This window comes from Thunnus maccoyii, chromosome 17, assembly GCF_910596095.1.
Source record: "Thunnus maccoyii chromosome 17, fThuMac1.1, whole genome shotgun sequence".
NCBI lineage: Eukaryota > Metazoa > Chordata > Actinopteri > Scombriformes > Scombridae > Thunnus > Thunnus maccoyii.
Genome location: NC_056549.1, coordinates 5970518 through 6187200, shown reverse-complemented (window position 1 = coordinate 6187200; position 216683 = coordinate 5970518). Strand labels below are relative to the sequence as shown.

The window sequence follows — 216683 nt, the reverse complement described above, 5'->3', positions numbered from 1 at the left end:
GTTGATTTACACATTTCATCATTGGATTTTATTAAAAGTTCTTGTGGATGTAAAAACCCAAACCTCCGTGCCACCTCTTGCATGCTACAGCACCTGCGTGTGGCCTGTTGTCCACAGCTGCACTTTGAAGTGCTCCTCTGCATTCAACAGCCTTTCATCCTCTCATAAGTCATCAAAATGTCTGTTGATGCACGTTTTCTGTGGAAATGAAGGCATAATACCTCATGACTGGGCAAGACTTCGGGGTGGTTTCTGTGAAACTCGTCTCTGAGTGAAGCAAAGATCTCAGATATTTGCTCGCCTGCAAAATATTGATGTTCTGTTTTTGGGAGACTTTGTGAAACAGTGTTGACTGTTTCCAGAATTTTACCCTGCATCACTGCTTGGAGGTCAAATTCTAATTGTCTTATCATGATAGTTGTTGACAGGCGGGGGGCCCATTTGGACTGCACGGCCCCCCTTCCTCGCTTGGGCGGTGTGGGTATACTTCACAGCCCAGAGCTTTATCAACACATCAGTCCTGAGCAGACTACTTTACAGACGTTCCTGCATTAACCACATTGTTTAATGCAGATTTTAGCACATTTGCTGAATGGAGAGTGTTTAATTAAAGTAGTTTATTTACATTTTTAAGCATTATTCTGTTATTGCTCCAAGTAAGATGCCAGCAAAGTCATGTTACACCATAAACACACATGGCCCTAAGACGTCTATTTCACCAGAATACCAACAACTTTCTTTGCACTACATCGTCTGATTGACCCTCCCACCTGTTTGCATCTCCCTTACACCTGTGCACTATGCTCTCTGCACACAGCACTGAAAACACCAGCAGATCAGGAAAATACCAAACTGTCATAACGCTGCTTCCGCTGGTTGTTGCTCTGCTCCATAAACGGCAGAAACTTGTGTGTAAAAACTTGTGTGTGTCTGGTTGGATTTGAAAGTTCAGTTCAGCCAGATCCTCCGGTCCCTCCCTCACTGTGCCGTGATAGCCAAAACTCTGAAGTCTGTTTCCTACGTCGGCCCTCCAACTGTGTGAGCAGCTGCCATACAACGTACCGTATTGGCCCGAATATAAGAAATCTTGAATTCTTGTAGTAGAGCTTCCAGCCGAGCTACAACACAGACACCCACACAGAAACTCCCTCATAGAGACATAAATGTTCTTGTGGAGGCTGTCAAAGCTCCTGCAGAGAGTCTGACAGTAGCAGATTGATTTTCGATACAAAATTTCCAAGTTTTACTTGGACAACTTTGTCAAATTCGTGTCCACACACGGCCGGCCTGTGATTTAGACCTCATTCGGACAGGTTTATGGTCTGTAATAGACACGGACGTTTAGCAGAACAAAGCCAAAAGCCTCCCCAGGGTGGCGCTGGAGAATTTTGGTGAGGCAAAGATACTGTATGAGGTGAAGAGTCAGTTCGATTTCTCTGAGTCAGTCATATCTGAACACACAGACATAAAACAAATACTGATATAATTCAATGTGACTTACATTTCCTGAGGATATCATTATCACCAAGAAACCCCCATAAATCCGCTTAAAAATCAGAAGAAAAAAAGAGGCTGCAGAACTTGCCAGAGAATCATCACATTTTACAGTTTTCTTCAGTATCACAGGGATCCAGTGATAGTTGTCTGTACATCCAAGGCTACACTGCAAACAGGAGCAGCTAATAGATAATTCAGAGGACTTTTAATGGAGCCAATGTGCAAAAATGTAAACAAATATAGGAACCTATATACCTGCAGCTGACATGACAACAATCCACTTGATGAGCTTTTATTGGGGTCTTGCTCTCCTGATGGTTTTATTTTTTTCTGTCATCATATTGGTTCCCAAATAGACCAATATGCTGGTGTTTGCATGTTTCTATCTATCAATCTAATTATCAATGTAATTATGGGATGGGACTGGATTAAAAACCACTGAGCAGCAGGCATCTCCCCTACAGACACAGTCCACATTGGGCTTTATCTACAATCTTTCCACCTCTGGCATTAACTTCACATTCAGTCTGAAAACACCTGTAAGATTATTTATATGTTAATAGAAAACTTGTGCATTTATCATCACAAAGCCTCAAAGACACCACGATAATCTTTGTGCACATGAAGATATTCTATCCTCCTTTTGACCTCCAGGATGGAGCCAGTTGTCGTTTCCCCACCTTTCTCTCTACCCCAGCGCCATCCTCTCTTCACTTCAGCGGCCAATCACAACACTGGGATTTATCCTTAAATACCAAAACACAGCGCGTGAGAAGTCTGTCACTGCAGCTGCCAGGAGCCAAAAGAGAGAAAACCCAAGATCATCTATCACACACTGTACAGAGATGATGTGGTTAAACACACACACACGCACACACACACACACACAACCAAAGATTCCTCTGGTTTCGCTGGTTTCACTCTTGACTCCTGAAATTGATTTTAATCTCACATTATCTGGTTAAAGTCTGTGGTTTGGAAGTGGTGGACGTGTTCCTGAGGTCACAGGATTTGCAGGAGGCTCTGAGCTGGAATGAAGCCCTCATAGGAGACGAGGCCAGATTGAACTACAACTCTTCAGCGTGGGTCCCCTAATCAAATTACATTTTGGTGACCTTTCCCTAACTGTGAAACCCAATCTGTTGAGAAACCATGAAAATTTGAGACTGTGTGTTCTTATCAATCTTGTACGTTGTATGTTTTAATTTTACGACTACTAAATCTGCAACTTTTAGTGCATGAAACCCCCAGTCAGTTTGTCCAGTGACAGTTCCAATAAAGTTTATTCAAACAAGACGTCAGAGTCCTCAACAATGTTGACAGAAAGAGAGAAAGGAAGTATTACCGTTTGCGATTCTACTATGAACATAAAATAAGAAGAAAAAGATGCCTGGAAACTGCAGATAATCTGATGTGAAGCTTGGTTTTTTGTCACAGCGGCTCAGTCAGACGACAGTTTAACCACAAATATACTGAAACCACATTAAAACAAGCTCGCTGCAGTTGATAAGAGCAGCCATAATGTAAATCTGATCTCAGAGCTGCTCAAACTGCAGGAAGATGACGGAAATTTCGTCAGATCAGCCAGACTGTTGATCGATCAGGTGCTGTGACCTCAAACAACAAACGATCTGAAAGAAATTCAGTCTAAGATCAGTGAATGGCGACCAAATTTGGGTTAAAATCTGGTTCATTTCCTACAGTGAGAATAACTTAGTTGAGGTACAGTTGATAAAGTTGGTGTTTTTCCGGTTGACGCTGAGAATCAGGGACATCTGGACATCCAGACACCAGACAAGCTGATGAGTCAACGTTCACTGGGCTTACACAAGAAAATAAAGGGTGTAGGTGTTTTGACTCATACAGGAAGGAGTTGCATCAATCACGTTCCTCTCAGATTTAACCTATGAGTTTACACTGTTAGGCAATATCAAAGTATTATTCATCATGAAAAATGCAAATTCCAGATCCATCACACACTGTCCCAAAGAAGCATTTTTCCCACATTCATTAACATTGTAAAACAGAGTCAGAGTCAAAAACTGAAATGACTCTTTTTGTTGTCAGAATTTGATCCATTCAGTCCGATAACATTTAGAAAGTTCAGATCAGAAGAGCTTTATGATTAAATTATTTGATCTTATTTGACTGTGCGGGGAGCCATCAGGATGTGCATGTTCTCCACTGGTTTGTCTGGAGAAGGACTCTACTGAGCTCCACAGGCCCGAGAAGACTGAGGAAACATGGTGGAGATTTTTTATGGTAAATGCACTCTGTGAGCATATGAACTGGGTGCCATCTTTGAATGTTGTATCCAGTAAGCCGTAATACATCCATGGACGTCCAAAAACCTGCAAGCACATATCATATGTTTCTATTTACAGTAAATATTCTTCTCCAATGTGCTTTAATTGATCACAAATCAAAGAATAAAGTACTAAAGATGGAAATACAACATTATTTATTATAATGCATAAAAGTCAAGAACACTAAACATGATCTCATGTTACTCCATTACTAAACCATTTAGTTTATTATTATACTAATATGGAAAGCACAATAATAGTTAAATTTCATCATGATATCATATAATTTGCTGTACTTATATAAATGCAAGACATTGCATACATAAAGCTACATAAATATACATACAATTAATATTCTATCACATTTTTTTTACTGTAAAAATGAGACAATTGTTAAATAAAATAAAAGTGTACTAAGTCTTGAAAAAAAGCGAGTTGTTTTCCAAGCAGCACATCCATCATGATTTAATGGTTTGGTTCAGACAGCCGAGCTGTTACACTCATCACATCACATTACTGAGGTTTGGCAAAAATAAACTGAAATTCCTTCACCTATCATCTCAAGAAACCAATTTCAAATACTCCATCCGAACATCCAAACCAATTAACATGACTGACTGACAGATAATATGTCTCGTTCCACTGAACTGTTACTGAACCGGACTTAGCGTCTGTGTCCATGTTTGCGTTTTGCACATTTTTCCTTCCTGATCTGCTCGTCACTAACTCACCTGTCATTTCAGATCCTCCGGCAGTTGTCCTCAGTCACCTGACGTCAACGCTCACCTGCTTCTCATTCTCCTGTCAGTCTCTTACGGGTCAGTTAGACCGGATTTCACTTCCCATTCATTTCTATGTCTTTGCTTCGTGCAGCCGTTGGTTTAAATTTGTTTGATGGTTGATATTCTTGTTTCTTATCTGCACGGTGAATTAAAACAAGCAGCAGAAGAAGAAGAACATGCTGTTTGACTGCAGCGAATGACGAACTGCATCAGAGGTTAATGACAGTAAAATGTTTGATTAGTCATGCTAGCTCCTACAATTCATGTTTGCAACCCTGCACATGACACTTCCTGTCCCCTCCTGCTTTTCACCATAACATGCCAGTTAATTTCACCAAGTGGATTTAAAGGATGGATTCACTAAATTTCAAGTCTGTCTTAAAACAACAGTCAGGAGCCCAAATGAACATTGAAACCTGTTTTTCTTGCTGTAATCATTCCTCCTGTTTATACTGACCATTAGAAGATCCCTATATCTTTGTAAGCTTGATGTGAAGTTCTTGTTCAATGGCAACAAATTTGAATCTAATCTAATTATTATTATAAAGACAGGTGGAGCAGACGCCATACTGATATGAAAACAGCTGATTAAAGCTACGGTCAGACAAAAATGGCCCAAATCTGATTTTTTTGCCCATATGTGACTCAGATCTGTTTGTGTAATGACAGTGTGAACAGCACAAATCGCATGGAATTTGATCTTTTCAATTCAGATTTTGGCCACTTTCATATGTCACATACAGGTCTAATTTTTTACAGTGTGACCTCAGTCTGAACAGTCATATCGGAATTCATGCGACTTTTAGTCACTCTAGATCGACATTCGTCATAATTCTGCACCGGCAGGAGTCACTCGGTGAATACAAACATGAAATACAGCTGCGATGGAGGTATTCAGAGGAGGAACAGTGAGGTGTTAGACCTCATAAGTATTTAAGGTGACACTTCTGTACAAGGAAAACTTTAGGGGTCGTATCGTAACCGCATCCACACACACACCTCCATACAGAAGCAGCAGCCATTGCTCCACAAAAAGCCACAATTAAAAATGTGGCTCTCTCTCTCCTCATCCTCGTTATCATCTACTCATGAACTCATAAATGAAACCATAAACGCTGACTTCATTGGCCTCCATGTTTACTTCTGTATGACAGCGTGCTGCACGTGTCATCGTTGTTATTGTTCTTTTACACACGCGAGTCAGTTCAGATCAGGACCGCGACCAGCTCACACTGGAATCTCATACTGGCCACATTTAAAATACAACCTGAACCGCCAAACAAAAAAAAGAAATTAGATCTGAGCAATAAATTCAAATTGAGCACTGAGGCTTGCAGTGTGAACGCAGCCTAAGCCGAGTTCCACTGTGACTCAGATTTATAAAAGAAAAGAATGCACCCTCATATTTCTGGCTTTGTGTGTACACACAGTTTCAGTCATGAATCTACAGAATTTATGCATCTGGCTCCTGGTTTGATCTCACAGCTCAACTCGTCTTCTCCTCTGCTCGTGCCCACTCACGTTTTATCACTTTGTATGCAATTGTACACGATTAAAATTCACTTTGAGGTTTAAACACTCCTTTAGTAAGAAAACATGTTTTTCCAGATGCCCAGCTCTCAGAGATAGTGACTATATGCTGATACATCTCAACCCTCCATCTAAAACCCCAAAAGGAACTAAAATCTAAATTCTTACTGCACAGTGAAACATTACTTGGCTCACAGCTTCACGGACAGAAGAATCTCACTTCTGTGGTTCCAAATGTCAACAACTGAAAGTGGTTTGTGAAAGGAAATATTCTAAATATTTGAAAAAGCTTTCGGGCGCTGCAGCGTACATACGTACATGATGTACTTCAGTCTCAGTCATGCAGGGACACGGCTATAATTTTGGTTCAGCTGCTCCACGATTATATCTGTATTTTGGAGCAGAACTCATGAAATACTGGTACTTTTTTGATGTGTTTTGAGTAATAAACGTTGGGGGGGGGGGACGCTCTCTCTCTCCTCTCAGCCTTACTCTCTCATTCTCTCTTGACCTTTCCCCTCCTCTCCCTCTGTCCCTCCTCTGTTTCCTAATCAAACCCCCGCTGCATTGAGGATAATGAATGCTTATGAAATACTTTCTCTTCATATGGGAGAAGGAGAATTCCCCTTCACAGACTGAGAAACTGCAGAAAAAGGAAAGTCAAAGATCAGTGTGAGCTGTAGAGCAGAGATCTGATCTGGTTTATAACAAAATAGGCCTTAATGTAATCAGTTGTCCTGTTATTTTGATCTTATGGTGTATCATGTTGCAATCTTGCATCGACTGGGGGGAAACGAGTCCTGTGTTTCTTTTTATCTGGTCTTATCTTTTTTTTTTGATTTTGATTAGTCAAATATATTGGAAAACTTAGAAAAATCTGAATTTCACAGTCAGAATTGTGACTTGAACGTTAAATGCTATATTTATAACTCCGATATGACATGAATGCAGCATGAACCGACTGAACTCTTGCTGTTAATCTCTACACAGATGAGAGGAGGAGGTGATTTATTGGAATAAATCTGAAGACAGAAACATAATCAGCAGCTTTTTTGATAAACTATTAATTGTTTCAGTCAATTTTAAAGCTAAAATGTCCCCAGTTGCTGAAAGCCATTTATGAGGATTTGCAGCTTTTCTTTGCTGCTTATCTTTAGTCTGTGCGACAACAATCTTGTAAGTTTATTACATATCACAGTGTGACAGCTCTAATAAAATCTGGTTTACAATCTGTGTCAGACTGTATATAATAATATCAGTTTGAGGCTGTCAGATTGTGAGATTAACATGTGGTGAATCGTAACATTACGATGGAAATAGAAAAAAAGTGAACGAAAGCAGAGACGTGTCATCAGATGTTGTGAAAATGCAGCAAAGTCACACAAACTTCTTTTTTGCTTCACCTCTATTATTTCGATTTGTGTGTTTCAACTGATGCTCTAACTGATGTTTTGTCCACTGGTTTTCATCAGAAACCAGTTGTTGAACACAGTGCTGACAAATCATCAACTTTTGGTCAATATGTTGATAGCAAACTGTTGCTTATTTCCACATCCAGCGGATTTCCACAGAACAACATTATCATTCATTTGGAGTCGTGTTTCTGTCCACATGGTGAATTTAAGTCCAATATTCACTCTCTTTTAGCTCTGTTTTTGCTCTCTGCCAACTCCTGAGGGAAATATCTGGCTCTGTAGCTGCTAAATGCTCCACTATGTTCACCAGCTAGTCTACAGCTAACTGTGTCTGTTTGCTGTTTGGTGCTGAGCAGGTAGTGCACAGTGGCTTTTTAAGGCTTTTTCTCTGAAAACAGCTGCCTGCTGCAGCCAAAAAACTACACTATGAGAGCGCTGAGAGTGAACCAAAACAGTAAAGTTGCAGCCGGATGGATAAACAAGGAGCTGAAACTCACTATAAAGCTCCGTAAAGCCGATGGGAGCTGCTTCTCTGTAGATTCATCACTACGAACCACAACCAACACATTACACACTGACCACTAGGACAGTAGAGTTAGAAAAAAATAGATTATAGCCACTTTAAGGAGAACTTGTGAGTGTTTTTCCCCCCAAACTTTATATAAAGACTGCACTTAAACACCCTTTTGGAGTGACAAAGGTTTCACCATGTTTCTCTCGTGACTGTGAACTTTCTCAGACAGCACAAAATCACACAGTGATGTGATAGTAAGCACTGTAAAGATGTCACTTTGGATTTTAAGGAAACTGTCAAGTTTTTTTTTATTTATATAACTCAATATCACAAATCACAAATTTGCCTCAGAGGGCTTCACAATCTGTACATCCTGTAACATCCTCTATCCGTAGACCCTCAGTTCGAATCAGGAATGCGTACTGTGACGGACAATTTTCACAGTTTTCAGATGTTTTATAGAACAAATGATTATCCAGTTAATTGAGAAAATAATCAGCAGATGAATAAATAATGAAAATAACCGTTAGTTGCAGCTTTAATTGGAATATAGCCCAACTTTTCATCTGTTCCAGCAGGTGGACATATGTATGTGTGTTTTTACTGGATATCAGGCCAGAACATATAATAAACCGCAGGGCTCCTCTGAATCTGGAACAACAACAAGGTAGATCGGACTTTCCCCTCAGATCACCTCCTCCTCCTCCTCTCTGCGCTGCCATCATCACACATCCTCTACTCTCATCTCCTCTTCTTCGCTTGTTTTGTTTTGTTTGCAGCTGATGGAAAACAGGCACGGTCGGCCGTCGGCGGCTGAGCACAGTACATTACATTTTCTGTTTTGGATTCGGATTTCAAAACGGCAAACCGAGCTGCTTTCTCACTTCCCATAAAACGGGGAAGGAGGGAAGAAGGGAGGGAGGAAGTTGACCAAACATCAGACCTCATTAATGTATATATACCGTTGATATAAAGTGTGGTTGGAAGGAAGGAGACGGAGGGAGGGGAGGGTTACACAACCAGGCCGCTTGAGTAACCTGAGCTTCATTGAAAGTGCTAATGTATGGATTCTTTATTTTCCTTACTGCAGCTTACAGGAGAAGAGGAAGGAAAGAAAGGTAATGAAATGGTTCCTGAAACGTGAGATGGATGATATCAGAAGACACATTAATGTGTTGAATGTTTAGCAGTTTTTTAGATCCTGAATACTGACAATATCTCTGCTTTAGGTGACATCTTTATCTTATCAGGTCAAAGGCCAAATGTGGGCTGATTGTTTTCTCTAATAACTGATTAATGATTTAGTCCAGAAAATGGTTAAATATGTTCAGTTTACAATGATAAAAATGTAAACTGAGTGAGTATTTGCTACTTTTTCTTCACTATTTTTAAAATTTTTATAGACAAAACAGTTAATTGATTAATAAAGAAAATAATTGGCTGTAGTATACCTTTAGAGAAAATCTATTTAACTTCATAAAACCAGATTGTGCACTGAGAATGAACCACTGTACATCTTTACAGAGCCGACTGAAGGTGATATGATGAGATGGAGATGAAAAGTAGGTTAAGAGATGGAATCTAAATAATAGAATATTGTTTTTTACATGGAGATCTGCAAAAAGCCTTGACTATGGAGCACTTTCTTTCCCTGATGTTTAACGATGTTAAAAGATGTACTAACGTAATGAAGGCTGCTCAGCCTTTGTTGGCGAATGCCATAATGCAAACTTTTCATTGACTGTAGAGCTGCAACGATTAGTCAATTAACAAACATATGCTTCTTAAATGTGATGATTTGAGGCTTTTGTGTGTCATACACACAAAAGTAGTAATTGGTATGGCGGCGCACACAGATGCAGCGGCTCACTGATCCCTGAAACATCACTGTGTTTTGTTGCCGTTTTTACTCTTTTTTTCCTGAAATTCAATCCGGGTGCGTCAAACTTCTTTTACAGTCAGGAAGAACTTCTACATATCGGAACAACGCACCAGTTTTCCACCACAAGTGTCTTCCAGCACTCCTATCAGATACCAGCGAAGATAAGAAGAGCATCAGGGTCTCCATTGATTGCCATACTGAGTGACAGGCATCGAAGACGGTGGAAAGAATGAAAACAGAAGCAAGGATGCCGGTCTGGTATCTTAGTAAGGCTACGGAGGGCCCCTCATAGACCACCGCTACCCAGCCTCTCCATCACCAACATCAGGTCACTTTCTAACAAAATGGATGAGCTGAGACCTGATTTATCATCATGGACACCAACTTGGGACAACTACATGATGTTTATTACCGAAACTTGGCTAAACTCAGGAGGCCCAGATGCAGCTATCGAGCTAGCAGGCTGCTCAACCCACTGCAGTGACAGAAACAAGGACTCCAGTAAGAGCCGTGGAGGTGGCCTGTGTATTTATGTAACTAACAGCTGGAGCACAAACACTGCCATCATCGACACGCACTGCTCACCTGATCTGGAGTTTCTGGCATTAAAGTGCAGATGCTTCTATCTGCTGCAGAGGTTCTCTGTTGTTATTTGTTACAGCCATATGTATCCCACCAGATGCTAACGCTAACCTAGCACTCGGCTACGTGCTAACGGCAATAAATAAACAACAGAATGAGAACCTGAAGGGATCTTCATTGTTGATGGAGATTTTAATCACGCCAATCTGAAGACTGTACTTCTGAAATTCAACCAACATGTTAAGTGTGCAGCTAAAGGGGAAAACACGCTGGACTGTGTCTGTGTCTAATATCACTAAGGGATACAGAGCCTCATCCCTCTCACATCTTGGACAATCTGATCACCTATAACTATTCCTAACCCTAGTTTACAGTCCCATTATTAAACAGAAACCCACCACCAGAACTGTTAGAACCTGGCCTGAAGGAGCGTCTCTACAACTTCAGGACTGTTTCCAACGCACCAACTGGGACCTGTTCTCTGATCAAGATGTAGATGAATACACCTCAACAATACTCTTCTACATCAGGACCTGTGTTGAAAACATCACCATCAACAAACACATCCGTATTTTCCCAAACAGGAAACCACAGATCCTTTTGAAGGACCGCAACACAGCCTTCAGATCTGGTGACAGAAAACAGTTCAGCACTGCCAGACACAACCTGAAGAAAGGCATCAAGTGTGCTAAAGCCGCAAACAAGAAAAAGATTGAGGACCCTTTCAACAACAGGGATCCAACACGTATGTGGGAGGAAATCCAGCACGTCACCAACTACAGGGGCAACAAAGACCCACCTACAGGCAACAATGCCTTGCTGGCAGAGGAACTTAACTGCTTCTCTGCCCATTTTGAGGGTTAGACAATGTAGCTACATCTGCACCAGCTACCACCAATCACATACTTACCATACAGACATAGGAGGTAAGGTGAATTCTCAGCACTGTGAATATTAAGAAGGCTGCAGGGCTTCCTTAACAATCAACAATCAACTCCACTGCTCTGGTCAAAAAGGCTCAACAGCGGCTCTACTTTCTAGGGACACTTAGGAAAACCAACCTGTCTGTGAAGCTGCTCATATCCTTCTACCACTGCTCTATAGAGAGTGTACAGTATGGTATGCCAACTGTTCAGCAGGAGACAGGAGAGCTTTCCAGAGAGTCATAAACACAGCCCAGAAACACTGCTGTCACTGGAAGACACCTTCATATCACACTGCCTCCTCAGAGCCAGCAGCATTGCTCAGAATCATAATCTGGTTGTATTAACAGTCTGAAGGATGCATCTCACCCAAATCATTATTTCTTCTCTCTGCTGCCATCTGGAAGGCACTACAGGGCCTTAGAGCCTCACATTCAGGCTCAAAAACAGCTTTTACCTCAGAGACATCACTGAACTGAACTCTACACACTAAGGGACTAACAACTGGAATAGTATTTCCATAGAAATGAGGAAATGTGCAATAACATCTGTAAATATCTGTATATAACATGCAATAATATTTTTATAAGGTGCAATAGCATTTGGTACAATGTACAATGGTATGATTTTATTTTTATTACTTTTTTTGATTTTATCATTTTATTATTATTATTGTTCTTTATGGGCAGGTGTGTGTGTGTGTGTGCATGTGTGGAATGTTAATTGAACCTTTTTATGGTGCAATGATAATAAAGGCATTTAATTCTATTTTAAACTGAATTATTTGGATTCTTGACTGTTGATCAGACATCAAAACATTTGAAGACGTCACCAAGGGCTCTTAGAAATTCCAACCTCCATTTTTCACAATTTTCTGACATTTTATAGACAGAACAATTAATCAATAATGAAAATAATCCTTAGTTGCAGACTAGTGGACCAGAAAGAGATATTGTTCGGGAAACAGATTGAAACTTAGGTCTAAACAGGAGTATTGGTTTAAGGCCAGACAGCGTTTGCTCATATGGGTCTTATCTACATATTCGGTCATGTAAATGTGCTACTGTTCAAAAATTTTGGATTGATGTATTCCAACTGTGACAAAAGTTTGTATTAAACCTTATTGTGCACTTTGTATAATATGTTTAGTCTTGATTGCCTAATCAACAATATAAGTGGCTGTCTGCAGCTTTTGCTGTAGCCATTTTTTTTTTTTTTGTCACTGGAAAGAGAGCCTCGCTCCGTCCATTCAAGACTGGTTGATGCACTGTTGGAAATGGCTAAACTTGAAAAAGTCATTTACATAATATACTGAGGGCTCTCTGGATAAGCATAAGTCAATATGGTCACATTTCTCATCAGCCATGTATACATGCAGACTAGAGAAAGAACATGTCATCAAATTAAGACATGTAGTTAGATTAACTGACATTTATCCACTTGTTGCTACCGTAACATAATAAGTTTATGAATTGCAGAGACAAACCCCTCCCTATTTATTTTCTTTAGATATGTTGTTTTGTTGATGTTTGTTTGCTAGTTTGCTTTCTAATCTTATATGATAAGATATGATTTACTGTTGTGTTATTGTCAAATTCTTGTTTATGTGTGTGAGTAAAAATTTTATATCTGAAAAAAATAACAAGCAAACAGGTGATTAAAGGTTTATTATGTTGAACTGTGGAAATCAGGCTGGATTCCACGAAGCAACACATAACACGCTGTTATTAATCTGATCAACAAGTCTGTATGCGTATTTCTCTCTTCGTGTGTACACAGTTAGTCCTTAAGTTTTCGTCATTAAGTTTCATACATCCGGCACCTGTTGTTACCAACAAATGACTTCACCAGCAAACACACCTGCGAGAGATTAGGCTCATGTGAGTCAAGTTTCCATCAGCCTTCCAAGAATATACAGGAAGTCACAGAAATATTTACATCCTCTTAAATCTAATCCAGATTTAATAGAATAATAGCTCAATATATTCATGCTTATAGTGACTCAATCACTAATACTTGTTTTAATGATGCTCTGTATGATCAGGTACTATTTGAATGGCCTGATTATCATGAAAGCGTCATTCTGAAATCTCCTCATACTATTAAATTATTTTTCATATAAATTTAACTGCTGTAGCTGGCGGACTACAACCTGCTGAAGCTGCCAGCCTCAAACTCATTCACATCACATCAAGTTTACTAGTTGTTGTATATATGATACTTTTTATGTAATCAACTCAGTATTAGTGCTTCCTGTTCAGCTCCAGATTGGCAGGATCAAGTTTTTCCAAAAGCCTCAGAGTTTGATGTCTGATTTAATCTATTTAACAACCTGTAACAATTTTCTTTTGTGCTGTCATAAAAGAAACAAATTGGCAGCAAATTACATCATATTTCCTCGTACTGGCCACTTCTTATTTTTTTGAACAAATCCCTCATGTGAGCCTCATGTTTACAGCTTTTTCCTAATCATTAAAAAACAAAACTGAAATACTGGCAACAAGCATAACGAATCAAATCTGTAAAGTTTATGTTCTGCTTTTCATGCGCTTTTTATAATTAAATCTGTTTAGTTGAAAATGTGCATATTTACAGGATAGGTAATGATTTCCAAGAATACAATAATAATACAATAATAAGTTAGATCGACTGATCTGTTTCCTACCAATTAATCTTCCCAACACTCATCCTGAGCTTTTAACAATTTCCCTCAAAACGGATTTGAAACGCTGCATCAAACAAAACCAAACAAATATGAACAAGTGAAATAAGATACAGCTCTCAGTGATTTCTTGGCTGCAGCACTAATACGACCTCAAATCATCCACTGGACGGCGGTCTGCTGTTGTTGGAGTGTGTGTGTGTGTGTATGTGTGATCAAGTCTGAGGCTCAAACATGTCGTGACTCCAAAACAGCGCTTAACCTGAAGAGAACCGCAGTCGTAGTGGGAGTTGTTCCTCAACGGCCACAAGGGGCAAAAATGAGCCAATTTCACACTTGAAAACAAACTTGGACAAGTGAGACGAAGTGAGATTTATGCTTTATTATAAGTGTTTTCAAACAGTGCTTTTTGGTTCTCCGAGAGAAAAGACTTTAAGGATGTGGACTAACCGGTTGGTTTGGCAAATACACGTCTGGTTAACCGCTCCGCAACCGTTTAAGACCAGCACACAGCTGTGTTTTGTACGTCTGTTATTGACACTACGACTTCATTGTGGTTCAGCTTCATTCATAAAAAAAAAACTGTCGCCTGTGAACATAATCCAGGCAGCGATTATGCTTGTCGATACTACATGATTAGAGAAATTTAGTTATATATAAATATCATTTCTAGGAGGCAGGGTTGGTGACTTGCACTGGTGTCCCCAAATATTATTTCACATTGCGCCGCAGGCTGTACCAAACCTGTAGAGTAAATAAAGGATCAGACTTTGATCAACCGATACCGAGGAACAACCCGATACTGAGCTCTGATGGAGCCTTGATAAACCTCCTGATGAGAGCGACCGGTTGGGGGGAGTGTGTGGAGGTTAGGGGTTGTGGGTTTTAGGGTTTAGGTGGGTGGGAGGAGGTATTCAGAGGGCAGGAGATGTGTAGGTGGGGAGGCTTCAGACCAAAACGTCTGCTCCCAGCCTCAGACCGTGTGATGTGGTGTCCTCTCCAGCACAATCCCACCGCCTAGAGACCGAAACGCTGCGACAACAAAGCTAGAAAAAGAGGCAAGAACACTTCCTAGATCGGACCAACCTCACTTAAAACACCAAGGGGTAATTATACGAGCCCAGACGGAGCCGTCAACCTGGCCAGACGACCGCAGATCTGTTTTTGAACACGGTGGCGCGAGTTTTGTGTGCATGCCTGTGTGAAATCTGTGTTTCCAATTATTCAAATGAAAAGATCTTCATTCTGTTCAGTAGCTCAGAAAAAAGTCCTTTTTTTTTTCCAGCGAAGGCCATCTGTGTGAGCCTAGGAGAGTTCGCTCCAGTCCATCATTCAGACAGCACATTCATCAGCGAGGAAGAATTAGCAGTATTTCATCCTCCTAATACTTCTCCCTGACACGGACCATATGTTTAAGTTTTTACTGCTGAGAGAAAGGCAGAGAACGAGAGAAAGAGACATCACGCTTTGAAGAGAGAAAACGAGGCAGTGAGAGATGAAGAAGAGATGAAGTGACATCAAACTGGACAGATAATTCAAAGAAAAATAAGAAAAACATTATATCTGGGCTTCGGTCAAACACATCTGTCATGAAGGGAGAACGAGTATTTATAAGTTTAAGCCTTTGTTTGAAAAGTTAATTCTGATATTTATCTTTTTTTTATTAATTTATGAAAAGTGTACGGAGCCCAGGAGGTGTCACGGAGAAAAACATCATCATTTATGCGCACAAACGACTATTTGACACAAATGAACTTTAAAAAACGATTCATTAATTTTTTGGGAGCAAATTAGTACTTTTTGTCTCCATGACACCTGCCAGACTCCTTAAAGTACAACATCTTGAGGCTAATCTGGCTCCTCATCAGTGTTTATTGGTGCTTAACAGCTCAACTTTATTATTATCCCAAAGGAAATATGATTTACAGGCAGATCACAGATCAAAGAATACACTGACTTTGTCAATCAATGAGCAGCAACAATCAATAGTCAAGGACTTAAAGAGCAGAATGAAGTAAAATATACTTAATTAATATTTACATTTTGCTGATAATACTTATCATTACTTAAGTAGGATTTTTTTATGAAGGACTTTTACTTGTAATGGAGTAGTTTTACATCACTATACTAGTACTTTTACTCAAGTAAAGTATCTGAATACTTCTTCCACCGCTGAAGGCAGTAAAGAGATCAAAGGTCGTGTTTCTGAGCCACTAAGCGGCTGTCAGAGTGAGGAGCTGCAAAATGATGAAGAAAATAAATATTTTTTGTGGTTTTGTTTCTCCCCCTCTTCTCTCTCAGGAATGTTGATCCAGCCTTTGACTGCTGGACAGTAAATATGAGGTGGATTTGTGGGCAGAATTACTCAGACCAATCAGAACATTCTGTTCATGGGAGCTCACAACATCTGTCTTTGTCTCTTGTTTTTGTGTGCTTGACTTGAAACAAACTAGCATGCAGTTGTTGCACCCGTCTGCCTGTCAGTCTGTCTGTCAGTCTGTCTGTCTGTTTGTTTGTTTGTTTGTTTGTTTGTTTGTTCCCTGAGGTGAACATGATTATGTGCATTTTGTTGTGCCAGAGCTGCCTGTCTGTTTGATTTACATACACCTCCTAATCAGGTTTTATTACAATAAACAAAACAGAGAAATAAAAGGACATTTGTTGTATTTAATAAAGAAAAATCTCATTAAAATGTACTAAATTCCCACAATTTCATCTTTTTTGACAAATGCTGTTTATGTAGCAGGTTGAGCTGTATGTGTAGACTCAACTTTGAGTCTGAAATGTCTCAACAACTATTGGATGGATTGCTATGAAATTGTGTTCAGACATTCACGTTCCCCTGACAATGAATCATAGTGACTTTTCCTGTTTTAAGAAATAATTATAATTATATAATAATAATTTTGTGTCTGATAACTTCAATTATTTAATAAAAATTCTTAAAACAACATCTCCCACGTGTAAAAATCCTCAGTGTAAAACTCCACTCTCAGTGTTTGTGCACTGGAGGCTTCGAGTGTCCACATCACACTTGTGTAAGTTGTATACTGGGCCTCTATTGGCTCCAAACTAGTTGTGATGTCACAAATCACGCTGGTAGGTAAACGCGGTGAGCGCAGAGAAACTTTTTCCACTTTCGGCAGATGAATGTGAAAACAAACTCTGCACATACATCATTCTGCACAGAGAAGAGAACAAACATCCAACTGAAGGAACAAGTAGAAACACATGTGTCTGAGTGGTGGAAGACGTTAAAGATCCCTTAAATAAAAAATACGCGTAGTTCTAATATGGTTTTTCCACAGAAAAAAAAACTTCACACTGTCAGGGTGCTTCAAGGTTCAGTATAGAGTTTAGAATTCAAGATAAAATTTTGTTTTTTTACTCATCAGGCTGTACATTTCTGAATTGCTGCATCCTTATTGTAGCTGAAAGTCTCTTAGATCGTCTAATCAAAGTCTGCTGGATGTTTCCAGAGCTCAACTTCAGATGAAGGGAGCATTTACTGTCTTTGCCCCCAAACTTTAAAACAGTTTACCACTTATTATTACATTCCAACTCAACCAAAATCTTTAAAAAAATTCTCAAAACTTACTTATACCCCATTCAGACTGACACAGTAACGCGTGTCGATTTTCATATGAAGGGAGTTGTTGATGTGTGACTCCAGTCTTCTTGATCGTATCTTTGATTGAAGCTGATTGTAGAGCAGAACTTGTTGCTTCTAAACTTTATTTCTATAATGCCTTCCAAAACCAGTTATAAGATGCTTCACAATATACAATACCATAAAATACAGGTGCAATTTCAGCGTACATATTTCAACATAGAGAAATAAAACAAAAATTCAAAGATAACATACACAGAAAATGCAAGAAAATCAGGGATTTCAATGAGTGGTCAAACAAAATATAAAGAGAACGACATAAAAACAACCAAGCAATCAAGTAAATCTTTTCTTACTTATAAGGTTGAGCCAGGAACAGCTTTACAGCTCTAATTTGTTTATAATCTGCTGTTTGCTCCGTACTTAATGGGAACTTGCAGGTGGCAGGAGTACACAGGCAGAGATGTGGAGGGTCAAGAGGGGAACAATGGCAAACTTTTGCCCCGGGGGGCCCCGTCGCAGTTTAATCCAGCCAGTCACTTCTTTAGTGTCAGGGTGTAACTCCCTTTCATGTATTCACAGCTAAATTGACTGCGTCGTTACAGCTATTATTCTGTAATTGTGCAGGAAAGGTTTGATCTCTTCCCTCCCTCCTCATGTGACGGCGGGTGGCAGAAAATGACCCGTGGTGATGAGATCCAGGAGTCTGTTTAATCGCAGGGTTTCACTGAACTGTTTAGCCTTCCTAACAGAAGGAGATAATGATAAGGAGATAATTATCGGTTGAAGGTTTCTCACCCTGACACCCCTCTGTCCTCCACCCTCTTCTAAAACCTCCTCACCCCCTCCAGGGAACAATAACATAGCTGATCAATCAGACATTCCTCCACAGTCCTCGTCATCATACCATCATACTGGCGACAGATGGGAATGCTGAATTAAAACCAGCAGGAGGACTTTATCTTACTACATCTGGTTTGATTGCAGCTTTAAATTAAAAAAAAAAAAAAAAAAATTTTTATTGATCCTCAGGAATTCTTTCCTCTCGCGTCCCTCCACCCCCCTCCTCTCCACGTGGAGCTCAGAGGTCGAACCCGTCTGCCTCCCTCGGGGTGATTTTCTGCAGGATTCTGGCCGTCAGTGTGTGCCTGAACTCTTGCTCTCTTGAGGAAAAATACCGCATGACTATACATCAGGTCTGCTATGTGGAGAAAATACCATAAGATGTAGGTTATTAATAACGCTACAACGTCTAGGCGGGGGTTGCTGCTCCCACTGGTGCTATCCATACTGTCTTTTATATAAACTCATGCTGCAGAGGGATCGTACACCATCACACACCTGAACACATCTTATTCCTGTGTGCGAGCAGAATGAGTCACAGCCACGATGATGTGACCTGAGTAAGTTGAGTTTAACATGAGAGCGAATACGTTCCCCGTCTTCCGAGGTTTACCAGAAAATAATTTCAGGAAATTATTTAAACAACCTGGTGCACTGGCCTTCACGGAGAGCAGAAGATTAATGTCTGAGTGTGCTCTTTGTGACTTTCTCCCTCCTCAACTGCTGCAAGCTATTTTACACGGAAGACGAGAGGAAAGAATTGTCTTATTAAAAGGCTCTGTTAACTTTTAAGGTGGTTTCAAACCTGTTTATGTGACTTGACGTAAAACTTTTACCCACTCATCCGCAAAAGTGACTGTGTATTTATAGGGAACAGAGTAGAAGAGAGCAGCGGTGAGTTAAAAATAGGTTTTTTGTTCTCTCTCAGGCCGCATCACCGCTTGATTTTTAAACATATCTTGCTGTTGAAGTCTTTATGTACAAAGGTCGCTCTCCAACTCCTCCATTGACATCATTTAATGTTATCAGAGAGCGAATTATAAAGTCTCACACGCACCGACGCTGAATAACAGGAGGTTCAGTTTCATCCCTGTTATGATATTCATGTATTCATCCATGCAGCTGTTATGAATGAAAATGTAAAATATAGATTGTGGTTGTACGAGAGGTTTTTAGGGGGGAAAATATAGACTGATGTGATTCCAGAAGAATCTCCTAAACTGCTTCAAATTGTCTCTTTTAGCATTTTCACAGTTTATTTAACAGATTTTCATTTTACAGTGAAATACGTTGAATCTCTCAGCATGTTTTACTTTTATGTTAATCTAACAGCATTTAGTTCAGACTAGAGCTGCAATGATGAGTCATTTTTTAAGAAATAATGTCCAAATTCTCTGATTCCGGCTTCTTAAATGTGAATATTTCCTGGTTTCTTTCGTCCTCTAAACTGAATCTTTGGTTCGGGACAAAACAAGACATTTGAGGACGTTATCTTGGGTTTTGGGAAACATTGATCATTTTTATGGACCAAACAACTAATCTATTCATCAAGAAGATAATCAACAGGTTAATCGATGATGAAAATAATCATTCAGACTCGTATCTGGCTGACTGCGAGAGAAATGGAAACCGCTCTTTCCGTTTCAACAACATGGTTTGAAGACAGGAACAAAACGCTGTCGTTGCTGCTTTTCATCAACTAATACTTGAACTTTACGGTACACTGTCATGCAACCACACATACCTTTGACTGTTTTTGATATATTTTTATGAGGTTTTTTAATATAGTATGCGCCCTACTGAGATGTTGACTTTTCCTTTATACATTCTAGACTTAATTTGTGAGCTGTGTCATATTTAATGTCCCCTTGTTCGCTATTTTTCCTCCTCTCTTTTCACTGATGTTATGACTTTGATTTTGATACTACCTCTCCCTATTCCCCTCCCTTTCTCCTCCTCCTCCCACTCCTCCTCCCTCTCCTCCTCCTCCTCCTCCACCTCTCCCCATTATCTCACCTCCTCCTCTATAATTGCGCTGTATCTCGGGGCAATGGGAGCAACAGGCTGTTGTTTCCAGTTTCCCTCTGCTCTCTAATTATCCCGCCTGAAAACCTGATGAGAAGTCAGACAGCCGGCTAAATGACAAGCAGACACTCGCAGGAGCGCACACACACAAGCACACATTTTTAAATTGTTTATTTGCACCCAGTGACTGAGATGAGTACGTACAGAAGATGATTCAGATGACACAAATAAATAAAAACTATCCAGACGTGTGTGTCGACAGCAAAGAGCTGGAGATGATATTCTCAGTTTGCTGGAGCAAATTCTCACAGTGGGTTGTTTGTTTTCCTCTTTATTAGATTTAAATTCAAGAAAAAAATGTAGGTTTGTAAAGTTTTTGTGGACACAAACTACCATGAAAGGATTATGTGACATTAGGGGCTGCATATTAATTGTGAACCTGCAACCACAAGCGCAAGGTGGTAGGTCAGATTGTGTAGGCGTCTCCGTGCACACCTGCTATTTTGATTAATGTGCAGCAGCGACGTGTAAAAGGTCTGAGTGAAAGTGAATATAGATCAGCAGGTGTGGTGGTTATTAAATACTCTCTCAGCCAATCACATCACTGCTCTCACAGCTCTGGAACAAGTTGTGCCAATCACAAGCCGTGTTTCCATTCATCTATTTTCATGTGCATTTTGAAGTTTCGCATGAAAAAAGCTTAATGGAAACGCCAAAATTCAAAAGGACACTTCCTCAATTTTGCAAAAAAGTTTTTATGCTCACTTGAGGTGGATTTTGGAAATGTCAAAAAAGAGTTTATGTGTAAAATGGGCGATGGAAACGCATTTGTCGGATAAATAATCACGTCGCGAGCGTTTAACTCACATGACTGATTGGCTGTTTCCGCTTTCGGCGTCATCCTGCGTCTCCAGATAGCATGAAGCATGGCCAATACTAGCTGACGTGAAAAAACAATTACAAGTTGTCCAATTGAAACAAAGACCTCTCTCCATTTTTCTCTCGTCAAGTCAATATAACTGTTTGTTTTGTTTCCAGTTGGCAACCTCTTCTTCTTCTACTCTGCTTACTGACGGATTATTTAAGCCTATAATGCCATCTGCATAGCCTAGCTTATTTGCTTTAAACCAGTTGATGGAAACGCACCTAATTCACATTTGCTTAAACTTGTCTTGCAAATCTAATGGAAACACGACTACAGTTAAATGCGATAACGACAACTCAACAAACAGAAAGCTTTTCTTCAGGAAATGTCTGGATGGTTCAGAGCATCATGACATCAACACACATCACCACAAATCTGCAGCCAAAGACAGATGGAGTAGTTGTTTTCATCAGTTAGTTACTATAATGATAATGGAAATATAAAAGAAATTGATTTCGTGAAGCCACATATATGATTACATCAAACCAACACTATTCCAGCAATAATTCTAATGTATCTCACCTCATACATGGTCACATAGTTTAGTAATTAAAGCTGGAGTGCGGGACTTTTGTCTCCCCCTGATGGCAGAACTCACATAAACACTATCATAAGCTCTGACGTAGCCTACTTCAAGTTAGCAGACAGCTAACCGGAGGTTAGTCAGCTTGGCTGGCGGAAGTCTGCATTCATATGGTCAGTACAGGAATGTCAAAACCAACACCAGATTAAAAACTCTGGTAGACTGTGTATTAATCTGCACACAAATGGAAAAGTAAAAATGTCAATTTGTAGTTTTAGAGGGAGTCATGCAGTCTCAGACAGGAGACTGGAGTTGGCATCATGCAATCAATCTGCAATTAACGTTCACAATTGCATTTCTAACATAAAGTGTGTATATATTTTAGAAAGTTCTAAGAATTTAAAAGATGTTTGGCGTCATTAGTCCAATATAGCATTCTCCTATGGCTATAGGGTCAGTTTGGTTTAAAACTGGCATGATTGTGCGCAGCTTACTGTGACTATAATCTATATTTTTGTAATAACAAAGTATGAGCTGTCACTGTGTAATGTGTTGTACACTACTCACATAGATGAACCTACAGAGAATTATCAGCAACTCTGCAGTTCCCATCGGCTTTACGGAGCTTTATACTGAGTTTCAGCTCATTGTTTAGCTGTCCGACTGCTACTTTACTGTTTTGGTTCACTCTCAGCGCTCTCATAGCGTTATTTTTGGCCATAGCAGGCAGCTGTGATCAGAGAAAAAGCTCTAAAAAGCCACTGTGCACTACCTGCTCAGCACCAAACTGCAAACAGACACAGTTAGCTGTAGACTAGCTGGTGAACATAGTGGAGCATTTAGCAGCTAAAGAGCCAGATATTTCCCTCAGGAGTTGGTAGAGAGCAAAAACAGAGCTAAAACAGAGTGAATATTGGACTTTCATTCACCATGTGGACAGAAACACGACTCCAAATGAATGATAAAGTTGCTCCGTAACTGCTGGATGTGGAAATAATCAACTGTTTGCTAACAAGTTCAACATATCAACTTAAAAGGTGATGATATATCAGTGTTGTGTGTGTGAAATCAAGTGGACAAAAACATCAGTTAATACAGGTTTAAGTTATGTCGTCACTGTGAGGTTTCGAGTCCTACACAAAAACATCATGTATCTGGCAACCTGAGGCCTGGAGACGCTGCACAGAAACAGCGGGCGGATGAATAAACTGTTGTGTATCAAGAAATAGTTCCCGCACATAACTCCCCCTAAAACTACAAACTGAACGACACATAACATGTTAATTTTAGTTTTAGAGGTGTTGGTAGGTGTATTTTTTAATGTTTGACAGAGCTAAGCTAGCTGTTTCCCCCTGCTTCCAGTCTTTATGCTAAGCTAAGCTAACCACATCCTGACTCCAGCTCTGTTTTTCTCAAAATGTTGAACTTTTCCTTCAAAAGTTTCAGCCATGATTGAATCCGATAACATCTTTACAAGTTGGGAGTTGAACCCGGGTCAAGATTTTACAGTAAAGAAGGTAAAATCCCACACACATAACAACATATTAACACACTGCCTGTTCCCGCTGTGCCTCTTCCGTTCGTGGTGGTGAAACCCTCACTTCCTCTTGCTATTTCCATTTCAAGACACCACACTCATTTCAGAAGACTTCACAAGATCTGGTGGAGCAATTATCAGGGAAACCCAACCAAAAGGCTGTTTCTGGAGCACGCCATAGAATCTGCATCCCAGATGTTTGGATTGTCCTTGTTAATATCTTTATGAATTTGGTTTACCGCAACAGCCTCTCTGTGGTTAGAATGGCAGAAAGACAGCGATTGAGCTTCCCCTAAACTAGGCCCAAAAAAAAAGATAAAAAGGCAGAAACAGGGGGTCCACCTTTTCTTTTGTGGTTGTCATTTTCCTGTTCGGTGTACAGTATTTTATTTCAGATGACCTCAGAATAGTCTCTTAAAGACTGCAGGCAGCTCCTCAGCAATTCAATCCAAAACAAATATGCTGAGAGTATTGTCTGCCAAAGTAGTAGAGAGGTTGAAAACAGCACGCTTTGGGGGCTAAAACGATAAATAGTGGGGAGAAATATTATTAGATTAGATTTGGGCTGAAAGACATATTAGAAATATGTCTTGCAGCCCAAGGATGTGAATCTGACCTAACTCTTCACGTTTCTGTATTCAATTAACGGATTGTATTTTTGTTTTGTCTCTCACAGATGGGTGAAATGCTGCCGCAGCATGAGACAGGGACATGCACGTGCTTAGACACACACACACACACACACACACACACATAAAGTGTACACATAAAGAAATCTTCATACAGACAGGGTGTGAAATATGGGGGGCCTAATGAACGTATACATAATATTTAAAAAGTATTCCTATAATTTGTATATTTGGACTCGCATCTGTGTGTATGGAAATAATTCTTGTGTGTGCCTTGTAAGCCAGTATGGGCTGAGCGTCTTGTTGTAAAATAGGGCCCTCAGTTACTTTTAATGACATGTTTTGACAAACACTAATATATCCAGATCATGAGAGCCAGGGAGTTGCAAGCCTCTGGTGATTGTACCAACTGAAATGTAGTTTGGTGAGGCATTCCCAAACTTTTCCATGCTAAGGACCCTCAAATAGCTAGAACAGAAAGCTTTCGGTGTGTCAATGAAAATAAGTGAAGGTAGAGTGTTTTTGGTCTGTGACCTGGGAGATGATGAAAATTAATGGCACTTAATTTTATTGTAGGCTACTTTAAAGGATAACCTGCATGCACCTTTCTAAGAATGCAGAACAAAAAATTATTTTGGTTTGATGAAAATGAGAAGTTGGACTGATTATGGGCTAGTTTTATTTCCGAAGCTTGCAAAATTAGGCAAACTGGACTGAATAATACATGCATACAATATGAGTCAAGTATGAAAACATACAGAATATACTATTCATGTTTTCCTCTAATTTGTTTATTTGGTCTCACATCCATGTACATGGAAATTGATAGTCTGCCTTGTAAAGCCTTGTTTGTGCATCTATTGATGCAAGACACTACATTGATATCAGAATACAGACACTAATCTGAGTAGATTTTTGTTGTTGGACATAATTTAGTCCCAGTAAATGTCAATATATTTTAGGACTATTTAGTTGGACATATTTTCAAGTATAACTATATGATGGTCAATTTGAGAATTTATCAACAGTCATGTAAAAGTCATTTAAAAATCTGCAGGGAAGTCTAGTTGCAGCCATGCCAGCAATACAAGGAGCAGAAATGTATCTTTGTAAATCAATGATAACAAAAAAATATAACATCATCTCTGTTTGACATTATAATCAGGTGTGAGGTCTCCTGTAGGTTTAATCTTGGGGTTAAGGCAAAGATTAGCTTAATAAACCAATGTTTAGGTTGCGGTTTTGCTAGCTTATCCAAAAAGTGACGAGACCACCGAGTGTGAGCCAACGAGAATGCAAATCAGGCACACAACACTCTGTGTGACGCAGGACGTAAGGCAACGCCTCCGGGTGAAATATGAGAAAGTTTTGAGGAAGTCCCAGCTAACTTTGGTTAGCTAACTTTTAGCTAGCTTGCAACTTTGCTACAACACTAGCTTTGTTGAGCAGGCACAGATAAATCTTTATCACTGCCTATTAAGTCTTCATTGCTTTATTTATTTAGTCTTTATTTTTATTTATTTATTTATTTTTTGCATGTGTTGTAATTTGAGGCTCTCTGTTCTTTGTTTTGATAGCCAGTGCATGTGAGTCCTTCCGTGTCCAACATGGTGGCCGCGTCACAAACTTTCTAAGATTACAGCTAAACACTAATATATGTTTCTGAAAACATTTGAGGCGAGAAGTAGGCAATGCAGTCGCATAATCTTGATCCATATTTGATCAGCACTGCCTTGTTTGACTGTTTGATCTAAGTTTCGTGAGCTTTTCCAACCTAATTGAGTAAACAACGCACACATTTGTTTTGGCCTGACATGCTGGTGCTGAATGAGGCTGAATGTCATATATTGCACCTTTAAACACAGTATCCCGTTTGTTTCTTATCCGTGTTGTAAGAGTGATATCAGTGTTCTCAATATTGATGGCTAGCATTCTCAGTAAACTTGCTCGCCATATGCTAACTGATGCACTGATGCAAACAGGATACACAACAGGGACTTTTAGTTCCAGGTTTAGTTCCTGAGATTAGTTTCTCTGGTTCCAAAGTACCTGGAACTTTTGGTCGAAAAGGGGCTAAAGTGTCTCCTGTGGTTGTTGAACTCAACTGAGTTTATCATTTTTAACCTCACAGTTATTGGTGTGGTCAATGATTCACTTGTGCTATAGCAATATTTTCTACAGCAGCAGGATAACGCTCACTTTGTTGCTCCACATGGGCGCTCATGGACGAAAATATGTACATACAAAACAGACAGGGCTGCTCCATATGTGTGGTGGAGAGCTCCAGAGGGAAGAAGAGGAGGGAGAGACTTAAGATTACAAGGAGAATAGAAAGAACAGAAAGACTCATTGAGACAAAAAAAAGAGTGAGACCACAGAGAGAAGGCATGACATAGGTCAACCAACGGTGGAGGAGGTTTTGATTAATGACATTCAAACTGTAGAGGTGTCTCACTGCAGATCCAGCCTCCCCTGTGAATCCTCCTCCTCCTCCTCCTCCTCCTCCTCCTGCTCTCCATCTGTTATGATACAGCTCAATACAACCACTCACACTATTCTCCCTCTGTATGGGAACTGCAGCAGCCTCGGAGCCCCTCAGGATACAGCTCAACACCCTGAACCTGGGTTTAGTTTAGCGCTGCACCTGGGTGGCAACAGATTCCAACATTTACCTGACTGGATCAAGCGGACATTTTTTTGGTGCAAACTTTAGGAGCTTTTTTTCATTTGTTTTAAAAGGAAGCCTTTTTCTCTGTTTCGTGTGTGAGTGGTGTTGTAAATATCTTTGGGCTGTTCTCTGCTTTTTTTTTTTTTATGACTGGAAGAAAAGGAGCTGCTGTGAGGAATTTTACGTGAAGACTGAGGTGCTTTCGGCAGATTTCTCACCTGGACGCTGAGGAAGCAGGCAGGATGGACTTCACTTACTTTTGGTTCCTCACCACAACTCTGATGTTGATCCACCAGCATCAAGGTAAACCCATCTTCAATATCTGTTTCTACAGATCCTGTTAAATTTGAAATTGGGAAGAGAAACATTAAGAGCATGCTCCTGAATTTAGTTGCTACAGACTCAGTTTTACATTTAATTGCACTGAAATCATCTTGTTTGAATGTTGACATTGTTTTTATTACCTGTGTTGATTTTAAAGCTTGTAAAATTTTGTTCAAAAAACTTATTTCTGACAAATAATGGTACAATGTACATACTATTTAACATATAGTAAGTATTTTGGTTGAGAAAATCTTTTACAGCACACATATAGTACATTGTGTTTTGGAATATAACTTTTATTTTCTATACACTTTAGAGACATATTTACCATCAGAGATCCTGACTATGGAGCCCCGAAACCAACAAAAGGTTATAAATGAGTCAGAAAGACATAATTTGGTTAGTTGAATAATAAAAATGGAGTGCACAAAGAAATATAATAATAAATAATAATAATACATTTAATTTGTGCCACACTTTTCAGTCATATTGAAACTGAAAGTGCTACAGTATTAATAACAGAACACACAACATAAAGAAAATAGTAATTAAGATGAAAAAGCCTTCCTGAATGAATAGAAAGGTTTTTAGGCATTTTTTAAAAGAGACTGGGGTCTGTGCTGCCCTCAGATAGTTAGGAAAGCTTTTCCACAGGTGTGGTGCAGCAGAGCAGAAGGCTTGATCCCCCATGGTGCAGAGCTTAGTGCCGGAGGCCCAGAGGAGCAAGCTGCTGGCAGATCTGAGCGTGTGGGTGGAGGTTTGTGGTATGATTAGTTGGTGTAGGTAGGGAGGCGCACGTCTGTTGATGGATTTGTATGTGAGTACCAGGACTTTGTAGTCAATCATGAAGGAGACAGGGAGCCAGTGCAATGAAAACATAATTGGTGTTTTATGTTTGTGTTTTCGCACTCTCATCAGGATTCTGGCAGCACTGTTCTGAATGTGCTGGAGCTTCTGGATGCTCGTGCCAGGGATCCCTGCGAAGCGCGCATTGCACTAGTCCAGTCTTGAGGAGATAAAGGCATAAACAAGTTTCTCCCCTTCTGTCAGGGTTAGAGAGGAGCAGAGTTTAGAGATGTTTTTGAGATGGAAGAAAGAGGTTTTGCATAGATGTCTTATATGGTCATCAAAAGTCAGCTAAGGGTCAAACATAATGCCCAGATTAGTGACTGAGGAGGAAAGGGGGATGTCCTGGCCGTCAAATTTGAGATGAGGTATGAGGGATTACTGAATGTGGTGTGGAGGAACTAACTGGAGGAAATTTGTGCTCATCCAGGCCTTAATCTCCTTAAGACCGTTGCTAAGGCATGACATGGCTGTAGAATGGCTTGGGGCAGTTTTGATGTACAGCTAGGTATCATCAGCAAGGGGTAGCATGTAGAGGGTAAACAGGATGGGGCCGAGAACTGATCCTTGGGGAACACCACAGCTGACAGGGAGTGATCTTGACCTGCATCCTCCCTGTGAGACATAATCAGTCCTACTGGAAAGGTAGGTCTGAACCCCCCAAGTGCAGAGTCTGACAGTCCAATGGTGGTGTCGAGCTGCTCTAAAAGGATAGTGTCAAATGTAGTGTTCAGGTCAAGGAGAATCAGAAGAGATTCTCGTGCATCAGCTGCCATCAACGGGTCATTCATAGCCCTGAGCAGAGCTGTTTCAGTACTATGTGCTGAACGAAAACCTGACTGAAAATGTTCAAATAGGTTGTTGTGTTTAAGATGGTCCTGACGCTCAGAAGCAACCACTTTCTTCAACACCTTGGACAGGAAAGGGAAGTTGGAGATAGGTCTGTAGCTGGCAAGAACTTCTGGGTCACCCTCATATGAATGATGAGGGGGTGGATTACTGCCGAGATGGAACACTACTAGTTTGAAGGGAGAGGTTGACAGTTTGGGTGATCAGGGTCTGAGAATTGGGATGTATGATTTGAGCAGAGCTGTGGGAATTGGGGTCAAGGGCACAAGTACAGGGTCTCATCTTCCTGTGGATTTCCTCAGTGTGGTGCTGTCTGATGCCAGTAAAATGGAGTAGAGGCGGCGAGCTACCCAGACAGAGGGTCAATGACAGGAGGAGGCAGAGAGGAAGAACTGGACATCAAAGAGCAGATGTTGTTGATCTTTGCTCTGAAAAAGTCAATGAATGACTGTTAACTGAATGTTACATTGCTTTTCTATAGCCTCATTTGGGGAAGATGATTGTGGCTTCAGGAGATGGTTTATGGTGGAAAAAAGATGCTTAGAGTTGTTATTAACTAGGTTGGAGTAGAACTGTGACCGAGCATCTTTAAGGGACATTGACTCAGTCCTTTGATGTTTATGGAAAGCCAGTTTATTGACAGCAAGCCCAGACCTTTTGAAGTGTCGTTCCAGGACACGTCTAGCTGTCTTTATTTTCTGCAGGTCATGAGTGAACCAGGGAGCAGAGTGTGAGAAATTGACCTCACACATCTTGATAAGGACATGAAGATCAAAGAGATGTATTGTAGAGTGCCACTAGTTCATCCACTGATGCAGAAGCTGGACAGGTGATGTGCTGGAGGTCCATTGTCATGATGGCTGGGTCAATGCTTTTCCAGTTCTGAAAAGGTATTTGACACTTAGGTTAGCAGGGGGAGACAGGAATGTCAAATCCATTGAGACCACCTTGTGGTCGGACACACCCAGATCCTAGACCTGTAGGTTATTGATGGGGGCCGACAGGTCAAGTGTGCCCCCTGGTGTGAGCAGAGACATCAACATGCTGCTTCAAGCCAAGGCACTCAATCAGACTCAGGAACTCCATTGCAAAATGACAGGAGGGGTTGTCAACATGTATATACATATCACCAACAATGTCAATGTTGGTTGACTTGGAGCAAAGTGAGGTGAGGAGGTCATGTATCTCAGGGAGGAAAGATGTTTGGTTTTTGCGGGGGGTGGAGAAGCCTCGTCATGGAGTATGGAAGTTTACATTTTAAAATGAGGCATTCAGTAGAAGAAAGATCAAGCATTGGCAGGAGAGACAGTTTCAGTTCATCCCAGTGTATGATTGCTAAAACATCACCACAGCCAGAGCTGCAGGGTTTTTCCATGTCACTCTATCATTTATCTATTTATCAGTGAGAGATTGTGTATTAAACAGTTCCATGGTGGCAGGAGACAGAGCTGAGGATAGAAGTCACTGCAAACTCCCAGTACACTGTGATCCACTCCATATTTTGCATCTCGCCTGGTATAGGATAGTTTCTCAATGTTTCCAACGTTGATGCCCAAGTTTGTTTTGCTTCTGTATTCCACATTGAAACCGCGGCACAAGCCTCTATGGATGTAACAAGGTCTGTTTCTTAAAATCCCAAACTCTTGGCAGCGGGTTAAAAACCTCTTGTCGATTGTAATTAGGAAGCTGCATAAACTCCGTAGCTGTGTGGCGGTGTAGGACATCATAATTAAAGCTGTTGCATTGTTTGGGCCGAATGGCAGCGTTGGTAACTGCCACAGTCACGGTCACACAGTGGAGATCATTACAGCAGACATGAGGGGGGCTCCAGTTGAAGAAAAACCCCACTAGAGTCCGTTATTAACAGCGCAGCTCTCAGTGATTTCCACACCGATAGAAGGTGCAGGGAAGCCGGTTGGTGCTTTGTGGTACACCTGAGCAGGCACTAAGCTTTGTACTTTTCCTTTAACCTCCAATCAGTTGGCAAAAAAGAGGTAAGTTAGCCTATGAAATTCATTTAAAACTTAATTTATTTTACATTTCTACTTGTCTTTCACTAGCAAATTTTTATCTATTTATGGGTTTGTACTGTAGCGCATTTAATCATTTTTCGATTCCCTAGTTTCCCCACCCAACATCCCCCAGTTTCCTCACTTAATCTCCAATTTTTCTCACGTTAACATGATAAAGAGATGGGTGTGTCCATCTATCTCCAGGGCAAGCACTGGTCCAAGATGGAAGAGTGTGTATGCGTGCGTGTTTTTGAATTTTAATTAGTTAACAAACTGTTTTATTTATCAGTGTTTCTGTTTTATTTTTGATTTATCTCATAACCTTTTATTGACTTTTGTCAGTGTTGTGACTCCATACTTGAGGTGGTTACACATACAAAGTAAAACTGTGGTAATAATATACTACTGTGAGTGAAGCTTTTATGAAAAATTGACTTAGCACCTCTTAAATGTAAAAATAACAACAAAAATTCAGGAATGCATTTCTGTACATTCCAGGGATTTTAAGGTCTTATCACATATGGGAAATCTGGAATGCGTTTTTTTGATCTCACTGCCAGAGGTTTCACCTGTAGATTCCTGGCCGCACCCATATGAACCCACTGGATAACATGAAGGCATTGTTGGATTACAGGGAGCTTTTTTATGATTTCTCAGCCTTGTCAGATTAAAGTTGGAGTGAAAGGAAAAGTTTTCTTTACTTGCTGCCAAAATGTCACTTGAGTTGAAATCATCTTTCATCATTTACATCTTTGTGCGTCAGGTAAGGCAGCATGTAATCGTCCTTTTTGTGGACAGATGGTTCAGAGAGTTGAGTTGGAGTCGAGGCAAAAAGCCAACCATGAATACCTTCATGTTGCCCCGGGCCATCAAATCCACAGGTCAAAACCTGGATAATGTGGTTTAGATTCTGATTTAGATTCAGATACTGCAGCTGTATGTGTTAAGAAATGTGTGGTAAAACCCTTTTCAATTAAAATGAATCCATTTTGAGTGACAGACGAGTTACGTAACACCCTGGCTGCAATAAAACCTGCATAATCCAACATGAGTTTGGTTGCCACTCCCTTGTTTAGGTGTTCTTTAGATCATAACCGCAGAGAAACTGCAGATTGTTTCTTCAAGAACCCATAATTGCGTGTTTATGAACCTTGATAGTATACTCTCAGCAAAAGGTAGAGCAGAATTTTTTGATTAACTTCACAGTGGCAGCACAATATGTGAGTAAATTACGGTCTCTTGCTTAAAGTGGCACTCTATCATTTTAGTTTTGTAGCTCCATAAAGTTGGGAGACTTGCAAGAGATTAAAAAAGAACCATCGAAATCAGTATCAGAAGACTTAGAGCTCCTAGATTGGTTCCAAAACTCCAACAATCCTTCTTGCATTAGATCCTGCGATACAGGTAACATATTTAACATTGTACCAGGGAGTTTGAGTGTTGTGTTGCCTTTGTATTAGAGATTAGTCGCCAACTATTAAATTAAATTACTATATTGATAATCGATTAATCATTTTGTCATTTTTTTAAGAAACAAATTTCCAAATTCTCTGATTCTGGTTTCTTTAGTCCTCTGTGACAGTAAACTGAATATCTTCGGGTTGTGGACTGTTGGTCCGGACAAAACAAAACATTTGAGGACGTTATCTTGGGCTTTGGGAAACAGTGATCAACATTGTTTTACTTAATCTTATAAGATAATAATTGTGTTTATGCTACCACTGCATTATTTTTCAGTAAATAAACAAACATGTAGCAACTTGTACATTTTAAGATGACAGCAGCAGAAATAAGAAATTAATTGGAGACAATAAAATTTAAAGCAATTAGTAACACTAACTAGCATTAAAAGTTGCTTAAGTATCAATCAAACTGCAGCAGTGATTCTCAGCAGGAACAGTGTCCACAGGCTAACAAGCTGACAAGCAGACATTCAGCAAGACAGAGTAAGTAAACTTTATTTATGGGGAGGCTTTTGACAAAGACAAAAGGCTCCCCAGGGGGGCGCCGGAGAGTTGAAGGTGAGGCAAAGATGGAAGAATCAAAAATCGTCCTCCTCACGGTCATAACTCAAATCTGAACACACAGACATGAAACAAATACTGATATCTATCAGTGTGACTTACACTTCCCGAGGATATCATTATCTCCTATGTCCTGCGTAAATAAAGCTTCATAAATCCACTTAGACATCAGAGAAAAAAGAGATTGCAGAACTTGCCTGAGAATCATCACAAATTGAAAAAGTTTTTTCTTCTGAAATCAGTTCAAGTAGTGACTAATATGAAATGAAAACTTGAAATTTTACAATTTTTAGTTCTTTGCTGTAACAAAACAGCTGTTTCTTGCTAGAAAAACCTGCCTAAAGAAGAGGTTTGTTGCAAGAAAAAAAAAAAAAAAGGAGGCCAGTAGTGTTCGAGATAAAATCTTGAGGCAGACTGGCACGTCGCCTGAGGAGAGGTGTGTTGCTACTTAGGTTGACCTTGTCATTATGAAATGGTGCTTGTGGTTTGCAGAGTCCTGACCAGCCCTAAATCCACTAATTTCCTCTTGTTCAACTCTGTGTGCTCATTACTGTCACAGGGAACCGCTCATCATGGAGGTGAAACACTGACTTTTTCTCGCAACACTGAGCATTCTGAATTGCAGATCAACTCCATCAAGTTAGACAAACAGTTTTGTGGTCAAGTGTCTGTTAGTGTAAAACCCTCCGAGGAACCTCCAAGACAGGTTGTCTCTGCTGTTGATTTGCTTTCCCGGCTTTGACTTTTTTCAGTGTCCATACATTTACATTTATATCCCTTTTCCACCTACGCTCCATTTCTCTTTCTCCACCACTGTTTTGGTCTTCATCTCTGCTGCCTGTTTTGTGTTCGTCGTGTCACAGCCAGACATCTGAGATCTATTACAGTTTGTTTCAGACAACAGTTTAAATCACAAGACAACACCAGTGTCTTTCGTTGAGCACCTAGGAGACTAAATAAAAACTAATAGCCCTATAACTACAGGAGTGGCTTGACTGAGCTAGTTAAAATGGAAATATATCTTGATGCGATCACTTCTTAAAACCTTGTTTAAACTTCAGAAATATTTAAACTGTGTGTTGTTGAAATTAACCCACCAGCTGATGTCACAATTTGAAAACTTTTCTACAAATGCTTACCAGTGGTGGCAGAAAAAATGTTTTTCATCAGGGCGGCGCCAGAAGAAAAGTCAGTGTTCTTCCTTAAAACAAAATGGTTTTATTGCCTGAATGTATTATCCAAACATGGCTGACCATTCGGTCCAATGAAAACTTTCCACCCAATGTAAAGGCTCAGAAAGCTTTTTCCACTTCCTACAGTATCATGGATTCCCACATGACAGTTTTTGTCTCTTTGACTGAACCTGTTCAACTGTGACCTAAAAATGATAACATCCAAAACATCATTGGTGGCTTAAATATGTTTCAAATTATGATGGACGATCATCCAGTAATAGCTTAGTGACTGTAAAATGGTAAGGCAGGTATTTGTAGAGTTTAAAGGCTCGTGACAAAATAAAAATTTAAATTTAAATCAAACTTCGAAAAAAACCCAAAACAACACAAGAGCAAATGTGTAACATCAGCTGCTAACGTTAGCGTACCTGGCAAACTAGCTTACTAGCTAAAGCAGGAACTTAGTGTTTCTTCCAAGGCCAACATGCCTTAGCTAACTTAGACCATATCCATACTGAGCCAGCTAAATTCATAAATACGTCTTTATTCTCTCCGTTTTGGCCCTCCGTCCAGACTAAAACAGCAGGCTTTTCCAAAATGGCCTCCAGAGTGTGTAAATGTGAAAACACCAGCTTGGCGTTGTAGTGTGTACAGGGAAGATGGAGCTTTGTAGAAACACTATCATATTGCTAACAAAACAGATAGTGGCAGCTTCACCGGAAGAAGAAGAGGAAGAAGAAGAAACACAGTGACATTTACAACAATGGTGGACGGGAACTCTTTATTGTCTACTTTGACTTGTTTAGCATTAAACGTAGCTACCTACCATGTCTCTCTGCTCAAACTGTTATAATCTGCTCGTAGTAAACTATATTTTAAGAAGCAGGAAACAGGAATAGAATACCAATTCTTCTTCACTGGTTTTCTGTGGTTGACTTGCTCATCTTACCCATTTTGGTGTTTTATTGTTGAGGGTGGTATTTGCAGAAACAAGCTGAATCTTCTGCAGTGGACGCATGGCGTTTGTGCATGAAAACTGTCTTATAGATAGACTTAGGGGGTAGCCCAGCTCAGGACATGAACAGGACTGGTCCAGGATGGTACTGTGTAAGAGTTTGGGGGAACGTTAGCAAATTGGATTGGATTTGGGAAAGTTTAGACTCCAGCAACCCCCATCCAATGTTAGATAGCGTTACTGTATGTCCTCATTGATCAGTTCTCATCCTCAAAGCCTTTTCTCTTATAAAAGTGAAACATAATGTTTGAAAATCCAAACAATAAATAATAAATCTAACCTTTGTGCTCCTTAACAAAGTGTGTTTTTCTGTTGCAGACATCCAAACAGAATTATGTTAGAATAACAGTCTGACCCTACATTTTTCCTGATAATATTGCACTTTAGGGCTAACTAGCTAACATTCACTACAAGAACAATACTGCTCCTTTATTTCCATGCTCTTTTAGCTTTAGCCGCAGTCTATTAGCATAATATCATGTATGTAGCCATCGATGTATGTGGACTTTTAGGACCCTTTTGCAGAGTTCACATTTTAAAATAAGGCTACCATTTTATACTAACTTTAAGTAACTAGGTAAAGATGGAAATCATGAACACCTGGGTTTTTAACCATATCTGACTGTTTGCATTGAATCAGCAAAGTCATTCAGATTCATCCTCTGAGGAAAATGAATTTAATATCAATCCATCTAATAGTTATCAAGTTGGAGCAACCAGAATCTCTTAAACTGTGTTTAATATTAATATTATCAGTAGAAGCACTGATTAAATATTGGTTTCTTCTCGTAAACGCTCCTAAAATCATGATTGACATAAAATTAAGAACAGACAGGACGCATTTTTAGGCACAACGCCAGAAACATTATTTTTGAGCTTCGTGTTGAATACTTTTTCATTTTTTCAACATCATCTTTGCCTGTGATATATAATATCCAGGATCCAGTCTGTAAAAATGTTATCTTTATGTCAGCAGAGGAGTTGTGCTGACAACCATCCATCACTAATAGCTGTAATGAATTTATATCTCCCTCTTAAAAAGCTGGCGCCATGTTGTTTCTCGTCTAACCCCTCTGAGGGAGAGCGAGTGGTTCACACATGCATCCATGTACGGTACATCTATCCTCATGAGAACAATCATCCACTCAATGCCTTCATTATATATCCTCAAACATAAGTGGTTCCAAATCTTTTTGGCATGTGATTCCTAGAAATGAAACAGTGTCCGATTTCAACCACTTACTCAAGCTTCATATGTCTATAACCTGTAACCACTTTAGTCAGACAATGGGCCTCATGCAAGCTGCGCTGTTATGTAACTAAGTACATTTACTAAAGTACTGTGTTCAAGTACAAATTTGAGGTACTTGTACTGTAGAGTATTTTCATTTTTATGCTACTTTGTACCTCTACTCCACTACATTTATCTGCCACTTATAGTTACTTTTGAGATTAAGATTTTACATGAAATAATACAGTCACCTTTATGTAAAAGGTGCTATATGAATAAAGTGTATTGATATTATAAAAAAAACTTATGATACACTTATACATGATATATGTATTATGGTATTATTAACATTAATCTACGCAAAGTATCTAAAATTTGCTCCACATTGATGAACTACAACATTAAAATGCTCTTACAAGTATTTGTAAGTGATAAAAACAAACAATATAATAAACTATAATAATATAACACTCTAAAAGAGTGATAGTACTTCTGTACTTTTACTAAAGTAACATTTTGAATTCAGGGCTTTTACTTGTAATGGAGTATTTTTAGATTAGATTAATTTCTACTTTTACTTAAAGGATCTCAATACTTCTTCCACCACATGCATGCAAGAATGGTATGAAGAGATGTGCATGTGAGGGATTTAAGACAATTTGAGGCTAATTTTATGAGTTCAGACCTGTTACGACCTGTACGAGTCATGAACACAAGTTTAACTGAGGGTATCCTACTGATGCAGCTGTTAAGCGGTGGATAAATTGCTTTGAGCATCACACAAGCAGCACAAAATGATTTATTTCACTATCGGAATTTGATCCATTTGGTCCGATAACATTTGGAAAGTTGCATGATTAAATTATTTTATCCCCATTTAAGTTAGCAGAGAGCTAACCAGAAGTTAGGCAGCTCAGCCGGCGAAAGAAAGATGCTCTACGGGCAGAGCATGTGCAGTATGCATTCACCAGCAGACACCAGATTAAAAACTCTGTATACTGTGAAATGCAGAGAGATTTATCTGCCAGTGATAGGCTTAATCAGCGTTGTGTGAACTCGTTTGGCAAGAGCTTGAATGTAACGAACGTTCATTTATATGTAAAAGTTCAGCACTGCAGGTTTAAATATGACACTGAAATAAATTAAAATGAAATATATAATAAACTTAATGCAAAATGAATATTCTGTGGCTGCCAGTTTGCTGAGAGGTTTTTTCAATGTGCTGATGTTTATGTCAGTAGTCGTTGTCAACAGCTGCCTCAGTGTGTTTCTGCAGGTTTCTGTCCAGCTGACAATGTAACATCACCTACTGTAGGCTGTAATATTCTCTCCTCTAATATCTCTGTGACCGTCACATGACCACCTCTCATATTAGAGCTTTGCTTTAGAAAGACGTTTTCTAACATCTAAGTTCATGTCAAAGGAACTAAAAACAGCCTGTAAAGAGACTCAGATGAGCATATTAACACTTATATCTTCTTTCATCTGATTTTTTCTGGCTGGACAGTCAGAGGACACAGTCTGCAGAGATTTTAGTCAGAAAATCAACCTTAAAATGTAAAAGTGAGCGAGACAAAAATAAGATTTTGAAAAACCCCAGTGGAAATAACCCCCTTGTTCTCATACTACAGTCTCTGGTCTATGCCTGCAATTAACAATTATTTTCATCATCAATCAATCTGTCAAATTGCTTGGGTTATAAAATGTCAGAAAATTGTGAAAAATGATGATCACTCTTTCCCAAAACAGTCCCAAGATGACGTTCTCAAATGTCTTGTTCAGTTTACATCATTGAGGAATAAAGAAACCATGAAATATTTACATTTAAGAGGCTGTAACCAGAGAATTTGGGCAGTTTTTCTTGAAAATTGACTCAAAACAATTAACTAATTATCAAAATAGTTGGTGGTTCGCTGGTGGACCATTGATGGAGAGGCGAGCGTGTCTCACTTTCTTCAGCAACAATAAATCTTTTCCAGCCTGTCAAGGGAATCCAAGTGGAGATGTTTGGGCTTTAACAGATCCAAATTAGTCTGTGGGTATACATTGGCCATCGTTTCGGCCTCAGCACCTTTATTACCTCCCAAGAATCCTGAGTCCACCAAGGCTAGAACAACACAAATGGACATGAAATGTTCGCTCGCGTGTTTAAACCCTCACAACTGTGTTCTTTAACCGCTTACACGACAGCGCTGCATACCTACATTGCCCGGCCATGTGCAAGCTGTGATACATGTGAGGAAGGCCGTTGTAGAGCAATAAGCGTTACTGAATTTCCGGCTTCTACCTGCAGAGCGACTCCTGCCAATCCAAACAGCCAGCACATGTATTAGGCGGCTGATCCGCCTTTATATTGTCAAATATTGTCAAACCCTGTGGAGCCGGGCAGACTCTCTCATAACAGGGCAAGAGATTAAACTTTGGCTTGGCAGTCTTCAAACAATGTAGGAGCCTGAACAGAGAGGGGTTTTTTTTGCCTTTTTTGTTCTGGAGCCCACAGATACAAACTAACTTTTGCACGAACACTTGCACATGTATATAAAGTATGCAAAGGTATACGTGCTTATGGGCATACAAATATTTCCCCTTTCCTTTAAATTATGGGTAAAGAAAGCATGCATCGCAATGAGGTGCTGCTCGGAGGATTGAACGAGTGCCAAAAGCAAAACACGTCTCGGAAAAAGTTGTATGTTCACTTCCATAAAGTGAGCTTTGTTGCCTTTAGCAAGGAAACCATAAAAACCTTTAGCTTACAGTCTGATGTCACATTCACTCACATAGAGGGAGAGGTTGGCAAACATCCAGGTTACACTTCTTGTTTTTAGGAAAGTATAATGGCAGCCGCTGAGCCAAAACTCTGCATAAAGGTGGAGATATTTGTGTAAAATCTTTAATTTTGAGTAAAAAAAACTTGTTCCAATCTGGCCCGAGTTTCCTCCAAATCCTCGCAAGATTTTTTATTTCCTCTTGGCTCCCATTGAACATTAAATCACTTCATCATTTGTTTGAGCACAATGTGGCTTTCTAAACCAAGAGAACATTCTTTATATACATATATATGTGTATGTGTGTGTGTTTCTTTTTGGTATCTGTTAATAGACTGTAAAGGTGAAGTTAAAGCTCTGTGGCGTTAACATCTCTGTTCTCTTTATTAATGTTGTCTTTGAAATATTGGCCATGGCGGTGTGGAAACCACCGATAAATCTGATGGATTTCAATGTTTACCAGGATTGTTGTCGACGCTATTGGAGCACATACTGTGGTTTGTCGGTGGCAGATAATAATTGTGTGGTGTTAACGTCTTTTAGTTGGTGTTTTTGTTCAGGAGCAGCATGTTCTGACCACAGTGGGAGTTTAACAAGGATTCAAAAGATTATATTGCCTTGTTCTTCACACTGAGCTCGCACAAAGCGGGAAACGTAACCTTGGAACTGACTTTTCTTCCAGCACCTACATGAGATTCAATTTGTCGCTCTGAGTGGAATATCTCACCTCAACTTTACTACTTGGTGGATTTCCATGAAATTTGGTACAGATTTTCACCTCATCCCACTCCAGCAACACTTAACGTATAAACAATACCTTTAGGATGAGAACATTTTCTTTTTCTTTCTTTCATTATGAGACTGAATCATAAAATGTTCTTTGTAGCACAAATGTAGCACTTCTTTCCTTCTCCATGCACCTTGGAGGTGAAGCTATGTGAAGAAATCTCTGCTCTGCTAAACATCAATACGCCAGCATTGTCACTGTATAGATACATAACATCCAACTGAACATCGGTTTATGTACATTTATGAAAAAATCTCTGTATTTTTTAGTGAAAAATGAGTGAATATATGCACCACATGCTCCTTGAAACGGGCTCAGTCTGTTTCATGGCTGCTCTTGCATTATTCACCTGCACACGTCTGCCTCAGGCACCCACACGTGCAGGTTATAATGAGGTCATCCGTCATTGGACGGGAGTCTTTTAAGTTAAGCTACAGGCCACGGCCTCATGTTTTTAATTTCTGAAATAATTTGTTGAGTTAATCGCTGCTGCGCGTGTGATGACTGAGGTGAGATGGAGGCAGCTACCTCACCGCCTTCTTACTGGCAGTTATAACAAGTTTCAGTGAGTTAATAGTTAGCTGGTGAACATAAATTAGGTATTAATAACATATTATCAGAAAAAATACGGATGTAACTGATTGTAATGTTGTTTAAATAACAGATGTGGAGAAGTGGAAAGCCAAAAGTAAGACAGAAAAGATAACAAGCGATGATTCATGATATTAAACTACATTGGCGAGGAGTTAAAGTGTTGACAGCTGATGAATATGAAAAGTTCTTTTCACTTTTCACTGTAGACAAACCTGATGGCTGATGATGAGTTGAGTGACCTGTCCATCTGTCAGCTCATAAAACTGGGAGGACATGATGAGTGATACTTCTGTATCAGTATAACGTCATAAATTCTAGATGTCTCAAAGGGAAGAAACTCGAACCGCCACACAGCTGGATGCAGAGTTTAAAATCTGTGAGGGATTGTCAGTTTGAGTTTGGTAAACTGTATATATTGTATACTCAGTGTTGGAATGTAACTAAGTACATTTACTCAAGTACTGTACTTTTGAGGTACTTGTACTTTACTTGAGTATTTCCATGTGATGCTACTTTATACTTCCACTCCACTACATTTCAGAGGGAAATATTGTACTTTCTGCTCCACTGCGTTTATTTGACAGCTTTAGTTACTTTTCAGATGAAGATTTGACACAATGGATAATATAACAAGCTTTTAAAATATAACACATTGTAAATGTGTTATATTTTAAAAGCAGTGTGTAGTCGGGGTCACATTTCACATGTCTATGAGTTGTTAACAGCTCCACCAAATAGTGATTTTTCTCTCCAAAATTCTCACATGGTTTCATTTCAATAAATGTTCAAATGATCCAATAGTTCACCAAAAATCAAAGATTAGAGAAAAAGTCCAAAAACTGAAAACAGATTTGTGTATCAGAACTTTGTTTTTTCTTCTTTCCTCTCCCATTAATCATCTCACGACTCTTCAGATTTATCTGGTGACCCTTTGGAGGGGCCCCGACCCCTAGTTTGGGAACCACTGGACTAAACTAGCTAACTGTATATAAAGTAGTTGAAACTAGCTCCACCTCCAGCAGCTACAACAGTAACATGCTGCTCTAACACTGATGCTTCACTATTAATAATATAATGATGTCATATATAATAATATATCAGTCAGAGGGACCAAACCACTACTTTTACTGCAATACTGTAACTACATCAAGCTCATAATACTTATGTACTTTTACTGTAGTAGGATTTTTCATGCAGGACCTTTACTTGTAATGGAGTATTTGTATATTGCTGTATTGGTGCTTTTACTTAAGTAAAGGATCTGAATACTTCTTCCACCACTAGGTATACTTTTGTACTGTATATTTTTAAATGTATAGTTTATAACTGATGATATACTATATTAATTTAAATACTCTGTTCTGATTGGGTAGTTAAGTAGTTGATTTGTTGAGCAATGTGTTTCCATGCATCATTTTTCTTATTCAACCCCCGATAAAGCTTTCCTCCGTTTTATTAGATGTGTTTTTATGCAGATGGAGAAGAATTAAGAGAAAAAACTTTATGTCTAATTCAAATCTAATTTGAACTCTTCTGCCTCTGTTTCATGAGGGAATCAAGACAAGCGTGATATTTCCTGCACATCAGAGGACATTCGCATAAAGTTGAACCTTTCTCAGCTTCCCCACGTTGTGCCGTTCAGGTCTTTCAAGGTTCAGTTCACAAAAGATCCTGAGTCTGTATGTATCAATGGGATGTGAGAATGTGTGCATGTTTCTCCTACACAAGTCCTTACACTTAAATGACAAGATAATTTTCTCAATTTAAGGGCCCAAATATATTCAGTTAATCATCAAACAGGGAAAAGCAGCAGATCTCAGGAGTTTGGAAGGTCTGAAACGAAAAAATTTCTGTCATTTTGGCTTGAGAGGCGACTCAGGTGATTGATCGACTGTCAAAATGAGAGAGTGGTGATAAAATGTTCTCAGATTGAAACAAATGGAGAATAAATCCTCGATTCCTGCCAATCATGACAACAACCACGCTCTGATATTTGAACCTGATCAAATAAATTTAACATAACACAACATACTACTATTAAAAAACTCTGAATGCAAATACAGCTCAGAGGATGTTGATGATGTTTTCAATATAAATATTTCAATAATTCAAGATGCCTGGTAGAAGATATTTAGAAAGAGCTATCTCAGAGTCAGAGATCAAGGCTGCAGTCAAGATGTTGGCGTCTGGTAAAGCAGCAGGGGAGGACGGTTATACTGTTAGTTTTATAAATGCTTTCAAGATGCATCGATTCCCTTCCTCACGTTATTATATAACGATATAACGGTCAAGAAGTAAAAGCGACAGAGTTGTGTGTATACGTTATGAAATAGGGAACTCGTGATTGCAAGTTGTAAACTGTCACACGAGTAAAAACGGCCTGAGAAGTGACTGATCGATCTGTCTTCATGTAATGTTCCCGCCTCATGACTCACTTAACTAATCTACTGGTCATGAACCCTCTGTATTATCTTTGTCTTTTATTTTATTTTATCTTAGTTTTTTTTGGTATCCAAGAGTGATTCGAGTCATTTGTCAGTGTCATGATCTTTACCAAAACTATTCAGATAAGAGATTTTTTTTTGATGTTTCATTCGGTTGAGTTTAAACACAAACCTGACTTTGGTTTGGGAAATATTTCAGTTTGGGTTAAAGGAATCCAGCTGTCGGAAGGAGACAGAATGCAAACCAGAAGTCTGTGGTGTGAATTTTTACACCGAAGTCAGACTACTTACTACTTTCACTTATTCTTCTGAGAGAAAGTAGTAAATAATAATAGTAATAATTTGTACTGCACTTTTCATTCATGGTGAGTCTGAAAGTGCTACAGCAATAAAAACATAAAAGAGTTAAGATGAAAACGCCTTCCTGAATGAATAGAAAGGTTTTTAGGCCTTTTTTTAAAAGAGACTAGGGTCTGTGCTGCCCTCAGATGGTCAGGAAAGCTGCTCCACTGGCGTGATGCAGCAGAGCAGAGGGCTCAATCCCCCCATGGTGCAGAGCTTAGTACTGGGAGCCCAGAGGAGCAAGCTGCTGGCAGATCTGAGGGTTGCAGATGGAGGTTTTTTTTTTTTTGGTATGATCAGTTCCTGTTGATAGAGAGGCGCCTGTCTGTTGATGGATTTGTATGTGAGTAGCAGGACTTTGTAGTCAATCCTGAAGGAGACAAGGAGCCAGTGCAATGAAAACAGAATAGATGTTATGTGTTCTCTCATCAGGATCCTGGCAGCGCTGCTCTGAATGTACTGGAGCTTCTGGATGCTCCTGCCAGGGATCCACGTGAAGCTGCACATTGCAGTAGTCCAGTCTGGAGGATATGCATAAGAGTTACTTGTCAGGGAAAAATAAACTTTAAGTCAATTATTTGTGCACTTCATTCATCAGCAGATGTTTGCTCAGTTGTCATCTTTAGTTAGTTGTCAGTACTTGTGACCTAAGTATTTAACTTCTGTCATGTGATAAAAAGGTGGTCTTGTATAAGAGGAGTTTGAGTTCTTTTGTCAAACTACTATTTCCATCGTCAAAAATGAACTTTTTTTGGCGTTTGAACAAATTATGCTGTCATAGAACTGACAGTATTTTCCTAAAATAACATCCGAACTTTGTAATTTCCTTATCAGTTATTGTTAAATGTTGGTATATTATGAAATAGGGGACGAGATAAAAATCTGAAAGTTGAAAATTGCTCCAAAACATTTCAACATCTGAAAGGCGAGAGCATCACTAGATCTCCCCCCCCCCCCTCAGTCCGAGGATTTGAACCTGCAACCTTTTGCTGCTTGTCTAACCTCACCAGGATATTGCATGAGTGCATGTTTGTACATGTGTCTGTTTTTTCGGAGGATATGTGATGACCGTGGATGAAAAGCACAACATCTCCCTGCCAAATTGATTTGAACCCGTATCATTCTCCTCAGCAGAAGCACAAAACACTTCAGTTCTGCCCAGTTTGACTTGGCAGCGCGGAAACATGCAAACCATGAGGAGGGCTGTGTTTGCTTTCTGTGTATGCACGCTGCAAGACAAACTCCAGATAAGGAGGCGGTGTGACGCTCCGGTCTTCACCTTTTAAAAGTCTAGCCAATCTGGACAATAACATTTTTGATTTCAAATTGATCTAATACCCCTAAAATATTCATAATCCTCTATATACAAGTGCTAAGCACGGACTCAAGTTGTATAAAACGGACCAGATGTTCTGTAATTATTTTCTTATCTGCTAAAAGAGAACAATTTTATTCTTCTTTGGACCGAAGTGCAGTTTTTCTGACATTCTTGCTTCAACAAACGCCCCATTCATCAGGCCTCATTGTCAGAGTTGTAAAGTGAGTAGAAGTCAATGATGCTTCATGTCTGGATGTCTTTAAGTGGACAAAAAGTCACTATAAAGGAAACATGTAAGAGCAAGTTATTCTTAGTATCAACATCTGAACAAAAACAGCACACAGCAGTAAAAAAATACAAAAAATTATATGAATTTATCACATAAAAATGCACATCTCAACAAAAATAAATACATAAAATATACAAAAAATAAAAATAAAGTATAGAAAAAAGGATATTTTACCGCTTGATTATTGGAAAACTTGTTGGATACGTCACAAAACCTTCAAATGATGAAGTTCCGCGTGAGTGGAAGTCAATGGTGCTTCAAGTCTGGAAAGTTTGAGGCTTTAAGTGGGCAAAAGCTTTAAAAAGTAACAAGGTTACAGAACAATCTCGACAAAAACCAACACACGTTAGTAAATAAGTAAATAAATATACAAAAACTCAAGATTAAACTCTTTTAAAAAAAGAAATAAAGTAAAATTTGAAGCAGGAAAGAGAGAGGGGGGGTGAGTTTATACTGCTTGAATGATAAAGTTCTGCTTTTTCGTGGCATTATCATGATTTTAAATGTGTATTTTAATTTGGCTCATGTTTTGATGATGATAAACATGCAATTTTATAAAATGCTTAAGTGTCTGGCAATGATAAGAAAGACATAAACTCTGCTGTTTGAAGTCACAGTGAACACAGGTTGGAGCAGAACAGAAGTTACATTCTTCTCGCTCATTATCTCTTTATGAGATGATGTCTGTCTGGCAGGCAGCAGCGCTGCTGACAGATCTGGATCACGCAGGTGAACAAACTACTTCACACGACAACAGGTGTGTCTCTGCAGGGCAGCGCTGCGATGTGACGTGTGCCGATTTTATCCTCTTAACTACAGTCGGAAGTCCAGGTCACATAATGAAGCTGAGAGCAGCAGTGAAGAAAGTACACAGATCTTTAACTTAAGGGAGGAGTTCACAATTTATTATATTTATATCTTAAAACAACAGTCAGGAGCCCGAATAAACATTGAAACATGTTTTTCTTGCTGTAATCATACTGACCATTAGAAGATCCCTTCATGCACTTATAATGTAAGTGATATGATTGATATGACAAGTAAAAGTCATATATTCAAACTTTCACTTGAGCAAATGTACAAAAGTAGCATAAAAATATACTTAAAGTATAAATCATGCAGAATGGCCCATTTCAGAATGATGTACAGTATATTATTGGATTATAATTATTGATGCATTAGTGTATACATCACTTTAAAGTTGTGGTTTAGGCTGATTTTAATTTAGATTTAGCTTGTGAGACCCCCCTGAGATCAATAAAGTTTTATCTGATTCTTACCTATAATAATACGTTCCTATTTTGTATTGTTAATCTAAATCTGCAAGTTATCAAATAGATGTAGTGGAGTAACAGAAACTGAAAACACTCAAGTGCCACTACCTAAAAATTGTGCAGTTGTTAGTCACTTTCCACCTCTGACTGTAAGCAGTGTGATGTTGTTATTAGTGTTGCAACAGGGAGGAGGTCAGGATGAGTCAATAAAGTTTGTCATGTTGATTTGGGAGACTGTTTCATAACGGTGGTTTCCTTCAAACATGACCACAATCTTTTCTGTAAACTTTCCCAAGTGATTTTTTAAAATCCAAACAATCCTTTTCTGACTTTAAACCTGCATATAACTGATATTTTGACCACCAGTTTGGTGAATTTAAGTCCAATATTCACTCTCTTTTAGCTCTGTTTCTGCTCTCTACCAACTCCTGAGGGAAATATCTGGCTCTTTAGCTGCGAAATACTCCACTATGTTCACCAGCTAGTCTAAAGCTAACTGTTTCTGTTTGTCATTTGGTGCTGAGCAGGTAGTGTACAGTAGCTTTTTCTCTGAAAACAGCTTCCTGCTGCAGCCGAAAACGACGCTATGAGAGCGCTGAGAGTGAACCAAAACAAGTTGCAGCCGGACAGATAAACAATGTGCTGAAACTAAAGCTACTTAATCTCCAGAAAGAACATTGAAATTGGACAATTCTGCAAAACACTGGATTATATTTGATGAAACTAAACTAAAGTATGGTTAAAGCAGCTGAATGGATATTTTCCATAACTTTATTTACAATTTTCTATAACATTTTGCCTAGTCTGTGCCTCTGTATCTTTAGTTTAGTATCACTTAGAGTAATGTTGACTGTCTGATGGTAAATATGAAAGAGTTACCTTTCAGAAAGGATCACGATCATGACAGTAATCCATAAAATTCAACAATAGTAAACATTTTATTTCAGATATGTCGTTTATAGACTTGTGGTTAATTATCTGATTTATGTTGCAAACTTTTTGCATTCCTTTTCTTTTACTAAGTAAAAAACATGTATTAGCTTGTGATTGAGTAAGGTTCACATTGTTACACTGATGTCAGAGCAGGAAAGGCTGCAGCATGAGCGTTTTGGACTAATAGCAGCTTCTCTGGAGACTTTACATAAAAAACCAAGCTTAAATATTTGATGCACAAAATAACACTTCTTCTCACCATAAATGGTACAAGTCTGTTCTTTATATTGCTACATATAAATCATGTAAATTCCTCTTGAGACACTCAAACGTTCCTCTGTGTGCACTGAGAGCAGGATCAAAGTCTGTCTGTGGGCTTTATGGGCTCTGTGTGTGTGTGTGTGTGTGTGTGAGAGAGAGAGAGAGAGAAAGAACCAGATATACATGACAGTATAAGTTTGTACAGTTCAGAGGCAGAGCGCTGTACCATTGACTGTCAACGTCTGAGAGGCGTCTATGTACAGATAAAATTAATTGTTGCTCAATTTAACAGTTTTAAAGCCAAATGATGTTATATTAGTATACAGTTGACATTAAAGTCCAACTGAAACTGAAGTTTTTCTACTACAGCAACATATCTGGTCTGTAAATCACTTCCTGTGTTCTCCTGAATCTGAAACTTATATTTAAAATTCTTTGGTTTCCTGATGGTTCCCCCTAGTTTTACATTATTCCGATCAAATATTGTTCCACTCAAATAGCTGGAGTCCTTATTTCCATACAGCAAATCAAATCTTGCATTAAGCGATAACATGTTCTATCATAGGCAGAGCAGACGGTCACACTGAGCCTGATTGCATCCTGCTACACAACACAAGAGGCACACAGACTCTGAACAACAACCCACATTAGCTTTCCTGCTAAAGACTCCTTCTTATCTAATTTACAAACATGAACACACATCTTGTCCTGCATCTTAGCTTGTTGAACGAGCCACCAGACAAATATTCACCGGGGAAAAGTGCACCACAGATGTCAGTTAGCAGGCTAGACAGCTAATTAGCTGCTCAGCTGCAGCACATTAAACAGCATGTAGTGTGCAGATGTCACTTCAGACCCGTTAAATGCTGTTTTGGTCGTTGCTCTTCAAAATCCCTGTTAGTAAGTCTGTCCATGACTTGTAGCTACTGCAGTTTGTTTACTTTGTCTCCATTCATAAAGTGTAACACTGCTGGCCTGCCAGCTGCTGTCAATCAAACACAGACACCAACACGCCCCCCCCAGCTGCAACTCCTCCAGTCAGCTGAGATATGCCTACAAATGGCTGTACGTTCCTTTGTCACTAAGGTTTTTCCACGTCTTCTTCACATTGTCCACTCACATATTTCAAATCTGATTCAGCTCCAACATGTATAGGTGGATTTGAGAAGTTTCCATTTCAAATAAAGAAGAAGAAAAAGAAATGAAAATCCTGCTACTATAGTTTGTTTACGTAGCCTCTGGAGGCAGAGGAAGCTTCCTGAAGCTGACCAATCAGAACAGAGTGGGCTCACCTTAAAGGTGTGCAGAATCTAGCGGAACAGACTTGGCAAAAATGGAATCAGTATGTTTTAATGTATCATCAGTTTTAGTTTGTTGTGTTGTCATTACCACCGAATGAGCCCTTTATATCTATATACAGAGTGGGTTTTCTTACACAGAGCCTTCCATGTTGCACCGCCATGTTTCTACAGAGGCCCAGAATGAACAAACCAAACACTAGCTCTAAAGAGGGCCTTTCATGGGTTTGGTGGGTTTGGTGGCCACCGTAGGTTCTCCTACATGCTTGGAGGGGGGGGTGGGGATTCAGTTTGTTTCACCACTAGATGCCACTTAATCCTACACATTGCACCTTTAAAGAGACAGGAGCTAAAACGGCCTGTTTCAGACAGAGGCTGAACTGAGGGGCTGCATAAAAGGCCAGTTAAAGATGAATAAGGAGATTTTAACTGTACATCATGCAAAAATATTCCAGTAGAATATAAATATAGACCTGGTAATGTGCAGGATATGTTCAATTTAAGCCAGTGCCTCATTTAGATGTTGAAATCCTGCCTCTACAGAGACTCCATGCTGTAAATCTGATAAAACTGTTGTTTTTCTGGAGCACTGATTAGTGATTTTATTCTCCCCCCTGTGGTCAAAACTTTGGATAAATAAATAAATTTCTGTTTTAGGACTGGGAGCCACACACAATTTCCTTTGTTATACAGTAGAGTTGTAGTTGATGGTTTTGTGGATGTTTGTTTCTCATTAAAGCTTCTGAAACAATAAAGATCAGTCTAAATTAACACCTTTTCCCATCTGCTTTGCAGCCTCTACCTTTTCTGTTATGGGTCCCACGGCAGAGGAGGGCCCCACAGCGCAGCTCACCCACATGGCCCACCGGCGGGAGAAACGCTGCTCTTGCGAGAACCAGAAAGACAAGGAGTGTATTTTCTTCTGCCACATTGGCATCGTCTGGGTCAACACCCCGAGGTGAGTCTGCCGTCAGCGAGGCGAGGGAGAGGAATATTAAACATCTCAGACGTTTGTTTTCACAGAAATGGAGCACTACAATAAATCTTAGTGTTAAAACAACAAAGATAAGATGCAATCAATAATGTGCGATAGGGATAAGAAGCTCAGAGGGGCTGACTGCAGCAGTAGCTGGAGGTTTATGGGGGAGGATGGGAGGTGTTCACACAGCTGCTTCAGTCCAAAACTAAGATAAACCTCCGGTATTCTGGGAGGTCAGCACTTTTCAGAGAAGATAAAAGGATACAGGGCTACAGGCACAATTAGATTAGCCTGTTACTCATATTTTATGACCTTATAAATCACAGAGAGATTAGAAAGTTTGTCTTGGAAGATGGAAAAAAAATCAACTGATCATATTCAAAATAGAAGATAAAGCTAGTTGTTTCATTCAACAAAAACTGTTAATTAGCGTCATCAACATCAAATGACGTTTTATCAGTTTGAAACTTTTGAATTTTGGTGATGGGATGACTCTTCTTTTACATTTGGATTATGAATTGTGCCTTTAAGTAATTTTTATTGTAAATGAAAGCTTTGTAAGTATGAAATCCAACAATTCTCAAGTAAAATATCTGAGTAGAAATGTGCCAGTACAGCGTTTCTCATTACACATATTTAGTTTTCTTTAAGTTAGTGTCAGTTGGATATATACATATATACTGTACATATATATTATTCTACCCTCCATTACATATAAACTAAAAGAGTCATATACTGAATGTGTCTTCTGTTTTCAAAGAAAATCTAATTCATCTTGTTCTGTGTTTGGCTGACATGAACCTTTAGTTTCTTTATGTTTGCTCTCTGAGAAAATAAATGAAGAGGGAGGGTGTAGTTGGCTTCACGGTAAGCGTGTGCCCTCCGAAATACAGTCTGTGCATTATGTTGGAACTTCAGCTGCGCTTCATGTAACGACAGATGTGCTAACAGCTCTGTGAGGCTGAACGTAGGGACAGAGTTGCTTTGAACTAAATGCTAACATGCACGTTTGCTAATCAGTGCTAAACACAAAGTGCAACTGAGGCTGATGGGAATGTCGATAGTTTTGCAGGTATTCTGTGTCATAAATCAGTGTTGGTATGTTTTTCCATTTCATGTATTTGTGATTCCTATAAGATGTGATTTCACCTTCAGTCATTTCATGAAATCAGTACCATTTTCTGCTTTAAACATTCAAGCAACCATAGTATTCAACACTTTTATTGTAAAAGTGAGTCATGTCGGTCTGTGGCCTTCATCAGGGTCAGGGCCTCACCTAACAGCATCTGACACCCCTACCCCATACCTTTCTGACACTGATATTTAGAAATGCCAAAATTGACAATTTTTTTCCTTGGAAAGACAAACAATCCAGCAACTAACTTCATGTACTGATCATACAGGTGTGTGGAAGTGTGGAAGTAGGTTTAAACTTCTCTCTTTTTTTATTTTATCATCATTTTATCATTGTGTTGAGACTACAATATACACATAAGATACAGAATTCTTGGATAAAGATAAAGGAGGCAGCGGGATGCAGCCAGGAGTAGGCTTTAGCCAGCTTTCCATCCCAATGTTAAACGCAAATTTTAACCAAATTTCTATAAAGTCGGCAAAAGAAGATTCAAATAAATCCTTATTTCCATCCACTCCTGTTGTGTGAATATTGGGAGATAAACAGATGGTGGTGTTAGTGCTCCAGTCAGTGCCATTATACCATTGCAGAAGAAGAGGAGGCAATGAGATGATGTCGTTAAAAGCGCGGCAGCCAAAGCTCAAACAATGGAAAACCATTGAGTATCCGGCCTTCTTAGAGTCTCTGGGTGGGGCCCTGGAGAGTCCATAGTTCTGCTGGGGGACTTAAATGCTCACGTGGGCAATGAGGAGGGCAAGGAGACCCCTTGGCAGACGCAGAACATGCTGGAGGGACGACATATCTCCTCTGGCTTGGGAAGCCTTGGGATCCCCCAGGAGGAGATGGTGGGCTTTGTTAGGGTGAAGGATGTCTGGGTTTCCTTACTCAGTCTGATGTCACCGCAACTCGGTCCAGGATAACCGGTGCAAAATGGATGGATGGAAATACTTTAACACCTCAGACAACAGGAAACAATTATATTATTTCAAGATTGTTTTGTATTTTTGGCGTTTCCACTCAGGTTTTTATGCGCAACAATGCAAATAAAAACAGGTGGCTGAAAATGAACCTACAGCTTTTCACCCCGCCTTCGAGTTTAGCCATTTAGGAGTATTAGAAACAGGGATTGCCTTTGGACGTAGTTGGACAACATATTGTCAACTTGGAGACTACTGGCAGGAAGTTCAGGAACCTGTGATAACAGTGAACCCTCTGAAGTCGTGTCTTGTTTTGAACTGGCTGAAGGGTAAATCACTGGAATCCCAAATACAGAAATGACAAAATTTACAATAAAACAATGTTGTTGGTTTAAATATTAATGTTTTCTCCAGGCAGACTATTAAACTCATCTCTGTATTATTCCATCAGCGCAGAAACCTTCTTCTTCCAATTTTAAATTTCCTCTCCTCAAATAAGAACCAGACTGTCTTCACAATTGGTAGCGATTAACTTCATTTTAGTTCAGTATGCATAAGCAATGAGTGAGCAGTCAGATGTGGTGGAGCTAATAAGAAAGAGCACCTTTGCTAATGAAGAATAATTACTGCCATGTTTCCTCTTGCTGTTTCTAAATACCCTGTTTTAACCCTTTAACACAAACCCACCAAGGAGACCACAAAGAGCCTGAAATAACTGTGACCCTTCAAAACAGTTAACCCCTCACAGCCCGCTCACATTTCTGTGTCTAGAAGCACTTCATAAGTTCAGATCATACCTGCTGATGCCATCAGCGACTTTACTGAACATCTAAGGATTTTATTCCAGCTGTAAAATGGATTTTGTAGTTTTTTTTCTTTTGAGTATGTTGCAGGATACTGTGCTGTAGGTGTCTCCATGTCATTCCAATAAGTCACATTCGAAATTAATTAACTTGAGAGGTGTCACCAAAATAGCTTCCAGAGAAGAGATAAAAACAGCTCCTGCAGTGGTGGGACCCTCTCACTAAGCCTCAGACTGTTAGTTTAATCTAAACATAGCAGCGTGGTAAAAAGCAATCTTCCTGCCTTCATCATAAAGACCTTTTTAAACGGCAGTGGCTGTGACTAACTACACCACTAAACCCTGAGGGCCACACAGAGTTTTCCTCTGCAGCACCTCCTGCAGTGTAAAAATACACTTTTGTTTCAAATGTCAACTAGTGAGTTTTTTTTAAATTTTAGGATCCAAATATGACAGCTTTCAAAATGTCAGAATTTTCTTTCTCTACAAACCTGCTCTGATAGTATTTAAAATTTCACAAGGAAATAATAAGTATCTTGATTTTCACCCATTTTAACAAATAATACTGAAGCTTAATCAGGAAATGTCATTGAGATAAAGATGTGATAACAGATTACTTTTACACAAAATCACAATAAGACTGTTAGTTCATACAAAACAATCATCAAACACACTCACAGACACACTAATAAAACAAATATTTTATCATTTATATATATATAATACTGTATATACTGTATATATGTAAAACAGCAAATATTATGAAAAATATGAGCAGATCCAAAGGTCTGGACCAAGGCAACCTTTAATTGGATTATTAGATCTTTTTCAGAATAGAAATCTCTTCTATTGTGTCGGAGCTCGTCTGCATCACACAGGTTTCCACCAGAAAAGTGGCACATCAGTTTAAGTTTTCACCAAGATTTTATGTCTCCACAAATCGTAAAGTTGTTGTTTCCTGCCTCAAGAAGATGCTGAAAACAGCGTTTTACACTGAACATGGTCCTCTTGCAATGAGCACAGCGCAGAGGGCTTCTATTGCAAATTATATTTTTAATCTATTCCAAAAATCCCAAAATTTAAAACTAAAAAACTATAATAATGAGCACCCAACTATGCATATTAGCAGAGGAAACATAAGGATAAGGCTGGCGATTTTCTATATTTGAAAATGGCAAGTAGTTCTGTGGAAGATAAAGCTATTCTCTTTAGAGACTGAAAACATGATCGCTGTTATTAGTCTTTGGAGCCATTTCTAAACAAACTAATATGACCAAAACTTTATAATTTAATTTACAACTACAAGACAACCTGATGTTGTTGTAGTCTGAGTTGAAAACGTGTCACCCAACTGCACCTAAAGGTATAAGTTGTTTCTACCTGAACGAGCACACTCAAAGGCATCCCACCTCCCAAAGCTCTCTGCAAAAACTCTGTCTTTGTGTATCTTTGTAGTCTCGACACAAAGAATCCTACAAATTTAAACAACAGAGCACCCTTTCAGACACTCTCTCCTTGAGGACAATCATGGTGTTACACTCAGTTGTTCACAAAAAAAGTGACAGAAGTAGTCGTAGTGTGAAGAATGAAAGAGGAGAGCCTGAAAGAGAAGTTCAAACCTCCGAACACCTGGCAAATCATGGCATGAAGTGGGAGTGATTGTCAGATGTAGGGTGGAGGAGGTTTCTGAAACTGTTTGACAATCCGACAAGCGGTTCATCTGAGGCCTTAATGAAATGCAGGTCGGGCATGTTATGACTTTCGTTCAGGAGACCTGACAATTAATGTTCAGTCATTTTAACCATAACCGCAGTCCCCCTCTCACCTTAACCATGCTGCTTTTTCCATGTGCAGATGTTGTGAAAGAAGAGTAAATTGAATGTAATCCAGGGTTTTGCAGAATCGTCTGATATCAGTATAGTAGGGTTGCATTTAACCCATCCACAGTATGAAACACAGCTTTGAAAAGATTTAAGTGAAGCAGATGAGTCCAACAGGATTTTGGTGCAGTGGAACCATAACTCATTCAGCTACAGTTCACATAGTTCAGGTCACTTAGATTTATTCGTCATGTATGGAATCAAAGTAAAAACAATAACTAAAACAGGTTCAGCTCACTGACCCTTTGACATATGCAATTAGAAGTAAAGAAGAAAGTGGAGCCAACAGAGTTATCAAAACAATATGAATGTTAACAAAGTGTTGAGATAAAAGATAAATGATATAGCAGAAATGAGCAGCCAGGAGTAATGAAGGACAGCGGACAGCAGAGGAGGAATGGGAGATGAAAGGGTAACATTTAAATCAACGGCCACAAAAGAGGAAATGGGAGCCAGATGTGGTGCCAATTAAGGAGGAAAAAAGACACAAAGCCTTATTAAAAGATTTGTCACAACTGGACCGAAATTTAAATTCAGACTGTTTGAAATTCAATTATGTGATTATATTTGATGTGATTTACAAATAGTAAAGGAGAAACATGAGTTGTATTTTAAGGTATAGTCTTGTTGTGACATAAATGTAGTGCTGTTAAGCCACTGGCATCTGCTGGCAGTTTTCTAGTCAACCCTGCCAGTAATCCAGCAGTGGATCCACCTCCAACCTGCTGCCGGCTGCAGGCTGGCTGGGAGCCTTCACAGCGGTTACACTGGCACCAGACAGATTAGCAGCACAATGACACAGTGCAACTACACTGCAGTAAAAGAAACTTGAGAGTCTGCTGAAGCAATAAATCTTGGGAAACATGATGATATGCTAATATGGGATTAACACTGATAATTACAGAATATATCACCTATGTCGTTTTTACAGACATGCATGTTCTCTAGATGATGAATCTTAAATTAACAACAGAGGCTGCATGGATTTATATTCACAGTGGACACGACAACAAGATGTGTTGCAACAGCTAATCTCTAAGTTTGTGTGTAAAGTAACATATAACTAGTTTCAAATTAGTGATTTTAAAAAATCAGGTTGCACCATTAAAACTTCACAAATATCTTATCTAGTAAAAACTTAAGTAAATTGCTTGCCAGGAAACATCTGTAGCACCATCCAATGAGTAGGAAATGACTATAACAGCTGTAACATAACTTCCAAAAGTTACTTAGGAGCCAAGAGATAAAATAAAGTGAAATTTCAATCCTTTGTGAATGTAGGTGTGACTTTGTTTTTTTGTTTTTTTTATCTGTATACCTGAGAAATGTGTGTTTTAGAATTAGTAGTATTGATGTAGTTTACAGTGAGTGGGAAATATCTCATTATGCTAAGCTAACCAATATTATTTGGTCATTTAGTCTAATGTTATTGGTTTAGTAATTTGAGGTATATTGTATTTTTTCTGTGAAATGTAGTGTCAGGTCAGATATGTTGACCATATTCCATATTACATCAGATATTAGCAAACTAATCTTAGCTTTGTCAACTGCTATCAAGCAAACACAGACATGACACACCCCTCACACTGCTGTCAATCAAACACAGACACCGACATGCCCCTCCAGCTGCTGTCAAACACAGACACCGACATGCCCCTCCCGCTGCTGTCAATCAAACACAGACACCGACATGCCCCTCCAGCTGCTGTCAAACACAGACACCGACACGCCGCTTCAGCTGATGTCAATCAAACACAGACACGTCATGCCCCTCCAGCTGCTGTCAATCAAACAGAGACACCGACACGCCCCTCCAGCTGCTGTCAATCAAACACAGATACGACACGCCCCTCCAGCTGCTGTCAATCAAACACAGATACCGACACACCCCTCCAGCTGCTGTCAATCAAACACAGACACCTACATGCCCCTGCAGCTGCTGTCAAACACAAACACCGACACGCCGCTCCAGCTGCTGTCAATCAAACACAGACATATCATGCCCCTCCAGCTGCTGTCAATCAAACACAGACACCGACACGCCCCTCCAGCTGCTGTCAATCAAACACAGATACCGACATGCCCCTCCAGCTGCTGTCAATCAGACACAGACACTGACACACCCCTCCCACTGCTGTCAATCAAACACAGACATCAACACACCCCTCCAGCTGCTGTCAAACACAGACACCGACACGCCCCCTCCAGCTGCTGTCAATCAAACACAGACAACGACACGCCCCTCCCACTGCTGTCAATCAAACACAGACACCTACATGCCCCTCCAGCTGCTGTCAAACACAGACACCGACACGCCTCTCCCGCTGCTGTCAATCAAACACAGACACCGACACGCCCCTCCCACTGCTGTCAATCAAACACAGACACCTACACGCCCCTCCAGCTGCTGTCAAACACAGACACCAACACGCCGCTCCAGCTGCTGTCAATCAAACACAAACACGTCACACCCCTCCGGCTGCTGTCAATCAAACACAGACACCGACACGCCCCTCCAGCTGCTGTCAATCAAACACAGACACCGACATGCCCCCTCCAGCTGCTGTCAATCAAACACAGACACCGACACGCCCCTCCCGCTGCTGTCAATCAAACACAGACACCGTCACGCCCCTCCAGCTGCTGTCAATCAAACACAGACACGTCACGCCCCTCCAGCTTCTGTCAATCAAACACAGACACGTCACGCCCCTCCAGCTTCTGTCAATCAAACACAGATACTGACACGCCCCTCCAAAAAAGAGCATTTGGGAGTTTTTCCCCAAAGAAACCTTTTACTTTTCCAAATTTTTTATAGTTAAAATAATAATAAAAAATATGGTGACATTGTTTGTGACTGCAAAGAGGGATGATTGAATTTGATGATGACTGTGATTTCAGTTGGACCTAAAGCTGATGCTGATACTCTTGATCAGGTCTAACAGTGTGAGAGGATATGACAGTGAATTTTGTGTACTTTTTGCACTGACTTTAGTTTTGTTTTGGGTTTTTTTTTTTTTTTTTTTTAATGTCTTGCAGCCACGTGGTTCCTTATGGATTTGGTTCAGTGCGACTCAGGAGGGAGCTCAACCGCTGCCTCTGCACAAACAGACAGGATGCTGAGTGTATGAATTTCTGTTCCATCCGGACACAAACAGAGTGAGGACACACAATCAAAAACATAAAGTAATTCCCATACTCTCAGAGAGGGAACACAGACTAATGAAACACCTCCATATTGTTTTTTGTTCCTCAGAGGCGAAAACATTCTGGTGAAGAGGAAGACTGACAAGAAGAGATTCAAAGCTGCATTCTGGGAAAAGCGGAGCCGACATGCACTCAAACATCAGACCTGAATTTCCTTTATACATCAGAAAAAACAAAAAAGGACCTTTTTGCTAGTCTGGCTGCCCTGATGGCAGTTTGGAAATATAGTGTGTGTGTGTTTATGTGAATTGAAGTGATGGTTAAGTATTTGGATAAGGAGTGCTGACCGCTGACGAGCTCACCTTTTTAAATTTGGCTGGTGTCTTGATCCAAAGCAGGATAAGCAGGAGTTCACTGTCCTGCTCAGAGACACTTTAAATTTATATGGGAGGGGAAGAGTTGAAGCTGTGACCTTTCTGTTACCGGATGATCTCAGCTGCTTTGTAGCTCTGAGGGACGGGAAAACATTTAAATTGAGGCTGCTCACAGAACTTATACAGCCTTGGGGAGGAAGGCACAGAAATTTACAATTTTTTTTTTTTTTAAATTCAACATTTTTCCTGTGAAGTGTCAGTACAGTCTGCTTTTAATCCAAACTCAAAACACAGCTCCGGCTGAAAAAACCTCACATCTCCAAAATGACAACATGTTTTCAGGCAGTGACAGTCTTGTTTTTAGCAGGACCACCATACTTTTGAGTTTGTCCAAGTTAGTTTTAAAGGTTTTTTTAACTGTAAAAAACATACAATACTGACCAAACAGAGAAGCATTTGCAGAGTCTTGAAACTTACAGAGGTGATCACAGCAACCAATTATTGACAATAACAATGTTGTATTTGCTTGGTAACAGACAGTTTTAAATCTCTGTGATAAAGAGTTCTGGCATATAAGCTCTAAGTGATGGTTTATAAGGACTGCTTTATGTCTTCTCCAATAGAGTATTATGACCACTGACCACTGAGAGTTCAATAATAAAGCAATTTTGAATGCAAGGTCATACATTTATGAGAAAATGTCATAATATTATGGGATACAGATGTGCTATTGTGATATAAAGACCTTAATTTTACTAAGAAATGTTGTAAAATTACAATAAGCAGCAATATATCAAAAATAAAGTCATATAAATTGTAAGTCATGATATTATGAAAGTAAAGTCATCATGAGAAAAAGAAGCTATATTTCAAGAGCAATGTTGTATGTTAAGATTAGAGCGGATACATAGATTGGTTTACATGGGCATGTTTTAGTATTTCCTAAAACTATTACAGTTATTGACTGTAATAGTTTCAACTGTCGATGTGTATTACAATACAATTACTCTATTCAGAAGATATGACCCTTTTTCTAAGACTTTCCTGTAAAATTACAACTTTTTTCTAGACAAATTACAACTTTTTCTCATAAAAATGCTAACTTAAAACATTACGCCTTTTACTATGTCTTAAAATATTGATTTTCTGTGTAAAATTGCAACTTTATCTTAAAATATTGCTTTTTCTATAAAATTGCAACCTGATCTTGACTTATTACAGCTTTTTTGGGGGTTAGTTTTGTAAGTTAATCTCAACTTTTTGTGGAAAAGTACAAATTCATCTTGTAAGATTACAACTATTTCTTGTAAAATTATGACTTTATTCTTGAAAAATGTATAACTTTTTATTTTTATTTACAACTTAAACTTGTAACACTGACTTTTTTTCTATAATTCTCAAAACAGTATGACTTTCTCTTCATAATACATCGACTTTACTCTAGAAATTTCCAGATTCTTTGATTGATTTTTGTCTCGCAGTGGTCTGTCGTCATCTGTTAGGTTTTAACTTTTGACAGAGAATAAGCTAATATGAACTTGGTGAAAAGTACAGTAGTATACATACAGAATACAATAGTCCCTGCTTTCCCTGCTGTGCATAGACAAGAGAAAATTATTTTTAAAATCGACTGTAATGGATTACTCATCTCAAGTATGTTTCATGTCTCTGTAAGTGTCACAGAGTACTGAAATGAAAGGAAAACAATGAGGCTAAACATGTTCTGGTACCCACTGAAAATGGTCCTAAAATATAACATGAAGTATAAATTATGAACATCATGTCAAACCAACCATACTGGTCCTTGTTTTTCATTAATTATTCTATCACATTTGAACTGGAGTTATGAGGTTTTATAACCAGAGCGTTCTGTAGTTGACGGTCAGTCATCTTATTCTTAAAGCTTTAGAGTCTTTGTCTGAATGTGAATAATAATATATCTGTCTCAGTTTTACAGTTTGTTAATGAAATGTGTTGTTGTTGTTTTTGGAGAATCTATTTGGATTCAACAACACCGCAGTAATATGTGAGTCAGTCTACAGCAGTGTTTTATTTATACCTGTTAGCACCTTTACTTATTCCTCCAACATGTCAAAGTATCCCTGAAAAAGACGCAAAGAGATATAGGAAATACAGAAATGTTTATTTACTGTACACTGTAGTATAGTCACAGTGTCTAATCTTCCTCTATTGAACATAACCGGAATGACATTTAACAACAGCATTAAGTACTTTCACCATCATCATCTCCTCAGTATATAATCTGTCTTTAAGGGCAGGGAGTGGTGACCTGACCTTTGACCTGCTGACACCCATCACCTGGACCGTATTGGGCATAATGGGCTTCTGTATTATCTGTAGTTACTTAAGGCCACAAAAGAAAATATAAGAATTAAGTGAACGAATTAAGTTTACTTCACATTTTTTTCCTTCAACACCAGGAAGACTCCATAAATATCCCTAATATTCAATTTTCTTTGACTTTCTGCAAAGACGCTAACTTAATATAGATTTATATCTACTACCTGTATTTGACAGTAAGATTTTAACATTGATAAAACAAGGATTCATTTGTCAGTATTCAACTACAACTCCCAAGAGGCTTAGCAGTAAGAAAACACAGTTGAAGGTCTTATTTCGTAATTATAATAATAAAGATACTGTTCTTTATTTCACATACTTCACCAAGTCAACCTCATGCACATGACGACATTACATCACCAGGATGTCTGATTAAACTAATAATAATAATAATACCATCCTCGTTATTTTGTGACATAACATGCTTCTTCTTAAATAGTGGGATGAATGATAAATTACAAGATGGTTTTCTTGCAATTATGGGATACTTATTCTTTGGTGAATGCAATACTTTTCAGACTGGAAAATGTAAAATTACTGGCTTCATCTATCTGTTCAAGTGACAGCTTTTTGTTATTCAGACAGAGGAGACTTTCACATCAGTGTTACTTACAGCTTTATTCAGACATGACAGGACATTTATGGAAAGAGCTTTTTAACTCCTGATGAGAGAGAGAGCAGCAGTGAGTTAAAAATGTTCTAATAAGGAGGAGGAAGATCTAATATCTTCATCTATCTCATCTTTCAGGACTTCTGAGGCTCCGTAGAAGTCTTATCTTTCCATGAAGTCATCTTGACTGAACACTCACTGTACAGTTAATCAATCCATTCACAGATTTCCACATCAGTATTTTTTCTATCATGTAACCTCGATGGGCGCCGTAGACTCATAATTAAGTTAGATGTCATAATGCATCTCAGCTGATGTACCTTTCCATCCAAATGTGGCGCAAATTTTAACCGAATTTCAAGAAATTCTGCAAAAGAAAATTCAAGTTAATGTTTGTTTCCGTCCATTCCTGTTGTGTGAATATTAGGAGATAAACAGTTGGTGGCGCTAATTCTGCAGTCGATGCCGTTAAACCACTACAGAGGAAGAGAACACAACGAGATGATGTCATTAAAAGAGCGGCAACCAAAGCTCAAATGATGGAAAACATGATGGTAATATGACATCACTCCGCACAGATCTGATGTTTTCGTCTCTTCAGTTAAGTTTAAGTCACATGCTTCGTGTACGTCATCATTTATTCACTACGTCTGTTTACATTTGCTTTTTATCCACACAACTACTTTTACACCTCAGACAACAGGAAACTCTTTTTACACTGATTTCAACTTTTTCTTTTGTAAATTTCTGGCATTTCCACTCAATTTCTTTAATGCGCAAACTGAAAACGTGCATAAAAATGGGAGGATGGAAACACACTTAATGCTATGTGACTTTTTCTCCCTTTAAAGTTACACCTAAATGTCACTTGTACAAAACAGACATTTGTATAAACTACATAATTTTAATTCTAGAGGAACAATATAACAACAAGATGACAATATAACCAGATACTCATTAAGACAAATGAACTCATTCACTTCTTGAGTAACTGTCCTCTGTTTTCCATCAGTTTATCAGCAGCTGATGGTTGATTGATCACCACATAGACCAGCTGCTCTCCAAGAGGTCAGAGGTCACATCAAGGTTGATGAGTACCCAGTATCAGTTCAGCAGGATAAAGACGGGCATGTTGAAAGGCCTCTCTCTTAATAATACTCCTTTGTGAGGCCTCATTTCAACAACCCCAGCGAGCTCTGAGCTCAGAGTCTCGTCAATCAATCTGAGCCGATGCTTCAATTTCATTCATGCTGGTTTCTGTTTTTTGTAACACGGCACTCACACCGCGACGGGGAAAAAAAAACAAAAAAAAAACGATGAACTTTAACAAAGGCTGTTATCCAAACCTCCTCACGCTCAAATCGATGAGTGGAGTACTTAAAAATGGCGCCAAGTGAAACATTGAAAGAGTTTTGTTCCAGAATGAAACCGTAGAACATCTTCGATTACACAAACACACACACACACACAAACACACACACACACACACACGAGTTTCTCTCCAAGAATATCTCCACCTGCTGAGATAAATGACTGTTATCCTGTAATTAAAAACACATCATGCAGCATATATGGAATAAAAACATTTACTGTAAGATGAATAATATTTCATCATGTTGTTAATACATATGATGAAATCAGCGGTTGTGGAACAGAGCTCTTGGTTTCATTTTGTCCTGATATTCACCTTTAGAAACAAACAAACAAACAAACAAAAAAGCTTTTGTAGGATGTTCTGAACACAAGCCTTTTAAAATGTATAACATCATATATGTATGTTGATTATTTTATTGCAGGATATTTATTTTGTTAAATATTTTTAATAGCTTAAACACATTAAAAACAACCACTGAACGCTATCCAAGTGTTGTGATTCCATTACTTTAACACATAACTCTGATTTTATACAGGTTTGGTGATGCTGTTTTTATTGTTTCTGTTTCTGAATGACATATTGCTGATATTTACTGTATATACTAGACAGTTTTAAGGTTGATCCAGTGGGAACTGCCATATTTCTCTAATATTGATGAACATATTGGCTGACATGACTCGCTGTTTTAGCCCCTGGCTGAGTTTGGACTAACTTGTTCTTCCTCCTAAAAACATTTATGAACATGAGCAATGGGGTGCCGAAGTGAAACCAAAACTTCCAGGTTCTGTTCCAGAAGAAAAACTACTGGCACTTCCGCAGAATTCCTAAAGTCCAATTTTTTTATGTTGTGTGAACGACATTATGGCATTTTGCAGCCTGTTTAAAAGACTTTTTGAAAGAAAGCTTTACAATTGTTGTGGTAATACAAGACCGGTACACTGATGTTTCACTTATCCTACTGAACACATTCAATGTGCTATTTTGACTTTTTGTCTTGGGTGTTGTAAATAGTAAATAATTGCTGAAAGGACGGGTTCACAATTTAAGTGGGCGATGTAAACAAACTACAGTAGCAGGATTTCACTTCTTTTTCTCCTTCTTTACTCCAAATGTCAACGTCTCAAATCCACCCATACATGTTGGAGCTGAATCAAGTCTGAAATATAAAAGTGGACAATATGAACAACACATAGAAACACCTCAACAACAACCGTAGCAACCAAGGCTACAGAATGGACGGCTGTATATGGGCATGTGCGACAAGCCCACGTCAGCTTGTCAGCAAGGTAGAAAGAAACGTTGCAAAAGAAGCGTTCAGATCAGGCCTCGGTGTTTGACTTGCATGGAGCTTCTACATACGTTCACCTCAAGTTTTGGAACTTTGACCATGTTTAACATCTGACATCAGAACAGGATATAAATAACAGAAAATCTGAAAAAGCAGAATATGTCCCCTTTAAGTACATTTTAATACCTCCATACTTTAACTGTACATTTTGAATGCAGAACCTTTTTACATCTTACATTGTTATTACAGGTTCTTGTTTCATCAGTGGTAGCTACTCTAACTCTAAAATTTTTGTAATAAATCAGTAACGTCATCTCTTAAACACCAAAGTGCTCCTGAGCAGCTGCACATCTGGATAAATAAAATGTTCATCCAACGGGAGTATACACTTCACAATGATAATTAAATAAGTAAGATGAATAATCGAGTTTGATGATTTGTGAAAATTAAGTGCATGTTTGGCTCGAGTCTGTTGGCCAGCAGACAATTTAATGACTGAGTGGATTTACTCTGAGGGAAAATATTTCAATCTACAAGCCTCAGAGGTGAATCCTGATATTTAATGAAGCCAACTGAATTTATAGAAACAGACAGAAACAGCTACTGTCAGCTGGTGTTCATTTCCCATCATCTAATTCCTTTACAATACCACCACCTGGTGGGAAAGTTGCATCACTACATGAACTCTCACCTCCTAAGTACTTTACTTGAGTATTTCCATGTGATGCTACTTTATACTTCCACTCCACTACATTTCAGAGGGAAATATTGTACTTTCTACTCCACTACATTTATTTGACAGCTTTAGTTACTTTTCAGATGAAGATCTGACACAATGGATAATATAACAAGCTTTTAAAATACAACACATTGTTAAAGATGAAACCAGTGGTTTCCAACCTTTTTGGCTTTTGGCGTCTTACAAAAAGCAGTGTGTAGTCGGGGTCACATTTCAGATGTCTATGAGTTGTTAACAGCTCCACCAAATAGTGATTTTTCCCTCTAAACTTCTCACATGCTTTCATTTCAATAAATGTCCAAATGATCCAATATTTCACCAAAAATCAAAGACAGGAGAAAAAGTCCAAAAACTGAAAACAGATTTGTGTATCAGAACTTTGTTTTTTCTTCTTTCCTCTCCCATTAATCATCTCACGACCCCTCAGATTTATCTGGTGACCCTTTGGAGGGGCTTGACCCCTAGGTTGAGGACTACTGGACTAAACTAGCTAACTGTATATAAAGTAGTTGAAACTAGCTCCACCTCCAGCAGCTACAACAGTAACATGCTGCTCTAACACTGATGCTTCAGTATTAATAATCTAATGATGTCATATATAATAATATATCAGTCAGAGGGACCAAACCACTACTTTTACTGCAATACTTTAACTACATCAAGCTCATAATACTTATATACTTTTACTGTAGTAGGATTTATCATGCAGGACCTTTACTTGTAATGGAGTATTTTTACATTGCTGTACTGGTACTTTTACTTAATTAAAGGATCTGAGTACTTCTTCCAGCACTGAATATGGAGCAGGCAGCTGGCCTTAAAGACTTTCACAGGACCAATGATGAACATTGGGACATAATTAAGGATTCCCTCTCAGCCCACTGAATACCAACATCAGACTGTCCTCAGGAGATTTACCTCTCATAAATGTATGGGGGTGAGTATGGGGTCAGGATGATTACTCTCTGTTGAATGTCATTTTCCTGAGAAGGAGAGATGCATAATCTATATGCCATATGAGCCGAACCACAAACCCTAAAAACTTAAATACTGTTCAAATGAACCTTTCTGTAAATGATCCCTTGCCTTATCATTTTAATTTTGTCTTGTAAAATTAAGTAAAATTAAATTTAAGTTTAACAGCAAAAGAAAAGCAGAGTAAGGCTTGTTGCTGATAAACTGTACATTGATGACAAGCTATATAAAGATATTAATATTACACCCTGGCTTTTTCCTTGACATGGATGAACGATGCATAAGGATGATATCTAAACTATGAAACTATGCTGACTCTCTTGACTTTATAATCTTGACTTTACCTTTTCCCTTAATCCATTATAATTTTGCCATCCTGTTTGTCCATGCTTTATTTCTGTAATTCTGCTTTCTTGGTCTATTCTGTACACACATCTATCTCATGTCTCATGTCTGTCATGTCTTTGAACTTTTTCCTAAAGGCAATAAAGCACTGTTACCTGTAAATTTACATTTATGGATATGGAATTTGGCTATCATAATCATGAAATTTATCATGTGCACCTAAGTGTTGTTCTGTGTTATTTTCCAGGAGACCAAACTAAACATTCTTCCAAAAAGTAAAATAAAACTTTCATCAATGTTTTTAGTAATGGAAGCACAAAGGTTTTGCCAGATATTTACAATTGGAAAATGCTAAAATAAACTCAAAAGTTAACGTTAACTATAGATGGCGCAGATTGGCGCCCTTGCGTTCCCTCCATTGTTGTACATCCGGGTCACAGACACATCTATTTCCGGTCTGAAAGAGTACCTTTAAACAAAATATAAACAAGCTGCACTGACTGTGTACCTGCTGTTATTCTGAATCTTAACGGTCACTAACGGGGCTCAGATGTGCCGTTAGCCCGGTGAGCTGCGGTCTGAGCGGCGGAGAGATGGTGAAGTGTGTCGTCTCTGGCTGTCCGAACCGTCAGGTGGACGGTAACGTTAACGGGGAGATCTTCAACCGACCACCGAAGAGGTTCTTCAGCTTCCCCACAGACCCCGCTCGGGTCAAGGTACGGAGTAGTAGTGTCGAAACGTTAGTCTGTTTGCACAATTTAAGGCTGTGAATTAACCAGTGTCCTCCAGTCCCTTTTGTCCTATGTGTTAATGTTTATTTGGGCTCCTGACTGTTAACCCTTCCTTTAACTTCTCTACCTAATACTCTCCAATTTGTTTTGCTTCTGATCAGAGCCTTTTAATACCGATTATCTGCCAATCAAATCCAAGTCACCCAAACATTTTGTCTTTCATATTAAAGCTGCACAGCATACTGAGTACATTTTGTTAAATGCAGTTAAAATAAGTTTGGCAGCTCTGCTTTAAGAAAATAAAACCTGCATCTCAGGCTTTTCTTTGATGTTTCTCTATAATTTTTGTACAGTCTGTGCTGTCATATTTAATATAATATCTGTGCAGTGGAGAGTCAGTGTGGATCTGCTGTGACAGGAAGCTTTGGTCAGTCATCTTCTTCATGAATTAAAATACTGCGGCTCTGTAGGAAGATTGGGGGCCTTTTACATGTCTGTGCCCATAACACAGACAAACAGTATGTTGTCTCATAATCCGTCCATGAGTATAAAGTATTGTCTTATATTTTTTCTGATGGTTCCCAGTTCAGGAGTTTTGGCGGCAGACTGTAGAAAAACACGGCTGTATTGTTGGTTTAAAGACTCTGCTCGAGTCTGTCTCTGTCAGTTACTGGAACCAGAAATCAATCAAACCGGTAAAGTTTGATCCAGCAGTCACACTGATGATGACTTTGTTCAGGTATGGCTGGCAGCACTGAGGGAGATGGACAAACAGGACTCGACTAAGCAGCGTTTAATCTGTGAGGACCACTTCCTGCCGGAGGACATCTCCAGCAGCGAGGTCACCAGTGATGCCATTCCCATCATGCCCCCTTGCCTGGACGGGTCTCTGGGTCTGAGCGGCACCTGGGGAGCCGAGTCCTCTGAGGAAGAGGAGCAGTGGGCCACTGGAGGCTGCGATGATGATGAAGGTGGAGATGGAGATGCTCCTGCTGCTACAGAACCTCAAGCACAGGATCTAATACAGCAGGTCTGGAGACTCTTTTCACTATTATACCTGTCTCTGTATATTTTAAAATATTACATAAAGAAAAAAATACCCTAATCCAGATCAGTCATTTCATGTTTAATATCTGCCTATACTGAGGTCCTACATATTATACAGCAGCACAGTGGACACTAGAGCTGCAAGTGATTAGATCCAGATTAGATTAGATGAAATAATCATTTTTTAAACTAATAAAACAAATATTTGCTGGTCGCAGCCTCTCAAATGTGATGATTTGAAGCTTTTCTATGTAATACATGATAGTAAACTGAATATCTTTGGATTTTGGACTGTTGGTCTGATAAAAGAAGACATTTGAAGTCTGGCGTTTTCACTATTTTCCCACATTTTATACACGACATTATAAACTGAGTAAACAATCAATAGGTGAATTGATAATAGAGCTGCAACAATTAGTCTATTAATTGATTAGTTGCCAACTATTAAATTAATTGCAACTGTTTTGATAATCGATTAAACATGTAGTAAGAAAAAAACATCCAATGTTCTCTGATTCCAGCTTCATAAATGAGAATATTTTCTGGTTTCTTTAGTCATATATGACAGTAAACTGAATATTTTGTTTTTTTTTCTCTCTGATTTCCAGGATCCAGTTGGAGGTTTGGAGGATCCTCCACCTGAGGAGGAGGCTGAGAAGACCAGGTAGCAAATGTCTCTGCACCTGATTTTAATATTTTATGTTAAATCTGTAAAAAGGCAGCTCAGCTGTTAAAATGTAATTAATTTATTTTGTAATCAGGACATCTGAATCGCTCTCTGCACAGTTTAATGTTGACTTGCAGCAGATTTTCTGTTAGTTTGGCAGAATTCACAAACTGAACTCAAAGTTTATTTTGTCTTTTTCTCTCCAGTCCTCCCCGACGAAAGAGGAAACAATCAGAACAGTTCAAGAAAGTTGGCAAACGAGGTGACTTCTGCTTTCAGATATCACTGTGAAAACTGTATTTTAGTACTTCAGTGCTCAATCTAGTGTTTTTGGGGGTATTTGCTCACTTTTTTCTTGATTTAATTTTTTGAAGCCTTTAGAGCTGCAACAATAAGTTAATTAAATGAGTAATTAATCAACAGAAAATTAGCTTTTTTTGATAATAGTTTAATTGTTGATTCCAGCTTCACCAATGTGAGAATTTTCTGCTTTTCCCTGTTTTATATCTCTGTAAACTGAATAACTTTAGGTTTTGGACTGTTGGTCGGACAAAACAAGACATTTGAAGAAGTGGTTTTAGACTTTAATGGACCAAATGATCAACAGATGAATCAAGAGAATAAGTGACAGATTAATTGATAATAAAATAATAGTAGATTTGAGATCTGCTCGCCCATAACTGAGGAGTTTGAGTTTTGGCTTCTTGAGGCTTCTTGTACTCCTGTTTTAATAAATAATACAGGTGTAAACAAACCTTATAAATGTCCAGAAATACAGCAGGGCTGCAGCTGAAGATTCTTTTTATTATCAATTAATCTCCTGTTTATTTTGATTAACTGCTTCGTCTATAAAATGTCAGAAAATCAGTCAAAATTGTCCATCACAGTCTCCTAAAGCCCGCTGAGATGTGGTTGTTATTCTCAACCAACTGTCCAAAACCCAAAGATATTCAGTTTACTGTCATAAAAGAAGAAGAAAATCAGCAAATATTCACATTCAGGAAATTTTAAACAGAAAATTTTGGCACTTTTGCTTAAAAATTGTTACAGATTATCTTTGGTCTAATTCTTGACTGGTCGATGAATCATCTTCACTCTAAAACTTGGAGATACATATTCTTGCAGCTCTAACTGTGTATCGTTGTGTTCAGATGTGCCTCTGTGGCTGCTGACGGAGCGTTTCCTGAGGCTGCTGCATGCGGCTCCCGACACATCTATGGACCTCTGGCAGGCCGCCGTGAGCCTGCAGACCCGCAAACGGAGACTCAACGATATCACCAACATCCTGTACGGCATCGACTTCATCCAGATGGAGTCGCCCAACAATATCAAGTGGATGTGAGTAACAAAAACACGTCTCAGGCTGTTGTATTTTTCACTGTGTATGTTTCCTTTTTCTATTTTGGTGTGTAATTTTATAATTACATGACATTGTAGTCAATTTTTCCCTGTATTAATGTGTTTTTACGTGTCACTTAAATAAAATCCTGCCTTTTTTATGTTTTAGAAATTGTCCCAAATAAGTTTTTAAAAAAGGAGGTACTGCCCACTTTTTATTTAGATTATTAACAGTTCTTGGACCACTTTTTAAAACCATCATTCAACCACTACAGAAGAAACTAAATCAGACTAATTTCAAAATTATTGTTCTTATCTAAGATGCTAGAGAAAGTAGTTTCAACATAAGTAATTATTTCTATGAAAAATAGTAACACTTCAGTAGTTTTTAATTAGGTTTTAGGGTTTAATAGTGGGTTTTAATTATGGTGTTCCCCAAGGATCCATTTTCGGTCCTCAGTTGTTTTCAATTTACATTATTTAATGATGGCTTCATCTGTAATGTATTTTAAATTGCCTCTTACATATACTTAAGAATGTTTCATCCATCTACTTTTGCCATTTTATGTTTTTATATACTTTTAATTTAATTGAATTTTTATTGTCCATGTGTTTTATGATTCCGTGGCTTGTTTTTACTTGCATTTAGGACTTTAATCATCATTTAATCTGCTGATTATTTTCTTGATTAATCACCAATTACTCGTTTGGTCTATAAAATATCAGATGTCAACATAGGTCATTGTCTGCCAAAGTCCAAGGTGACGTCATCAAATGTTTTGTTTTGTCTCAGCCAATAGTCAGCAATCCAAAGATAGTCAGTTTACTATTGTAGAGGACTAAAGAAACCAGAAAATATTAATTTGTATATATTATATTTTTTTGAAATGCTGGAACCAAAGAATTTTGGGGGTTTTTTTCCTTGTCAAAGAAAAATAGCTTGAGTCTATAACTCTAAAAGAAGCACATCTCGTATACAAAACCAGCACAACCCACTCTGATGCAGGCGTGATGTAATGAAGCCTCGTTTTGGGAGATCATGTGATTTTTGACATGGCGTCGTCTCTCTGGACACGTTTGGAGTCTAACATTACTAATCCAAATAAACAAATAAATCGTCGGTTTTTACAGAGATTTTCTTCCTCACAAGCATCTGTTGTGTGTTTTGTACTAAACGAGCTCATACTTGGATAAAAGCAGGTATAGTCCTTTTTAATAAGACATGTCACCACTGCAAAGATTGTTGCTTTGTTGCATTGTAGTAAACCTGCTGTCTGACTGTCTGTGCAGAGCAACGTGTCCGATCTCCAGCTTGCTGTCGGGGAACAAGCAGGAGAATAAGCAGGAGAACAAGCAGGAGAACAAGCAGGAGAACCAGAGTGAGCTGGAGAACCTGAAGCTGGTGGAGGACACGCTGGACAGCCTCATTGAAAGCTGCACCCAGGAGCTCTTCAACATGACCGACAACGCAGAAAACGCTGCATATCCTTTCAAACTTTTCAAAATAGTCATAAAAGCACAAAAGTAAGTTACAAGGACATAAACAAGGAGGCAGAAGCAGGTTGGTGTAAATCTGGTGTCCAGTAACTCCAGGATGTCTGAAAGTATGTTAGAAAACAAGGAACTGAATGAAATACATGGTTGTAAATGCTCATGAAAAAATGAAGCAGGTTTTCTTTAACCTTCCTTTACATTTGCTTACGTGACTCACGAGGACATCAGACGGCTCGGAGTCTTCCAGGAGCAGACGGTGATCGTCATTAAAGCTCCGGAGGAAACAAAACTGGAGGTTTCTGCCCCCAAAGAGGTAAACAGACAAACAGACAGACCTCAGAAATCAGGACTTATTTCACTTGAATTTCATCTTTACTCTTCTGTCGACATAAGATAAATGATCACACAAACACCCCTCACCAGAGGATATGAAATACAGATTAAATACTTGTTATTGACACAGTTAAAGTGCGATAACACAAGGGATGGAGATACTTTTGCACACCATATTTTCACATATGTGACATTTACCAATTTTGTAAAAATAAACACAATCCAATCAATATCAGGTCGAAATGGTCAAATAATCTTTGTATGTTTAAACACAAAATAGAATAAAATAACATAAATAATCTGATTATTTTCTCGATTAATCGATTAGTTGTTTGTTGTTTTTTTCTAATGTTACTTGTTAAGTAAGTGGAATTAACAGACCGTCTATTTCTATTGATTATCTGTGTTTTGAGTAAAGGGGCAGGTTATGTCGGGTATTTGGACCCTGGTATACTTGGAGGTGTAGTTTAAAAATGAAACTACATATTTATGAGCTGCTTTTTAAGATGTATGTCTTCAGTAGGAACACACACACACACACACATATATAGACTCAAACAATATTAAAAATGTTTTCTTGTAGTTGAATAAATCACACGGTGGACAGAATAAAGGTGTATGTCCTGTGTATGTGTGTTGATGCAGGACAGCATCCAGGTGCATCTGAAGGCGACGAAGAGTCCCATCACAGTGGTGTCCTGTGAGGTGGGGTCGGACGACACAGTGACCTCTGACCTCGGAGAGATAGGCGGCGTCTTTTCAGCGCTGGAGGAGAGTCGGATCAAGACGGCCGCGCTGCTCACAGGTAGCAGGTACAAGCTGACCTCAAATGTCTTCTTCTGTCCACAAAGATATTCAGTTTGCTGTCATAGACGACTACGAGCTTGTGTCCATACAGCGTTTGGACCCTGCTCGTGGATGTTTCTATGACAACATGTTACCACTCTAACCACTGTTGTACGATAGATTAGCATCAACCCTTTGCTTTTCATTGTTTTTTCACCATGAGCACCAACCAGAGGATGCTTGCCCTCATGTATGGATGAGCCTAATAATGTCACCGCTCAATCTAACAGCCGTAGAGCTCTATCCTCATTAGTGCTCAGAAAAAAAAAAATGGACATAAGCCCTAAATAAACCAGAAAATATTCACATTTAAGAAGCTGGAATCAAAGAATTTGGACATTTATTCTTAAAAAATGACTCAAAACAATTAATCGAACTTTAATATTCTGGTTATTGAGGAACTGATTAATCAACTAATCATTGCATTTCTAGATTTACTGCCACTGGTCAAAGATATTCAGTTTATTATCATGTATGACAAAGAAAATAATTAATTCATCACATTTGAGAAGCTGAAAACTTTTAGGCATATTTGCCTAAAATAGTTCAACTAACTGTCAAAATAGTTGCTAATTAATTTTTCTGTCTATCTAATCACTGCAGTTCTGTTTTCCATGTTTCTTAAAGGTGCTTCTTGTAAAAAAGGGGATGAAGATGAAGAGCGCACCTCCAGCGGAGTGACTCAGAGCGAAGCACCAACGACGCCGGCTCCTCTAGAAACCCAGAAAGTCGATAGACGTGTCCAAAAAAGAACAATGGGTCAGACGTCTGTCGGGAAGAAACTAAAAGATGATGCTAAAATGGGTCGTCGGTGCCAATCTGTCTGTTGCGTCCTGTCAGAACAACATCAGTGCACACAGATAAGAGAGACTGACAGGGAGTCTGTTTTCAACCACTTCTGGCAGGAAATGGACTGCATGCAGAGGAAGACGTACGTGGCGTCATTGGTGGATGTTTTCCCCGCGTGGAGACGGAGCCCCAAACTACTGCGCTCCAGGATGTCCTCCTATATGCGCTACCACCTGAAAGTGAACGGATGCAGGATGAGAGTGTGCAAGTCCATGTTTCTGTCCACTCTGGGGGTCAACTGGCATTACGTCTTAGAATGCGCCGCTGGAAAGCAGCAAGAGAAGACGGAAGTCGCGTTAAAAGCCTCTCTGTGTTCAGCTCTCAGTACGTTCGTAGCTTCTACTGAATCTCACTGGTTTGGAGTTTAGATTCAGATATCATATATCTTATTTTACTGTTTCTGAGCATCATCAGCTGTTTCAGAGCTGCAAGTTCCTGCTCAACGTTTCCTGCTGCTGTTTTATATTAAAAGCTTTCCACAGACGGACGAGCTGGAGGCTCTTATTGTGAAGAAATGAAGTGCGTTTGTTACCAAGTTAGCAGAGCTTCGTATCAGACTGTCTGCTCACTTAAAGGTGCAGTGTGTAGAATTTAGTGGCATCTGGAGGAACGGACTTGGCAGAAATTAAATATAATATTTGTAAGTATATTTGAATTAGTGTATAATCACCTAAAAATAAGAATTGTGTTTTCATTACCTTAGATTGAGCCCTTTATATCTACATAGGGAGCAGATCCTCTTCCACAGAGCCCACCATGTTGCACTACCTTGTTTCTACAGTAGCCCAGAACTGACAAATCAAAGAAATCAAACACTGGCTCTATAGAGGGCCTTTGGTGTTTTTTCACGAGTTTCACAGCCACATTAGGTTCATTTGGTTGCAATCTGGAACCTCACCACTAGATGCCACTAAATTCTACACACTGGACCTTTAAAGAGGAACTCAAAAGTTGTTTTTTTTTCTGTGTATAAAAAGTCGTATAAAGCCTTTGATGATGTCACTGATGATGTCACTTGAGTCAGCTTCCGTTTGGGCTGAAGGCTACAAGTTTGAAAAGTAAAAACATCTGGGGGTGTGTAGTTAGAAAGAGGTGAGGTTACCAGACCTCTATAGCCCGCTCCTCATCTCTGCTGGAGGCTAGCAGCTCCAGGCTACATTAGCCGCTACTAGCATCACACGTCACAGTCTACCGGTACATTGTGGGTAATGTAGGAGCCAGGTTTTGACAAGGGAAAAATAAAGATGGTATCTAGTTCTGCTGTGAGTCCAACAATGTTACAGGAGTGAAGGATAAATCTGTGGACTCTCTTAAAGGCAAAACAGAAGTTTTGGCATTCAGATGTAAAAACACTATCGATCATTTAAGCACCAATAAAACTAGTTTGTAATTTAACTCCTTGTTGGTGTTGATGCTACAGAGAAGTCTTTCTGCTGAGCTCTCAGACCTTAAAATCATGTAAACAGTGAAGGTGAGGATGACGACATTTTCAGCTTTAGTTTTTATACATTACATTTACAAACAACTGTACCTCAACTAACACTGTCTCCTAGAAATTACAGTCATATACATTTCAACTGTAAGTACTTTTTGTTAGAAATATAATGCTGCTGAATTATGTTTTCTCTCAACATAATGAGAAAATGTTAACTAAACTATAATATTAAACTTCTTCTGGTTGTGTTTAGACTCTGACGGCAGGTCAAGGTTGGAGATTGTGGTTTTTGGTTTAATGTTCTTGTGAACATAATCCAGGCAGCAATTATGCTTGTTACAAACAGTTTAGTTGTATATAAACATGATTTCCAGGAGACAAGGTTTCCTCTGGAGTGTTTCTGGAGGTTTTGTGTTAAAGATCATCATCATCATGTTCTGTAAAATATTTGACTGTTCTGTTTCACTGTTTCTTGTTTTTGCCTTTTTTCTTTTTTATTATTCTTTTGGTTATAAAAATGTTTTCATCTTGGTTTGAAACATCTCAAAAAAGATGCTGTAATCAATAAAACAGTTAACTAGATGTCCTGGTCTTTGAACATCACACATTACAGAGGTGCCCTTAAGCAAGGCAGCTGTGGGACGAGGAGAGTCCCGCTGTTAACCAATGTCACTTCCTTTTCTACTACAACATAATAAAAGTTTATCCTTCTGTTTACATACGTGTTTGTAATTGATGTGATCTGTAAGAGAGTCACACAGAAAGTGAAATGTTCAGGTAATATTAAAGACGTAACTTTATCTTAAGTCTTATATGTTTTTGGCTAATGTTTAAATATTGGCGTTATGTGGAAAAACATTTGTTAACATTAAACATGCTAACGTTAAACATTGATCTAAATGTGCTGTTATAGATCAGCATGTTGTATTTGGTGATTTTGTGTTTGTCACCAAAGTTATAGTACTGTTACCTTTTCATCCTGAGCAGGAAAATATGTTTATTAATATTTGTATTTTAAAGAATCTGCCACATTTACAGTCTTTTTAGCATCAGATTCCCTCTTTGTGTTTCCCTGTTGAGCTGCAGTGGAAGTATAGTAACAAAAAGAGGGACTTTGGCACTAAAAAGACTGTAACGTTGAAAGATATCTGCTTGATTTGACTCATTTTGGGCAACGGAAGCTTCATATCAGCTTCAGATAAACTTTTAAATACATTTTTGCTCAGAAGGAGGACTGTGGATTTTGTCTCCCATCACTTCCATTGTAAGTTCATTATGAAGGGATCTTCTAATGGTCAGTATGAACAGGAGGAATGATTACAGCAAGAAAAACATGTTTCAATGTTTATTTGGGCTCCTGACTGTCGTTTTAAGACAGAAAAAGAAGAAAATTTGTGAACCCGTCCTTTAAAATAAAAATTAAGTTCTAATTATAGGAAAAAAATAGTGACAAATTTCAAGTTTTTACACATTATTATTATTATTATTATTATTATTATTATTATTATTATTATTACTACAACAACAATTGCTATTTAAAAAGAGTTTCTTAGGTGCTGAACATTCAGCAATATGAACTTTGTCTACAGGCAAGTATCACATTTAACTTACATGAATAATTTTCAATAATAAATGAATAATTAATAATGGGCATAAATGGAGCAGTCAATATTATTATTCACTTTATTAAATAAATATTATTATAAAACAATATGATACCATAGATCTCTCTGGGACCATGAATTTTTATTCACTTTTGCAAAAAAAAAAGTAATTTTTCCAACACCATGGGTAAAAAAAAACAAACAAAAAAACTAATAATAATAATAATAATAATAATAATAATAATACAAAAATAACAGCATAAAAATATTCTCAATTTGATTGTTTTTATTTGTTTTATTTCTTTATGTATTTGTTTTGTCAGCCTTCCACAATCACAGAAGTTTTTTATAATTATTATTTCTAGTAAACATCAGACAGATGTTGGCACATTTTGTCTCTATTTTAATTATATGTGTGTCAGTTTTTAATTTTTATGTTATATTTTCTTTGTTATATTCAGATAAATGTTTGTTGTAATACTCAGGAGCAGCCGGCAGGGGGCAGCAGAGGTCTGTAAGACCTGATGTTCAACTTTTTTTTTTTTAATTTAAACTTTAGCAGCAGAAGAAACTTTAAGAATAATACGAGTAACAATAATCATGGTAATTATTACGGTTTATCTGGACAGAAGGAGGCTCCGTCCACAGAGGGAAGAGGTCTGAGTCTCTCCAGCCTCTCCAGTCGGTCTGAGGTGTGGTTTGTTGAAGCTGGTCCTGGTCCAGCTGCAGGACGCCGCCCTCCTGCTGTCAGAGGACGAGGACACACGAGGCTCAAACACAGATTTAACAACAACAGAGGAAAATACAACTCCAGAGTCATTACTTAAAGAAGACAAAGAGGCTTTTTTACACCCAGGAAGTCGTCTGTAGGTGAGTCTCTGTGGCTGTTTGTGTTGAAGTTAATTCATCAGTCAAGTTGTTTTAAATGTTTGTGAGGAGGACAGAGTGTTGCCTTCAGTGTCCCAGCAGCCAAAGCTTTATTAAAACACTATTTTAATCTTCATAGATGCACTTTAAGTGTTTCTGCTCGTTCAGTAAGTTATTATATTTAATGGCAGTTGAAGCATCTGTATAATGTTCCTGCAGGAGCTGCAGTGTGTCTATTTTTGTCAACATGAGTTTAGAGTTGATTCATCTTATTTTGTGGCATTTGTTACATCAAAAAACCTGCATTTATAGAGGTATTAACAGTCTGTGGTGCTTCATAATGAGTCTATACACTGTTAAAACTCCTCGTATAAGATAAAAACTACTTATGTAATATGAGTATAGAGTGATAACATCCTCAGTGGTGGAATGTAACTTGGTACATTTACTCAAGTACAATTTTGAGGTACTTGTACTATACTTGAGTATTTCCATGTGATGCTACTTTATTCTTCCACTCCACTACATTTCAGAGGGAAATATTGTACTTTCTACTCCACTACATTTATTTGACAGCTTTAGTTACTTTTCAGATGAAGATTTGACACAATGGATAATATAACAAGCTTTTAAAATACAACACATTGTTAAAGATGAAACCAGTGGTTTCCAACCTTTTTGTCTTTTGACATCTTACAAAAAGCAGTGTGTAGTCGGGGTCACATTTCACATGTCTATGAGTTGTTAACAGCTCATTTCAATAAATGTTCAAATGAGCCAATATTTCAGCAAAAATCAATGATTAGAGAAAAAGTCCAAAACCTGAAAACAGATTTGTGTATCAGAACTTTGTTTTTTTGGCATGAAAATAGCAGGAGTTGGACCCAAATTCAGAACATTGCAGGTACTTAAGAATATTCTTTATTCCAGACGATATAGCTGGTGAAAACCAGGGCTAAAATACAAACTGAACTAATGAGTGAATGCGGAACAGGTGACTGGACACCAGGGCAGGCTGGGAGCTGATACGCTGAGGGGAAACACAAGGAGCAGGGATGACGAGACTGATACAGGGCAGGTGTGGGAAAAACAAAGAGTAGGGCAGGGCTAACGAGGGTAATGCAGGACAGGTGAGAGGAGGAGCACATGAACACAGGAGGAGTGAAGGAACACACAAGGAAAACAGAAGCAACAGAAAACACAACACCAGCATATCAACGAGCAAAACCACATGACCAAAAGGCAACCAAAGCAACATACATTAGATAGTCGTCAAAAAGGTCCAACTCAGAAATAAGCCCTCTCCCACACAGTACAATACTCACAAAACAGAGGAAGTCTGAGGGCATCTGGAGGATAATGGCAACAGCATTGCTGAAAATGCTGCAGATCCCCATCTGTACAACATGGAATATTTACATTTAAGAGATATTACAGTTAATAAGTAGTATGATGGTGTTTCACAGTTTTCTTTGGGGTCATCTAAATATGGTTTGTACCAAGTTTGGTGAAGATTAGATGAAATATTTTGCCAACAGAGGCAAAAAATGTGTTTACTAAAAAATCCAAAATGACGGAACATTTTTCCAGGCGTATACGGGCGTGGCCTTTATCAGTCAAGTTGGCATCGTTCAAGGAACACAGTGTGCAAATATTGTTTTGATACGCCTCATGATTCATGAGTTATTAGCCAAAACGTAAAACACGTTATAACTGACCACATGGTGGCGCTATTGGTCCCATGTGTTAATATGTTAAGCATTTCCACATGGGACACTGGTCCAGGAAGTATGAATACTTCAGCACTTTTATTTTTTGAGATATCAACTTTCAAACATTCCTCCCGTAGACTTTCCATTATGGATTGTAATACCTCGAAAAACTATATAAAATAACTGGATAATGCTAGAAATAAGAGTCATAGCATAAATGTCCTTTAAGAGCTGAACATTCTGATATTTGAATGGTTTCTGTTGCTGAAAGTGTGCAGAAGTAGTTAGCGATCAGTGTGAATGCTTGTCAGCTTGTGTACTTTTACTTTAGCAGGATTTTTAATGCAGGACTTTTTCTGTTTTTGTCTTGTTGGCCGCCTGAAGCCGATTACATAACATGAGCAGAGAGATGACATGTTCTCCTTCAGCTTCCAGGTACTGACTCGCTGTTCACTGTTCTTCACTGAATGAACCTGTTGGTGGAAACACCAAGTTTTACTGCTTGGATTTAAACTTTATTTGTGCTGCCATCAGTAGTAAAGAAACAGGTTCAGGAAAGGATTCTGTTGCAGGAAAACATGCATCATCCAGACCTGGAGCTCAGTGCAGCAGCACAGAACTGCCACTCTTAGTAAAAACTATGATTTTACATTAAACTCATTACTAAACTCTCTTAATCTCATTATAACATGAAAATATCCTAATTTTAACAAGGAAAACAAAAAGTTTTTCCTTATTAAGAATTGCTTTTCTTGTTATAATGATAAAGTTTTATATATTTTGTAATATCAAGTGGATATCTGCCACATTTACAGTCTTTTTAGCATCAAATTCCCTCTTTGTGTTTCCTTGTTGAGCTGCAGTGGAAGTATAGTAACAAAAAGAGGGACGTTGGCACTAAATTAGACTGTAACATTGAAAGATATTTACTTGATTTGACTCATTTGGACGACTGAAGCTTCATATTATATTCAGATAAACTTTTAAATACATTTTTGACCAGAAGGAGGACTGTGGATTTTGTCCTCCATCGCTTGAAACATGTTTTACTGTTCATTGGGGCTTCTGACTGTTGTTTTAAGGCAGAAAAAGAAGAAAAATTGTGTTGTTGTCTCTGCTGAGAAACATCTGTACCGGAACGTAGAGATGGTGGATGGCAGCAGTGATTCTGCAGGTGGAGGATGCCCTGTAGTGAGATCAGGAGGGATTTAACCGTGTTTGCTTTGTTAATAACACTGTCAGATACTGAACTTCAAACACAGATAGTCAGTAAATACCCTGATCCCACCCCTGCTCCCCAGATGATGAATCTTGACCTCTTGATCTGTCCTCTAGCGCCGCCCTCAGGACAAACTGTACTGTTTTATTTTTAGCTCCTCTGCTGGTGAACAGATAAACCATCAGGATGTTGTTTATTCAGATCGTGGCTGTAATCAACTTTACAGCCTCTTGCAGACACCAGCAGTAAGCGAAGTCATATTTTATCATTTTTAATGTGGCCACAAGCTTATTTTATTCTTTTATTTCTCGTGTAAACTCCACATGTTCCACAGAGTCGCCTCACTCGGTGTTTCCCTGAATTTCACAGCAAGAAATTGAGCATGAAATCCAGCAGCTGTGACTCTATTAGAGGAAACCCTGTTAAATAACCCTCAGCAGGACTGCAGGCCCCTGTAGTGTCTTTGTTGTTGTGTGTGTGTGGCTGAGTAAAGACTGGACACATTAGAAGCTAAGTGGAGTCCTGCAGAGACCTGAAACACACACACACACACACACACACATCTTTATAGTTTCCTTGCAGATTTTATTGATTGTAGTGTCCACATACTTTCCAAAAGTATGTGGACACTGGAACATTACAGCCATGCAGGGATGATTTGCTGCTGGCTGCTGTCAGACGGGGTTGAGGTCAAGTTCTTCCACAACAAACTGGGAAAAGCATTTCTTTATGGAGCTGCTTTCAAGCAGGAAAGAGACAAACCGTTAAAACAGATTTGAAAGAACACCGTCGCCTGAAATATTGTGTGACCGAGCATTCAGTGGAACTTGAAGCTCTTTTCCACTACAACCTGCAGCCTCCCATAACCTGAGACCTGTGAGAGTTCAAGCTTCTGTTTTGTTTTACACAGTGTGAAATTTAACCAATTTAACATTTGTAGAAATGCTCTTAAGTTTCTTCTAAGATCGGTTTATATATCGAAGTCAGAGGGAGGAGGTCGGGGTGGATGGAGAATGTACAACATAGAGACCCGGTTCACATCCTGAGTCCTGTGGGTGCTCAGGTTTAGACGACAAAAGCACTTTGGTTCTGGTTAGTGAGAGATGGTGGTGTGGCTTAAATGTTTAAGCTCTCTCTGACCTTAACCAAGTGCTACCAGTGTCTAAACACAACCGTAAAAAGTTGAACATTGCTGTAGTTTCTACTTGCAGATATTTTACCGAAAGATCAGATATTTAGGAGGAAAAAAGTACAAGTTACGTTTTCTCTGAAGATTTCACTCGTATGTTCAATATCAACATTTTTGCAACTTGCCAAATATGTTAATTAACAGCATTTTCTCATGTATGTTGAGAGAAAATGTGATTCAGCAGCATTACGTTTCCTGCAAAACAGTATTTTCCGTTGAAATCGTAATTTCTAGCAGACAGTTGCCAGTTGACAGCTCGCTGCTTCATGTACTCTGAATCTGAACACTTGAAGGCGGGCCCCACCAGGTGTTGAAGTGTTTTTTGTCAGTTTGTAGTGTGCTGAAGGAGCCTGAAGCATCAGCACCGTTGCTATGGTTACCTGCAGTTTAATACACCCCGAGCACTGATTTTAAAACTGCTGACCAATCAGAAACCAGGATTTCCTGCGGCTGTAAACAAACCGTGAAGCCGTGTTGATGTTTCTTGTCCCGCTGACCGCGTCTCACCTCTCTGCGGTGGATTTTAATGATGTGGTCTGACCCGCTGTTTGTGTTGTAAGGTGAGCAGCTCAGGTGGCGGCGAGGTCGGCGAGGAGGAGACGCCCCGGCAGGTCTCACACTGCTCGTCTGTGTCCAGAAAAAAAAAAAAACCACCGCACCGAGCTGTTTGCTTTCAGCCGGAGGCCGACAGAGTTGTTATCGTTGTGTAGAAACGAACACAGAAACACACTCGACAGCGTTTTACTCCAGAATAAATAAATATTCAGAGGAAACCTGAAGCTCTCTGCGAGTCTTTAGGTGTCACTTCAGAAAATTTAAGAGCGTCGACACTAAACACAGACCGGTGTCTCTGCTATAAAAAGCACTTCTGCAGGTTTTTATCACATTAACTGGTGTTGGATCTACTTTCCATTCCTGCTGAGCGTCAGTTTGAGCCTGAAGCTTCATTCTTTTCTATGATTATCAACCTGCAGAGACTTGAAACTGCCCGGATTGGTGCTGAATGTCTTTATGATAACTTTTACAATTTGACTACTGTGGTAGTTGACTTGTACAGGATACTTGACTCAGATGGATTGCCATGAAATCTTTCACAGATATTCATGTTCCCCAGAGGATGAATCCTACTGACTTTGGTGATCCTCTGGATTTTTCACTAGTGCCGCCGTGAGGTTGACATTTGTGTTTTTTAGTGAAATATCTCTACAGCTATTAGATGGATTGGTGTGAAATTTGGTTCACATATTTATGTTCCCCAGAGGATGAGTTGTAATGCTAATCTTCGCCTTTTCGCTCAAAGCATCGCTGTGTTTGAGTGCAGTCTCACAAAGCTGCTAGCATGGCTGTAGACTATTAGGGTTGCTTTTCCGTCATCAGAGAGCTGATAGCAGAGAAATGACAAGAAATGAGCAGAGAGAGAAGAAGAAGAGGAGCTGCAACAATAGCTGGATGCAAACTGGGGACGTCACAGTTGATGGTCGCAGTCTTAACCACCAGGATGCTCTATACAATTGTTTTGATCCAACATTATTAGACATTAGTGCAGCTGCAAGTTCTGACTTTCCGTCAAGGGTGATGCTGTTCCAATTATCACAGCGGAGGCTCAGATATCTGAGATTTGAAGGTCGACTGCTGAGCAGCAACTTTTTAAATGCAAGAAAGTCACATCAGGTCTGTGTTTTATTTTTACTGGTCAGGGTTAGAGTTAAGAGTTTACCGTAAGTTTCCAAAGTGGCAAAAATTAAAACGTATTTCTGCTATTTCTCGATCTTCGTACCGAGTTATCCAGATCAGAACGTTGATGATTTGACACGAGTCTGGATCTGAATCTGAGTCTGGAACTGTTGTCATAGCAACAAGTCATGAAGCCCAAACCTGATAAAGTGCAGCTTATTGAGAGTTAACCGCATCATGACGTCAAATATCTCGCTCTCCCAGATTTATAATGAAGGATTAAGATGAGAACATGCAGGTTATTGATAAATTATTATGATTTATTGGTGTAATTGTCACAGTTTAATTTTCATAATGAAGAGCTACCTTCACTCATACATGATAAAATACACAACTAAATAAAAGTTTGTACACTAAAAATGAATTTAAATTTAGTTTGAGAACTATTCTGACCAGTGGAAACACATTACATTTAATTTTCCATTTGAACACTAAAACATATTAAATGATTAACTGCACAACTCACTTTGCTGAAATAAAGTTACATTATTGTTTTAAGTTTTTAAAAGGTCTCATTGTGTGTGATCAAAGTGTGGAAACAGTAGAAACATTGTGAAGCTCAATGTAGGACAAAATCACAGCAAGAATAAACAGAAAATAAGACTTATGTCCATGAATCTCTTGCCCCAGTGCATGCTGGGAGGGTTCCCAACACACCTACCTTATTGAACTTCAAACACATGATCAGCACACAGACAAAAATACGAATGCTTTCAACTCTATTTCTTTTGCCTTCGTTATTCAGGACAACTTCATCCACACATCAATCCTCAAACATGTAAAAAAACACATTAATTCAGCTTTGAAAAGACAAAAACCTTAAATAAAATTTCAAGTCTCTGCTGATTTGAGCTTATTTTCATAGAAATGAAGAGAAACTAACATCTGCCTGGAATTATTTGAACATAAAACACATTGATTGTGTGTGGAGGCTTCAGTGATCACTAACAAACGCTCCAGCGATCAGTGCGACATGTGTTCGGCCCGCGGTCGCCTCTCATCTCTTTGTTCGCTCTGATCGACAATAGAAACCGGTTTTTCTCTGAGCGTCTCCGAGAGCGACGCTCCGTCAGTCGAGTGTTCAGTCTCTGCTCGCCACATGTCACCTCGCAGTCAAACAGAGAGCTAATGAACACTGAGTGAGGCTCATTAGCTTCTGCTGTGTGTTAATGAGAGTCTGCGGAGTCGGTTTACGCTCTCACATCAGCTCTGTGACTAAAAGGTCATAAAGCAGAAACAGTAGGAGAGATTGTTGTGAGACGTTTGGTCCATTTCCTGCTCAGAGTTTGTGTTTTTTATTTTGCAAAGTGGCAGTTTTCCCACAGATGTCACCTTGTTAAATGATGTCATGAATTAATTTTGTTGTTGGCGGTTTTCTTCTTATCTTGACACCAAGTACAACACAATACGGAGTACAAAAAAAAACACATTTAACTTTAAAGGGGATATATTCTGCACATTTCCAGGTCTATATTTATATTCTGGGGAATATATTTACATGATTTATAGTTCAAAGTAAAGAAGGAGGAAAAAGAAGTGAAATCCTGCTACTATAGTTTGTTTACATAGCCTCGGGAGCCACAGGAAGCTTCTTGAAGCTGACCAATCAGAACAGAGTGGGCTCATCGGGAGGCGGGCCTTAAAGAGACAGGAGCTAAAACTGCCTGTTTCAGACAGAGGCTGAACTGAGGAGCTGTATTAAAGGCCGGTTTAAGATAAATAAGGAGTTTTTAACTTTAAATCATCAAGATATTCCAGTAAAGCCCCAGAATATATATATAGACCTGAAAATGTGCAGAATATGTCCGCTTTAAGGAAGAATTTATGCACAAACTTAAAAAATGTTTATTTATGTTATGGGTCATTTAAAGAACTGATTGTGTTTTTTAAACTCTAAAATGTCAATATCCGTATCAGCCTCCAAAATCCTGTATATGAATTTCAGAGCAGATTAGTCCATTAGTTGTGTTTTAAAAACATGGATTTTAGAGGAAAACATCAGTTTGTTTTTGCAACTTGAATGAAACACCTGCCTGAACCTCAGCTGTCCAGATTCATTAAAACGCTTCAGCTGCACACACACACACACACATACAGAGGTAAATCCAGAAGTTTGTTTTTCCTCTTGTCATGGCATGCAGGGAGCTCAGCGTGGCCGCCGCTGCAGCACCGAACAGCAGCACCAGGCAGAAGAAGAAGAAGAAGTAGAAGGGCTTCTCTGTTCGGCAGGAATGTGCGGTGGATTTTCTACCTAATTAACCTCCAAGTTGTCGTGCAAGTTCGCAGCTTTCTGCACGATGAAAAGAGGTGATAGGCTCGGCCGCCCTGTTGTTCTTTCTTTAAGCCTCGCAGCCTTGAGGGAACCGAGCGTCTGATCCAACAACGAGCAGGCTTTGTGTTTGAGGCACGAGACCGAGCTGATAGGATCTGAGCTCAACTCGGTTATAGCCGCTGACTAATGAACCTAATCGGATCAGTTTTATTATCAACAGGTTAAAATAAAAGGGACAGATTCTTTTTACTCTCATAAGACTGCAATAAGTCTGATATTAGTGTTGATCAAAGGTCATTTTCAGGACTTTCTGCTTAATGGCAGTGCTGGAAGAAATATTCAGATACTTTACTAAAGTTTAAGTCCCAACACATCAATGTAAAATACCATATAATAACTAAAAGTCCTGCATGATAAATCCTACTACAGTAAAAGTACATAAGTATTATGAGCTTGATGTAGTTAAAGTATTGCAGTAAAAGTACATAAGTATTATGAGCTTGATTTAGTTAAAGTATTGCAGTAAAAGTACATAAGTATTATGAGCTTGATGTAGTTAAAGTATTGCAGTAAAAGTAGTGGTTTGGTTCCTCTGACTGATATATTATTATATATGACATCATTAGATTATTAATAGTGAAGCATCAGTGTTAGAGCAGCATGTTACTGTTGTAGCTGCTGGAGGTGGAGCTAGTTTACACTACTTTATATACAGTTAGCTAGTTTAGTCCAGTGGTTCCCAACCTAGGGGTCGGGCCCCTCCAAAGGGTCAGCAGATAAATCTGAGGGGTCGTGAGATGATTAATGGGAGAGGAAAGAAGAAAAAACAAAGTTCTGATACACAAATCTGTTTTCAGTTTTTGGACTTTTTCTCTAATCTTTGATTGATTGGTGAAATATTGGAAATATTGTAATATTGCATCACATGGAAATACTCAAGTAAAGTACAAGTACCTCAAAATTGTATTGAAGTACAATACTTGAGTAAATGTACTTTCCACCACTGCTTAATGAAAATACAAAGTTTTATCTGAATATTTGATTTTGTCAGTATTGTTGAGCCCTAATTTAGAGACAGAACACTCAAACTTCAGGGTACATTCAGTGGCAGTTATGGAGCTTTTAGTCACATCACATGATCTTCATCAGCCCTGTTGTCTTTTTTTTCTCAGCACTCTCAGGACTTGTCACATCTCGTCCATGTTGGCTTAAAAGTTCAGTTTCAGAGTTCGTTCTTCACCTCAGCAGTAGCAGAAAAAATGAGAACATGACATACCACTGAAGACCATGTGATGTGATCAAAAGCTCTAGAGCAGCAACTACTCAGACCTTGAGGTGAGATTGATTTGGAGCTGCTGTTTCCATCGTCAAAACTGAATTTCATGGACATACCTTTGATGTGATTTAGAGTTTTGGACGAGCAAACGAATATTAACGTCTTTGTGCTCTGCCACTAACGAAAGAAGAAGAGAAGAGTTGTGTTGCTGTTGTTCTGCTTTCGGTGATACTTTACTATGTAATTCAATATAATGTAAAAGGTGTGATATGAATCAGTCCTCAATCAGTATAAGTGGATTATTTTATAAACTACATTTTACTTGTACCTTAGAGAAAATTGGTGAATGCCACAGATTCTCTGAAATCAATCGTATGTGCCACTTAAAGCAGCGATCATCTGTATTTTTGTAACTCCATTGCAGCATCTCTGCAGCTCCTTTCGTCTTTACGGAGCTTTACAGCGAGTTTCAGCTCATTGTTTATCTGTCCGGCTGCAACTTTACTATTTTGGTTCACTCTCAGCGCTCTCATAGCGTTGTTTTCGGCCGCAGCAGGCAGCTGTTTTCAGAGAAAAAGCTCTAAAAAGCCACTATACACTACCTGCTCATCAGCAAACGGCAAACAGACACAGTTAGCTGTAGACTAGCTGGTGAACATAGTGGAGCATTTTGCAGCTAAAGAGCCAGATATTTCCCTCAGGAGTTGGTGGAGACCAAAAACAGAGCTAAAAGAGAGTGAATATTGGACTTACATTCACCAGGTGGACAGAAACACGACTCCAAATGAATCATAAAGTTGCTCCGTAACTGCTGGATGTGGAAATGAGCAACTGTTTGCTAACAAGTTCAACATATCAACTGATGAAAGCTGATGATACATCAGTGTTGTGTTCACTACTTGTTTCTGCTGAAAACAAAAATAGCATCTTTTGCATGAGGCCAGTTTTGTTTTAATGAGAAATACTGAATCTAACATTGTTAAAACTCCACAGATGGTCCTCAAGAAAAAAATACAATTTTCAGACTCATTAATAAACAGAATGATTGGTTTAATTTGAGATGCTTCACATTTTGGTGTAGATTAGAGCTGAAACAATTTGTCAATTAATCAATAAACCACTTCACAGATTTGCAGCTTTTCTCTTTTATATAATTCAAAACTGAATATGTTTTGGTTCTGGACTAGAGTTGAGAACCGAAAACTGGTTCCAAATTAGAACCAAATAGAAAATGCCAAGAACCGGACACCCGTTAAAAAATATTCAATCGCTGTTCTGCTTATCGGTTCCTAAACGCGATAACCCTTTATTATTGCAAACAAAGGCTACATATCTGCCAGGACCTATCTACGTCATGCATCAATGCAACAGTTTGTCAATTTGTGTAGATACAAGCATGCACGGCTAACGTCACAACAGTGTGAAAGATGGACTGCGACAAACGCTCAAACATATGGATTCACTTGGTTTAAGAAAACGACAAGGCAAAGTGCACTGCATGAGGGAAGCTAATCATCTGTAAGTCAGGCTGCTCATCAAACCTGATCAAACATTTAACACCGTGTCTGCACTGAATGTGATGTGAGCGAGAATCAGCAACAAAATCATTTTGATTGCTTTGTTGTAGCACTTTGCTAGCACTCACGCTAACGTAAACGCTTAAAAGACTAAAGATATTTTTGTTATCTAAACATATGACCTTTATCATATTGGAATTGAAGCTGGGAATGGATAATAACCAGAACTAATAAGCTGAATAAGAATTGACATAATTAAAACGATACCCAACCCTATTTTGAGTTGGACAAAACAAGACATTTGAGGTTGATACTTGGACTTGCGATGGCCATTTTATACTATTTTATGAAATAATGAATTCATAAATCAAGAAAACAATCTGCAGATCAGTCAGTAAACTGTTTCATGTGTTTGTGTGTGAGCTCGTAGGCGTCAGGCCTTTCAGACTCACATGCAGGTGAAGTTAAAGCCTCTTTGAGCGATTCAATCCTCAACGTCAGCACAGGAAGTGGACGGAGCTGTTGAGCCGCATACCTTCACTCGAGTTTAACAAGGCCAACACTGTTCTTGGCAAAAACCCACCGCTGTTTCTATTTTTTTCCACTTTGAGGTTTGGACGAGGTTGTTGTGGACTCAGCTGAGCTGCAGGCAGAACTCGCTCAGCTGAATTCAAACACCTCAGAAAGAGAAAAAATGCAGTTTGAAACGTCTGCGATGAAAGCGGGTTTGTCGCAGCGACAAAACACCACGAGGACGACAGATGCAGTTTTTATTTATCGTGTAATTCTGCAATTCCGTCCGAACGAGCAGCCTAAGCATCTGAATAATGGAGCAATCTCCGTCTAAATAAATAAAAACTGGAAACGTCCTGCCGTGTTTGCTCAGAGGGAAGGAAACTGTGCAGCTCATGATAATGAGGTTTATTTGGTGCCTGCAGCTGTAATTTCAGGAGTCATCTGTCTGCACCACCGGGCTGGATGGTTATGGTTAGCATGTTGGGGGGTGAGGAGGGGTGAGGGGGGGCATTCTGCAGACGGTGGTGGAAAAAAAAAGCTCAGCGTGACCACGATGTGTACTGGGAACCACAGCTGCCATTATGGTGCGTCTGATGGGTGATCTTGCAGGGGAGAGGAAGTTTGGTCTCATCTCTGACTGCTGTGTTCATGTTACATCCAGAAAACATCGACCATCTATAGAGTTATCAGAGCTGTGGTCTTGAGATTTTGGACTCGAGTCAACGAAACACAGGACTTGCAACATCACTGACTGACTTTAAAGGAGTCAAATCCAAAGTTAAAGCAGTTTTAGGATAGAAATCCATCTTTGTGTTGCCCTGTTGAGCTGCAGGAGATGGATAGTTACAAAAAAAAGGGCAGTTTGTACTAAAAAGACTGTAACTTTGGAAGATATCCACTTGACTCGACCGATTTAGACTCCTGTAGCTTCATATTAGCTTCAGAGAGACTTTGGATTGGCACAGAATTTTGTACAGATAAAAGTGGATAAAAGTGGCCGTCTGCACACTGAAGTTTTCTCCCAAAGTTTTTATTATTGCAACATTCAGATCTGCAAGCTCTTCATCAGGAAAACATCCATGTGAAGAAAAAGCAGGCTGAATGTATAAACAGACAAAAATTAAAGCTGTATCTCGAGTTTGATTACATGATACAAAAGATAATAATATCAATATTTGTTTCAAGCTTTTGACTGAGAACAAAAGACACTTGACACTTTGTATTGATGTTTCTTCTCATGCATATTCTCAGTGAATTTAGCAGTGAATATAGTGGTGAAAAACAATAGTCTGACTCAGTGTGAGTCCTGGAGCCGAGGAGAGCAGCAGATGAGTCAACTGTCAACCACAGCTGTCAATCAACGCCCACGCAGCAGCCAACAAAGCTACTATAAGTCTTTAAATCTTATTAACAGAGCAATAATTTCCTAAATGACCACCAGCACACTAATTAGAGGGCCTGAATGTAGAGATTGAGACCAGAATGACTCATTGAAAAAAACTATTTGAAGCTTTTTGAATGCGAGTCTGTTGGAGCAGCTAGCAGCCGTTGGTGGCACTTTAAGGTGCTTTTGCATTGGCTTCGGCTTCAAGACATGAAAGCTGCTGCTTGGTACAAAGTCAAGAGTTTGTGATGTGTAGCACAACAAGCTAGTGAAGCTGTAAACAGAACCGCGTTCCTGCACATGCTCAGTGGGCGTCTGCCTTACACAGAACTACTCTCCGGAGACTGAAAACGTGATCACTGTTGGTCTTTGGAGCCGTTTTTTAAACAAACTAACGTGAGAAAGCTTCATAATGAAGGAACACGTCGCCCAGTGCAGCGATGTGACTCACAGATGTGTTTTTAATCGTTTTTGGACAAAAAATTGAGGTTTACAGCACAGAGGAATAAGTTGGTTTGGATCCAAATATGAGGTTTGTTGACGAGAAGAAAAATATAGAAAATCGCCAGACGTATCCTTTAATAATACAGAAGGAAGTGCCTGAAAACTAAACAAACATGGACGCCTCATATCGACCAAAGTCCGTCAAATGTAATTAAACCCATATTTAATGTATATAGTATCATTTTGCACAGTATTTTAAATCCTCACACAACCTTCCTGAACCGTCAGATGAATCTTTCTGATCTATTCGACGCTGCATGAATGCGACACGAACGTCAGCGTGTGAACCTCACAGAGCCGATAACACGGCTATGAAGCTATGAAGAAGTTTCATATCTGATCCTTCGTACAGTTTGCTCTGATTCGGCGTGTTTGTTTGTGAGCTCAGCACTGCTGTCGCTGTGTTACGTCACTCCGCTGTTCTCAGAGCAGCTTCCAACCCGCCCGACCAGGATCAGTGTTTCCCTCCACAGCTGCTTCCAATTACTCACATAATACTCTCTCTCTCTCTCTCTCTCTCTCTCTGTTTTCCCACATCATAATAAACTCCCTCGCTCGCTCGCCTGCCTGCCTGCCTGCCTGCCCCGTCCAGACTCATACAAGTGATCTTGTAGTCGCCAGTGTGTAAAATGGACACACTCACGTTTCAGCTTCAGAACAGAAACTCCATGTTCAACGCTTCGTTTACGGCCGGTCAGTCTGTTCTGTTGTCGTCTTCACAGACGGATGAGCCTCAGGAGATTAAATGAAACCCTCCTCTTTCCATATTTCTATCAGATGAAGGTCATTTCTACTAAAACATCAGATTGACATGATTGACTGGTAGATTTTGCACTTTTTAACCTCTGTCCTTCATTGTTGTATTTCCATTTACGGAGGCAGGACTCCTCCTGGAAAAGATATTTTTGGATCAGGTTGAAAAGGTCATTTTTAATTTCTTTGTGACTTCAGGGTCATCTCTATTTCTGCGGTAAATTTCCTTCTAATATTTCATAAAAAGGCTCCCGTGAAGCCCGTGAGCTCCTCCTCTAACCCGTCCCTCATAAAGAGGATTTGTTCAAATTGGAAAACAGATCCAGTTATCCTGTTTCCCATCTCCCGGGGCACATCTTTCCATCCCTTTCCATCTGCACTTCCACCCGTCCCTGCAGCTTTGATTCCTCGGGGTGGGGGGGGGGGGATCACTCCTGATATGTAGTGGTTTTTGTTTCCATTGCATTAGTGCGGTGTGTCGTTGTCGTGCTGGCTCTGTTCGCTGAGTTTTTCCGTTGTTGCTCAGTGGGGTTTGGACCCGGTTTGGTTTGGTAACGGTACACTTGAAGCTGACTGGTGAAGCTCCCAGACGGCTCTGGCTCTGATCTGCAGTGGAAAAACCAAAAAGATGCTGATACTGAGCTGCAGACCCCAGAGCTGAAGTGTATTTATTGTTACTGTGGTATGAAAATTCACAATAAATATCAGGAGAGATTTTATAGATGTGACTCCAGTTCTTCTGTTCCTGGGAAATCTGCAACATGGGAATCTGAAAACAGGATTAAAGCTTTGTCCTGAATCCAGACTACATACTAACACTAAGCAGGTTTTTTAATATCGTGTGATCACACTGGAAAACTGATTAATTCAGTATATTCAAACCAGACAATATGCAAGCTAAAAACATTCTTCGGGTGCACACTTTTATCCCACAATGCAACATTCAGCGGAGACAGCCAAAGGAAAAACTTGATGTGTGGAAGGCAACGCTACATGCCTCGAAGCGTCCGACTGTTGGGGAAAAAAGAGGAAGAAATATCTATAGTGTGTAGTGTCTGTTTAGTTTGAGGCCTGTAGTGTGCTTCGTTTGTTGTATACTAACTGCAGAGAGGAATACTGGGATATGTAGTGCACAGGAACCTACAGCCGTACTAGCAGCATGTTTAATTAGCATGTTGACCATCAAAGTTTAGCTAGTTAGCGTACATGCTAACATTTTCTAATTAGCCCTGATATAGGGCTGCAACTAAGGATTATTTTCATTATCAATTTATCAGTTGATTGTTTTCTTGATTGATGGATTAGTTATCTAATAGTTGTTGAGACATTTCACTCAAAACCATAAATGTCTACTTCATGATGGCGCTAGAGGAAGAGTCAGATCATTAGTTATTTGGTAAACTCCCAGTTTGCTCTCATTCCTCCCTCAACTCTTCATTTGGTGTAAAATCACATTGTGTCAAATAGATAAATAAAAGATCACAGAGGACAAAACAAAACACAGAACTCGAAGTGTTGATCTCGGTGTTAACAGTCAGATTTCAGCTGATTCAAACTGTTGATAACTGCGTCTTTGTCAACTTTGGCAATTCAATTTGTCAAATGCAAAAGACAACAAGACAAACTACCGACGTCAGAACGTGTTGTGTCAAAATGTAGAAGTGAAAGTAGTGTGTTGATGTTTGTCATGACATCAGAGTTTTGTCAAATGTTCAGACACTAACTTAAGTTTTGGAACTAAATTCAAAATTCTGGTAACGTCATCTGAAATAACTAAACCTGCAGAACTCTTGTCACATATCAAACTCTTTAACTCTTGATGTCCACAGTGGTTCCACGGCTGTTTTAATGTCAACTAACCAATCAGCTTGTTTGTACATGACCACCCTTTATGCCTCTCACTTCTTCTGTGATGATTTGAAATGTCAATACAGCTGCTGTCATTAACCTGGATTATTTTTATTCTTTTTGCCAGACGATGTTGTATAAGATCATAAAATAATGATCTTATCAGCAGCAGCAGCAGCTGGGTAATGACTGCTGGTCAACAGGTAGGATTTATAAACCCAACCAGACCTCAACCACAGCATTATCACATCATAAAACTTTATATCTTTTAACAGTGATGTGTAACGGTTTTGGAAACCACAGACAAATAATGTTGTCCTGTTGATTACTGCTGATAGAGGCGCCAGATCAGGAGTCACATGGTCAAATCTGCTTGTTGAAGCTGGAGGAGAAGTTTCACACGACCTCAGATGTCAGACAATAGAAACAGAAAAATACATAAATGAGAACAACTACTGTATATGGAGAATTCAGCTGCACATAAAGAGTATGTGTCTCTATAATTACAAACATGAAACACTAGTTTTACTGTGTGCATGTGCTCAGACAAAGTGATGAAATGCATCAGTGAAAATTAAGTCAACAGTTTATATACGTTCACAAGAGAATTTCAGGCTTAAGCGATGAAGATGCAGCCAGATGCTGTGGACACTGCAGGTTGTTTTGTTTTATTACAGTTTTTAGTTTAAAGACATCTGATCGCTGGATGCTTTACTGAGCATTACTGTAACGTTTGGAGCTTTCAGACTGAGATGTTGGATATTCCCGTCAGATTATTCCATTATTATTCTCGACAGCAGCTTCTCCTCCTCTGATTTCTCCTCGTTTGTGACTTCATTGTTTCCCTCTCATATTTCTGGGTGTTGTGTAACATTCAGAGAGGGTTTGTCCTGAGCTTCCTCTGGTTTCTGGTGATTCTTGCTCTCTCTGGTTATGTAAGATGACAGAGCTGTTAGGATTTAAGATGTTTGGTATGTGTTTATGAGTCAGAGGTTCTCAAACTGGATCCCTGGCTGCATTTGATCCCAGATAAACAACACATACTTTCACCCTAATTTAACAAGCTGCAGGATGATTCTAATAAAAATGAAGTGAAACCAATAGTCAGTATAGAGTCTGGAAGATGGAGTATAGGATTTTGTAGATAAGGATCTTTGTTCCAGCTGCTTACGTCACATTTGGAAACTTTTTTTTGTGTGTTTCCTGTTGGGGAATAAAAAGCTTTGAGGTCCCTGCATTCGAACAGTGACAGCAGGACAGGAAGTGTGTGACGGGATGTTTGACCCATCAGAGGTGTTTGCATCAAATGCAGCTCAGAGGAAGTCAGCATGTCCTGTGTGTGTGTGTGTGTGTGTGTGTGTTTACGTCATGTTGTTTACTACCAGGGCGGGAAATTCCTGCTGCAGCGGCCAGATGTTGCTGCAGTTTGTCTCCAGGACGGTTTGGCTGGAAGCCGACAGTCTGATCTGAACATCCAGTCGGCTGGTTGGTATCTAGTATCTAGTCAACCAGTAACAGAACGATCGTTAATTATTTTCACAGCAGCTATAATTGATATTCAGTGACTTTGTATGAGCTGAGCAGTGTGTAATGTGTTGGTTGTGGCTCATAATGATGAACCTACAGAGGATTATCAGCCACTCTGCAGCTCCTCTCGGCTTTACGGAGCTTTATAGTGAGTTTCAGCTCATTGTTTAGCTGCAACTTTACTGTTTCAGTTCACTTTCTCACTGGTTCACTGAGGAGGAAGAGTGAAGGGAATAAGTCAAGATGGAAGGAAAGACGACAGTAGAGAAGGGAATAAATATAGTGAAGAAAAGACGGAAGAAAGGCTGAAAAGCAGGCATGAAGGAAGGAAAGAGAAAGGGGAACAAGTGAAACAAGGAAGGGTAGGAAAGAGATGGGAAGAGATGGGAAGAAAAGAAAACAATAGAGCGAGGATGGGAAAGATGGACGGAGAGAAGAAGTAAACAAATATGGAAGAAGGCTACAAGGAAGGAAGTGTGAAAATAGTCATTAAGGAAAGAAAGAGGCAGAAAGAAGACAAAAGAGGGAAAATAAAGAAATAAGGAAGAATAAAGAAGGAAACAAGTAAGAGCAGAAGAAAATAAGAGATAGAAGGAAAGATATTAGTGATACTTTGTGAACTTATCTCATATTAAATATCTTGACTCATAGTGATGAACCTACAGAGAATTATCAGCACCTCTCATACAGGAAGTGTACGTATTCACACCAAAAAAAAAACTACTGGCACGACTACGAGACACAGAGTAAGAATAAATATTTTTATTTCATGGTTATTTCATAATATATAATGAATTTATGTTACATAACATAACAGGCGGCTGTGGCTCAGAGGTAGAGCGGGTCGTCCACTAATTGGACAAGATACTGAACTCCAAACTGCTCCCGATGGCGGTGCCAGCAGTGTGTGAGTGTGTGCGAATGCGTTCGGTTCTCCGCCTGATGAGCAGGTTGACGCCTTGTGTAGTGAATGGGTGAATGCTGATATGCAGTGTAAAAGCGCTTTGAGTGGTCGGAAGACTGGAAAGGTGCTATATAAGTGCAGTCCATTAACCAGTTAACATGTTTTAATAGCCTTTCTTCTCTGGATAATTGGAACGAGGATGGCTCCCCAATGCCGAGCATCAACCAGCCGGAGTAACGCTGGTCTGTCTGGAAGAGAGCGATGCATCTCTCTTTCTCTGCAGTCTGTGTTATTGTGTCATCCAGTCTCATTACTTTGAAGCCTCCGTTGTCCAGGATACATCCCATGACATCAAGCACCTTCATGTAAAGAGCAAAGACGAGTGTGCGGTTGCCTTCTTGTCTGAGTCGTTCAAGAAGGACCAACAGAAAGACATATTTAATGACATATTTACTGGAATGCACAGACGTCCAGCTGACGGCCAGGTAACGGTTACGTCAGCACAACTTTCATTTTGGAACCAGTTTTGACGTCTTGAACGTTTGCAGCGAGGCAGCACAGGTATCTGTGGTCAAACACCTCTCAGCTTCTGGACAAACAGTCAGCTCAGCACATTTCCTGAACCTGTGTGTGTCGGTTAATCTTTGGTCTGCGTCAGTGTCGGAGGTGTTTTCTCAGCCCGGGCACGGCTGCTCAGTCAGATCAGGATCATTTCCACAACTCGCCCCCAACAAAACCCGCTGAAAACACAAACAGGCCACAAAAAACAACCGCCGCACCGTTTTCCCTCTAAACACTTTGTTCACCTCAGCGAGTCGCCTGTAAAAGCTTTCACATTCCTCTGAGGCTCAGCGGCTGCTGGCCCGCGACCTGCGAGGACCAGAGCGAGCTGGTACAAACCACTAAGAGGTGTTAGCCCGCTCTGAAACAAATGGTGCTTTCTCTTGTTTTCATGTGCACTTAAAGGGCTGTGAGCTTGTTTACAGCTCTTTAATCACAATTTCAGGACAACAAGGGAAACATTGTTCTGCCGTGCCTGCAGGAAACAGCTGAATAATTCAAACACATGGTCAAGAGGATGGAGGTGTTTGAGTTAAAATTAGTAAATCCCACTGTTTAGAGTGCGACTCGTATATTTGTAACTGTATTAATTCAGTGTAAAGGTCAGATTTTGATCTTATTGTTGTGGTTTTTTGCGAGACTCCTATCAGATATAAGAAGGATTTACGTAACAGTACAAGTCAAACAATGTCATGCCAAGCACGGGTGTGAACCGCTCTGCCCTTTTGTTCAAACTTGATTCTTTTCTACAGACGAGCTCTTTGCAGACTGTGATTGCCACTTATAAATACAGTCCAGACAGTACTGAAAAATAAAGTAATGGAGTCTCAGCTTTAATTTGAGCAGGTTTACATCAATATTGAAAGACGTGTGTGGGAGATGAAGCCCTTTTAACACATAGTGCCCAAAGTTTAGGGATTCAAACGTAATTTGGGCAGAAAACAAAATCATCCAGGTTTTATATTACAGTGTGTGGTCAGGATTAGCTCCACAATGAAATACAGTCTGTTGAAACACATCAAGACATCAAGTCTGTCTGTCCAGCATCACAACATGAGTCCATCAGCTTTATAAAGCCTGGTTTTAAAAAAGGTAAATTACCTCCACCAACGAGTGTCAGTTTTCTCTCTTCTTTGTGTGTTTTTTAGATAACAGTCTATCTGAAAAATGTGTTCAGATTTCAGTGAAGTTTGGTGGAAAGTTTCTCTGGAAAATTTTAAGAAACATTCTCACTTTTTTCTCATGAACTGTACTGAACTGAAATCTTTTCTGTATTTAATACAACAAATGTTTTGTCTGTCTGCAGTTCGGTCTGTTTTCAGTTTGTTCGAGCTCCTTCAGCCTTTGTTTACTCGGTGGTTGGACTAACCACTGAATCCTGGTCATTTCTGTGGTTACATGTGTAAATATATACTGTGTGTGTGTGTGTGTGTGTGTGTGTGTGTGTGTGTGTGTTTATGTAGCATGAAGTGTCTGCAAGTCAACTTGAGTCTGAAAAAGACATTCTGCTTCTTCAGTCAGACTCGGACGATCAAATTAAAGATTAACAGGCTCGTTACATCAGCAGATAAACACTGATTTGTTTCTTTACGTCTTCAAGCGATCGATCGATCATCTCAGCTCCTTTTACTCAATAAGGTCTTTGTGACCGTCGTCATTATTCACTGTGTTGGCTGTTTGTCTCCTCACAGTCTGCTGCCCCCTTTCAATCGGAGCTCATCAGAAGAAAACAACATATGTCGTTTTAAAGGAGGCTTTTTAGCCCAAATCACCCGAACAGGACCATCAGTGTTTAATGTTGTTGGTTTTACTCCTGGCAGCTGTTCAGAAGGTCTCAACTCATTTAGCTTCACAGAAACACAAGATCACAGAATACAGTTTAACTAAATTAAATTAATTAAATTAAAGAAAATGCGTAGCTGCAATGTCCTGGTAGCCTGTATTTTCTAAACAGTAAAATGACTGTTTGAGGTGAATTTGTCTGCGACGTTCATCCATGCGTTTCCAAAACTTTTATGATGAAAATTTTCACCACAAACCACATTTGACAAGACATCTGTCAGCACTGGCTAACTAATGTGACACATATTCCAATGAGAAAAGGCAGCTAGTAGCAGTGATAACGCTAACACAGACTACACGCAGAGTTAGCTGTAAAGGTAAATGAACTGTGAGTCCCAAATCATCAACCAGCAGCACGGGTTAAAAGCCCAGAAGCTCATTAGCATGAAAACAATAAAGTAACGTTAGCATGAAAACAATAAAGTAACATAGAAACAATAAAGTGACATAAGCGTGAAAAAAGTAAATTACATAAAAACAATAAAGTAACGTTAGCATGAAAACAATTGAGCAACATTAGCATGAGAACAATAAATTTACATAAAAACAAAATGACATAAGCATGAAAAAAGTAACTAAGCAACGTTAGAATGAAAACAAAGTAACATAAAAACAATAAAGTATATTAGCATGAAAACAGTTAAGTAACGTTAGCATGAAAACAAAGTAACGTTAGCATGAACACAATAAAGTAACATGAAAACTATAAAGTATGTTAGCATGAAAACAAAGTAACATTAAAACAAAGTGACATAAGCATAAAAAAGTAACTAACGTAGAAACAATAAAGTAACAGCATGAAAACAATAACGTAACAACAAACGCTGCTTTTCTAAAATTTGAACTACAACATAACTCTAGCGTGTGCATGCTGTAGACTGTCAGGGTGCTGCAATGCCCTCGCTACTGAGTTCCGCTTTTTTTGTTCTGTCAATGTCACGTTATTAACTAACATTTAGAGAATTGGTTTTTGACATTTTTTAATTGATGCAGAATCGTAGAAGTTAAGAATTGCGATCCTTGTGTGAATCAATTTTCTTCACCCACTCCTATCAGTGAGTATAATGTTTTATTACTGATAGAAATGATGGACAAAACCACCTAAATCAGACCCTGGTTGCAGTAAAACAGCTACACTCACATCCCTGTCTGAGTGTTAGCATGTCTCTTCTGTCTGTCAGTGAATCTTGTTGTCTGATGGATGTTCTTGAGGCCAGAGGGCCCCGCAGCAGCATCTGGAGGCTCCAAGCTCTCGTCCTGCTTTTGTCTGAACCTCTCTCTCTCTCTCTCTCTGAATGAGGACAAAAGACGAGGAAGAGAAGTGTGATCGGCACACACACACACAAGTCCCCCATTTACTTCTCACACACGCCGGCGCTGAGAAGCTCACAGTCAAAGAGTTCAAAGATGTCTGTTGCGGTGATGAAGGTTGTTGTGGTGCGGATTGTTTAGACTGGTGCTCCATCAGGGGCTCCAGGGAGTCACCAGTATATAGTTTTCAAAGCCTCGAGTCGGTTTCATGCCTCCTGAGCTCTGAAAATATGTTTAAACACAACTTTTCAGAAACACTCAAGTATACTTTTAAGTTTTTAAGTCGTTGCACGATGGGCTCCAACGGAAATTCCAGTCTGAAAATGCAGAACATTTGCATAAATTTCAGACGGGAATAAAGAATCAAGTTCAAGATAAGCTGTGTTTGAATTTATTGTGTTTGTTTTACTGTAACTAGTTTTTGCTTTACATGTACAGTATTGTGTGTTCGGCTGATCTCTGAGAGGGCAGTGAGTTTGAGCGACTGGCAGTGTGTTTGAGGTCAGATCATGTTTTAATTTATTTAGAGAGACACTAAATATTTGTTGTGTATGAGTGGAAAGATGACTCTCTGTTCCTGTCATTTCCCTTTTTATCTGGCGGTTTTTAGAAACCGCCAACCTGTGCTGATGACTCACATCATTCACTAACATGTGGACGAAGTCGGTGGAGAAACGATGACAAATTTATGCCGTTGACTCATCCTTGATTTCCTAATGCTATTAAAACAGACAGATTTCATTGATCAAACAAGAATTTCTGGCAGAAAACTACACAACTTTGTGAGTTTTTTCCATCTCGCAAAATTAATTCTGGTTTGTCAGAAGCAACAGAAACAGAAAAGCACTTAACTACCTAGTAGGATACTTTTTTTTGTTATTTAGTCTATATATCATGTTTGTTTGAAGATTTCTTGGATTTCTTCTTTTAAAGTCTCAGTTTCATGCATCTCTTCTGTCTTTCTGGTGTTTTAATCTACGTTTCATCCACACAGTTTAGCCCTAAAGAGCCAAATTTTTTGCCTTCTGAAAACAATGACACAGTATTTCAGGAACCAGATTGCAAATTTCCTTCTATTGTTATTCATTGGATAGAGCTTCCAGTATCACTTTTCATTTCCAGGGTCAGCAGCAACAAGGTCTCCCCACGCTCCTCTGACAGTCGTGCAATCATGGCGTGGGAGTCCAGGTGCAGACCGACATAGGGCATCTGCTGGCTCGGCTGCAGGGCGATCTTAGCGTGCAATAAATTTGGAATAAGTTGCATTAAATGAATTGAACCGCTGTAAACGCCCCCTGAGGACGTAATAGAAAGCTGTTATTGCCGATTCATTTTAAAAGAGCAATGGCCAATTTGAAACTCCAACGCTCAGCCAGCCAACCAATGGTGCAACTTCATCACTCAGTCAGTCAGTCAGTCAGTCACGGACATCTGTGGTTAAAGTGCTGGCCCCGCTGTTGCAGTCCAGCCAAAAAGACTGTAAATGTGTCAGATATCCACTTGATATGACTAACTCAGTCTGCTGAAGCCTCATATAACCTCACATCAACTTTAATGATTGTGTGGACACACCGTGGACTTTGGCCTCCATCACTTACATTGAAAGCACATTTGAAGGATCTTTTTAATATCCAGTATGAACAAGAGGAATGATCACAGCGAGGAAAACCTCTTTCACTGTTCATATGGACACCTGACTGCTGTTTTAAGATTCAGTTTAACAAACGTGAACCTGTCCTTTAGTGCATGTTGGATTTAATATTGAATTTGTGTACCATCATGTAACCAGAAATGTCAAACAGTATCACTACGATCCAGGAGGGGAATCACTCTGGGTGGGGGGGGGGGGTCTGACATATTGTGAACTAACACTGATTAATGGACAGTTTACTTTGGACCTGCAGATAACCTTCTGCTGCTTAAACCAAACTACATTTGACCTGAGATCAAATCTGATTAGTGTCTGTTTAGCTCTGCAGCACCGCCCGAGTCTGTCAGCCTCCTGACACCAACAAACACTTCATTCAATTAACCACCAATTAGAGCAAGACGACCATCCATCACAGCGGCTGAACGGCCTGCTGGGAGCCGGGAGGAGGAGGAGGATGATGGTGATGATGATGTGCGCTACAGTGATGTTCAGACAAAAGGAAAAGCTGCAAAAATGCTTTTTTGCTTTTGTCTTTTTGTGATCGTCATTGGTGCAAATGGCTGCAACTAATGAGTATATTTACTTTACTTAATCCGTTAATCAATAATCAATTAACCCTTTCAGTGCATCTTTGTCCTATTTCTACTTATGCGTCTCTAAAAGTCTCTTTATAGCTTCAAATATGTGTTGCACATTTTCTTCTCAGAATAACAAGAACTATATGAAAATGAAAGAAATATTTGATGTGAATAATTAAAAAATAAAGTAAAATCACACAATGCATTTTATTAGAATCCTGAAGACGTCAGCTGTGATATTTTATTTTAGAACAAAAACACAACTGATGATTGAAATCTGTGAAGTTTGTGGTTAAACTGACAACCATCAAATTAACTGACAATCAGCTTTAACAGCCTCATAATCAATAAATACCAACAACAAACATTTAGTCAAGTCAAACCTGCCACTGAGATGTCTGACTTTAGGTCAAGAGTAAACAACTAGAATGTAAATAGTTTGTTAAAACATCGACGAAGAAGAGTGAAAAACGTCTGCAGCCATTTTTCGTCTTTCCAGCAGGGCGGAAGCTTCAGGGACATTCAAGCCATATGCTTCCTGTACGTCGCCATTTATTCGCTAAATCTGTTTCCATTTTGCTTTTACGTCAACTTTTCCACCTCATCCAAGCATAAAAACCTTTTTTTTAAATTTTTGGTGATATTACTGCTTTTTTTTTTAAATTTCCAGTGTTTCCACTCAGTGCAGATTGAAAAAGCGGTTCATTTGTGAGCGGTGGATGCAGGCATTGGGTGGATGGATCAACAAAACATAAGATTTTAGCACAAGAGATCACTGTTGACTTCCTGTTTCCAACCGACAGTCAACACTGTTTTCTTAAATGATCAGAAAACACTCACTGTGTTTTTCGTTCTGGACTTGATGGACCAACCACAGAGTTTATTGTTTAATTTGGAGGCCTTGTTGACTTTAAATGTGCTGCAGTGTTCTTCTGAATGTTCGAGTCTCTCCAGAGGAGGAAGCAGCTGCAGCGGCCACACCAAACTCAACACTCGGCCCCACCTGAGTCCGGGGGGCCCCGCCTGTCCGCCCGCGGTGCCAGGACAAGGACCCTCAGTCAGCCAGGACAGGAAACAGACCCCCCCAACCCCCCCCCACCCCTGCTGCCCCCCTGTACCAGGCACGCTTCCTCTGATGGGGAGAAAGTGGCTGCCGGCTCCAGCCTCCCTCCTCCTTATCGAAGCTGCTTCTGTCTGCTTTCCCATGGGGAGGTGGAGCGCTCATTTTGCTTCTTGGCGTCTCCCTGCAAAAACACAACACAACCCCCTCCCCCAGTTTTTGTGCAAGAAGGGAAAATTGCTTCAGACGGCCGACCCAAAAACCAAGTCGCGTGTCTGGATGAAAAGAAATGTTGAGGACAAACTTCCAAATCAAACACTTTTCATTTATTTCTCAGTTGATGCACAGTGGAGTTGTGAACTGGAGTTTCTCTGGAGCCACCTGCAGAAATACAAACCTGATTCATTTTCTTTTTTAGCGAATATAACAATTAACAAATCACCTAAAGTAAAAAAAACATTGATTGTAGTCATTAAAGAATGATATAGCTCCCCCTAATTTTTTGAAATCCCATTATTCCAAAATGTTACATCCTGGGACGAGACAAAGTTTCTAGCTTTTTCCAGACTTTCAACCATGCGACATGGTTTTCATCTGCAGTAGGGCTTAATTGTCATGGAGATGGTTCTGTTGACATGCCAGCTTGCTGTTATGATTTCATCCTCAGAGCTTTTGAGACTTCTCATCTGTGTTAACTTAAAGGATAATTCTGGCAATTTTCTAAATTTTTCTTATTGTCAACAAATCTCATGTTTGGATCCAAACCAACGATGAAAAGATCTATTAACAAGTATTGTGTGTGTATCCAAAGCCTGATATATCTTATTACTGCCGTAGACCTGTGGTGTTTTCCAAAAACTATTAAAAACACATTAATGAGCCACATCGCTGCACTGGGTGACATGTTCCTTCATTATGAAGAGTTTGGTCATGTTAGTTTGTTTAGAAACGGCTCCAAAGACTAATAACAGATTGTAAGTTGTAAGTGATATTATTTTTCAGGTCTGTTCATCTTACATGAAGTTAGCATCAGTGAAGTGAAGTACTGAAGTACCTGGCTGTGGAAATTTCCGGACCACACGATTGTTTACGCAACAGAAATTCCACTTTTTCCCTTCGGATGCTGTGTTTGGCTGGATTTGGCTGTTACATCAGAGTTTATGACTGAGATCAAAGTAACGTTAGTCTCTCCCTGTCAGCTCATCTCTGTTGGATTTCCTCTTCTGAATCCTCCAGCTAATACAAGTACATCACATCCATCATTTCATCTGGTGTCAGACGTGTATTCGTACTCATCGTATTGATCAGACTCTGATATTGTACGTTTCTAAAAGAACTTCAGTACAAAGTCAAGTGGTTGTGATATGTAGCACAACAAGCTAGTGAACCTGTAACAGAATCACGTTCCTGCACATGCTCAGTGGCGCCCGCCTTACACAGAACTACTCTCCTGAGACTGAAAACGTGATCACTGTTATTACTCTTTGAAGCTGTTTCTAGACAACAAAACCAAACTCTTCATAATGACGGAACGTGTCAACGAGTGCAGCGGTGTGACTCATCGACGTGTTTTTAATAGTTTTTGGACAACAATGGAGGTCTACGACACAGAGGAATAAGATATATCAGGCTTTTGATACACACACAATACTTGTTAGTAGATCAGTTCATAATTGGTTTGGATCCAAACATGAGATTTGTTGACAAGAAAAATATCGCCAGACACACCCTTTTAAAGTTAAGCATAAAAATTACCACTTGAAATACAAGTTTGACAAAACAAGCCCAACTCAAGGTCCACTTACAAACTTTTGCTGAGCTTTCAATCATATCACACGATTTTAACCAGCAGATTGATTAACTTGTGAGCTACCAGGACAAAAGACCCTAAAAGTGCTTTGGATGAAATGAGCTTGTTTGTCAACAGATCCATCTCCATGACAACTGAGTAGATAAAGAGGATTGAGAGTAGGGTTGGATGATACAGCAAAAATATCATATATAAATATCACAATCTTTTTCTGGCAGGATCACGATCTTATCATGATTCTTTTTCATGTTGGTTTTTTAGACTATTTTGTGAGTTACTGATCAGTATTCAAGATTCAAAAAACTTTATTGCCTATCACGTAATAATAGAAATTTGTCTTAGGTTATGGGCTCACAAAGAACATAAAAACATACACCCATGATAGACATAAAGACATAAAATTACATTAAAACACAAACAATTCTATAAATAAATAAGAGCAGGAGTGCAAAGCTGCATTAAAAAGTAGTGAAAGTCTATTTGTTCTTGTTTAAAATGGATATTGCAGTGTGAAACCAAACTAACAGTACAACCAAACTAATTTCACAGCTGAAAAGCAAACAGTTGATGTTTTGAAGCGTTAGTGTTTTGTTTCGGATAACTAGCAGGATGTGCACCGTTAAAAAAAGGCACAAACACAGTACGCCAGAGCTGCATCACATTAGCTTGCGGCATGACAGAAGTTAGTGCTAGTTAGCAGGCGAGCTAAATACTAAATGGTGGCATTTACCTGTAGTCCAGCTGTGTGCAGCTTCTTAGCAGGACATTAAAACTGCTGTAGATTTCACCAGCAGATTTAAGATATGGTACAAAGTGCTCACCATGTCAGTGTTTTTAGCCATTAGCCCCTGGCTAGCAGATAGCGCTCTGTCACGTAGCTGAACTGAAACGATGTGCACTGTAGCAGGATAGTAAGGATCTGTCTGTAAAGGCAGATTATGATGATATTTTAATCGTTCAAGATATAATATCGTCATATCACACACGCCTAATTGAGAGCTGCGGAAAGGCTAATAAGTTGACCTTTAGTTGATGTTGTTCTGTCAAACTAGTTTTATCCAAAAGTTCTGAACAAACGTTTGATGTTTTACTGGTCAGATTGTCATGAAATCAAATCCAGCTCCTCAGAGGGTAAACCATTTAGATTTTAATGATCCCATCACATGTCCTGTAGCGCCACTGTCAGGACAAACATTACATTTTCAGTTGCACTGCTGGAAAGACTAAAAATATCTAAATCATCAGAAGTTGGTTGTTCTTTCCAACACTTTCATATTATGGTTGTAATGAACACCGCAGCCTCAAGGGGACGCTTGATTTGTTTCTGGTCTGATCTAATTCTTTCAGCCTTAACAAACATCATTTAATTGCGACACCATGTGACTGACCATTCTAGTTTCAATCTCTGCACCCGCTGACCCGAGGGTGTGTTAGCAGCTCCATGGAAACTGCCGTCAGGGTGGTGTTAAATTTATTAAATCGCACAGCAATTAACAACATTTTTGTCCCTGTGCGTCGTCTGGACCTGTCAGTTTAAAGTTTGGAAGCAGAGGAACGTTCTGGCAGACCACAACGGCAAAACACACATCCTGGACTGTCGGCAGTCATTTGATCAGCAAGGAATATGAAGGAGAAGTGGAGACAAAGGGAGAAACGCTGACTGAGTCTCTTTTAGAGCCGAAATGACTCATCGATTGACAGAAAAATAACGGATGACTATTTTAACAATCAGGTCATTTAAGTTTAAGTTCTTTTCAAAGCCAAAATTGCAAAATATTCTCTGCTTCCAGCTTCTCAGATGTGAAGCTTTACTGCTTTTCTCTGTTTTATATCATTTCAAACTGAAGTAGAGCAGAAACAAGCTATTGGCAATTAATCTTCAACTATTTTCACAACCATTAATGTAAGTTATTTTTTCTAGCAAAAATGCCAAAAATTAATTGTTTCCAGCTTCTTTATCATGAAGATTTGATGTTTTTCTTTGTCATACATGATAGTGAAGGGAATATCTTTAGGTTTTAGACAAAACAAGCATTTTGAAGACGTCACATTGGGCTTTAGGACATCGTGATGTGCATTGTTCACTATTTTCTCGCATTTAATAAACAATTGATTGACAAAATTAGATTAATTGATAATGAAAATAATCATTGGCGGCAGCCCTAAACTGAGTATCTTTGAGGTTTGGACAGTTTGTCAGAAAAAAATCAAAATATGGAGATGTCACTTTGGACTCTAGTATTTTCTGACATTTATAAACCAATTAATTGGTTGCTGATTAATCGGGAAGATAATCAGCAGATTAATTGATCATGATAATCTGCCTAGTTTCTTTGTTTTCCTCTTTCCAAACAGTCTCTGACCTCTGCACCATTGATTTAACATCACAGTGAATCTCGTTTTAGATCTTATCTGTATAAATCCAGAGTATAAATACATAAATATGAATATACTATAAGTATAAAACAAAATATATGGAAGAACGTCAAATAAAAGTAGTTAAATAAATCTATAAATCCAGTGGATGACGGCTTCGGTCAGAGGGTTTTTGGTGTGTTTGTGTATCTGCTCCTGCAGGAGGTGTTGCAGCTTCCTGCTATTTATGGCTGATCTGGACTTCCTGTTTCCTGTGTCCGCTCAGCCTCAAGACAAAAGCGTCATTACACTCAAAAGGGGAAAAAAACCAAGACGAGACGAGTCCAAGACGAGTTTTTCAGTGAGAGATTCCCATCATAATAAACCAGATACACAAACACAGAAGACCCAGCTGGGCAGGTCGTTCATCAAAGTCTTGTCATATTGTGTCTAAATTGAGCTCCTTAATAATGAATACTTCACACTTTTGTTGACTTTTTAAAAACGTTTTAGCTTTTTAATGCTTTTCATCTCACCATAGTTCCAGACTTCTGTTGGTTTTCATTGATATCTGTCAGGTATGACAATCTTTTAGACTCTGGAAGCTTGTTAGAGTTGTATAATCTAAATAAATTAATTGTGTGCTAATGCCTCACAGCTATACGAAATAAAAAATAATGCAGACCGTAAAGGACACTAATTATCAATATTCTGCTCATTTATGTTCATACTGTTGAGAAATTAACGGAACCAAATGGATTAATTTTAACCATTCAGCAAAATCTGGGTTTGGGTTCCGATGGCGGAGAACAATCAATACTTTTAATTACTTGTTTCCAAAAAGGAGAATCAACTGAACAATCCCACATTAAATGAAGAAGGTTTTGAAGTTTAACTGGTGTGTAAGAACACCTGTGGATGATTGTGTAGCGTGTAAATTTAACTCTAACTGACATCAGACACCTCGTTCTGATTTCTGTTTGTTTTGTTGCTGCACAGAAACGGACCAATATTCACCATTATAATGAGTAAAAAACAGCTCAAATATCAATGAACACAAGTGTTTTGCCCGTTTTACTACAGTGTGAGTACTAATACAAGCTGCTGTATTTCAGTATTTGGATCTTTTATTGTAGCGCCCCCATCAAAGTTTTACCTAACTCAGGCCGGAGATGTCAGTGGGTTTAAACATGTAAAAGTTACATTTAATATGTTCAGATTTGAAGTTATTTAATAAACTCTCATAAATAATAATAACTAACGTTATAAAATCCACATGGAGAACAGGTGTCATTCCTCCAAACAAACTGCACATTAATCAGATTCTTTTCACTCCAAATCTGATGAATTCCTTCAATATGGCAGCCTCACGCCTGCGTGGGGGGATGGGGTGAGAGGGGTGAGGGGGGTGGGGAGGGTCTTTGTTGGTGAAGAATGCGGGGGGTCACCCGTGGCGGGGCGTCCTGCGAGCCGGCAGATGGCCGATAGGACAAGCAGACAAAAGTGGAAGGCAGACTTTCTCCATTCAGATGAAGACACAAAGCAGCACCGGCCTGGGGGGGGGGTTGTTTTTTCTGCACCTCTGGTCCAAGAAAAACAGGTGTTTTCATTCATATCTGAGCATATTTGAGTCAGTCAGTGGAGATATAAAAGGTTTAAAGAAATAAATCCATGACTGAACATGTTTTCTTCCCTCTAATAATAAATTTAATGAATTGTTATATTATTTATTAGTAATAATCTTCATTTCTGACAGGAGAACAGCGGTCCAAAAGACTTTTGTGTTGTGTTAAAGAATCCTTGTTTTGTTCCAGTTATCAATGAAAACTGAGGTTGTTTGAAGGAAGCTGATTGGTTAAAAATGACTTTTAAAGGAAAAGAAGAGGTTGGTTGCTGAGTTTAAGATAACCCTGAATATAAAATACTTCGCACTTTCGCACTCGTCCTGTTGGGAAATTAGAGGAGTCCTCATCCTTCCGTTAAAGCAGAAGGTAAATCTCACATTAAGGGCTGCAACTAACGATTATTTAGATTATCGATTAATTTGCTTGTTATTTTCCCAATTGATCGATTAATCATTTTGTCTATAAAATGTCAGAAAATAGTGAAAGATGCCTGTCTTTGAGCCCAAAGTGACGTCTTCAAATGTCTTGTTTTGTCCAACCAACACTTCAAAATCCAAAGATATTCAATTTACTGTCAAAATGGATTATTCAATTGTCATAATATCATAATAATCATACTAATCATGAATTTGTTTCCTGCACGGCAGAAGAACACGTTACACGATCCCTCAGAAACTCCTGCAGGTTAAACTAAACCAACCAAACACTTTTAGTGCTGACTGACCCTAACAGACTCACTATAAACACACTGGAAGAAACTCGCTAGCCTAGCAACATTAATGCTACAAACAACCCATAATGCAACACTCTCGGTAGGAGAAGTTCTGATGTTGTAAATAATAGGTAATTGTCTGGTCCTTGAATATAATACAACCCTGCCTCTTCAAACGTAACTTCCAGAATGAAATATTGTCTTATTGTCTTATTCAGGCTAATATGCTAATGTTACAAAGTTATTATTGCACTAATGGGTATTAGTGACACCCATTATTGGCATAATGGGTGTCACTTTATACTTGGATGAAGCCTGACACCTTGAAGGTTGAAACGATGCAGCATTAAATCTTTACAAGCTTCTAAAATTCAGTGTGTGGACTTCCTCTTCTTGTCCTTCATGTGCTGGTTTTGTCCTGCACAAGTATCCAACTGAGGCTGGATGTTCACACTGTCCATCTTCTTTGCTCAGACTGATTTTTACCCAAATTTTATGTCCACATATATTCAAAACTTGTGTTTTGTGCTCAAAGATGACGCTGTTTAGTGCAGTATTTTCTTTTCTTAGAGTTAGTCACCTTGGTTTTTGTGGTTTTCTGTTATTTTTATCCTGTTCTGATGTCAGATGTTAAACACGGTCAAAGTTCCAAAACTTGAACATATGTAGAAACGCTGCCTGTAAGTCAGAATCCAGGGCGTTAACCTCCACTGAGTGCTTTGTTTGCAAAGTTACCTCTACTTCCTCATCGTGATGACATCAGATTGTTTACAATAGCCGTCCATTCCATAGCCTTTGTTGCTAAGGTCGTTGCTAAGGTGTGTTGTTCACGTTGTCCACTCACACGTTTCAGATCTGATTCAGTCCCAACATGCACAGATGGATTTGAGAAGTTGACATTTGGAGTAAAGAAGAATTTGTTTATGTAGCCTCCAGAGCCGGAGGAAGCTTCCTGAAGCTGACCAATCAGAACAGAGTGGGCTTATCGGGAGGGGGGTCTTAAAGAGACAGGAGCTAAAACCGCCTGTTTCAGACAGAGGCTGAACTGAGGGGCTGCATAAAGGACCAGTAGAAGATACATAAAGAGTTTTTAACTGTAAATCATGCAAAGATATTCCAGTATATAAATATAGAGCAGGAAATGTGCATGATACATACTCTTTAACCAACTCTTAACCATACCGTGATGCAGGGGTTTTGAAGATGAAAACTAACTGCCTGTGAAGTTGTTGAGAGATTAAGGGCTTGTTGAATCAACTCCTCACACAGTGTCAACAAAAAACTGAACATTAGTAGCTTCTCTGAGAGCTGCAAACTGCTCCCTCAGTGTAAATAATCATTTGTAAGTAAGTTGACCAACAACTTCACTGCTCTGAATCACTGTCGGGCGTTCCAAATGTCGAGGTTTCTCCTCAGTACTTCCCGTCTTGTTCCAATGAAAGAGTTCAAAGGTCACTGATGCATTTGGGGGTCAGCAGTGCATTGTGTTGCCGTCGGCTCTCCCCCCCTGCCCCCCTCCCCCCCGTCTTCCCTCCTCAGCACCGACCTCTGCGACAGGATGGGCGTCGGTCTGCCCAAGCTGGCTGTTAGAACACACTGAACCTCAAGTCCACCGTAACCTTTGACCTCTACCCGGGTCGATCAGGAAATGAGCTCTTGCGTTCAGAGCCTCTGAGCTCTTTATCATTCTGCTCTTTTAATTATTTCTGACTGTGTTTATACGATGTCCTTTGACTCAGCTGGAGGATGCTCACAGGTCCTCTCTCGGTCGTGTGGGTGGGTTTGACTTGATCTAGTCTTGGTCTTGTGCATTTTTTGGCTCAAACAAGTGTAGTGTCGTAGGGTTTTTTTGACAGATTTGTCTCTCTGGGTGTTCTGACTCAGACAAGTCACAACGCCAATGCAACCAGGACAAGTCCGAGCCAAAAATATCCACCAGAACGAGACAAAGCAGCGTCAAAACCGCCAACGGAACTGCAATGAGTCCAAAAATGATCACTGACACAAGTCCGAGTCAAAACTCCCACAAGACCAAGACAAGTCAGAGTCAAAGCCACAGCCACGTAAACGAGACATGTCCGATTGACAAACATCCACACAAACGAGTCACAAACGCCCCCACATGACCAAAAGAAGTCCTCGCCAAAGAAACATCCATCCATGTGACCGAGACAAGTCTGAGTCAAAACATCTCATAAGTCTATTTCAGGCTTGTCTTGTGTGGATGTTTCTGACTCAGACTGGTCTCGGTCTCATGGACATCTTGGCTCTCACCTGTATGAGTCAAAACGCCCACAAGACTGAGACGAGTCCAAGATATTTTTAAAAAATATAGTAATACAAGCTTGAGTGGACCATAAGTAAACATCAGTGTCTTTTTGTGCCAAAACAATTAGCACAACCATTAACCACAACCATTATGATTATTATTATTTAAGCTAACGTTCTCTGGTTGCAGCTTCTTCAGTGGATTTGCTGCTTTTTGCTGATTTATCCCATAAACTGAATATCTTTGTGTTTTTGGACTGTTGATAATAAAAACTAATCTTCACTTATAGCTCTACTATATAGTGTTGCTGTCTTTATATCCAATCAAAAGTCTGGAGAGTTTCTTAAAATAGCTGGTGTCCGATGACCTCAGCCCGCTGCTCACAGATTGACGCTTGATTAAAAAAAAAAAAAAAGACACGAGAGAAACAGAAAGAGAGAAAAAAAAACGAGGAGAAAATTGCTGCAGCATTCCAAAAAACCCAAAATAAATAGAAGACAGAGTGAGGTCTGGTTTAAGAAAAAAAACCTTCAGCAGAGACGTCATGGAAGAGCTTTACAGAGGAGGAGGAGGAGGAGGAGGAGGAGGAGGGGGGGTCATACAAAAGGAAAGTCTGTGTGCTGAAGCCCCTCCCTCCCTCTGTTCTCCCCCAACAGATGAGCCGGTGTGGGGAGGGGGCGAGCGACATACACAAACACAGAGAGAGAGAGAGAGAGAGCGAGAGAGAGAGAGCAGCTGGAGGCGACAGAGAGCTTCAGTGGTGAAGAGAGAGAGAGAGAGAGAGAGAGAGGAGGCAGCAGGACGGAGCATGAAGGAGCTGCCGAGTTTCTGTTTCTGAAGACGAAAACATAAACCGGTAAAAACTCTTCATCATATCAGTTATTGATTAGTAATACAGAGCCGATACTGGAGCTGCTTCTGTTTTTCCTTTTTTTTTTAAATCTGTTGTTCAGTTGATCAGCTAAAGATTTACTGACTTTTTTAGTTTAACTGTCTTAAATCTGTTTGGTTTTTTTTGTGCAAACTTGTTATTTTTTGCTTGAAAATCTGCATGTAAACATTTGGATGTTTGTTAGTTTTTCATAGCCAAATGGATTTGATGCAGTGTGATTGATTGTTGGCTGCAACAATTGGTTGATTAATCGATTGGTTGATCTACAGAAAATGCAACTATTGTGATAATAGATTGATTATTTTAGTTCTTTGTTGGTGTTTTTTTAAAGCAAAAATGCCAAATACGTACAAGTTCCACTTTCTCAATTGTGAGAATTTGATAGTAAACTTGATTATCTTCCGGTTTTTGATTGTTGGTCAAAAAAAACCCAAGGAAAATATAACCGATTTTCAAAGCGATTAACCGATTAATCGGTTAATTGGAAATTAGCATTGTTAGTTGAACCTCATATTGATTACCTACAGTACAGCATGTTTTGGAGAACTGACACTGGTTGATCAGATTAGACTAAAGAGTAACATTTTAAGTATTTATAATGAGTATATGGATAATTAATACACGGTTTAGATCACATTATAATGTAATTATAAGCATATATAAGTGTTTATTAATGTATTTGTGAACAATTGTTTGTATAATAATGAACGACAATATAAGAAAAAACAGTTTTGATAATATAAAATAGGAGAAGTTACAATTATTGACAAAGACTGAATATTAATAAACACTTAAAATGTCCTTTTATCTGATTATAACAACATTATAATGTGTTATTAACCCTTTATTAGCTGTTAATATGTTGATTATAAATGCTAAATTGGGGGACTTAAAGTAAAGTGTTACTAACTTAAACTGTGAATGATAGGGCTGGTTATGATACCAGTACCAATACCAGTACCCTTAAAGTGATACCAATACAACAGATACTTCATTCGATACCCATCATGTGAATGGAAGCGTTCAGTTACGCAAAACGCCACCACTCCTCCCAACCCAAATGATTTTTACACAAATACATTTTGAAAGTGTTCAAATTATTGAAATATGTATTAAATAAGTGTACAAAACTGTACAATGAAGTATTATCACCACAGACTGTTCGGGTTGTAGCTGCTGCGGTTGTCGACCAATCACACGTCACATTAAATCGAAGAACGTCGCAGTGATTGGCTGCGAGCAAAAACATACGGTCATTTTTTTCTAGATCTGGATACAAAAAGGATCGAATGCAGATATCGTTTGACTGGAGAAGTTTCGATGCAACTCGGTTATTTCAGTCTTTGCCTTAAAGGTATTGATTACCGATACTCAGCCCTAGAGAATGAACAGTTTTACTTTATCAAAATAAATGGAGAGATGTTAGACAGTAATAGTAGTTGCTGTTGTAAGCTGTTTTCAAAACCTGGTTCACAGAGTGTTTCAGTTACAGATGAAAGGATGTAAAAAGTACATATTACATATGACCTTTGATAAATAACGAGGAGATTTAAATCAATCATCAGTAGTAATGACAGTAACAGCAGCAGTAGTTGGAGTTGTATTATTGGAGGTTTACTGTCTGGTCGTCAGTACGCTGTGACATCACTGTTGGAAATGTATTCAGGGTTTGAACCGTAGAGGGCAGTGAAACGCTGCTTTAAGCCTCATGTTAAGTCACATTATTCATCCAGAGCCGAACAGGAATGATACAACCTCAACTCAAGGTCCACTTACTGCAATAGCTACTTCCATAACCATACAGCATGGTCTTCATCGGGGGGATGAAGTTTGCTTAGTTGTCATTTAGATGGATCAGGTGACTGTTGTGATTTTGGCTTTGATGTTAACTTTCAAAAAGATACATTAAGCTAACGTAAAGGACAAGTTCACAATTTTTCAAGTGTGTCTTAAAACATCAGTCAGGTGTCCATATGAACAGTGAAAGAGGTTTTCCTTGCTGTAATCATTCCTCCTGATCATACTGGCTATTAAAAGATCCCCTTCAAATGTTCATTGCGTGCCATTTGTGTGCAAAAATGCATTTAAAAGATAATGTGAAACTTATATGAGGCTTCAGCAGTCTGAGTTAGTCATATCAAGTGGATATCTGCCATATTTACAGTCTTTATAGCATCAAATTCCCTCTTTGTGTTTCCTCAGACAGTGTTTCCCTGAAGTATAGTAACAAAAAGAGGAACTTAAGCACTAAAAAGACTGTAACGTTGAAAAATATCTACTTGATTTGGCTTCACATTAGTTTCAGATAAACTTTTAAGTACATTTTTTCACAGAAGGACTGTGGATTTTGTCCCACGTCTTTTACATTGTAAGTGTATTATGAAGGGATCTTCTAATGGTCAGTATGAACAGGAGGAATGATTACAGCAAGAAAAACATATTTCAATGTTCATTTGGGCTCCTGACTGTTGTTTTAAGAGAGACTTGAAAAATTGTGAACCCGTCCTTTAAAACCTATTAGCAGCAGTTGAAAACCAGTTGAAAGCTCCAGAAAAAGCAAGTATTATATATATATATATACATATACAAGGTTTTTTTGGGTGGGGGGGGCAAAAGTAATAGTGTGTGTAGTATTAGTTGCAGCAGTAGTACTGCAGTATTAGTAGCAGTACTGTGTTTCAGTGGCTCCTGATGGCTCTGAGGATTTTTGCGGGTTTGTTTAGGCATGAAAAGGCAAAAATGTAGATACACGATTTCCAAATGTGTTCAGCAGGAATATAAATCAGTTTCAGTGTGAAGATATCGGTTTCAGAAATAGGTCAAACCGGTTGATATTTTCTCTGATGTGTGAGCATATTAACTGGCAGACAAACAGCAGAGTCGGGAGTTTTCCTGTAATTTACGTCCTCTCTGTCCTGTGTTGATGATGTCATGCTCCTTGATTCTCCTCCAGGTTGCGATGGGAAACACAGACAGCCACAGCAGCTTCGTCCTTCCAGCCAAGTCCTCCTGCTCGCTCAGGTTCCCCTCCAGGAAGGAGGAGGCGGCGTCAGCCCGCAGCTGGTGGAGGAGCAGCCAGGGGGGCTGCAGGAGCCGGGGGAGGGGCCACCTCAGTCAACACACCGCTGGCCCGCCGTACACCTCCTGGCATTATGAACACGCAGCCAGAGGAGGCTCCAAGCTGAAGGCCGGTTCTCCACAGAGGTACATCAGAGGCGAGCGAGCGCAGGCCGCCTGCAGGAACCAGTTTGGATTCTTGGAAAGCGGCGGGGGGAGGATCGGTGGCGAGCGGACATCGGTGTGCGCCTCTCTGGAGAGCGACGGCAGCCCCAAAGTGCTGCTCAGCAAAGACGGCAGCATGAGGGTGGAGTTCACCAACACCAGGGTGGTACCGGTGGAGCCGCAGGTGCTGCCCGTCCTCCCCGCCATCGCCTCCGCCACAGCCGCCACCCCAGTCGCCGAGCCCTCCCTCCGCACCAGCAAGGGCAGCTCGCTCAGCTCCGAGGGCTCCTGGTACGACTCGCCGTGGGGGAACGGCGGCGAGCTGTCCGACAACGTGTTCGCCTGCAGGCAGAGCGTGGATAACAGCAGCGGATACACCACCTACTCCTCCACCCGCACAGAGGAGACCGGCGCCAGCAGCGGCTACAACACTTTCTTCTCCGCGCAGGTGGAGGATATTTCACCTGGATTCAACTCCAGCCTCCTCTTCCCCGCCGCGGAGAGCAGCGAGTTCACGGCCGCCGCAGGTTACAACACCTGCTCCTCCGGGCGAACAGAGGACAGCGGGATCGGAGACTCGGTGATCCTCCAGACTGACCTGAGAGACTTCAACCTGGCGTCACCTTCCTCAGCGTCACTGGATAACGTTTACACGCTGCCCGCCTTCCCCACGACATCAGACGCCTCCCTGCAGCAGAGGACCGCCTCCATCTCCTCGGCGCTGCTGGATGACGTCATCCAGGAGGAGGAGGGGTCAGGAGGAGGCGTGGAGCAGCGATACTCCTCCCACACGCTGCCCTGCCGCCGGGCGGAGTCTGCCAGCGCCGCCGCCACCCCAGTGAGCCGCAAAGACTTCCTGAAGAGCCGAATCAGACGGCTGAGCGACTGGACTGGAAGTCTGAGCCGGAAGAAGAGACGGATCCAGGTGAGAAACAACAACTGCAGCATAGATATAAAAACTTTCATCATCATGTAAGAGGAAGTCAGTCGCGACTGTTCAGCAGTAAAAGTAGACGTGTTGTTGTTTAAACTTTCACATTTAAAGGTCCAGTCTGTAGAGTTTAGTGGCGTCCAGCGGGATATAATAACGATGTTTTAATTAGTTTATAATCACCTGAAAACAAGAATCGTTGTGTTTTCGTTACCTTAGAATGAGCCCTTTATATCTACATAGGGAGCGCGTCCTCTTCCACAGAGCCCGCCATGTTTCTACAGTAGCCCAGAAAGGACAAACCAAACACTGACTCTAGAGAGGACTTTTAGTGTTTTTCGCGAGTTTTGCAGCCATCGTAGGTTCTCCTCCACGCTTGGAAGGGGAGGTGAATTCAGTTTGTTGCAACCTGCAACCTCATACACTCTGCTCCTTTAAGCTTTTCTATTTTCAAACTGCCATTTCACAATATCTTTGTCCATATTTCTCAGTATTCTTTTTCCGTGTCATTTTCTTTCTTTTCTTTTTTTCCTTTTTTCACTTGAATGAAGTAGCGATTACCATGAAAACACTGCTTAAATAGACTTTAAACAATTATATAATATTTAACGTTATATGTAACATTTTAAACATTTCATATACAGTGGCTGGACAAAATAGCTCAAGCAGTTGACAGACTAGAATAGAATAAAATACAACTTTATTATCCACCAGAGCGGAAAATTGTTTTTGACTCACCAAAACATAGAAGCAACACAAGATATAGAACTGCATTTGATGATTATTTTCATTATCGATTAATCTGTGGATCATTTAATCAATAAACTGATTGGTCTATAAAATGTCAGAAAATGGTGAAAAATGTCAATCACTGTTTCCCAAAGATGCAACGTAAAGTGTTTTGTTTTGTACACAACTCAGAAATATTCAGTTTACGGTCATAGAGGACAAAAGAAACCAGACAATATTCACATTTGAGAAGCTGGAACCAGAGAAATTAACTAATTGATTAACTGACTAATTGTTGCAGAAACAGTAAATTACAGTACACAAATAAAAAAATACCTAAAGCAAAGCATAAAACATTAAAACACAACATAAACTGTGGAGATATAAAGATTTGTGGCTCCATTTTTTTAAAGTTTAAAACGCTGACTGCACTTATAATACTTCATCTGATTTTATTGCATCATCAGAGGGTGTACATATTTTTTTGTCCACCTTTTCCTTCCCCTCTCCAACAAAAACACGCTTCCAAATAACAGCTTAGCTACCATATCCATGTTTCTCATAACACACGTCAACAATCTGCTGATCTGGTTTCATTCTGTGTGAAATCTGACTCGGATAAACTTCACTTCCTGTTTACATTCAGCAGGATGAGATCACATCCTGTCTGTGAGGGAATATCAATGGGTCGTGAAGTGGACTGTAAAAGCTTGACGGCACCTTTTTTCCTTATTTACTGTACTCTGATTCCATGGTGATATTTAAAAGGCGTTTTTATCATGATATAAATCTTAAATGTCCACATTTATCCAAAATAATATGAGACCTAGAGACCTATTAGTGTGACATGAGTGTTTTTTTTTTATATGTTAGCTTCTTAGCACATTTGTCTGAGTGCTGCGTAAACGGAACAAACCATATTAACACCCGTTTATTTGTAATGAAGGGGAAAATTCTGCTTGTTAAAACTAACTCATAAACACATTTTACTACTTAAAAGTAAATTTAGCGAACAGCTGCGGCAGAGAAGTAACAGAGAAACTCGTTCTTTGTCTTAAAATATGCTTTTCTTTATATGAATGTGTTTGTTTGTCTCTCGGTACTTTCCACCTTCTCTACTCTGTCTGTGGCTCAACGTTTGCAAGCTCATCGGTTTTTTTATATGGTTTCATTTCTAAATTAGACCTGCGAGCAGGTATCTCACACCCAGGTCCATTATGAAGCTGGAAGCATTTGTAGTTTTGGGACATTTTATATAATTTGCCTCTGTTCCTGCTAGTTTTTAATAACTACTGTATATAAAGTACAAGTCTTGTCTGCCGTTAGTCCGTCTCTCACTACATTCTGACTTCTTTGCTATATCAGCGCTCATTGAAGATGTAAATCTTTAATGACAGCTCACAAATATATAGTTTAATTTGTTTAAAAGTCTCCTAAAACAATTTCCTAAAACAGCTGGTCACTGTAGTTTTTAAAAAGTATTTCTGGCAGCAGATGTGGTTCATTGACGTGTTTTTGATGAAGAAGATATATCAGGCTTTAGATACACACAATACTTCATGGGATTTGTTCCACTTTCTTCTCTGGTTTAACTCTGTTTCACTGGTGATGCTGGTTGTGGTATAATCTGGCATAATTGGATTTTTTAAAGGGGACGTATTCTGCTTTTTGTTGTTTTCTGTTATTTATATCCTGTTCTGATGTTGGATGATAAACATGGTCAAAGTTCCAAAACTTGAGGGGAACATGTGTAAAAATGCTGCCTGGAAGTAAAAAGCTTCAACCTGCTCTGAACGCTTCGTAGGTGACGTTATTTTTTACTTTCTTGAAGAGATGACGTCAGCTCGTTACATGTCCATAAAAGGTTGTCTGTTCTGTAATCTTTGTTGCTAAGGTTGTTGCTAAGGTGTTTCCATGTGTTGTTCACGTTGTCCATTGTCATGTTGCGGATCTGATTCAGCTCCAACATGTACGGATGTATTTTAAAAGTTGGCATTTGGAGTAAAGAGCGAGAAAAAGATGTGAAATCCTGCTACTATAGTTTGATTACGTAGTTTCTTGAAGCTGACCAATCAGAACAGAGTGGGTCATCAGGAAGCGGGCCTTAAAGAGACAGGAGCGTTTTTAAAGTTATTCCATTAAAGCCCCAGAATGTAAATATAGACCTGGAAATGTGAAAAAATCAAAAATCTTGTTTTGGGTCGGGCTGTAGTTTGAATTGTGCTCTCTTGCACCTGTAACCAAACCAACAGTGATGTCACAGTGTCCTGGAGTACATCTGTACATCACTGCAGTTTTGTACCTCCAGTGGCTGCAGGAGGAATTACAGCAATGTTGACTGTACAGCGAACGCTCGCTATTTCACTTTTGATAAGAAATAAATGAGAAGTTAAAGATCAAATCTGTTTTCTCTTCAGGAGCCTTATGGTAGTGAAGTCGGTGATGTCTTTATGAATGGACTGGACTCCGGCACGCTGTGGTCCTCCAACCCTCTCCACATCCTAAACCTGCACCAGAACCAGTTCCCACCGGTCCACTGCGGCTCCTCCAGGAGCCTGAACCAGAACCAGAGCAGCGACGCCCAGCGGCAGAACGTCTACGAAAACTTCATGCAGGAGCTGGAGACGGGCTGCAGCCGGACCGAACCGTCAGAGGAGGACGGAGAGGAGGAGGAGAACGATGTGGAGGAAGAGGAGGGGGATGAGGAGATGGACGGGGAAGTGGAGGTCGGAGGTGGGGAGCAGCTGGATGTCCTGTTAGAGAAGGAGCAGGGCGTGGTGCGACGGGCCGGCTGGCTCTCCTTTAAAGCTCTCATCACTGTCAGCAAGGACAGGAAGCTGGAGCTGGTGGCCCGTCGCAAGTGGAGGCACTACTGGGTCACACTGAAAGGTACGTCCCTCTGTCTGGACCACGCTGAGATCTGAGGAAAATACTCCAAAAAATACAAGCAAATAATAATCTAATATTCAGTGGAAGAAGTACTCAGATCATGTACTTCAGTAAAAGCAGCAATATGTCTGTGTAGAAACAAAGTCCTGCATTCATTTTACTAAGTAAATAAGTATCAGCATCAAAACATACTTAAAGTATTAAAAGTATTCATTATGTAGAATGCCCTAATTCAGAATAATGTACATTATATGATTAGATTATAGATTATAATTAATGATGCATTAGGTCCTCCCACCCAATAAAGCCTTATCTTAAAATACATCATAATTTATTTGTTAATTATATTTTGTATTTTTGATCTGAATCTGCAAAGTAACTTGTAACTTAAGTTATAAATAAATAAATGTAGTGGAGTATAAAGTACATTTCTCTTTGAATTGTAGTGCAGTGAAAGTATCATGTAGCAGAAAACAGAAATACTCAAGTAAAGTACAAATATCTCAAATTTGTATTTAAGTACTGTGCTTGAGTAAATGTACGTAGTTATTTTCCATCACTGAAAGCAAGAGAAGTCCATCAGAAAATGCTGCAAACTCCTTGAAAATGTCCACGATGATCTGACTGACTGTGCTGCATATCCTGCTTTATTACATTTCATTACATTTATTTGGCGTCGAAATTACACTTAAGTGCATTCAAACTCAGCAGGAACTAATTTGAAGTGCATCTCCTTCAAAAAACAACTATGTGGAAGTTCTTCATTCGTAAAACACGAGTGTGAAATTGTGAAACATGAATGAACATGAATTCTGTGCGACCTCCAGAGTCTGATGCTGCTGTGTGGAGTCGCTCATTAAACCCAGCAGGAAATCACCATCAATCATCAAATGATTTCTGTCTTTGTAATCAGAGGAAATGCATCAATTCATACAAATCTAATAAACATGATGCTGTAAAAGAAACAAGCACCAAGCTAACATTAGCAGGGTGGGGTGCAGGGTTTTAATAAAGGGAATATTCTCATGGCTCCAAAAAGATAATGTATGATTTAGAGGTGTTAATATAGAAGGAAATAACTCCCTCTGTCCCCTCAGGTTGCTCTCTGCTGTTTTACGAGACGTACGGGAAGAGCGGCGGCGCTGAGCAGGAGCTTTCGCCTCGCTACGCTCTGCTGGCCGACGACAGCATCGTCCAGGCCGTCCCCGAACACCCCAAGAAGGAACACGTCTTCTGCCTGAGCAACTCGTACGGAGACGTCTACCTTTTCCAGGTGAGACGACCATTCGCACACAGCTGGAACACACAAAAAGGGCTTTTTTTTAATTACTTTTTCTTCTATTTTAGTCTCTTTTTTTGCCATATTGTGCTGAAAATGTGAGGAATTAAAGTTATTGGTGTGTTAAAGGTGACTCTGATATCCTAAAATCCACCAGGAAGACTCTCCCTGAGAAATGAAGACACACACACAGAGACATGATTCACAAACAACCAGAATAAATGTAATCTCTTGTTTCTGTAAATAGCGCTGGTCCTGCGGCATTTTTAACATTTCTGTGTGGAGCGACAGTGATTTTACGGGAAGTGTTCGTCCCGTTCTTTGTGACTCTGAATCCTCTTGTTTTCTCATGATTATCTGTCTTTTGATTGCTGGCTGTGTTTCTTTCTCCCATCACACTCTGTCATTACTGCCCCAGAACAGTGTGAATGAATGGCTCGTAGTGTTTTTTAGGAGGCTGTGGTTTCTCTCCATCAGCTTCGCCACAAACATGCACAGAGCCGCGAGCACATTTTACGATTTTCTCTGCATGTGTTTTACTTAGTAATTACCATGTTGGTGTGGGCATTTCCTGCCTGTGCTGCCAGCTCTACACCACCATCACTGAAGGAAAGATGGCGGGGGGGAGGGGGGGGACAAGAAGAAAGTGGATTGTAGTTGCAGAGTCCTACAAATGCAACACATCCTCATAATTACAACAGTATAGGTACAAAATTTAGCCGGCAAAAAACGACCTATGGTGACGTTTACTCCATCTAGCGGCTGTAGTAACGCACTCCACAACGACCAATAGGAGCGTAATATGCCGCTTATCCAAAACCATTTAGAATAATTATGTTTTACGGTGTGACGACGCTGTAATTACAAAAACCACTTAGTTAGGGTTAGAGAGAGATCATGGTTTGGGTTTAAATGATCACTTGAAATGTGGTTTTTACTTCCTTAAATTTACACAACTTTCATCGTTATGGTAACAGTAAATACCACAATGTGACGGTTTTTAAAAAAAAAAAAAAAAAACGTCTCAACTGGCGGTTGGAAACAGGAAGCGAGCAGTGGTCTCGTGCAGAAAAGTCCACATTTTGCCACCTAACTATCTACCCGCCTCCTCGTAATAAGGCTAAATCATCTTGTCAAGTCACTTTATATTGTCGTCAGCCGATGTCAATATAAGGTGATTTATAGGCCCCAAATTTTTACTAACTACTCCTAGCAGGTTAACCAGAGCCAGCGTCCCAGGTCATAATTACTACAGCTGCTAAACGTAACTATAGTTTTTAATTTTAGACCCGTACTGTGGTTTTTCTTGTGAGGACGAGCTGACAAACGAGTTTTGACCAGAAGACAAAAGAAAAATAAGACAAAACTAAAGAACAGCTGTTTTGACTAAATTTAATCTGTTCAGTTAAAAGCAGAATACGAGGTTTAGTTTTTGTCTATTAGACTGAACAAAACACGATTGTAGCGTCTGCTGTGAAGAGATGAAGAGATGTTTTGGGTTTTTCCCATCTTTCAGTTACTGGAACCAGAAAAAAAACTTTCCTTAAAAACTTAATTGAAAAAAGCAGTGATGGAAGAAGTATTCAGATCCTTTAGTACTAATACAACAATGTAAAAACACTCCATTACAAGTAAAAGTCCTGCATGAAAAATCCTACCACAGTAAAAGTACATAAGTATTATGAGCTTGATGTAGTTAAAGTATTGCAGTAAAAGTAGTGGTTTGGTCTCTCTGACTGATATATTATTATATATGACATCATTAGATTATTAATACTGTATCAATACTTCTGTTTCAATAGATACAACATGTAAATCAGACAAACTAAATCAGGAGTTGTCTGTTTTTTTCTTTTTTGATGGAGCTAGACTAACAGTTTCCCCTTACAGTCTTTTTATTTTCGAGCTGCAACAAATAGTCCATCGACGGAAAATTAATTTGCAACTCTTTTAATAATCAAATGAATGTTTTAGTCGTTTTTTTAAGCAAAACTTTGCTGGTTTCAGTTTCTCAAATGTGAGGTTTTGATGCTTTTATGTGCAATACATGATAACAAGCTGAATATCTTTGGACTTTGAACTGTTGGTCGGACAAAACAAGACATGTAAAGATGGCTCCATGACATTATAGAAGGCATTTTTCATTATTTTCTGACATTTTATAGATTATCAGTTGTGAATAATCATTAGTCGCAGCTCCAGAGTATTCCTTGAAGTTGAATGAAAATAGTTTAGAAGACAGTTGTATGTATTTACATTTATGACATTTAGCTTCTTAATAAACTTCATCCATCCAGATTAATTCCTCGATTCTCAAAATCATGAGCCGCAAAAAGCAGGAGGGGAGAGGGTCAAAGGTCACCACTCTCGTAAAATAGATGCAACACATTTCCTGCAGCGTTGTTGACCCGTGATTCCACTTCAACAGGGGAACACTTATCTCTGTGATCTTCCTCCTCACACTTTTTTACGAGCTCAGAAAGCACTTTTTTTATTCCCTGAGTGACTCTCGCTGCTCTCGGCTGCAGAGTGTGTTTGCTGACACACAAATCACAGCGAGGTTCATCTACACCACGTCTCCATGGATCCCTGAGGAGGAGGAGGGGGAGGAGGAGGAAGGGGGGGATAGCACTGAGGCGTCGAGGAGCTTTTGTCAGGCACTGAAAGGAGCTGAAGACGGAGGGTGAAAACCCCGTAATGGGAGTCACGACACCCGGCTAATTACTGCAACAAATGTTCGTTTTTACGACAATGACCCCGACAATGAACCGGTTAATCCTCCGACATGTTTCCTTCTAAACAAAAACACCTGTTAGTGTCATGAAATGCAAGCTGTTCAGGTCTCCCTTGTGTTTTGCTCTTGAAGGAAACATTCCCTGTTTTTCAGCTCAGATCTTATTAGAGCCGCAACTAACAGTTATTTTCATTATCAATTAATCCGTTGATTATTTTCTTGATTAATCATTTAGTTGTTTGGGCCATAAAATGTCAGAAAATGATGACAAATATCGAAAAGCCTAAGTTGACGTCTTCAAATGTCTTGTTTTGTCCCGACCAACAGTCCACAACCCAAAGATATTGAGTTTACTGTCATAAAGGACTAAAGAAACCAGAAAATATTCATATTTAAGAAGCTGGAATCAGAGATTTTTTCTTAAAAAAATGACTCAAAACGATTAATCGGTTGTCAAAATAGTCTGTGATTAATTAAATACATGGCAACTAATCGATTAATTGACTAATTGTTGCAGTTCTAGATCTTATTAAAACGTTTCCCATCATTAAAGTCTGTAACACCCAATTGAAACCTGAATTTTATTGGTGGAACATATCAATATGTTCATATCAATAAGATCTCTGCAGCTCTACAGAAGCTTTTAAGCCTCTTTTAGCTTCTAGGTTTGGTTTTGCGGCAGATTTCCTGTTTGAAAGTTAGAGACGATCTGGTGAAGAAAGTGGAACATCTCGCAACTAAAGAGACAGATATCGTGGTGGAGACCAAACCAGAGCTAAAAGAAGAGACAATAATACACTTACATTCATCAGGTGGACGCAAACATGTGTCAGATATACAGCATGTTGGATGTTGTGTTCACATAAAAACATGAATCGTAAACATCTTTTTAAGTTTCAGTTAGTGATGATGCCAACAATCAACCAACCATTAAACCACCAATGATACCAACCATCAGACTTTGATTTGAACAAATACAGTGAATCTACCAGAGCTGCAGACCAGACTTAAGTCACAAAACTTGAGAAAAAACGTCTCAGTGTTGACGTGGTAACATCCAGGAACAATAAAAAGTAAACAAAGATGCCATCAGACAGGACTAGGAAGTTATATTTTTTGCACAAAAAGTTAAATTTCCTATCAAACGGGTGTTTTTATACATGTTAAAGCACGTCTGGAGGGGATCTTTAAAGACAACTTACTGAGAGAAATAATATGTGATCAGCATGCCTCATTGGTATTGTGATATGGATTAGAGCTGCAATGATTAGTTGATTAATCAATTAGTTGCCAGTTAAATTAATCGCCAACTGTTTTCATAATCTGACTCATTTTTTAAGAGGAAAATGTTCAAATTCTCTGATTCCAGCTTCTCACGTGTGAATATTTTCTGGTTTCTTTAGTTTTCTATGACAGTAAACTGAACATCTTTGGGTTGAGTGATTAACATTTTTCACCATTTTCTGACATTTTATGGACCAAACAACTAATCACTTAATCAAGAAAATAATCGCCAGGTTAATCAATAATAAAAATTCTGGTTAGTTGCAGCCCTAATAAAGATTATTGTGATTTTTTGTTTGATGTTACTTCTTGACATCACACGGTGAAGCTTCAACATGCAGAAACCTTTATGTTGTGTTTCTGTGTGGTATTTGTTTGCCTGGATGTTTCTGTAATGAACTGCAGACCAAAATAAATATAAAAAACCTTCAAAAACATCTCTGGAATCTATGTCTAGTCTAGTTTAAGAGGATGTTGACACTCGATGCGGCTTTGAAACAGAAAAGAATAAACACATTTTTGTCTCTTCCTCCCATCCAGGCCACCAGCCAGACGGATTTAGAGAACTGGGTGACGGCGATCCACTCGGCGAGCGCCTCGCTGCTGGCCAGGCGTCAGGGGAAGGAGGACACGCTGCGTCTCCTGCGCTGCCAGAGCCGCTCGCTGCTGCACAAGATCGACATGGACGGGAAGATGAAGAAGATGGCCGAGCTGCAGCTGTCCGTCATCAAGGAGCAGAAGAACAGGAAGGCGGTGGAGAGTCAGGTCAGTGTGACATCAACGACCTCAGAGGAGATGTTTCACTGACTTTTATGTCGTCTTCTGCCGAGGTCACAGGTTCAATCCCAGGTTCAATATAAAATTAATCTGCAACAATTTTCATAATGAAGCAATGATTTAAGTCATTTTCAGGAGGAAGTTGTGTTGTCCTCTGATGCACCTGTCTCATATTCAGGTGTTCTCAGCGACTTTTTCAACTCTTTTAAAGGAAAAAATATTCCTAAAATATTCTTAAATGTGAGAATTTGCAGCTTTTCTCAGTTTTCTATCATTATAAACTGAAGATCTTTGAATTTTGGATTGTTGGTCGAACAAAATAAGACAAAGTAAGACATTTTTCACCGTTATCTGACATTTTATAGACAAAACAAATAACAGATTAATCAAAAAATGTGAAAATAGAATGAAAATCATCAGTAGGCATCTGTATATTGCAATAAAATATGCACTTCTCCTGCCTAATACACTCCGAACTGTCTCTTCTGACTGTGTAAAGTGAAAAATAAAGTGTCTAAATCTCAGTGACATCCTGCAAACTAATGATCTTGTTTTGTCTGGTTGAGTTTAGTTTCAAACTTCAACTTATATTCATTATCGATTCATCATCTGCAGATTCCTGATTAATTGTTTAGTCTATGAAACGTTAACAAATAGTGAAAAATGTCTTTCAGTTTCTCAGACACAGCAGCGATGTCTTCAATTTGTTTGTTTTGTCTCACTAACAGTCCAAAACCTCAAAATATTCAATATATGACAAAGAAAATGAGACAAATTGTCACATTTGAGAAGCTGGAACCAGAGAATTTTTGGCATTTTTGCTTGAAAATAACAGCAATGGGAGAACAATGACAGCAAAGTAGCTTCTGGTTATTTTTTGTCAGTCAATTAATCCAGAAATCGTTGCAGCTCTTGACTTAAATGTCTTATTTTTCTTCAGATCAAGACATATTTCTGTCTACGCAGAGTGAGATAATTCCATGAAACACAACAGAAGAAGTCAAATATGTCAAACGTTTTTTGTGTTGTCCTGAAAACAAAAGCATCTCAAATGGAAACAAGCTCAATAAAACCACCTCACTGGAAGATTTTCAGCCCAGCAGCACCTGCCTGAGCAGGACCAGCAGCAGCAGCAGCAGTGCGGAGGGGATCTTATAAAGACGTTAGCAGCTCTGAGAGCCAGAGAGAGGAAACTCGTTCTGTAACGGCAGAAATCATTACGTAACAAACAGCCTGCAGCCTGGATGTTCTGGCAGCTGCAGAGCAGAAAAAAAAAACTTCACGTGGAGTCTTAATATCAGTTCCAGATGTGTCAGGGCTGTTACCGGCAGCCTGAAACAACAAACGCTTGTTTCCCGCTAACGACGGAGTCAGATGAGGCTGCTGAGGTGATATCACGAACCAAATGTTGAGGCGGTGACAGCAGCAGCAGCAGCACCAGAGAAACACCAGCGGCTCACCAAAAACAGCCAGAGTGAGAAATAAAACACCGTCCAGCAGCCGGGTGACGGCCGAGGGTTTGATCACCTGACTGAAGTGTTTTACGACCACATGAGATGTTACAGGCTGAATCCCACAGTGACCATTTAGTCAGGATTTCTCTTTTGGCTAAAATTCAACAGCAAAAGTGGAAAAAGTCAGTCAGTTGTTTTGCAGAGTCGGTCGTGTGAGGATTAAAATCTGACTTTAATTACCTTTTAACGACCGACTCTGGCTGATGCGAGGCGTCCGTGTTTGTGTGGTTTTTCAGACATTTGTGTATAATTATGCATCGAGTTGGGGGGTTCGAGTCAGACTGGAACCTTTGTTTTCTGTCATCTCTCTACTGGCACCGTCTATATATGACATAAAAAACAAAAAAACACACCAGGGTGCTCAGAAAATTCCCAGTTTCCTTCTTTTAAAACCTTTTTTTTGTTGTTTTGTTTTGTTTTGTAAGGGGTGAAAAAACCCTACTAACCCTCCCAGAGTAATAGAAAACAGAATATCCATACAAAAATATATAAATAAGGTCATGCAATATAATAAAAAAAACACAAAAACAAACAAAAAAATGCACAGTTGCAAAAAACAGACACACATAATAGTAATAATAATAAACAGCACCAGTTCTAGTTAGAAAAATCCCAGTTTTCCAATCGAGATTACAACGTAAATGTTGAGATAAACGTTATAAACAAGTCAGAAACTGGAAATTACGGCGACTCTGATATGACGTGAACGTGGCACGGTGCCTCAACACTTTGCTAACGGTTCAAACTGCCAGAATTGTGCACAATAAAAACATGATGTTGTGTGATTTTAGCATCAGTTGTGTAGTGATCATCATAGTCTTTGGTTTGTGGAATATTTGCTAAATTCAAGCAGCTGCATCAGAGATTTAGTTAATTAGTAAACAGCTGTTGTTCACATGATGTAAAAGCAGCGATTTAGAGTCTAATTGTTCTTAGTATCTGATAGGTTTTTCCCTGCTTGAATATTGCCAGCTGTGAGAGAAATATGTCGTTCAGCAGCTGGTTAATCTCTTTCTCTGAACTGTGAAACTGATCCCAGAGCTGCAGTTTGAAGTCAGACGTCCTCCGACTGTAGATTAGAGGCTAATCTCAGTGTGCTCGATATTCAATTACACATTAACTCTGAGAGAGAGAGAGAGAGAGGAAGGGAGGGAGGAGGCAGAGGAGAAGGAGAAGGAGGGAAAATTCAGTTGTGTTTTTTTCATTATTAGATACAAACGTCCACTTCTCTTCAACCCTAGTCCATGTTTGTGTTCTTGAAGTGGCGTGGGAAAGAGTCGGAGAGGGAATTAAAAGGAGAGGGAGATGAAAGGGAGGACAGGATGGAGAGAGGAGAGAAGAAGAAGAAGAAGAGGAGGGGGAGGAGGAATTCCTTTCGTCGGTCGTCTCTGGTGATGTTAGATAAGACTGGTGATTGGTGATAATCTCACGCCGAAGGACAAAATAACTCACAGCTTCGTTACAACAAAGAGGAGAAAACAAAACAAGCAGCAGCAACAGAGTAGAAGTAGTGGCAGCTATGACGTCATGAGTTATATTAGGAGCATTTAGACCTTAATGAAGGGAGGATTTATTAGTTTTAGCTGCAGTTGAACCTAATAAACTGATAACTAAGATGACGGTATGTGTCGGTCCATGTTTGCAAAGCTGAGCAGGAAACCTGAAGCCTCGACTGAAGTGAACAACAAGGTCACATCGATGAGGTAATACTCAGAGCTTAAAAGGCTGATAGAGAGTAAATTGCTGCTCTTTGTTGTTACCTCATGATAGCAGCTGAAGACGATGATGAGGAGTTTATCTGAGCCTCTGTCATCTGCGGTAAAGTAACCCACCTGTAGCTGTAAACGGTTTAAATATAGAATCAGGACGATGCGGTCGAGCACAAGACAAACAAAAGGTGTTCTGTGTGAGTAAAGAAAGGTTTGTTGGATCAGATCCTGGTTTATCTACAGTATAACTGACCTTAACTGACTCTGTGTGCAGATCCAGCAGTGGGAGCAGAACCTGGAGAAACTGAACCTGGATCTGTTCCGGCTGCGGTGTTACCTGTCCAGCCTGCAGGGCAGCGAGCTCCCGAACCCCAAGAGCCTCCTCGCCGTGGCCAGCCGGCCCTCCAAGAGCATGCTGGGACGGCTGGGAGTCTTCTCGGTGTCCTCCTTCCACGCTCTGGTAAGAACCACGACGACCAAAGAGTCAGACGGGATTATAAATTGAGTCTCAAAGTGACTCCTGACCTCCCCTCTCTCTCTCTCTCTCTCTCTCTCTCTCTCTCTCTCTCTCTCTCTCTCTCTCTCTCTCTCAGGTGTGCAGTCGAGACGAGGCGACCCTGCGGCGGCGGCGTCTGTCAGGTGGAAACCTGAGGAGGCGGGGCCTGCTGTCCTCTCTGAAGACTCTGGACGGACTGAACAGACGCTGCAGGGATGGCAGACACTCTGCGTCTCAGGTAACACGACACACTGCAAGACTTTTGCTCGTGTCGAAGGTCATTTAAATCAGATATTTTCTCTGTGTTTTGTCAAATAAACACAATTATTAACAGAAGGATTTTATTTGATTTAAACCATAATGTTGCGTCTTGTGTGTAAAAAGTCGTATAAAGCCTTCTGATGATGTCACTGATGATGTCATTTGAGTCAGCATCGGTTGGGGCTGAAGACTACAAGTTTCAAAATAAAAGAAATCTGGGGATGTGATTGTGTGGAGTTAGAAAGTAGTTTTAGAAACAGCAGTTTTGACAAAAAGATCTTAAGTCTCTACTTACTATAGTAGCTTTTTCTGGAGCTTTTATCCATTTCACAGCTGAGTAAAGTCCACTTTGTTTAGTCAATCTACTCATCACAAAACCAAACTGTTTCTTGGTGCGTTGTCTTGTGAAAAGGTTCATTTTGTATTGACCACAGATGTCTGACATGATTGGATAAAGCCACTGATCATTGGTTGATTAGTTGCCAACTATCAAATTAATCTGCAACTATTTTGATTATTGATTAACTCTTTTATCTTTTAAGAAGTAAATTTCCAAATTCTCTGATTCCAGCTTCTTAAATGTGAATATTTTCTGGTTTCTTTAGTTTCTATGACAGTAAACTGAATATCTTTGAGTTGTGGACAACACAAGACATTTGAAGATGTCATCTTGGGCTTTGAGAAACAGTGATCGACATTTTATTGACCAAACATCTAATAGGTTAATCAGGAAAATAACCGACAGATTAATAGATAATGAAAATAATCATCAGTTGCAGCCCTTCGTTGGTCTTTGTGGCCAGTTTTCAAACAGAAAAAACATGTCAGCTGTAAAAATTCTCCAAAATCAGCACAAACATCAGCTCCTGAACAAGTCTGAGGAGACAAACATGTGCATGTGCAGAATCATGTTTCATTTTATAAAGTCTTGTTTTAATAGTAGCTGATGTCATCATCTAAACGCTCCCCGATTGGTGGATCTCACAGCTGCTGATTGTCAGTGTTTGTTTTCCACATTAAACTGATCTCACATGTTCTCATCTGTCTTTGCGAGGCTGATTTTTGGCCTCTCTTTACACAACTAACTATCATCAGCCAGCTGAAGTTCCCATCATGCTCGGCTCCTGGAGGCCCCCTCTTGATAAACAGCGAGCTATTTTAGTACTCTGAAAGTCCAGAGGAGGATAAATCTGTCGTCTCCTCTCGCTGCAGCTGCAGACGCTGTGTGCACGCCTCTGTATACGACACGAGCTCTGAGTCTCTCGCTCAGTGTAAACACAGTTTTATAGTTAATACATTTCGCTCTCCGTCATCTCTCCTGGTCCGCGCTTCACGGTCATAAGTATGTGGACACTGTGGATCGGTTTGGTCAGCTAGTGTGAGAACATTCCTGCAGCAGCAGCCAGATGTTTCTGCAGTTTGTGTCCAGAGTTTGGCTGGAAGCCGACAATCCCGCTCTGATCTGAATATGCAGCCAGCCGGTAGTTTACTTCATTCTACAGATAAGCTAAACGATCAGTAGCTGCAATTATAGAGAAAATCCCAATTTTTGTACAACCTGTCAGGAACATAACTCCCACTAGACGTGAGGTGAACATGTCCTTCACACTTTTATAGTTGCAGTTGGAGTTACTCACTAAAATCTCTCCAAACAGTTATGACTGTGAGCTCGCAGTAATAATCTTTATGGACTTTCTTTGCCCTGGGTTCAGCCTCTCAGGCTACAAACAGGCAAGCAGGTTGTACCTGCAGCCTGAGAGGACGACTACTGTCACAACTCAGGGCTGTGCACGATTTTCAGGGTGAAAAAATCATATTTTTGAAAGCGTGAATAACTTCAGAAAGCACCTCACAGTGCTGATATACTTGCTTTTTACCAACACATGCTTTTGCACAACAGAAACAGAAACCATGGTGAGATTAAGGCAGGAAAAGGAGCAGCAGTGACATCATGGTGATGTCTGTGTCCCTGTAGAGCTGCATGGTTACATCAGATAAATGCACTCTGAGTTTCTCTTCAAAACTTTCTGCTGTTGTCGTGGTGATCTGAGTCTGTTGCGGACGTTATTTTGTTATACTGACATCGGTCTTCTGCTGAATTGCATTATTTTGTGCAGCTTTAAATCCTGAAGACATGATCGACCAAGTCTCCCAAAGAACAAAGAACACCTGGTTAATAGCAAGTATATCAGCGGCTTTAGGGAAATCTTAATGCGACATCATACAATACGCTCTTACAGCTGTGTCAACAGTTTGTGTTTGTCTCTTTCCTGTTTCAACATGACACTTTCCCCCGTGCACAAAGCCAGCTCCATAAAGAAACGGTTCTCCCGGGTTTGGTGTGGAAGAACTTGATGCTCCTGTTTCTGAATGAGATTGAATCCCTGCAAAGGCTGAAAACACAAAGCTTCCTCTGAGTCCTGCTGAAATCAAACAGAACAGGCTGAACATGTAGGTTTGAGACCGGTCAGATGTAATTCTGTGAGCCGCATCCCGTTCAGAGGTTTTTTTTGAGGATCGGTTCTCAGATCGGATCCGAGGTTTCCAGTCAGTCCCGGCCCACAGAGACAGTCTGCTCTGTCGCATCGCAGAGGGACATGTGGAGTTAATCGCCGCTCGCTGCATCGTCTCTGCAGGAGAGAAATGCAGACGGCCCACACAGTTACCAGACAGTCTCCTGGCTCTCTGCTCGTTACTGCAAAACGCTTCATTCCTGCCAGAAAAACCAACTGTCAGAAAGGTTTTTGTACACAAGAATCCTTCCTGGATAAAAGTTTCAGCTGGTGTCTATTATGTGACTCACAGGGTGTCTGACAGTATAACTCATCCGTTTACATCAACTACTCTTCATGCTTGGGTTGGGTTTTTTTTTTTTTAAAGTTATTAAACAGTTTGTGTCACTTCTGAACGAAGTAATAACACATTCTTGTTCTTACAAATGAGAAGCTGTAATTATAATTAATGAAACACTTCAGAAACGTTTCAGTGACAGTAAACTGAACATCTTTGAGGACGTCATCTTGGGTCTTTGGCAAACATTGATCGACTTTTTTCACCGTTTTTCTGACATTTTATGGAGTGTTTTGTGTTTACCAGGTTAACAAATGTTGGTAACCAATTACAATGAAAAAAGTAACGTCTGCACGCTCGCTCCAAACCTTCAGCTCTGTAACCAATTACAGACAAACAGTCTAAAAACAATCCAAAAACAAAAGCAGAGGTTGTGTTTGGTTTCATCCAAATAAGGTACGAACCACGTTCGGTGAAGATTGGGTGTCATTTTTTTTTAAAAGTAGGAAGCGAAAAATGTGCAAATCCACAGAAAAAATTATCTTCAGTTATTATCCGCAGTGTTAAATGCTTTATAATGACCACATGGTGGCGCCATGAACATGCTCAACATGTTAGAAGTGGAAGTATGTGTGAGTTTATATTTCCAGTCTAGTCTGTATAAATAAAAATGTTTTGTTTGAGTGTTGGCTGGATCTTCCTGCTGCCTGTATTCAGAGGAAGTCTGTAGTGTTTTCATGATGATGATGATGATGATGATGATGATGATGATGATGTGTTCATGCCTCTCTGGTGGTCCTCAGACTCCAGGCTGACTGCAGCTCCTCCGCTCTGATTACTGCTCCAACTTCACAAACCTGTAATTTCAGCACAGCTCAAACCCCTCGTTTTTTTTTTTTTTTTTTTCTCTCATGATGCCCCGAAGCTAATTTTGGTTTTTATTCGGGGGACAGAATTAGTATCAAAGTCTTGTTTTTTTTTGTTCCTTGACAGAACAGTTTTTAATTAAGTATAAATATAGACTGTGAAGTGTGTATTTTTAGTTTTGTACTGAGTCATGACTTCACTCGCTGCGTTTTTTTCTTTTTGTTTTAGGATTTCAAGAGTCAAACCGTCACCTTGTCTGCTCACCACACCGCCGTCTGCAGCTCTGAGGTACAGTCTACAGTCTGTTTTATTTATACTGGAGCTATACCATTAGCAAGAGGAAGGAAGTCAGTTTCCAGTTGGAGGAGCTGGGTGTCATATTTATGTTTTACGCCAATTTGTACACAACTTTATTTAGATCCTATAGAGTTTTACAGTAGAGTAGCTGCTGGTTCCTGTTCTTTATTCTCAATTTAATTTTCTCTTTAAATGAAATCCAAGCACTTTATTAGGAACGCCTGTGCAATCAAATGCAATCCAACACAACAGCTCTGCCATAAATTCTACTTTTATGAAGCTTGTACATTGTCAGAAAGGTGATAATTCTACTTTATGTTTATTACTGAGGTCGTAGTGAGTTATATTGAAGTGTTCCTAATATTTTGTCCACCTCATTAACACACTGCCGTGACTCCAGCCTGGTGCGTAATAAATACTGAATATTCAGAAAAACAAAAGCTGATAATTCTTCACATCATTGCAGCAAACTACAGAAACAAGGACAGAATTAAAGAGACGATTATTGACGCGTTTCACATGATGCGACTCGCTCGCTGTTTGGTTTAAAGGCTGCAGCTTGTTGTGATGTTGTAGTCCAGAGTTTGCTGCCACCAGTTGACCTTTAACCCCCCCGAGGAGGAGAGACAGACGAGAGGAGAGAAGAGGAGGGTGTTTGGTTAGCTGGACAGCTGTCTCATTGCGAGGAGGAGGAGGATTAAAAGGTCCGAGAGCCTTTTATTCTCCCAGAATTCCTTTGTTCCTTGGTCTTAATCCTCCTATAGAGGCAGAAAATGACTCCGCCCCCCCCCCTCCACTCCACATGACCTCTCCTCCTGCTGTCACATGACCTTTTCTTTTGCTCCTCGTCTTCCTCTCGACGTGATGCCTCCTCCTCCTCCTCCTCCTCTGTGTCCTGCTGCTGACTCTCTCCTCTCCAGCTGACTCCTCTCTGATTTTAAACAGACATCTTCCAGCCAATCACAGAGCAGCATTTTTCACACCTGTGGTAGAATCGATCATCAAGTCTTTATTTTCTGTCATTTTGTGTCACATCTCATGTTTTCCTGCAGTTTGGAGCAAGAAAACACTTCGGTGTGTTCATGTGTTTTATAAAGTTCAAGAAAGAATCTGAGATTTAGATATTTTGTTTTTGTGTTTATGTTTTGATCATCTTGTAGTTTGGATTTATGAACTCTGTATATTGACTTTTGATAAAAACATAATATTGTAATAATAATAATAAACTTTATTTATAAAGCACATTTTAAAACAGTGTCACAAAGCGCTTAAAATACCCAAAATATATAAAATAATACTCAAAAAAACAGTAAAATAAACAAATAAAACACATAAAACAAACTTTGAGCTTTTTAAAAAAAAGTTTAATTAAATTTTTTTATTGTTTTTATTTTTATTTCTTTCTCATGTTGAAAACAAAACTTGCCTGTTGACTTTTTTTTTAATAAAATGTGTTTCCTCCTCCAGAGACTGGACTGTGTGTCCAAACAGAGGGAGGCGGCGCCTCCTGCAGGCCGTCCTGCAGCCCTGCAGGTGAGTTCACTGCATGACTCTGACTGCACACAAACCAGACGACCATAATATTAGTGATGATGATCAGTTGATGAAGGTTGAAGAATGAAAACATATTTTTTGTACATCAGGACTGAATCTGATCCACTGAGTCTGCAAACTTCATGTACAAAACTTAAATGAAAAAGTGTGATCGAGTAATAATAATAATAATAAAGTTTATTTATAAAACCTTTCATACATTAAATGAAGCTCAAAGTTTAATGTCTGTTATTGTCTGTTTGTGTTTTTATTGTGTTTGTTTAAAAAAGAAAAGAGCAGCAAATTTAAACAAAAGTTAAAACATTAAAACACATTTCAAAAGGAGGAAAGACGTAAAATAATACAGTTTTTTTAAGTACATCCACTAAAATGTTCATTAATCTACAGAATAAATGCTTGTTTATATATGTTTATATAGTTTTAGTATTTTTATTAATTTTATTGCAAGAGTTGTTTGTGGTTTATTGTTTTCCTCTTTTTCTTTTTTTGCTGGTTTTGACATGTTGTTGTCTTCAAAAAACAGACTGTACAGAAATCTGAAACATTGACAAACTGAAGTTAAAAATGTCTGCAGACTAAATAAAATAGACTGATAAGAGTTGTGATCAGCTGATGTTCAATCTAAACCACCTTTAATTCAACCCTCAGTGATAAAATGATGAAACGTCTCCTCTTGTTGTGTCTGTCGTTCAGGTGTGTGATGAGCAGCAGCTTTCAGCCGGTTGTATTTTCACTCTGAACGTCTGTCGGCCCGACGCCGTGAAGGACTTTGGTGAGAAAATAACTTCAGCGGTCGAGGTTTTAGGTCAAACTAAATTAGAAGTTGGACTAGTTTCAAACCTCTCAGGACGAATTTCAACTCTGTTCGTAGCAGAGTTTGTAGTTTGACATCTCAGGAGAGTCTATGTTGGGTTTTAAAATGCTTTCAAGTCCAAAAATGGTGGAATATTTTCATAAAATTTAAAGAAAAAGCACCCAGACTCACCTGTTTTCTCTTCAACTGTGGCTCTGCAGGGTTTGCGGTGACGGGTCATGTGGACGGAGCCGGGAAAAGTCACATCTACGTCAGCGAGGTCAACCCGCTGGGTCTGTCCGCCAGAGAAGGTAAAACATCTGACGTCAACAAACAACCCTACAGTGGTTCAGCTCGATGATCGCTCCATGACCTTTACGGTTGTTTCTGTTTCCCATCAGGCCTCAGGGCAGGAGACGAGATCCTGACCGTTAACGGGGCCGCCGTATCCGGACTGGACCTGGATCTGATGCAGAGTCTCTTCAGCCACCAGAAGCTCCAGCTGCTGCTCAGGAGAGAGGAGTCACATGACCACGAGGAGCCCGCTGACCCCGCTGACCCCTGCCAGCAGTCGCCTCCTCCTCCTCCTCCTCCTCCTCCTCCTCCTCCCGGCCTCCAGGTCTGGACCACAGGTACGACAAACATCATCCAGGTTTCGTTTTATTACGTTTTATTACAGTTTTTATATTTAAATCAAGGAAGAATAGTTAAAAACATCTCACAGAAGCAGATGTTGCTGTTTACCATCAACAATGAGATACAATATAAGTCTAACATGCTGTTTGCCTCTTCATATTCATATATCTGAGGATATCTTGACACATTTGAATATGATTAGATGATCATGATGTCTCTGCTCATTCTGCTGTATATGTCCCTCATTTCCCTCCTGTGGACTTGATTTAGTGAGCGAGTATTTTTGCAGCTACTCTGTTTTATGTCTTTGTTTTTTACTCTGAAGAATCATGCCAAACAGAATATATTATAACCGCTCGTCGTGTTGATCTCACAGCTTCTTCATCTCCCGATGACGGCGTCCTGCCTCCTGTTTTTGACGATGCTTCGACGTCTGAGCACACCGAACCGCCAGGACAGGTGAGGTTCAGCCTGAGTTTTTGGTCTCAAAGAAAGTTTGAGACCAAAAAGTTCTGGAGTTCTAAGTTCTAAGTTCTGGAGGCATCAGATCAGTAAAAGACAATGAGAAACTTAAGTATTTTGACTTTTAGACCCCGTTTACACTGAGTCACTTGGTTGGATTCAATCTCAAAACCTTCTGGAGGAGGTTAATAAAGCAAGTCGAGCTTTATTTATACAGCACATGTCAAACAGACCTCATGTAAGAACAAACGTATTCTTCTCTTAAAACTTTCTGCCTTTTTTCTTTGAGGTTTGTTCATATGAGTCATCCAACAAACTCTTTGAACATCACAAACTCTTTGATGCTTCAACGTGAAGTTAGAAGCTACAAACCGTCTTTCTAAAGCAAAGCGCTCCATGACTAATAAGAGAGGGTGTCATGTGACAGTCACAGAGATATTAGAGATCACACCTGACATGATGAATGTAAATGAAGCCTTAGTTTGGATGACTCGTTGGATTTGTCACTTCTGGCTGCCATCTTTGTTTGGTTGAGTCTTGAAACTGTGCATCAGGAGCCGTTTTCATACTTTTATGTCTTCATGTCACCGGTATGTGATCAATAATGGAAAAAACAATCATTTGAAAAGAGGACCCTGCCCTGAAACAGCCTCCTGCCTGCAGAAATCCTTCTCCCACAATCCTCTTGTGCTTCCTGAAGCTCAGACAGACACCTTCTGGGTCACATGACCTCTGATCAGGCTGCTAATCTGGGCTTACACCTTCAGGAGAGTGTGGAGTGTTTGTTTGTGAAGTCAGACCTGAAGGGGATTAATGGCGTCGGCTCGTAGAACCAGAGAGAACTCGTAGATGTTGTTCCTGACCGGCTCCCCCTCCTCCTCCTCCTCTGGCGGCGGCGGCTTCTCTCGAAGGCGACCGGCGTCCCCATCGTCCTGTTCCTTCACCATGGGCGCTCTGTGCTGGGTGCTGCCGCCGGAGGAGGACGAGGAGATTCTGGAGGAGGAGGAGGAGGACGAAGAGGAGGATGAGGAGGAGGAAGAAGGGAAGGTGTTCCCCGGCGTCGGCCTGGTGGAGCAGCTCTCGGGGCTGCTGGACGAGGCGGCGTGCTGCCTGGGCTGCCAGCGGCCCGCCGACGGCCTCATGCTGCTGGTAAACAAAGTGAGAGAGACGCTGGATGTTGTCGTGTTTGTTTGTTTGTTTGTTTTTTGTCAAAACGCATCTGATTGGACTCGAATTAGTGGTAAAAACTGGTCTTCTGGTCGTTTGTGGTGGTTTTTTAGGGGGTTTTTTTGGCATTTAGGCCTTATCAAGTATCCTAATGATCATGTTTTTTGAGTTTCCTCCTGGTTATATTTTCTACATGTAAACAACAGATCATAAACAGCTTTCAGAGACCAGGATGTGGATCAAGACTAGTCAGTAAAACAAGAAATATGATGGTAAATGATGATCAGCAAACTAAAATGAAGTCTGACTTCTGTAATAATAATAATAATAATAGTAATTTCTTATTCTAAGAACCAATGCTTAAAAGTGCTTTAAACAAAATTGCAAAGGAATAAAAGACGATGCAGAAAAAAAACTAAAACAGACAGAAGATAATTAAAAAGATGTCAAGCACAAGAATCAAATCAAAACAACTTTATTGTCCATCTTTGTTGCACAAAAATTTGTCTTCAGCTTGCAGCGTGACAATCAACATCAGATATCACATCATACGTCACAAAAATAAGTAAAAACACTAAAAAATTAGTTTTAAGAAGTGATTTAAAAGAAGATGATGAATTGGCAGATAACGCTGTGAAGAAACTGTACTGTCATTCTTGGTGATTGGATGTGTTCATTCTCACCTGTTCACGTAACTCAGTCTGTGCAGAATTAAGAGGCTGAGATGTTCAAGGGTTCAGAGGTCACGTGATCATTTCAATCCTGCGTGAGTCAACGTCTCCATAATTTGACGTTTTTCATGCAGATTCTTTAGTTTTCTGCCTTTTTCTTTCTTCCTCTTCCAGATTGAGAATTACATACAGGGCAGAAAAAAAATTAATAATGAGAGTTTAATGATTAATAACAGCCAATAACATGACTTCTTTTGTCTTTCCATGTGCTCATAACTATCAGTAAGTGTGTATTGGGCTGGATTGGACATATCTGTGGACATATTTGTGAAATATTAGTCTTATTTCTCCAGAGTTAACTCTGATGTTCCTGTCTGCTGTTTCATAACATCATGGTGCGTTTAATGAACAGTTTTTACAGTCGTACGTGTTCTTGAATTGTTTCCCCTGTGATTTTAAGCAGCATGTTTGAACATTTACTTCTTCGTTCTGTGCTGCACCGGTTGGAGTTTTTGCCTTAATTAGAGCGTTAAATTTTAAGTTTATTTCCAAGGTTGTGTATCTGAGGAGAAATACAGAGAGTGGATCAGATTCTGTCCTCAGAGACGAGATGAACTCAGCCTTTCTGGAAGTTAAAAGTGTTGCTGTAAACGTGATGCATCCTCACCTATTATTAAAAGCTGTGTGGCTGCGAGGCGAACGGTCTGGAGCTCTGAATTTATCAGACTGTCAGCAGTTTATTAGAATCTGGCAGCAGAGATTATGATGATGAATGAGGTTGGCTGGCTGGTTGGTTAAAACCTCGTCCTCCTTCAGGGTCGAACAGGCTGAGAGAGAAAGAGCTGCATGTTTCTGTTTGAGACAGATTTCATCGTTCATATCTGCAATGTGCTATTTTGTAGGTTCTTTCATTTTATACTAATCTTATGTCTATAACTCTAAGAATTAACAGTTACACAGCAGCTACTTTATTTATACCGTTAAAAACCTGCAAATTACATAAAACATTTCCAGAAACGGACCTGTAAAATAAAGCGTTACCTTGATATCTGCTCTATAATTCATGTTGCAGAGCCAGAGGGAACTGAGAGCTCAGCAGAGGCATAAAAGGAAAAGTCGTGTGTTTTGTTTTCTCCTTCACGCTGCTGCTGCTGCTGCTGCTGCCGCTGAGGTCTGACTGTGAGACGGAGGCTCTGTGTTTTCTCAGCGGTGTTAAACCTCTCGCTCCCAGTTAATCTCTCTCTGATCCCTCTGATCACACAGCAGCTGTCGGCCAACTTTCACCTCCCCAAAATCAACCCAACGCAGGTTTAAGGCCTGACTCAGCAGCCCGACGGCTGGTTAATGCTTGTCTGGAAAGAGAAACGATACTACAGGTCGCAACGTCAGTCGCCCGAAAATGTTACAGACGTGACAGATTCCATCTAGCAGCTTGTTCAGATGACATATATGACATAATTATTGTAGCCATGACGTCAAAGGTGGCTTAACTATAAGGAAGTACGAACTTTAACCCAACACATCTCTAATCTTGTCAAAGTGATCGTTTTAACCGAAACGATGATCTTTACCTGAATCTAACCAAGTGGTTTTTGTGCCTAAACCTGTGTCCCCCTCAGAACATGGAGCGGGTGTACTCGCTGTACCAAACCTTCCCAGAAGGCCGAGCGGCGGAGGCCGACGTTCCCAGGAACCCGTACGTCAGAGAGGGGGGGCTGCAGCCCACAAGCCCCGCCCACCTGAGTGTGTGTCAGCGTCTGCGTAAAGTCATCGAGGAGCTGGTGGACACGGAGAAGTCCTACGTCAAGGTCAGTGATACCGCAGTAATATTTTAATTTACATTTATTTTACCCACTTTATTGAATTAATTTTAATTCAGGAGGAATAAAGTTTTAACATTTAATTTAAATGTGTTGTATTTTAATGCAGTTCAGCTCATGTTCCTCTGTGTCTCTCTGTCAGGATCTGGTCTGTCTGTTTGACATCTACCTGACGCCGCTGCAGACGGAGACCTTCCTCAGTAAAGACGAGGTACGTAAAGACGAGAAAAACCTTTAACCTCGTGTAACAGATGAGACGTCAGAGCGGGTCCATGTGTCTGACAGCATCGTCTCTCCCTCAGATGGAGGCGTTGTTCGGCAGCCTGCCGGAGATGTTGGACTTCCAGAGAGTTTTCCTCCAAACGTTGGAGGAGAGAATCGCTTCCTGTCCGAACTTCAGCAGCCTGGAGACGCCCGAACAGTTCAAGGTGACTCATCAGCGCTCCACGTTGGGCCTCATATTAATCTGTTTCTGTGGGTTTAAGTTGTGTCCAGTTGTGTTGATGTCCGTCACACTTCCTGTTTTTGTTCTCAGAAACTGCTCTTCTCGTTGGGAGGATCTTTTCTCTACTACGCCGACCACTTCAAGCTCTACAGCGGCTTCTGTGCCAACCACATCAAAGTGCAGAAAGTTCTGGAGAGAGGTGAGATTGTACAGCAGCAAAACATCAATTTAAACTTGTCATTCATTGATTTATTCAGATTCAGATTAGATGGATCGTGTTGCTCCTTTGTGACTTTTTAACCTTTAAATCTTGACGTTGTTCGTGCAGCGAAGACGGACGGAGCCTTCAAACAGTTCCTGGAGGCCAGAAATCCGACCAATCAGCACTCGTCTACGCTGGAGTCGTACCTGATCAAACCTGTCCAGAGAGTCCTGAAGTACCCGCTGCTGCTCAGAGAGCTGGTGTCCCTGACCGACCCCGAGAGCCCCGAACACACACACCTGACAGGTAACACACACACACCTGACAGGTACAACACAATACACACCTGACAGGTAACACACACACCTGACAGGTAACACACACACACACCTGACAGGTAACACACACACACCTGACAGGTAACACACACACCTGACAGGTACAACACAATACACACCTGACAGGTAACACACACACACCTGACAGCTAATAAAACCACACCTGACACGTAACACACACACCTGACTGATGACACAGACCTGACAGCTAACACACACACCCGACCGATAACACACACACCTGACAGCTAACACACACACCCGACCGATAACATACACACCTGACAGCTAACACACACACCCGACCGATAACATACACACCTGACAGCTAACAGACACACCTGACAGCTAACAGACACACCTGACAGGTAAACCTTCCCCTGAATCAGTTCATACAGTGTCTGTAAGGAACCTTTCAGCCTCCAGGTGACACCAGCAGCCCTTCACACTGTTTACCTGTTGTTTGTTTGTTTATTTGTAGTTATTTATTTGTACGTCTCTCTCCTCGTGTCCACACAGAGGCTCTGAGAGCGATGGAGAAGGTGGCGAGTCACATCAACGAGATGCAGAAAATCTATGAGGATTACGGCTCCGTGTTCGACCAGCTGGCTGCAGAGCAGAGCGGACCTGACAAACAGGTGACATCATCACACCTGGACAGATGAAATATTACCTGCATGTCCAATGTCTCACTACCAATTTCCCTTTTCTTTTACGGGAAATAAGACTTATTTTATTATAATCAGACTGGTCTGATTCTGGGCAGCTCTGACCACGTACTGTATCTGCAAACAGTTCATGAATGCCTCATTATCACATAGTTTATTTGATTCTCTGTGGGCTGGATTAACTGACCAGATGTTTTAGCACTAAGTCTCAGTAATAATGATTATTTATTTATATGCCTTCAGGTGACAGAGCTCTCGATGGGGGAGTTCCTGGTCCATTCGTCGGTGGTCTGGTTGAACCCGCTGCCGTGTCTGGGCCGTCTGAGGAAAGAACCGGAGCTCACGCTGTTCGGTAAGAAGACACAGAAACACTCAGAATCACTATCAGAGTCGAAAAAAACTTTACTCACATTTGTTTGCGAAGGTTAACGGAGTAACACGACTGTTTCTGTGTCCTCAGTGTTTAAGCGAGCCGTCATCCTGGTTTATCGAGAGAACAGCAAACTGAAGAAGAGGATGGTGAGTCTCAGGTTTTAAAGGACGGGTTCACAATTTTTCATTTTGTCTGAGTTGTCTTATAAAATTCATGAGGCGTTTTCCTTCAATTTTACACATTTTTTTCATAAAAAACACAGAATAACAGCTCATTAAACCACAAAGATAAAGATTCCTGTCTTTCCAAAACAGTGTAAAACATTAATTAGCTTCTGTTTTATCTATTCTTATACTTCAAAACATAGTTAATAAAAGTTCCTGCTTCTAATTTATATCTGGTGTCAAATAAACTCTATAAAATTGTAATTATCTTCATGTTACATTGATCAGAAACAACAAACACTTTAAATTCTGCAATAAAGCTGCTATAATTGTTTGTTTTCTGTCGACAGACCGGCTCCCGCTCAGCTGATCTGGACCCCTTCAGGTTCCGCTGGTTAATCCCAGTGTCAGCGGTGCAGGTCAGACCGGCCAACATCACAGGTCAGTGACCAATCACACGCTCTGTAAGCCCGCTGTGTGCAGCAGGTGAGCGTCGCTCTGACAGCTGCAGTGTGTCATGTGTGTTTTCAGGCTCGGAGCAGCCGTGTGTGTGGGAGCTGGTTCACTGCCGGTCAGAGGTGGAGGGACGGCCGGAGACGGTGTTCCAGCTGTGCAGCAGGTAAAAACATCACAGCATAAATAATTACTGTCAGTGTAGCTGCGTTAATCTGCGGAAATGTGACTAATTATCTGTCTCCTAGAAGTTAGGTTCATATAATCGCAACAGCAAATATGTTTTCTTAATGCTGCTGAATCTTGTTTCGTCACAACATAATGAGAAAATGTTGTTGATTAATGTATTTGGCAAGTTGCAAAACTGTTGATACTGAACATATGAGTGAAATGTTCACAGACGACGTGCCTGGTTGTTTATTTTCCACCAGAATATCTGATCTTGTTGAACGATATCTACTAGAAGAAACTTTTTATGGTTGTGTTTAGACTCTAAACACAACAGCAGGCAGCAGGTTAAGTTTAGAGAAAGATCACAGTCTCTGTTTAATACAGAAAAAAACATTACCTGTCAACATAATCCAGGGATAGAGGGAGAGATTACACAGAGATTACAGTTGCCAACACAATGTAATTTGGAAAACAATTTAGTTGTATATGAATGTAATTCCTAGGAGACATTTACAGATTTATAAAGTTTATAAAGATGAAAAAAAGACTCGCTGTTCACTAAATCTTCCCTCTTTGTCTATTTGTGGTTACACAGAAACATAATTCCTCTTGACGTTAATTATTATTTACAGATGATGAAAAAATATACACACGTTCACACAAGTGTTCAAGTGGCATCGATTGATTAACTGTTTCAATCAAAAAATGCCAGAAAATAGTGAAAAATTACAGAGTTGACAAATTCAAACTGCTTGTTTTGTCCAACAAACCATCAAACATATTCAGTTTATTATCATAGAAGATGAAGAAAAACAATATTTGAAAAGCTGGAACCAGTGATTTTTTTAAATGACTTTAATGATGAATCAATTATCAACTATTATTGATTAATTGAACTTCATTTTAAACTGTATAACAGTGCTTTTACTGTAGAACATATTTTACAAATTTTATATTGTAGATTTCTGTTTTATATGATTACTTTTAATAATAACAATTAACCTGTTTCTGATTCTAAAAAAGAAGGTAAAACAATAAACTATTTTAAAAACAATGAAAGTTATTGAAGTAAAACTAATCAGATAACAGATTCTGATAATAATTGTCAGGTCTGCCTCTCTGTGACCTGAGCTGTGTGTGGTTGTGTTTCAGTGGTTTGGAGACGAAGGCCGGCGTGCTGCGAGTCCTGCGCTCCCTCCTCAGAGACCGAGCGCCCGCCGGCTCCCTGAGGAGGACCAAGCTATCCACAGCTGAGCGAGGCGGCTCCTGGAGGAGGAGGCAGCAGCGCAGTCGCTCCGACACCCAGAGGACTCCTCATCGTCAGCCGGACGAGAGCTGCAGGTTGATCCTGGGAGACACCTGCTCGGAGCCGCTGTTGCCCAGCCACGCCGCCTCCTCTGCGGGGAAGAGGAGCCGGCTCTGCTCCCTGACCAGCGACCTGGAGGCTCAGCTGCAGCGGCTGAACTTCAGCGAGGAGGACGCGGAGCACAGAGATGACGAGAAGAGACGGAGCTCCGGAAGAGAGCAGCTGGACCTCAGCAGCCTGCTGGAAAGAGACTTCAGCGTCCAGAGCATGACGTCGATCATCAACGAGGACTGTTTCTACGACGCCATGCTGGGAATCCAGAAGACTGCTGTTCCTACGCTACAGGGCTAAAGCTAACATGCTAACATGGAGAAGATTCTCTGCAGGCTTTAAAGGATCAGTGTGTAAGATTTAGAGGGATTTATTGGTAGAAATGGAATATAATATTCATAAGTATGTTTTAATTGGTGTATAATCACCTGAAAATAAGAATAGTTGTGTTTTTGTTACCTTAGAATTATACATATCTACAGAGGGAGAAGGTCCTCTTCCACCATGTTGCACCACCATGTTTCTACAGTAGCCCAGAACAGACAAACCAAACACTCTAGAGAGTTTAGCGGCCACCATAGGTTCTCCTACACCCTTGAAAGTGAGGGGAGGGGTTATCAGTCACCGCTAGATGCCACTAAATCCTACACACTGGTCCTTTAAGTGTGTCAAGACCTTCACACTGAAGGATTCCTACTGAGGAAAAATCATCTCTGGTAGACAAACTTCTGTCTTTATGGAAGAAAATCTCAGCACAATAATTTGGGACCACAAGACGTTTGGAAATCCTGAAAACATCTGCTTCTGAAAAACACCTCCAGCTGCTTCACAGTCGTTTTATTTTAATTCCCACTCGTTCTCCAGTGATTTAGTATCTCACATTCATAAAGTTAGGGGGACTCACAAGAATGGTCAAATGATGTGCTACCTTTTAGTCTCTAGTATGAGTCAAACTCCAAAAAACACTGGATCCTACATTTCCCACAATGCAACTGCCTGGTAAACAGCCACATCTCTCACACCTCCAGTTTGTAACGTAAAGTAAAACCAGTTTTAAAAGATCCTGGAGTCAAGACTCAGTCACAGATTGTTACCTATAGAGTAAAATAAAAAGTTGTAGAAGAAAAGAAAAAAAAAGGTTTAATATTTTGAAAAAAAGTTGTGATGTTATGAGAAAGAAATGATAATTTTATAAGGAAAAAGATGGTGTTATTTTAAGGAAAGGCAACTTTATTTGTACAGTACATTTCATATCCAGAGCAATTCAAAGTGCTTTCCAGAAAAGAAAAAGAAAAATCATATTAAATTAAAGGTTCATAAGCCCTTTCTTTTTTTGTCTAATATTAAATCCTAATTTACTAAAATTGTGACTTTTTTGTCCTAAAAGTACAATCCTTTTTTAATAACGTCACAACGTTTTTCTCAGAATATATTTCTACTTTATACTTGAAATCTCAGATGTTTTTCTTTTCCTCACAGTTGCATCAATAACTTGATTTTTATTCCCTAAAATTTTACACTTTTCCACCATTTTTTTTCCAGGGAGTGTCACTGTTGAAGCTACAGGATCAAACTGAAACAAATAAATATTATTTTGTGTTTGAGACAAACCACAAACGTGCAAAACACTTTCAGGAAAGATGTATCTTCATTTTTTATTTTAATTTTTATCATTTGTTCCAGGGAACTTTTTTCAAGAAGAAAACATCAGAGGATTTAATGAGGTTTAAAGAAGAAGAACGACGGAGGAATCCTTTCATTCCTGTCAGAAAACCACAGTTTGTCGTTTTGTAGTTTTTTTTAAAAATCACACAGTGGATTTAACCGTTTCAACAGGAACCAAAGACAGTGGAACTAAACAAACTTTATGTCTATTGTTTTATATTTTACTTCATTTCTACTGGAAGATCTCAGATGAATGTTGTTTTTATTATTTTTTTGCACTCAGCTGCCTGAACTCTTCGTTGTTTTTTTTATCTCCAGCTGTGATCACGCTGTAAATATTTTTCTCTGTATAGTATTTTTGATTCTGTGTAACAGATATTTTCCTGACAAAAGCAGTTTTTAGTGAATCTCTGGAGCTGCTGGATTGGACTGAAGCCTTTTGTATTATCTGTATTTATATATTTTCTCATGTGTGTTTTATGTATTTCTGTGTTGTGTCTGAGGCAGTAGGAAGAAAACAGTGTTTCATTTTAAATGAAAAACTCCTAGAGTTATTTTTATTAACTGTTAAAATATTTTGCGTTTGGTAATTTATTTTCTTAAATATTTGTGTACGTCTTTTTAATAACTTGATGATGTTAAAATCCAATAAATGACGAAATATTTAATTAAATTTGATTTATTTTACAACACTTTTCTTCTTTAAACGCTGCATTCAGTCTCTTGTGTCCAGCTCTGAAAAACCAGGATGAAAACATGAACATGCAGTTTAATATTTGCATTTAACGTCCTGTTAAACTCTTAAAGTTCAGAAAAGTAAAACAGTAAAGTAAAAAGTAAAACAAGGTTCCTTTCTCCTATCTCCAATATTTTCTGGAAAAACCCCAACGATGGCTCTCAGTGGGAGATGGAGACACTTTATTCAGTAACATTTGTGAATATCATCTACTGTATATCGTCCATTTCTGCAACACTTTGCTGTACTGAGATGAAAAGGAGCGTTGATGTCTTTGATAAGTTTCATGTTTTATTAAAAGGACATACAGCCTCCTCCTTCACAGCAGCGATAGAGACGCATTGATTTTAGAGATAAATGATATTCTATTACTGATGATCCACTAGAGCAGAGGTTCCTTAAATGGCACCTATTTTACCATTGAGTAAACCGAAAAACTGATATATTTTATGGATATTTCATATTATATTCAATGCATAACAATAACATAACAGAACAACTACAGTAACAACTGTCAAAGCCAAATAGAGAAGTTTAAAGTCAATCACAGAATCACAGATTCATGAGGAAAATTGTCTATTTACTGTAGAGGGAAAACTATTGAGCTACTCATGTATGTGTTTAGATAAACTTATTATTTTATAAGTTCAGTAAAGCATTTTTCATATTCAAGAGTCACCAAGTAAAGTCTCCTCAGCGTTTTACCTTCTAGTCTCAAATGAAATCTCAGGTTTCCAGCTGAAGATCGGCTTTCTGTTGTGATCCAGAAGAAAGACGCGAGTGAAAAAATGACCTACAGTCGGTAATAAGTAATCAGATCCACATTTATTGTATTTTCAAAATGGACTTTAGTTACTCATTTGATTTGACTCATTCTCACACTTTTTTGATCCATTTGAGCAAAGGAAGGCTGAGATAAAACACTTCTGGAGAAATAAGAAAAGATCCTGTCAGATCCCCTGTGTCCACGAGATAAATTACATTTGTATAAACATGTAGATATTTTTTCTTTGCATGTTCTCTCATTCAAACCACAAAACACACACCGGCACAGTCCAGATAATCCAGTCAGAGCCAAACAATAAACAGTAAACTGAGTGCAGAAAATGTTGCTTTCTTCTAATGAGGCAGCACATGGACACAGGCTGAGCGTTTGATGATGAGCACCATGGTTATTAGACCAATAACGTCACCTCTCTCTCTCTCTCTCTCTCTCTCTCTCTCCCCCGCGCACTGTGATTGGCTTTGCCACGTGAAAGAAGATGTCTGCACTCGCAATGCACCCCTCCGGATCCCAGAACACTTTTGTCGTCACATCAGAGGCTCTTCGACCAGATCTCTCCAGCAGAGTGGATCATGTTGGCTGATGGTATTAAGCACCCGGCCACAGAAGCATCACTGGTCAACATGTTTGTTGACATCGTTCAAGCACTGTCTGCTACGGTCCTGAGAATCGTGATGTCCATTTTTTAGGAGCACCTGTCCAAGAGTACGTCTCCTGATGAGTTGAATGAGAGACATACAACACGTGACTGGGAGACTCCCTCTCTGAGAGTTTCGCTGCTGCTCTTGACGTCCCACAGGAGAAAAATGAGAGCCCACAGGAGCTGACGACTCTGATCAAAAATGAAGTGTCAGAGAGGATCAGAGGGGATGTTTTATCCGTTGCCACCAACAGCACCTTCTGGCTATCAGAGCCCTTACTTCCCCCCGCCCCCACCATGTCAAAGAACTTTTACTTAAGCTGAAATCCCAGTGTTTTTGACTGTGTTTGTGGCCAAAATACGCAGAGGTCACCCCACGAAGAAGCTCTGGATCAATACAACGGATGCTGTAACCTGAGGAGCCACAGAGACGTGAATCCTCACAGAGCATCAAATCTGAAATCAACATGGACGACACAGACTTAGTTGTAAGTCTCAAACAGGACTCAAAGTCGTCTAAACTGAGAATTGTGGAGGAAACTGAGGAAGTAATCCTGCCAGGTGCTATACCAGAGTCTCCCAGTCCTGAACCTAACACTGCCTGCAGGACCACAAAGGCTGGTCAGAGGTATGGACGCCATGGGGGATGGCTTGAATTTCCAGCTCCATGTTGATGGCCTAACCTTGGCCTCACAGAAAGTCCCTAAACCTGAAGTGGTCTGGGAGCAAACAGAGGGCTTCTACCCAGGCAGTGCGGCACCTTCCTCCCGTCAGGCGCCACTTTCTGAAAAGTCCCAGTGAGGGTTCCAGGAAGTCCAGTAAGGATCTCTCATCATCTTCAAGAAGGACGCACACCAACAACCTCGTTGATGCTCTGATCACAAATCTGATTGTAAGAAAACCAGGAAGGCCTTGCAGATCGAAGACGTCAACGCTCTGATCAAGCGTGTATCAGACAAAGCACAGGAAGAGATCAGCATCCCGGTCTCAGGTGTCACAAAAGTCAAGGACGACATCAAGATGATCAACAAGGCTGTCATGAAAGATCTTCTCACGGACCTTTTCACGGTGTGTGACTCTCCGTAACAATTGGTGGAATCAGTGAAGGAGTCAGATCCTTTATTCAACAGCGGTGTAGTAATTCATTTGAAAATCCATCTGAACACACTCATAGACCCTCCCCCAAAGAAGTCCAAGTTCAAGGTGACCAGGTTCTTCTCAGCTGTGGGCAAAGCATTATCCAAGCCTTTTAGGATGTGCATCAGGGCACCAGTGAGCTTCAACAAGCAGCAGCAAAGTCTGGAAGCCCTCAATTTTTACTAAATTTTACTTTATTTTTGTTGTATTTTAATTATTTTTTGTCAATTGGTGATGGATATTTCCATCATCCATCAGGTGGAGGACACCACCCTATTATAGCTGAGATAAAGAGGTGTTTTCGTGGTTGCAGACACCCTCTCCACAGCCTCCTGGAATGACAGAGAAGTAACCGCAACAGTCGGCTCCTCTTATTGAGCCCCACCCCCCCAATTCTCCGGTTTCCTCCCAAATTACAAACCTAATCCCAACTAGAAAAAAAACACCTAACCATCCTAATCCCAACTAAAAACCCCCAAAACAAAAATAATAAATCAAAGCAAATGTTTATTTATGTTGTTTATTGCTGTCAACAAAGTTATAAAAACTGAACTGAAAGGTAGATTCTGTAAAAAATAAATTAAAAAAATACTACATTTGCAGTGTGTGTGTGTGTGAACAAATTTCATGTTATTCTATCATCAAAAAAAACATCTAACTAAGCATTTATTAATTTCTGTAAAGAAAAAAACTTAATGTAATTTTTTTTTTTTTAAGTTTATATCATTATTTAAGTTATAAAACTTCACAGGATGAGGGCTCAGTGTGGACGTGTTCACAGAGACTCTGCTACACTAAAAACTCTCTAAACTGAGTTACAAGCGATTGTTTTGACCCAGTTTTAGTGTTATCTTTTATTTTACTTTTGGGTTAGTTTACCAACCAAGACTACATAACGGACGGCCATTTATTAGGCATGTGTGCACAATCTGACGTCATCAAAAGGAGAAAGTAGAACTAACTGCAAATGAAGCATTCAGAGCAGGTTAAAGCCCTATGTGAACTTACGTTAGCTTAAACACGTAGCTTTTATCCTTTAGCCGTTGTAAACGTCGTATGTAAACGTAGTGGCCCTGACTTTTGACTTGCAGGGAGCATTTTTATGTACTGTACATTCATCTCAAGTTATGGAAATTTGACCATGTTTAACATCCAGAACAGTATAAAATAAATCAATACATCACAAATAGCATATGTCCCTTTTAACCTCAAAACAAATGTCCTTACAAACATGGCACATAAACTATGTGACATACACATGGTCAGTGTTTGAATAGCAGGGATGCGCTGAACTGCATTTCATCTGCACTAACAAACACCTGACACACATTTGTTTGTTTTTAACTGTGCCTTAATATACTCAAATCAATAACTCAAAATGTATTTGTGCAGGACCTTCGTACAGGTGACAGTTCAAAGTGCTTTATACAGAACATAAAGTAAATGACTAAATATATTAAATAAAGGCAGTAAGACATTAAACTACAAGCTGTCTCTTTATTTATGTACTAATGTGTCTTGATGTACATGTAAAGAGTTGTTGGTGTGTGTAATCATTCCTCCTGTCTGTCCGTACTGGACAATATGGAGACCTAAAGTGTTCAAAATTATATAAATAGGCAAAATATTCTGTGTAATATTACCATAAAACTGTGAAATAATCCTAATCCCAGTTATGTGACTGACAGCTGTTGCTTTGTAAAATAAAATCAAACTAAAAACTGCTGAGTGAAATAAAAAATTATGTTGACTTATATATTACTTATATATAGTATACTGTTATAGTATACTGTATAGTATACTTATAATTTAGTAGTCGATACCAATACCAGTGAAATTACACGATTCTCAATACCAAATTCAATACCACAGTACTGCTCCTGCCTCTCCTGGTTGACATCCTCCTCTCTGATACCGTGAAAGGAAAATCATGAGATTTCCGTTATCAGGTATAGTTATCAATGACTAAGAAAACAGTAGAGGCGACACACACAATGTACTAACACACACACACACACACACACACACACACACCTCTATATACTCAAGAGTACAAGCAGTAGTTTAAATTTACTGACATGATGACGGACAATTAGTCCAGATGTATTTATTTTAAATGCCAATGTATTACGATGACAGACAACACAGACTAAATGGTGAGGACAATAGCCTACTACTACATGCTATGGTTACATTACGTTAGCTTAAACACGTAGCTTTTAGCCTTTAGCCATTGCAAACATCTTATGTAAATGTTGTAGGCTTCACAGCAGTGCCAGCTGTCTCAAACAAGGATAACACTTTGGATATGTTGTTAATGTAACACTAACATGAACTTAAACTCACTCGCCTTGAATTCTTTGAATAAAAATGGATGTCTGTCTTTGAGGTGCTTCGCTAAGTTGGAAGTGTTTCCTCCTTTAAAGCACATTCTGCTTTAAACTTTCTCTTTAAGAACATGTGCCAGGTATACTGGTGAATTAAATTAAACACATTTAGATGAAGTAACAATACTTTGTGCAAATATATACATACAGATAAATCAATGACTTTAAAAAGAAAAAAAAAAGCAACTTAAAGAGCAATTCCCCTCCGTATCTCTCAGGAAAGGGTATTTCATGATTAGTGTCTTGGCAGCTTGAATATAGTCTGTATTGGTTTGATAATTAGCTCAAAAGCAGCAACAAACTGTCAGTCAACCTTGTGGTTTTGTCTAAAGATTATTTCACAATCTATGAAAGCCACAAGTACTAAAGTTGTAGTAGCAGAGGTGGTAATAACAGGGTGTATTCTGCTATAATTTCGCACAGCACTCTAATTATTTTCTTGTGTAGTTTTGGCACTTTGTGACATGGTTTTTTGGCATCAAGCCTCATCTATACATCTTTAGGAAAGGTTGGAATCACAACAGGTAGTCTCTTGGAGCTGGTTCACCACTGCAATGCAACATGATTATATCAGCTTTTCCCAATAACTATGGGTTATTGAACAGTGAACAGCCATAATATATGCCAGTCTGTATGCAAGAAAACACCCTGTAGTAGAAATTCTTCAGCAAGATAGCTCTTGCTCAGGCCTGATCTCCCTGCTCGCATGGAAAATTAGAGCTTGGCAATATCAACAAAATCAAATCTGTTTCTCTCTTTTTTAAATACCAAAAACTTCTAGCACTCACAAGGCTCATCAAGCTTACTTTCCTGTTCACATTAGTATAGACAACTCCAGAGACCAATTAAACTATGACAGGTGGTTCTTATTAGTTTCCGTTATTTCTCCACAATAGTCAGGGGCCTTCTTCCAGCTTCTTAGGGTTAAGATTACTCCACTGTTCATCGTTCAGGATGTTTTTACCAGGAGATGAATTATCCACAGAGGTCTCCTTCTCTCCAAAACAAACTGACCCGGTGATAAAAACAGGAAAAAACACTGAATTAAGCAGTTTCACATAAAAAAATCTGTGTTTCTCTAGTATTTCACTTTGCTACACCAGTTCTTCCTCGCCATAATTGTCAGTTAATAAATGCTGCAGCTTATCAGGACCAAGGAAAATCTTGTCTGTTGTTTCCCCAACTGCTGGAAAAGTGAAGGTTAAGTTAGAAACAACGGGTTAGTCGAACCTGAAGACGCTAAACGGAAACAGAGAACGGAGAAATGTGTGGCTGCTGAGTCTCCCAACTTTCTGACTGAGACTGAGTCTGCCCCCGCCCACACACACACACACACACACACACACACACACACACACACACACACACAGCAGTCAACCTGGGGGAAACACTGCGCACTGACAGTTATTTGATTAAATGAACAAAAACACTCTGAAATAAAAAGGTATCCTGTCATAAAGATTAAGAGTTACTTGATTAAAAGACCCAAATCAGTCTGAAATAGCTAATAAGCAAGTAGCCTATCAAGCAACAAGCCTATACTGTGCTCGATGTAGCTAACGTTACCTATATTAGCCTGAGACAGGCTTGTTAAAGTTAGCTAGTTAGCTAACGGTAGCATGAACAGAGACGTCAGGTCCGGTTGCTTACCCCTGAATTTCCTCTCCTCTTCTTTGATAACCTGTATTTCAGCTTAAATTATTTTTTTAATTAGTTTGTCCGTGGACAAGCTCAACAAAGCAGGAAAACTGACATTTTCTCAATTCAGTTCAATTCAATTCAATGAGGCTTTATTGGCATGACCATACTGAAGTACAATATTGCCAAAGCACATTTTACAAAGTAGTAGAAACAGGGAGACGTACAGGTTTTAACATACAAACAGTCAAACATTACGTTAACCTTATAGTTTGAAAACAACAACCACTTTTTCACTGTCTCAGGTCTCAAGTGCCATTTCGTGCCCAGGAAACGTAATGGGGGATTAAACAAGAACACTGACCCCGTTATGCTTATGAAGTGATGACATGAGGGCAATAGCCTCTCGGTATTAGGACAGAACAACCATATTATGATCCTACAACATTATTTTTTTAAAATTATTCAATTATCATTTGCATAAAAACAACGCAATGTTAAGACTTAACTGAAATTACTAAAATGCACACCCAGCAGAGTTATTAATGAAGCTCATAAATTATCCCCAAGTCACACAGACCAAGAATTAGATGGAAATTTACTAGTAGCTTATTTTATTGCAATAAACTGGATAGATGAAAGCTACAAAACATTCAAGAACCTCACTTCATCTGAGCCAACTAGCTGGTAAAGGATGGGCAGGAGAGATGAGAAAACATGCTCAAAAAAATAGTAAGAAGTAACTTAACAGTAATTAAAAAAAATCATAAAACAAAAGCAAATGTGAACAAATAACTAAATTGATCGATACATTTTCAGCAAACAAACTAAATTATAACTCCCTACTGGCATGTTGAATGTATGTGATTCTTTTCCTTTGAACTTTAATGTCCACCTTGATTTTATTCTCTCTTTAAGTCACAGTCAAATGGCTGCCATGCCGCCAGATTTCTCCACTTTCCAGGAGAATTTCAAGGATTCTGCTGCTGCTGCTGCTGCTTCTGGTCATCTCCATCACCACCACTACGACTACGCTGCCACTTGTGTCTTTTGGCCTCTGTTGAGAGAACATAAACATACCTTGTCACTTAATCAGTGATGGACAAAGTACTCAGATCCTTTACTTAAATAAAAGTACCAATACAACAATGTAAAAAAATACTCAATACAAGTCCTGCATGTAAAATCCTACTTAAGTAAAAGTACCTAAGTATTATCAGCTTGATGTAGCAGCCTGTGGCCACAAAAAAGTTTTAGCCACCAAGTTTTATTCCTAGACTGCGGGCCTTCACCAACACAACTCAGAATCCATAACGGAGGCGAGAGGTGAGTGAGGGCAGTAACCATTCAGTCCATACTGACTCCACACCTGCGTTCAGTGTCTCTGTCCACAGAACCGGCTGTCTGTCAGCAGCATTGACTCTAAATAAATATGGACGATGTGTCTCCACTTCCTACCCATGGATGTATACAGAGAACTGGATACAGGAAGAGCACCAGGCTTTGGAGCCAATTTGACATAGCGGCCAAACCGTGTAATTACAACGTCATGTGATGCACACTGGCCCACAAAGACTTTTTCCCATAGACTTTCATTGTGATAGAGACGTCTGTAAATCAGCGGATAAATTTTTCTGAGCGTCACAACCCCCGTGAAATGACACAGTTCACTATCAGAATTAAATCAGTTCGGTCTGATCACATTTCAAAAGCCTCGAAGAGTCGCATGATTGAATTATTTTATCCCCATTCAAGTTAGCCGGAGGGCTAAACCAGAAGTAGCTGACTCGGCCAGTTAAAGTCACTGGTGCACATGTTCTATGGGCCGCACAATGCGGAAGATCCGGGTACTTTCATACCGGGAATTTGATTTTTCTTTTGCTTCATGCGCCACTGAGCAACTTTCATAGGAATGAATGGGGCCCCGCCTCTGACGCTGTATCCAGTTCTCTTTATACATCCATGCTCCTACGGTTATGCAAAAGTGAAGCCAATACTTCTCCTTCCTGGAAGCTGCCATCTTGCTTGAGTCGGGCCCGCGGAACACAGCCGCTCAGCCGTCCCGCCACCTGATGGAGGTTTGAGAGCAGCTGTCACAGCTGTCAATCATAACGTTAGACGCCCTTTTTATATATCGTATTTAAGTTATCAGAAAAAATAGTACTTGGACAAACATCAGCATGATAAGAGCTACCTAAAATGACAGAAACCATATTTGGGAAAAATTTATTTGACTTGTACTATGATTTTTTAGTTTGGCTCATGTCCCATCCGCTAACATAGGGGGGGCAGGACTTATGGTCTGGTTCACGTTCCTTCTTACTCAATGATTCAGTCCTGTTTAGAGGACTTTAAATCTGAAACAACAGGACAGGAAGTGGGGAAAAAAGGAGGTAAGTTAGGGATTGACATTAAACACACATGATATTAAAAACTTAAATAGAAACCACTAATATAGGCTGCTTACCAGAAGTGAAGACTGGACAGGTGTAATGTAAACAGACTTAAGAAGAATGAGCAGGGAGATGTAAACACAACTGACCATTTCAGGTTTCTTCATACTCAATGATTCAGTCCTGTTTAGCGGACTGTAAATCTAAAACAAAAAGTAGATAAGTTATGTATTAACATTAAACAGGATATTAAAAGGTTAGATAGAAACCACTGACATAAAGTCCTTACAAAAACTGAAGACTTGACAGCTGTAATGTAAATCTATTCGACAAGGGTAAGGCTAGTCCAGGTTGGACTGGACTTCGGTGTGTGTCGTCATCCCAGCGACCCAGAAACATGCAGCAGATTCTAAAATCCTTCTCGTCTGCCATCCGTCTGGAAGAGGTCCATATCCCTAATAGTAATTGAAAACAAACAGCAGGAGATCCTTTGTTGTGATGTCATGTCACTATCATCGGATAGTGCGGACCTTTCCAGGACCTCCTGCTGTTCCATTCTCTGATTTGATAGCATACTCGTCTCAGCCACCTTCCCCCTGAGCAACCCTGCATTGATATGTAGCCAGGTAACTGCAGCCATCATGTCGTCTAGAGGCCCCTGTTTAATGGAAAATGAAATATCAACAAGTTGGAATCATTCTATATTCATTCATATTCTTTTCTATTCTTTAGTTGCTTTCAGTTAAATATGACATGTTTAACAGCATCCATTGTCTAGAACAGTCTTTGCAGTGAAATTCACACACACAGACACACAGTATACAAAATCACTCATGTTAGCCTCCAAACATTGGCTCCAACCTAGGCCCCAGAAGTCCTTGCGAGGCAGGTTTTGCCATCTTTGATGATCAACTCGTTAGCTGGACGATTTAGATAGATAGATAGATAGATAGATAGATAGATATAGATAGATATTAATTTATTGATCCCCAAAGGGAAATTCAATTTGTCAAGAGCTCATCAAAATATAAAAACAAAAAAAACTATCCAGTCAATTCAGGAGGAATTTAATAGTCTTATTGCTGTGGAGATGAAGGATCTCCTGCTCTTGAGTAAACTCTTCTCCCCACAGAAATATCCATCAGCAATTGACAAAAAATAATAAAAATACAACAAAAATAAAGTAAAATTTAGTAAAAATTGAGAGCTACCAGACTTTGCTGCTGCTGTTGAAGCTCGCTGGTGTCCCCGATGCACATCCTAAAGGGTTTGGATAATGCTTTGCCCACAGCTGAGAAGAACCTGGTCACCTTGGACTTGGACTTCTTTGGGGGAGGGTCTATGAGTGTGTTCAGATGGATTTTCAAATGAATCACTACAATGCTGTTGAATATCGCATCTGACTCCTTCACTGATTCCACCAACTGTTGCGGAGAGTCACACACCGTGAGAAGATCCTTAATGACAGCCTTGTTGACCACCTTGATGTCCTTGACTTTTGTGACACCTGAGACCAGGATGCTGATCTCTTCCTGTGCTTTGTCTGACACACGCTTGATCAGGGCGTTGGCGTCTTCGATCTGCAAGGCCTTCCTGGCTTTCTTACAACCAGATTTGTGATCAGAGCATCAACAAGGTTGGTCTGCGTCCTTCTTGAAGATGATGAGGTCGCTGCTGAGAGATCCTGACTGGATTTCCTGGAACCCTTACTGGGACTTTTCAGAAAGTGGCGCCTGGCGGGAGGAAGGTGCTGCACTACCAGGGTAAAAGCCTTCTGTTTGCTCCCAGACTGCTTCAGGTTTAGGGACTTTCCGCTACCAGATTTTGCTGTTGCAGTGCATTTCTGTCTAGGACGTACTTAAGCTAAAAAGAAAAAGCAGTTTTTGTGATGAAGTTATGCACAGAAGACATTTAATTTCAATCTTACAATGCTTACAAGCTCATCTTGAAGAAGGCCCAAGTTCTTCTCCCACTTCGGACCGGAAAGAGCACATGGACACATACATATGGACCATTACTAACATAATGAATCCTAAAAATGTTTTGGATTCTGCTATTCAATTGTGAAGTTATACAGGCACTAAGCACTGTGTATTTATAATCAATGTATTAATATTGTTGTCACACATAATAGACATCTTATGTCAACACAATGGCTACACTAACAGTGTAGCAGCTATGCTGGAATAAACACTATTAACTAACCACTAATAAAATACTGAAGCAACACTTACGTTTCTGTCTGTAGTTTGGCTTCAGGCGACAATATTAACTTTCTGCAAGGTCCCACTGTCCTTCTGTATGGTGGCCACTCCTTCTCAGACATGTGTAGGACTTTGATGCATGGATTTCAGGCCATGTCCCAGCTTCTGCCTCTTCAGATTGGAGAACAGGAGAATATCATCTCCTGTGTTAATGTGTGCTGTTTTGCTGATTGAGTGCTGCCACTGGAGTACAGCATCCATAAGTCCATATCACTGCCAGATGGCAGCAGTCACCCAACCCGCCTTCACCCTTTTCCCTGTTGGGGGATCCCTAAGTTCCTAAAAAATAACATATTAATGAATGAACGAATGAATTTATAGTCCCAAAATGTTTCCACAGCTTGAATGGCCTCACAAATGTTGTTGAATATGTGTTTATTGCAACGCTATCCTGCCTAAATTCATTTCATGTCATGTTATTATACAACAGTTATTTTAAAATGTCTTAAACTGAAATACTGATGCCAAAAATAATGTGTAATACCAATATTTGTTTCCAGCTTGACTTTTTTTGAGCTGATGAATTCCGCACATATGAAATAACAAAAATGTAGTTTAGTTTACAATTTTAGTTAATAGTAAAAGTAATACAGTGCAGCTTCCAGGTTTTTCAGCAGTGCAGTGCAATGCATTTGAACTTTCAGCTTTTTTAAATAAAATTCATTTCAGATTTCTGCATTTTCAGCAACGCTTTACGATTCATCTCAGCTGTCAGCATTCACACGCATTTTCCGCAGGAAATGCATTTTCTAGTTTGTGTTACAGTCCTAATTCCTAATTATTCCATTTAGCAAGGACTTAATAAAGTCCTTAATAAAGCATTTTATAAATAAATAAATAAAATGCTTAAGTGACTTTTTAAATGCAAAATGTAACTTTTTATCTGACAGATACAATAGCTGCTTTCTGGTGAGTCAGGTGATTTAGGTCTCTTCAGTCCTGGATGTGCACCAAACTAATGAAGATGAACTTTTGATTAGTTTACAGCCAAGTAAAAATGTCAAAAATGTAATACGGACAGAGTTTGAAGTAGAACTACAATGTTTCGTTAATAAAGTTGATCTGAAGACAATTAATCAGCAATTGTATTTTAATTTTATATAGTTGTTTCACTATATTTTTTAAAGAAAAAAATGCCAAAAATGTGTTGGAAAAATTAATTGAAGACTTGCTGTGCAGGACAAAGGCACGCGTCCCGCTCAGTTATATAACTATTGAAGGAAATCTACTTGATCTGACTCATCTGGACACTGAAGTTCATATTAGCTTCAGATAAACTTTGAAATATATTTTTGCACAGGAGGAGGACTGTGGATTTTGTCCCCCATCACTTACATTGTAAGTTCATTATAAAGAGATCCTGTAATGGTCGGTACGAACAGGAGGAATAATTACAGCAAGAAAAATATGTTTAAGTGTTCAAACAGTCCTGTTGAAGTATGAGGACCAAAATGTTCTCACAAAGATAGCAATAAAAACACAAACACACGTATGTGGTCGGTGTTTGAACAGCAGGAATGTGCTGAACTGCACTTCACCTGCAAACACACTAACACACACCTGACACGCTTTGTTTCCAAAAACATCCCAAACAGCTCTGAAACTCTGTGTGTGTGTGTGTGTGTGTGTATGTGTGTGTGTGTGTGTGTGTGTGTGTGTGTGTGTGTGTGTGTGTGTGTCCTCAGTAAACAGTAAGAGGATGAACATGTCACATCGCTGTCAGCTGGTGAGTTTCTACAGTTTCTTCTTTTAATTGTGTATTGAAGGACCAGTCGTTTTATAAATATCTTAATTATATAAATAAGTAAAATATTCTGTATAATTAAGCCATAAAATTGTGAAAATTGTCGTGATTGAAGGACAAAGATTTTGTGAGGCCAAGTGGCTAGGTGAAAACTTAAAGATAAACTATTGACTGAAATAAAAATTACTTTAAATAAACTCAATTTTTTTTCTATTTATTTAATTTAGCCTTCATTTAATCAGAAAAACCTCACTTTTTTTTTTAAGAGCGTCCTGGCCGAGAGAGGCAACAACAATAAGTACGGACAAACAACGGAAAATCCTAACACAAAATATATGTCTCATGATGTATCACCATTTATAATACAATCATATAAAATATTACATAGAGAAAACTTAACTGACTCCTTTAAACAAACCTAGGAGGAGACTGTCCTCCCAAGAAAAACGACACAACAGTTTGTAATGTCAGTTGTCCAAAAACAACATACAGTTTGAAGTTGCGTTTGAGTGACAGATGCCATCTAGTAATTATTATGACCCAGAGCAGTGATGCAGTTCAGATGACGTATATATACGTTCATTCAGAGGAGGAGGCTGGACGGAGGCATTAACCCAACAGCAGACTTTGTTACAGGAGACCACAGTTCGTTTCATGTTTCCAACCGCAAGTCGGGACACTTTTTAAAAAGCGAAACTACGATCGATTCTAATCTTAATTATTGTTGCCATGATGACAAAGTTGGCCTAACTTTAAGGAAGTAGTAACCTTAACACACACCACATGTTTCTCCAACCTTAACAAAGTGAACATTTTAACCCAAACCATGATCTTTACCTAAACCTAACCAGACCTCAACCACAGTGTTGTCACATCATAAAACATCATTATTGTTGAACAGTGATGTGTAACAGTTTCAGGAAGCACAGACAGATGATGTCGTCCTGACGATGCCGATAGAGGCGCCAGATTAGAAAACAATGCCATGTGTCATTCTGGAGTCACATGGTCAAACCACGTAAGAATACAATCATATAATAATATTACATCTTAACCAAAACGACTCCTTGCACCATCCCATTATCTGAAATAACTTTTCAGAACAAGGAGCTTCATGTTTATATTTTTTTTACCTTTTAACCTTAAACAAAATGTTAAAAATGTTTCACATTACAATCTGTGAATGTGTGTGAACAAATGATTAATTCAATCAAAATAAAAAAAAATGCAAATAAATACAAAATTAGATTAATTTATGAATTCAAGAGCACAAATTTAGATTTTATTTATCATTATTTATCTAAAGTATTATCTGTTTTCTCCCCCAGAGACGCACAGGTTCCATAATGTTGTGATAGACTTTATTCATACTGCACACTCCTAATTTAAATATCAATGTGTGTGTGTGTGTGTGTGTGTTCGGCTGAGATAAAGCAGTTCATTTATATTCCCGTCTGCCTGCTGATTGATGGTTGATGGAGCCTCGGGGGGATTTTGTTTCTGCCAGATGGTTTGATTCAGCTCCAAACTATTATCACTGTGACTGTGGGGTCAAAGGTCAAACTGCCTGCTTTAATGTGAAGCTAATTTCAGCCAGATTGGATGAAAGGTTGGAGAGTCAAAGGCTCTTTATGGAGAACGAGTGAATCCATGTAAAGGAATGAGTTCTTCTTATACAACATCTGATCAAATGTGGCCAGAAATCAATTCAAATTAACACTTACGCGCTGTTGCCGCCTCCTTAATGTGTTGTTTTATATTAAATTAATAAGAATATGAAGAAACATCCACTCACATCAAGGCTGGATTACATCATTTGGGTCTACATATTCTGATTAATTGAAAATTAGTTATAAATTAGCAGCAGTTGAGTCCAGTCTGAACACAAACAAGCAACAAAACTCTACAAATGTTAAAATCTTTCACTTCAAAAATGTTTGTTGAAAAACGAACATGTATTCATGCAGACAGTAATCTGCCGAAAAACCAGACAAAGTGTCATAAATATTCCTGCTGCAATTAACAATTAAAAAACAACATAAACACAATAAAAAAAAGCTTTTGTTGTTTGCTCTAAAAATATTTTCACCTCAGACAAACAGGATTTTCCTCTTTCGTATAATAAAATTTAATTTTGATTGATTTGAAAGGTACGGTGGCCCTGAGGTGCAAAACACAACAACACTGGATAAAATATAACAACAAATTAGAAGAAAACACAACAATTAAACATCAATGTTATCTTATGAAATGCTGTGACAACTATGTTAGAAAATATTTGGTTCTCTGATAAAAACATAAAAACTTGGTGGCAGAAGTTTAACTACAACTCCCAAGGTGCATTTCAGCATGAAACAGCCAATCACAGAAATTAGACTTGCAGAAGCTAAAATTTACAATGTTGAGAAAAACAGTTTTACAATCTGCAGATTAAATCAGTTCACTTTTAATTTCTGGGTCACTTTTGAGTGAATTCAGTAACTATGGCGACACGTTTTGTTTACGTGTTCATTACATTCTGATTCATGCCCACGGCTTCTTCTCAATAGCAACGGCAGCAGAGGATCATGGGTGTTGTAGTATTTTCAGCCACCGAAATCAGGGACAAAATGTGATTTCTCAGAAACGACGTGTAAATAATGTGAACTGGTGGTCAGAATATAAACCTGTGGGATCGTTACATTAACAAGAGGAGTCAGTAACATTGAGGAGATAAATAAACATTTAAAATGGGAACACATAATGAGGAAAACTCTATAAAGAACCAACTGTGTAAAAAGCAAAAAATAATACCAGTTTGAAAGAAAAACTAAACATCTCAAGGATCAGAGATTTCATAATTTATCTAATTTAATGTATTTTACTGTATTATTAATTTAATTTTAGTTGCGGTAGTTGTTTTAAAGCAGTTTGAATATTCTCGTGTATGAAACAGACTCTATTAGTAAACTTGCCTAAAAATAAAGTCAAACATAAAATCTCCAAAACAAATTGAAAAACAATAAAAAGTTAAATCAAAAACGAATCTCCTGTTTCATCTCCAAACTTCCATCTAAATGTTGTTTAAAATCAGTTCAGTAGTTCATGAAATAACCAAACAAACACAAACTGGAGCAAAATCTCTTCATATAAATGAAGCAGAACAACGAGGCAGAGCAGAGAGAACATAAATCTTTCAGCTTCATGCTGATCGGAGGCCAAACACATTATAAAAAAAAGAGAAAATATTTGATGAAATACTCCCCGGTTTGTCCTCTGCTTGCTCTGCAGCAGCAGGACGACGGAGGCCCGCAGGCGTCGAGTCAAACCTCCAGAGTCTGCTTGTAATCGACCGCCACCTCGTTTCACATCAGCGAGCGACCCGACGGAGCAGCTGGATATTAACACGAGCTGTTCAGTATGTGGGACAAACTGTGTGACCATGATCACAGGAGGCCTGTACGCTGCAGCAGCAGGATGTGAGTTATGAGACACTCGAGTTAAAGGAGCATACCGCTGCTTTTATATGTCGGAGCCCATTAATGAAACATCACTAATATACTCTCCATCCTCTGTCTAAAGTCTACATATCACTGTTTGTATGATTTATGAATAATAATTGTTTTTTGTGTGTGTGTGTGTATTTTTTAATTTTATTGAACAAATGGGCACAAATTATGTACCTAAAATAAAATACATAGCCTACAACTACAAAATAAAATAAAAATAAACAAAACAAAACAAATACCACCAGCTAAATACATTAAAAACTTAACAGGACAAAACAAACAGACAAAAAAGGTAAAGTAAATCACTCTGCTTCACATTTTGAGCCTCAGTCAGCAGCTTAAAAATTTAATTCTCAAAAAAAAAAGCTTCCCATTGTAGTTTAAAAATTATGATTCAAGGGTACAAACTAAGAACAAACAAAAACATATATATATAATATATATACATATAAATCTTCTTGTCCTGTTTATAATTCACCATGTTCTGATATTTTAACTTCAACCAGGACTCAAAATATCCCGCCCACCTTCAAAAATTAGATTTTGTTCTATATTCTTACAAATATCCTGTTGAAGAGTCCACTGATACACTGAACATTTCAAACATTGTGTTAAGTTTTTGTCTTTTAGTGCCTTTAAATATAAAAGCTTCTTCATCTTAATGATGTTATTCAGGTTTTTTCCTTCTTCATTTGTGACCTGTAAGTCACAGAGTGAAAGGACGGCTACGGGAACAGAGAACCAGATTTTATTTTATTTTATTTTATTTTGGAGTCTCTGTTGCATCATGTTTTTATGTCTGATGTGTTTATTGTTTATGTTTGTGTATTCTCTTTCTGTGTGTGTCAGTATATACTGACAACCTGTCAAACAGCTTCTCAAAACAAGACATTTTTCTCTATTTTGTAACATTTTATAGACTTTATATGCTTCATTCTCTATTATTTTATTTATATTTTTAAACCTTCATTTTAATTATTCTAAAGTTAAAATACCTTTTTGCATTTACGCTACTTTATCACCAGGGATACCTTATCCTGGGAAACACAATTTCATGTCATCATATGTAATATTTGAACTGAAAAGTATAAATGTAACTGTGGTGAGATGATAATAAAGATCTTTGTATTTGTATCTTGTTCAAAATGTTTGTTTAATAATCTGCAGATTAATCGATAATGTAAATAAAATAATCAATGACCTTTTCTGTGGAAAAAACACATCAGACCCATTATCTTTCAAAGCAGAGTATTTCTACATGTTTTAAAACGTGTGAAAGAGATCTTTAACAAGTACATATAAGTTCTATAAATGCTTCCGTTTAAAAGACTGAACAGAGTTTCATTAGGTTCAAAAATGTGTTGAGCTGCCAGTTAAAGAAAAAAAAGATTTAAAGCTCCTTTCTGCTATGAAAGTGATCAATTTTTGTTTTCATTTTCATTTTATTGATATATTTTAGCAGGAAAAACTATGAAAAACAGTCAGTTTAGAAGCAGTTTTATAAAATAGCTGATACTAGTGTTTATAAATGTCTCTGTGTTTATATTGTTATTATGACATTTTAATCAGAATCTGAATAACTCTGATGTTCTTTTAGTCTGGAGTTCAGAATAATTACACTGTTTTTTTAACAAGGAACAAATTATAAAACTCATATACTTAAAAAAATAAGAATTCAATAATAAAATGTCTTTTAAATTGTGCTTTTAAAACAACTTAAAATAACAGCTGTGTATGCTGTATGTTGGATAATGCATCATTTAAATGTAAATTTAGTTAATTTAACTATTTACAGTTGCTTTAATGTATCAGTGTATTAACTGATTATTATCAAACACTGAATCTGTCTATAATTACTCTAGTGGCAAATTACAGACTTTTTTGTGTGTTTTTAAGTGTGTGTGTGTGTGTGTGTGAGAAAACCAGTTTAAGTTCAAATTATTTATTTCTCTCGAGAGGCTGATTATTATTTTAGTGTTTCTAACCTGAAGGTACGTCTGGTCTAATTCTGAGGAGTCACATGATTATTAAACGGACAACTAAGAAAATTCATTAACTTTAGTGAGCGTAACATCTGTCTACATTAATGCTGTAACCTGTAATGTGGCGTCACAAGTAGATTTTGCTTCATCTTAAGAGGCTAAAACCCAAAAACTGCTGTTTTTTCTGATGACTACAGAAGCTCCATCAGAAATCTGCCCACTTTAAAGCTGCAGTAACCGCTGGTTTGGCGAACACGATGACATCATCGCTCTGTATGTCCTGTGGGAAACTGAATCCTTCTTATTTGTTAACAGTTATTATATCAACAAAAAAACTTTAATTATCCAGTGATGATGGGTGAAATGACGCCCACGGAGTCTTTAATCTTGTATTTTCCCACAGAGGATCTGTTTGGTGAGGTAGGCGGATAAAAATGGTGTTTATTGTTTTCTGTTTGGTGAAAAGCAGCTCGTGTCTGTGCAGGTTTGAAGCTGATAAGACCCAGACTGCGGGATTATGGTAATAACAGGCTGCCACTGGCTGACTGACTGCTGGGTCCCATCACTACAGAGCGGGTGGGTGGGCTTCGGACGCTTATCACCGTGTTGCAGAGGGCGATTCTTCATACAGTCACATGACGGGCGACACCTTGATTCACACTGCAGCCGCACAAAGAACAGCTCAGCGGTTTTTATCACCAAAAACGAGGACGAAATAACCACCCGATGGTGCGTGTTGATTGTTTTAAAAGCACAAATTATCCTGTCAGTCACCTGAAATGTGACTGTTTTTGTAAGTGAAGGACTCGGTCTAGTAGATATTATCAGTAATAGTCAATAATGAGCTTTTAAGAGGCGTTGTCGCATTTTTCAGAGGGTTGTAAAACTCAAGCGAGGTGAAAAAAAACAGAATTTAACTAGTCTTATCTAAAGAAAACAATACAAACAATCATTTTCAGGTGAACGGCTGCTTTCGTGTGGTCAAAGGCGTGAAAGAGAAGCGTTTCTGCGCATCGTACAACGCCATCAACTCATCTGATAAGAACGCTGCTCTGCGGCTCCTTCAGCAGAGCCGGTGACCTTCAGGTTAGAAAACCTGTTTCCTGAAACACACTTCAGTCAGTTTGCACGAAGAGGTTTTTATTCTATTCAGAACGAGCTCGCAGGAAAAACACAAAAGGACTCCTGGTGCATCTTTTTCCAGAACGCAGAATGGGATGAAACTGTATGTACAGTTGCCAAGGAGACAGCAGGCAGAGAGGTAGTTAGAGGCTGTTAACCCACACACCCTGTGTTTTCATTCACACTCTCTGCTCCGTCCTCAGGAATCACTTCAGAAGACGCAGCCAGACACTCAACACAGGTAAGACTCCAGATTCATATGATTTAACTTTAAAAATAAGAATTTTTCCTCTTTTGTTGCAGATGTTTAACTCCATGAAGAGGTTAGGATTGAATAAATTAGAAGAAATAACTTAGTTTTTCCTCTTGCAGTGGAAAAGCAGCTCAGAAACAGTAGAGCCAAGGGATGCTGCAGCTTTAAATGGACATAATTGAGTGTCAATGATCACCACATCAGCTGCAGAGTAACTAATGCAGGCAATCAGCGAGCTCACACATGCTTGCCCTCCTAACACACAAATCACAAAAACAGGGAAAGAAAAGCTCAGCAGCCTCAGCTGTGTGTCCGTCACGCTCTCACGCTCACTTCAATTCTCATTTCTCCTCTGGTTGCAGCCCGCTGGAGCCGGCGCTGAGGAATTATCTGCTGTCAGGACTTGTCCGGGACGCCGCCGCCGCCGCACCAACAGGGACGGAAGCTGGGACGAGGAGGGAGAGGGGGGGGGGGAGCTGAGCCATGCTGTCCACCGCCATTCAGATCCTGGCGTTCGCCTTGGCGCTCCTGGGCGTCCTCGGCGCCACGGTGGCCACTCTGCTACCCAACTGGAAGGTGAGCGTCAACGTCTGGTCAAGCATCATGACCCCCATCTCGCAGATGCAGGGTCTGTGGATGGACTGCGTCTGGTACAGCTCCGGCGTCTTCAGCTGCACCATGAAAAACTCTGTGCTGTCGCTGCCGGCGTATCTGCAGACCATGAGGGCCGCCATGGTCCTGTCCTGCATGGTGGCGTTGTTTGGACTCTGCCTCGCCTCCCTAGGGCTCAAATGCACCCGCTGGGGGGGCAGCCACCGAGCGAAGGGGCACACCGCCATCGCTGCGGGGGGCTGCTTCATCCTTGCCAGCTTCCTCTGCCTGGTCCCCGCGTCCTGGTTCACCAATGAAGTCATCACCACCTTCCTGACCACCGACCTGCCAGACAGCAGCAAATATCAGCCTGGTGGAGCTCTGTGCGTCACTTTCATCTCCGCCGGCTTCCTCCTGGCTGGAGGGGTCATTTTTTGTTTGTCGTGTCCAGGAAGAAGAACAACACGAACGGAGTACGCTGACCCTGACAGACTGTACCGAGAGGGGGAACGGAGGCGAGAGCCGCAAGCGGAGCGCAAACATCCGAAAAACAGGCAAAACAAAACAGTCCAACTGCAGATGGACGAGATGAAGCAGGAGAAACCTCCTCAGGAGAAACCAGAACAGGATCAGGAGAAGAAGAGCTACTCATCTCCCTCCAAACTCCCTCAAAAAGACATCAAGGACAGCTACAGCCTCCAGGAGTACGTTTAATCCTCACGGCTGGCTGAGTGGGGAAATGTGGAGTTTTCAGCCGAGGCTTTCTGGCTCATGGGGAAGGGGGAGGTGAGCTGGGGGGGGGGAGGTGGAATAATTACCAAATGTTGGGAATGACAGATTGAGGATTCAGCCGAATGTATCTGAAATGAAAAGCAGAGAAAACAGCAGAAAGAGGAGAAAAAATAAACTGCACCAAATCCTTTAAAAACTGGCGCAGCTTTCTCATACCAAAGAGCTGAACCTGCTGATCATTTAAAAAAAACAAAAAAAAAAACACACACAGCTCTGACTGAGACTGAAAAGCCATCGTTTTCCAGCTGTGGATGCTGTCTGCTTTCTGAGATTAACTCGTGTTCAAACAGAGCCGACCCAAAGCTTTCTGTGGCCCAGAGCAGGATCGGACTTCCCAACACCAACAACCTGGAAAAGACATTGTTGCCATCACAATTAGGATAATATATATACTTAACTTAATCTGTATTTTAAATAATACAGATTCTATATTGTTACTGTTTATGTACACATACAATATAAAAACTACAAAAGAAACAGCTACTGTCACTTTAAGATACACGCACTGATTTTGTTGTAACACTCTTGAAACCCAAGGTCACAGTATTTTCTCTGATTTTATTTTCCTTCAGGTACCTCAGCTTAACGTGACCAAAAATATAATTTACGACAGACTAGAATGAATAACAGTTAATATATATATTACCTCAAATAATTACAAATTCTAGATCACAGAAATACAGAAAAGAGTTTGTTTGTTATCTCAACATTTTGAAATCCACATTAAGCTTAAAAACACAGAAATATTTGTCTGTTTTTCATCTATTAATATTGAATCATTAAATGTTTATTTATTATTAAATATTGTTTTAAATTCATAGAAATGGCCTGATAAAGATGTCTTTTCAACTTAACTAAACTAGTAAGTGTAATGTTTACCATGTTCACCATCTTGGTTTAGCGTGTTAGCATGCTAACATGCTCATGTTTAGTAGGTGTAATGTTTGCCATGTTCACCATCTGAGTTTAGCATGTTAGCATGCTAACACTTGCTAATTAGCAGTAAACACAAAGTAACACCTGCACTATTCGGTCATAAACTTAAGTATTAAGTATTTCTGGTAGCACTCGATGAAAAGTCAGAGAATCACCAAAGTCAGTAGGATTCATCCTCTGAAGACTATGAATGTTTGTACCAAATATCACAAAAATATATCAAATAATTGTCGAGACATTTCACTCTGGAGCAGAGTGGTGGACGGACTTGTATGATTATAAGCCGTGCTGCCAGCAGTGCTAATAATCATACATGAGAATAACAGTTAATACAATTCATACAGCATGCAAGTCCACTGGCTTATTCCTGTTACCTTTACATTAATCAGTAGAAAACACTATATAGTAAAAAAAGAAAATATTAAATTAAAAAATAGGTAAAAATAATCTGGAAGATTTTTGTTACAGTGCTGTTGAGTCTTACAACAAAATCTTGGAGTGTATCTTAAATTGTGACAAAAAATTTATACTCACTTGTCCATGTCCACACTAAGCCAGCTAAATTCGTGAACGCATCTTCTTCTCTCCGTTTTGTTCCTCCCTCTTGACTAAAACAAAGCTTTTCCAAAGCGTCCTCCAGAGGAAGTAAACGTGAAAACGCCGGCTTGGTGTCGTAGTGTGTACGGGGAAAACGGAGCTTTGTAGAAACGCTGTTAAATCGCCGACAAAACAGATGGCGGCAGTAGCGCAGTGTTTCAAGAAGAAGAAACACAGTGACAACAATAACAACAACGATGGCAGACGACTTCATGCAAATGTTGTTCTCTTTATTGTCTACTTTGATAGCTTGTTTAGAGTTAAACGTAGTTATCTACCACCCTTCTCTTGTTGAAACTGTTATCAGCTCGCAATAAACTAAATGTCAGGAAGCCGTTGCAGAAACGGGAACAGTATGCCGTTTCTTTTTCGCTGGTTTTCTGTGGCTGACTTGCTCAGTTCCAGTAGGAGGAGAATTACTGAAATCCCTACTGTGGACGCATGTTGTTTTTTCTTCTGCGTTTTAGAATTTAGCCGACTTAATGTAGACGTTGTCTTATTCGCAGCCCCCTGGTGGTGGAAGTCACTTCTTCCATTTCAGGCCGACTCTGAACTAAAATCTTTGGGAAACAGAGCGTCAGTGCATGCTGTCAGTGTTTAGAAGCTTATAGTTAGTGAACGCTGCTGTACTCGAGACTGTGCCTGAAGCAATAAACACATTGTTGAGCTTTTTAAAATTATCGTGTAGACAAAGATTAAAACGAGTCCAGATCCAAAGCATCTGAACGACAGCGTCCACCCCGTCTTTTCCTGTCGGTTGAGGGGGAGGCGAGAGGTGCAGCGCAGCATGGAGAGAGGTAATGATGCTCTTTGCTTTCCCATTATCCTCTCACCACGGTTGGATGCACACTGCACATACACACACTGCACGCACACTCTGTTTCAGCTGTATGAAAAGGACATCCAGTCATTTTCAGAATGTAATTTACAGCCTAATGGAGACTGGAGAGTCCACAGTGCTGTGCACATTTGGTGGGTGGGTGTCCTTTAACCTGAGGTGTGCTGTCAATCACACCTGCCAAAGCTTCTTGGAAATAAAAAAAGAGAAGAAATCATCGAGCTGAACGCCCACACTGCCTCTCAGGAAAACCTGCAACAACAAAAAAAAACATTCAGAGGAGAAAATGGAGTCGATTCATCAGCACTGCGCTGAGATTTCACTGTCAAACCTGACAGAGACACATCCAGGCACGATCAGATAGAAAACAAATAAGCATGAAACAAGAAAAAAAGACAGGCATCATCAGATTCATTTATGTGCTTCTGTAGGTCGATGTTGATGTTTTTGCTGCTTTTGGACTCAAACTTCACCCCTCCGGAAATTAAAAACCATTGTTTTGTTTTGTAGATGGACGACTGGGCAGTTTTGAAATGATGAGCAAAGGTTTTTTAAGCTTAATGTGACCAATCATATAATTTACTGCAGGCTAAAATAAATTACAATAATAGAAAAAAATATATTCTGGTCATACATTACCTCAAATAATTACAAATTTCCTGAAATACAGGACAGAATTTATTTGTTATTTGAAAATTTGGAAATCCACATTAAGCTTAAAAACACACACATGTATTTGTCTGTTTTGCACCTATTAATATATAATAATTTAATGTTTATTCATTATCAAATATTGTTTATAATGCATAGAAGTGGCCTGAAAAAGATGTCTTTTCAACTTCATTTAGACGTCAGGTAAAGACGTCTCCTCAGTGATGTCATTTTTCTTTGCCGTTACCTTTTAGCAGGTTTACAGCTCCTGAAAAAGAAACAGAAAGAAGTTACAAGGGCTAAAAAAGTGAGAAATATAAGGTCTCTTTAATACTGTATTCATTCAGAAAAAAAACTAATGAGGAGTAAATTTTGACAGAGTCATATTTTTAGTGGCTAGCCAACTAAATAACAGACAAGCTAATTACTAACACTAACTAACAAGCTAGCAAAGGTAGTTTATCTTCATCAGAGAGGTTTCATAAATGTTGACAACCGACTGTGGAAGTAATTTTAACTCATAATTTTGGTGTTGCCAGTTTGAGCTGAAATGGTCACTTCATTAATTAATTTGTCAATCAACAGCAAATTAATCAGCAACTATTCTGATCATCAATCATTTGAGTTACTTTTCAAGCTAAAATGACAAACATTTGCTGTTACCGGCCTCTTAAATGTGAATATTTTCTGCTGTTCTCTGTTTTATATCATTGTAAATTGAATTTCTTTGAGTTTTGGGTTGTTGGTCGGACAATTTCACATTTCTTTGTATTTCTTTATTACGTCAAATTTACCCCCATACACATTTCATTACCTTGCTGATAAATCTATTAAAAGAAAATAGGAGTTTACAGAAGTCAGGATCATATTTATTTTCAGTTGCTGATTTATGATCTTGGAATAAAACTCAAACTGAACTTCGGTGTGTTTTCAAAATTAAAAACATCTGAATGTCACTGATCCAGACCAGCTGAGGAGCCTCTGGATAATAAAATTATCACAGTTTTTCTTTGTTAACAAATAAAACATGTCTGCATTGAAAACGTCACTGGTCTTCTGATATTATTCTTGAAATCAAACATACTATGTTTTCTTTCAGACTTACACCATATCTACACAGGATACATTCAGGGACTGCATTTGAGTGTTGGTCACCCATGTTTTGGCAGTTGTCAGAGCCCAATACACAATCATTGTAGTTAAAAGAACAGAGGAAAAAAACTTGAAGTGTATAAACGTGCTTTGGGTCGTGGTTACTCTTGTATAACCTTTACATGGCCTTTTTATATAGCTGTATTGATCAAAAGGATAGGTTCACAGATTTTCTTAACATAACAGCCAGGTTCCCAAAAAAAAATTGAAACATGTTTTTTTGGCAGTAATCATTCCTCCTGTTCATACCGGCTATTAAAAGATCCCCTTCAAATGTGCTTTCAGTGTAAGTGATGGAGGCCAAAATCCACAGTGTGTCTACACAATCATTTAAAAGTTGATGTGAAACTTATATGAGGCTTCAGCGGTCTGAGTTAGTCATATCAAGTGGATATCTGACACATTTACAGTCTTTTTAGCCTCAAATTCCCTCTTTGTGTTTCCCTGTTGAGCTGCGGTGGGAGTATAGAAACAAAAAGAGGAACTTTGGCACTAAAAAGACTGTAACGTTGAAAGATATCTACTTGATCCTTTTCATCCGGATGGCTGAAGGTTCATATTAGCATCAGATAAACTTTTATTATTATTTTTTAAATACATTAAATACTTTGACTGTGGATTTTGTCCCCATCACTTACATTGTTTAGTGCATTATGAAGGGATCTTCTAATGGTCAGTATGAACAGGAGGAATGATTACAACGAGGAAAACATGTTTCAATGTTCGTATGGGTACCTGACTGTTGTTTTAAGACAGACTTGAAAAATTTTTTCATCTGTCCTTTAGAACACTCAATTCTTTTATACAGACTTCACAGATTGATTCGCCTCTTTGGTACTGTTTTTAACTCTTTTAAACTTAACATGCTGCTGGAAATGTCATCAGGAGGCACAGCATCATTTTCCATACCTATGCTGATGATACACAGCTTTACATTATTGTCTCCCCCCAGATGACCCAGGGCCAAGTGATGCCCTTTTTAACTGCACTTTAGATATCAAATTATGGATGGCAGAGATTTTTTTTTACAGCTCAACCAGGACAAAACTGAAGTTTACTCAATGTGAAACTCAAGAGTTTCACAACTCTTAAGTTTCACATTTCACTCAATGTGAAACTGCAAGCACGGGCACTAAACCTCTGTCAACACGTGAACAAGAGTAGGTCAAAACCTAGTATAAGGCTGGACCGTGTATGGTCAATGTGTGAAAATGTGGCCAGTTCATTACAGAGATAGTCAGTGGTAGTGTCTATAATGTGAATTCCTGGATGTTGGTCATCTGCAATTTCCTGTAGTGATCCCAGTAATATGTTGTTGTTAAAGTTTACTGAAGTAGCATCACATGACATGGTTAAGCTACATTTCAGTAAAAAAAGGTTATAAATGCGGTTGCAAGAACAATACTTTCCACTCATATCTTGAGATGTTTGATTTGAAAGAGAACTTATTTTAAATCTAATTGTAACTATTCTAATTATCTGTTAACTCCCCCTGCTCTTTCATCTGTTTCTCTTGTTTTTCACTCTGTACTGAGTGTTTTGTCAGAGTAATGGTTATTTGAGGAACTTTAACTGTCACATGTCATTTAAAATCACATTAAATGGCCATTACCAGTTGAATAATTATGTTTTATGTTGTGAAAATGCTGTGTTTAGGTTTAGGGCAGCAGAGAATGTTGATATTTTATTTGTTTATCTGTCTTTTATTTACACATTTTAGCCTGTTTTACTACTCGGTATATCCTTTTCTTCTCTTTTTATTGATTTTTTTTTTTTTTTGCTCACTTCAATACATCTCCTCTTTTGTAGTATTTTATCTTTTTTCACACTTCACTTTTGTCAGGGCTTTTCCATTGGGACTGTCACAAAATCAAAGGCAAGGAACAAACTGAAAGTAACTTTGAATGCCACTCTGTGTGTCAGCCACTCATCCATCTCACCATGACGTCAGCTCATCATTTCCCACAAGCAAGTGTCTCACTGAGGGTAAGCAGAATATTTATTTTCTCTCATTTTAGCTTCATTGGGACATTCGGTTCCCTAAATTCAAGGGAACTGAACTTGTCAAGTTACGTAGTTTCACATGCAAATGTCATTAAGCAAGCATTAACTTTTGACCAAGATGGTCACACTTTTTGACTGACTGTGCTTTACTTTTCTGTATAATGTGTAAATCACACCTTCAAATAGAAAGTTCACAGTAGAGTGTTTGTGGTCTGAAGAGACGTGTACTTCAGTCACATCTCACATTTTTACTTAAAGTGAAATCTGTTTTATTGTGGACATTTCTCCGACAAGTCAGAAGACTCAAGATTCTTTCACTTTGTTCCAGAGCACCACAGGTATGAAGTTTCTATCATCTATGTTGTCAGATTAATGGTAAATTGTGATCTTTGTGCTTGTAAAACAATCGATGAACACAACAGCAAAAGAAAGTATGATCACTGTAAAAACTGACATTCATTCAAGATGAAGTGCTTTTAAGAAGTCTTTTGTTGTTTTGTTATAAGTTTAAGCTTTAGCTCAGTTCAGTTAAACCCTGATTGAATTTAGTTTCATTCAGTATGACAAAAATTTCAGTTTATACAACACGGTTCATTTACTGAATCAGTGAATTCATACTTTGGTATCATATATTAAGACTGGATACACAAATAAGTAACTTTTTTGCTGTTGCAGCGTAATTGCATACGTTTTACAAAAAGTGACTGTATTAATTGTACCCTATATAACACTATATATTTTTAATTTATGACTTTTCTACTTAAGTGTTTAGTCGTTTTGGTTTAAGGCAAAAGCTAAATTGCTTATTTTAACATAAATTCAAAGTAAATGTTTTTCTTTCCAGCAATGGGAGCAAAACAGTCTAAACAGTCTGCTTCACCTTCAAGTAAGAATACTTACAAATTGATAGTTACCATTCAATGAAAATCACATGTTGTAACATGGTGTCAACATTATTTCTATTATATGTCTTGTACTTGTCAGTTCTTGACAAACCATGGAGATCGATAAACTGGGGGTGAGTGTCTGCTTCCTGAAAGTAAACTTTTTAAAACATTTGTCACACAAAGCTGAACAGTACAAAATGACTTATTGTTGTAGATTTATTTATCTGTTTCTTATTTCCTCTTTCAGTAACACTTTGATTAACTACCCTGTTATTTGTGTTATTTTAGTCTTAAATTTGATGTAATCCTTCTTTCTCTGAGCAGAGGCAAACACAACTTTCTGCAGCATGCGAACAACTACAACCCTCAGACTGATGGTCAGCAGCTCAGGATTCTTCTTCATGGGCCGGTCGGAGCTGGAAAGTCCAGCTTCATCAACTCTGTTCAAAGTGTCTTAGAAGGCAGAATATGCAAAAAGGCCTTTGCAGACAACATGGCACAAGGCTGTTTCACCAAAAAGGTATGGATAAAGTTTGATTGTGTTGATATAGTGAGTGAGAAATCATCCTGAATTTATCTAATGTAAAACTTTTAAAACTTACAAAGCTTGTATGGAACATGACAAAGTTCCAAATTAATAGTTTATGGTCACCAATTCTTTTTAAAGCACTACTGACTTCCTAAAACCTCTCTAACTTACTTACTTTATTAGCGTCAGTCTTGGCACAGGTAATGATCAGATGTTGTTTGATGGTTTGCTAGAGGTTTTGAGCTGCGACTGCATAATTCAAAAGGGGATATTCACTCTAAAACTGAACAGTTTTGTTTGGGGAACTGAAATCTTTTATTTATGCTGCGTTCCATCTTCATTTACCCTGACCCACTAACATCTATACTGATGCTTACACCGCTGCAGAAATCTCACAAGTGTTACCTTTATTATAATACCAAGATTATTCATATAGACCTTGTAGTTGCAGAAATTTACCAAATGTATATTCATTTTGGGTATGTCATGTTCGAGCAGGTCAAGTCAAATCAGTCAAGTTCATTTATAAAGCAGATTTTAAAACAACCAGAGTTGACCAACGTGCTGTACAATAAAATAACAACAGTAAATTAAATCAACATTACAAGGTAACAGAAAAAAAGAAAAAAGGAGAGATGATATAACAATACTATCTCATATGCAAACAAACAAAGAACAAATAATAGTAAAACATAAAGCTTTAAAGACACTCAAAGGGCTGAGAGAACATGTGGGTCTTAAGTTTAGCCTTGAAAGTGTTTACAGAAGGGGAACCCTTAATTTCAAAAGGTAGCAGGGGCCTGAGACGAGGCCTGGGGATTTAGGATGCTCGCTGGCAGTAAAGATACTTTTACAGTGAACTGAGTGGTTTCTGCTGCAGCACAGAGATTGGTCACATACATCACACACAACAGTCTATGGTCCATAATAAAACATTGCAGAATGCCACAACTTGCCTGTCTTTAGTTAGCAGAGCACAAAGAATTCTCCAAAATCACAAATCATTTTTTGTGTATTTTGCCTCTTTTACCTCTCTGTAGTATTAAAGTGCCAAAAATGAAGTAACGCCTGCAAGCTAGTTCATGCAGCTCAACTTGAGCTGTCACTCCACCCACATGCCATACTCCCCTCTCTGAAAGATATATTCAACACACCTTTATAATCATGGCAGCGTATTTAAGCCGTCGATGCTCTGCCCACACTTCGAGGCATGTCTGCTGCAACACTGCTCACACAGGCTATGCTGTAGCTTGCTGCACTCCTGTTGCTTCTGTTGCTGCCATTCATATAACATTTCAAAGTCCCCACCTCCACCCAGCATCCACCTATAGGCTCTGAGTCTCTCTTCCCCTTGAGGGGGAAGTTAGTGTCATCACTTCCCACTCCTCGCTATGTGAGATCAATGTTTCTTTGTGGGGAACAATGAGGTCAGAGCCTAGAGACCAAACACTAATGCTGTACATATTCTACATTTAAATAATAATGTACTCCAGGTGAGTGAGCTGACTGAACTATGACTACAGAGAGGCCGGAGGAGCCAATGTGTTCACAGTTCAGGATGGTCAGTTGAATAGTGAGGAAAGTGGAATAGGACAGTAAATAATAAATAAAGCTCTGAACAGAAGCACCTGCAGAAGCATAAGACGGTACAGGCAACAGAATAACTACATTCTTCTCCACATTTTCACAGTACACAACCTACAAGATCCAAAAAGGAACCCGAAACATATTTTACCCATTTGTCTTCAATGACATGGTGGGCCTGAAATGCAGGAACAGGAGAGACAGAAGAATCCATGTGAAAGATGTCAAACGGATTCTTAAGGGACATGTACAAGACGGCTACACGGTACAGTTACTGCATTTTTAAACTGACAATATTTAGTAAGTTGTTTACAGTAATTAAGTTTGTCTTATTATATATATATATATATATATATATATATATATATATATATATATATATATATATATATATATATATATATGTGTGTGTGTGTGTATATATATATATATATATGTGTGTATATATATATGTGTATATATATGTATATATATGTGTATATATATATATATATATATATATATATATATATATATATATATATATGTATATGTATATATACATATACATATATATATATATATATATATATATACACATATACATATATATATGTGTGTGTGTGTGTGTGTGTATATATATATATATATATATATATATATATATATATATATATATATATATACACACATATACATATATATATACACATATATATTATACATATATTATGATCCTATCAAGTGTGATCTTTTAACTAGATTTGACTTTTTTTTCTAGTTCAATCCTGAATCTAAGTTGTCAAAGGAAGATCGTTACTACAACGGATCCCCAAGTGCCAACGACAAAGTGCATGTTCTGGTCTATGTTTTTGATGCCAACACTGTATCGCTGATGAATAATGACATTAAGGAAACAATACTTGATATCAGAGACGAAGCCAATGAACTGGGTGAGAGCAGAAATCCTCATGTTTTTTTTTATTTTGCACATTGGGATTCACCAGCTAACTGCTTGGAAAAACATCAAGTAATAAAAGTGATATTACACTCAAATAAATGAATTAAACACTCACCTCCATTAGTTTTGAGTGTAGTTCCCTCAGTCATCAGCTGTGGTCAGTTTGGATAAATGTCAGTTGCGTTGGGTTCACTTTTCAGTTTTGTGTTTCCTCCTGGCAGGGATTCCTCAAGTGGCCGTTTTCACCAAAATTGATGAGGCCTGTCCTGAAATCAACCAAGACTTAAAGAATGTCTACAAGAGCACAATACTACAGGAAAAGGTATATTTTGATTAGTAATTTAATGAGTTTACACTGATATGAAAAATAATTTAATACTGTAAAAATATTTTCAGTATGAGAGCACAAAGTCCTTATTTTCTCTCAACTCTAAGCTGTAAAACGTGAACTGAGATGTGATTTTTAAAATGTAGATGGAGCAGTTCAGTGCGACTGTGGGTATTCCAATGAACTGCATCTTCCCTGTGAAGAACTACCATGATGAAATCAGCCTCAACAATGACGCCGACATTCTCATCCTGAGCTCCTTGAAAAGCATCATCGACGATGGGAATGATTTTCTGAATGAGATGCATGTTTAGACTAGGGGTGTTGTGATATACCGGTATTGATGATAACTGTGAAACAATGAAAACAATGAAATTAAACAACAATGAAATACTGATATCATGATAATAATACACATAAAATTATATCTTGTAAATAATACAGTGCCTCTTAAAACCCCTTAACGTTCCGACGCGCTGCGACACATTTTCTAAGCTAAGATTCTTGTGATTTGATTTATGCAAACCATTTCAAGATACAATCACAACAGCAGTTACAATCAATGCCTCTGTCAGGCCACCAATAAACAAACAATTACAAAATTCATGCTACCCACCCATAGACTGTATATAAATCATGGATGTATAATAAGAGCTGGATAGTGCGCCGCCACTCAGACTTGCAGCCAATTTTTACTAGTGGTCATTCGCAGTATTGCAGCAAAAAATCCCCCTGCAGCCCAAAAAGCATTTTCCCATAGACCACCACTGTAATGGAGAAGTCTGTAAAACTCTTGACAGGACACCTCAAACTGCAAACAATTTCAATTATGACTCTTTCTATTATGAACTTTTGTTCCATTGAGGTTTTATATTTGTAAAACTTTTTTGTGAGCAGAGAAAAGTGATTTTAAAATAGTAACTAAGTAAGCAAGCTTTTATTTATATAGCACTTTTTAAAACACACAGTTACAAAGCGCTTCACAGACACATACACATGCAAAATTGAAACAGATAGATTAATAAAATAGACAAACATGGTACAGAGAGAAATCAACCAAAATTAAATAAAACAGGACATGGGAACAAGAAGGGAGGTCTATAGAAAGGCTTGCTGATATAAATGGGTTTTGAGGCGTCGTTTAAAACAGTCCAAGGATTCAGCCGATCTAACAGATTGTGGAAGATGATTCCACAGAGTTGGGGCTAAGCATGCAAGTGTGCGGTCACCTTTTGAGTTGCGGTTTGTGCGGGGGATAGATAGAAGGCCAAGATTTGAGGATCGAAGAGGTCATGAAGTGGAATGGGGAACAAGTAGCTCAGAAATGTAGCTAGGAGTGCTTTATATGTAATCAGCAGGCAGGATCTTGTAGTTTATTCTGAATTTTAACAGAAGCCAATGGAGGGATGCAAAGACAGGGGTAATGTAGGACCTACGGTCAGTTCTGGTTAGAAGTCTAGTTGCTGTATTTTGGATTAACGTTTTAGAGAAGACTGACTGAGGCAGGTGTCGAGGGAGTTACAGTAGTCTAACCTGGAGAAAATGAATGTGTGGATTAATTGTTCAAGAACAGTAGGGGGCAATATAGATCTGATTTTTGCAATGTTTCTTAACTGAAGAAAACAGGACTGGACAAGCTTATTAGCATGATGGCCAAATGTCATATACTGGTCGAAGATGATACCGAGATTCTTAGCAGTGGATTTAGTGTTGGGGTGAAGTGGGCCAATAAACTGAGTAGCAGCAGTGACAAAGGTTTCAGGACCAATTAACAGAACTCCCGCTTTGTCAGGGTTTAAGATGGAGAAATTTCAGGTCATCCACTCTTTGGTAGCAGCTAAACAATCATGGAGGATGATATGCAGTGAAATGACATTTCATCAAAGCGGCTGAACAACTGACCCAGAGGGAGCATGTACAATGAAAACAGGATTGGCCTAAGGACGGAACCCTGAGGGACTCCACACTGGAGGGGAGCTAAGGAGGATACATGATTATTAACACAGACATTAAAAAATCTATTTGTTAAGTATGAATGAAACCAGTTTAAAGCTGTACCAGAAATTCCCACCCAGTTATGCAATCGATCAAGTAGGATGGTATGGTCGATGGTATCAAATACAGCAGTTAAGTCAGTAGAATGAGAATGGAGTATTCACCTTTGCATTCACCAATCCGTGACGTCATCACAATGTAAGGTCTATGGGCTGAGCGGGAACTCGTGGGCAGGGCCAGTGGGGGAAACATTACTGTGCATATTCAGTGGGCCGCACAACGCGGAAGTAAACCCGGAAGCTAGAAACTTTTTTGGTGTATGTGCCACCCAAGCAATTCCTATAGGAGTGAGTGGGCGCCATTTTTAGTCCGGTATTCAGCTCTTATAATACATCCATGATATAAGTATGGACAACGCATCTCTACTTCCCACTGCTATGCAAAAGTGAAGCCATAATATCTCCTTTTCAGCTGCCATTTTCCTTGTGTGACGTCATTTGGAGCCAGAGTCTGTGCAGTAGAGTCCGGCCATCCCGCTGCCTGACAGAGGTTTGAGAGCAATAACGTCAAATAACTAATTAAAAAGAAACTTATCCGAAAAATGAGCACATGAACATACATCATCAACGACCTAAAATGACAGAAACCATCTTTGGGAAAAATGTATTTGACGTGTATGTTGATTTTTGAGTTTGGCTCATGTCCCATCCACTAACATGGAGGGGGAGGGACTTATGTCCTATATTGCAGCCAGCCACCAGGGAGAGTTCAAGATGTTTTGGCTTCACTATTTTGGGAGCTGTCATGATGTCCATCTTTATATATAGTCAATGTACTCACCTATGAAGCCTCATATTACTCCACTGACTGATACAACTGAGACAAAAATGGTCTTGTTACATTGACAAAGGTCCAGTCGATCCAATCCAGTAAAATATTTAGTCCACAACACATTATCACATCCATAAATAGACTGTTGCATCATTTCAAATTAGCCAGCAGATATCCTAATCTTCCAATGTATTCTCCATCAAACGTTATCATGTTAACATTACCCACATCTTGGTATCAAAATGGTGGCTGCACTCTCACCTTTCGATTGACACCTCACTTGACCCAATAGAAGCTTCCATGTCCTGTCCACAGCCTACAAAAGCCAACGACAGTCCGTGTTGAAAGGAGGTTCCTGCCCCTCTTCTTTCGCGTAAAGAGCAAGCCGATAGGAACAGAGTGTGCAGATGACTGGTGCTTCAAATAGCCAATGAAATTGCTAAAATAACCATGTGTTGCTTTATTGTTTTACTTTTTATACAACCACAACACGGAAATTATGTAAATATAACTAGTTTGCTGTGATTTACCTTTTATATGAACTGCTTTTCCACTATAGCACTTGTTTTGACTCTTTTATATGCACAAAGTTTAGTTTCATCAGGGGAACAAAGCACTATAATTTGTTAATGCTTCAGTTACTCTGAAGCAGGGGTTATTCAGTGTCTCTAAACAGCCTTCCTTTATTTGCAAGACGCCTAGACATACCCTTAGAAAAACATGTAAAATATTCATTTTCTGTGGTATTGTTATTAAATTTGAACTTGGACCAGGTAAGGCTCCGTGCTGTTGTCCCATTGTGTTTCCCAGCTAATAAGTCACAGCTTACAGGTCATCTGCAGTGATCTGTTTGCAAAAAATTAAAAACCTTATATTTCAGTGTGTTCAAACTTCTTTCAAACTATGTACAGTTATGGTTACCGACTTTCTTTCCACCTCTCTACACTTGTATTTTGAGTGTAATTCATTTGCCAAAAAAGAGGCAAAACACACAATAAACAAAGTTAAATATGATTTGACTGATAGCATTTTTGTTTTTCAAATTTCCTATAGATATTGAGATAATATTGTGAATTGTTTTGGCCACGATAATCGTGTTGTTAAAATCTGATATCGTGACAGCCCTTATTTAGACATGTGCTTGAAGAACAACTGAATTTCCCAGTTTGCAGATGGCATTCTGTGACATTCAACAGGAGAACAGAATCTATTTTTGCATATTTTTTAAGATATACTGCAGATAGCAATTTGCTGTATTGGCTCATGTTATTTGTCCAAATGCTCAAACCATCAGAATGTTAATTTAAGGGGGGGGATCTAGTGGGGATCCCAAAGTTTCCAAAGAAGCAGAAAATGATATAAACACAGGACATCTAGAATATTTCCCTTTGGAGTCATGATGCAGCCATAAGTAGTCCTTGAGAGTCTTTGAGTTTGTACATTTTACTCATAGCTTAAATAAAGAGTTGGAACAAGCAGATACAGAGAAGACTGGCTTCTGCCCTCGTGCCCCATCTATAACTCTGCTGTTTGAACCTTCTGCATAAATATTATTTATTGTACTATGTTCTATGGATGTATGTGGTATTATGGCTCTAAAATCTACGGATGTGTCCACTAATGTAGTCTGTGATATGCGGTTGAAAGATTCAGAAAACGGTAGCTAAGTGGACCTTGTGGTTTGTTTGTTATTTTATAACAAAGTAAAGTAGAATTGTGTTTCCCCTTTTTTTAAAAGATGTTTAATGTTTATACATTATTGTCCAGTCACATCTGAAGGTTCAACTGTTAGAGTCTAAAGTCATTTCTGCAGTTGTCAAGGCAGCACATACCTCACTTTCATACCTTAAAGGCCCCACATATTCAGATTACGGTGGGGTGTGCAGTACTATTTTACAAATACCAAAGTGAAGCCTTACATTTTGCTCTGATCCGAAGTCTGTTATAACCTGTGTGTTACAATATCATTTACATTGATGAGTGGTTAAAGATGACTTTAAAAAGGGAAAATACTCCTCTGAAGTAGGGTTGCTAAAATTTGGAGTTTTATTTTATTTTGTAACTAACCAGGACTCTGTGCTCCAGTTGGATCCACACAGGGAGTCGGGGGCTAACGTTAGCTGGGAGGCTAGCTGGCTGTGCTTCCCTCCAGTCATGCTGCGGCTAACGTTCCGCTAGCCTCTCAGCTAACGTTAGCCCCGGCTCTCCATGTGGATCCAACTGGAGCCCCGAGCCCCGGTTTGTTATTCAGGTTAAAGTGGGAAGAAGCAGCAGGTCTGTCGGGCAGCTGAGTGAAGTGGAGCCTTGCGGAGGAAGCACCGGGACCGTCAGGGAGAAACAGTCCGTCAAAGGAAGCACAGTCAGGCAGCGGAGGAGAGGGCGACATATCGGCCTCTCATAATCGGCAGAATTCACCTATGCCAATATTTCATTTTAGAGCTTTTATCGGCCAATACCGATGATGTGCCGATAATAGTAATAGCAATTTATTAATGTAAGCCCCCCCGACAATATCATCGTTCATTGCAATGTTTCACTGTGGACGTCGTCATATGCCAATTCTGTAGACATCGCCCAACCCTAATACTGAGAGGTGTTTCTAATGTTTTGCCTTGTCCGACTTTTATCAATTAAGTTTGGGCTGCTGTGTTAGACTGTATTACTTTTAGTCATACTCATTCTTTGATCATCACATATTTACCTGCTGTACATCCCAAGGAAGGCGAACCCAGTGTGCTTTGGCGCAAAGTGCAGGATGAGGGAGTGTAATGCCTCCAGAGAAAAGGTCTGATGCTGTGGGGACAATTGCCGAATATCCTTCACCAGTGCTGTCCTAGTATATAACCCAGAGTGTGCTAAGAATTGCTTGTGTTGTTATTTTATAAAAGAGAATATCTGGTTTTCCAGCCCAACAGCTTTTTTCAAGATAAAGAGTAAAAAATCATGAACAAGGTGTTATACAAATCACAACAGATTGTGATCATACAATCATGCCTGTTTCAGAACAAAAAAACATAACGCTAAAAAAGAAAATGTAATTATAAACAACCCCCAACCTAAACAAAATTACCTCTATCAAGATACATACTTTTACCAATATGCCAAATGTCCAAGAAATGGCTTGTTCCTATTGGACACAACTCCTCCCACACCCACTTAGCTACGTAAAGCATGGGACACATTAATCATAAGAAAATGTAGTTTTAGCTGTAAATATTGTCAGTGCCAAGATTTTGTGGGTGTACATATCTGTTGTTGCGTGTCTTTACCTGCCGATTTCTGTCTGTGATGAGGGCTGACACTTGCATCTGCTGCTCCTTAAGAAATTCTATGCTGCGCTTCAGACCTTCTACCTCACACCAGGTGCTACTTGGGACCTCTGAGCTCTGTAAAAAACATTCAGTCATATCACTAACTGTGTTATCAGACAACTGATTTGTGTGTCTGATCATGTTAACTTACCTGGACAAGTTGAAGATCCAAAACCTTGTTAATTCTGTCCTAAATCAAAGAGTAGGCGCCGTGTTTGGCAGAATGACCAGGAGTCTGACCTATGAATGTCAAAAACAGTTTGATTAGTTTATTTAACAGGGGTCATGCAAAACACAAAGTTCACTATATAGCTAATTTACATCTGTGGTCAAACATTAAAGTACAAAAAGTGATACATTAAACTATATCATATTGTTTTGACCTGTTTTCTATATCACTGATACAAGCTGAAGTGTACTACCTGCAGTCACCAGAGAGGATCAGCCCACCCCCCATCTCATTCAGATCTCTGACAATCCCTGCCTGTTCATTCTGCCAGGCCTGCACGATGGTAGGAATTGTGTAAAGTCGTTGATGGCAGAAGAAGGTGCTGGCACTGATGCACTGAAGCCCAAACAGCTTCAGCATTCTTATGGTCTGGGTAGCCATGCAATCCGAAAAGAAGATGGCACCACACAATAAGAGGTTGCAGGCAGGCATGTTTCGGTGTAGCATTGGCTGGTTCTACCAATAACGCTCATGCCAACATGTTGCACAGACCTAAGAGATGTATATGACAGGCAAACAATTACCAGTCTATACCACAAGAATAATAAAGTATATAAATAGATTAAAACAAAACAAAACAAAAAATTAATAAAAATTAACATACAGGTCATGAACTTCCTTTTTATATCAGAATTCACAAATATCCTATTACTTGCTTCATTTTTACACAAGTTCCCTCCTGCTGTTCTATGTTTCCCTGGGTTTCTCCACAACAGCAAGGGCAAATGTTAAACAAGGACATCAACTGGCTTTGGCACACAATGAACTTGTCAGCAGCAATGAAAAAAGAAAAAGTTATTATTTCTGACTATGACAAAATTTGCTGACACATAATCTATCTAATCTAAACTAAAAGAAGAAGTCTTACTTGAGGTCAGGGGGAGATTCCTGAGGTGGCTCTTTTGACAGTTCCCTGTCAGATGACTCACTCATTAGATATAAGAGTAATGTTACACTACCTGATGAATGACGTTAAGGCTTGAGGTTACACTGTGAGCCAAAGTGAAGCACAGATGGTTGAGGAGCCAGTGGAGAGAATGCCTCTTCCTCTGGGTCTACATGCACTGCAGCACTGGTGGTAGGTGCATCTGTAGTAACTCCCAAATCCTTGTAACACACCAACATTACACCACATGAAAATAAATTACAAATTTATTAGATGTACAAACAAAGTCACCAAGCTGTAACTAGACTTCAGGGTTATAATGTTAGCAAACTAAGGTTAGCAATTATGCCTTCTCAAAAACAGTGCAGTATATTAACAAAATACATTGCTAATGCTAGCTAACATTAGCCATTGTGCCTTATTAGCTCAGGGGGTTTACAAGCTAGCTAAGTTGCCTTACAACAATCAACATGCATCACACGTCGTGTCTCATTATTTAAAATCATTATTTTGACAAATTTGGAAGTTAGCGAACATTAGAAAACAATACTTACGGTGCACAGTTAACTTTTTCGTCGAGCTGAATCTCTGACGGATCCGTGACCATTAGGCCCGCCGGCGGCAGAACCAGAAGCTGCTGATGATGGCCACTACTAGCTACTGAAAACAGACCAACTCACCATACCACGACTGCTCAGACTTACTACCACCTACAACTGCTCACTAAGCTAAGGCAGAGCTGAGGAGACCGACTCCCTCCTGTTACGTAATAGGACGCAATGTTCGAAAAAAGCGTTTTTAGGAGCTTTGCTCAAAACGGCCACTTTTTCCTCTGAATACATGCCCTTATGTCTTGTAAAACATATTAAATCCTGCATTAAATTTTCACATGGTCATTTTCACAAAAGGTTAAGTATAAACTTTGTAAAAACTTTAACCCGCAATTTGCTCTTGAAGTCCCTTTTTTCAAGTCATTAACACTACTGATATAATCCCACCTCTGACCACAATGTGGGTTGCAATGGCAGAGTGGTGCTGTCCGTATTTCCGCTCATTGACGGACAGAAGAAGACACAAATCAACGTTGTTGTTTATAGGCTGTTTAGGCTGTTTTAGTGCAGGCCCCCCTCCTGATAAGCCCACTGTTCTGATTAGCCATCTTGTTTTTAAAAATCAAACTTGAGCTCAGAGTTTTACTGTAACTGTTTTCTTCTCCAACCATGGGAGCAGAACAATCTATATCTAAAACACCCCCACCAACTCCATGCAAGATTGTTTAAAAAAATCATAGTTTTCATCCGTAGAAAATTACATGTTGTTGAATGATGACTGTAATTTTTCATGATCTTTTGTCTTACATGAGCACATGTCATGTCTATAGAGGGCAATAAATGGGGGTTGAAGTTTGGGTTTGCCTATGTCATTGATGTGAACAACATTGTTGTCTGTGATATCTGAGCATCAAATATAACATTTAAACTGCTTGTGAAATTGCAAGAGAATTTAAAAAAAAAAAGAGAACGAGCAGTTAGCAGCACAGTGCATTAAAGTGCATTTAAAGAGAAAAATAAGGAACAAGAAAAGAAAAGTAAGCAGATCAGTTCAGAAAAAGACAAATCATCAAACATCCTGATGAAAATGAAAATGAAAATGCAGTTTGTGGTCTGAAGAGAACAAGGTGAACAAATACAAGGATGGGAGGATAGTTTATTATGTTAATTACTGTACTGACATTACAGGAGACTATATAAATTACTATGCTTAGTCCAAGGCTCACTTTCAGTCTTTCACTTGGTTCCAGCAGGACAACAACAACAACAATACAGGTACAAGGTTTCAATCAAACTTATCCTCAAAGGTGCAATGACTTGTTTCCTGTGATTATTAATCTGTTTTATGTTTGTTTTAAATATCAATATTGTGCTTATTGCTAAATAGAAAAACTAAACAAAATATGATCATTGTAAGAACAACGTGACAACATGTATTTTAAAAAGCTTTATAATTTTGAGATTTGGGTCTATTTAGTGCAATTTACTTTAGTTTGATTCATTTAAAGTCTGGTTTTTGGTAATTTCTTGTCTTAGTTAATCATTTTTCTGATAATGAATAATTTAGATGTGTTTTATTCAGTGTCACTCAATATGACAGTTAATAAAACTGATCACATTTTGTACACTGATTTAGTTTATTAATTTGTACTATGATTTTTGATGGTTTGAATCAACTTTGAACCTGCAGCTACATTCTAAGTTTTTCAATAATGTGACTTTTTATATCTCATTTGCACTGAAAATTACACTAAATCACTTTCGATTTACGTACAGAAAGACCTAATATGCTGTTGCAGCATATTAGTAATATTTATCATTATTAATTTATTTTTCCCACCAAAGTGTAGCTTTACAGCTAAACCTAAATACTTTCTTCAAAGATGAGTTTAAAACTTTTTGTGTGACTGTTTACTCTCCAGCTATGGGATCAAAAGGCTCTAAATCACCTGAGCCGTCTCCATGTAAGACTATTTTTTAAAATTTTTAAATTCAAAGAAAATTGCTCATTGCTGCATGATGAAGGTATTTCTTCATAATCTTTTGTCTTATGTGAACTTGTGTCCTGTATTTGTCAGTTCTCGACACACCATGGAGAGAAATAAACTGGAGGTGAGTGTGTCTCCACCTTCGCAGCACAAACTGCACAAATTAACTCTGTAAAACTGCACTTAAGTTTAAACTCTAATGTGATGTTTCCTTCTCTGAGCAGTAACAAAAAGAGTGCTCTGCAGTATGTGAAGAACTACAAACCTCACATCGAAGGTCGGCAGCTCAGGATTCTTCTTTATGGACCAGTTGGAGCTGGAAAGTCCAGCTTCATCAACTCTGTTAAAAGTGTCTTAAAAGGCAGAATGTGCGCACTGGCCTTGGTGGATAACATCTCTGGTGACTCTTTCACCAAAACGGTATGAAGCAAGTTTGATTGTGTTGATAAAGTAAGAAAACATCTGAAATGTAGTCATATAAAAACATCACAAACCCTTATGAAAATCAATTGAGCCTCTTGGCTCCTTATTATAGTGCTGATAATAATAGTATTCCTAACAATAATAAGATGTATTCGTAATATTATTTAATTATTATTAAAGTCAGTAAAATGGACAGAGAAATCAAACTTTGCATCATATGCAAGACAACAATAGAACAATCCAACAATGCAACTATTACTCAGAAAGGTCAGTCTATAAAAATGTGCAGCAGTGAAAATGCTGCTGCGAATAAAGTGTTAAGGGTCCTAAATCTACAGCAAGCTTTGACTGCTGCAGCAGTGACAGAAACCCACTGACTTCCTGTTTATGAACTGAATGTCCTAAACTGTTATCAAAGCATAAAATCATACATATCATCTGCTGACACACAAAGTTATTCTTCTGCCTCTGTGATGACGCTCTGGTTAAGTGTAGGCAACTAAAACAGCTTCAGTTAAAAAGAAAGAGAACGTAGGAAAGAGTGGGTCTGTAAAGCACAGTTTCATACGTCCATCCATCCACCCGACTTATCAGTGGTAAATAACTTGCAGCTGAGCACAAGCAGTGGACCGTCTGGAGACCTATGTCCACTGGAGGCCACTTGTCAGGAAAAATATTTTAGGTTCTTGAACAAATGATCAGTATTGTCATTTTTTGTTGAGATCAGACTTACTCTTCCACACTTCATATCAAGTTATTTAACGCTTGTTACTCAGGTCTGAATCTCCAAATTGAACAGTGCCACCACACCATTTGTCTGTTGTCTGTACCATGGAAGAGGACCCGCTCCCTATGTAGATATAAAGGGCTCACTCTAAGCTAACGGAAACACAATGATTTTTAGTTTCAAGTGATTATGAACTAATAAAAACATACTTATGAATATCATATTCCATTTTAGTAGATCCCCTAAATCTTACACACTGATCCTTTAAACCCTAAAAATATGAACTAACAAAACTAAACTGATTAATCAGACAGTGTGTGGTAAAACCTAATTAATCTAATACTGTTTGCTATATGGTAGCTGGGTGTTGATGTGTCTATTCTTACTCTCTACTGATCACAATAACTGCTCTTTTCTCCATTTCTGGTTGACAGTACACAACCTACAAGATGGAAGAGGAAAACCCGAATACCTTTTACCCTTTTGTCTTCAATGACATCATGGGCCTAGACTCAATAAGAGGTGTCCTTGTGGACGACATTAAACTGGCTTTGATGGGACGTGTGAAGGAGAATTACAAGGTATAGTCACTGCAAACACTGGAGATATTAATCAGCGTAATTAACAAGATTATTTTGAATTACAGTATCAGTCAAAAGTTTGGACACACTTTTGACTGGTACTGTATATATTTATTATATTTGATTATATGTATTGCAGCTGTCATCATTCAGGTGGATTTAACTTTGTTTTCCAGTTCAATCCTGTATCTAAGTTGTCAGAGGGCGACCAATTCTACAACTCCACAGTAAATCCCAACGATACAGTGGATGTCCTGGTTTTTGTCATTCCTGCCGACACAGCACGTAACATGAGAGATGAAACTGTGCAGAAGATTCGGGAAATCAGGATAGCAGCCAGTCGGCTAGGTGAGAGCATAAATCAGTACTTCTACGTGTAGGATGATACTTGAAAAACACCGTCTTAATGTGGTACCAAACATTTTTAAAAACTCACTTCCTGTATGTTTGTTTGTAATTTCCTTCATCACAGAGAACAACAGCTGTAGTCAGTTTATGTTTATTTATCTCGGTTATGGGACTCATTAGTTTTCCGTCTGTTGTCCTGGCAGGGATTCCTCAAGTGGCCATTCTCACCAAAATTGATCAGACCTGTCCTGAGATCAAAGAAGATTTAGAGATAGTCTACAAGTCCGCCGGTGTGAAGGAGGAGGTACATTAAATTAAATTTAAAAAAACAATTTTGGTGCTGTTAGCCGACCAGAAATGACATTGTCAACACTTTTAGTTTCACAGTAAACTGCCTTAACTTTAAAGGATAAGGCTGTGATTTTCTATATTTTTGTTATTGTTAACAAATCTCATGTTTGGAGCCAAACCAACAATGAATTGATCCACTAACAAGTATTGTGTGTGTATCCAAAGCCTGATGTAACTTATACTTCCATTGTTGTCCAGAAACTACTAAAAACACATCAATGAGCCAAACCGCTGCACTGGGTGACATGTTCCTTCATTATGAAGACGATGGCAACTGTAGTTTGTCCCCGGAGAGGATGCCATACAAGGCACACTGAGCATGTGCGGGAACGCGGTTCTGCTCACAGCTTCATTAGCTTGTTGTACTACATATCACAACCTGCAGATTTTAACTCTCAGGAAAGACGTTCCTTGTGTGGCAGATGCCACTGAGCATGTGCAGGAATGCACAACCTCTTGACTTTGTACTACAACTTCAGTAAACAATTTTAACAGTTTCTTGACAACAATGGAGGTCTACAACAGAGAGGAATAAAATATCAGGCTTTGGATGCACACACAATACTTGTTAGTAGATCATTAATCACCAGCCATATTCTTTGAAATTCTCTCTGCTTAATAAGGTCAATATTGGTCCAAATGATTTGATCGGTGCAGTGAGCACAAAAGCCTTGGGATGTTTGTTTGGTTTTTTTTAACCTCTGAGACATTGTGATTTTTTTTAAAACATAGATGGAGCAGTTCAGTGCAGACGTGGGTATCCCAATGAACTGCATCTTCCCCGTGAAAAACTACTCTGAAGAAATCGACCTCAACGATGACACTGACTCACTGATCCTGAGCGCGCTGAGACACATCATCAACTTCGGAGAAGACTTCATGAACCACAAAATGAATCAGGCTGAAGATTCACACAGATATACTTGAGGAAAGCATTAAAAAAGGCTGTATGTCATGACAAATGCTTTATTATCAAACAGGATTTATAACAGAATCTACATTACTTTATTACTTTTTGCTTGTTTGTATGAGGTTTCATTCGCTGTATTAAGACTATTATATGATGACTGATCAGTTTCTCCATCTCTACAAGTCATGTTGTTTTTCCCTAACATTATTTTGTTAGAAATAATGTTATATTATTTTGTCTGTCTAGAAACGGCGCCAAAGAGTACGTTTTTTTTCTAGCAAAGATTCAGTTTTAACAATTATTTAAACAAAACTATAACACATTTTTTTATTGTGTGACACAGAATATAGACATACATAACATTTAAATGGTCAAAATCTGCATCTGTGGCTGGTTAGTTCACTTATTGATGTTATCAGAGATGAGTCATTCATAAAAATGATGATAATAAGCTGTTAGTAAAGTTAACTTCAGAGTGTTAAAAGCTCTTTCTGATAAATTAAATCAGTAAAGCTCAAATAATCTCCTCTGCTTCAGAAATTGACTTCTCTGCTCATCACAGGGTCACAGCACCACCCACAGGCTGAAATACATCATTACACCTTGAGAATAATTATAAAGCAACTGGTTAATAAATGTCATTAATTACAATTCAATTTTTAGAGACATGATACCCCTGAATTTTCTGCACTATGTACACATAGGGAATCAAATTTTTAAAAAATATGTAACTTATGATACTATTACAATGTCCATCACAAGTAAATAGAGACGATAGTAAAGTCTTAATTATACTCAGCAGTGTTTTCTTCAGTTTGTTGAGTCCGAGCTCTGACTCTCTCAACCAGTCTCTTATCACAACAAGTAAACACAATAATCACAAAAGACTTCACTTTAAATGTAGAACAGAATTTATTAATCTCAACAAGAATTAATACAATTAACAAATGCTTCAGTCACCAAATTACTGTACTATGACTAACACTACCTAAGCAAAACCTGCATAAAACAGCTGTACACTGTTAAACACACATGCAGGTGAATGTGTGTGTGTGAGAGAGAGAGAGAGAGAGACAAGATGGTGGACGTCACGTGAGAGTGAAGATGGCGGACATGACTAAGGGAGGAAGTCACGTCACACAAGAATCAAAATGGCAGATGTGACCGCAGTGTTTTGGTTAGAGACAACAGCTAAGATGGCGGTGCCTACTCAGCACGGGTCTCTAGTCGCAAGATGGCGCCAACTGGAGGTTGGAGACTCTGCAATCACCCATTTCAGGGTGTGTGCTAACAAATACATGTGTCTGGTGGTGATATGGCGAAGGGCAGAGCGTCCCACATTATCTGCCCACCAGATGTGTGAATGGGTGCGAGTGTTTATGTGCGTGTGTGCGTGTAAGAGAAAAACGCCAGCTCACGGCTGAGTTCTGCAGCTGTGGGGAGAAAGCTGTAGTTGCTTTCTCACATAGAAAAGAGAATGTATGGACAGTAGTCTATAACGCACGTTGTCTCGACTGTTGACCAACAAACCAACCTGCTGTCTCGCTTGTGGTGCCACAATACACAACAGTCCTGAGTGGGACAACACAAATTAGCTTAGCGTGGTGAACACAACTAAACAAGCAGTGAGCATCGATGCTCCTCGGAGCTTAGCAGAGCAAAGGACTCAGAAGCAGAGCTTCCTGCGGCAACGCTAAAATGGAAAGGCAATGGGTGTATCTGTGCAGCTGGCACTTATAGCTGAGGTGATGTCATGGCTGCGTTTCCAGGACTGTGGTGTTTGAGCATCTCTGCCAATGAGAGAGTTTGGGCTATCCCAGATCTCGCACCAAGGTGCTAACTGCAGGGCAGGCTGGGAGTTGTAGTCTGTGTGAGCAGCCTTTTATCACTCTTCCTTTGTCTCAGGGATTAAAGGGAAAAGGCAGCCTTGTGGTCACGTTTACAAGTAGGCCTGCCTTTGTCTGACCACATGGTTGAGGCCCAACAATGGGATAAACTACTTTGGTTGATATGTTTTTATGCTAGTGCTAGTTTATATCTCCTAATTGCAAGATTTTTTTCTGACTTATTACAGTGAACTTTAGTTTGACTGAAGCTCCTCAACAGAGCCACAGCAGGATGTATCATCACAGAGCTCCAGCAGAGGGCAGTATGCCTCTATTTTCTTGTGTGAGTGCTCTGATTAATAGATGTATTCTTTGATTTTGAAACCTTAGCCTTATGTTTTTGTTATTTAGCCTTTCTGAGGCTATTACAGGTTAAATAAATTATTTTTTTATGAAAAAATTGCACCCTCACATTTTTTAACAGCCTCCTCAGTCACTTCATCCTGGCACTGGGCCTGCAGCTAACATCATATCAAACTAGCCAGCATGGTGCTATCACCACCAGCATGCTACTCATCCCACCAATCAACAGTCACATAACCACCCTCAGCTACCTCATCTTAAACCGGGCTCAGACTGCAGAAGTTTTAAAATCCTAACTGATTTTGAAAGTGGATTGCATCATGCATTTAAGAAGACAAACTAACTAGGAGTCTAACAATATGTTAAGCTAGCATGAAGTTTAGTGATGATAACAATTAAAATCAATGTTGCTTCCTCTTTCAGTTTTACTGAAAATGTGTCCCACTATCTGTGATGTTGTTTCGATCTGCAACAGATCAGTTCAGACACAAAGACAAAACATCCTGATGAAAATGAAACTGAATGTGCAGTTTGTGGTCTGAAGAGAACGAGGTGAACGTGTCTTCTGTCATGTGAGTCTACAAAATACAAGTACAATAGGAGCGGGAGGATAATTTAATATGTTAATTACTGTACTGACGTTACAGGAGACTATAAATTACCACACTTAGTCCAAGGCTCACATTCAGTCTTTGACTTTGTTCCAGCAGGACAACAACAACAACACAGGTAGAAAGTTTCAATCACATTTATCCTCAAATGTGTGATTAAATTATTGTTTCCTGTGATTGTTAAACTGTTTTATGTTTGTTTTAAATATCAATATTGTGCTTATTGCTGAATAGAAAAACTAAACAAAATATGATCATTGTAAGAACAACAGGACAAAATTAAGTGTATTTGAAAAAGCTTTATAATTTTGACATTTTGGGTCTATTTAGTGTAATTTACTTTAGTTTGATTCATTTAAAGTCTGGTTTTTGGTCATTTCTTGTCTTAGTTAATCATTTTTCTGATAATGAATAATTTAGATGTGTTTTATTCAGTGTCACTCAATATGACAGTTAAAAAACTGATCACATTTTGTACACTGATTAAGTTTATTCATTTGCACCATAATTTTCGATGGTTTGAATCAACATTATGTTTTTTAATAATGTGACTTTTTATATTTGCACTTAAAATGACACTGAAACATTTTTTATTTAGGTACAGACAGATCTAATTTGCTGTTGCAGGGTTTTAGTAATATTATTACAAGTAATTATTATTAACTAATTTTTTCCATCAAAGTGTAGCTTTACAGCTAAACCTAAATATTTTCTTCAAAGATGAGTTTAAAACTTTTTGTGTGACTGTTTACTCTCCAGCTATGGGAGGAGAAGGCTCTAAATCACCTGAGCCGTCTCGATGTAAGACTATTTTTTAAAATGTTTAAATTCAAAGAAAATTGCTCATTGCTGCATGATGAAGGTATTTCTTCATAATCTTTTGTCTTATGTGAACTTGTGTCCTGTATTTGTCAGTTCTCAACACACCATGGAGAGAAATAAACTGGAAGTGAGTGTTTCCACCTTCGCAGCACAAACTGCACAAATTAACTCCGTAAAACTGCACTTAAGTTTAAACTCTAATGTGATGTTTCGTTCTCTGAGCAGTGACAAACAGAGCGCTCTGCAGTATGTGAAGAACTACAAACCTCACATTGAAGGTCGGCAGCTCAGGATTCTTCTTCATGGACCAGTTGGAGCTGGAAAGTCCAGCTTCATCAACTCTGTTAAAAGTGTCTTTCGAGGCAAGATGTGCACACTGGCCTTGGCGAATAACATGTCTTGTGACTGTTTCACCAAAACGGTATGAAGCAAGTTTGATTGTGTTGATAAAGTAAGAAAACATCCCACAGGTAGTATGTCATATAAAAACTTTGCAAACCTTTATGAAACTTGATTGAGCCTCTTGGCTCAGTATTATAGCACTGATAATAATAGTATTAATAACAATAATAAGATGTATTTGTAACAGGGAAATCAAACTTTGCATCATTTGCAAGACAACAATAGAACAATCCAACAATGCAACTATTACTCAGAAAGATGAGTCAATAAAAATGTGCAGCAGTGAAAATGCTGCTGCAAATAAAGTGTTAAAGGCCTGAAATTGACAGGAAGCTTTGACTGCTGCAGCAGCTACAGGAACCCACTGACTTCCTGTTTATGAACTGAACATCCTAAAGTGTTATAAAAGCATAAATCATACATATCATCTGCTGACATACAGGAAATTATTCTTCTGCCTCTGTGGTCTGGTTAAGTGTAGGCAACTAAAACAGCTTCAGTTAAAAAGAAAGAGAAGGTAGGAAAGAGTAGGTCTGTAAAGCACAGCTTCATACGTCCATCCATCCACCCGACTTATCAGTGGTAAAGTACTTGCAGCTGAGCACAAGCAGTGGACCGTCTGGAGACCTATGTCCACTGGAGGCCACTTGTCAGGAAAAACATTTTAGGTTCTTGAACAAATGATGAGTGCTGTCATTTCTTGTTGAGAGCAGGCTTACTCTTCCACACTTCATATCGAGCCATTTAAAGCTTGTTACTCAGGTCTGAATCTCCAAACTGAACAGTGCCACCAAAAGAATAAAGAGGCATTCACAGCCCTCATCAATGGAAACTCTGACTTCTGTGTTCTTATTTATGTTTGATATTTTTTCTTTCTCTACATAATTTTGACAATGATTACATACAAACAAGTGACCCAGGATTTTAAAGGGAGCAGACCCTCTCATGACCTTCAGGGTGCTTTCACATTTAACCTGCTGACATGAACCTTGGTGTGTTTTCCTGTTCAATTCGTTTAAGCTGTAGTGAGAGCTGTCAATCAAACTCTGGTGCTGACCAATTAGACCGAGACCACCTGAAAAGGTGGGTCTGGTTCCAGTTGGGCTTTGGCACGCTTTGTTTGTGGTGTGAAAGCAAACGGGACTATTTTGTGATGGTAGATATGTGATTTTATATGAGATGGAAAAGTAAAATTCAAGAAGTGCAGTTTATGGAGAAAGTAACAAAATAAGGAATATGAAAGATGTGTTTGAGAAAAAGTGGACTTTGGTTAGGATCAGAAGTTTATTTATCAGCTTGTCCCCCTCTTCAAACAGACAGGCGACTATATTACTGATGATGTTATCTGGCTACTTCCTGTAAGCAGCATATACTCTGATGTGTGCATACACACACACACACGCACATATATATGCATAAATGTGTGCAGTATCCAAGCCTGTCATATCTCCCCCTTTTTTGTTTTTTTGTTGTTTTGTTCATATCGAGCCATTTAAAGCTTGTTACTCAGGTCTGAATCTCCAAACTGAACAGTGCCACCAACAGAATAAAGAGGCATTCACAGCTTTCCCTCATCAATGGAAACTCTTACTTCTGTGTTCTTATTTATGTTTGATATTTTTCCTTACTCTGCATAATTTTGACAATGATTACATACAAACAAGTGACCCAGGATTTTAAAGGGAGCAGACCTTCTCATGACCTTCAGGGCACTTTCACATTTAACCTGCTGACATGAACTTTGGGGTGTTTTCCCGTTCGGTTCCTTTAAGCTGTAGTGAGAGCTGTCAATCAAACTCTGGTGCTGACCAATTAGACCGAGACCACCTGAAAAGGTGGGTCTGGTTCCAGTTGGGCTTTGGCACGCTTTGTTTGTGGTGTGAAAGCAAACGGGACTATTTTGTGATGGTAGATATGTGATTTTATATGAGATAGAAAAGTAAAATTCAAGAAGTACAGTTTATGGAGAAAGTAACAAAATAAGAAATATCAAAGATATGCTTGAGAAAAAGTGGACTTTGGTTAGGATCAGAAGTTTATTTATCAGCTTGTCCCCCTCTTCAAACAGACAGGCGACTATATTACTGATGATGTTATCTGGCTACTTCCTGTAAGTAGCATATACTCTGATGTGTGCATACACACACACACACACACACGCACATATATATGCATAAATGTGTGCAGTATCCAAGCCTGTCATATCTCCCCCTTTTTTGTTTTTTTGTTGTTTTGTTTCTTTTTTTGTTTGTTTTGTTAACAGACAGATAAGGAAGGTATTTTAAAAAACAAAAGGATTCAATATTGCTTATTCAGTTTTTCTGTGTTTGACAACCGTTAACAAACCCCATATCCCATAAGTCCACATGTGGCCACAGAACATTATTTTACTTGTCTTCTGGCAGCAGTTTGCATCATCCAAGTTATTTTTGAGATTGCACAGGTGTTTACTGTCTGACCGCAAACTGTGCCCAGCTTTTCAGAAACAGATCTACAAATATGGCCCAACCGTTGTCGTCTGCACTGTACACCACTGTAGAAATACTGGATTTAAATGTTGGTTTCTCCCCGGGGAAAGAGGTTCTAATACCAGGCAGACAGTAAACACCTGTAAGATCACAAAAATACTTGTGAAGTCAGTTTATGATTCCTCATTCTGTGGTAACTGAACGAAGTGTATAGAGTTTAAAGGACCCTTGTTTAGGTTTTAGTGGCATCTAGTGGTGAGGTTGCAGATTGCAACCAACTGAATACCTCTTCCCTCAACCTCACCCTTTCAACTTTTCTACTGTAAAAACATGGCAGTGTAACATGGTGGGCACCGTGGAAGGGGACCCACTCCCTATGTAGATATAAAGGGTTCATTCTAACGTAACAAAAGTACAACAATTTTTAAGTTCACGTGATTATAAACTAATGAAAACATACTTATGAATATTATATTCCATTTCAGTAGATCCCCTAAATCTTACACACTGGTCCTTTAAACCCTAAAAATGTGAACTAACAAAATTAAACTGATTAATCCGACACACTGAACTAATCTAATACTACTACTACTTTATGGTAGCTGGGTATTGATGTGTCTATTCTTGCTCTCTAGTGACCACAATAACTTCTCTTTTCTCCATTTGTGGTTGACAGTACACAACCTACAAGATCGAAAAGGAAACCCCGAACACCTTTTACCCTTTTGTCTTCAATGACATCATGGGCCTACACGAAGGCAAAGGTGTCCTTGTGGACGACATTAAACTGGCTTTGATGGGACATGTGAAGGAGAATTACAAGGTATAGTCACTGCAAACACTGGAGACATTCATCAGTATAATTAACAAGATTATTTTGAATTACAGAACCAGTTAAAAGTTTGGACACACTTTCTCATTCAAGTGAATGGGAAAGTGTGTCCAAACCTTTGACTGATACTGTATATGTTTATTATATTTGATTAAACATATTGCAGCTGCCGTTATTTAGGTGGATTTAACTTTGTTTTCCAGTTCAATCCTGAATCTAAATTGTCAGAAGGCGACCAATTCTACAACTCAACAGTAAATCCCAATGATACAGTGGATATCCTGGTTTGTGTCATTCCTGCTGACACAGCATGTGTAATGACAGACAAAACTGTGCAGAAGATTCGGGAAATCAGGACAGCAGCCAGTCAGCTAGGTGAGAGCACTAATCAATATTTCTACATGTAAGATGATACTTGAAAAACATCATCTGAATGTGGTACCAGAATTTTTAAACACTCACTTCCTGTATGTTTGTTTGTAATTTCCTTCATCACAGAGAACAACAGCTGTAGTCAGTTTATATTTATGTCAGTCATAGGACTCATTAGTTTTCCATCTGTTGTCCTGACAGATATTCCTCAAGTGGCCATTCTCACCAAAATTGATAAGACCTGTCCTAAGATCAAAGAAGATTTAAAGATAGTCTACAAGTCCGCCTATGTGAAGGAGAAGGTACATTAAATTCAATTTAAAAAAACAATTTTGGTATTGTTAGCTGACCAAAAATGACATTGTCAACACTTTTAGTTTCACAGTAACGTCTGGCAATTTTCTATATTTTTCTTATTGTCAACAAATCTCATGTTTGGAGCCAAACCAACAATAAACTGATCTACTAACAAGTATTGTGTGAGTATCCAAAGCCTGATATATATTATTCCTCTGTGCCGTAGACCTCTGTTGTTGTCCAGAAACTATTAAAAACACATCAATGAGCCAAATCGCTGCTCTGGGTGACATGTTCCTTTATTATGAAGACAATGGCAACTGTAGTTTGTCTCTGAAGAGTAGTTGCTTGTATGGCAAACAAGACTGAGTATGTGTGGGAAAGCATACACAATACTTGTTGGTAAATAATCAATTGCCAGCTATATTCTTTGAAATGATGGATTGATTATGTCTGGCCAATACCCTCTCTGCTTAATAAGGTCAATATCAGTCCAAATGATTTGATCGGTGCAGTAAGCACAAAAGCTTTGGGGCTTTTTTTTTTTTTGCATCTGAGATGTGTTTTTTTTAACATAGATGGAGCAGTTCAGTGTAGACGTGGGTATCCCAATGAACTGCATCTTCCCTGTAAAAAACTACTCTGAAGAAATCAACATCAATGACGACATCGACTCACTGATCCTGAGCGCGCTGAAACACATCATCGACTTTGGAGAAGACTTCATGAACCACAAAATGAATCAGGCGGAAGGTTCACACGGATATGCTTGAAGACAACATAAAAAAGGTTGTATGTCATGACAAATGCGCTATTATCCAGCAGGATTTATAACAGAAACTACATTATTTTTATTACTTTTTGCTTGTTTGTATGCATTATCTATATGGTATCAGAAATTAGTTAAAAACTCTTCATGGCAACTTCGGATGAATTCAATCTATAAAGCTCAAACACCCTCCTCTGCCTCAGAGTTACAAACTGGAATACATCAATGAATCAATGAATTACAATTTAGGGATGATTTCCATCCAAGAGCAAGCAGTGTTGAGGCAGTACTCGTCACACCAGAAAGTCAAATCAAATCTGCTGGAAGCTTTAGCAGGAGGCCACCACCGCTGGGTGGTGAGGACACTGGAAGTGTTGCTGGTTTTTCAGCAGCACTTCCAGTGTCCTGCTGTGCTTGTCAGCCTTCCAGAGGATCAGAATTTACATCAGGAATGGCTCAAATTAATTTTTGGAGACAAACTCTAAGCTAGTGACAGCTTTTGGAAAGCAATATTGCACTGACTTACTAATTTAAAACTAGTGTTGGCTTCTGAGCTCAGCCCACCACATCAACCTGCTGGAGCTCACAGCAGTTCAGAAGATGTTTCTCCACTTTGCTCCAGAGCTGAATGGAAAGCATATGATGGTGAGGTCAGACAACATCACAGTGGTGGCCTACCTGAACAGACAGGGGGGTGTCAGATCCCCGGCCCTGTACAGGATGGTGGAATCCATCCTGACCTGGGCAGACCACCACCTCTGTTCATTGAAAGCCTGTCATGTTCCAGGGTCCCTCAAAATGGGGACAGACGGGATGTCCAGACAGGTTCCACTCTAGGAGAAGTGGAGCATCTCCCTGGCCATAGCTGCACAGATCTGACGATGGTTTGGCCGACTTCTTCTTGAGCAAGGAGAACAGCCAGGGCCCCCTCTGGTTCTCCCAGAGGAAGGCCAATGCCCCCAATTGTTGTCCCCCTGGCCAGTATCGGGTCTGTGGGCGGTGCCTGACCTGCCCACAGCTCTGAGTGAGCCACAATGGCTTCGTGTCTGCTGCAGCTGAAAACGATGAGAGCATTGACACTGAACCAAAACAGTTAATAGAGCCTATTTACATTGGGTCTGTTGTATTGTTGGGATACATGTAGCACTGATGAAGTATAAAAACACAATGAAAGCAAACATTGTTTTACTTCCACTCAATACCTGCATAACCTAGCAAGCACAGCCCTCTTGTGGCCTAAGAAGGTACCTGATTATTCCAAAACATGAAAAATATTAAGTTTAGACTTTGCATGTATAGAGGCAACATATGGTTAAAATCTTCCTGGCAGTACTGACATGTTACTGTGGCCTCTAAATGGAGAATTATATAAATTCCTTGACAATGTTTAGCTCATGAATTAATATCATCAAAGAAATTACAGAGAGGTTCACTAAGTGTGCCTGTACTATCTAATGCCTGAGTACAGAGTACAAACTTAAATTACCTTTAAAAGGTCAGAATCTGCATCTGTGGCAGGTTTTGTTCACTTATTTATGTTGTGAGGGTGTAAGTTGTTCATGAAAATTATGAGAATAAGAATCATATTTTGATCAATCAAATCTCTGAAGCTCAAACACGCTCATCTTCCAGAGAATTTGACTTTTCTTCTCATCACAGCGTCAAATCAATACATCATTACAATTTTTAAGCAACAGGTTGATGACCAACATTAATAATAAACATGTTATGTTGAATTTTTACTTATTTCTTATAGTAAAATGGTTGGCTTTCGTTTTATATATACTGTATATACTGTGTTAAACTACTTTAATACATTATATATGGTTCTTTGAATACTTTTAAATGCTGGAAACTTCTTGGTATTGCTTGGATTGTTGTTGTTGTTCTTTGTCTTATGCCCCAAGAGTATCTGGATATCAGAAACAGCAACACCTACGGCAACCTAACTTGGAAGATATGTAACAGATCAAATCTGGTTAAAAAATTGGAACTGAGCCTTAGTGCACAGTATGTAATTCCAGTCGCTAGGGGTCTCTCAATCAAAACAATAACAAAAGATGGAGTGTGATGACGGTGTGAAGTAGCAAGGGATCATGGGAGTTGTTGTCTTCATTCCAGCTTCTACAAGATAGGATTACTCCAGTGTTCATTGTTCAGGATGTTTTTGCCGGGAGCCAATTATCCACAGAGGTCTCCTCCTCTCCAAAACAAACGGACCTGGTGATTACAGATAAAAACACTGAATAAAGCAGTTTCACCTAAAAAATCAGTGCCTCTCAGCAAGCACCTGATGTCCAGTAGGGGCTGTTGGCTGAGCTGCTGCTAACATTTGCTCTGTTTATTTCTCTTATAACGTGAGATCCATACGTTCGGCAGGTTTCTACCGGGAGCCGAATTATCCGCAGTGGTCTCCTCCTCTTCAAAGATAAACGTACATGCAGATAAAAATCGGTAAAAATACTAATTAAAGCTGTTTCACCTAAAAAAATCGGTGTTTCTCTGACGATATTTGGCGAGCACTGGACTTCCTGGAAGGGCTGTTAGCCGAGCTGCTGCTAACATTTGTCTCCATTTCATCCATTCCGTTTCCACAATGCAAATTAATGAGTTATGATAGTTTCCTCAGTTCCTTCATGATAATCTTCACGAGGAGCTAGTGTTTTGCAAAGAGCTTCCCATGAGAACAACGGCAGATAATGTAATGCGCTGCCTTAATGATTTCCTCACCAAAAAAGGTCTTGAGTGGAAATAGGCTGCGATTTTCTATATTTTTGTTATTGTTAACAAATCTCATGTTTGGAGCCAAACCCACAATGAATTGATCCACTAACAAGTGTTGTGTGTGTATCCAAAGCCTGATATAATTTATACTTCCATTGTTGTCCAGAAACTATTAAAAACACATCAATGAGCCAAACAGCTGCACTGGGTGACATGTTCCTTCATTATGAAGACGATGGCAACTGTAGTTTGTCCCCGGAGAGGATGCCATACAAGGCACACTGAGCATGTGCGGGAACACGGTTCTGTTTACAGCTTCACTAACTTGTTGTACTACATATCACAACCTGCAGATTTGAACTCTCAGGAAAGACGTTCCTTGTGTGGCAGATGCCACTCAGCATGTGTACAATCTCTTGACTTTGTACTATAACTTCAGTAAACAATTACAATAGTTTTTGGACAACAATGGAGGTCTACAACAGAGAGGAATAAGATATATCAGGCTTTGGATGCACAAACAATACGTGTTAGTAAATCATTAATCACCAGCCATATTCTTTGAAATTCTTTCCGCTTAACAAGGTCATTATCGGTCCAACTGATCGGTGCAGTGAGCACAAAAGCCTTGGGATGTTTGTTTTTTTCTTACCTCTGAGATGTTGTGATTTTTTTTAAACGTAGATGGAGCAATTCAGTGTGAATGTGGGAATCCCAATGAACTGCATCTTCCCCATGAAAAACTACTCTGAAGAAATCGACCTCAACGATGACACTGACTCACTGATCCTAAGCGCGCTGAAACACATCATCAACTTCGGAGAAGACTTCATGAACCACAAAATGAATCAGGCTGAAGATTCACACAGATATACTTGAGGACAACATAAAAAAGGCTGTATGTCATGACAAATGCTTTATTATCAAACAGGATTTATAACAGAATCTACATTACTTTATTACTTTTTGCTTGTTTGTATGAGGTTTCATTTGCTGTATCAAGACTTTTATATGATGACTGATCGGTTTCACGTTGTTTTGCCCAAACATTGTTGAAACCCACAGAACTTTGTATTAATTTCTACATTTGCAAAGATACCCAATATATCAGGCTGGATTTCAAGGAAATGTGTCTAAAATGCTGAACATCTAGCATATTTCCATTTGATGTTGTGTTTTAATATTAGCATATTCACTGTGTAGCTTTAATGAAGAACTGGAACAAGCTGAAAGACAATAAATCTGCTTTTTGAACCTTCAGCACAAATGTGATTATTGTTACCATTAAAATGTATTTTTTAAGTGACATCTGGATAAAGGTACTTTATTTGTCAGTATTTCTGTATTTGGAAAGCCTTTTGGACCCTTTTAAATGGTTGTTTATCAGCTGGTTTGGCATTTGATTACCATCTAAACAACAGTCTATATAACAAATGCATGTCATCATTTTTCTAGCATTAATTCACCTCTACCAACAATAAAATAGTCTGTAATTAAATATATATATATATTTCATTTGTTTGACAAAAAACAGCTCAGAGTGTTAAAATAATTTTTAAAAAGTCATGTAACTGTGGGAGGTTCCATTAACTTATTAATATGGTATCAGAAATTAGTCATTCAAATAAATTTAAGCTTGGAGAAATAAAAACTCTTCATGACGACTTTTGATGAATTCAATCTGTAAAGCTTAATCAACATCCTCTGCCTCAGAGTTACAGACTGGAATACATCATGGCAATTTAAGGATGATTTTCATCCCACTGGTTGATAAATGCATTAATAATCTTTCAGCTTTTAGGGACAGTGCCCATCACAAGTAAACAACAATGTTCCATAAAATAGCATAAACCTCTTTCACTAGTCTGGTTCAACATAAAGTTACAGCTAAAGCATTGCACTTACACTAATATACTTGAACATACTTGAAGGTGCAGCTTACCGTTATTTTTTAGTCGTGGAGGTTCAGTTTTCAAGGGCTGGTATTGTGGAAAACAATAACACTGATATTTGGGATGGATTAGAGTGATGCTGGAGAGTCCAGCTTCATTAACTCTGTTAAAAGTGTCTTAGAAGGCAGAATGTGCAAATTGGCCATGGCAGGCAACATGGCACACGACTGTCTCACCAAAAAGGTACAGTAAGATTGATTGTGTTGATATTGAGATAAACTGTTTAAGGCCACCAATCTGTTGCTGTAGCAGCTTCTTTTTAAAGCACTACTGACTTCCTGTCTGTTGACAGGGGCCTCAGCCCCGAATATTTTTGGTCCTCAAAAACTAATATTTTTATGTAACAAAGCAGAATTTAACTTGGAAGGGTGAGAGATATGGTGCAGCACACAAGATGCATACAGGCCATGGTAATCAGGAGAGCCCCCTGTCCCTGTATAAGAAAACCTGAACCTGATCTGTAAAAGGAAATACTGGTGTTGAAACAGTTGAATTGGAAGAAGTTGTATTGGCACTGAAAAAAGTTCCCCTGAAAAATAAAACACAGACATTAAAAAAATTACAATCTCTCATGTTCCCTCACCCATGAAGACGGTGGTTACCGTAACGTGTTTAGAAACGGCTCCAAAGAGTACGCTTTTTTTATAGCAAAGATTCAGTTTTAACAATTATTTAAACAAAACTATGACACATTTTTTTATTATTGTGTGACACAGATAATAGACATACATAACATTTAAATGGTCAAAATCTGCATCTATGGCTGGTTAGTTCACTTATTGATGTTATCAGAGATGAGTCATTCATAAAAATGATGATAATAAGCTGTTAGTAAAGTTAACTTCAGAGTGTTAAAATCTCTTTCTGATAAATTAAATCAGTAAAGCTCAAATAATCTCCTCTGCTTCAGAAATTGATTCCTCTGCTCATCACAGGGTCACAGCACCACCCACAGGCTGAAATACATCATTACACCTTAAGAATAATTATAAAGCAACTGGTTAATAAATGTCATTAATTACAATTCAGTTTTTAGAGACATGATACCCCTGAATCTTCTGCACTATGTACACATAGGGAATCAAATTTTTAAAAAATATGTAGCTTATGATACTATTACAATGCCCATCACAAGTAAATAGAGACGCTAGTAAAGTCTTAATTATACTCAGCAGTGTTTTCTTCAGTTAATGGTGTCGGGGCTGGGAGGAGCACATTTGGTTATTAGCAATAATTGATCATTATCAAAGGTAATTCTTAATGATTAAATCAATAAAATTATTAATACGGATTAATAACATGCATAAAACAACAGCTGTAAACACACATGCAGGTGAATGTGTGTGTGTGTGTGTGTGTGTGTGTGAGAGAGAGAGAGAGAGAGAGAGAGAGAGACAAGATGGTGGACGTCACGTGAGAGTGAAGATGGCGGACATGACTACGGGAGGGAGTCACGTCACACAAGAATCAAAATGGCAGATGTGACCGCAGTGTTTTGGTTAGAGACAATAGCTAAGATGGCGGTGCCTACTCAGCATGGGTCTCTAGTCGCAAGATGGCGCCGACTGGAGGTTGGAGACTCTGCAATCACCCATTTCAGGGTGTGTGCTAACAAATACATGTGTCTGATGGTGATATGGCGAAGGGCAAGCAGCGAGCATCGATGCTCCTCGGAGCTTAGCAGAGCAAAGGACTCGGAAGCAGAGCTTCCTGCGGCACGGCTAAATGGAAAGGCAATGGGTGTATCTGTGCAGCTGGCACTTATAGCTGAGGTGATGTCATGGCTGGGTTTCCAGGACTGTGGTGTTTGAGCATCTCTGCCAATGAGAGACGAGAGTTTGGGCTATCCCAGATCTTGCACCAAGGTGCTAACTGCAGGGCAGGCTGGGAGTTGTAGTCTGTGTGAGCAGCCTTATGTCGCTCTTCCTTCGTTATAGGGATTAAAGGGAAAAGGCAACCTTGTGGTCATGTTTCCAAATTTACAAAGTAGGCCTGCCTTTGTCTGACCACATGGTTGAGGCCCAACAATGGGATAAACTACTTTGGTTGATATGTTTTTATGCTAGTGCTAGTTTATATCTCCTAATTGCAAGATTTTTTTCTGACTTATGACAGTGAACTTTAGTTTGACTGGATTTCCTCAACAGAGCCACAGCAGGATGTATCATCACAGAGCTCCAGCAGAGGGCAGCATGCTGCCATTTTCTTGTGTGAGTGCTCTGATTAATAGATGTATTCTTTGATTTTGAAACAGTAGCCTAATGTTGTTATTTAGCCTTTCTGAGGCTATTACATGGTTTAATAAATTAATTTTTTTGATGAAAAACTCATCACTTCATCCTGGCACCGGGCCTGCAGCTAACATCATATCAAACTAGCCAGCATGGTGTTATCACCACCAGCATGCTACTCATCCCACCAATCAACAGTCACCTAACCACCCACCAAGTTTTAAAATCCTAACTGATTTTGAAAGTGGATTGCATCATGCATTTAAGAAGACAAACTAACTAGCAGGCTGACAATATGTTAAGCTAGCATGAAGTTTAGTGGTGATAACAATTAAAATCAATGTTGCTTCCTCTTTCAGTTTTACTGAAAATGTGTCCCACTATCTGTGAGGTTGTTTCGATCTGCAGCATATCAGTTCAGACACAAAGACAAAACATCCTGATGAAAATGAAACTGAATGTGCAGTTTGTGGTCGGAAGAGAACGAGGTGAACTTATCTTCTGTCATGTCAGTCTACAAAATACAAGTACAATAGGAGTGGGAGGATAATTTAATATGTTAATTACTGTACTGACGTTACAGGAGACTATAAATAACTCAACTTAGTCTGAGGCTCACATTCAGTCTTTGACTTTGTTCGAGCAGGACAACAACAACAACACAGGTAGAAAGTTTCAATCACATTTATCCTCAAATGTGTGATTAAATTATTGTTTCCTGTGATTGTTAAACTGTTTTATGTTTGTTTTAAATATCAATATTGTGCTTATTGCTGAATAGAAAAACTAAACAAAATATGATCATTGTAAGAATAACAGGACAAAATTAAGTGTATTTGAAAAAGCTTTATAATTTTGACATTTTGGGTCTATTTAGTGTAATTTACTTTAGTTTGATTCATTTAAAGTCTGGTTTTTGGTCATTTCTTTTCTTTAGTTAATCATTTTTCTGATAATGAATAATTTCGATGTGTTTTATTCAGTGTCACTCAATATGACAGTTAATAAAACTGATCACATTTTGTACACTGATTAAGTTTATTAATTTGTACTATGATTTTTGATGGTTTCAATCAACTTTGAACCTGCAGCTACATTCTAAGTTTTTCAATAATGTGACTTTTTATATTTGCACTCAAAATGACACTAAAACATTTTTGATTTAGATACAGAAAGATCTAATTTGCTGTTGTAGCATATTAGTAATGTTATTACAAGTAATTATTATTAATTTACTTTTTCTACCAAAGTGTAGCTTTACAGCTAAACGTAAATACTTTCTTCAATGATGAGTTTAAAACTTTTTGTGTGACTGTTTATTCTCCAGCTATGGGAGGAGAAGGCTCTAAATCACCTGAGCCGCCTCCATGTAAGACTATTTTTTTAATTTTTTAATTCAAAGAAAATTGCTCATTGCTGCATGATGAAGGTATTTCTTCATAATCTTTTGTCTTATGTGAACTTGTGTCTTGTATTTGTCAGTTCTCGACACACCATGGAGAGAAATAAACTGGAGGTGAGTGTGTCTCCACCTTCGCAGCACAAACTGCACAAATTAACTCTGTAAAACTGCACTTAAGTTTAAACTCTAATGTGATGTTTCCTTCTCTGAGCAGTGACAAAAAGAGCGCTCTGCAGTATGTGAAGAACTACAAACCTCACATCGAAGGTCGGCAGCTCAGGATTCTTCTTCATGGACCAGTTGGAGCTGGAAAGTCCAGTTTCATCAACTCTGTTAAAAGTATCTTTCGAGGCAAGATGTGCTCACTGGCCTTGGTGGATAACACCTCTGGTGACTCTTTCACCAAAACGGTATGAAGCAAGTTTGATTGTGTTGATAAAGTAAGAAAACATCCTACAGGTAGTATGTCATATAAAAACTTAGCAAACCTTTATGAAACTTGATTGAGCCTCTTGGCTCCGTATTATAGCACTGATAATAATAGTATTAATAACAATAATAAGATGTATTTGTAACAGGGAAATCAAACTTTGCATCATATGCAAGACAACAATAGAACAATCCAACAATGCAACTATTATTCAGAAAGATGAGTCTATAAAAATGTGCAGCAGTGAAAATGCTGCTGCAAATAAAGTGTTAAAGGCCTGAAATTGACAGGAAGCTTTGACTGCTGCAGCAGCTACAGAAAACCACTGACTTCCTGTTTATGAACTGAACATCCTAAAGTGTTATAAGAGCATAAATCATACATATCATCTGCTGACACACAGGAAATCATTCTTCTGCCTCTGTAGTCTGGTTAAGTGTAGGCAACTAAAACAGCTTCAGTTAAAAAGAGAGAGAAGGTAGGAAAGAGTAGGTCTGTAAAGCACAGTTTCATACGTCCATCCATCCACCCGACTTATCAGTGGTAAAGAATTTGCAGCTGAGCACAAGCAGTTTTGACAATGATTACATACAAACAAGTGACCCAGGATTTTAAAGGGAGCAGACTTTCTCATGACCTTCAGGGCGCTTTCACATTTAACCTGCTGACATGAACCTTGGGGTGTTTTCCTGTTCGGTTCGTTTAAGCTGTAGTGAGAGCTGTCAATCAAACTCTGGTGCAGACCAATTAGACCGAGACCACCTGAAAAGGTGGGTCTGGTTCCAGTTGGGTTTTGGCATGCTGTGTTTGTGGTGTGAAAGCAAACGGGACTATTTTGTGATGGTAAATATGTGATTTTATATGAGATAGAAAAGTAAAATTCAAGAAGTGCAGTTTATGGAGAAAGTAACAAAATAAGGAATATGAAAGATGTGTTTGAGAAAAAGTGGACTTTGGTTAGGATCAGAAGTTTATTTATCAGCTTGTCCACCTCTTCAAACAGACAGGCGACTATATTACTGATGATGTTCCTGTAAGTAGCATATACTCTGATGTGTGCATACACACACATATATATGCATAAATGTGTGCAGTATCCAAGCCTGTCATATCTCCCCCTTTTTTGTTGTTTTTTTTGTTTCTTTTTTTGTTTGTTTGTTTTGTTAACAGACAGATAAGGAAGGTATTTTAAAAAACAAAAAGATTCAATATTGCTTATTCAATTTTTCTGTGTTTGACAACCGTTAACAAACCCCATATCCCATAAGTCCACATGTGGCCTCAGAACATTATTTTACTTGTCTTCTGGCAGCAGTTTGCATCATCCAAGGTATTTTTGAGATTGCACAGGTGTTTACTGTCTGACCAGGAACTGTGCCCAGCTTTTCAGAAACAGATCTACAAATATGGCCCAACTGTTGTCGTCTCTGCTGTACACCACTGTAGAAATACTGGATTTAAATGTTGGTTTCTCCCCGGGAAAAGAGGTTCTAATACCAGGCAGACAGTAAACACCCGTAAGATTACAAAAATACTTGTGAAGTCAGTTTATGATTCCTCATTCTGTGGTAACTGAACGAAGTTTAGAGAGTTTAAAGGACCCTTGTTTAGGATTTAGTGGCATCTAGTGATGAGGTTGCAGATTGCAACCAACTGAATACCTCTTCCCTCAACCTCACTGTGGCCATGAAACTCACGAAAAACGTAAAAGGCCCTCTCTAGAGCCGGTGTTTAATTTGTCCATTCTGGGCTACTATAAAAACATGGCAGTGCAACATGGTGGGCACCGTGGAAGGGGACCCACTCCTTATGTAGATATAAGGGGTTCTTTCTAATGTAACAAAAGTACAACAATTTTTAATTTCACGTGATTATAAACTAATGAAAACATACTTATGAATATTATATTCCATTTCAGTAGATCCCCTAAATCTTACACACTGGTCCTTTAAACCCTAAAAATGTGAACTAACAAAATTAAACTGATTAATTAGACACACTGAACTAATCTAATACTATTTACTTTATGGTAGCTGGGTATTGATGTGTCCATTCTTACTCTCTAGTGATCACAATAACTGCTCTTTTCTCCATTTGTGGTTGACAGTACACAACCTACAAGATCGAAAAGGAAACCCCGAACACCTTTTACCCTTTTGTCTTCAATGACATCATGGGCCTAAGCGAAGGCAAAGGTGTCCTTGTGGACGATGTCAAACTGGCTTTGAAGGGACATGTGAAGGAGAAGTACAAGGTATAGTTATTGCAAACACTGGAGACATTCATCAGTATGATTAACAAGATTATTTTGAATTACAGTACCAGTTAAAAGTTTGGACACACTTTCCCATTCAACTGAATGGGAAAGTGTGTCTAAGCTTTTGACTGATACTGTATATGTTTATTGTATTTGATTAAACATATTGCAGCTGCCATTATTTAGGTGGATTTAACTTTGTTTTCCAGTTCAATCCTGTATCTAAGTTGTCAGAGGACAACCAATTCTACAACACAACAGTAAATCCCAACGATACAGTGGATGTCCTGGTTTGTGTCATTCCTGCCGACAAAGTAAGTCTAACGACAGATGAAACTGTGCAGAAGATTCGGGAAATCAGGACAGCAGCCAGTCAGCTAGGTGAGAGCACTAATCAATATTTCTACATGTAAGATGATACTTGAAAAACATCATCTGAATGTGGTACCAGAATTTTTAAACACTCACTTCCTGTATGTTTGTTTGTAATTTCCGTCATCACAGAGAACAGCAGCTGTAGTCAGTTTATATTTATGTCAGTTATGGGACTCATTAGTTTTCCATCTGTTGTCTTGGCAGGGATTCCTCAAGTGGCCATTCTCACCAAAATTGATCAGACCTGTCCTGAAATCAAAGAAGATTTAAAGATAGTCTACAAGTCCGCCTATGTGAAGGAGAAGGTACATTAAATTCAATATAAAAAAACAATTTTGGTGCTGTTAGCTAAACAAAAATGACATTGTCAACACCTTCAGTTTCACAGTAAACTGCATTAACTTTAAAGTACACGTCTGGCAATTTTCTGTATTTTTCTTATTGTCAACAAATCTCATGTTTGGAGCCAAACTAGCAATAAACTGATCCACTAACAAGTATTGTGTGTGTATCCAAAGCCTGATATATATTATTCCTCTGTGCCATAGACCTCTGTTGTCCAAAAACTATTAAAAACACGTCAATGAGCCAAACCGCTGCACTGGGTGACATGTTCCTTCATTATAAAGACAATGACAACTGTAGTTTGTCTCTGGAGAGTAGTTGCTTGTATGGCAAACAAGACTGAATTTGTTTGTTGGTAAATCATCAATTGCCAGCTATATTCTTTCAAATAATGGATTCATTATGTCTGGCCAATACCCTCTCTGCTTAATAAGGTCAATATTGGTCCAAATGATTTGATTGGTGCAGTGAGCACAAAAGCTTTGGGGCTTTTTTTTTTTGCATCTGAGATGTGTTTTTTTAAACGTAGATGGAGGAGTTCAGTGCAGACGTGGGTATCCCAATGAACTGCATCTTCCCTGTAAAAAACTACTCTGAAGAAATCAACTTCAATGATGACATCGACTCACTGATCCTGAGCGCTCTGAAACACATCATCGACTTTGGAGAAGACTTCATGAACCACAAAATGAATCAGGCGGAAGGTTCACACGGATATGCTTGAAGACAACATAAAAAAGGTTGTATGTCATGACAAATGCGCTATTATCCAGCAGGATTTATAACAGAAACTACATTATTTGTATTACTTTTTGCTTGTTTGTATGCATTATCTATATGGTATCAGAAATTAGTTAAAAACTCTTCATGACAACTTCGGATGACTTCAATCTATGAAGCTCAAACACCCTCCTCTGCCTCAGAGTTACAAACTGGAATACATCAATGAATCAATGAATTACAATTTAGGGATGATTTCCATCCAAGAGCAAGCAGTGTTGAGGCAGTACTCGTCACACCAGCAAGTCAAATCAAATCTGCAGGAAGCTTTAGCAGGAGGCCACCACCGCTGGGTGGTGAGGACACTGGAAGTGTTGCTGGTTTTTCAGCAGCACTTCCAGTGTCCTGCTGTGCTTGTCAGCCTTCCAGAGGATCAGAATTTACATCAGGAATGGCTCAAATTAATTTTTGGAGACAAACTCTAAGCTAGTGACAGCTTTTGGAAAGCAATATTGCACTGACTTACTAATTTAAAACTAAAATCAGTATTAATCAAATATAAATAAAGTACACTATGTCTATAGTGCCCTTAAAAAAAGAGTTACAAGATGCATTTTATGTACTTACAACAGTAACAATAGTAAACCAGAGTTAGAGCCATAACCTCAGGTCTCCTTACTATTCCTCCATGACACGGCAACCTACTGATGGATAACAGCTAAAAACATAAAATCTTTCTCCTAAGAAAGAAGTTACTTTTATTGCACAGTTTTAAAATAATTTTGGCACATCAACCTAATGATCAGGCCTTCAGAAACAGCCATACAATGACATGTGCTAAATGAACATTACTTTGCTAGTTAACGTTAGCAAAGCTCACGTACATGTGGCTTGCAGTTTAGCATTAGGTTTAAGTTAACTGTGAAGCTTTCTTGTATCAATGACCACAAAAACAGTGTACCGGTTATATGGACTTAAGTGTTGGCTTCTGAGCTCAGCCCACCACATCAACCTGCTGGAGCTCACAGCAGTTCAGAAGATGTTTCTCCACTTTGCTCCAGAACTGAATGGAAAGCATATGATGGTGAGGTCAGACAACATCACAGTGGTGGCCTACCTGAACAGACAGGGGGGTGTCAGATCCCCGGCCCTGTACAGGATGGTGGAATCCATCCTGACCTGGGAAGACCACCACCTCTGTTCATTGAAAGCCTGTCATGTTCCAGGGTCCCTCAAAATGGGGGCAGACGGGATGTGCAGACGGGTTCTACTCAAGGAGGAGTGGAGCATCTCCCTGGCCATAGCTGCACAGATCAGACGATGGTTTGGCCGACTTCTTCTTGAGCAAGGACAACACCCAGGGCCCCCTCTGGTTCTCCCAGAGTAAAGCCAACGCCCCCCATTGTTGTCCCCCTGGCCAGTATCGGGTCTGTGGGCGGTGCCTGACCTGCCCACAGCTCTGAGTCAGGCAGGGGGCACCATCCTCTCCCCACGTTCTGTGACAGTGCCTCATGGTCTGGAAGTTTAGAGGGTAAGACTTAGCGGCTTGGGTCTCCCTGCCGCAGTTGTCTCTACGTTTCAGAACACATCCATCTCTCGGGCCTATATGGCACATTGGCAGGTATTTGATGACTGGTGTGAAACCAGGGACCTTGCTCATGCCCCCTTCAGGGTATTCTGGAGTTCCTGCAGGGCCTGTTCGATGGTGGTCATGCCGCATCCATCTTGGGTGTGTTTGCAGCAGTGATTGCAGCGGGCCACGATGGCTTTGTGTCTGCTGCAGCTGAAAATGATGAGAGCATTGACACTGAACCAAAACAGTTAAACAGTGTTTTTTCTCTTTCCTCTTGTATTTTGCTCTACCCAGGTCTACAATCAGTCTGCAATGAGGTGCACCTGGCCCAGTGAGAAGAGCTTAAATGTTCCATGTTCCTGGGGCAGTGAGAGGCTTTTTGATTGTGGACTGCTGGTTGTGCCTCTCTGTCTGGGATTTTGTTATTTTAGTTTTTCCATTGTATTTTGATTGTTTATTGCACTTATTTAGTGTCCTTGTTGTGTTGTATCTTTATGATAATAAATCCCATGGCTTGGCTGTTTTAAAAGGTGTTAAGAGTCTTAAATTGGGTACATGGTGGATGGGGCATAACAGGTTCATCACTACAAGCCACAACCAACACATTACACACTGACTGCTCAGACATTATTATTATGAAAAATATTGATTACAGCTGCCTTAATCTTATTTTCATTCTATAAACAAATGTACTATCAGGGCAGGATTTCTGAGATGCTCTGTGTGGTGACCAGGTTCAGCTGTTGTTGGTCCATAAATAGCTAACAATAGCAGTTTTTCCCGCCTCCAGTCTTTGTACTATAGGCTAAACATGTCCTGGGCCTTTCTCTGTACTGTATATACAGAGATGAAACAGACATCCATCTTTTCATAAAAGTATTTCCCAATAGGCTATGCAAGATTATTCCTAAAATAAAAGGAGTAAGATGCAAGCACAACACATATTTAAAAGCATTTTCACCCCCTATTTACATTGGGTCTGTTGTATTGTTGGGATACATGTAGCACTGATGAAGTATAAATATACAATGAAAGCAAACATTGTTTTACTTCCACTCAATACCTGCATAACCTAGCAAGCACAGCCCTCTTGTGGCCTAAGAAGGTACCTGATTATTCCAAAACATGAAAAATATTGTTAAGTTTAGACTTTGCATGTATAGAGGCAACATATGGTTAAAATCTTCCTGGCAGTACTTACATGTTACTGTGGCCTCTAAATGGAGAATTATATAAGTTCCTTGACAATGTTTAGCTCATGAATTAATATCATCAAAGAAATTACAGAGAGGTTCACTAAGTGTGCCTGTACTATCTAATGCCTGAGTACAGAGTACAAACTTAAATTACCTTTAAAAGGTCAGAATCTGCCTCTGTGGCAGGTTTTGTTCACTTATTTATGTTGTGAGGGTGTAAGTTGTTCATGAAAATTATGAGAATAAGAATCATATTTTGATCAATCAAATCTCTGAAGCTCAAACAAGCTCATCTTCTCGAGAATTTGACTTTTCTTCTCATCACAGCGTCAAATCAATACATCATTACAATTTTTAAGCAACAGGTTGATGACCAACATTAATAATAAACATGTTTTGTTGATTTTTTACTTATTTCTCAAGTTATAGTAAAATGGTTGGCTTTCGTTTTATATATACTGTATATACTGTGTTAAACTACTTTAATACATTATATATGGTTCTTTGAATACTTTTAAATGCTGGAAACTTCTTGGTATTGCTTGGATTGTTGTTGTTGTTCTTTGTCTTATGCCCCAAGAGTATCTGGATATCAGAAACAGCAACACCTACGGCAACCTAACTTGGAAGATATGTAACAGATCAAATCTGGTTAAAAAATTGGAACTGAGCCTTAG

The 216683-nt window shown here is 39.2% G+C and overlaps 6 protein-coding genes and 1 long non-coding RNA gene across 32 annotated transcripts; 6 read left to right on the top strand and 1 right to left on the bottom strand.

Annotated features, from left to right (window-relative positions):
- Window positions 1-24594: 24594 nt before the first annotated feature.
- On the top strand, window positions 24595-59112 carry si:ch211-202p1.5 (uncharacterized protein LOC103909337 homolog). 3 transcript variants are annotated; one of them, XM_042390816.1, is made up of 5 exons: window positions 24595-25517; window positions 26766-27156; window positions 49430-49592; window positions 57387-57506; window positions 57604-59112. In XM_042390816.1, the coding sequence occupies exons 2-5, from the start codon at window positions 27096-27098 to the stop codon at window positions 57701-57703; spliced, it is 444 nt and encodes a 147-aa protein (XP_042246750.1). In that variant the 5' UTR covers window positions 24595-25517; window positions 26766-27095; the 3' UTR covers window positions 57704-59112. The 3 variants fall into 3 exon arrangements, with proteins under 3 accessions (XP_042246750.1, XP_042246752.1, XP_042246751.1); XM_042390818.1 differs by having other exon boundaries at window positions 24595-26885; window positions 27016-27156; XM_042390817.1 differs by having other exon boundaries at window positions 24595-26885; window positions 27011-27156.
- A 6887-nt stretch (window positions 59113-65999) lies between these two features.
- Window positions 66000-73506, top strand: LOC121882399 (transcription factor E2F3-like). 2 transcript variants are annotated; one of them, XM_042390640.1, is made up of 9 exons: window positions 66000-66277; window positions 67032-67322; window positions 67948-68003; window positions 68213-68268; window positions 69158-69344; window positions 70635-70826; window positions 71037-71151; window positions 71817-71976; window positions 72645-73506. In XM_042390640.1, the coding sequence occupies exons 1-9, from the start codon at window positions 66155-66157 to the stop codon at window positions 73232-73234; spliced, it is 1770 nt and encodes a 589-aa protein (XP_042246574.1). In that variant the 5' UTR covers window positions 66000-66154; the 3' UTR covers window positions 73235-73506. The 2 variants fall into 2 exon arrangements, with proteins under 2 accessions (XP_042246574.1, XP_042246575.1); XM_042390641.1 differs by having other exon boundaries at window positions 71817-71983; window positions 72645-72747.
- Window positions 73507-76643: 3137 nt separating this feature from the next.
- LOC121882227 (rho guanine nucleotide exchange factor TIAM2) lies at window positions 76644-145259 on the top strand. Of its 4 annotated transcripts, none has more exons than XM_042390298.1 (25): window positions 76644-76775; window positions 111558-111757; window positions 114747-115940; window positions 119093-119564; window positions 120662-120837; window positions 125402-125626; window positions 129136-129321; window positions 129455-129595; window positions 133504-133563; window positions 135040-135105; window positions 135820-135898; window positions 136141-136230; window positions 136321-136551; window positions 136932-137014; window positions 140475-140663; window positions 140818-140886; window positions 140978-141103; window positions 141211-141319; window positions 141449-141628; window positions 142180-142298; window positions 142572-142680; window positions 142789-142847; window positions 143216-143306; window positions 143397-143484; window positions 144642-145259. In XM_042390298.1, exons 3-25 carry the CDS (start codon window positions 114753-114755, stop codon window positions 145144-145146), a joined length of 4641 nt encoding a protein of 1546 aa, XP_042246232.1. In that variant the 5' UTR covers window positions 76644-76775; window positions 111558-111757; window positions 114747-114752; the 3' UTR covers window positions 145147-145259. The 4 variants fall into 4 exon arrangements, with proteins under 4 accessions (XP_042246232.1, XP_042246230.1, XP_042246233.1 ...); XM_042390296.1 differs by lacking the exon at window positions 111558-111757 and adding an exon at window positions 92824-92899; XM_042390297.1 differs by lacking the exon at window positions 76644-76775 and adding an exon at window positions 92824-92899.
- A 14383-nt stretch (window positions 145260-159642) lies between these two features.
- On the top strand, window positions 159643-170684 carry LOC121882449 (claudin-20-like). 5 transcript variants are annotated; one of them, XM_042390714.1, is made up of 3 exons: window positions 159643-160216; window positions 167030-167067; window positions 167442-170684. In XM_042390714.1, exon 3 carries the CDS (start codon window positions 167563-167565, stop codon window positions 168382-168384), a length of 822 nt encoding a protein of 273 aa, XP_042246648.1. In that variant the 5' UTR covers window positions 159643-160216; window positions 167030-167067; window positions 167442-167562; the 3' UTR covers window positions 168385-170684. The 5 variants fall into 5 exon arrangements, with proteins under 5 accessions (XP_042246648.1, XP_042246643.1, XP_042246647.1 ...); XM_042390713.1 differs by lacking the exon at window positions 159643-160216 and adding an exon at window positions 161415-166790 and having other exon boundaries at window positions 167199-170684; XM_042390709.1 differs by having other exon boundaries at window positions 163505-170684.
- Window positions 170685-174115: 3431 nt separating this feature from the next.
- LOC121882851 (interferon-induced protein 44-like) lies at window positions 174116-179779 on the top strand. Of its 2 annotated transcripts, none has more exons than XM_042391312.1 (8): window positions 174116-174622; window positions 175485-175526; window positions 175625-175658; window positions 175852-176047; window positions 177747-177905; window positions 178401-178572; window positions 178802-178902; window positions 179055-179779. In XM_042391312.1, exons 1-8 carry the CDS (start codon window positions 174541-174543, stop codon window positions 179220-179222), a joined length of 954 nt encoding a protein of 317 aa, XP_042247246.1. In that variant the 5' UTR covers window positions 174116-174540; the 3' UTR covers window positions 179223-179779. The 2 variants fall into 2 exon arrangements, with proteins under 2 accessions (XP_042247246.1, XP_042247247.1); XM_042391313.1 differs by having other exon boundaries at window positions 174531-174978.
- Window positions 176447-187593, bottom strand: LOC121882855. Of its 8 annotated transcripts, none has more exons than XR_006092166.1 (7): window positions 186715-187593; window positions 185468-186381; window positions 185197-185285; window positions 184436-185120; window positions 181996-182050; window positions 178696-178846; window positions 176447-177818 (listed from the first exon to the last, which is right to left on the bottom strand). It is a non-coding gene; the product is annotated as an uncharacterized LOC121882855 (long non-coding RNA). The 8 variants fall into 8 exon arrangements; XR_006092171.1 differs by having other exon boundaries at window positions 185004-185120; XR_006092167.1 differs by lacking the exon at window positions 181996-182050.
- LOC121882852 (interferon-induced protein 44-like) lies at window positions 186271-215339 on the top strand. Of its 8 annotated transcripts, none has more exons than XR_006092164.1 (9): window positions 186271-186352; window positions 188634-188675; window positions 188790-188823; window positions 195887-196082; window positions 199208-199354; window positions 199567-199738; window positions 212377-212477; window positions 213047-214768; window positions 215105-215339. XR_006092164.1 is itself a non-coding variant. In XM_042391317.1 (9 exons), exons 1-8 carry the CDS (start codon window positions 186334-186336, stop codon window positions 213239-213241), a joined length of 906 nt encoding a protein of 301 aa, XP_042247251.1. In that variant the 5' UTR covers window positions 186271-186333; the 3' UTR covers window positions 213242-213257; window positions 215105-215339. The 8 variants fall into 8 exon arrangements, 7 of the variants coding, with proteins under 7 accessions (XP_042247251.1, XP_042247250.1, XP_042247248.1 ...); XM_042391317.1 differs by having other exon boundaries at window positions 213047-213257; XM_042391316.1 differs by lacking the exons at window positions 212377-212477; window positions 213047-214768; window positions 215105-215339 and adding exons at window positions 199937-200037; window positions 200611-200821; window positions 204210-204296.
- Window positions 215340-216683: the final 1344 nt, after the last annotated feature.

Coding starts and splice junctions, on each gene's coding strand:
- LOC121882851 (XM_042391312.1), top strand. CDS start 174,541: ATGCCACTCTGTGTGTCAGCCACTCATCCATCTCACCATGACGTCAGC. Junction 175,527..175,624: donor ACAGTCTGCTTCACCTTCAA/GTAAGAATACTT, acceptor TGTACTTGTCAG/TTCTTGACAAACCATGGAGA. Junction 178,903..179,054: donor GCACAATACTACAGGAAAAG/GTATATTTTGAT, acceptor TTTAAAATGTAG/ATGGAGCAGTTCAGTGCGAC.
- LOC121882227 (XM_042390296.1), top strand. Junction 142,681..142,788: donor ACCGGAGCTCACGCTGTTCG/GTAAGAAGACAC, acceptor CTGTGTCCTCAG/TGTTTAAGCGAGCCGTCATC. Junction 143,307..143,396: donor CAGACCGGCCAACATCACAG/GTCAGTGACCAA, acceptor GTGTGTTTTCAG/GCTCGGAGCAGCCGTGTGTG.
- LOC121882399 (XM_042390640.1), top strand. CDS start 66,155: ATGGTGAAGTGTGTCGTCTCTGGCTGTCCGAACCGTCAGGTGGACGGT. Junction 66,278..67,031: donor CAGACCCCGCTCGGGTCAAG/GTACGGAGTAGT, acceptor GACTTTGTTCAG/GTATGGCTGGCAGCACTGAG. Junction 69,345..70,634: donor CCCAACAATATCAAGTGGAT/GTGAGTAACAAA, acceptor CTGTCTGTGCAG/AGCAACGTGTCCGATCTCCA.
- LOC121882852 (XM_042391317.1), top strand. Junction 196,083..199,207: donor GTGACTGTTTCACCAAAACG/GTATGAAGCAAG, acceptor TGTGGTTGACAG/TACACAACCTACAAGATCGA. Junction 199,355..199,566: donor ATGTGAAGGAGAATTACAAG/GTATAGTCACTG, acceptor TTTGTTTTCCAG/TTCAATCCTGAATCTAAATT.
- LOC121882449 (XM_042390714.1), top strand. CDS start 167,563: ATGCTGTCCACCGCCATTCAGATCCTGGCGTTCGCCTTGGCGCTCCTG.
- si:ch211-202p1.5 (XM_042390816.1), top strand. CDS start 27,096: ATGGACTTCACTTACTTTTGGTTCCTCACCACAACTCTGATGTTGATC. Junction 27,157..49,429: donor GTTGATCCACCAGCATCAAG/GTAAACCCATCT, acceptor TCTGCTTTGCAG/CCTCTACCTTTTCTGTTATG. Junction 57,507..57,603: donor TCCATCCGGACACAAACAGA/GTGAGGACACAC, acceptor TTTGTTCCTCAG/AGGCGAAAACATTCTGGTGA.